At 37.8% G+C, this 227,273-nt stretch overlaps 4 protein-coding genes, 1 long non-coding RNA gene and 2 pseudogenes across 14 annotated transcripts; 4 read left to right on the top strand and 3 right to left on the bottom strand.

Moving 5' to 3' along the window:
• Positions 1-639: 639 nt before the first annotated feature.
• LOC119540162 lies at positions 640-4,375 on the bottom strand. Its single transcript, XR_005218045.1, has 2 exons — positions 3,834-4,375; positions 640-1,265 (listed from the first exon to the last, which is right to left on the bottom strand). It is a non-coding gene; the product is annotated as an uncharacterized LOC119540162 (long non-coding RNA).
• A 1,088-nt stretch (positions 4,376-5,463) lies between these two features.
• FAM162B (family with sequence similarity 162 member B) lies at positions 5,464-16,670 on the top strand. Of its 3 annotated transcripts, none has more exons than XM_037844443.1 (4): positions 5,464-5,621; positions 6,135-6,246; positions 9,237-9,345; positions 16,491-16,670. In XM_037844443.1, the coding sequence occupies exons 1-4, from the start codon at positions 5,549-5,551 to the stop codon at positions 16,587-16,589; spliced, it is 393 nt and encodes a 130-aa protein (XP_037700371.1). In that variant the 5' UTR covers positions 5,464-5,548; the 3' UTR covers positions 16,590-16,670. The 3 variants fall into 3 exon arrangements, with proteins under 3 accessions (XP_037700371.1, XP_037700373.1, XP_037700372.1); XM_037844445.1 differs by lacking the exon at positions 5,464-5,621 and adding an exon at positions 5,640-5,988 and having other exon boundaries at positions 6,138-6,246; XM_037844444.1 differs by lacking the exon at positions 5,464-5,621 and adding an exon at positions 5,645-5,988.
• A 7,884-nt stretch (positions 16,671-24,554) lies between these two features.
• Positions 24,555-25,480, top strand: LOC119540515 (annotated as a pseudogene).
• A 19,563-nt stretch (positions 25,481-45,043) lies between these two features.
• KPNA5 (karyopherin subunit alpha 5) lies at positions 45,044-139,731 on the bottom strand. 4 transcript variants are annotated; one of them, XM_037843653.1, is made up of 14 exons: positions 139,516-139,731; positions 134,041-134,174; positions 107,995-108,096; positions 107,777-107,876; positions 102,045-102,139; positions 97,563-97,694; positions 95,720-95,808; positions 78,125-78,224; positions 69,671-69,834; positions 67,520-67,598; positions 65,755-65,880; positions 61,928-62,055; positions 59,369-59,547; positions 45,044-48,089 (listed from the first exon to the last, which is right to left on the bottom strand). In XM_037843653.1, the coding sequence occupies exons 1-14, from the start codon at positions 139,517-139,519 to the stop codon at positions 47,902-47,904; spliced, it is 1,620 nt and encodes a 539-aa protein (XP_037699581.1). In that variant the 5' UTR covers positions 139,520-139,731; the 3' UTR covers positions 45,044-47,901. The 4 variants fall into 4 exon arrangements, with proteins under 4 accessions (XP_037699581.1, XP_037699579.1, XP_037699582.1 ...); XM_037843651.1 differs by lacking the exon at positions 139,516-139,731 and adding an exon at positions 139,283-139,449; XM_037843654.1 differs by lacking the exon at positions 139,516-139,731 and adding an exon at positions 134,923-134,938.
• On the top strand, positions 122,847-123,367 carry LOC119539586 (annotated as a pseudogene).
• Positions 139,732-142,719: 2,988 nt separating the features above from the next.
• Positions 142,720-182,600, top strand: ZUP1 (zinc finger containing ubiquitin peptidase 1). 4 transcript variants are annotated; one of them, XM_037843564.1, is made up of 11 exons: positions 142,720-142,963; positions 155,602-156,174; positions 157,617-157,727; positions 159,492-159,613; positions 161,175-161,343; positions 166,165-166,353; positions 166,643-166,808; positions 170,952-171,103; positions 172,814-173,034; positions 181,477-181,580; positions 182,351-182,600. In XM_037843564.1, exons 2-11 carry the CDS (start codon positions 155,616-155,618, stop codon positions 182,454-182,456), a joined length of 1,899 nt encoding a protein of 632 aa, XP_037699492.1. In that variant the 5' UTR covers positions 142,720-142,963; positions 155,602-155,615; the 3' UTR covers positions 182,457-182,600. The 4 variants fall into 4 exon arrangements, with proteins under 4 accessions (XP_037699492.1, XP_037699494.1, XP_037699495.1 ...); XM_037843566.1 differs by lacking the exon at positions 181,477-181,580 and adding an exon at positions 174,922-174,991 and having other exon boundaries at positions 182,351-182,592; XM_037843567.1 differs by lacking the exon at positions 181,477-181,580 and having other exon boundaries at positions 182,351-182,585.
• A 1,450-nt stretch (positions 182,601-184,050) lies between these two features.
• On the bottom strand, positions 184,051-196,737 carry RSPH4A (radial spoke head component 4A). Of its 2 annotated transcripts, XM_037843562.1 has the most exons (6): positions 195,947-196,737; positions 194,149-194,383; positions 191,275-192,015; positions 189,972-190,125; positions 189,022-189,139; positions 184,051-185,159 (listed from the first exon to the last, which is right to left on the bottom strand). In XM_037843562.1, exons 1-6 carry the CDS (start codon positions 196,618-196,620, stop codon positions 184,925-184,927), a joined length of 2,157 nt encoding a protein of 718 aa, XP_037699490.1. In that variant the 5' UTR covers positions 196,621-196,737; the 3' UTR covers positions 184,051-184,924. The 2 variants fall into 2 exon arrangements, with proteins under 2 accessions (XP_037699490.1, XP_037699491.1); XM_037843563.1 differs by lacking the exon at positions 189,972-190,125 and having other exon boundaries at positions 185,004-185,159.
• Between the last annotated feature and the right edge of the window lie 30,536 nt (positions 196,738-227,273).

Here is a 227,273-nt window from a genome sequence, read left to right on the forward strand (position 1 = left end):
TGTTTGATTGTCTGCTGTAACCTCAGAGCCCAGAACAGTGTCAGGCTCATAGGAGACACTCAATAAATATCTGTTGAATGAATGAATGAATGAATGTGCTGAGCAGGTTAAAAAATAATAATAATAAAGGAATGCAATTGTTTTTCTTCTTCTATTAGAAGTAGCTTAGATATTTTTTGTTCTAATTCTAGTACTAAAGAAAACATCCATCATGCATCTGTAAATAATTTATTTTATGGATACCACTGCCAAATTGTGATAGTTTAATCCCATCTGGAATACATAATAAAATGCAAATTGTTCATTCTCTCATGACATAAGCACCCTATGATTCAACAATCCTAAAGAAGCTTGAACTAAAGTTAGAAAATCAAGTGTACATGAATGACATTTGGTTCTCTCCAAGGAAATAAACTTATTTAGCTAGTTTAATATTCCTTGGTAAACTATTAATAACATGTTGTTTCTCAGAAATGTTTATCTCTAGCTCTCTGGATATTCCCTCTCAGTGCCATGAAGAAAAACAAAATATTAAAAGAATAAAGTCACACATTTGAAAAAATTTTGGAAGAATTTTCTAATAGCATAATGCTGGAACAATCAAATATTATCTATAACAACACACTCAAGTAGAATTCATTCAGTTCAACTCCTTCAGTATTTATTTGGAGGCAGCTATGTGCTAGGCTTGCTGATAGACATTAGAGATACAAGGTTGAAAGAGACATACTTTGTTCTCAAGTATCAGTTTTTCATAAATTATTCCTGATGGAGGATTTCTATTTTTGAAGATTCACATGCATTTATTTAACAAACTGTTGTTGGGAAGTGACGCAGAACTTAAGAAACAGAATAACAGTAGCAGCAAAGATGGGAGCAGGGGACTCAGAGCCTAGTTGGCAAAGAGTGCCTCCGCTTGTTTCACATCACATTTATTAGCTTCATTTTATCCCAGGAAATAGAGGAGTTGCTAACAGGCTGGAGAAGGCAAGATAGGGAAGTTAGCAAAATAGGGAGTCAGGGACAGGCCATTCGAGACTTGCATGCTTCTTGCATAAACAATGCAGGTGCAGCCCTGGACAGTGTTACATCCGGGCAGAACTTGGTGTTCCAATGTCCGCACCCTTGAGTAGGTCAAGGACACATTCCAAGCTCAGGCCATTTTCCCACATTTCCCCCTTTTTGTTTTTGTATAGAGAAGAAAACTGAGCGAGCTCTTTCCTTTTGCATTAGTTCGTAGACGGTTTTTCTTGTGCATCTGAGGACTAAGCATAAACAAATTAATATAATGCAGATAACAAATAACCCCCCGCAAACCCACCAACTAAGCTCTTAACCCAATTTATAGGGATAAGGGTTTCAATTTCATCAGCAATGCCTGCAAATGTTTCTGATGAGGACAAAACTTGCAGATTTGCTTGTTGCATTGCAAGCACATCAGCTTGTAACTGATTAACATCAATACTGAGATTTTTCTTATGTCTTAACAGGTGGCCTTTCACTGATTGCCACGATGTGGCTGTTTGATTGTAAGTGTGGGGAGTGATACAAAAACTAGATGTATTCCAATCACATTTTAAATGCAGCTGCATTCGTATATTCTGGACTTCCTCTCCCATCAATAACACAGCATTTTCTAAATCCATCAGGTGATTATTTACTTCTTTGTCTATTCTCAACTGTTCTCCCCATGCCTGACTGGTGTTCTTATGCCATTGTTGTACAAATTCTGTTGTCTGAATACTCTGATGCAAGGCAGTCCTTGCCACCGCTGCTACTGTAGTTATTGCAATAATGCCTAAAATCTGCGCAATTAGCATGCCAATAAAGTGCTTGGTACGTTTGGTTATTTTTTGAAAAATAGTAAGCAGGATATGCATGTCCGGAGAAGACTCCCACGGTCTTGACTGAGATACCGGCAGCCATATGCCTTTTCTCCGACGTAGTACAAGAACCGTAATATTATCACGATTCAAAGTGGAATTCAAACAAGTACATAAGTGGCAGCTTTTATTAGCTGTGCAAACTACCTCCTGACTGGACATATTAATTGATAAATTACCAACCCAAAAGACATATGGGTCATGAACACAAACTTGTATGGTAAAATTGAGGAAAGACATGAATTCTAACTAATGATTTGTGTGGTGGTGATGAGTGCCATTCCATAACTTAACTTGCTCCAAGCTCAAGGGAATTTTCCAAATGGTATCTTGAGGGGGGCCCACACCTAGCATGGGCCATGGTGGGACCATGCCTGTACCATGCCAAATAAGGGGATGCGGTGAATTAGTAACAATACTAGCATGATTATATTGGCTGATATGCCATTTTAGTTTCTCACGTGCTGAGGAGGACTCATTTGTACCACTGCAATTCTGAACTGCATTCCCCTTAGGGGATCAGTCAGTGACCACTCCATAGGAATCATTCAACAGTAGTAAACTATCAGTCCCTCGACATTTTTCCCAATAAATTCTATCTAAAGCTGGGTTGATAGTAAAACAGCAGGAGTATATTTTGTGAATTATTAGGCACATACATACAACATTGAATATTAATTACTGCTTTAGGTGGTGGTTAGAATATTTAATGCTATTTTGTTTTACAAAACCATCTTTTTTTCTTTAAGTTGTGAGGTTTTATTGTTAAGCAGTTATTACTAGTTTTTACCGTTTTTTAACTTTGACCACAGAAGTAGTTTCCACAAACCTTTTACAGCGTTCTGTATTTATTTTTTAACTTTAACTACACAAATAAATTTCTCACTTCACAAACCTTTTGCAACCTCCTGTATTCATTTAGGTTTCATCCTACATTCTTAAACAATCAGTCATTTAGAACAAAGCTATTTACTTTTTCCTTTTAATTAGAAAAACATTCTTTATACCTTTTATACAACATGCTATTACCATTAAAATCAAACTTGTTAGAATGATGCTAAATATTTAAAATACTTCAGTTAGTGCATTTTGAAACAGTAATAAACAGTCTTTTGGCAGGGATTAATGGACTGTATAGGTGTTACATTGCTCCATTACAGGACGCCGAGAATTGTTAGCAATAGGAATTTGTTTTTTGTGTTACTCATCCTGCAAAGGTGGAGGAGGTGGAGGTGGCCAATCTTTCTCCTTCTTAATTACATCCTTTTTTTGTCAGACTCCTCAGGGGAAGCCCTGGGCTGAATGGATGATTGAAGGGGACATAGGGCAGTGCAAACTAGCCCCCAGGTCATTAAGGTTGAGACCAATATTTTGCTTCCTAATTCATGTTTCTTCTTAAGGACGTAGCTGACTAGTTCCCAAAATTCCAAATCTAAAGTGCCTTGTTGAATAGAAGATAACTGGGGGGTTTTTGTTCCCGGTACAGGCTGGGGAGGAGGAGGAGGCGGTGGAAGCTCCTCAAATTGAAACGGGGGAGCAGAGGGCGACAGAGACAGTGGCTTAAGGGAGAGAGGATCCTCACCCTCTGGGTCCGCCGGGTCATCATCATCATTCTCCTCCTCATCCTCTGTCTGGAGGGGCTCCAAAACTGACTTAATCGAGGTCCAAGTGGACCAAATAGTGACTGGCAAAGGGACTCCCTGTATATGCAATTTCTTCAACTCTACCCACCTTATCCCAATCACTAGATTCCAGGGAGCCAAGAGAAGGAAATCAAGAGCAATACTTTTCTGCAATTTGCAAGAGCTCTAGAATATGAGATTCACTTGCCTTAGCACCGCCAGCTTTCAAGAGCTGACAGAGGAGACAGACATAAGGTCGATACTTAGTCATGCTGTCTCCGTTTCCCATGGTAACCCTGCTTTACAAAATGCTCAGGGGTGTCCTTACCTTTGAGGACGTAGAAGGCCTTCAAGTTCCACCCGAGGTCCTGCGCAGATATTGTAACCACAAATTCTCTTGCCGCGAGCCTTCTCCCAGACTATCCGCCCCATGTTGGACACCACTTGTTGTCCCGAGGCGACGCCGAACTTAAGAAACAGTGTAACAGTTGCAGCAAAGATGGGAACAGGGGACTCAGAGCCTAGTTGTAAAGAGTGCTTCCGCTTGTTTTACATCACATTTATTAGCTTCATTTTATCACAGGAAATAGAGGAGTTGCTAACAGGCCGGAGAAGGCAAGATAGGGAAGTTAGCAAGATAGAAAGTCAGGGACAGGCCATTCGAGACTTGCATGCTTCTTGCATAAACAATGCGGGTGCTGCCCTGGACAGTGTTCCGTCCAGGCAGAACTTGGTGTTCCAATGTCCGCACCCTTGAGTTTGCCAAGGACGCATTCCAAGCTCAGGCCATTTTCCCACAACAAACACTTATTCAATATCTACAAAGTGCCCATTTTTCAGCTACATCCTGGGGATATCATGGTGAATACTGGGGAATAATCCTTGCCTTCAGAGAGCTCACAGCCTCCTGAGCTCCCTACAGGAAATTTCATGAGTCAAAATATCCTTGTATTTTGGGACTAAACAGAATGTGACAGGAAAGAAATCATAGCATCGTTTGGAGTGTTATTTTATGCCAGGTGCATTTAGAGGGTCCCTAACAATCCTTTCTAAAATAGCTTTCCCACTCCACCCCTTCTTATGCTGTTTTACTTTTCTTCATCCACTAATTACTACCTGATGTGGTCCCTGCTCTGTCCCCAGCTTCCAGAAGCATCTGGCATGTTGTGGGTTTTCATAAGTAGTCATTGCATGAATGAGTCTGAAAGAATGGAATTTTTGTTTTAGAAATGAGACCAAGGCTGAAAGCATAAATGACTTGCTTGTGCTTGCACAACTCTTAAGTCACAAATCCAGGATTTCAAACCAGGTGTGACTACAAAGTCCATGCTCTTCCCACAATCACTCCTCTAAATGCCTGTTTCTTTACAGGAGCATTCAACTGTTCTCTTATGCCCAACACCTCCATGTGAAAGACACTCAGTTCAGAAAGAGAAGTGCCTGTCTTCACAAGCCTGACAGTCTAGTAAGGAAGAAAACAAATATCTGGAAATCCAGCTAATAGTGTGAGGCATCTTCCAGGTATAGAAGGAACTTCAGAGGCAGTAAATAGGAGAGGAGGGTGGGGTAGGCATTGAATAGGAATAAGTAAATTCCTTCATATTCAATGGTTTTCTTGCAACCTTTCTCTCCAACCATTGTGTCTGAGTCCCTGTCCCCATTTAGATGGCACAGAATTGAAGATTCTCACTCCTGTTACCAGAGGTGGGATGGTGGAAGATGGAAGAAGAAAGCACAATTTTGAAGGGAGTTCAAAGAGTTCGTGAGTTTACTGAGAAATGGGAAGGTGGGAAAAAAACAGTTGTGAGAAATGCGGCTGTTCTGCCAAGAAAAGAGGAAAAGGGTATGGGGGGAGCGGGGCGGTGAGAAGCTAACTTCAAAAAAATCTTATGGGAAAATCAGAAGTTTGTTGAATGTGTTTACATTTATTTGGTAAATATTTGAACTCTCCTGCACTCGAAAGACTGTTGGATCTTCCTGGTGGAGAGGGTTTAGATTTATTCTCCAGGGCACCAAATATTAGAACCAAAGCGTTAAAGCCTAATGGAAATAAAGCTGCAGCGAGCTGTCCCAGTAGATGATGAGCTTCCGCGTCCTGGAGCTTTCAAGCAGACAGGTGCTCCCTCAGCCGAGGGCTCCGCGCCCTGGTCCAGGGTCTCCGGTGGGGGCCGGAGCCGCGTGTGTGCGCCGGAAGCTCCAGCTTTGCGTCCTGGGCTCCCATGGGAGGGCGCGGGGACCGGGCGGGGCGCGCGAGGGCGCGGACAGTGCTCGGGCTCTCCCAGCAAGGGCGGGCGCTGGAAAAGAACCCAGCATGCTCGCCGCTGTCGGGAGCCTCCTGCATCTCCGCCTGGGGCTCGCGTTTCGCTGCGCGCCCGGAACACCTTTAGAAGTCGCGCGCCGGCGGTTCGCGGCTTCTCCAGTCTGGAGCCTCCCCCGCTACTCCAGCGATGGGGCCTCTAGCGGCCGTGGTCCCGCAGGTCCCGGTGAGCGCGCGCGGAGGGGCTGCTCGTGCAGCGGGAGGGAGGGGAGCGCGGAACCGCTAGCCAGGGGCCGGGGATCCGGGAGTGAGCGCGCGCTGAGACGGGATGAGGTCGGTGCCTTCCTTCGACCATCCCCGTCGCTCTCGTAGCAGGAAAGGTTCACAGGGTGCCCGCCGAGCACAGGCCTTCGCAATTCGACAAGAAAATCCTGCTGTGGACTGGGCGTTTCAAATCGATGGAGGAGATCCCGCCTCGGGTCCCGTAAGTGTGACTGGTGCCGCGACCCGGGTTTCCCGCCGGGGGAGGGTCGGATCCCGGCCGCTAGGGGTGCGGGACCACCCACCAGGAGAGAAGGTGGGCGCAAAAGCCACACAGTTCTTCCCAGCAACACCCATCACCTTAATGATTTAATTTGCGGCTCCTAGCGCTGCTAAATGTCCCAACTTCCTTGACCGGACAGTAGGCAGCCAAGGTTACAGGGAGATTTTGACCTTGGGCAAAAACCCAGACGCTCAGTGGGCCCTTCCACCGTCGCCCAGATACCGGTCCCCAGCGAGCTCCGGGTGGCGAGGCGTGGAGGGGCAGCCTTAGGCCAATCAGCAGGTACTGGCCAAGCGTACAGCCGCCGTCCTGGTTGGGGCCCCAGAGAGGGAGCTGGGCAAGGGCCCAGGGGCGGCTCCCTGCTTCACCCGGCGAGTCCCCAGTCGTGGCTCATGGCCCGTGGCTCGTGGGGCAGCTGAACAGTCTCCTGGGAAGAAGGTGGAGACGTCCCACGGACGCTGTTCTGCAGCCCTCAAGCCCCACGTTTACTCCGAGTGGGACTTGCAAGAGCGTAGCGTCGCTGGCCTCTTCGCCAGCCTTATCCCACCCAGATGGAGGTTGGCTCAGAGATAAAACTGGAACCAATAATTTAACCTCCAGGAAGTAATTGTAACCTGTAAAATCATCCTTCTACAGTTCCAATTTATATCAAGCCCCAAAACCTTCTCAACACGAGAGAGACAAGGAGAGAGAGAGAGAGAGAGAGAGAGAGAGAGAGAGAGAGAGAGAGAGAGGGAAACTAGAACCATCATGTGAAATAAGGTCTTCTGACATTGTTTATCCTCTTTAGACAGGATAATGGAAACCGGACCTACCTCTCATTCTGCACGTATTGCCTGCAGTTTAACTGTTTATTAGTTTGCCAATTAACAAGAACACTCAAATAAATGGCAAGGAACATGTGTTGGAAGATATTCACTCAATGAATTCTCAAACATTTTAATTCATTTCTTGGTTCAAGTCACTTAATGAGGAATGGCTTATGCCATGAAATTTGAACTCTACACTCAGCATTTATTCAATCACAAGAACATTTTCTAAAATTATAAAACAAATTTTATGTGCTTTGTGACCTACAGACTCCAAACTATGAACTTAGCCCAAAGCAGAAACAAGCCTTAGAAAAGCCTTTACCATTACAAGCCCTGGTTATCAAATTTTAATTAATGCCTGAGAATTTAATACTTTCAATGCAAGATGAAGAAGAATACTTACGCAAAACAGAAAACAAACACCACCCTCAACTTTTTTTTTTTTTTTTTTTTTTTGGATTTTGATGTCTAGTGCTATACCAAAATCAAAAATGTAAAGAATCAGCATTACTGTAAATTGTATCATTCTCAGAGACACTATGCCAAGTATTGCATTAATATGTCTGTATGTGTGTGTGCAGAGACCCCTTTTACAAAAACAATTTTAATTTCCCCAGGATCACAGTCAAAAGAAGTGTTATAAACAGTTATGAACATTTAACTATGAACAATATTGCTATAAAAAATGGTGGTTTTGAATTGGAAACATGAAAGTATTTGAATATTTTTCATTTTATTATTTTCCACAGTCTTTTTCTGTAAATGTTGCTATTTAGGAGGGATATTCCTGCTAAGGTAAGTATTAGAATTACAATATAAACAGCTTTCACGTTGTATGCTCTTAATGGGCATATAATTAATGAATGATATATAATTTTTGTACCACACTTTAATGATGTTTAATAATAGCTGTAATTTGTCTTGTTTTTTCAGTGTTAAACTAATTTTGGTATAACAGATCACAAAGCCAGACGGATGGGTAAAAGAAGATCCGATCTTTTAGGTTCCATTTAAAACAGAACTCAGCAACAAAAATAATCTAATAATGTCTCCATATTCACAAATTGAATCTGTTTTCACCTAACTGCTTGAAACATATGTCATTCTGCCTAATATCTAAGGAAAACAGGCTACATATTCATTTTCTGTGCTCTTTCAGCTAGTGGGAAAAGTTGAAGCATTTCATTTTTAAGAGAAATTGCAACTTGTCTTTCTTGAATATTTTTTATGTAATTATGCACCATGTATATTTGACATTAGATAAAGAATGACACTGAATACATTCTCAAGAATAAGGCATAATTAAAAATAATTATGCATATTTATAAACACTTTATATTGTTGCAAATTGTCAAAGTGTATTTCAAAATAAAAGCCCACCCAAGATTACTTTTGTAATAATACTTTATAAGTAGTATTGTTGATGTTGGACAACTTGCATATAATTTTATTAATAAATAATGCTGCCCAATACTAGATACTAATTGCTCAAAATATAACTACTAGCATATCAAATTTCAGAATAATGACAACAAGAAAATGTGGGGTATTTTTTTGTTTTTCTTTGACAGATTATTGTGATTTTGAGCACTTCTGAAGACTTTGTGTGAAATCATGAAGGGATTTTCTCTAGCAGTCGTTCTCACAAAATGTATGATAGTCTTTTTAACTGAGATAGGAGGGGAGAGAGGAAGAAGAGATTGGTAGGACAGTGAGAAAAACAGTGATGAAAATGATTTAAAAAAAAGTCTGTTCAAAACTGGAAACAGAGATTAATAGAGCAACTGACTATGTCATAAATTTACACATGCTTTAACCCACTTTATCCCAGTCCATGAAGAGACAACAGAGAATCACATTAGCCATGATCCCTAGTAGTTATATTTTGAGCAATACACTATACTGTGGTTTCATAATGGCTAACACCAGTTAAAATCTGAGTAAATACCTGTTAATTGGAATTGGTAAGGTAATGTGCTAGTGTTTGGAAGTCTCTCACATCTGCAGTTTGCATTCGGGGAAATTTGTAGAACATTTATATAACAGATCATTATTATCATGCCTGCCAGAAAATCATATTACTTTAATAAAATTAACAAAATACGTATCTTGGTTTAGGCCAGAAATGATAGATGCTGCAAGAAACAAAGCTCGAGTAAAAGCTTGTTACATAATGATTGGACTCACAATTATTGCCTGCTTTGCTGTGATTGCGTCAGCTAAACGGGTAAGTACCTCTTTAAAATAAAATAGACTTGTGAATTCTAAGAAATATCATGGGCTTTGTTTTGAATTCAAGGAATATTGCTGTTCTTTTGATCTAAGAACAATTTAGTCACTGAGACCCAGAGTCACCCATATGTATCTATGGTACTAGAAACAGGGTTATTCATGGAAATTTGAGTCAACAAATTAACTATATGGCCAAGAGAAACAAAAGCTTGTTCCCACTTATAAACAAAAACAGGGTAGTTTACAGTTTGGTTAAAATCTGCCCAAGAAGGAAAACTTTGTTGGGTGAAAGTTACCCAGCCCAGACTTCTCTTTAAATCCTGAACTGGTTAGCTGTTGCATAGAATCATGAAATGCAAAAGTTGGAAGGGATCACAGAGGCCATTGGTTTGTCTTATATTATGTATGAGCCCTTTCTCTGCCATCCCCATTGTATGGCCTCTGTTTTAACATCTCCAAAAAAAGAGTAAGAGCTGATGACTCTCTAATTCTGTTTTCTGCTCCCAAACCTTCTATCTGCTGGTCACTTTTTGCCACAAAAATCAGTCCCAGAAAAATCAGGAGACATCATACACACCCCTATGAGTCTTTCCTTCTCCAGTCTTAACTTCTCTGTCTTTGACAACTTCTGTTTCAGAGCTCTCCTCTGGACATACTCCAGATTACCAGTATCCCTCTTCATTATGTCATCTACAATATTCTTGGATATGAACACTGTGTTTTAGAAGTATGGCCGCATTTGGAACTAGATTTTTGACAGCGACATCACACAGAATAGTTTGCTTGCATCCATATATCCTCACTCTCTGGACACGTTTAGCTAATTACCATTCAACCCAGTCCTGTGATTCTGCCCCCCTTATTCCTCAAGGGGTATCTGAGCTCAGTAACTTCACACAGGTCTAGGACCTCTAAGCTTACTAGTTCGTATTAACACCCATTTATTCCTGTTAGCTTGGAAAAGAACCTATGCTTGGAAACTAGTGTCATCAAATGGGGAATTTCTTAAATATTACTGCACTGAACCCTCAAACATCAAAATAAATACATCTGATCATCTTTTACTTTTAACCTACCCTAGATAACCAACTCACCAAGTTGATGATTCCTCACTTTGTAAGAATATTTTAATGGTTAGTATATTACTTCTTCCACAGTTGAAGAGACAAACACTAATTAGATATGACTTTGTTGTTAATAGCAAGATTTTTCTGTGTTAAGCTGAGTTGAGTTCCATGTATGGTATCAGCTATAATTCTGTTTCCTTTTCTCCAAAATTCTAACAGCAGACACACTGATTTCCAATCATTAATATTCTAAATATTTTTGAGCACCTGCCGTATGCCAGACACTATGCTTGTGGCTAGGATACAGTGACCAAAAAAAAGACAGGTTGGAGCTTATTTTCTACTGGGGATAAATGGAGTGATCAATAGGAGTTAAAAGTGCAATTAAGGAAATGAACATGATAAAATAGTGAGTACCTGGGAGAGGTCACTTTAAATGGGGTGTTCAGGGAAGCGCTCTCTGGGGAAGATGGGAATAAACGGGTCATAGACCAGGGGAAGGAAGGAGCAGCATATGCAAAGCCGAGAATGAGAAAGGGTTTGGGATGTTAAGAAACAGAAAAGAGCTAGTGTCAATGAAGCAGAATGAGCAAAGAGGAGATGGTATGAGACAGGGAGGATCCAGACAGTATCAGACTTTATAAGACATTGCAAAGAGTTTGGATTTCCTTTTAAACATGTTGGGGACCCAATGGAGAGTTTTAAGCAAGGGAATGATAAGGTTTTTAAATGTTCACTTTGCTGCTTATTCAACAACCAGTTAGAAAAGAGAAAAAGAGAACAGAAATACGAACCACTTAAAACAGCAACAGCAGAAAAAGATGATACCTAAGAATAAACTTCAAAATCGTGGAAAATCTTTTTGAAGGAAACTTGTAAACATTTCCAGTGTCTACAAGAGAAGACATGACCCAAGAAATCCCATAATCTAGATGGGAAGACTCAGTATCTTAAAGATGGCAGTCTTCTCTAAATGTATAAATTTGACATGATTCCAATAAAAATAGCAGTGGGGTTTGTTTTGGAAGTAGATAAACTGAATCTAAAATTCATGTAGAAAACTAAGCAAGATTCACAAGTAAATACTAAAAATGTATAGTATTGAAGGAGGACTAGCGCCAAAGGATATTAAAAAAGCAATGATAGTTTACACTGCAGAATTGGCACAAGAATAGATAGCTTATTCGGATCATATAAATAGCCCCATTAAATGGGTATTTTCTGTATGAAATATTGGCTTTGTCTTTTTTTTTTTTATCATCATTTTATTGAGATATATTCACATACCACGCAGTCATACAAAACAAATCGTACTTTCGATTGTTTACAGTACCATTACATAGTTGTACATTCATCACCTAAATCAATCCCTGACACCTTCATTAGCACACACACAAAAATAACAAGAATAATAATTAGAGTGAAAAAGAGCAATTGAAGTAAAAAAGAACACTGGGTACCTTTGTCTGTTTGTTTGTTTCCTTCCCCTATTTTTCTACTCATCCATCCATAAACTAGACAAAGTGGAGTGTGGTCCTTATGGCTTTCCCAATCCCATTGTCACCCCTCATAAGCTACATTTTTATACAACTGTCTTCGAGATTCATGGGTTCTGGGTTGTAGTTTGATAGTTTCAGGTATCCACCACAAGCTACCCCAATTCTTTAGAACCTAAAAAGGGTTGTCTAAAGTGTGCGTAAGAGTGCCCACCAGAGTGACCTCTCGGCTCGTTTTGGAATCTCTCTGCCACTGAAGCTTATTTCATTTCCTTTCACATCCCCCTTTTGGTCAAGAAGATGTTCTCCGTCCCACGATGCCGGGTCTACATTCCTCCCCGGGAGTCATATTCTACGTTGCCAGGGAGTTGGCTTTGTCTTTAAGATAAGTTCATCAACAAATAATATTGAAACATCCCAAAAATACTTCTTACGTAGAAATACATTGCTGTTAGATATAAGATTTGAACAGTAAATGTGAAGCCATCAACTCACCAGATAAAAATATGAGGGAACTCTTTTTCATAATTTTGGAGTTCAGAACACATTTCTAAGTATGGCAAAATCCAGAATCTGTACAAGAAAAGATTGATAAATTCAACTACAGAAAAATTTTTTTAATCCTGCATGGCAAAAAAAAAAGAGAAAAAAATACCACAAATAAAGCAAAATAAAAATGAGAAACTGGGAAAAATACAAAACATGTCACATACCAAGAGCTACTTTCCTCAAACTATCAGAAGCTCTACCAAGCCTATAACAAACCCAAAGAAAAATGGGCAACCAATACAGAGGCAGAGCTTGCAGAAAATAAAATACAGATGCCTCTTAAGCACAGGGAAGGGAGCCCAGTGCTTGGACTATTTTGTGCCTTTCATCTCCTCGGACCTCACACCTCTACAATCCTTGGTTATGATCTTTCTTTCTACTTCACTGAGAAAACTGAAGCAGTCAAAACAGTTTCCACTCTCACCGCACATAAAGCCATATACTTTGCCTTTCTGCCTGTTATAAGTTATCCTTACTCCAATCTAAAGGTTATCTTTCTAATTGTGCATGAGATCCCATCCCATTTTGTCTTCTCAAGGACTTCATTCCAGCAATTCTCAGGTTTCCCTTATCATCATTAATTTTTCCTTTTCTACTATACCATTTCTACCAAACAGAAAAGTGAAAACAAAATTCTCTTGGTCCAGCTACTGTGCCATTTCTCTGTGGCAAGCCTTTTCAGTAGGCTTATCTACACATACTGTCTTCTCCTTCCCTCCTGCCATTCTCTTTTCTACCCTCCACCGAACTGCTCTCATCAAGATCACCAAGGATAACCAAGCTTCTCACCTTTGTTGTCCTAGCATTTGACCCAATTGATCTCCCCTCTTTTTTCTTTAATTCACAATAAACATTTTACTTTCCCTAAAGTTTTATGTGTAAATGATATAAAACCTTTTTCTCACAAAAAAAGACTAACAAGAATATTTTCATATAAGAACACTATAATTTATGTAAATAAAATTTATAAAAATAAAATAAACAATGCTTTATTGCCAAAAAAACTTGCAGTTTTGATATTTGGTTATAATGGTTGTCATAACTGAAAAATATGCCATGCACTGATATGTAGATCCAGTAGAAGAATTACATCATTAGCTGTGCTTATTAAATCACAGTAATCATTTTTAATCTCACCTACCAATTATGCAAAGGCTTTTGTTGAAATTCATCCAGTACTTTCTACCACCCCTGATGTCCATATTATTTATTCTTCCACAATAATTGGAAGGTGCTACAGTTTTATATAGATTCAAAACCCAAAACCCACAGAAGCTGTATGGAGACTCTTTTGAAGTTTAGAAAATTATGTATGTAAGTATTTAAAGATACATGTCATTTGGGGGCAAAAAAACACAAACAAAAGGAAACATTTCATTCATCCATATTAACAGTACTGAAAATATCACAGGTCCTTCAGGATGCCTTCGTTTCTTGCAAACAGAGAGCTCTATTCATCAATTCCTTTATTAAATATTAGCAGAATTTTTTTCCTTTGGAAGGTTAAATGTTCTAAAATTTTGTTCTTTTACCGCAGTGGATACTGTGGTTCCCACCACAGGGGAACACTCCACTTCGGTGATCACTAATTGAGACTCATTTTGGCACTGTTTTCTGGTGTTGGAATCTAATAGAACTCCACATTTTGGCACAACACTTGACAGTTCTGCTTGGTTAGCAGATGTCTTCTACTGAATCAGTATATTCCTGCCCTCAGTTGCTAGTCAGTGTAGATCACCCATCTATAGAAATCTGGTACATGAGTAACAAGCCCCTCCCTTCTCCAAGTAGGAAAGGAATATTTTGGTACATAAGGAAGCAATTTGCTATAAAATGATATATAAAAATAAATCATTGTACTAGACTAACATGACATTTTCACTTACGTTTTGTTGGAGAATGTAAATTATCCATTGTATTAACATGAGAGTCCTCAGAAGTTTTGTGTAATGAGAGCATTGGGAAGCAAAATTTTTTTTCTTTTCTTCACTTGACTTCCAGGGTACCACACACCATAGTTTTTCTGCTGTCCACTCTTTCTGAGTCTCCTCCTCTTTTCTGGACTCTTAATGTTGGAATATCCCCATGGTTCAGTCCTTTATCATCTTCTCTATCTATCCTTGCTCCCTTGGGTATCTCATTAATTCTTATGGCTTTCAGTATTCTCTATTCCACTGATTCTTATATTTTTATTTCAGCCAAGACATCTCAGCTGAACTTCAAACTCTTGTAGCCAGCTAGTTTCTTGACATATCTCCTCTTGAATGTCTAAAGGACATCTCAAATCTACCATATCCAAAATTGATTCTTCCACAAAAATAACCCTGAGCCACCTGCCCCTCCCCATTCTTTCTCATCTTCATTTATTTGCACACCATCTTTGCAGCTGCTCATGAATGAGTCAGCATACATCAGCAATCCTGTTGGTCAACTTTCAAAATATATCCCTGTTTCAAATACTTTTCACCACCTCTTCTGATCCTGATCAGAAATACCAACATCTGTTGCCTTTTTTCTTGCACTACCTTCTATTTTTGTCACTGCTGTCCATCTTTTCCTTCCCAAATCCATTTTTCATTTGGTGATCATTAATCTAGACTCATTTTGGCCCTCTTTTCTGGTGTTGGGATGCTGATAAAACTCTACATTTTAGTGGAACACTTGACAGTTCTGCTTGGGGAGCAAACATCTTCTACTGAATCAATACATTCCTGCCCTCAGTTTCTAGTCAGTGTAGATCACCCCTCTATAGAAATCCTGGTACATGAGTTACCTGGTTACTTATGCATGTACCTTAACTAAGTATGTATGTAATGTATGTACCTTAAGTAGGATTGTGGCTGATGGTTGTGGAGAAAAGGTCACCAATATCTGGGGGAGGTATAAAGGATAAAACTTTGTGGTGAATTCAACATGGGAGCAGGAGAGAGAGAGAGAAAAAAAAACGAATGAAGTTTGAAAGCCTGGCTTTTGACTTGAGCAACTGGGTGAATGACATTGCCATTTATTGAGATATGTAAGGCTGAGAAAGGAACTGGTAGGAGTGGGGGCAAAATATATCAAAGATGAGATGCATATTAGATATCCATCAATGTCTATTAAATTTGCATTTATCCTGGTAAGGACTTCATGTGCTCTTCAGTCTGAGGACTCATGTCTTTCCTCAGTTCTTAAAAGTCTAAGCTGTCATAATTTCAAATATGTCCTCCTCCCCATTCTATCTATTCTCTCCTCTTATTATGAACTTGCGTTGGAACTTCTAATTCTATTTTTTTTTTTTTTTGTCACTTTATCTCTCTGTGCTGCATTTGGATCATATTCTCAGATCTATTTTCAAGCTAGAATTCTGATCTCTTAATGATTGAATATGCTGATATTCCTGCTGAATATCTGTTCTTTTACAGGCAAACTTTCCTTCTGATAAATGGCTAATTTCCTTGCCAGAGCCTCAGACTGGTGAGAGGAGTTTTAGTCATTTTATAGGAGGACCTTCTCCTGATTGCTCCAGCTTTCTATAGGTAGCTCCGTTCCATGTCCATGATCTGGATCCTAGTTCTCTTCTGTGCAGGGATTCAGCTCTCAGCCCACATTCTTGAAAGCCTATATATTTTCCCCAGTGCCCCATGACTGAAACCAGTTCCTTCCATCCTGGCTTCAGTCTCTTTCATTCCCTGTCAATTCATGAATCTGAGTTCCTTTCACTTCTGGCATCTGGGGATTTCAGCTTCTTGATTTTGGGCTTAAGTATTTGAAAACATTTTTGTTGTATTTTATTCGGCAAATATGTCTGTATGTCAGTAAGGGCTGGGGGCGAATTTCTGACTTCAGCTATCCTGCTGACTGGAAGTCTAGCAACTTAAATGATTTTTTACATTTCAAAGGGCTATTTTTCTTGGATACTATTTTTGACAGATGTTTTAAGTTACCTTTCTCTCTTCTTTTCCACAAAGTCTCTTTATGTATATACATTCTTTAAGAGAGTCAGTGCTTTGCTTTGTTTTCGTTTTTTGTTTTTTTGCTTTTTGCAGGCTGTAGAACGACATGAATCTTTAACCAGTTGGAACCTGGCAAAGAAAGCTAAATGGCGCGAAGAAGCTGCATTGGCTGCACAGGCTAAGGCTAAATAATACGCTAAGTAACAAAATGTTTACCTGACTGTCATCACCATTATCAGTAACAATAAAAGATAAGTAAAACAGAATATTTAACAGAATATTTGCCATGGTTTTATTTTGGTGACAAGAAACACAAGGTCTTTTTTTTTTTTTTTAAGTTTTTATTGACGTATAAGTACATTCAGAAAAGTTTATGTAGCTTATTCTGACTTTTTTATCACCATAGATTAGTTTTGCTTGTTTTGAACTTTATATAAATGAAATCACACAGTATGCATTTATGTGAGTGAATGTTTTTGTCCAATATTATGTATGTGAGATTCATCCACAAATTGCGTAAGAGTAATTCATAGGTTTTCATTGTTATATAGTATTCCATTGTATGACTATGCCACAATTTATCTGTATATTTGGTCAAGTTTTTGGCCATTACAGATAATGGTAAAATAAACATGTTGTACATGTCATTAATATGGGGTTCAACCAAACCACTAAGGTCTGTTTCAACACAAAACTAATTTCCCACTGAAGTCCTAATGTCTTTGGTAACTGAAGAGTCCCTCTGGTTATAATTTCAATAGTTCCCAGCCAGGTGAAACAGGTTTTAAAAATATTACAAATTAAGAAATATTAATTCCAAAGTCTGTTACAAAAATTACTAAAATGATAAACTACTAAAGCAGTACTTGTAAAAGCAATAAAGACAAAAACATGATAGAGAAAAAGTTTCATAGTGTCAATGGTTTTCAAACTTGTTTGAGTAACCCCTAAAACAGGCTTTTTAAATTATAGACCTCCTCACACACTTTTAATTTGGCATCTATAACTTTCAAAATCATAAATGTAAGTAGTTGAAAAGATGCAATTTCCATTGTACTATATATTGTATGTACTTTAAGTATATGTTTCTTCATAACCTTAAAGCTACATATTTAACTCATTCAAATTGGGGGAAGTTCTGCCATATAATCTAAAGGGCAAAGGTAGTCTTTACTGTTAAACTAATGAGCAAAAGCAAACTTGCACTTACATTATGTTAGAAAAAGTCTGACTTTGAGTTGGAAATTAAAGTGTTAATACACTTAACTGTGACAATAATCTCATTTCTGAATTCTACCACTAAGCTAGACAGAGAAAGCATGAAGCATTGGCTGAGTCTACCCCTGGATATAATAAGGCACTGCCCCTTTAGCATTTTTCACTGTGGCTCCTTTTGCTTTGCCCTCATGGAACTCCTCCTCAGGGGCTATACGCTCTTGTATAATCCATTTGTTACTCAGAAAGTTTTTGCACCTCAGGTCAAAGTACGAGTGAAATTCAGAATGAGTGAGAAGTACTCCTTTTTCTTTTTTCTTTTTTTTTTTTGTACAATAGGGCAGGGTTGGTTATGAGGAGAGGTGAGAAAGGAGAACCAGCAGACCACAGAGATATTCTCAGAAAGATCAGTTTTAGGAAAGGGTATATAAGGAGTTTAAAGATGTAGAAATCAATTATCTTATTCCACTTTGCATACTCCATTGAAAGTCTTATGTACATCCTGGAATATTCCAAAAACACCAAAGAAAATATCTATGAGGATGATTATGATGACTTCCATTTCTGGTTGTGAGGAAGACTAGAAGTCCAGAGAAGTCTTCTAGTATGGAACTAAAATTTCTGGATAGAGATTTTTTTTTAAATCCCTACCTGAGATTCTATAAAAATTCACTACTAAGTTTTTTCTCTCAGAAAATTAAATCCACCAGAGGGTTACTATGCCAGACAAGTCCTAAAACCCAGAGGCAACACCCTCTTTAAGAACAACAATCAGATATACTCCTCTGCCTCATACTGTCAACAACCCCTGTCAATATGAACAAGTTAGGGTGATCACTGCCTAGACACCCCCAAAGATGGAGAAAGAGATTGAGAGAAAGAGATAGCAACAAACAGGATAAGATTTAACAAAGGTCTATGAATAGTGAAACTTTATATAAATATATATATACGTTTAGATGCTGGGGTGTTAGAATAGCTAGAAGGAGGTAAATGACATGGTGGAACCATAACCTGTAACATCCTTTGAAATTTGCTCTATGTCTATTCGTTGAATGTGCTTTGAAAGTCTTCACCTTTCTGTATGTACCTCATTATCTCATAATGGGGAAAGAACTGAGACTGTGGAACTGTAACCCATGACAATTTTTGAAATTACTTATGTAACTACTTGTTGAGTTGTACATCGAAAGTTAACAACTTTCTGTATGTCTGTTATATTTTACAATAATGGAAATAGCTGAAGTTGTGGAACTGTGACCATGATATTCTTTGAAATTTTCTCTCTACTTGTTAAATCGTACTTTGAAAGTTATCACTGTTATGTATATATGTTTAAGTTCACAATAAAAAAATGCATTTAAAAAAATACTTGGCCCAACTGTTGGGAAAAGGAGAAAGGTCCTTGCTGTGATAACAAGAAAGTAAAAGTCTAGAGTTAAGCCTGTCTGGTGCTGGTGTTTGCCATGGGGGTATACTGGCTATCCTAGGTAGTCATATGCTGGGAAGAATAAACAAAAGCATGAGGCCTGTGAAAGCTGAGAGGATGGGCTGGAAGGGTTCCTCATGAAACATTATTTATATATGGCATTGGCTTATGTGATTTTGGGAGCTGGCAACCCTAAAATCTCTAGGGAAGGATGGCAGGCTGGAAACTCTACATTAGCAGATGAAGCTATAGCCCAAACATGAAATTTCTTCTTCAGGGAAACCTCAGTTTAGCTCTTAAGGCCTTTCAACTGATTGGATGAGGCCAACCTAGATTATTGAAGATGATTTTTATTTATTTAAAGTCAATTTATTGTAGATGTTAATCTCATCTACAAATCACCTTCACAGCAACACCTAGATTACTATTTAATTAAAGAAGGCATGGTAGCATAGCCAAGTTAACATATAAAACTAACCACCATAGTCCACCCCTTGTCAACTTTGTACTGTACACATCTCCTTAAACCATACTTAATCTCCAAATAAAGACAATAAGAAAATCATACTTCAACCCAACTTGATAAGACCATCTGGAATACAACTGCAAACATACTAAGACTTTCCCCAGAAGATGACACAGAGTCCTTGAGTGATAGTCACTCTTCTTGATGTCCTGTAACTTAAATGCTATAATGAAAAGTAACACTTATTAATATATCTTATGTTGTATGATAAAGTGTTAATAAGAGAGGGAAGAAAAATATTTGCTAAGTTTATATAGAAGAACATATTCAAAACAAAATAAGAAATGCTTGTAACAATTACAGTTCTCATTTCTGCAACTGGCTATGTAGTCATACCTGGTATTTATAACCACCTTCTTCCACTTCCCATTTCGTATTCCCTTTGCCCTAAGCAAGCACCTCAACTGGTTGTGGTTCTTTGCCTGCTGGGGTGACCCAAAACTTCATTCCTGACAGGTCTGGGCCTTTGACAATCCTGCCTGAATTAGGTTGTTGTAGTTTTCCATTGTCTTTAATGGTGGTTAAAGAGCATGTAGTACTACTAGATGCCCTAAGGGATCTCCTGTATTCCAGACATACTCTTCCTTACCTCTACTGTGTAGCAACAGTCCATTTTCCTTTGGTAATCAGGATCAGTCAGCCAGCATAGTAGTTCCCTTCTTTGCATGTTAATTCAGAGGCATTAGGAGCCCAAAGTGGCTGGGTGGTAGTCTTAACTTCCAGTTCATTGGAATCAGTGCTGTGTCTGCTGGACATATTCCTCCCTTTTTAATCCAAACCTCTAAACCGGAAAGCAAAAGTTCAAGGGACAGGAAGCAAAAACCACTAAGGGTAATAGTGACTAGTCCCACTCCCTTTGCCATTCCTTAATTCCTGGATCCCTGAATCCTGACTATAGGAGAAATAGCATCATATGTTGAACTACAGTTTACAACATATATAGCATCCTGGAGCATTCTGCCCCAGCTCTGCAAGTGTCACTGTAATGCATCTTCAAAAAGCCATTCTGTCCTGTTGAGCCAGCTGCTTCAAGATAACAGGGAACATGCTAAGATTAATGGATTCCATGATCATGGGCCCACGGGTTTCGTTTACTGAGAAGTCAGTTTCGTGATGAGAAGAAGTGCCATGTGGAATAGCATGACAGTGCTTAAGGCTTTCTATAAGTCCAAGGATGGTAGTTTTGGCAGAAGCATTGTGTGCAGGAAAGGCAAATCCATATATAAAGTTGATAACTATTCTATTAAGAACAAAGTTTGCCCCTCCCATGATGGAAGTGGTCCACTCTAATCAACCTGCCACCAGTTTAGCTAATCGTCCCAAAGTATAGTGTCATTTTGAGGACTCACTGTTGGCCTCTGATGCTGGCAGACTGGGCACTCAGCAGTGGCTGTAGCCTGGTCAGCCTTAGTGAGTGGAAGTCCACATTGCTGAGCCCATGCATAACCTCCATCCCTGCCACCAGGTGCCTAGGGAAGGTCTTAATTTGTTGAAGCAGTGAAACCACATCTGGAAGAGCAGATGCAATTGAAGTTATCCCCTGGTTACATTTACAATAATCCACTGTCATTCTCCAAGATGCATCTGTTTCTGCACAGGCCAAATAGGCAAACTAAATGGGTACATGGTGGTAATCATCACCATTGCATTCTTCAAAACCTTGATGATGACACTAATCTCTGAAATTCCTCTAGGAATGTGGTATTGCTTTTGGTTGACTATTTCCCCAAGGTAGAGGCAGTTCTTTTGGGTGTAGCACACCTCTTCATGGGTCACACTTTGTACTTCATCCTTTGGGGCCAGCTGGGACTTAAGTCTAGTTATAGGTTGGATAGCAAAGATGGGTATGTTCACCTCCTCTTTACCACATTGGTGAGGGAGGCTGTTGCTCTAGGGCTCTGGAGATAGCCAAATACATGACACCCAACACTGGACAGCTGAAATGGACAGCAGTTTATTAGTCACATATACTGACAACCTGGGGGGAGGAGGACACCACACACCATTCAGAGCCACACGGGCTGGATTTAGGAGGAGAGTAAAACATCAGGAGCTGTGGGAGGCAGTTTTGTAGTAAGCAGAGGTAAGGGTTCCTCTGGGAGGATATGATTGAATTGTTTGGATCAGTCGATGAGCTGGAAAGGAAGTAAAAGCCATTAGGGTTGAGGACTGAGTGTGGTGCAGCTGGTGTGGCTGACAAGGAACAGGCTGGGTGGGGAGCATTCCCACCTAGTGGAGGGCATGTCTGGCAAGAGCAGGGGAACTCAGTTTGGCTTTGGGGGCCCTGTGAGGCTCAAAGACATCAAAGCCTTATAATATAGGGTGATGGGGAAAGGTTTTTGGGGAGAATTAGCAATGTTTTTCTAATTCTTCAATGTTTTTCTAACTACCTCAGGGGAGGCCATTATAGGTTCTGCCAGTAAAGCAGGGTTAACCTCATCAGATGGGTGAGATGGTTTCTGCTACTGGCAAATAAGACTCAGCAGATTTAGAGATTTAATGTCCCTGGCTTCATTGCGATCTTCCCATATGTCCTTATTCCAATTTTGAGAGCCCCATTCCTTCCCAATAAATGCTCTCACTTTAATAGACGATACCCTGGGAAGTTGGGAATTAAATTTGTGTTGTAATTCAACCACTCACAGGATGAGACGGTGTGTATGGTTTTCATAAATCTCAGCCCTGAAGCTACAGGACATAGGGTTTTCTTCAAAGCTGACAGAGAAGCTTTCAGGTTATATATGTGGAGCTTAAGCTGAGAATTTGAAGTTGTGAACTCATCCTTTTCTCTCTCCACTTACTCAAATGCAGTTCGGAGCATTATACTTCTCAGTTTGACAAAAGTGTTTTAAGCTATCAAATACATGGTCTTCCAGCACCTCACCTTTTCGATTAAGAATCTCCATTGGATACAGTTTGGATATCTCTATTGCCACATCTTTTCATGGACTGATTACCAGTGTCAGGTGACCTTTTTACCACTAGAAAGAATTGCTAATACTGTTAAATCTAATCAGATTAGAGAGTCAATTCCAGAAGTCCCAGAAGCAATTCAGACAAATCATCCCTAAGATTTTTTTCTCTAGAATGACTCTAGTGCTAAAATTAGTCTAAAATTTATAAGCCAGGCCAGCAGGAAACTGTCTAGCAGGAGCTAAAGCTGAAGTCCAAAAGCTGAATTTTTCTCTCTTATATTTGCTCATAAGGACTTTATGCTAGTTTGGATCTGTTATATACCCCCCAGAAAAGCCTATGTTCTTATAATCCAATCTTGTGGGGGCAGACCTATTGTGAGTGGGACCTTTTGATAAGGTTGTTTCCATGGAGATGTGTCCCCATCCACTTAAGGTGGGTCTTAATCCCCTTGCTGGAATCCTTTATGAGAGGATAAAAGGCAGAGATATTTTGAAGAGAGCTCAGAGATGCTTAGAAAGAAAATGCCCAGGGGAGCAAGAAGGACCCACAGGAAAAGCTAAGAGAGACAGAAGCACAGACACATTTTTGAAGTTAAACAACACACTCTTAAACAATCAGTGGGTCAAAGAAGAAATTGCAAGAGAAATCAGTAAATATCTCAAGATGATTGAAAATAAAAACACAACATATCAAAACATTTGGGATGCAGCAAAGGCAATGCTGAGATGGAAATTTATAGCCCTAAATGCCTACATTAAGAAGGAAGAAAGAGCTAAATTCAAAAACCTAACTACACACCTGGAGGAACTAGAAAAAGAAGAACAATCTAATCCCAAAGCAAACAGAAGGAAAGAAATAACAAAGATCAGGGCAGAAATAAATGAAATTGAGAACAACAAAAAAACACAAAAGAGATAATCAACAAACCCAAAAATTGGTACTTTGAGAAGATCAATTAAATTGAAAGGTAGACTGACAAGGAAAAAAAAGAGAAGATACAAATAAATAAAATCAGAAATGAGAGGGGGGACATTTCTGATAACCCCACAGGAATAAAAAGGGTCCTAAGAGGATACTATGAACAGCTATATGCCAACAAATTAGACAACTTAGATTAATGGCCAACTTCCTACAAACACAGGAACAATCTGCATTGACTCAAGAAGACAAAGAGGACTTCAACAAATCGATCACAAGTAAAGAGATTGAATCAGTGTGCTGGTTTGAATCTGTTTTGTACCCCATAAAACTGTTATTTTAATCCACTCTTGTGGTGGCAGACGTATTGTTGGTGGAATCTTTTGATTAGGTTGTTTCCATGGAGATGTGACCCTGCCCATTCAAGGTGGGCTTTAATTAGTTTACTGGAGTCCTTAAGAGAGCTCAGGGGTAGAGAGAGAGCTCAAAGCTGACACAGATCCAGATGCCTGGGAGATGCAGACAGAAAGATGTTTGGATGTGCTAAGCTAAGAGATGAAGCCCAGAGTTTGCCCTAAGAGAAGCTAAGTGAGCACCCACAGACACTTAAAGAGAAAGCCCTGGAATCAGAAGCTGAAAGTAATGCAACCTGGAAGCAAAGGACCAGCAGACACCAGCCACGTGCCTTCCCAGCTGACAGAGGTGTTCCAGATGCCATCGGCCTTTCTTCAGTAAAGGTATGCTCTTGTTAATGCCTTAGTTTAGACCCTTTTATTGTCTTGGAACTGTAAATTTGTAACCTAATAAATCCCCTTTATAAAATCAATCCATTTCTTTTGTATTGCATTCTGGTGGCTTTAGCAACTGAAACAATCAGTCATCAAAAACCTACCAACAACCTGACTGCAGGAGACTCCTGGGTGGCACAATGGGAGGGCAGGGCAGGGCAGAGGGCAGCCTGCAGCCTGAAGTGTGGGTTAAGCAGCCTCCCAGTCTGGGGAGTTAGAGCAGTGAGCAGAGCAGAATGCAGCTACCCCCAGCCCTGCCCTGGAGCTCACAGGCCTGAGGGAATACTTCCAGGAGGGATATGAGGTGCCCATTATAGGCTTCAGAGAGTTGCCTTCCATGGAAACCAACAGACCAGTGGGTGAACATGAAGTCCAATCCTGCTGTCCAAGCTGCCATCAGCCTCAAAGAAGGGACCACAAGGGGCACAGAATGTGTGCTGACTGAGCAGCCCTTCCACATGATAAAAGTGAAGAAGCAGATGCTCCTTGACCTGTATAGGGGCTCACTGCTGCCTCAAGACCTACTCCCAGGCTGGCTTCAGGGCTTCTACAAGGGACCCGCTTGGTGTTGGTAGCCAACATAACCAAGAACTCCATCCTCTTCATGTCTGTAGCTTCTGCCAACAGGTCATTAGGAAGGTGGTTGGGTTGGACAAGCATGTACAGGGAGTGACCTACAGAACATGACTGCTGGCTCCTTCACCTCTCCCTTTGCTGTGCTTTGTATTCTGTGCTGGTGTTCATGTAGTGCTGCCTGCTGACCATGTACAAAATGGAGAGATTGGGAAAGATTGTCAAAAGCCAAAATACCATTGGGTCTGTTGTGAAGAGCATCCTCACAAAGGCTTGCCCCTTGGGCCTCAACCAGGGTCTATCCAGCACTTTCCTTCAAGAAGTATCAGGCTATTTCTGCTTTTTCAGTGGCTATGAATTGAGTTGATTGCTTTTTGCATCAGTGAGATCAAAAGATGAACTAGGCCCTGTCCCTTTGATGTTAAGTGGTGAGTTGGTGGAATTTGCCTCTGGCTGGCAGTCTACCCAGTGGATAATATCAAATCCAGAATTCAGGTTCTTTCCATGGCTGGAAGGGCTGTATTTATCAGAACCTTGTGTTTTGAAAGACGAAGGAATAATAGTCCTGTATTCTGTACTGAAGCCTAATATGATTCATGTATTCCCTGCCAATGGGGCTCTATTTTTGGCCTAAGAATACAGCAGAAAGTTGATGATGAACCAGCTCGAAGCAGGCTGCAATGTCTTGGTGAACCTAGATCTAGGTACACACATTTAGGGACTACAGTTTTTGGGGGCTCAGACCAAACTCATGCAGAGCACAGGAGGGTGCTGCCACTAGACCAAAAAGCTTACAAGGCACAGAAGTGGACATGGGTTTATTGAGAGTTACGAATAGGAGTTCTCCAGTGGCAGCCATCTGGACATTAGCACCCTGTGAAGGGAAGAGAAATGCACAAGGCAATATATGATTTCAGAACAAAGACATTCCATATAGTATGAGGACATCATGTCTCTAGTATAATCATCAAAGGGGCCTAAGACCTTGTTTTACTAAGGTTAGTGTTTAGGACTAAGATACAATCAGTGCCTTTTTTTTTTTTTTTTTTTTTTTTCAACATCCGTAGTTACATTCTTCCCCCTCTGGGGAGATGGTTTACTTTCTTGACCTTTGTCCTTGGCTAAAGCAGATTTGTTACAGGCTTTTAGGAGGGAGCCCAGGCATCAGGCTGCTACATTCCACCCCCCCCCCCAACAAAGTGTATTGACCATAGGACAGACCTTGCATCCGTATACCACAAAAACAATATAAAAGACAGTAGAATAGTAATAATCCAACACACAGGGCAGATAATCCTATAAAGAAATGCCACTAAGGCTGAGTAAGAGAATTAGAATTAAACCAAGTAGAAAGGGGTTCAGTAGATAATTGATCAATACTGTGTATGTGCTCTTGCATATGATTTAAAGCTTGTGAAATATTGTGCAAGTGATCAGGAATATATACACAACATTGTATGTTTACAAGGTACAGATTCCACCTTGTGCCACAGTAAAAATGTCTAAACCCACTCTATTTTGTCAGACTTCTCTCAATAATTGGGTGGTCTTGTCACTTAACAATGATATTGCCAATTTATATTCATTAAGCACCTGAGCTGTGTGGTTAGCTAGGGCTGTTATATGTTTTTGGTAACCATTGCAGCTCCCTCTGGGGCAAAAATAGCAAAAGATAAAACCACCATAGGGTACACTTCACTTGATATCTAGATTTACCATTTCCAGTAGCTAGGAGTGTGTGGTAAAGAATCATATAATATGGCAGGGACATACAGCTATCCCTATGTACAGCATCCTGTCCAATGGTAAGGTAAAGAGGGCCATCCATATTGCCCACAGGTCCATAGCCACCCCACAAGGATGGCATATGCTCCATGTCTGTTGGATGCCATTGGAAAGGCTATCATTTTGTAGCTTAATGGTAAAATTACGCACTTCTGAGGGTAACCACCCTATATCTTGGTTCCCATTAAGACGTTCCCTGCAGACAGGGGCAATAAGTTCTAAGGTTACTGCTTCTGCTGTCAACTACCCTATTCCATCCTGTACAGCATAACCTAATACAGACCAGGGGTTATTTACTTGTTCCCTCACAAGGGAAGAGATACTGTCCCATTATGAGATAGCAATTGGATTTCAGTCTTAAAAGAGAAAGTCTCACTGCAGATTTGTTGGTGTGTCAAATTCTGCTATGTCTACAGGGCATTCCACATAGCCCATTTAGCAAGAGCTATGATCCAGGGAAGGCTGGTAGCACCCAGAGATGGCAAGACCATGCAAACCCAACATAGGGTTCAATTGTGGGCATGGGTTACCACTGAAGCCCACTGTTGAAAGATGTTTGCTAGGGCACTATGGGTGAAAAGAAATATGTTTATGGGGAACAATAAGGGTTTTTTTTTATTTAATAATATACATGCAAGAGATCCATTGGTAGATAGTAAGGTATCAGGCAGAGGGACACTGTGGGGAGGTTTTAAATACCAGATATTCTCCCCCTGTAAATCTTGAGAGTCCTCCACCATGACATCAATCAGTATAGGCATAAGAAGTGTCCACATAGTTATACATAAGATTCCCTTGGGTATAGGAGGCCCTGGATTAGTGATTAAAATGTTAGCAGTCATTTTTTTGTGAGTGTAAATTGTGGTCAATTACAATATTTTGTGTGACTCCTATCACCCATGGGCCTAAGATTCCCAAACAGCATAGGCCAGTGCCAATGTCAAAGGACCTCATTTCCCCCCATTTGTATGGTCTGAGGCATAGGCAACAATAAATTATCATGCCCCCTTTTACCCTTTTAGGCTGTAAAGCAGCTGGCCCTTTAATTTGTATTTTCAGCACCTGCATCAGTCCTGCTGTTAGCATTTCAATAGGAGCTGGGGCTGTAGTTCACGGTGGAGCCTTTAAGTGGGGTTAGGGCCTGATAAATCCGTTCAGTCCATTGTTGTAGGGATTTCTTACCTTTCAACTGTTCCTTTAAGAGACCATTCATTTTTCTGTGAGACCTGTACCTGTGGGGTTTTAGGATAGATGAAAAGTCCGCATTACATCATAGTCCATAGTCCATGTTGGGGTTATTTGTCCAGTGAAAGGGGCTCCCTGATCACTATTTATGTGGGTATTCCATAAAGGGTACTTACCTTTTCTAGGCAGTGTATGGTAACTCACTGATTAGCTTTCCCCACCAGAAAAGCTAATAGAAGTCCTGTGGATTATCTACTGCAGTGAATGCATACCTTGTCCTTCAGAGAGCAGAAGGGGGCTGATGTAATGCACTTGCCTGTGATCAGCCGGTGTGTCAAATCTGTTGGGGCAATCAGCATGGTCATTGCAGGGAGCATGACGGACCCTCCCATGTGATGTCTGTAAATTGTTGGAGCATGATGGATAGCTGAAACTGCTGGAATAAATGCCATAAGGTTTGATACCCGCAGTGTCTGCTCTTTCAATGAAGCCACTCAGCTGCGTCTAGTGTGGTTCCAAACCCATGGAACCCATGAACCCATGAGTTCATCTGCTTCCACATTCCCAGGTAATGTATTGGGAGTGTAGGCAGGGTCATGATAAACAGTTACCTTTCATTGTTGGTGGGCATCCCAGATGACTCTCCACAGTTCTTTTCCCCAGAGGGGGTGAACTATGACTGCCCATTGTTCTTGCTTCCAGATTGCTATCCAGGTCATAAGGCCTTTGTAAGCAGCCCAGTTGTCAGTACACACAATTAGCATGTCTCCTGGTTCATGCACTATTACCATCCACATTGTTCTTAACTAAGCCCATTGACTGCTTTGCATAGCATCAGTCTTCCACCATATGGTTTCAGTACTGGGCTGTACTGCCATGGCTGTTCAGGTGGGAGGCTGCCCACCAGCAGATCCAGCAATATACCAAGTGGATTTGGGAATTATTCCTGTGCCCTCTGTAGTGGGAATTTCAACAGCTATTTCTGGTGCAGCAATTTTAACTGTTGAATCTTCTACATATGACACTGGTCGTAAAATTCTATGCATCTCAGCACTAAGATGGATGTATTGAAAACACTGCATTGCAACAAGTAAGCTTTCCATTTTGTTAAAGGTGGCCCTCAGGGTGACAAGACATTTCTGCATCATATCTTCCATTTGCAATAGAGCATTGTATGCAACACACAGTTACTTTCTAAGGGGGTATATCTTAATTCTGCCCCTTTCCATAATGGGACCAGAACCCTAGGTGTATTCATTTAGAATGTTGCCTCTGTCACAACACCATCTGAAACCAGTGTCACTGCTAGCCACATCCAATTCACAGGGTAAATTAGGATCTAACCCCCTCAGTGCCTGTGCTAGTGGCCTTTTTGCTTTTTCAAAAGCAGCCTGCTTGTTGGGGGAGGGGGAGTGGTTTCATCCCATTCTCACATATGACCTTTTCTAACTAGCATATACAATTGTTTTAATATTTGAGCTAAATGGGGAATGAAAGGTCTACAATATCCTAGTCATCCTAGAAAGGCCATTAATTGCTTTGGCATATGCAGCATAGGAAAATATTGCACCTTTTCAATTAATGCAGAAGGAATGTTTGTCTTACGCAAAAATACAGCGCCCAAGAATTTGACAGAGCAGCCAGGACCTTTCAGTTTGTCATGATTGATTACTCATCCCCAGCTCTCAAGATGGGCTACTAACATTTCTGACACCTCTTTTAGTTCTGAAAGAGAATTACCAGTTAACATAATATCATCAATATAATGAAATAAAGTCACAGATTTGGGTTTCTCCCAATTAGTCAAGTCTTTTGCCACCAGGACATGGCAAATGGTCAGGCTCTGTAAATAGCCTTGTGGGAGCATGGTTAAAGTCCTTTGTCATCCTTCCCAGGTGAAGGTGAAAGCAGGTTGACTGGCCTTATCTAAGGGAATGCCAAAGAAAGCATTAGCTTAATCTAAAACAGTGATAATGACATAATTGAATGCTAATTTCTTGTAGTAAAGAGGAAATGTTTGAAACCACTGCATACAATGGTTCCATTACTTTATTTAATTCATAGTAATCCCCTGTCATGCACCAGGTTCCATCAGGTTTCTATACTTGTCACACAGAGCTATTCAAGTTGCTATGGTTTGGTATTATATTCCCACTTGTACTGGTTTGTATATATTATGTCCCCCAGAAAAAGCCATATTCTTAAATGCAGTCTTGTGGGGGGAGACATATTAGTGTTGATTAAGTTGGAACCTTTGGATTAGATTGTGTCCATGGAGATGTGACCCACCCAGCTGTAGGTGATAACCCTGACTAGATAATTGCCATGGAGGCATGGCCCTGCTCATTTAGCTTGGGCCTTGATTAGTTTATGAGAGCACTATATAAGCTCAGACAGAAGGAGCAAGCTTGCTATAGCCAAGAGGGTCACCTTGAAGAATGCACAGGAGCTGAGAGGCTAGAGGTAGCTGAGACAGACATTTTGAAGATGGCCATTGGAAGCTGATGCAGACATTTTGGAGAATGCCATTTGAAATGCAACCCAGGAGTAAGCAGACCACCAGCCATGTGACTTCCCAGCTAACAGAGATTTAGTGGACACCATTGGCCATCCTCCAGTGAAGGTATCCAATTGTTGATGTGTTACCTTGGACACTTTATTGCCTTAAGACTGTAACTATGTAACCAAATAACCCCCCTTTTATAAAAGCCAATCCATTTCTGGTGTTTAGCAAACTGGAACACCACTCTAGTTCCTTAACAGTTACAAAAATCTCTTTTATAAAAGCCAATCCATTTCTGGTGTTTAGCAAACTGGAACACCACTCTAGTTCCTTAACAGTTACAAAAATCTCTTAAAGCAGACTCTTGCTCTGAAGAAGCTAAGAGAAGACAAATGCTCCAAGAGCAACCAAGAGTGACATTTTGAAGAGGAGCTGTGGCCTAGAGAGGAACATCCTGGGAGAAAGCCATTTTGAAACCAGAACTTGGAGCAGATGCCAGCCACATGCCTTCCCAGCTAACAGAGGTTTTCTGGACGCCACTGGCCATCCTCCAGTGAAGTTATCCGATTGTTGATGACTTACCTTGGACACTTTATGGCCTTAAGACTGTAACTTTGTAACCAAATAAACCCCCTTTATAAAAGCCAAAAAAAAAAAAATCTCTTGATGTCTCCATGGGAGCTTATATTGTTTAGTGACTGCAATCCTCCAAGGTTATAGTACTTTTACAGGGAACCATTTTGCTTGTCCCTTTAAGACCGCTTCCACTACTCTACACTGGAGGTGGAATTCTCCTATGGTAGTTTGTAATGTGGAATTTGAAAGATCAATTCCTTATATTCAGTACAGGAGAAATATATACAGTGTATTCCCGGGGGCGGGGGTGGTTCGATCTCCCAATTTGCAAGATCAAATTATGTCATTCAGTTCCAATTGTCTTTCCCCCATAGCCATCTATGGCCAGCACATTAAAGTGGACTACATTTCCGTAACTTAGAGTATATTCAGTCCCCATTTCCATTCTGTTTGTTAGTAGGGGACCAGTATATAGCTAATTCTACATGTGGCTTCTGATTCCTGGGGTCCCTGGTACCTGGGAGTCTTGACCCTCCCCTATGGGAGGGGAAAAGGAGCTTTCCAAGTCTCCTCTGGGGGTACAGAGGGTTCTCATGTTTTGAAAGGGGGGTTCCTAGCTGCTTATCTTCCCCTTCAGTTGTTTAGGGGATTTATGTTAGTAAATCTTTTGTCTTTGCATAATTTGCTCCACAATTTAACTGAAACAGTACTTGGTTGTTTATCTATGGTTTCTATTCTGTCCCATGGGAGTTAGATCAGCCCAATTTGTTTATGTGAGACCCGATTAGGGCTGTCATGCTTTTAGGGTGTTTTTCCCATGGCTCTTACTCCTCTTTTTCAGAGCCAGTCAGATTCTCTGAGGTCTGCTATGGCTGGAGCAGCTCTCAAGATAGGCTGTCCCACTAGAGGATTCAAAATGGACATAAGGGGTCCACAAAAATGATTAGGAGTAGTGTACAGAATGGTGTCTTTCACCTCTGCTGTAAAAGTTTGTCAGGGCCTACAAAATTCACAGAATATGTTGCATATTTTATCCCAAGACCCTGCAAAACTTCTTGCAGTTCCTCCATAGATTGCCAATAGGGAGTAGAGTGTGGAATATCTCCCTTATTGGGCCAGGAAGTCTTGTATGCAGCTATTAGCCAGACTAACAAAGATACTGTTTCTAAATTTAGGGCAGCATATAGGTGCTGGTATAAGGACGGGTGTGTTGTGATAGATGCTAATTTACTCATTTCCATCCCAGTTAATATTATGCCCTTAACTCCTGTGACCCATAATCATAAAAGCAACCAGGTAATGACTCCCTGGTTTTCTGCCTATAACACTGTCCAAGGTCACCTAATTCCACTGTGGTATAATCTCTCATGGTACTATGTAGTTTCTGAGCAGGAGGTTGTAAACTCTGAGGTTCCACCCCAGCAGGTCACTCCTGTGCTGTTTTTGTTTCTTTGTTTGCTGTAGCACTGGGCATACTTGCTGGGGTGAGGGGAGCCCTCTTCCTCTGCTTCCCAAACCTCTTCCTTTTCCTCCTCTTCATCATTAGATGAAGAATCTATGGGATCCCAAGCTTTTGGGTCCCATCCCAGATTAGTACTCTCCAGAATTGAACTTGGGGAATTTTCTACCACATGCTCAAGCATATCTACAGGCTAAATGCTTCTAATCGATCATCTACATGATGCAAGCACAGTTATCTTTTATGTCTGCTTAAGCGAGCTATGTGTCCCTCTCTAATGTTAATTCCTCCTCTAGATGGTGACTATTGTTTTTGCCACATGTTCTGCCTCTGTGGCCGTATGTAAGGCTCCTAAAAGGGGCCAGACTGTGGCTGCTTCTACTTGGCATTCTCTTTTCCTTTTGCTAAGATTTAGTTGTCCTGCTGTTCTGGTTTGCTATGCTGCCATTATGCAAAATACCAGAAATGGATTGCTTTGAAAAGGGAGGTTATTTAGTTATAAATTTACAGTCTGAAGGCCATGCAAATGCCCAGATTAAGGTATCAGCACATGTATCCCTTCACCAAAGGGAAGCCAACAGTATCCGGAAATCCTCTGTTAGCTGGGGAGAAAAGTGGCTGGCATCTGCTGATCCTGGGTTGTGTTCCAGCTCTCCTCTCAGCTCCCGTGCATTCTTCAAAATGTTGCTCTTGGGGCATTTTTGTCATCTCTTAGCATCTCTGGAGCAAACTGTGGGCTAGCATCTCCAAAGCATCAGCAAAAGTCAGCTTTCAATGGCCATCTCCAAAATGTCTCTGTCAGCTACCCCGAGGTCTTTCTGTTTGTGAGCTTTTTTATAGGACTCCAGTGATTAAATCAAGACCTGCCATAAATGGGCAGGGTCCATATCTCCATGGAAATAATTTAATCAAATGTTTCACCCTCAGTTGATTGAGTCACATCTCCATGGAAACGATCAAAGGATTCCAACCTAATCAACATAAATATGTCTGCCCCCACAAGATTTCATTAAAAAACATGGTGTTTGGGGGGACATACAGTTAGCAACCCTGCCAGAGTTTTCAGGGTGTCCCCATATTCTTGTGGCAGTCCCCATTCATCCAGGAGGGCAGCCACCCCAACCCACATGGACTGTGTGGGCCAACTTGGGATTTTCTTCACAGATTCTCCCTTCCCTGGACCATGCCTACTGCTGCCAGTGGTGTCTTGGTCTCCTGCCTGGCTCACCAATTGTTCAGGCTCAGACTGAGCTCATGCAGAGCATGGGAGGGTGTGGCTGCTAGACTGAAAAACACACCAGGAAAAGAAGCAGACATGGGCTTATTGGGGCTTACAAACAGAAGAAGTTCTCTGGTGGAAGCTGTCCAGACATTAACACCTCATGAAGGGAACAGAAATATTTCTGTTGCATGAGGCAAATATGATATCAGAACAAAGACATTCCATATAGTATGAGGACATCAGGTCTCTAGTATAATCATTAAAGGGGCCTAAGACCTTATATTTTACTATGGTTAGTATTTAAGGCTAAGATACAATCAATGCCATTTTTACATCCATAGTTACATTCTTCACAAAGCTCTTCCTTTTCCTCCACTCCATCAACAGATGAAGAATCTAGGAGATCCCAAGCTTTTGTAGAAGCAATCTACAAAAGATTACTTTCTTGACCTTTGTCCTTGGCTAAAGCAGGTTATGGGCTTTTAGGAGGGTGCCTGGGCATCAGGCCAACACAAGTTTATCTCAGGGTTTCATGGAATTCCAGACTTATGCGGAATCATTTCCATTTCATGGGAATTTTTTGTCATCTCTCCTTCTAAATCTTAAACTTATGGAAGGACCTCTATTCATCATAAAATTTCTGACCATAATTGTACTGAAATAGAAAAGTTGCTGCTCTTGTCCTTGGTGGACTATACAGGCTGAGCCTGTGACCCTAAGTACCTTCTCTGAAAAGTCAAATATAGGCATATCAGGGCTTTTTTCACAAACCTGTAGATATACATGCAGTTTGGTTATGTGTTAAAACACCCATTTCCATTTTTAACCTCAGTTATCACAGAAAAACCCAGCATTGACCATGTTCTGTGAAAATGGCTACAACTTATTGCTTAACCCATTTAAGATGTAGGGTCTCTTAAAGTCTGCTTAATGTGTGCACTATACTAAGCAGTTAAAGTTTTTAAAAAGTTTTTATGTGGAAGTTGAGAATCAAAATATCCATCTAGATTTTTAAGAGGGTGTGCCAGTTTGGATGTATTATGTCCCCCAAAATGCCATGTTTTTTGATGCAATCCTGTGGGGGCAGGCTTGATTAGCTTGGAATCCTTTGAGAATTTCCATGGAGATGTGACAATCCACTGTGGACAAGACTTTTGATTGGGTAATTTCCATGGAGGTGTTACACCACCCATTCACGGTGGGTCTTAATTGAATCACTGGAGTCCTGTAAAAGTGTTCACAGGCAGAAGAAGGTGCTGCAGGCAAGAGAGACACTTTGAAGAATGCACAGGAGCTGAGAGTGGAGCTGGAACACAGCCTGGGATCAGCAGACGCCAGCCACGTGCCTTCCCAGCTAACGGAGGTTTTCTGGATGTCAATGGCCTTTCTCCAGTGAAGGAACCCTATTGTTGATGCCTTACCTTGGACACTTTATGGCCTTAAGACTGTAACTTTGTAACCAAATAAACCCTTTATAAAAGTCGATCCATTTCTGGTGTTTTGCATAATGGCAGCATTAGCAAACCGGAACAGAGGGTAATTGTTTTAGTTTGCTAATGCTGCTGGAATGCAAAACACCAGAAATGGATCAGCTTTTATAAAGGGGGTTTATTTGGTTACACAGTTACAGTCTTAAGGCCATAAAGTGTCCAAGGCAACACATCAGCAATCGAGTACCTTCACTGGAGGATGACCAATGGTGTGCGGAAAACCTCTGTTAGCTGGGAAGGCACGTGGCTGGTGTCTGCTCCAAAGCTGTGGTTTCAAAATGGCTTTCTCCCAAGATGTTCCTCTCTAAGCTGCAGTTCCTCAAAAATGGCACTCTTAGTTGCACTTGGGATATTTGTCCTCTCTCAGCTTCTCCAGAGCAAGAGTCTGCTTTCAACAGCCATCTTCAGACTGTCTCTCATCTGCAGCTCCTGTGCTTCCTTCAAAGTGTCCTTCTTGGCTGTAGCTCCTCTTCAAAATGTCACTCACAGCTGCACTGTGTTCCCTCTGTCCATCAGCTCATTTATATGGCTCCAGTGACTCAACTTAGACCCACCCCGAATGGGCAGAGCAATACTTCCATGGAAATTATCCAGAGTCATCACCCACAGCTGGGTGGGGTGCATTCCAAAGAAACACTCAAAGAATTACAATCTAATCAACACTGATAAGTCTGCCCACACAAGATTACATCAAAGATAATGGCATTTGTGGGGACATAATACATTCAAACTGGCACAGTAATATACTTGATACTGGTGTGGCTTCCATATTCTTGAGATAAAGTTTCATAGTAGGTATCCTGGATTTCACCAAGATGCTCTACTCTTATCTGAAATAGTGCCAATTCGATTCCTAAATGGGATCATACTCATCACTCTGACAATATTGTTAGGTGTGGCCTACAGCATCAGGCCTTTGCGAAGCAGCATGGCCTTCACCAGTGTCAATCACTCCTCTTCCCTCTCCAAAAATACTTCTATTCTGCTGGGCTTTAGATTTAGAAAGGAGCTGAGGGGAGGGGCTGTGCTGCCATGCTTTGATGGAGATCCAGTGGCTGATAGCAGCTCTTAGCTTCTGGTTACTGGGTCCTGGCCTGGAAAGGATTCCTATTGGTCCATCTCAGAGCTGTCAATTCACCTTGGACCACTCACTGTCCTTGCTTCCTCTACCAATCAGAAACCCTTCCAAAGAGAGTGTGCCAAAACCTTCAGGAGAAGCCTTTGTTCCCTGTGTATTGAATGGCAGTACTCGTTGGTGATGTCCTCTCCTCTCATACAGGAATAAATAGAACTTATACTAGGCAGTGAGTAGTATCAGGGTTAACCCATTCTGAAATTTACCTTGAGGTCCTTAACTCTTTGCCATGCTTTATAAGTGCTGGAACCTTCTAAACTTGGGTTCTGGAAGTCAGTGAATTTTAATGGTGATTTTATTTAGGGTGTGACTTTTTAAAGTAATGAAACATAAGAAAAGCAATTTTATTAAACTTTCCCATATGTATGTATATGTGCACTGACAGAAGAATCCCACAGTTCATCTGGTACTCACAGACTTGGGGATAGGTAGCTGTTCTTTGGCCATATGGTGCAAAAGGGACATTTTTGTCATCATTAAAGTAAACCTCATCATTCCATACTGCTCCAAGACCAGCAGGGTATCTCTGAATAAAAAGTGTTCTTAACAGTCAGTTCTGAAAGCAAGCAGTCCAAAAATGTTAATAATGTCATATCGTGTATCTATCACTGTTGGCTTATCTCAGACCTCTGGTTTCCCTAAATTTTTGCTTTCTATGAGGCCTCTGTGGTAGCTACAGCCACAGTGACAGAAGCAGGGTCAGGAAACTGAGCTGCATAGACATGTGGCTGTGACATGCAGGCATCTAAGAGGGGCTGCTCAATGTGGTGCCTGAAGTGTTCCAGAGTTGTAGGTTGGCCTTCCATTTGCTCTCTCTCTAAAAGTAAACAGTTGTCTACTTTCTCTTCATACTAAAATGGTCAGTAGCTGCTGAGTGCTCCTTCATCCAAGCTGAATGGATTAAAATGGAATAGAAAATGGATTGGCTCTCAGGAGAAAGCAGGTGGCTCTGAGTCCAGAGTACTCTACGCAGGCTGGTGGCCAGTCTCGGCCTGTTGTCAGCAGACCCTTTCCTCCCAGGTTGTCTGTTAAAGATTTAACTAGGTATCTTAAATAGAAATAATTTCAGGCATTTGAGAGTGAGTAGGAGAGGGAAATGAGTAGAAGAGTTTAAGTCAGGAGAATTTTTTTCATTCATTTGCTTAATTCATGTTTAATATTGGAGTACAATTTGTACCATTTCAGATCTGCACTTCAGAAAAAATATATAGTAACTTGAATTACTGTGTTTAAAGGAATTTGGGCATTCTATCATTAAATTACTTACCTAAAAAATAATAATAAAGAAATAAAGAAGAAAACCTACCAACAAAAAAAGTACAGGACCATGGCTTCACAAGTAAATTCTACCAATCATTCCAAAAAGAATTAATACCAATCCTGTTCAAACTCTTCCAAAAAATTGAAGAGGAAACACTACCTAACTCATTCTAAGCCAACATTACCCTAATACCAAAGCCAGATAAAGATACTACAAGAAAAGAAAATCACAGGCCAATCTCTCTAATGAATATAGATGCAAAAATCCTCAACAGAATACTTGCAAATCAAACCCAACAGCACACTGAAAGAATTATATACCATGATCAAGTGGGTTTTATTCCAGGCATGCAAGGATGGTTCAACACACACAAAAAATTATTTAATGTAATATACCACATTAACAAATTGAAGGGGGAAAAATGATCATCTCATTTGACACAGAAAAGGCACAACAAAATTCAGCATCCTTTCTTGATAAAAAGGCTTTGAAAGATAGAAATAGAAGGAAACTTCCTCAATACGATAAAGGGACTATAAGAAAAACCCACAGCTAACATCATATTCAATGGTGAAAGACTGAAAGTTTTCCCTCTAAGATCTGGAACAAGACAAGGATGCCCACTGACACCACTGATAGTCAACACTGTACTGGAAGTTCTAGCCAGAGCAATTAAGCAGGGAAAATAAATAAAAGGAACCCAAATTGGAAAGGAAAAGTAAAACTTTCCCTATTTGCAGACGACATCATTCTATATTTAGAAAGCTCCAAAATATTTACACCAAAGCTACTACTAGAGCTAATAAATGAGCTCAGAAAAGTGGAAGGATACAAGACCAACATGGAAAAATCAGTGGCATTTCTATACCCTAGTAATGAACAATCTTCAGGAGGAAATCAAAGAAAAAAATTCCATTTACAATAGCAACAACAACAAAAAATCAAATACCGAGGAATAAATTTAACCAAGGATGTAAAGGACCTGTACTCAGAAAACTACAAAACATTGCTAAAAGAAATCAAAGACCTAAATAAATGGAAGGACATTCCATGTTCATGGATTGGAAGCCTAATTTTTTTTTTTTTAATTATTAAGATGCCAGTTCTACACAAATTGATTTACAGCTTCAACACAATCCCAACAGCTGAAAAAAATACAAGGAACAATCCAGAATTCTAGACCCAATGAAAACATCTTTCATTAGTGAAGGTGAGGACTTCTAGTTGACCAAGATGGTAGCATAAAATGCTCCAGGATTCCATTCTCCCATAGAATCTTTGAACAACTACAAAACTGGAAGAGCCATATTCCTCAAAACGCCAGAAAACAGTAGCATTAAATGGTTAAGTGCCAAATCAAGAAAATCCAACTTTAAATTGGTAGAATCTTGTTGACACACCCCTTGCTGGCTTCTTCCCCTTCCCCTCCCTGGCACAGTGTGGAGCTAGCCTGTGCTCCCATTGTGGGACTGTGGACTTGTTCCGGAAGAAGGAAAGTAACTCCTATGTGCATACTGGGGTTCCTCTATGTCAGCCACTAGGGCAGTGAACCAGGACAGTTTTCTGGCTCACCCTTCCAGAATCTGTTCTGCAGTCAGAAGCAGCTTGCAGAGAGCTAAAGCATTGTAAGATACAGATAAAACAAAGCAGGCCAGAGCAAAGGATTGCTGCTTTTAAGATATAAAATAGAGCACCCAGGAGGTGGGGATAGAGAGGCTATATTTCATAGGGAGCAGAAGAGCATTCAGATTCTTGTAACAAGGGACAAGGACACAAGTTGTTGAATACAGCAAAGGCAGTGATAAGGGGGAAATTTACAGCTCTAAATGCTTACATTAAAAAAGAAGGTCTCAAATCAGAGACCTAACCTCACAACTGGAGGAACTAGAAGAGGAGCAAATTAAACTCAGAGTGAGCAGATGGAAAAAAGCGATGAAGATTAAAGTAGAGACAACAAAGTTGACAAAACTTTAAGCTAGAAAGACAAAGAATAAAAGAGAAAAGACACAAAAACCTAAATCCAAGAAATAGAAGGGGACCTTAAAAGATGGAAAAATATTCCATGTTCATGGATAGGAAGGCTAAATGTCATTAAGATGTCAATTCTACCCAAACTCATCTACAGATTCAATGCAATCCCAATCAAAATTACAACAACCTACTTTGCAGACTTGGAAAAGCTAGTAATCAAATTTATTTGAAAGGGAAGATGCCTCAAATTGCTAAAGACACTCTAAAAATGAAAAACGAAGTGGGAGGACTTTACACTCTCTGACTTTGAAGCTTATTATAAAGCCATACTTGTGAAAACAGCATGTTACTGGCACAAAGACAGACATATTGATCAATGGAATCGAATTGAGAATTCGGAGATAGACCCCCAGATCTCCGGCCAACTGATCTTTGATAAGATCCCCAAAGCCACTGAACTGGGACATATCAGTCTTTTCAACAAATGGGGCTGGAAGAGTTGGATATCCATATCCGAAAGAATGAAAGAGGACCCCTACCTCACACCCTACACAAAGTTTAACTCAAAGTGGATCAAAGAGCTCAATATAAAAGACAGTACCATAAAACTCCTAGAAAATAATGTAGGGAAACATCTTCAAGACCTTGTATCAGGCAGCCACTTCCTAGACTTTACACCCAAAGCACAAGCAACAAAAGTAAAAAACAGACAAATGGGAACTCCTCAAGCTTAGAAGTTTCTGTACCTCAAAGGGGAATTTATCAAAAAGGTGAAGAGGCAGCCAACTCAATGGGAAAAAATTTTTGGAACCATGTATCTGACAAAGACTGATATCTTGCATATATAAAATTCCTACAACTCGATGACAATAGTACAGACAGCCCAATTATAAAATGGGCAAAAGATATGACAAGATAGTTCTCTGAAGTTGAAATACAAATGGCCAAGAAACACATGAAAAAATGTTCAGCTTCAATAGCTATTAGAGAGATGCAAATTAAGACCACAATGAGATACCATCTGACACCAATTAGATTGGCTGCCATTAAACAAACAGGAAACTACAAATGCTGGAGAGGATGTGGAGAAATTGGAACTCTTATCCATTGTTAGTGGGACTGTATAATGGTTCAGCCACTCTGGAAGTCAGTCTAGCAGATCCTTAGAAAACTAGATACAGAGTTACCCTTCAATCCAGCGATTGCACTTCTCAGTGTATATCCAGAAGATCTGAAAGCAGTGACACAAACAGGTATCTGCTCACCAATGTTCACAGCAGCATTATTCACAATTGCCAAGAGACGGAAACAACCCAAATGTCCTTCAACATATGAATGGATAAATAAAATATGGTATATACACACGATGGGATACTATGCACCTGTAAGAAGGAACAATGTCATGAAACGTATGACAACATGGATGAACCTTGAGACATAATGCTGAGTGAAATAAGCCAGGCACAAAAAGAGAAATATTACATGCTACCACTAATGTGAACTTTGAAAAATGTAAAACAAATGGTTTATAAAGTAGAATGTAGGGGAACTAGTGATAGAGAGCAATTAAGGAAGGGGGAACGACAACTCAATAAGAACAGAGAAGCTATCGTGGGTAAATTTAACGTTTTGGGAATGCCCAGGAATGACTATGGTCTGTTAATTTCTGATGGGTATGGTAGGAACAAGTCCACAGAAATGTTGCTATATTAGGTTATTTTCTTGGAGTAGAGTAGGAGCATGTTGGAAGTCAAGTAGTTATCTTAGGTTAGTTGTCTTTTTCTTATTCCTGTTATGGTTTCTTTGAAATGTTTTTTTATTGTATGTTTTTATTTTTTATTTATTTATTTTTTGATATAGTTGATTTAAAAAAAAAGTTAATAAAAAAAAATGAAAAAAATATGCAGAGCCCCCTTGAGGAGCTGGTGGAGAATGCAGGGGTATTGGGCTTTCCCACCTCGATGGTTGCTGATGTGCTAACAGACATAGGGGAGTGGTGGTTTGATGGGTTGAGCCCTCTACCATAGGACTTGCCCTTGGGAAGACTGTTGCTACAAAGGAGAGGCTAGGCCTCCCTATAATTGTGCCTAAGAGCCTCCTCCCGAATGCCTCTTTGTTACTCAGATGTGGTCCTCTCTCTAGCTAAGCCAACTTGGCAGGTGAAATCACTGCCCTCCCCACTACGTGAGATTAGACCACCCAGAGGAGTGAATCTCCCTGGCAACATGGAATATGACTCCCAAGGAGGATTCTAGACCTGGCATCATGGAATGGAGAACATCTTCTTGATCAAAAGGGAGATGTGAAAGGAAATGAAATAAGCTTCAGGGGCAGAGAGATTCCAAAAGGAGCCGAGAGGTCACTCTGGTGGGCACTCTTACACACAATTTAGACAACCCTTTTTAGGTTCTTGTGAATTGGAGTAGCTAGCAGTAAATACCTGAAACTATCAAACTACAACCCAGAACCCATGAATCTTGAAGACAATTGTATAAAAATGTAGCTTATGAGGGGTGACAATGTGATTGGGAAAGCCATATGGACCACACTCCCCTTTGTCTAGTTTATGGATGGATGAGTAGAAAAACGGGGGAAGGAAAACAAACAAACAAAAAGGCACCCAGTGTTCTTTTTTACTTTAATTGCTCTTTTTCACTTAAATTTTTATTCTTGTTATTTTTGTGTGTGTGGTAATGAAGGTGTCAGGGATTGATTTTGGTGATGAATGCACAACTGGTGGTAGCTTTGTTTTGTATGACTACATGGCATGTGAATATATCTCAATAAAATGAATAAAAAACAAAAAACCTAAATCCAGAAATTAAAGGGTGGACAATACTACCAACACCACAGAAATAAAAAGATTGTAACTGTGTGGTGGTTTGGAGCTGTATGTACCCCAGAAAAACATGTCCTTAAACTTAATCCATTCCTGTGGATGCAAACTCATTGTAAGTAGGACCTCCTGATGAGGTTACTTCAGTTAAGATGTGACCCAGAATGGTTTTTAATTCTATTACTGGAGTCTTTTATAAATAGAATGAAACTCAGATAGAAAGCCACAGAGGGAGCAGCCAGAAGCTGAATATCAAAAGAAACGGGAGAGGCCAAGAGAGGCTGGCATGTGCACTGCCATGTGACAGAAAAGCCTAGGACCAAGGATCACTAGCAGCCAGCCCCAGAATGCCAGTCTTTGGGGAGAAAGCATTGCCTTGATTTGGGCTTTTTCCTACCTCAAAACCTTGAGCCATTAAATTCCCATTGTTTAAGCCACCTCTTTGCATAGATTTTGCTTGAGCAGCCAAGGAAACTAAGACAGGATAATATGTACAACTGTAAGCCAACAAATTAGATAACCTAGATGAAACAGGCAAATTACTAGAAACACAAAACTATCTACGATGACTCAAGAAAAAATAAAAGATCTCAACAGCTCAAAAATAAGTAAAGAAATTAAATCAGTAATTAAAAACCTCCCAAGAAAGAAAAGTCCAGGATGGCTTCACAGGTGAGTTCTACCAAACATTCCAAGAATTAATCCCAAACCCTAAACTCCTCTAAAAAATTCAAGAGAAGGGAACACTGCCTAACTCATTCTATGAGGCCAACATCTCCCTAATAACAAAGCCTGATAAAGATACCACAAGAAAAGAAAATTGCAGACCAATAATCCTTATGAATATAGCTTCAAAATTCCTCAAAAAAAAAAAAAAAAAAAAAACTAGCAAACCAAATTTAACAGCATATTGAAAGATTTACCCTAGGTATGCATGGATGGTTCAAAATAAGAAAATCAATGTTATACAGCACATTAATGGAACAAAGGGAAAAAAACACGACATAATTATCTCAATTGATACAGAAAAGCCATTTAAAAAAAAAAAAAAAAACTCAGCAAACTAGGAACAGAAGGAAACTTCCTCTACATGATAAAGAGTATATATGAGAAACCCACAGCTAACATCATACTTAATGATGAAAGACTGAAAGCTTACCCCCTAAGATCAGGAACAAAACAAGGATGCCCACTGTCATCACTGTTATTTCAACACTGTTCTAGGCAGGGCAATTAGGCAAGAAAAAGCAATGAAAGACATCCAAATTGGAAAGGGAGAAACAGTTTCCCAATGTGCAGATGATATGATCCTCTATTTAGAAAAACATGGACAATCCATAACAAAGCTACAAAAACTAATAAAACAAATTCAGCAAAGTGGCGGGGTACAAGATCAACATCCAAAAATGAACATTTGTGCAACTACTAAGCATTTAGTAGTTACTGGTGGGGTTACCTCTGATCAACATTTATTTCTAGCAATGCTGTACAGCAGTGTCTGCCAGTTCAATTATTTGAAAATTGTATTTCATTTTTTAACAGAATGGAAAATTGAAATGCAAACGTGCTCTTTATAGTGATCAGAAGTATACATCTGTTATAATTACTAAGACAAATATTAGAATGCCAAAAGAAGGGAATGTTGTGTTCACAGAATGTAGCTAATCAATTATTGAAATATGAAAAGAGAATTAAAAAACATATAAAATTGAGTAAACATGTCATCTAAAATGTGTCGAAATGGTGTATTTAGAGATTTCTGGGGTAGGAACCCCACTGCAAATTTTTAAGTCTATTGTTTGACTTACACATTGCTCATACATGTTTTCAGGAATTCACTTGCCACTAAAATTGCAGACTGTCTGTGCTCAGAGCCAGGTATCCTAACCATAACTGATCTGATTACTTCCACTACTCTGTAATTAACATAGCTTAAAATTCTTCAAGTACTGAAGGAAATGAAGCCTGTAAAAGCACACAGCACCACATTGGGCAAACCAAACACAACACACCACACACTAGGCTAGAGGGGCCTAGCCTTGGCTACTGATGAGCTGTGTAACCTTGTATTCTCAAGTACATTGAAAGTTAAATCTGACATTCCCTCTGACTTCTATTTAATAGGTTTAAAAACTCTCCTCTTTAAATAAATGCACTGTAGTGCATTAAAATACTAGAAAAGGGGAAAATCATCTCAATTAAAACAAGTAAAAGTCCACAAACTGTCAAGGCTTGAGATTCAAAGATAAATTAGACAAGTTCTCCATTCTGGCAGAGTATATAAGTCCACTGCACTACTACTATATCAGATATGCTACAAACAAAAATCTCATCAGTTTTAGAAAGTAGTTGGAATTTTAGTCAATAAGGGTATCTGTTTTTGCAACCTGTTAGGAGTACATGGTCATAGTGAGAACAAATGAAACAGACACATTTATATCAATGCAATTGTAAAATATTTTACTACTGTTAATAGTGTTTTAACATTTCATAATATGGTATACTACTCAAATGTTGGTTTATATAGTTAGGCAAGAATACCCTCCCCTCATCCCACTCCCAATCAGAAGTTAGAGACGCAATGTATTCTAAGAGCCCTGTCATATTGGCTCGTAAAATGTCACATTACATAAAACAGTAATGCCATGAACTAAAATGAGTAAAGATTAATAACAATTAGTTTGATTTCACAGTTTCACAATTAAGCAGCCAGTAGATTGCTGAATTTAGGACAACAACAAGAGTTCACCAAGACTTTGAAATATAGTTTCTTTTTCCATAATGCTGCTTTTTAAGAGAGGAAAAAATATGAAGGCAAAGGCAATGATTCTTTTAGTTCTTTATACAATAAATCAACCTTTAACCGTAAATTGAATTTACAGTTACCAAATGATACGTTATTTCTGGGCCAGCATTACTTTTTTTTTTTTTATTCTTTCTTGCTCTGGTGCTACCAGTAAGCAAAAAAATGGCACTAAAAATTAAGCTCTAGGAACAACCTTTCAAAATAAAATTTATCGTAAAAAAAGAAAAACAGATCTCTGAGTCAAGTACTTACTAAATATAAAACAAGTATAATTGCATAGATCAAAGTTCAGATTCAGACAAATTAAAACACTGAATTTAATTAAATAAATGTAAAAGACTCTTTCAAGTATTTTCCTGATATTGTGTGTGTGTTTTATTTTATTTATTTTATTTATTTTATTTTATTTGCATTATTGTTGCATACATGCCCCTTTACTTTTCTTTTTTTTTTTTTCTTGGCACAGTTCCTCTCAGATTTAAACAATAAAACATTAGAAAAGAAGTTTTAAAAATGTTTTTACAAGAGTCAGTGAAGATTAATAAAAATACATCTGGGGTATTTTAAGTGGTATAGTTGAAAAGAGTAGTCATATTTAAAAAAAATTTTAAGAACAAAGTATTTGCTAATTTTTGTCCAATAAGCTCATCACCTGGTCAAGGGCTGGTCCCATCTACTAGATAGTGCCTGTGCATTCAAATCTAATCAAATTAACCCAATTAACAAATTAAAAAATTAAATATGATTTTGTATTTAAATGTTTAAGTATAGTCATATTCTATACTCAGAGATATAATGTTTTTTTACCAGCAAAAATTTAAAAATCCTCCCCTCAAAGGTCATTCCATGTGTGCATGCATGTGCATGAACATATAAATATTCTTCCTTCGATTAAACCTATTTTGTTTGAAAGATCTGACTTAGAGGTTTATTATACTGACTACAGGGTCCTCAAAATAAAAGCAGGCACAGCTGGTTAGTTTATGAATTATGCTGCATTATGAAAGTTAAGTTGATTATAAAGAGTAGAACACCCTGTTACCTGATACTTAGAACCATCTGCACCACAGAAAACGTGTTTGTCTGATAAATTCGTTATCAATTTGTAATCTTTAATTACCCTGTTCTTTTGAATATACATAATGCAAAAGAGAAACTTTTAATGCTAAACTTCATACTTCCACTACAATATAAAGGGCACAAATACAATCCTCTACTTAATATATAAAAAAAGGCTTGGCAGATGCAGTCAGCATATGGACACGATTTAAACCTGTATTTTATAGCTCTAGGTTTTACGTGTCTTGCCAAAAGCTTCGTTCCATGATATATAATTTACAAAGTGTTAAACTATTTAAAAGTACTCCTACATACATTTTCCTCTTGTAACATGCCTCTGATATCCAGCAGAAACATTATAAATGCTTTCATAAACAAAATCTTTCTTTATAGAATAGACTGAATCATATCAAAACTGCTTTAGTTCCCATCTTAAAACAGTTGCAAACTACATTTTCAAATAAGTATTCTAGGTATATAACTGGAAATATATATAGCCTACATATAATAACTATAAATTAAAAGACTGAGTTCAACAGTACCATATTTGCTTAGAAAATTCTACCAAACATAGTACTGTGAGGATAACACCCAGACACACGCATACATATGTATTTATAAATAAATATAATTTTTTTCTGTTGAAACATGATTTTTTTAAGTTTCATTGTTTGAAGAGATTTTTGCTGTTAATACATGAAACACACATTATATTGATCAATCTGCTACAAATCTAATCCGTAACACTAATTCATAATGAGTAGAAATATGACCTTCTGAGTATTACAGAAAAAAAATTCTCATATAGATTTCAACCATATTAAAGAATGCTTAGCAATTTCCTTAACATCATTTAGTGCCCCAACATTAAATGCATTTAATAAAATTGAACACATAAGGTGATTTCTTCAGAATAACTTTGACATTCAAGTACCAACTTTCATTATTACACTGAAAAGTGAAACTTTTCAATTACTGTTGAAAAATCAGAGAAAGAATTACAGTATTATATTTGCTATGCAGCACTACTTTAGATTCGTGATGACATCTCTGTCATGATGCTCTTTAAAATAAAGAGTAAAAAAATAATAAAAGCTATTTCAAAAAACGGTAGCATATTTGGTCAAAATACAAAATATACTAATGTAATAGCATTTGTATGCATGCCAAAAACACAAATATTTAAATGTTTTATAATGATTTTTAATGTGTTCAACATGAAGAACAGCTTCTCTCTTCACAATCACATTTTAATAGATATTTGACTATCAGCACAATATTTCTTCTATGTTTAATAATAAATTTCACAGGTTTTTTGTTGTTTGCAAAGTATAATGTACAGCACAGTGATTCATAATTTAAGGAAATAAATATTTTCATATTCTAATTTAGATTTATACTATTTCATACTTCTGAAGGTTTTTTTTGTTTTTGTTTTTTGCTTCAAGCTAGAGGTAGATTTTGTAGAGAATGGGCATGTCAGACTTACTGTCAAAATGCAATTATCAGTAGCTGTACTGCTAATGTGCAGTTTCCAAGAATGCTCAAAAAATTTCAGAACCATTACATAATACTTTAACAAAGTTCTTTTCAAGCTTGAGCTATTAAATAATTATAATGTACTTAATTACTCACAAATCATATACAAACATACAAAATACAAAAGAAATACACACACACAAAATTATAGTGGAAGATTGCATCTGAATGGAAACTTTTGTTTTGCTTTTTAAAAGTGAGTCAAATGATTTCTTTACTTCTATCTAAAAACACATTGAACATTCCCACTGACATTGGCAACAAAGAGGAGATATCTGAAGCTACCATTTTCAACCATTTTTCCCCACCAAGTTACAGCTGAAACCCTTCCATTGGTGCTTCCTGCTGCTGAAATACAAACTGTTGTTGGTTTTCATCCACCTGAGGGGCAATGCTGGGGTCATCTTCTTCCACACCAAAGTAATGTTCAATCAGATCAAAAGCCTTTTGGTAAATTTCCTGATTTTCATGGCTTTGCAGAAATTCAATTTTATCCAGACCTATTATAGAAAGCATATATTTAAGAACAAAATTGTTACTCGTTTCAGCATATACTTAAATCAAAATAATGAACCAATGGCAAATACTCACTCCACTAGAAATGGGACTGCTATTTTTATCTAATTTTTGCATATAATGATACAGCCAACACTTATACCTCATAATTTAAAAATGACAGTATGGGACAGTGTGGTATTAGTGGAAGGAGCACAGGCCTGTGAGTTAGTAAAGAAATGTTCATAAATCATGATTAATATCTTGTATTTATGTAATGTCTCACCAATGACATGATATAATTTGAAATAAAGGCAAGAAGATATCTTAGGCTTGGTTTAAGAACTGTAAATAAAAACTTGAATCAACTATATGACATAAGGGGACTTAAGGAAACAAAAAAAAAAGGTTTAACAGAAAAATACAAGAAAATAATCAACTTAGATTCATGCTTTATTCTACAATAAATTCCATATAATGTTTGAAAAATACAATGTGATAAACAGAGCCAATAATAAAAATCAATTTTCATCAAATCTCTGTGGGAGTAATGACTTCGTAAACTTTAAAGGACTAGAAAACTATACTATTTATTAAGTATAGATGAACATGATTTGTTTTATTAAAATAAAAAGGTAAAAAGCCAAGGAGAAAAATTATATCAAAATAAATAACATTAGTGCTCGCTTCAGCAGCACATACACTAAAGAGATTACCATGGCCCCTGCACAAAGCAAATTTGTGAAGTGTTCCATATTTTTTGGATGATGGCAGTTACTTGTACAAATATAAGAAAGTTCTTACATGAACTAGAACAAATGTATGTCACTATTAATAGGTGTAAATAATAGGGTACTATATGGGAAAAAATACAATTAATGCAAACTAAGGACTACAGTTAACAGTAATGTTGTAATATTCTTTCAGTAACTGAAATAAAGGCACTATACCAAAGTTAAATGTCAGTAATGGAGGATATAAGAGGCAGGGATTTATTTGCTTTTTTGGCGAGGGGTGGGGAATGGAAACATTCTTATACAGATTGTGGCGGTGAATGCAAAACTGTAATTATACCAGCAGCCATTGATTGTATACTTAGGATGGATTGTATGGAATGTGAATAAAACTGCTTAAAACAAACAAAAAAAGATATCAGTAGTACCTAAAGTGATTTACAGATCAATGCAATCGTGATGAAAATTCCAGCAGCCATTTTAGCAGAAATGGAAAAGCCGATCCTCAAATTCATATGGAATAGGCATTTCTCCAAAGAAGATATACAAACGGCCAGGAGGCACATGAAAAGAGCTCAATATCATTAACAATTAGGGAAATGTAATTCAAAACCATAATGAGATACCACTTCAGACCCACAAGGATGGCTTTATTAAAAAAAAAACAGAAAAAAAAAACAAAATAAGTGCGGGCAAGGATGCACAGAAACAGGAACCCTTATGCATTGATGGTAGGAATGCAAAATGGTGCAGCTACTGTGGAAAACAGTTTCATGGTTCCTTAGAAATGTAAATATAGAATTACCATATGACCTGGCTATTCCACTTTCAGGGAATAATCAAAATAACTGGAAACAGATGCTTGAACAGATATTTGTTCACCAATGTTCATAGCATCATCATTTATTCACAATTGCCAAAAGGCAGAAGCAACCCAAGTGTCCCTGAACAGATGAATGAACAAACAAAATGTGGTAGAGGCATACAATGGAATATTATTCAGCATTAAAAAGGAATGAAGGGGTGGGGCAAGATGGCAGACTGGTGAGCTGTATGTTTTAGTTACTCCTCCAGGAAAGTAGGTAAAAAGCCAGGAACTGCGTGGACTGGACACCACAGAGCAATCTGTCTTTGGGCATACTTCATACAACACTCATGAAAACGTGGAACTGCTGAGATCAGCGAAATCTGTAAGTTTTTGCGGCCAGGGGACCCGCGCCCCTCCCTGCCAGGCTCAGTCCCGGGGGAGGAGGGGCTGTCAGCACCAGGAAGGAGAAGGGAGAATTGCAGTGGCTGCTCTTATCGGAAACTCATTCTACTGATTCAAACTCCAACCATAGATAGACTGAGGCCAGACACCAGAGACTCTGAGAGCAGCCAGCCCAGCAGAGAGGAGACAGGCATAGAAAAAAAACAACACGAAAAACTCCAAAATAAAAGCAGAGGATTTTTGGAGTTCTGGTGAACACAGAAAGGGGAAGGGCGGAGATCAGGCCTTGAGGCGCATATGCAAATCCCGAAGCAAGGCTGATCTCTCTGCCCTGTACACCTTTCCTTAATGGCCCTGGTTGCTTTGTCTATTAGCATTTCAATAACCCATTAGATCTCTGAGGAGGGCCGTTTTTTTTTTTTTTTTTTTTTTTTTTTTTAAATCCTTTTTGCTTTTTCTAAAACAATTACTCTAAGAAGCTCAATACAGAAAGCTTCAAAGAATTGAAATTTGGGCACATCAAGTCAAGAGCAGAACTAAGAGAGCTCTGAGACAAAAGGCAATAATCCAGTGGCTGAGAAAATTCACTAAACAACACAACTTCCCAAGAAAAGGGGGGTGTCCGCTCACAGCCACCATCCTGGTGGACAGGAAACACTCCTGCCCATCGCCAGCCCCATAGCCCAGAGCTGCCCCAGACAACCCAGTGTGACGGAAGTGCCTCAAATAACAGGCACACACCACAAAACTGGGCGTGGACATTAGCCTTCCCTGCAACCTCAACTGAATGTCCCAGAGCTGGGAAGGGGGAGCAGTGTGAATTAACAGAGCCCCATTCAGCCATCATTTGAGCAGACTGGGAGCCTCCCAACACAGCCCAGCAGCCCAGAACTGCCCTGGGGGGACGGCACTCACCTGTGACATAGCACAGTCATCCCTCAACAGAGGACCCGGGGTGCACAGCCTGGAAGAGGGGCCCACTTGCAAGTCTCAGGAGCCATACGCCAATACCAAAGACTTGTGGGTCAGTGGCAGAGACAAACTGTGGCAGGACTGAACTGAAGGATTAGACTATTGCAGTAGCTTTAAAACTCTAGGATCATCAGGGAGATTTGATTGTTAGGGCCACCCCCCCCTCCCTGACTGCCCAGAAACACGCCCCACATACAGGGCAGGCAACACCAACTACACACGCAAGCTTGGGACACCAATTGGGCCCCACAAGACTCACTCCCCCACTCACCAAAAAGGCTAAGCAGGGGAGATCTGGCTTGTGGAGAACAGGTGGCTCGTGGACGCCACCTGCTGGTTAGTTAGAGAAAGTGTACTCCACGAAGCTGTAGATCTGATAAATTAGAGATAAGGACTTCAACTGGTCTACAAACCCTAAAAGAACCCTATCAAGGTCAGCAAATGCCACGAGGCCAAAAACAACAGAAAATTATAAAGCATATGAAAAAACCAGACGATATGGATAACCCAAGCCCAAGCACCCAAATCAAAAGACCAGAAGAGACACACCTAGAGCAGCTACTCAAAGAACTAAAGATGAACAATGAGACCCTAGTACGGGATATGAAGGAAATCAAGAAGACCCTAGAAGAGCATAAAGAAGACATTGCAAGACTAAATAAAAAAATGGATGATCTTATGGAAATTAAAGAAACTGTTGACCAAATTAAAAAGATTCTGGACACTCATAGTACAAGACTAGAGGAAGTTGAACAACGAATCAGTGACCTGGAAGATGACAGAATGGAAAATGAAAGCATAAAAGAAAGAATGGGGAAAAAAAATTGAAAAACTCGAAATGGACCTCAGGGATATGATAGATAATATGAAACGTCCAAATATAAGACTCATTGGTGTCCCAGAAGGGGAAGAAAAGGGTAAAGGTCTAGGAAGAGTATTCAAAGAAATTGTTGGGGAAAACTTCCCAAATCTTCTAAACAACATAAATACACAAATCATAAATGCTCAGCGAACTCCAAATAGAATAAATCCAAAAAACCCACTCCGAGACATATACTGATCACACTGTCAAACATAGAAGAGAAGGAGCAAGTTCTGAAAGCAGCAAGAGAAAAGCAATTCACCACATACAAAGGAAACAGCATAAGACTAAGTAGTGACTACTCAGCAGCCACCATGGAGGCGAGAAGGCAGTGGCACGATATATTTAAAATTCTGAGTGAGAGGAATTTCCAGCCAAGAATACTTTATCCAGCAAAGCTCTCCTTCAAATTTGAGGGAGAGCTTAAATTTTTCACAGACAAAGAAATGCTGAGAGAATTTGCTAACAAGAGACCTGCCCTACTGGAGATACTAAAGGGAGCCCTACAGACAGAGAAACAAAGACAGGACAGAGAGACTTGGAGAAAGGTTCTGTACTAAAGAGATTCGGTATGGGTACAATAAAGGATATTAATAGAGAGAGGGAAAAATATGGCAAACATAATCCAAAGGATAAGATGGCCGATTCAAGAAATGCCTTCACGGTTTTAACGTTGAATGTAAATGGATTAAACTCCCCAATTAAAAGATATAGATTCGCAGAATGGATCAAAAAAATGAACCATCAATATGTTGCATACAAGAGACTCATCTTAGACACAGGGACACAAAGAAACTGAAAGTGAAAGGATGGAAAAAAATATTTCATGCAAGCTACAGCCAAAAGAAAGCAGGTGTAGCAATATTAATCTCAGATAAAATAGACTTCAAATGCAGGGATGTTTTGAGAGACAAAGAAGGCCACTACATACTAATAAAAGGGGCAATTCAGCAAGAAGAAATAACAATCGTAAATGTCTATGCACCCAATCAAGGTGCCACAAAATACATAAGAGAAACATTGGCAAAACTAAAGGAAGCAATTGATGTTTCCACAATAATTGTGGGAGACTTCAACACATCACTCTCTCCTATAGATAGATCAACCAGACAGAAGACCAATAAGGAAATTGAAAACCTAAACAATCTGATAAATGAATTAGATTTAACAGACATCTACAGGACATTACATCCCAAATCACCAGGATACACATACTTTTCTAGTGCTCACGGAACTTTCTCCAGAATAGATCATATGCTGGGACATAAAACAAGCCTCAATAAATTTAAAAAGATTGAAATTATTCAAAGCACATTCTCTGACCACAATGGAATACAATTAGAAGTCAATAACCATCAGAGACTTAGAAAATTCACAAATACCTGGAGGTTAAACAACACACTCCTAAACAATCAGTGGGTTAAAGAAGAAATAGCAAGAGAAATTGCTAAATATATAGAGACGAATGAAAATGAGAACACAACATACCAAAACTTATGGGATGCAGCAAAAGCAGTGCTAAGGGGGAAATTTATAGCACTAAATGCATATATTAAAAAGGAAGAAAGAGCCAAAATCAAAGAACTAATGGATCAACTGAAGAAGCTAGAAAATGAACAGCAAACCAATCCTAAACCAAGTACAAGAAAAGAAATAACAAGGATTAAAGCAGAAATAAATGACATAGAGAACAAAAAAACAATAGAAAGGATAAATATCACCAAAAGTTGGTTCTTTGAGAAGATCAACAAGATTGACAAGCCCCTAGCTAGACTGACAAAATCAAAAAGAGAGAAGACCCATATAAACAAAATAATGAATGAAAAAGGTGACATAACTGCAGATCCTGAAGAAATTAAAAAAATTATAAGAGGATATTATGAACAACTGTATGGCAACAAACTGGATAATGTAGAAGAAATGGACAATTTCCTGGAAACATATGAACAACCTAGACTGACCAGTGAAGAAATAGAAGACCTCAACCAACCCATCACAAGCAAAGAGATCCAATCAGTCATCAAAAATCTTCCCACAAATAAATGCCCAGGGCCAGATGGCTTCACAGGGGAATTCTACCAAACTTTCCAGAAAGAACTGACACCAATCTTACTCAAACTCTTTCAAAACATTGAAAAAAATGGAACACTACCTAACTCATTTTATGAAGCTAACATCAATCTAATACCAAAACCAGGCAAAGATGCTACAAAAAAGGAAAACTACCGGCCAATCTCCCTAATGAATATAGATGCAAAATCCTCAACAAAATACTTGCAAATCGAATCCAAAGACACATTAAAAAAATCATACACCATGACCAAGTGGGGTTCATTCCAGGCATGCAAGGATGGTTCAACATAAGAAAAACAATCAATGTATTACAACACATTAAAAACTCGAAAGGGAAAAATCAATTGATCATCTCAATAGATGCTGAAAAAGCATTTGACAAAATCCAACATCCGTTTTTGATAAAAACACTTCAAAAGGTAGGAATTGAAGGAAACTTCCTCAACAAGATAAAGAGCATATATGAAAAACCCACAGCCAGCATAGTACTCAATGGTGAGAGACTGAAAGCCTTCCCTCTAAGATCAGGAACAAGACAAGGATGCCCGCTGTCACCACTGTTATTCAACATTGTGCTGGAAGTGCTAGCCAGGGCAATCCGGCAAGACAAAGAAATAAAAGGCATCCAAATTGGAAAAGAAGAAGTAAAACTGTCATTGTTTGCAGATGATATGATCCTATATCTAGAAAACCCTGAGAAATCAACGATACACCTACTAGAGCTAATAAACAAATTTAGCAAAGTAGCGGGATACAAGATTAATGCACATAAGTCAGTAATGTTTCTATATGCTAGAAATGAACAAACTGAAGAGACACTCAAGAAAAAGATACCATTTTCAATAGCAACTAAAAAAATCAAGTACCTAGGAATAAACTTAACCAAAGATGTAAAAGACCTATACAAAGAAAACTACATAACTCTACTAAAAGAAATAGAAGGGGACCTTAAAAGATGGAAAAATATTCCATGTTCATGGATAGGAAGGCTAAATGTCATTAAGATGTCAATTCTACCCAAACTCATCTACAGATTCAATGCAATCCCAATCAAAATTCCAACAACCTACTTTGCAGACTTGGAAAAGCTAGTTATCAAATTTATTTGGAAAGGGAAGATGCCTTGAATTGCTAAAGACACTCTAAAAAAGAAAAACGAAGTGGGAGGACTTACACTCCCTGACTTTGAAGCTTATTATAAAGCCACAGTTGCCAAAACAGCATGGTACTGGCACAAAGATAGACATATAGATCAATGGAATCGAATTGAGAATTCAGAGATAGACCCTCAGATCTATGGCCGACTGATCTTTGATAAGGCCCCCAAAGTCACCGAACTGAGCCATAATGGTCTTTTCAACAAATGGGGCTGGGAGAGTTGGATATCCATATCCAAAAGAATGAAAGAGGACCCCTACCTCACCCCCTACACAAAAATTAACTCAAAATGGACCAAAGATCTCAATATAAAAGAAAGTACCATAAAACTCCTAGAAGATAATGTAGGAAAACATCTTCAAGACCTTGTATTAGGCGGCCACTTCCTAGACTTTACACCCAAAGCACAAGCAACAAAAGAGAAAATAGATAAATGGGAACTCCTCAAGCTTAGAAGTTTCTGCACCTCAAAGGAATTTCTCAAAAAGGTAAAGAGGCAGCCAACTCAATGGGAAAAAATTTTTGGAAACCATGTATCTGACAAAAGACTGATATCTTGCATATACAAAGAAATCCTACAACTCAATGACAATAGTACAGACAGCCCAATTATAAAATGGGCAAAAGATATGAAAAGACAGTTCTCTGAAGAGGAAATACAAATGGCCAAGAAACACATGAAAAAATGTTCAGCTTCACTAGCTATTAGAGAGATGCAAATTAAGACCACAATGAGATACCATCTAACACCGGTTAGAATGGCTGCCATTAAACAAACAGGAAACTACAAATGCTGGCGGGGATGTGGAGAAATTGGAACTCTTATTCATTGTTGGTGGGACTGTATAATGGTTCAGCCACTCTGGAAGTCAGTCTGGCAGTTCCTTAGAAAACTAGAGATAGAGCTACCATTCGATCCAGCGATTGCACTTCTCGGGATATACCCGGAAGATCGGAAAGCAGTGACACGAACAGATATCTGCACGCCAATGTTCATAGCAGCATTATTCACAATTGCCAAGAGATGGAAACAACCCAAATGTCCTTCAACAGATGAGTGGATAAATAAAATGTGGTATATACACACGATGGAATACTACGCGGCAGTAAGAAGGAACGATCTGGTGAAACATATGACAATATGGATGAACCTTGAAGACATAATGCTGAGCGAAATAAGCCAGGCACAAAAAGAGAAATACTATATGCTACCACTAATGTGAACTTTGAAAAATGTAAAACAAATGGTTTATAATGTAGAATGTAGGGGAACTAGCAGTAGAGAGCAATTAAGGAAGGGGGAACAATAATCCAAGAAGAACAGATAAGCTATTTAACGTTCTGGGGATGCCCAGAAATGACTATGGTCTGTTAATTTCTGATGGATGTAGTAGGAACAAGTTCACTGAAATGTTGCTATATTATGTAACTTTCTTGGGGTAAAGTAGGAACATGTTGGAAGTTAAGCAGTTATCTTAGGTTAGTTGTCTTTTTCTTACTCCCTTGCTATGGTCTCTTTGAAATGTTCTTTTATTGTATGTTTGTTTTCTTTTTAACTTTTTTTTTCATACAGTTGATTTGAAAAAAGAAGGGAAAGTTAAAAAAAAAAAAAAAAAGAAAGAAAGAAAAAAGACAAACAAGGAAAAAAAAAAAAAAAAGATGTAGTGCCCCCTTGAGGAGCCTGTGGAGAATGCAGGGGTATTCGCCTACCCCACCTCCATGGTTGCTAACATGACCACAGACATAGGGGACTGGTGGTTTGATGGGTTGAGCCCTCTACCATAAGTTTTACCCTTGGGAAGACGGTTGCTGCAAAGGAGAGGCTAGGCCTCCCTGTATTTGTGCCTAAGAGTCTCCTCCTGAATGCCTCTTTGTTGCTCAGATGTGGCCCTCTCTCTCTGGCTAAGCCAACTTGAAAGGTGAAATCACTGCCCTCCCCCCTACGTGGGATCAGACACCCAGGGAAGTGAATCTCCCTGGCAACGTGGAATATGACTCCCGGGGAGGAATGTAGACCCGGCATCGTGGGATGGAGAACATCTTCTTGACCAAAAGGGGGATGTGAAAGGAAATGAAATAAGCTTCAGTGGCAGAGAGATTCCAAAACGAGCCGAGAGATCACTCTGGTGGGCACTCTTACGCACACTTTAGACAACCCTTTTTAGGTTCTAAAGAATTGGGGGTAGCTGGTGGTGGATACCTGAAACTATTAAACTACAACCCAGAACCCATGAATCTCGAAGACAGTTGTATAAAAATGTAGCTTATGAGGGGTGACAGTGGGATTGGGAATGCCATAAGGACCAAACTCCACTTTGTCTAGTTTATGGATCGATGTGTAGAAAAGTAGGGGAAGCAAACAAACAGACAAAGGTACCTAGTGTTCTTTTTTACTTCAATTGCTCTTTTTCACTCTAATTATTATTCTTGTTATTTTTGTGTGTGTGCTAATGAAGGTGTCAGGGATTGATTTAGGTGATGAATGTACAACTATGTAATGGTACTGTAAACAATCGAAAGTACAATTTGTTTTGTATGACTGTGTGGTATGTGAATATATCTCAATAAAATGATGATTAAAAAAAAAAAAAAAAAAAAAAATGAAGTCATGATACATACTACGACAGGGATGAACCCTGAAGATATCATGTTGAGTGAAATAAGCTAGATACAAAAAGACAAATATTATATAATCTCACTTATCTGAAATACCAAGAAGAAGAAAATTCATGGAGACAGAAAGTAGATTAGAGGTTACCAGGGAAGGGACTAGGGGGAGAGATGGTGGTGATTGAGGAGTTACTGCTTAACGGATACAGAGATTCTACTTGGGATGATGAAAAATTTTGGTAATGGATGGTGCTGTTGGGTAGCACAATACTGTGAATGTAATTAATGTCATTGAATTGTACATATGCAAGTGGTTAAAACGGAAAATTCTGTGTTCCATATATGTTACGAAAAAGAATTTTTAAAAAAAAGAATAAATAAATAAATACAAAATTAAAAGAAATCTTTATTAAAAAGACTCAAATAGGTAACTGAACAAAGAACAATAAATATGCAATTCTGATGAGGAAATATACTAACACTTGGAAAATATACAACACTCTCAGTATGGTCTAAACCCAGAAATGTGCCTAAAAGCAACTCTGAGATACCATTTTGCATCTGCTAAATTAGTAAAATAAAAAAAAACCAGTATGAAGGCATGGAGTAAATTCATACACTGCCAGTGACATAGTCAAATAACATAAGCCTTTGGAAAGCAAAATGAGAAGACATATCAAAAGCTTAAAAAGAAGTTTGAATCCAAGACTCAATAATCCTATTACATTTCTGGCTAAAACTGCAGTATATTCACTCAATATAGCATTATGTGGCTGTTACAAATCATTAAAATTATGTAGAAATGTAAAATTTCTCCAAAATGTTAATAAGAAAAATAGAACACAAAACAATATACACACTGCAATTAAATCAATGTAAAATATTTGTGCATAAGGACAATGTAAAAAAAAGGTAAATAATGAAAATAGTAAAAAGAAAGGTGATGCATGTCCAGGCAAGGAGCATGAGCTCTGGGGTATATGGCTGCAGAAAATGGACTGACTGATTTTAGGTGCAAATGCTAGTGGGCATTTAGTATATCTTTTTATTAGGATAATTACTGTTCTTGTTAGTGCCCTATTTTTGCTGTGCTGTTCTGTAGAATGTTAGGCTTAACAGAAACAATGTTAAAGCTGTACTTCATGAATCAAGGTTCAAATTTGTAGGTAACAGCTGCATGAGCAGCAATTTTCTTACATCTCTAAATTAGAATACAAAAATAGAGCCAGATAGACTTGATACATTTATGTGGGACAAATCTGTGGGAAGTTTTGTATTATATATCAGTTACTGCATGTGCACGTTTGCTTATCCTGCAAGAATTGTCTGTCTGGTACATTGAAAGGGGTTGTTTCACCTACCTTAGGATTGACTTCATGCCTTTAATTTTTATGACTGCTGTATCTTTGTACAATAATAATATCATAATATTATGAGATAATATAATAAAGTAAGATCATGTGCATTAAAAAAAAAAAAAAAAAAAAAAAAGAAAGATGAATAATGAAAAAAATAGATAGAATTAAGGGTGACTTATTTTAAAACATTTAAAAAAAATTATAATACTTTTACACCAAAAAAACTTTTAAGGGAGCAATGGGGGAAATCCATATGGCAGATAATTAAAAATTGACCATAATTATACTTTTTTAACTGATTGCTTACCATATGCTTCTTCAATGAGAGCACAGTATGGATTAATGCCTATTCCATTCTGCTTAGATTCTTGTTCTCCAAGACGTAAAATATTTTCAAGTCCATTTAAAGCCACTTGAACTATTTTTGAATCCATAACAGTTAGAAGGTCACAAAGTGGTTTAATGCAGCCTAAGGCTACCAAATACCTTCAGAGTGGACAAAAAATGAGAAGTAGGAAAAAAAAAAAGATAATACTGTTTGTAACAATGACTTGAAAATATTCTTCAAAGTAAAATGTTACACAAACAAGTATTCCTATACATACTCAAATATTACAAACATTTAAATTTTCATTTACAAAAGAGTAGAAAACCTTATTTTCCTAGCCACAAAATTTAACATAAGTAACCATAAATGGTATTACAAATACTACAAAATGCACACAGAAGCATATCTGTACTTTAGCCAGTTTATACATAGTATGTGAGCACTAAGAATACTGGGTTAAAGGTTTTTGCTTTGTTTTTAAAGGGAAGTCTATGTGGGTGCACAGGGGTGGGGAGGTGTCATGCAGGGGTAGTCAGAAATGGAGAGGGAGGCGAAAGAACATCTAAGTCAAGCTTTAGGAAGCTTCTCACCAAGACAATCATACCTAATGTTCTGAAAGAACTGGTTTCTATGAACAAACAAATCATCTTGTGTATAATTTTTATATATAATATTCACAAAAAGCATTCATCTCAATGCTCTTTCCTTTTCTAGTTGTTATCAACTGTTTCCATTCTCTATAAAGTAGTTGATTTGTTCACTTGGCAAAAAGTGTGTATTAAGCATAAAGGTTAAAAACATGCTCTGAAGCAGGACTGCATGGGTTAAAGTTCCAATTTTACTTATTAGCTGTGTGACCCTGCGCAAACCCTCTGTATCTCAGTTTCTCCATCTTAAAATGGGGATAATAAACGTGTCAATCTCAGAAGGTTGCTCTGAGAATAAAAGGCACTAACAACTTCACAGATTTGTACTGATGATTAAATGACAAAATGCACATGACATAGACATCTGGTATACAGTAGACATTCAATAAAAATTGTTTTGATCATTTTGTGTAAAAATGTGTATACTTTTCCCTGAAGCACTTGCCATATATTTTATAGTACATGATCAAAAATATTTGTTGAATGAGTATCTCACAGAGATGTGAGATTAAAGGCAATGAAACACCAAAGTGCCTGATGCACTGCTAAATGCTCAGTAACTGAAATGACCAACCTAGCACAACAACTGGAAAAATACTAAGCACTTGATAAGTATTAGTGGAACGCATGCTGAACCAAATCTCATAGCTAGAAGCCCTTCAATATATGTAGACTTAATGAAATGGTAAAAATGGTTAGAAAAATAATTATTTCAGTTTAGATATAATACTGAAAGCACACTAAAAAATACAATTGTTTGCAAGGTGAATAAACAAACTTTGGGCCCAAGAGCAGATAAAAGTTAATACTAGCATTAAAAAAAAAATACAAGCTAGAACAATGAAAGATCTTGTTTTATTACTACTTGTGTTCATAATACAAATTAAGTGGAAATTTTGCTTAAAACAAAGAGATGGAAAGGAAAACAGAAAACAGAGACAGGAAAAAAATGCCTAAGAAGTTAGGCTTTTAATGTGATACAAGTGGAACTCTGATACAGGAGAAAATACGACTGAAGGCACATGATAAAAAGAGAAACTTAGGAATCAACATTGATAATAAAAATTATAATTACAAATAATAATGGTAATAGCAGCTAACCTTAGTTGAGAACTTAGTATGTTTAGGCACTATGCTAAGCACCTAAGGTGCATAAATTTCACTTATTATCAAAATACTACCATAAAGTACTATCCATTATTAAACCCATTTTAAAATTGAGGGAACTGAATATTAGTGAGGTTAAATGACCTTCTCAAAGTCACACAACTTTTACTGAAGGAGGAAGGAATATTTGAAGCCAGACTGACTTCAAAGTCTAAGAATTTAATTTATGCCATTAGTGAATAAATAAACAAGAAAAGGCCCCCAAAACAGAAAAAAAGATAACTAGCATAGAGAAATAAAGGTAAGATACTATCTACAGGGCAGGCTAAACATTGACTAGAAGTAGAATATCATTATATAAACAAATGTCTATTTTAAGTTTATTTTAAATAAGTGGACATTCAAATTTATTAGTCCATTTCTATATAATAAAGTTACATCTTGTGACAATGGTTTAAAAACTATTTAATGAACATGATAGTGTATTTTGAAGATTAACAGACTGTCCCCTTTCAGATATTTAATCTTTGATTTTTTGTACATGGCTTGCCAAGGAAAATGACATTATCCTTTAAATGAAAAAAACAAAAACAAACACAAAAACCACTGTGAGTGATAGAACAAATATGCCATACAAACCCTATTAATTTCACATTAGAAATGCTTATCAAACTGATTTAGAAATAATGTTTTAGTTTTATCAATAAATAAAAAGTATGTTTTATTTCAAAATTTGCCCCATTTATAGTAAAAAAAAAAAAAATTTAAATAATCTGCATCACACCTTATTTGTTCTGGAGTGCCTCCTGATGTTGCATTTGTTATAGCCCAAGCTGCTTCTTTCCTGGTGCGAAACTCCGCTTTCTGAAGAATCTCAATCAAAACAGGAAAAATATTTGCATCTACAACAGCCTGGAGAAAGGAAAAATAATATAGCACAAACCATGCAAATACTGCTTAAAAGTATCAACAAGTAAAGGGGTGTTGAAACTCAATGACTTTAAAATGTCAGAGTTTTTGGAACTACCTCTGGAAATATCTGATTTTTAATCTTCAAAAAGACTTCAACAGTTTCCTTTTAAAAAAAGGAAATGAACTTTCCAAAGACTAGAAAAGATAATTTTTTTACATTTTTATTGTGAAATATAACATATGCAGAAATGTTTGCATATCACATTGTTTAGTTCTCTATTTCCTTATTGATCCTCTGTCTGATTATTATGTCTATAGAAGAGTGGTGTATTGAACTCTCTCACTATTGTTGTGGAAATGTCTATTGCTCCCTTCAGTTTTGCTAAAGTTTGCCTCTTGTACTTTGGAGCCCCTTGGTTGGAGCTTTATGATTGTTATTTCTTCTTGGTGAATTGTCCCTTTTATTAATATATAGTGTCCTTCTTTGTCCCTTATGACATCTTTGCATTTAAAGTCTATTTTGTCTGATATTAATATAGCTACCACAGCTTTGTTTTGCTTACAGCTTACATGGAATATTTTTTCCATCCTTTCACTCTCAAATTATTTGTATCCTTGTGTCTAAGATGAGCCCCTTGTAAACAGCATATAGATGGCCCATACTTTTTAATCCATTCTGTCAATCGGTATTTTTTAATTGGGGAGTTTACTCCATTCACATTCAAAGTTATTGCTATAAAGGCAATACCTGAACCAACCAACCATTTTATCCTTTGGTTTTTATTTGTCAGATCTATTTTTTCCCTCTCTCTCTTTTTATCCTTTAAGTTTCCCTTACTAACGTTCTTCAATTCTGTGCCCTTCTTCAGAAGTCTCTCTCATCTTTTTTTTTCCAACCGACAGAATTCCCTTTAGTATTTCTTGCAGGGCAGGTCTCTTGTTAACAAATTCTCTCAGCATTCGTTTGTCTGTAAATACTTTAAACCCTCTCTCATTTCTGAAGGACAGTTCTGCTAGGTAAAGAATTCTTGGCTGACAATTTTTCTCTTTTAGAATCTTAAATGTCATATCACTGCCTTCTCGCCTCCATGGCTCCCACTGAATAGTCAGTACTTAGTCTTATGTGGCTTCCCTTGTATGTGGTGAATCGATTTTCTCCTGCCACTTTCAAGACTTTCTCCTCCAATCTGATTAGTATGTGCCTTGGGGTGGTTCTATTTGGGTTTAATCTATTTGGGGTTTTTTTGGGATTCTCTGATTTGCATATGTATGTCTTTTATAAAGATTGCGAAGTTTTTCCCGATTATCTCTTCAAATACTCTTTCTAACCCTTTTATCTTCTCTTCTGCTTCTGGGACAATGATTTGTGCACTTCATGTTGTCCGTCATTTCCCTGAGATGTAATTTAAATTTTTCTATCTTTTTCACCATTTGTTCTTTTGTGTGTTCACATTCAATTGCTCTGTCCTCTAGTTCACTTATTCTTTCTTCTGCTTCTTCAAATCTGTTGTGTGTCTCTAGTATATTTTTCATTTGATCTACAGTATCTTTCATTTCCATAAGATCTCTTATTTTTCTACTTACTATTTCAAATTCTTTATGCTCTTATAGTGATTTCTTGATATCCCTTATGTCTTTGGCCAACCCACTGAAGTTATTTTGGAGATTTTTATGTACTTTTTTGTTTAGTTGTTCCAAATTCTGTCTCCAATTTGGTCATTTGGCTTGGCCATATATTCTTTCATCTTCATGTGCTTTGTTATTTTCTGTTGATTTCTTTGCATTTAATTATCTTGATAAGATTCTTTTAAAAGCTGATTTCCTTCACTCACCTAAAATTTTATAGTTGCTTGGGTTTGCACTGAAGGTCTCCTTTGGCACTTGGCCTATAAGTAATTCCCAGTCAGACCAAGGCCAAGGCTTCTTGTGGGAGATGCAAGTCTACCTGAGCTTCTGTAGATGTCACAGAACTGCAATCTGCCAGAGTGTACTTCCCTGTATTCCTAGCAGATGGTGCTCTTGGGCCACCTCTTTCCCTGAAGCCCATTTTCCCTGACTGCAACAACCAGCTGAATGGGGTCCAAACCTGGTCAAAGTCTGGACAATGCAGTGCATTTTGGAGACCACCAGCCCTGGGCATGAGGGTGCATGCTGTGCACTTCGGCAGAGAATCGCTTGACAGCACAACGGGGTCTGGTGATTGGCAGGCTTCCGAATGATAAAACCCTGGTTGAGTTTCACCTTCCCCATCCCTCAGCCAGCTCTGAAGTGCCCTGCTATTCGGTGGGCCACAAGATCCCTATTCACCATGCACCTGGGGCCAATGGGGTAGGGGAGGATCTCTTGATGTTTCCATGTGGCTCACTCCCTTGTCCCCACCTCTCCTCCTGTGCACACCATGAATGCCATGGTCCTCCATGGAGAAAGGATACAGGCAGCGGAACAGAGTGCCTCTCTCGCCTGCTAATTGTCTGACTGGCTCTGCTCTTCTCTGTGTCCCCTTTTCTCCCGAAGGGAGGGCCCCCCAGGTTCCCGCAGTGGCCTACCTCAGGGTTATGGGGTAGGCAGTGCACACCTCGCCAAGGTTTCTGTGTGTGGCTAAAATAAATCTGTTGATTCCCAATTTCCCACACTGGACCTCCCAGCTTCAGGGCTGAGATGACTCCCCAACTGGTTGAGGAAATGGAAATGTGGTAGAGCACAGCTCCTCCCTAACCCAGTCTGGGATGGCGCACAGCAAACAGACTCAGGGGTGGTCTCAAATAAACTCACCCCATCCTTTCAGTCATAATTTCTCCAATTTTTTTATCCAGGTCTCCCAATATAATGCAGAAGTCCCTCTCTGGCTGCTTCTACCCTGGAACCACTGTCCCAGTTGTTTTCTACCTTTTCTCTAGTTATTCCATGGTGGAGAAGTTAGCTCTGCCTCTCCTATTCTGCCATCTTCCTGGAAGTCCCACTTTTCATCTAATGTTAATCCATATTCTTCATGAAGTTCCTGGTTATGACCATGACATTCCCTTCAGTTCATTTTTTATCTCTCCAGAGTAGATATTCTATTGACGAATCTTTGTAAGAGGTCCAGACTTCTGTTTAAAAATACAGGCGCAATATAACACATCGGCAAGCAGTTCAAACCATGTGGTCATTTAGGTTTCTAGGCCAATGGTGGCTCTACCAACTTTAACACATAGTTTTCTAAGTTGCTCTAAATATCACCATTCCAGCATATGCCTGGTAGGATACATCTTGAAGCTTCAAAGAATCTTCAGGAAATATCCAATGAGTATATCAGAATATAAATTTTAGAGATGATAAAGCAGAAGGCATAAGATTGATCAATCTAGATATGTAATTGCTGACTCAAGGAGCTTGATAGGACTCTAACAATTCATTAAATGCTTTCAGAGGAAGATCATGCCTAACTTATTTAAAACGAAATAAAATCAATCTGTTGTTAAAGGCTTACATCATGTGTCAGGCACTGTGCTTGGCATTTTTACATATAATATTGCTATTCCTCACAAGAATACTCTAAGTAAAGTGTTATTACTTTAGAGGAGGAAAGGCCATGTTCTTTAAAATACTTTTTGAGACTCTTCTTTATTAACTTCCCAAAACACAGCACTGATAAAATGCTGACTTTGCCCACACTGGTTTAGACCCTCCTGTTCTATTCTCAGATTTGAAAGGTATTACCTGAATCTGAGCTCTATTTCCAGCAGTGATATTAGAAACAGTCCAGCAGGCTTCTTTTCTAATTGACTCCTTTGGGCTACTTAATAAGTGTAAGAGACAGGGTAATGCAGAACAATTTAAAATTACCTAAAACAAAAGTTAGAAATGGAAATGAAAAGTTTTATAGCAAATAAATCACACAAAAATCTACTAATGAATTATTCAGAAGTACAAACAGCACTCTGAAAAACTAAATTAAGATAAATTCATCTTAAAGTAAAACTACACACTTGCTACCCTCCCTCTGTTGTCAAAACTTGCCTAAATGCTGACATCGTGAAGCATACATTTCTCCACCCAATAAAAATGTGAACATACCCTGAGATGTGTCCTTGAGGTTTGCAACTGCACCCTGAGTTTAAATGATACAGCCACTTGAAAAGAGATTCAGTGACTGAAGTCAGGATCCAAACTCTAGTTTTGTCAAATGAATTAATGAAAAAATAAAAATAAAAATATATGCAAAACAGTCTAAAAGTATTTAATCCTACAACTGTTAAGTAACCTTAATGTGTAGTATAATTCTATTTGTTTCACTGCAATTTTTATTTTCTACTTTTCTTTAGTAAAGAAGTAAATTCTGCTTTATCAACTCTTATATTTTTTATTCCATGGCAAATTAATTATGCTCCCATTAATAAAAATATTTCCAAATGATTTACATTAAATTAATTTCACTTGGTGAGGAAATGCAGCAGTGTACTGGAAATTCAGCTGAATAATAATATATCTTTTGAGGGATATTTTCATTTAAAGAGCCATTTTAAATGAATAACCATCAATTTTAAAGATCAACTGTTTAACAACTAAGGACTTTAAATAGGACTTTAAAAGATTAAAACAAAGAAAATGTGTAGGCTGGACTAAAAATATACATTAAGGTGGCAAATAAGGGAAAATCTAAAGTGCTACAGAGTTTCAATTTCTACCTTCAAGAAAGGGTTCAAGAAAATGTGGAGTAAATCTTGACATATCTTATTTGACATCTTAATGTCTTTTAAAACATACACACTCACATACACATACACACACACACACACACACACACACTTGTAGTTAATTACCAGTCCTGGAAATGTTTCTTGGTCATCTTTCCTTCCATTCCCACTGACAATTCAATAATCCACGTCTTCAGTCTAATATAAAAGGTCCTTCCATTTCCAACCCCACAGTAACTAAATATATTCACTAACAGTTTCTATTCCAATGAAGTTCAAATTTCAGTGCCTCTTAAATATACCTCACACATTTCTTCCTCTGTACCTCTGGTCACATAAATTGCCTCTATCTAGTCTACTTAAATTATTCTTTATTTTCAATTCCTAGCTATAGTTCCAATTGCTCTATGGAATCTATACAGATGTCCTCATCTCACTGATCTCTTTTTAAACTTTTATAGTATTTCCTGAATATTCTTCTCACAGTAAACATACTACCTTGGGTAATTTGTTTTGTGTTAATATGCATATTTTCTCCCCAATTAGATTATGAATTTCTCAAGGTCAGAAACCACATCTTGTACTTCTTTGCATCAATAAAGTCTAGGACAGTGCTTACACTGTTTGAGTTTGATCACTTACCATCATGAGTATTCTTTTGTCACATTATACTTGCATGTACAATTATGGTAGTGTTAAACTCTTCATTAATACATAATTATGTGTATGAAGCATGATAACTAAAGCCTGTTACACTAACAATTTTTCATGCTGAAGTCTGAACTCACCTGTGTTTGAATATCATCACCAGTTACAATATTACCAACCGCCCTTAATGCAGGTGACACCACTTTATAATCATTGTGCCTAAAAATAATTAAAACATGAATTTATATGTAATATAGGAGTTTAAATTTACGGGATTTACAGAAAAGTTACAAAAATAGTACCAAAAACTCCCATGTACTTTTTACCTAGAGAACTCAAAGTTTCACCAATTGCCCCAGCAATAACTTAAAAAGTCTAATCCAGGATCACATGTTGCACCCAGCTGTCATGTCCCTCTAAGTCTCTTCCAATACAGAAGAGGCCCTCAGTCTTCCCTTGATTTTCAAGACCTTTCACATTTTTGAAGATCACAGCTGGTTATTTGGGTTTGTCCAATGTTTCTTTATGTTTAAGACCCAAGTTTTGTATTTGGGCTGGAATATCACAAATGATATACTGATATATTCTTTTCATTACATCCTATTGGGTGGTATATGGTATCTATCTTGCCCTATTATAGTGGTGTTGAACTTTGGTCACTTAATTAAATGGTGTCTGCCACATTTTCCATTGCAATGTTACTATATTTCCCTTTGTAATTAATATTTTGTGAGAAGGAACTTTGAGAATATGTAAAATCCCATTCCTTAACCCACTTGTATCACTAGCTTCCTGCATCTCTTGATGTTTATTGTCTGAATTACTGGCATGGTTGCCAATGATGATTTTCTGATGCCATCATTCCCACTGCATGCCTAATCTTTCTATCTATTGAGCTATCTATTTTAGTGTGGACTCATGGTTCCTATTTCATTCTTTAAGTTACAATACATTACTACAATTTATTTCAATGTCAAACTGTCTCAGGTTTGGACAGCCAGAGTCCCTTCAAGTGGGCTTCTGGGCCCTTTTGACATTTTGCCATTCTTTGAACATGTCTTACTTTCCAGGTTCATCTTAGTTTTCCTCAGTTCAGCGCTGGGATCAATTGTTTCTCTAAAATCTCTGGTTCCTTTAGTGGAATGGTGTTTAGAAATCAAGATTTGGGCATTCAGTGTGCTATACTTATTACTATAGGTGTATCCCTGTTCCCAGGCCTTTCAGAGGACACACATTTTTACACACACAAACATTTTCATATGTATTTATTTCTACATCTATCTCTTTATGTTGAAAACCATGAGTTCACACTGATACCTGCAATTCTAATCCGGTACCACAGCATTACCATCTAGTATCCCCTCCTCTTTTCATATCTCCATTCTCCAATAACAAGAAATTGGCTCCCATTATCACAATCTCCCTATATTCGGCCAACCTCCTACTATGGCTAAGGCGGTTGCCAACCTCAGGCTTGGGACCTGATTCCTCCATTGGACCTGCTTGCCCACCCTTCCTCTGATGCTGTACTTCCACTCCTTATCAGAACTCTCTCCTCTGAGCCACCTACCTAATTTGGGCCTACCTAATGGCTTTTTTGACAAAAGGAGGAGGAAAGGAAGTCAATAAATATTTTTAAAAGAAGGTAAGAAAATGAAGAGGTTCTATCTTTTTGTTCCATTATAGTGGTGCTGAACTTTGGTCACTTAATTAAGATGGTGTTTGCCACATTCTCCCACTGAAATGTATATTTCCCTTTGTAATTAATATTTAAATTCTTTGTTTAAAAAAGCCTTTCTTATTTTAAAGAGGTTAGTAATTAGATCCCAGTAAAAGGAAGCATACTATTCCTTAATACAGTGAAATACTAAATGATTTTCTCTACATGAATTGTTACCCAAATCAATTATTGCAATGAATAATTTAACTGTTACAGGTTCTGTGAAAGCAGACACTGTGTATTAAACCTCATTAACAATATCTTGCATAGCACCTAAGCTGCAGGTAACAGGCAATTCAATAAATATTTGTTGAATTAAGTCCTTCTCATTCATAGAGAGATCACATAAAGCTAACCATATTCATTAACAAAATGATTAGCAGTCAGTCCTAACTTTAGGAGTTGAAGGACCAACTTTTCAGGTTATAGCTATTCTGTAAAGTGTGGGGTTGGTGGGTCACTTTTCAGTCTTTCCTGAAGATAGAGACTCTTGAGATGCTTGCAAAACCATTACTCTAATTGTTAAACTTAATACACAATCATACAATTATTAAGCACAAATTGTAGTTACATCAAAAGTTCCACCAATCTTCGACAGACTCCAGAATCAATGACTGCTTGAATTTTATCATTGGGTCCATCGGAGAGATAAGAAAGGGCCCAACACACATCTGCTAACACATCAGGGTCACTGCTAAACAACAGTCGTGACAGGACATTTAAGCAAGGTGAAACCTGGAAGGCAAGAAAGAGCCAGTATTTAAAATTTTTCTCTATCTAAAAACAAATTTCTTAGAAAAACACAGAAACTCATTTTAAAACTAAAACAATGTCATACAATACCAGAGAAACTAAAACATTCTATTGTTTTAAAATTCAGATCAAATGCACGAACATGAAACTAATTATGATTCTAAACTATTAATCTTATATAGGACAAGATGTACTAATGTAGTTATATATAATTGTATATATATAATGAAATATATTTTGGGGATCCCCTATGTCTAAATCATACATACACACTACAAAAAAGACATGAAAACTGAGATAGTCAAAATGTTTCAGTTAAGTGTTTTTAACATAATGATCACTAAATATTATCCAACTTAAATTAACTGTACTTATTACACGTACTTTAGGAATACATCAAGTAATCATTTAAGGAGCAAAAATGTAGAAAATGCAAAAAAGAAATATATTTCTCAATGGTCTTCAAATGGAATGCATTAATAAACTGTACTTCTTAAAGTAATAAAACCCTTAATCTTCAATTAAAAAACAATACCAAATGACAACAGAGATTTTTAATCCCCCTAGCATTAACACTACAATTAATTTGTTCTGGAGGCGAGCAAGCCTCTTCACTTCTCTGAGACACATAGTTTCCAAATGTGTGAAACAAAGGTGCTGGATAAGATAAAATTCTATGATCCTTCCATCCCTCAAATTAGACAGATCTAAGATCGAACACTACTTACTAGTTGTGTGACCTTGGGCAAATTTTCTAACATCTCTCAACTGTAATTTTTCGTTTATAAACAGGGATAACAGTTCATCTTAGAACAATGCCTGGTATATAGCAAGCAACCAAATACTGGCTCTTTATATTGCCATGATCAGTACTGATTCTATATTCCTTAAAGTTGTTTTTTGTTTGCTTGTTTGTTTGTTTTTAAATCAGCAACCTAATGTATCCTTAGTTTCTCACCTCAGGTAATAGTTACATGTTAAACATTAGATATGCCACAAATAAAAAGTGATGACAATTTCTTTGTTTTAATATTTTAGATGTGTTTTCCCTTTTTCCTTATTTTAGAGAATGACAATATACACATTAAAACCTTCTGAAAGTACTTATCTTCTCTGCTTGTGCCCTTCCCCTAAAAATGACCCTAGGGCCAAGATACTGAATTCAGTTAGCAAGTTTGCACAACTGGAATTTTCCCCCCACCCTTGCTAACCACCTCTACCTTGAACAGAAAATGTGTGAACCAGTTTTTAAAGCAAATATAAATTTATGAGTTAAAAAAAAAAATTAGTGTACCTGATAACTATCTTATCAGGGAGTTAAAAAGCAACAAAGTATTATAGAATTCTAGTTTTAAGAGAGCAAAGTAACAACATCTGTTCCCCACTGTTTTCTCAGAAACAAGAAGAAGAAACAGAAATATAAATTCCATCTTTGAGGAAACCAGTTGACATTTGTAATCCTGCCCATAATACATGAAGAAGAAAGTGAATAAAGGAATGTAACTGACTTAGAAGAGGAAAGACAGGTAGACTCTCAATGTCCGGAGGAGGGAGTTACCAACAAGAAGGAAGCTCATTTTCCTCCACCTCCTCCACCCCAAAATTCCTTGGAAATCAGAGACACCAGGTAGCACAGAAGGCAGGTAAGAAGCACTGTGCTATAATAAAGGGAAAGATTAAAAACTTGAAAAAGAAGCAGTTAAGACTTTGGGTGCCCCTACTCATAGATAGATCACCTTTCCCAATACCACCAGACTGGAGGTTTATTTTAAGGAGTAACTGAACAACAGCAGACTGAAAAATCTGTCTCTGGAGGAATGGAATGGTCACAGAGAAGAGACTGAAATTTGGGGTCCCTCAAGAAAAATATGCTTTTGCTACCCGATTACCCTATTATGAAGCCCCATCTATGTACCCATCATTTCCAATTAGCTTTTTAGTATCTCCCTCCTAAATATGTCCAGAGAGCAAAGGATAACCAGAAACATGAGGAGAGCCTCCAACACGAAAGAGACTAAAACACATAAAAAAACAAAGACACCAAAAAAGACAAAATTTCAAAGAACTTATAAATCCTCAGAAGAAAACACAATTTTCTTGGTCCATAAAAGAACAGAATGCGATATAAGAATAAGTGATCAGAGAAAAAGAAAAATAATTCTTGAAAATACAAAATGTTCCTGAACACAAAACTTTAAAAATAAAAAAAAAGAATAATAAAGGAAAACTTCCCACAGAAACCTAACAAGTCAGTCTTGATCCCTATAGTATGCCATTATTTTGAGTCTGGAATACATAAGTAAACAAAAGCAACAAAGATTCCAGCTTTCTGAGAAGTTAACCATTTTAATGGACAAAAGATATTTTTAAATTAATATATACAATAAATAAGAAAAATACTAAGATATTAGAATAAAGAAAAATCAGAGTAAAATGAGGAAGTTAGGAATACTTGTAGGGTGGGAGGAGTGAGAGATTATACTATTAAACAGAGTAGCCAGGGTAGAACTCATTGAAAAAGTTACTTCCAAGCAAACACTTAAGGGAGATGACAGAATTAGTCAAATGGCTATCTGTAGGAAAAGTGTCTGTCTTAGGTCGGTGGTTCTTGAATTGTAGTCCATGATCCCTGGGGAATTCCTGGAACCCTTTCAGGAAGCTTCTGATGTCAAAACTATTTTCATGGTAATACCAAAGCATAACTGGCCTCTTTCACTTTGTTGACAATTTCACTAATGGTACAAGAGCAATGGTGGATAAAAATGTTGGCAACCTTGGTACAAATAAAGGCAATGGGATCAAACTGTGCCAGAGATAATTGTATTCTTCACCTCCACACACCTGCAATTAAATGGTGGTGGTGGTGGGGTGTCAGTTTTATTTAAGAGTTACCTTGATCAAGCAGTAAAAACTACTAATTCTATTAAATATCAATTCTTGAGTACATATCTTTTGAATATTTTGTGAGATGAAATGGGAAAACACACTTCTACAGACCAAAGTACAATGATGGTCTCCAGGAAAAGCAGTCCTGTGATTGAGTTCCAAGCTGAATTAGCCAGTTTTTCCATGGAGCTTAATTTTTACTTGAAAGACCAACTAACAAAGTATCTTTATTCCATTTTAGGATTTGGCAGACTTTTTTTTTAAAATGAATGAAGCAAGCCTTTCACTTCAAAAAAAAAAACAACTGACAGTATTTGTTGCCAATGATACAATTTGAGATTTAAAAAACAAAAAATCAGAATTTTGGAAAACATGTATTCACCGCCACAAGTTTGCCTGTTTCCCAATAATGGGGTGAAACCGTGATTTTTTTTTTTTTTTTTTTTTAAGTATTGTAAAATGAAATATGTCAACATTTGGGGCATCTGCATATTCAGTAAGCCAAGTATCAATGCATATGTTACATGATCATGAGTGAGGTAAAGAGCCATTCAAAGTATAAGATGGACCAATGGATTTTTATGTATAGTATGAAAAGTTCCATGACATGATTTCAGATTGCTCACTGCAACTAACCTTTAATAAACTACCACTCAAGTTTTAGTACTGTATCTAAGAATGTCTACGATTATCTGAAAAGGCTTCATATACTTCAGATAAAACAACATATAATTACAGACTGAATGTAGAAACACAAATGAGAACCCAGATATTTTAAACAAAACCTTTGAGTAATGCATAATTTTTAACAGTGAGAGGGGTCATGAGATCAGAAAGTTTGAGAACCACTTTTCCAGGGAAAGGGAAAAGCTACAGCAAAGGCAAAAGCATGTTTTGTGAGCTGGAGGAACAAGCAGGCTAGTGTGGATGAAGTGAAGTGAGAAGGAAAACAGCAGGAGATGAGTCAGAGATACAGGGAGACAAAAGATAAAAATTCTTATAGCATATTTAACAAGTTTACCTTTTACTCTGAACAAAATATAGGAAGCCATTGTAGGTTTCTGAATAGAGATGTGGTATGATCCAACATTTTACCAGGATCATTCTGGCTACTGTCTTGGAGTAGAAAATGACAGGTGTACAAAAGGAGAAGCAAGGAAATTAATTAGGAGGCTATTGCAATAACCCAAGGAATAGATGGTGACGTGGTATACTTCCTTCCTCAACACTGTATTTTGAAAAATTTCAAACCTATAGAAAATGTGCAAAAATAGTAAAATGAACACTCACCACATCTGCTCTCTCTGATTCACACACACATACACACACATTTTTTACTGGACCATTTGGGAACCCATTGCAGGCATCATATCTCACCCCAAATACTTGAGCAATATATCTCCCAAGAGAAAACAAAGGACATTCTTCTACATTCTTCTACCATAATACAATGATCACACTTAAGAAATTTAACATTAATACAGTAACATTATCTAAGGTAACGACAAATTCAAATTTTTAAAACTATCCTAATAGTGTCCTTTATCACTGTTCTTTTAAAACTTTTCTTTGATCCATGTTCTAATCAAGGATTACACATCAATTTATTCGCTATGTCTTTTTAATGGCTTTAAAAAAAATTAAGGTTTACTGAGCTATAAGTTACATCTAGTAAAATTCACTCTTTTTAGGTACATAATTTTGTTAAGAATTTTGGCAAATATCTGCACCGGTATAACCACCACCCAATCAAGATCAGAATATTTATATCATCCCAGAAAGTTCCCTTATGTCCCACTGTAATCAATTTCTTTTTCCAACCATTAGTAATCACAGATCTGATTTCTGTTCCTCCAGTTTTGTCTCTTCCAAAATATGAGAAAAATGGAATCAAACAATATGCAGCCGTTCATGTGCAACTTATTTCATTTAGCTCAATGCTTTTGAGATTCATCCAGATTGTTGCATGTATCAGTAATTTGCTCCTTTTTATTGTTGAGTTGTATTTCATTATATGAATGCATCATTATCTATCCATTCACCATGCGATGTTCATTTGTGCTGTTTCTGGTTTTGAGTGATTTTGAATATAGCTGCCATAAACATTTGGGTATAGGTGTTTTCGAAGACTTACTATTACATATCCCTTGAGTAAATTCCAAACCACAAGATTGCTAAGTCATATAGCAAGAAACTGCCTAACAGCTTACAAAATGTACCATTTTACATTCCCATCAGCAATTTATGAGTTTTAGTTGCTCTGCATCTTGTTAGAGTTATCAATTTTGGATTTAGCCATTCTAACTGGTGTGTAGTGACTATGGTGTCTTTCAATCTTTAACGGTTCCCCAGCCTATTTGTGGTCTCTCATAAGACTGACATTTTTAGAGTTCAGGCCATTTTGTAGATCATCTCTCAATTTGGATTTGTCTTATTGTTTTATCATGATTAGATTCAGGTTAAACATTCTGGCAGGAGTTCAGGACATGTTCTTTGTACGTCCGTCACATGTGAAGGCACATAATACTTTTACCTTTTATTAGTAATGTTAAGTTTGATGATTTGGTTAAGGTGGATGGTGTCCACTAGAATTCTCCACAGTAAAAACACCTCCCCTCATCTCCTTTTTAGTTAATAAATACTCTAGGGTAATACCTCCTATACTTCCCGTTTTCTTCTGATTGTTTCAATTTTCTCCATGAAGTTGTAAACAAAGTTTTAAGCTTAGAGTATTGATGAGGAAAAAGGAAGTTAGAGATATGAGAAGAGAAGAGACAGAAACAGCCTCTTAATTGATAATTCTTTTTCAGCCAGCTGTCAAATAATGACTATTGGCCAATATTCTAAAAGTTAATTAGTCTGAAATTGAGATTACTACATCATTTCCCAAGGTCTATGGAACTCTTCAAAGTCTTTTATGTTCCACCGAGATGTTTCATAAGGGTAACAACTTTAAACAGTAAGCTTAGAAAGAGGTTTCATAATTTTAATTTTTATAAAATTCAGTATCTTTCAAATAAGCAAATTTTTCAGGAAAAACATATTACACAAATTTCAAAAAAGTATTATTAACTATATAAGGAAACCATTTAAAAATAAGTAAATAATTTATATAAAGTGGTTGTTATTACAAATTAAAAAAATATCTTTACTGTTTGCTTATGGCTAAAGAACTCTTAAAAAACATGAAATGTAGTTAAAACAAAAAGATCTCAAAATGTAAATTTTTTTTAAAAGAATCCAATACTGCTACTAAGCTGAAAAAAAAAAAAAAGAAAATATCTAACATGGCATTTTAAACTAGCTATACTTTACCATCACTATCATAAAATTAATATCCCAATATACATTCATATGTAAATGGATATACATGCCCTATATTTTAAAAGGTCTGGGAGAGGGACAAAAACCCAAATTCTCAAAAGGAATAAATTTTAAGAAAACAAATTTAAAGAAAAGAGCAATGCAATAACCCAAGGTTTACTTAGTAAAAGATCAATGAAAATGCAGGTACCTCATACCATTTTTAGGAGACATAAAGAAATTACTGTGATCACTAAAGTCATGAATACAAATTAGCAAGGAAATCCTATATATGTAAAGCTAAAAATATAAATGGCAGGTGAAAGACTTGCCATCATCAGACGAATTGACCCTTGTTATCTCCTCAGACATATTAATTATAAATTTTTCTTTCCCTTCAATTCACTATAACAATTATTGACAAACTATAAATTTTTTCATAAAATATTCATATTTTTAAAAAGGATCTTGAAAGGGTACTTGTGCAGTTTGTAAGTATTTGTCTTAGTTTCCCAGGGCTGTTATGACAAATACCACATAATAGGTTGGCTTAAAAAAAACCTGAATTTATTATCTGACGGTTTCAGAGGCTAGAAATCCAACATCAAGGTATTGGGCAGGTCTTGCTTTCTTCCTGAAATAGGTAACATTCTTGTTATGGCAATTCCCCATTGCAAGGTAATCTCCTTGGTCTCCTGTGCTTTTCCTGACTTCTAGCTTCTACATCTTCTGGTCTTCTTGCTTCTCTGACTGACCGCATCCGAATTTCCTTTCTTTACAAGGCCCCCAGATACAGGAATTAAGACCTGCCCAGATTCAATCTAGCCACACCTTAATTAATGATAACATCTTCATAAGATCTTATTTACAAATGGGTTCCTGCCACAGGGGTGTGAATTAAGATTAACAACATGTCTTTATTGAGGTGCATGACACAACCATGATATTTCTTTTGCTTGTGTTATACCCAGTCCAAATACTCATTCCTTTCCCTTCTATTATTAAACTGCAAATCACACATAATACTTTTACTATATAACTTTTTGCCTTGAGGGGCTGTGCAGCATAGCTTACTCAAAACTTTTTTCTCTAAGATGTGTATCTTTTAATCAAATCGCTGTTTAAAATGATACTTTAAATCAGCTTCTTAGTCATATTGTGTATTTGTCAATAAATACAAAGAACAAGCATGGAAGGTTATGCAAGACTTTCATGAACTATGCTTAAACCCACAACATGCTACTGAGGAATGGTAAAAGATCAATGGTCCACAATGAGACTTAAGTCATGCTTGCAGTCAGATGAAATGTGGTTAAATCATGAATACTTAAAACTGGAATAGTTGAAGTATAAATGAGAAGGCATACTAATTCATGCATACTCTTTTCTGAATTAGAGATATTCTTTTTTGCCCCCAGAATTTTTATTATTAAATCTTCACAAAATTTTGAGCTATATTCATTGTTCTCCTTTAATTCACAAAGACACAGAATTTGAAAGAAATAGAATGGTCTCCTAAATATTTACCCATGTTCTATCTTTTTAATAGCTTATTATTGGTAACACAAATAAGACATTAGAACTTGATATGGAATTTATTCATAATCTATCCTACTAGAAGCACAATATTAATACATGGGGAAAAAGAGATTCTAACAGATTAAAGGTATCACAGGAAACATAAACTACTGTGGACTAGTTGCTTTTCCAATTTTACAATTAACAGCGGATCTGGATGAATTACCTTAATCTTTTGGGGAAGCTTCAATTTCTGGTAAAATAAAAGAGCTAGACTAAAAGATGTCTCAAGTCAACTCCAAGATACATTAATATCTAGTGACAGTGGTTGCCTCAGGGGAGAGGAATTCAATGGGGCATAGGAGGGCAAGATATAGGTAGAAAGGAAACCTCTTCATTGCATACCTTTTAATTTTTGTGTATTTGTAAATATTGCCCAGTCAAAAAAGAAAAGAATCACTAAAATAAAGAACACGTAAATTCCCTTCCAGCTGTACGAATCTATTTTAAAAAGCCTTAAAAGTCTGTAGAGGCAGATTTCTTAATTTATGTATTTTACTCATACCTTACTGAAGTTTGGAGGAGGGTTTTTACCTCTACATAAATTTGAGAGGGCCCATACAGCATTTCTTGTTGTTGTAAGTCTGTTTGAATTTGTTAATAACCTGCCAAGAAAAAGAAAAAAGGAACTGTCATATGACATTCATTTTACTTGTTTAGCTATTTTCTATCATAACATAAAAGTACTCATCAATATATTTTGTTGGGTGTTCAAACTGACCTGTGAGAAGAGGAAGAGTGTCTTTGAAATTCATTACTTTTTGAAAACAAAAATAAACACATTACAGTTTATTTGTTATGTTATATCTATGATCTGAATGGATTCTTAAAAAAAAAAATTCTTAAACATGTTCAAATTAAAGGGTTATCATGGGGAATGGATTTAAAGTATCAGATTACTTTTGTTTACTCATCAGAAAACATGGAAGTCAGAGGCAGTGGGCCAAAAAATTTAAGATACTGAAAGAAAAAAAACCTGGCAACAAAGAATTCTATATTTAACAAAGCAATCCTTCAAAAATAAAGAGAAATTAAGAGATTCTAAAGTGAACAAAAGCTTGTAGAATCAAGTCATATAGACCTGCCCCACAAGAAATGCTGAAGGGAGTCAGTCCTTCAGGCTGAAAAGACAACAGACAATAAATAGAAGTCACACAAATAAATAAAGAACACTGGTAAAGATAACTACACAGGTAAACATAGAAGCCAGTATTACTTCATTTTTGGTTTGTAATTCCTCTTTCTTTCCTATATGGTTTAAAGGACAAAAACATAAAATAATAATTGTAAATTTAGGTTAAGAGACACATATAAATAAAGATATAATTTGTGCCTATAATAACATAAATAGCAAGGGAGATATACAGGGACAGAGTTTTTTGTACAATATTGAAGATAAGTTGGTATTAATATACACTAGGTTTCAGATATTAATTGTACTCTCTACAGTAACCACTAACAAAAAACAAAACATCTAGAGAAATGAGAAAGAAATCAAACAGTGAATTTCAAAAATCAAGTTAATGCAAAACAAGGCAATAATGGAGGAACTGAGGACAAGTGTGGTATTCGGGGTATATCGTCCCAAGGCAATGTCTACCCTTTGGTCAGTCACCTCAGAGATGAGTCTCAGGCACCATATGATGCTAAGCAGGTTTAATAAAGCAGTACTCTCACAAGAGTAACAGTGGGGGCATGCTAGTGTTATGGGCACCTTACATTCAGGAAGGTGTGCAACCGACTGACTGGGACAGTGTCCACCTGGAACCAAATCTCAAGATTTGGAGGAATCTCTCCACTCTCCTATCTGGGTCAGTACCAGGTGCCCCCCCATCCCCAATAAAGGGCATTCAAGCTGATCCTGTAAGGGTAAGCCTTATTTTAAGGTTTTGGAAAGTTACATCAGTGTTGAGGTGGTCTTGATTGTGGAAATGCCCTGGCCAGGACTGCATCTCTTGAGTGACGTGTAGTGTCAGCCTTGAAAGACACTTTAGTAAGCATACTGACTATCTTTAATTTTATAGCCACAAATAAAGTATTTATTCCACAACCAAATAACATTTACCACATACAGATAACATTTACCACAAACAGATAACATACAAAATGGCAGAAATAACTCCTTCCTTATTAATAGTTACATACAGATAACATTTACCACATACAGATAACATACAAACTGGCAGAAATAACTCCTTCCTTATTAATAGTTACAGTGAATGTACCTGGAGTAAACTCTTCAATTAAAAGGCAGATTGGCAGGATTGATGTAAAAAAAATGACCCATCGACATGCCATTTACAAGAAACTCATTTTAGATCCAATGACACAATTAGGCTGAAAGTGAGAGAACAAAAAAAGACATTCCATGCAAGGAGTAACCAAAAGAGGGCTAGGATGGCCATAGTAATATCAGACAAAATAGATCTTAAGTCGAAATTGCTACGGGAGACAATAAAGGACACTACGTATTGACACAAGTCAATCCATCAAGAGATTATAACAATTATAAATATATATACATCTAACAGCAGAGATGTCTCAAAGGTACATAGCATTCTCCTGGACAGATCATATGTAGGTCACACACACAAAAAGACCCAATGGGGGAGATCTAAGACGGCGGCAGGGAGGAGTGGAAGTTAAGTAGTCCCCCTGGAACAACTGAAAAAAAAACCCAGAAACAACTAGTAAATAATCCAGAATAACTGCAGAGGACAGATGTGAATGTCCAATCATCATACAGCAACCTGAATTGGGAGTAATGCCTGAGATTACAGCACAAAATCTGTAAGTAAGAACTGCGGATCCAAATTGAGAGACCCCTCCCCCATAGCCCAAATTACAAAGCCTCGTGGTGCCAGAGAGAAGCTTTCTCCCAGTGAGCGAATATAGCTCAGCTGAGCTCCAACTGGGGTTTTAATTAGCGAGTGTGAACTGCTCACTACGAGGTGCGACTCCCCAACAAGTAGATAGAGGCTTTGGATGACGACTAAACTTGGAAAGCTGGAGGGTCTCCTTAGACTAGCTCTGTTCCTTTTTCAACTCAGTGGAGAAACCCTCGGCCATTTTGAATTCCCAGTTCTGTGACCCAGACAAGGGTGTGGCACAGGCAGAGAGGGACCACTGAAATGCTAATAACCTCCCCCTAAGGCATCCATCTTCTCTAAAGAGGAAAGGGGTGGGGCCCAGCTTTACTGCCTGCCTTTCATTCAGAAATTACACCAGTCAAGAATTATAGGCTAATCTTTGCATCAGGCAGACAGCATTCCTGCATGGCCCGGTGGGTGGCCCGGGGCTTAGCTTGAGGGACGACATGCACAGCCTTGCCTCAGCAGAGGTCCAGGAAGATCACAGCTGAGAAGGGAGGCCTGCTTGGAAAACCGAGGGACGCTATGTCAATGCCAGTGGTATGTGGGTCAGTGACAGAAAATCTGGGGCAAAACTGAAATGGAGGCTTAGACCCTTGCGGAGGCCTTGAATCTCCGGGAACCTGGGGGATTTGAATATTAAAACTGCCCTTCCTCCCTGGCCACCCATACACACACCCCACATTCAGGGTGCTCCAGCAACACACCCAAACTGAGTTCTCCAACTGAACCCCACAAGAATCATTTCCCCACTGTGATGGTTGGGTTCATGTGTCAACTTGGCTAGGTGGCCTAGCTGTCTGGTCAAGCTGACGATTCCTGTGAGGCTATTTGAGGCTGGTTGGTTTGTCGGATCATCAGTCAACTGACTGCAGCTGACTGATGACTCATCAAGGGGCGTGCTTCCACAGTGAGAGAATGCAATTGGCTGGATTTGGTCCGGGTGATCAGTTGGAGGCTTATAAGCCGGACGGTTAGAGAACCTTCACTTCTTCTTCAGCTGCTCAGTGAAGCTTTTCCTGGGGAGCTCGTCGAAGTTGCCGGTTCGTTTCCTGAGCAGTTCGTCAAAGTTGTCGGTTCGTTTCCTGAGGAGTTCTTCAAAGTTGCCGGTTCGTTTCCTGAGGAGTTCGTCAAAGTTGTTGGTTCGTTTCCCGAGGAGTTCATCGGACGTCTTCCTTGGAGTTGACAGCTTGTTGACGGCTCTGCAGAATTTGGACTCGTGCGCTCCCGCAGTTGCGTGAGTCACTTTTACAATTTGATAATAAGAGACATCTCTCATTGATTCTGTTTCCAAGGAGAACCCTAACTAATACAACTTGCTACCAAGAGTGGGGTTTTAGTTAGTGTAGTCAGGAATTGAGCTGGGTTTAGGTTTTGTTGTTGCAATCATTACCTTTGTTGCAACAGAGGCTTGTCTCCTCAACTCAGCAAGACCGCTGTGATCTGCCATGGCTTCTCCTTCTTGCACCATTATCTAGGCTATGCCTCCAAGATGAAAGATGGGATGATCAAAGGGCATATCTCATTTATTTCCCTTTTCTCATTGATCACACTCCTATATGCCTGATGCCCAGTGTCTGAAAACAGTGATTTCATATGTTTTAGCCAGTTTTCTAATTTTTTGTCAAGGGAGAGTAAGTCTAGTCCCTGTTATCCTATCATGACTGGAAGCAGAAGTCCCATAACACACAGCCTGCTATCAGTGATTGTGCTTTTAATCCTCTTAGTTATTCCCTTAGTGAAGCCCATTTTGTTTGTGTTTTATTTTTCTTATTTTTTATCCTATCATAAACAATGCAAGGAGCATCTTAATGATTATAGTTTTTCACTATTTAGATTATTTCCTTGGGAGCGATTCCCAGAAAGTAGAACTATTGAGTCAAATATTATAAATACTTTCATAGATTTTGCAATGTATTCCAAATAGCTCTCCAAAATTACTGATCTTCAATGCCATAATCTAAATAAGAAATAAACTTCATTAATATTTTGAAAGCTATAGTTTTAAAAATCTCTATCATTGCTTATTTCAAAATTTCTTTCATATCTAGTGTTCTTGAGAAACGGAATCTTAAAATGGGCTTTTACAACTTGTTTTCTACTCTGATTAGATTCAGAGGCACTAATGACTCTACTTCCAATAATCAAGAGGGTACTAAGAGTCCATGGCAGGAGTTGGCAAAGGAAATACGCAAAATAGCACCATTTGATTCTCCTAATTGTGCTCTAGTACGAAGCGAGGCTCTGGGTGACAGCGTTTTCGACACTTTCACAGAGTTTTGCAGTATTAAGAAGTATAATGATGTTGGCTGGCTGCTCTCAGATACTTTGGATACAGTTGTAAGAGAAAGGGATGAGCTAAAGGCTTCAATTTCAAAACTTGAATGCCGTATGACAGATGTAAAGAGTTCCATCTGTGCCCTGAAAGAAAATCTTATTTCCTGTGCCCGCAGACTGGAGGTTTCTGAAAATCAGACGCAGTCTCTTATTGTGCGAGTAGCACATTTACAGCGTAAACTAAAATCTCAACCTCTCAGGGTGTCTGCTGTTAAAGTAAAGGCATTGATTGGAAAAGAATGGGACCCAGAAACTTGGGATGGAGACATATGGATTGATAATAATGACAGTGAGGACATTGGAACCCTGGATTCTGCTGGGTCATTGTTAGATTTACCTGTAGAGGGCTGTCCTGGGGAAACAGCTTCTCTGCCTCCAGTCTGCCCTAAGGAGCCTGCCACGCAACTCCCACCTAAGGAGATTGACCCTTCAATGCCTGCTAATCTTGTAATCACCTCCCCTGAGGAAGCAGCCCTCACTCTTTCGTCTGGAGAGACTAATCCTGTTTTAAGAGATGAAAATGCAACAGAGTGCCCTGAGGTGAATGGCTTGAGAGATAATTCTAACTCTTTTCATGACCCACCCCCACCACCAGTTTTTGCTTCAAGACCTATAACTAGGCTCAAGTCCCAACAAGCCCCAAAGGGTGAGGTACAAAGTGTGACCCATGAGGAAGTACACTATACTCCAAAAGAACTGTATGAGTTTTCCAACTTATACAGACAGAAACCAGGGGAATATGTGTGGGAATGGATATTGAGAGTGTGGGATAATTGTGGAAGGAATATAAGGTTGGATCAGGCTGAATTTACTGATATGGGCCCACTAAGCAGAGATTCTGCATTCAATGTTGTAGCTCGAGGGGTTAGAAAGGGTGTTAACAGTTTGTTTGGGTGGCTGGCTGAAACATGGATCAAAAGGTGGCCGGCATTACCAGAAGTTGAAATGCCAGAACTGCCCTGGTATAATGTGGAGGAGGGGATTCAAAGGCTTAGAGAGATTGGAATGTTAGAGTGGATTTATCATGGAAAACCTGCTCACACAGCCCTGGAATATCCAGAGGACACACCTTTTACCAGGACTGTAAGGAATAAATTTGTGAAACTAGCTCCATCATCCCTGAAGAGCTCTGTAGTCACCCTTCTCTGTAGGTCAGATATTACTGTAGGAACTGCTGTCACTGAACTGGAATCCTTAAACACAATGGGGATAATCGGGTCCCGAGTCAGCAGAAGCCAAGTGGCTGCAGTTAATCGCCACAGACAAGGTGGACAGGGCTACCATAATGGAAAACAGGCTCAAAGCAGCAATCAAAATAATATGACTCGCAGAGACTTATGGCGTTGGCTAGTGGATCATGGAGTACCAAGTAGTAAAATAGATGGGCAATCGACTAAATTCTTGTTTGAACTATATAAGCAGAAGAATTCTAGGCCACGTGAACAAAAATCTCCCTTGCATTACAAAAAACAGAGAGTCACAGCCCCTTAATCAATTCCCAGACTTGAGACAGTTTACAGATCCAGAGCCTCTTGAATGAAGGGAAGGCCGGGTACCCTTGGAGAAGGACCCTGTCACACTGCCAAAAATTTACACTGTTAATCTTCCTCCCAGCCTTCCCCAGGGGGACCTACGGCCTTTTACCAGGGTGACTGTGCATTGGGGAAAAGGAAATGATCAGATATTTCGTGGATTATTAGACACTGGGTCAGAAGTGACATTAATTCCCGGAGACCCAAAACGTCACTCTGGTCCACCAGTCAGAGTTGGGGCTTATGGACGTCAGATGATTGATGGAGTTTTAGCCCAGGTCCGTCTCACAGTGGGTCCAGTGGGTCCCTGGACCCATTCTGTGGTTATTTCCCCAGTGCCGGAATGCATAATTGGAATAGACATACTCAGCAACTGGCAGAATCCTCACATTGGTTCCCTGACTCCTGGAGTGAGGGCTATTATGGTGGGAAAGGCCAAGTGGAAGCCACTAGAGCTGCCTCTGCCTAGCAAAGTAGTGAAACCAGAAGCAATACCGGATTCCTGGAGGGATTGCAGAGATTAATGCCACTCTTAAGGACCTGAAGGATGCAGGGGTGGTGATTCCCACCACATCCCCATTCAACTCTCCTATTTGGCCTGTGCAGAAAACAGATGGGTCTTGGAGGATGACTGTGGATTATCGTAAGCTTAACCAGGTGGTGACTCCAATTGCAGCTGCTGTCCCAGATGTGGTATCATTGCTTGAGCAAATCAACACATCCCCTGGTACCTGGTATGCAGCTATTGATCTGGCAAATGCTTTTTTCTCAATTGCTGTCAGCAAGGACCACCAGAAACAGTTTGCATTTAGCTGGCAAGGCCAGCAGTTTACATTCACCATGCTACCTCAGGGTTATATCAACTCTCCAGCCCTACGTCATAATATTGTCCGCAGGGATCTTGATCATTTCTCCCTCCCACAAGACATCACACTGGTCCATTATATTGATGATATCATGTTGATTGGACCTAGTGAGCAAGAAGTAGCAACTACTCTAGATTTGTTGGTAAGGTATTTGCGTGGCAGAGGATGGGAGATAAATCCAACAAAAATACAAGGCCCTTCCACCTCAGTAAAATTTCTAGGTGTCCAGTGGTGTGGGGCCTGTCGAGATATTCCTTCTAAGGTGAAGGATAAGCTGCTGCATCTGGCCCCTCCTACAACCAAAAAAGAGGCACAACGTTTAGTTGGCCTCTTTGGGTTTTGGAGACAACATATTCCTCATTTAGGTGTGCTACTCCGGCCCATTTACCGAGTGACTAGAAAAGCTTCTAGTTTTGAGTGGGGACCGGAGCAAGATGAGGCTCTGCAACAGGTCCAAGCTGCTGTGCAAGCTGCTCTGCCGCTTGGACCATATGATCCAGCTGATCCAATGGTGCTGGAAGTGTCAGTGGCAAATAGAGATGCTGTCTGGAGCCTTTGGCAGGCTCCTATAGGAGAATCACAACGCAGGCCCTTAGGATTTTGGAGTAAAGCTTTACCATCCTCTGCAGATAACTACTCTCCATTTGAGAAACAACTGTTGGCCTGCTACTGGGCCTTAGTAGAGACAGAACGCTTAACCATGGGCCACCAAGTTACCATGAGACCTGAGTTACCTATCATGAGCTGGGTGTTATCTGACCCACCAAGCCATAAAGTTGGGCGTGCACAGCAGCACTCCATCATAAAATGGAAATGGTATATACGAGATAGAGCTCGAGCAGGTTCTGAAGGTACAAGTAAGTTACATGAGGAAGTGGCCCAAATGCCCATGGCCCCCACTCCTTCCACCTTACCTTCTCTTGCCCAGCCCACAGCTATGGCATCTTGGGGAGTTCCTTACAGTCAGTTGACTGAGGAAGACAAGACTCGGGCCTGGTTTACAGATGGTTCTGCACGATATGCAGGTACCACCCGAAAGTGGACAGCTGTAGCACTGCAGCCCCTTTCTGGGATATCCCTGAAGGACAGTGGTGAGGGGAAATCCTCCCAGTGGGCAGAACTTCAGCAGTGCACCTGGTTGTTCACTTTGCTTGGAAGGAGAACTGGCCAGAGGTGCGTCTGTATACTGATTCCTGGGCTGTTGCTAATGGTTTGGCTGGATGGTCAGGGACTTGGAAGGAACATGATTGGAAGACTGGTGACAAAGAAGTCTGGGGAAGGGGTATGTGGATAGACCTTTCTGAGTGGGCAAACAACATGAAGATATTTGTGTCCCATGTGAATGCTCACCAGAGGGTGACTTCAGCAGAAGAAGGTTTTAATAACCAAGTGGATAAAATGACCCGTTTGGTGCATACCAATCAGCCTCTTTCCCCAGCAACTCCTGTCATTGCCCAAAGGGCTCATGAACAAAGTGGTCATGGTGGTAGGGATGGAGGTTATGCATGGGCTCAGCAACATGGACTTCCACTCACCAAGGCTGACCTGGCCACAGCCACTGCTGAGTGTCCAATTTGCCAGCAGCACAGACCCACACTCAGTCCCCGATATGGCACCATTCCTCGGGGTGATCAGCCTGCTACCTGGTGGCAGGTTGATTACATCGGACCACTTCCATCATGGAAATGGCAGTGATTTGTTCTTACTGGAATAGACACATACTCCGGATATGGGTTTGCCTTCCCTGCACGACATGCTTCTGCCAAAACTACAATACGTGGACTTACAGAATGCCTCATCCACCGTCATGGTATTCCACACAGCATTGCTTCAGACCAAGGAACCCACTTCACAGCAAATGAAGTGAGTGGATGGGCACATGCTCATGGAATTCTGTGGTCTTACCATGTTCCCCATCATCCAGAAGCAGCTGGGTTGATAGAACGGTGGAATGGCCTATTGAAGACTCAATTACGGTGCCAACTAGGTGGCAATACCTTGCAGGGCTGGGGCAGTGTTCTCCAGGAGGCTGTGTATGCTCTGAATCAGCGTCCACTCTATGGTGCTGTTTCTCCCATAGCCAGGATTCATGGGTCCAGGAATCAAGGGGTGGAAACAGGAATAGCACCACTCACTATCACTCCTAGTGATCCACTAGGGAAATTTTTGCTTCCTGTCTCTGCAAGTTTAAGCTCTGCTGGTCTACAGGTCTTGGTTCCAAAAGGAAGAGTGCTTCCACCAGGAAACACAACAATAATCCCATTGAACTGGAAGTTAAGGCTGCCACCTGGCCACTTTGGGCTTCTTATGCCTCTGAATCAACAGGCAAGTAAGGGGATTACTGTACTGGCTGGGGTGATTGATCCTGACTATCAAGGGGAAATAGCACTGCAACTACACAATGGAAGTAAAGAAGAGTTTTCCTGGCATACAGGAGATCCCCTGGGGCGTCTCTTAGTACTACCATGCCCCGTGATTCAAGTCAATGGAAAACTGCAACAACCCAATCCAGGCAGGACTACCAATGGCCAAGAAACTTCAGGAATGAAGGTCTGGGTCACCCCACCAGGCAAAGAACCATGGCCAGTTGAAGTGCTTGCTGAGGGTAAAGGGAACATGGAATGGGTCGTGATAAATATGAACTACGGCCACGTGACCAGTTACAGAAACGAGGACTATGATGATATGAATATTTCCTCCTCGTTTTGTGATGATTATGTTTGTATTTGTCTGTGAAGAAAATATTTTTGCTTTCTTCTCTGTCTTATCCCCTTATCATATGGCATAAGCTGTAACGTTCATTTTGAAGATATGGTTTTAGGTGATGTGTACGACTGCCAAGTTGACAAGGGGTGGACTGTGATGGTTGGGTTCATGTGTCAACTTGGCTAGGTGGCCTAGCTGTCTGGTCAAGCGGGCACTGGCCTGACGATTCCTGTGAGGCTATTTGAGGCTGGTTGGTTTGTCGGATCATCAGTCAATTGACTGCAGCTGACTGATGACTCATCAAGGGGCGTGCTTCCACAGTGAGAGAATGCAATTGGCTGGATTTGGTCCGGGTGATCAGTTGGAGGCTTATAAGCCGGACGGTTAGAGAACCTTCACTTCTTCTTCAGCTGCTCAGTGAAGCTTTTCCTGGGGAGCTCGTTGAAGTTGCCGGTTCGTTTCCTGAGGAGTTCGTCAAAGTTGTCGGTTCGTTTCCTGAGTTCTTCTTCAAAGTTGCCGGTTCGTTTCCTGAGGAGTTCGTCAAAGTTGTCGGTTCGTTTCCCGAGGAGTTCGTCGGACATCTTCCTTGGAGTTGACAGCTTGTTGACGGCTCTGCAGAATTTGGACTCGTGCGCTCCCGCAGTTGCGTGAGTCACTTTTACAATTTGATAATAAGAGACATCTCTCATTGATTCTGTTTCCAAGGAGAACCCTAACTAATACACCCACACACCACAGACACAGAGTTGGGGAGAACTGACTGGAGGCATACAGCTGACTCGCAGACGCCAGCTGCTGGTTAGTTAAAGTGTATGCCAACAAACTGTGTTTCTGAAAAATTAGATCGGTAACTTTTTTTTTACAACTTGAAAGAACCCTATCAAGCAAAGCAAATGCCAAGAGACCAAAAACAACAGAAAATCTTAATGCATATATAAAAATAGACGAGATGGAGAATCCAACTCCAAACTCCCAAATCAAAATATCGGAAGAAACACAGTACTTAGCAAAATTAATCAAAGAACTACAATCGAGGAACGAAAACATGGCAAAGGATTTAAAGGACATCAAGAAGACCATGGCCCAGGATATAAGTGAAGTAAAGAAGACCCTAGACGAGCATAAAGAAGACATTGCAAGAGTAAATAAAAAAAATAGAAGATCTCATGGAAATAAAAGAAACTGTTGGCCAATTTAAAAAGACTCTGGATATTCACAATACAAGATTAGAGGAAGTTGAACAACATCTCAGTGTCCTAGAAGTCCACAGAACAGAAAATGAAAGAACAAAAGAAAGAATGGAGAAAAAAAATTGAAAAAATCAAAATGGATCTCAGGGATACGATAGATAAAATAAAACATCCAAACTTAAGACTCATTGGTGTCCCAGAAGGGGAAAAGAAGGGTAAAGGTCTAGAAAGAGTATTTAAAGAAATTGTTGGGGAAAACTTCCCAAACCTTCTACACAATATAAATACACAAAGCATAAATGTCTAGTGAACTCCAAATAGAATAAATCCAAATAAACCCACTCCAAGACATATTCTGATCAGACTCTCAAATATTGAAGAGAAGGAGCAAGTTCTGAAAGCAGCAAGATAAAAGCAATTCACCACATACAAAGGAAACAACATAAGACTAAGTTGTGACTACTCAGCAGCCACCATGGAGGTGAGAAGGCAGTGGCATGACATATTTAAAATTCTGAGAGAGAAAAACTTCCAACCAAGAATACTTTATCCAGCAAAACTCTCCTTCAAATTCGAAGGAGAGCTTAAATTTTTCACAGACAAACAAATGCTGAGAGACTTTGCCAATAAAAGACCTGCACTACTTCAGATTCTCAGGGGAGCCCTACCAACAGAGAAACAAAGAAAGGAGAAAGAGATATAGAGAATTTTAACAGACATATGTAGTACCTTACATCCCAAATCACCAGGACACTCATTTTTCTCTAGTGATCACGGATCTTTCTCCAGAAGGGACCATAGGCTGGGACATAAAACAAGCCTCAAGAAATTTAAAAAAAAAAAAGAAACTGAATATACTCAAAGCACATTCTCCAACCACAATGGAATACAAATAGAAGTCAATAATTTTTGAACTGTAACTCCACTATTTACTTCCTAGATGATATAAATCACATGAACTCTAATGACAAATCAGTGGTTTTGAACTCAAGTGTAAAATATGTAATTTTAGACAACTATATAAAGGTGGGGGAATGGAGGAGTATAGGAACATAGTTTATGTGTCCTATTGAAGTGAAGGTGGTATCAAAGAAAAACAAGATTGATATGGATTTAAGAGGTTAGTTTTATCCCCCACAGCAAACACAAAGAAATTGTCAGAGAATATAACCATGGAGATGAAATGTAGAGTTTGGGTTAAGAGAAATGGGGGAAGGGGCAATGGGGAGTTAAGAAATGAGTGTAGGGTTGCTGTTTGAGGTGAAGGGAAATTTCTAGTAATGGATGGTGGGAAAGAGCATTACAACAGTCTGAATGTGATTAATCCCACTAATGGAAGTCTAGGGAGGGGGTGGAAGGGGAAGATTTAGGCTGTGTGTATGTTTCCACAACTGAAAAAAAAAAAAAGTCTGAATAGATGACGATTGAATGCCAAGGATGAACTTGGATGGGATTGGAGGATAGAGGGCAGGTGGCTCAAAGGGACACAGCTTGAGACATAAGGAAAAGGAAATATAGAATGTAAGCTTTGTATCATTGTTGAATCTTTTGTACTTCATAGCTGCGCTTAATAGGATTGCATAAAAGAATGTTCTTGTTCATGGGAAGTGTATACGTGAATTATAGTGTATGTTCAAGGATGTGTGCAGCTAGCTCTCATATGTTCAGAAGACAGAGCAATAGATGATGGATGATAGGGAGGGAAAGAAATAGCGATGTAACAGTATGTTAAAGTTGGTGGATTGAGCTGTCAGGGGAGGGGGGTCAGGGTATGATGAATTCTTTGTATGGGGTTAGTATTGTTTTTGCAACTGTTCCTATAACTTTGAATTCATTTCAAAATAAAAAAGTAAAAAATAAAATAAAATTAAAAAAAAGACCCAATGGGTTAAAGAAGAGATCATAAGGAAAATACTTCGAGATGAATGAAAACAAAAATAGAACATATTCAAAGTTACGGGATCTAGCAAAAGCAGTGCTCAGAGTGAAATTTATAGCTGTAAACTTTACACTTTAAGGAACTAGTGAAAGAAGAGCAAATCAACCCAAGCAAGCAGTAGGACGGAAATAATAAGAATTAGAGAGAAGATAAACAAAATAAAAAATAGAAAAACAATAAAGAAAATCAACAAAGACAAAAAGTGTTCTTTGAAAAGAATGAACAAAATCAACAAACCTTTAGCTAGACTAACAAAGAAAGAATAAAAAAGACTCAAATTACTGAAATGAGAAATGAAAGTGGGGACATTACTTCTGACTTTAAAGAAATAAAAAGGATTATAAGAAAATACTTCAAATAATTATAAGTCAACAAATTAGATAACCTACATGAAATGGACAAATTTCAAGGAACTCACATATTACTAAAACTGACTCAAGAAAAAAAGAAAATCTGAATAGTTCAAAGAGACTGAATCAGAAATAAAAACCTACCAACAAAGAAAAGGCCAAAACCATATGGCTTCACTGGTGAAATTCTACCAAACATTTAAAGAATTAAGACCAATCGCTCTTAAACTTCTCCAAAATATTCTATGTGATCAACATTACCTTATTCTATGTGATCAACATCACCCTGATATCAAAACCAGATAAAGACATCACAAGAAAAGGAAAGTACAGACCAATATCTTTTATGAATAAACATGAAAAATTCTGAATTAAAAACTAGAAAACTGAATCCAACATCAAAGTAGAAGGATTAAACAACATGATCAAGAGCAATTTATCCCAGGAATGCAAGGGTGGTTCAACATAAGAAAATCAATCAAGGTAACACACCACATTAATAGAAGGTAAGGAAAATACCACATTCATCTCAATTGACACAGAAAAGGTATGAGGAAATGCAGCACCCTATCCTCTCAAGATAAAATCACTCAGGAAACTTAGAAGGGAACTCCCTCAACATGATAAAAGCATTTTTGAAATATCCACAACTAACATCAGAAAGACTGAAATTCCTGCCAGTAATATCAGGAACAAGACAAGGATGCCCACTTTCATCACTGCTATTCAACACTGTACTGGAAGTTCTAGCAAGAGCCTACAGGCAAGAAAAAGAATTAAAAAGACATCCTAATTGGAAAGGACAAAGCAAAGTTATCCCCATTTGCAGATGACATAATGACAAAGATATAAGCTCAACACAGAAAAATCAGTTGTAACAGAACAAGCTGAAAAAGAAAAATAAGAAAATTCCATTTGTAATAGCATCAGAAAGACTAAAATATTTAAGAGTAAATTTAACCAGCGTAAGACTTGTACACTGAAAACTACAAAATGTTGTGGAAGAAACTAAAAAAGACCTAAATAAATGAAAAGATACCCCATGTCCATGGAATGGAAGACTGAATATAGTTAAGAAGGCAATACTCTCCAAAGTGACCTATAGATTGAGCACAATCTCTATGAAAATCCCAATGACCTTACAATGGCTAATTTCATGTATCAAAGTGGTTAAGCTATAGTATCCAGCTGTTTTGGTCAGGCAAGCACTAGACTAATAGTTACTGTGAAAGTATTTCACAGATAGATTTATATCATTAGTCAGCTGATTGCATCTACAGCTTATTACATCTACAATCAACACAGGAGATTGCCTTCAGCAATGAGGGCATCTCCCATCCAATCAGATGGAGGCCTCAAAGTGAGAACTGAGGATTTCAGTAGCCAAAGAGAATTTCTTCTCTTTCAGTCAGCCAGCTTCACCTGGGGAATACAACTTCTCCTCAAATCCTTATGGAATTGCAAGGGGGCCCAAATAATTAAAACAATCTTAAAAAAAAAAAAAAAGAACAAAGTTGGAGGTCTCACATTTCCCAATTTCAAAACTTACTACCAAGCCACAGTAATCAAAACAGTATGATACTGACATAAGGACAGAAATATAGACCAATGGAATAGAATTAAGAGCCCAGAAATGAACCCACACATTTAGGGCCTAATGATTTTTGACACGGATGCCAAGTACATTTAAGGGAGAAAGAGAATATGGTGTGAGAAAACTGGATATCCCCATGTAAGAGAAAGAAGCTGGACCCTCACCTCACACCATAGACATGAATTAACTTAAAATGGACCAAAGACCTAAACTTACGGCCCAACACTATAACACTCTTAAAAGAAAACACAGGAGTAATTCTCCATGACCTTGGATTTGGCAATGGTTTCTTAGCTACAATACAAAAAACATAAGTATGAAAAGAAAAATCAGATAAAATGAACTTCATCAAAACTAAAATCTTTTTTGAATCAAAGGATATTATCAAGAGAATGAAAAGACCACACAGAGAATGGGGGAAAATACTTGCAAATTATACACTGATATAGGTCTATTCATAATATAAAGAACTTAGAACTCAACAACGATAAAGACCAACAATCCAGTTTAAAAATGGGTAAAGAACTTGAATTAACATTTCTCCAAAGAAGTTATATGAATGGTCAGTAAGCAAATGAAAATATATTCAACATCATTAGTCATTAGGAAAATGCAAATCAAGACAAGAGATACCACTTCATACCCACTAGGAGAGCTAAAATATTTAAAAATGGAAAATAATAATGTGGTGAAGATGTAGCAAAATCGGAACCCTTATACATTGCTGGTGGGAATTAAAATGGCACAGCCACTATGGGAACAGGTAGGTGGTGTTTCAATAAGTTAAATATAGAGTAATTCTAATATGACCCCATAATTCTTTTCCTAAATATATACCCCAAAGAACTGAGAACTGGTATACAAACAAAAACTTGTACACAAATGCTCACAGCAGCAGTATTTACAATAGCCAACAGGTGGAAACGACCCAAATGCCCATCAATGAATGAATAAACAAAATGTGGTATTACCCCACATAATGGAATATTATTCAGCTATAAAAAGTAATGAACACTGATACATGCTACAACATAGATGAACCTTGAAAACATGCTAAGTGCAAAAAGCCTGACACAAAAAAGTTACATAGTATCTGCTTCCATTCAGATGAAATACACAAAACAGGCAAATCCAAAGAGAAAGAAAGCCAATTACTGTGTTTCTGGGGTGAGGGTAAAATGGGGTATGACTGGCTTTGTTTGGGATATTGAAAAAGGTGTGGAACTACAGAATGGTGATGGTTGCACATAATTGTGAATGTGTTTAATACCAATGAATGGTACACTTAAAAATGACTAAATAGTAAATTTCATGTTATGTATATCTTATGTATACACACAAAATCTCTGTTTTAAATGTTTCTCTATGGAGAGGCTTGAGTCTGTCTAAAAACTCATTTAAAAATAAAATAGTTATATTATACCAGAGGTTGGCAAACTTTTTCACTAAATATCTTAGACTTTGCAGGCCTTCAGTCTGTGTTGCAAGTACTCAAATCTGCCACAACTACTCAGCTCTTCTGTTGCAGTGCAAAAACAGCCATAGATACTAAAGAAGTGAAGTGTGGCTGTGTCTCAATAAAATTTTATTTACAGAAGCAGGCAGCAGGCAGGATTTGGCCTGAGGGCCACAGTTTGCAGACTCCTGTTCTACACTATTCTTTTTCTTTATTGACAGGGTTATCATGAGAAGGGGCAAATTCTCTCCTTGTCCAGGTATGCTATATTATAAATTAAAGCTGAATTAAACCAAAAGATTCTATAAGCATACAAAGTCTATAGTAGCAAAACGTTTACCTCTACTGAGAATCAGATGAATAATAATAATACAAATTAAAATTTACTCAACCAGAATTGATAAAACCATACATTAATAACGTTTTATACTTAAGCATTACTTAGCTTAATCTGAATTTCAATATGAGCTATAGAAAATGCCTAAATCTTATTTAAGCTAAGAACAATCTTTTCCTTTTTGCTCACCTAAAGTAAAAGCATCTGGTAATAAACCTGACATAACTTCCTTTTATCACTTAATCCAATTTTTTTAATGAAGCTTTCTAAAACCACAATACATAATTAAACTTTGAAACTTTCTAGCTTTCTAAGCTCATCCTTTTCTGACTTTTATTTTTTGTAACTAGCAATAAATAGCTGGGTACTTGTTTGTTCTCTATTAGAGATTTATTTTTTAGTTTGGTTTCCTTAGTCATGATTAAAAGCTCCTAAGGACACTTAACGGGATTGGACCTAGGAAGTACCTATTATTCCAAAGGCCATTACCTTCTTGAGATATTAACAAATCATAAAACGACTTAGTAACAGAGAATCAAAAGTAAAAAGGAGAAACAAATCTACAAACCACATAATCAGGCCAGAAAAATCTCAAATTGAAAGTTTAAGAGATGCTTTCCAGAGAACACATTTCAAAATGACTGATTATGAAATGCAAATCTGCATTCTTTTTTAAGCAGTAAGCATCAAGTAAGAAATAACTTCTGTTAAGTATGACTTAACAGAACATAAAAGAGCAAATACAAAGCAATTTTAAAATGTCTCCTTGTTTCATCCACTTTCCAACTACTTCAGGTATGACTAAACATAAGCCAAATTTAAAAGCATCTCTAAAGAGCATATTGTCTATGCAGAAATATAGTGGAGAATATAGTTTTCTTTTCTGAAATCAGTATTAATTCAATTGTGATAAACTTACTTACTCTAAAAGAGGTGGAAGTATTTCACAATTCAAAACAAAATCTCTGCATTCTGCATTGTCACCAGCAATATTACCAAGAGCCCAAACAGCCTTAGAAAAACAAGAAAAAAATTTCTCTTAGCATGCATATCATTAAAACTAGTGTCAATAAATCTTTCCAATTATGCATGCAGCTTTTTAAGTAAGATACTCTCTTACTTAAGAATGAGATATTAGGCTAGAATGAACAAGAGACAGTTTCTAACATGCTGGAAAAAAAACAACAGAATATGCTAGTAGGGTAATAAGAAATGAACTTTTAAACTGCAATTTACTAATATTTTTAACCCAACTTAATCACAAGCTAATTTATAAAATTTCCTAACAAACTAGTGAAATGTTTATTCTGTTCAACAAATGTTTATTCTGTTAATTTGTCTACTGTGAATCTATATGGAGAGACAAAACATATCTATTTAGTCAATTTTCCAATTACCTTTACCAGAGGTTTGTTCCTATACCAAGAAATCCACTCATTGGGAATGGACTATTTTAAAAGAAAAAGGGATGGAGAGAAGAAGCATAGAAAAGTGAGGTAACAGCTAATATGAGAGTTAGTTTGGATTAACCCCTCAAAATAAGTTTCTAACTAGTCCAGATTCACAATTTTTAAAATAAATGGTAGTAAAAGATCAAACAGTTCACTTATTAACTTTAAATTAATGATAATGAAAATATACATTATCATTTCAATATATGCTCATTTCAAATTTTTCATGTAAGTATAAAAGTAAATATAAAATTATTTTTTCAATACTGAAAATTTTATTTTAACATTTAAAACATGATCAAGTATTTTTAACATCTACTCTAGACTAAGTTTGTTAATTTTTATTTTTTTAAGAAAAAACTTTAAAAGTAACATTTTTCCCCTTGTGAAGTGTAATATTCTGTGGGTGGGGATGTCAATTACTATAAATTTTTTGGAGGTCAACTTCCTAATTTGTAATAAGAGCCTTAAAAAATTTACATCTTTTGTCAGGGTAAAGTCACTTTTCCCTAAGGAAATAATCAAGAAGTATATAAAGATTAGTATTCTTATTAATATTATTAATAACATAACTGGAAGTAATCCAAATGTACAACAATTGAGGAATAAATAAATTATGGTGCATTCATAAATGGATCCTGAGTAATTCGTAATATTTTCTTGGAAGAATAATAAATGCCAAAATAACAGGCTTCCAATATTAGTGTTTAGTGGAGAAAAAACAATATAAACTAAACAGATTAATGAAATGGTAGAAGAGAGACCAATAGATCAATTTACATTAAAAACTGATTGAAAAGAAAAACATCAAAACATTAAAAATTGTTTTTCTTTGGATGGTTGTAATTACATGTGATAAAATTCTCTTCCTTACAACTTCGAGAATTTATTCATGAAGTTTATTAAAAAATGATTCTCTACAAATAAGGTAATATTTTAAAACAAACAACAAAATAATCCATATACATGAGAAAATAAGAGGCCCGATAGGCCCAGATTTAAAACCTGTATCACCCATTCACTGTGACTTTGGATAAGTTACTAACTCTGCAAGGCCTCCGTATGCTCTTTTATAAACAGGAATAGTAATTTCTCTCATGGATAAGCTCACATTTATAGAGAACCAGGATTATGTGTGAGACAGTTCATTCTTCCTCCATCCTTATTTGACGCTGAGTACAAATTACTGCATTTTAACAAATGCCAATGTACAGGCAAGTAAGGCACAAAATTTATTGTGAAATCACTCAGAAAATGGTACTTTCAAGAGAAAATTAAAATCTAGTTAATATAACAGTTCAATTTAGAAACTTACCTGTTCCTGAACATCTTCATGTTCTGAATTAAGGAGTTTGATAAAAATTGGAACAGCCCCAGTTTCAATCACTACCTTGGTATGTAGGAAAGTTCCAGATGCAATATTAGTTAATGCCCATGCAGCTTCAAACTAAGGAAAAATAAAAATAAAATAAATAAAAGTACTAAAGAAATATCAGAGAGGAGAGGAACATAGCAAGACAGGGAGTAAACACTTACGTGGACAAGTTTTAGAAAAGACTGACATGATTAATAGGATTCACTGGGAAGTCAGATTTTACAGATGAAAACTTTAAATTTTAAAGAAAGGACTTTTTAGACTGGAAAACAAGAACTGAGAAAGGATATAATGAAAATTTATAAAATCACAAACAATAAATGAACATAGTTGAATTTGTAATTCACAAAACTAATGTTTACAATTAGAGAGCCAAGTGTTCTAAAGAAGCAGTTTAAAAATAAATAAGAGGCACTACTTAATAGAACCACAGTAAGTTTCACAGAACTTAGAATCATGCAAGGTGCTTTTGTTTCCCTAGAGATTATCTAGTTCCAACCACTTCATTTAAGACACAAGAAAATTGGAAGTGCAGGGAGATAGATGATATGTTCAAGGTCAAAGAATTCATTATCAGCAGAGCCAGTACTAGGCCTTCTAGTAATCATCTAAACAGTAGAACCTCTGAGAGACCATAGCTCTTCAATGAGAATTCAGATCCACTTATATGTCATAATAGAAGTGTGATTCCACTTATATGTGATGGAGTCCTAATAGAAGTGTGGTGGTTTGGAGCTGTATGTACCCCAGAAAAACATATTCTTAAACTTAATCCATTCCTGCAGGTGTGATCCCATTTTAAGTAAGACCTTTGGATGAGACTGTCAGTTAAGGAGTGGCCCACCTCAATCAGGATGGGTCTTAATCCTATTACTGGAATCCTTCATAAGCAGAATGAAATTCAGAGAAAAAAAACACAGAAGAAAGAAGTTGAAATTCAACAGAACCCAGAAGAGAAGGGAGAACCAAGAGATGCCACCATTTGCCTTGCCATGTGCCAAGCTAAGGACCAAGGATTACCAGCAGCCATCTCCAGAATGCCACAGTTTTTGGGGAGAAAGCATCACCTTCATGATGACTTGATTTAGACTTTCTTATAGCCTCAAAACCATGAGCTAATACATTCCCATTGTTTAAGCAGGCCTATAACAAGGTATTTGCTTAAGCAGCCAAGGAACTAAAACAAGCAACTGAGAAAATTCAATCCACAGTTCCCAAACAATAATCTAATGAATTAGTGAAAGTGGCCTGCAAATCCACAAGTAAACTATGCAGCGACTACAGCTTAAAAAATATTTGGTATAAATACACAACTTTTCACATAAATATTGGTGTCATTATGACTAATAAAATAAAAATGCACTTAAAATTGTTACTGAAAGACATGAAAAATACAATTACTATTATGTATGGGACTAAGATTTTTTAAACTTAAAGGAGGAAATTATATTAAAAAACAACGGAGACCACTGTCCTAACCAATTGTAGATAATGAAATAAACTAAAGAACAACTAAAAGGTCTCTCCATAAAATTCTCCCTGGTAATCCTAGAAGAAAACATTTATGAAGAATAGTAAATTCACAGGCCCACAGGGCAGACAGTTAACATAAAGTGATATCAGCAAGTGGGAATTGTGGCAAACTAGAGACAGCATGGTAATGAGCTGTTCTCCATCTTTACCCTATGCAAAATCTTTGGGGATTTGGCAAAAGAAGATGAAAATCTGGATTTTCACTTGAAATTCCTTAATTTTTTACCATCCAGCATATATAATCCACATTTTTAAAAACATGTGCAGGCCAAAAACTTGTTTGGGAGCCAACCTGGCCTGTAGGCTTCCAGTACGAATGAAGCCTCTCTATTAGAAAGACCAATGTTCTCAACTAGTAAATTCATATGAACTCAGGTAACATGGCACAGTATTTAGCTGCCCCAAGACTATACTGTTGAATTTCAATAGCTTCTAATTACAATGTTTAATATATGTTCAAGTTCCCAACGTTCTTGAATACAATGTGCTTTCTCCCATGTGATCCCAGTCATCCTGAAATTAATTTTTCCCTTTTCCATCTACTAAATTACCTTTCATCCTCAAGACTAGCCCCTGTCTCACTACCTTTATGAAGTCTTCCTCAACTTCCTCTAAACAAAGTAACTTGCTAGGTTTTCTGTGCTCCCAAAGAACTTTGTTTATAGTTCTATTATAGCACTGAGCATACTGCACTATCACATATCTGTTTATATGCATGCCTTCCCCAATAGAGAGAGAAAAATCTGCAGACAGGAACAATGCCCTATTTACTTCATAACTACAATGACTAACACAATATTTGGCTCAAACCAGCACTTGACAATTTTATTTATTCATTCATTTATCTTTCATTCACTTGTAATAAAAAAATCAACTAATAAACTAGAAATCAGGAGGCCTGCATTTTAGTCAGAATTCTACCATTATTAACATTCAAAGTACTTGTCTTCAGGACTTACAAGTAAAACAATGGGGTTGGATCTCATGTTCTCTAGTCCTTATCAAAGATTCCAAAAACTAGTTGCCAGTAAGACTGTAACATGAATAAAAGGGTCTTTTCCTCAGAGATCTCTATCAGAAACATTCCTAACAATAGTCTGGCACAAAACTCATGAAACTCAAATGAGCAACACATTCCCTTGCTTATACCTAAAATGTGAGGACACTTCCCAAATTATTCAGATAAGTGGAACACTACTCTTAAGTTGTAATTTTGACAACTATTACTCAAATACCAGAAATAGTCCTTGATTACTAAAAATAACATAGATAAGCAAGGTGTAGATCTTGTGCAATTCCCAGCACAAAGATGTAATTCTACCCTTTACTCTCATTTATAATATATATAGCATAAAAGTGAAGGGAAGCACTTTTCTTTAACAGTGAAATATGTGCACATGAGTAATTTATCATCAGTAGCAAATTACTTGGAAAATGTCTTAAAACTGTTCCTACAGCAGTGTTGAGAATCAATGCTTTTTTAGTATAGACCTAACTTTGGTCCCATTTTCAGTAGACTACACTGATTTGTTCTGTCAAAAAAAAGAAAAAAAGAACTCATCAATCACATAAAAATGTTTTTTTAACAAAGAGTTTATACTAAAAAGTCAAACAATGGATTAGCTAAAAGACAAAATAAATTTAGCTGTTAAATTAATGTTTTATTAGAAAGTATTTGCAAAGTCCCCTTCAGGAACTGGGAGAAAATGTAGAAATATTCAACTTCTTCACCTGGGGAATTCCTGATACTCCCGCAAGCATTACGGAATCCCAGTTTAATAAGTCAAGCCCTCGATCTTGGGGCTTGCCCTTATGAGACTTATTCCTGCAAAGGAGAAGCTAAGCCTACTTACAATTATGCTTAAGAGTCATCCCCAGAGAACCTTTTTTGTTGCTCTTTTTCGCAGCCAACTCTGCAAATAAACTCATTATCCTCACCCCTACGAGGGACATGACTCCTAGGGGTATAAAATCTCCCTGGCAACGAGGGACAGGACTCCCAGGAATGAGCCTGGCACTGAAATTGTGGGATTGAGAATGCTGCCTTGACAAAAAGGAGGAAAAGAAATGAAACAAAACAGTTTAAGTGGCTGAGAGATCTTAGAGTGGAGAGATCATTCTGGAGGTTTTTCTTATGCACTGTGTAGATAATCCTTTTTAGTTTCTGAAGTATTGGAATAGCTAGAAGGAAATACCTGAATCTGTTAAACAGTAAGCCAGTAGATGTGATTCTTGATGATAATTGTATAACTATACAGCTTTTATCATGTGACCATGTGACCATGTGACAGTGAAAATCTGGTGACTTGACACTCCCTTTACCCAGTTTATGGGCAGATGAGTAATAAAATAATGCCAAAAATTATATAAATAATAGGGGGGAATAAGGGGTATGAGATGGTTTCAGTGTTTTTTATTTTTTTCTTTATTCTGAAGTAATGAAAATATTCTCAGATTGATTGTGGCGAAGAATACAATTATATAATGAGATTGTGAACCACTGTATACCTTGGATGGATTATATGGTACATGAATATATCTCAATAAAATTGCATTTTTTAAAAAAGGGAAAAATGTAAAAAAAATTTTAACATTTTAGTTTTTGGTTTTCTAACACAAAAAAGTTATTAAAGGCTGGTAACTACAAAATTTTTATTAACATTTTATATACTTTTTCCAAAAACATTTAATAATAAAATAGTTCCTAGAAGAAACTAGCAATACCTCCTATGACCAAGTCAAGATAGACAGCACTAGCTTTCTTTTACTTGCCAACTCTTTACTAAATGTTTACAATGTACTAAGTATTGCAGAAGTTGCTTTCACTAGAAACTAATCATACGAAACTTCTAGAAAGAGATTAAGAAAGAAAACTTTAGAACAACTCACTTGTAAAGTACAATTTTCATTTCTTTCAAGAAATTTCACAAATCTCTGTACGACTCCTGGTTTCTGAATAACTTGATCAATTGGTGGATTAGGTTCTAAAAATTAAAAAAGAGTTTTTAAAGTTATTACATAGACATGAAAAGACAATGATCAAGTTTCTGTATCAATAAACACAGCACACGCAATAACTCTTTCCTAGGTGTCCCTAATCAAGCTTAAGACCCTTAAATGGATATAAATGAATTGTAATATTTACTGAAAAGTAAATTCTATTTCTCATTAACCATAATGTTAAGAATTTTTTAAATATTTTCTACAGAAATATTTAAAGTTCATAAGTTAAAGGTTATTTGGTGAGAAAAGCCTTTTATGTGGTCAGCTTTACAATATGGGAGTATTACAGTTAATTATCCAACACATCTACTTAGGGATAAAATTCTCACTAATTCTTCATACTGCTCCCCTCAATTTCCAAGTATTTCTCCATACTATGAAACATGAATTGCCTAGAGTTTCTCAGCCAGATGAGGTTCTATTTTGTTGGGGTGTTATTTAATATTTACAAAAATACTATTGGACATCTAGAATTCTTGAAAAATTTTTGTAAAATGTAAAGCCTTTTGAGAATCATAAAATCTCCAGGAAATTCATCTAAAATTAAAACAAAGATATTTCAGGTACTGGAATATAAGTACTTAAGAACTGTTTGCTCTTCTTTGGCTTCAACAAAAGTACCTTCTTGTGGTTCTCAAGTAATATCTCTGTAAGGTGTTCCTTTGGGTTAGTTTTCTTCCTGTTACTCATTCTCTTTCTAGAAAATTTGCCTATTTTCCTAATTCAATTGTAATTCACAAGTCTACTTCCATAACCAAATTCTTCTTCCTTGGATCTTTTTCTACTATTTGACACATTGTCACAGTTTCTTTAAAATGCAGCATGACTGTTCTAGTTTGCTAATGCTGCTGGAATGCAAAACACCAGAGACGGATCAGCTTTTATAAAAGAGGGTTTATTTGGCTACACAGTTACTGTCTTAAGGCCATAAAGTGTCCAAGGTAACACATCAGCAATCAGGTACCTTCACTGGAGGATGGCCAATGGTGTCTGGAAAACCTCTGTCAGCTGGGAAGGCAATGTGGCTGGCGTCTGCTCCAAAGTTCTGGTTTGCAAAATGGCTTTCTCCCAGGACGTTCCTCTCTAGGCTTCAGCTTCTCTCCAAAATGTCACTCTCAGTTGCTCTTGGGGTGTTTGTCCTCTCTTAGCTTCTCCAGAGCAAAAGTCTGCTTTCAAAGGCCGTCTCCAAAATGTCTCTGTAAGCTGAAGCTCCTCTCTCAGTTCCGGTGCATTCTTCAAAGTGTCCCTCTTGGCTGTAGCTCCTCTTCAAACATCACTCACAGCTGCACTGAGTTTCTTCTGTTATGTCAGCTCATTTACATGGCTCCACTAATCAACTTAGACTCACCCCGAATGAGTGGAGCAACACCTCCATGGAAATTATCCAATCAGAGTCATCACCCACAGCTGGGTGGGGCACATTCCAAAAAAACACTCAAAGAATTACAATCTAATCAACACTGATAACATCTGCCCACACAAGATTACATCAAAGATAATGGCATTTGGGGGACACAATATATTCGAACTGGCACAATGACCAAAACCAAATAAATTATATCACCATGCTTATTCCTTTCCCCTTTCTGGCACCCACCATCCAAATCTGTTTATTTCTGAGTTATCTGTCCATCTCCCCACCCATCACCAAAATCTGTGTATTACTGAGCTATCTAACCAAGAGAGAAATCTCATTTTCACTTTTCACACTTTTTCTTCTCACTTCCTCTGTTACTAATCATAAATAGCTCATATATAAATGGTAGCATATTTGTTTAATCAGTAAAATAAACAAATGAATGGTAACCATAAAACATTGGTACAAATCTGTTCATTTGGTATAGACAAACCTTATTAAATTTTAAGCCAGTATATATCTTAGAAACCATGTTCTCTTCTTGTACAAATATGTTATTCTTAATTTTGATCAAAAATTAGTAGATTTCTGCAAAGTTAGTGTATCTATATCCAATAGCTTTGTTTGGGTGGTTGTTCCAGTTTGCTAATGCTGCCGTTATGCAAAAAAAAAAAAAAAAAAAAAAAAAAAAACAGAAATGGATTGGCTTTTTGGTTACAAATTTACAGTCCTAAGGCCATAAAGTGTCCAAACTAAGGCATCAACAATAGGAAAACTTCCCGAAGAACAGCCAACGACATCTGGAACACCTCTGTTAGCTGGGAAGGCACGTGGCTGGTGTCTGCTGATCCTTTGCTCCTGGGTTGCGTTGCTTTCAGCTTCTGATTCCAGTGGCTTTCTCTCTAAGCATCTAGGAGTCCTCTCTTAGCTTCTCTGGGGCAAACTCTGAGCTTCATCACTTAGCTTGGCATCTCCAAATGTCCTTTTGTCCCATCTCCAAGCATCTCTAAGCACCAGCAAGCATCTGGGTCATGTGTCGGCTCTTAGCTTCTCTCTTAAATACTCTAATCAAGTATTTAAGAGACCCATCTTAAATGGGCAAGGCCACACCTCCATGGAAAAAAATCTAATCAAAAGTATCACCCACAGTTGGGTGTGCCTCCACAAGATTGCACACGGCTTTTGAGGGGACATAACTGGCACAGTGGTCTAGATTCTTCAAAATGTAAATTCCAGACCCTAGCTTCAACTGTTATAGTTATAAAACTTCAAGAGGATTAAACTATATATATTCTTAATCCTTTTCCTCCTGCCTTTAAAAAAATTAAAAACGAAATTATAAGGTTGTAGTCACCACATTCACCTTCTAGATTATTCTTTTTCCAAAATTAAATTCTAGGTGACCCCCAAAGCATTTTCAAACTCTCTTTTTTTAAGGCAAGAAGTTTTGCCTCACTCTTCATTTGAGGGGAGAGGGAGAGGAGTTTGAGAGAAGGAAGAAAATGAAGGAGTTTTTCTGGGTTAGAGGGTGGGGAAAAGTAGACATTGAGATTGTCAGCTATACCTATATCTAACTATGTAGATAGATAGACATGTTATATACATTGATACAAGAACCCAAATATGTTCTCTTCTTAGAGAATTAAAAGCAATACATTTACGGTTACCTTCATCTAAAAGAAAGCAATCAAAATACACTGGGATCACCATCTATTCTAACAGGTATCATGAACAATTAACCTTCACATTGTTGTTATATTAATGTAGGAGTCATAATAATCTATATTATCTTATAAAGTTGATGGACTATTAAAAAGTTCATGTAAACATATCAAAATAGGGGAATATGTGCTTCAGCACTGAAAACTAAGCAAGACTCATGCACAAAGAAAGCTTTTGAGAAATTTCTACAAAACTGGCATTGAGGAAGAGAACCACAGGTGTTTTACATCCACAGAGTGGCCATGATAAGGAAGTAAACAGGAAATTCTAGCAGAAGGTCACTATCAAAGCTTAAATCAGAGGACTAAAGATGGAAGCTAAGGGTAGGCTACAGAGCACCACCAGGCAATACTCTAATTACAATAAAGAAGCTTTTCCAAAAGAGGCAAAGTTCCTGCCGAATTCTGCCTCTGGTTCAAGTTCTAGCTCCTTTCCCATGTTTCCTACACATAGACGGATCAAGTAAAATTATGGTGAATCCAGTATTTTTCAAAGCCTGAAAGATTTGGCAAGAACTCACACCAATCAATAAAACATCTGTAACTCCTCCTACATACATACCCAAACTGGGCAAACACAAACCCATACAAGGAAGCAGCAGAAAAATCACTGGCTCTATGAAAAGATACTACAGTTTAAAAGAAAGAGAACACCCTGAGAAATTAAAGCAAATGAGGATGAAGCCTTATTATCAAAGATTTCTAAACACTGACAAATTGCCCAAACAAGGGCATAACAAAGATATTCTGACATGTAAAAGCTTAAAAGGAATTGCATCAATCTAACTTTCATAGAAATGGGGAAAAAAGAAAATAGAAGAAAATCCTTTAAGCTAGGCTCCACCTTAACAAAAGATGAATGAAAATAAAAAATTCAATAATGGGGAAGTTGTTGCATAAAAACACTGATGACAAACTCTAAAACTCAAACACTTAAATCACAAACGCTGTTAACTGGTTATAATACAATGCATATGTTAAAAATCTTGAAAGAGAATATCGTAATATAAAAAGAATTTTAAAATATTAATCTAAGTAAAAAAAACTCCATTTACAAAAACTGTGAAGTGTGGTGAGAAAGAGAAAAGTCATTCTTGACTATATCAGGATTTCGTAACACTGCTTAACATGGGAGATGAGGAAGAGAAAATAAAAGTTAAATTTATTTATGAATAAGTACAATAAGAAAACAAAGGTAAAAACCTTATAATCATTGCTGACCTGACCACAAACTTTCTTTCATTCCTCATGTGTTACTAAATTCTGACTCTCTTAGAGGGATAAGGCAGCTGAACAAATATTAATTAAGCTGCAGTTTTAAAGTAAGTCACATGAATAATTAAGCCAGTAAAAAATAATGGCCTGCTGACAAGGTAACAAAATGGAGGGGGAGGTGAGGGGGTCACTAAAGTGCAGGCCTTGAACTCAAAGTTATGTGGAGAAAATATTTATAACCAGAGCCCTGGTTATGAGGTAGAAATGCTGGGAAAGTACTGAGCTTATTCAGATTAATATGGAGATCTGACTCAACTCTTTTCATTTTAACAGAACAAGCACTTTGGCCAGGATAAGTTAGTCAAGTCACTGTTCAAGAGGAGTAACAGAAATGTCATCTGCTACCTGTATAAATGTATAAAGTAATGTACTGGTCAGCCAGTTATAAGGGACTGTGCTATAAACTAGAAAAACCATACATTCCTTGTCCATCCAAAGAAAAGCAAGGACCCCAAAAGCATTTTCAAAATCTTAATAGTTCACACATGCAATTTATAACACTAGAATTACTAATTTTACAAATTTCATATATTAAACACATGACAGAATAAGGGTTAAACTTTTACTAAATAAGGAATTCTTATAAACTTATAAATTCTTATAAACTCAATTAAAACAGGACAAATAACATAAGCAGGCAATTATAAATTACAAAGGATCAATAACTATAGAAAAAGATTCAATCTCTCTAAGTACCAAAAGAAATGCCACACAAGTATTTTTTTCTTTTTAAAAGATAACCATCAGTATTGGTAAAAATACAGTGAAATGAATACTTGTAAAAATTACAGATGGGAGTGTAAATCAGTATACTATTTATTCCCTCTGACTCATATTTCACTTCTATTAATTTATACTATGGAAATTTAAAATTTTGTAAAGACTTACACAGCATTTGTGATAATTAAAAATTAGGAAACAATTAAATTCCTGATTATTTTATCCCCATACTCTATCATGTTATGCTGCCATCTTAAAAAGCACATTTCTGAAATATAATTCTTCATGGACAGTGTGACGAATGATATTTTTATTTGCTTCTTTCTAATCTTATATATTTTGCAACTATTCTACAATCAACATGTGTTACTTTGATAATACAATCTTTAAAAGACAGACGTTGTTCTAAAAATATGTTTTTAAGAAAAACTACAACCTACTGTATCTAGTAAAGAAAGGTGTCTTAAAATTTTAAAAAAATGTAATAAGTCAAAATTCTACTATAGAATTTTGTATTAAATAAGCACAGTGAAAATAAGTCATACCTTTAGAAAGCAATTTTCTAAATTTCTGTGTTGCTGTTAGCTGTTGTTCAGCATTATTAGAAAAAATCATCTGAACCATATCTGTGGTAATAACTTCTTCCTAAAACACACAAAACATAATTTAACATTTCAATGTTTTGCATGAATAACACTTTCTGCATATTTTATCTCTGAAATATTGCAAAAGTATAATTTGAAATACATTTTTATAATACTACCTCTGGAATGGGTACAGTGGAACTGATATCTGGATCCTGGATAGGGCTTTCCAACATAGATTCATCATTTCTGGGCAAAGAGACATTCCTGCGTTTGAACAACTGTAATAAAGAGAAATCACTTTATACATTGAACTTTCTATAAAGCATTGAATACCTGTAGAATTGCAAGTTTCATTTAAGAGAAGAACATAAAGAATAACTTTATAATTTAAGATTCCAAATATTTTACTACTTCCCAGTTACTGTAACAGGAAGTTCTAAGTGATCTATGAGAAGTCTAATTTTCTAGGCTAGATTAGTGCCTGCCCTGCACAAACTGTTTTGGGTAATTCTTATTTTTTTTTTAACTCAATTTTATTAACACATATTCATATACCATACAATCATCCAAAGTGTACAAAGTGTTCACAGTACCATCAAATTGTTGTGTATTCCTTACCACAATCAATTTTTGAACATTTCCATTACTTCAAAAAAAAAAAAAAGAATAAAAATAAAAGTAAAAAAAGAACACCTAAAACATCCCACACCACACCCTACCCCTTATTATTCATTTACTTTTTGTCCCCATTTTTCTACTCATCTGTCCATACACTTGATAAAGGGTGTGAGCCACAAGGTTTTCATAATCACATGGTCATACCATGTAAGCTATATGGTTATACAATTGTCTTCAAGAATCAAGAGTACTGGGCTGCAGTTCAACAGTTTCAAGTATTTCCTTCTAGCTATTCCAATACACTAAAAACTAAAAAGGGATATCTATATAATGCATAGAAATTATAAGAATAACCTCCATCATGATCTCTCGACTCCATTTGAAATCTCTCAGCTACTTAAACTTTATTTTGTTTCATTTCTCTTCCCCCTTTGGTCCAAGAAGGCTTTCTCAATCCAACAATGCCAGGGCAAAGCTCATCCCCATGAGTCATGATCCATGTTGACAGGGAGATTTACACCCCGGGGAGTCATTTCCCACTTATGGGGGAGGGCAATGAATTTACTTGCAGAGTTGGCTTAGAGAGAGAGGGCCACATCTGAGCAACAAAGAAGTTCTCTGGGGGTGACTCTTAGGCACAATTATAAGTAGGCTTAGCCTCTCCTTTGCAATAACAAGAAGACCAAGAATTCAGCCTTCTAAATTGGTAGTCCCAAATGCTTGTGAGAATATCAGTAATTACCAAGGTGGAGAAGTTTAATATTTCCACATTTTCCCTAGTCCCTCAAGGGGGTTTTGCATATACATTTTTATTCTCTGCCCAAATTACTCTGGGATGTATCAGGGCTTCACACTAACCTGTACACACCAACCAGATCTCACTCCCTATTCAAAGTTTCATGTAATTATGGTGTTTGAATAAACTGACTATAAGTTAAATTACATAGTATGATACGGAAAGTACAGATTTGCACCAAATAAACATCTCTTCCTTTGGTCTCACACAGAAGTTGAAGTTTTAAAACACAGTCAATATTGTCCTTTGTTTTGGGTAATTCCTAACCTCGTGTCTTTTACCAATGGCCTGCTTTATAAATGGAGTACACATTTACAGTTTATAGCACTTGAAAAGACACATATATCCCTATGGGATTATGAGGTGCCTAAAAATGTCTCCAAGAAACTGTCAATTAAAAATCAAATCTGAGTGACCTCATCAAGACTGTTATGTAAGACATCCCCCAAAAAAGTCTCCCCTCAGAAACAACTAATAAAAGGACAAATCCCACTTGCTTGGAACTCTAGAAGGCAGTAGAGACTGGAGGACTCTACAAATGCTGATTCTAAGGCAGGGGGTGGGGGATACCAAAAAAGAAGATAGGGAATCTGCAAGTGGGACCTGCCAGTCCAGACCCCTGCCCCTCACTCGGTACTTAAGAAGACAGCAGCAGCACCCTGGTCCAAGTATCTCCTGCTGTGGTCACAGACCACAGAGCCATTTACAGTAGTGAGTTAAAACCCTATTCACATCCAGGCACAGGGACCCAACGCCACATAGACCCAGGGTGGAACCTAAGTGGTTAGCGAATGCATGCATTCCAAAGCCCCCGAATACAAAAGAGACCTGTGAGACCCACAAGAGAACTGTTGGCAACTGGGACACATTTCCAACCCAGTCTCTAACTGCTGGAGCACATAAACAAACAAACAAAAAAAACGGCCTTTTGAATGTTGACCTCATATGAGTTATTGGGGCAGGACATCCTAACGTGGAAACAAAAGAGACCCACAGCAAAACTATACACAGGCAGTCTAAACTCGGTCTAAATTGCTAGAATACCTAAATGAAAAACTAGGCATTTTTGAATGTTTACCCCATCTGGCTCCCCACGGTGGGATACACTCTCATGTGGAAATTACAGAAGGGCAAAAACTCTCATGATAAAAAGGGAAAACCAACCTACTGTAAGGCAAGACAGGATCCAGGACTGAAAAGTATAAGGAAAAGGAGGCACTGAGTGAGGGAGAGCAGTTGAGCAAATTATTGGAGCTGGGGACAAAAAGCTGCACAAAAACAAATGAACAGCTCAGTACTCCTGGAGGCAAGATAATGTGCACATAAAAGGGCAATCTTAAAAGTTGTACCACATGTCCAGGGCAAGAAATGGGCAAGAAATAGATGCAGAAGACCTGAGAAAATCTGAACAGTTAAACAGAGGCAGCTCTAAAAGTTCAGAATATGCTGGACTAAGCACTGAAGACCCTTAACACATAGCCAATCTACAATAAAGCACTAGGCAAGACAGGGAAACTGACTCTCAGAGTTAGAACATCAAAATAATCAGATGCCCAGGCATAGCAAAAAATCACCAGCCATACTGAAAAACAAGAAAATATGGCTCAGTTAAGGGAATAAATTAAAACTTCAGGGGGACACAGACTTTGGAACCACTAATCCAAGAAGTTCAAGCAAATCTCCTAAATCACATGAAGGTTTTGAAGGAAAATACAGATGGAGATAAACTAAATATGGATATAGACCTAAGTATTAAGATAATGTGTAAGCAAAAAGAATTAGAAAGAATAAAAAGAAACATAACAGAAATTAGGAGGATGAAAAGCACAATAATGGAGATTTAAAAGTACACTACAGGCATTCAACAGAATATGTGAACAGTCAAAAACAATGAGCAAACTAGAAGACAGGACTATCAAAATCATATAGTCAGAAGAACAGGCAGAAAAAAGAATAGAAAGTATCTAAGGGAGGCAGACTATTTCCACATTGTGCTCTGAACACACCACCATTCAGAGCAGCTCCTGAATCCATACAGAGACGCTCCTGATTTCAGACAACGTGGCTCGACTTCCGCACCCTGTAGGTAAGCCCTACAATAAAAGCTCAGGTCTCAGAATGTGTCGGGTGCTTTCTTTAGTCCTTTGGCTACAAAAGCCCTCTTGGGCCGTGACAGTTGGTGTGCCAGCCTGGAAACTAAACAAATCCCAGCCACTGATGACATGAACTTGGGGAATCAAAAGGGAAAGTCCCGGGTGGGATACATGGGTGACCTGCAACACTTATGTGGGGAGGAGTGGCTACCCTCCTAGCTGAATGGGGTCTGCCAAGGGAGTATGGAGATGTGTATGACTCGCTGGCTGGACTAATAGCCCTCCTGCAGTAGGCCACAGGACTAGTAGGATTTCATAAGAAAAAGGAAAGCTGCCATTCTTGGAGGCTGTGTGTGCAGCTACAGAAAAGGCCTTAACAGCTGATGTGACAGTCTGTCACTCAGAAGAACTGACGTTAGAAAGGGATATGCACTTGACCCAAGCAGAACTGAAAGACACTCTGGATGAAAGTTTAGAAATACTGGAATGCCAGTATGCTAGAATAAAAGGGCATAAGCTGCCCAAAGTGCAAGTTAGGCATACCCTAGCTTCTCCTGACTGGGACCCTAAAGTATGGGACCCTGTTGATTCCTCATCAAAAAGATGATGAGCCTGTCTGACTGGGAAATTAAAGCTGAGGAAAGTAAGCATGTGTGTCCTCTGGTCCAACAAAAGTTGCCTTCCCCCAGATGTCCTGTGGCAATATATCAGTATAAATTACTGTCCTAGTTTGCTAATGCTGCAGAATGCAAAACACCAGAGATGGATAGGCTTTTATAAAACGGGGGTTTATTTCACTACACAATTACAGTCTTAAGGCCACAAAGCGTCCAAGGTAACACATCAGCAATCGGGTACCCTCACCGGAGGATGGCCAATGGCCTCCGGAAAACCTCTGTTAGCTAGGAAGGCAGCTGGCATCTGCTCCAAAGCTCCGGCCTCAAAACGGCTTTCTCCCAGGACATTCCTTTCTAGCAAGCTTGCCTCTCTTCAAAACATCACTCCCAGCTGCACTCTCTTTCTTCCCCCCCCCCCCCCAGTCAACTCATTTATATAGCTCCACCGATAAGGGCCCACCCTGAATGGGCGGGGCCACGCCTCCATGAGAACATCTCATCAGAATCATAGCCCACAGCTGGGTGGGGCACATTCCAAGCAAATCCAACCATCACCAAAACGCCTGCCCCACACAAGACCACAAAGATAATGGCATTTGGGGGACACAATACACTCAAACCGGCACATTCCACCCCCTGGAACCCAAAATGACATTATCTTTCCAAATACAAAATACATTCATTTCATCACAAAGTCACAAAAACTTAAATCATTTCAGTAACAAAAGTTAAGTACAAAATCCCATCAAAATCAATTTAGACGTGGTCAGTCCTAAGGCACAATTCTCCTTTAGCCTTGGATCTGTGGACTTAGAACAAGTTATATGCTTCCAATATACAAAGGAGGGACATTCATAGGATAAACATTTCCATTGCCGTAAGGAGAAACAGTAAGGAAAACAGGGTTAACAGGAGCAAAACAGTTCTTAAAACCCGCAGGACAAACTCCATTAGATTTCAAAGTCCAAGAGTCACTTACAGAACAATGTTGCATCCTTGGGGCTTGAGAGAGCGGGAGTCTAACCCTTCCTAAGTGCCTTTGTGGCAGCTGTTTTCTCTCCAAATGCTTGGGTGAGTGCTCCAACATATCCACACATTGGGGAGACCACCTTCTCGGCTCCACCCTCCTCAAACCTCGGGGCAGCTCCCGGATTCCCTTCCATCTCCGGGGCACACGCTCAACCCCTTCAGAACAGTGGGGTGGCAGCCAGGCTCTCCGCAATTCCCTGGAACTGTGCTCCACCCTCTTTGGGACCTGAGGTGGCAAAACTCTTCCAGAGCATCGAGGCGGAAAGCCCGCCCTCGATCTCCAGGGCAAACTCACCCTTTCCATGCATGTGGGCTGCTCCGCTCTCCCAGCCCGAGACCTCTTGACTCCAGACCTCAACCTCCATGGCTCTGTCTTTGAAGAAATTTTTCCTTCAGTTTGTTCCTTGTCTCTCTCCTCCAGTCCAGACCGGCAATGGCTCCGTCTATAAAGATCTCGCAAAAATTCTGTTGGCTTTGCATGAAGCATGCAGGGGTCAAAGCCATCAGACAATAGGACTTTCCACAAATCCTTTCTGCTTAACTCCTTTTCCAATCTTGGCTTGTACTGAAATGGCGGCTGGGTTCCATGTTTGGTTCCATCCTCACGTTGGGCTGTAGCTTCTGGGATTCCACCCCCTGGAAGCCTGTAATTTTCCAAGCCATCAATTTCTGGTTTCTTTGAACCCAAGAGTTCAGTTCTAAGTTTATCTCTCTCTGCTCGCATTTTACTATAAGCTGCAAGGAGAAGCCAGGATACGTCCTCCACACGTAGTCTGGAGATCTCCTCAGCTAAGTATTCCAGGTTGTTGCTTCCAGATTCTTCCTTCCATCTGACACCAGGACTCAATTTTGCCAAATTCTCTGCCACTTTAAAACAAGGATCGCCTTTCTTCCAGTTCACAACAACACATTGATCATCTCTGTTCAAGGCCTCATCCGAAGTATCTTTAGAGTCCATATTTCCACAGTCTCTTTAAAGCAGTTTTGGCCTTTTCTATCAAGCTCCTCACAATTCTTCCAGAATCTTCCCCTTATCCACTTAAAAAGCCGTTCCAACATGTTTGGTATTTGCAAACTCAGCAGCAAAAGCACCCCACTTCTCTGGTACCAAAATCTGTCCTAGTTTGCTAATGCTGCAGAATGCAAAACACCAGAGATGGATAGGCTTTTATAAAACGGGGGTTTATTTCACTACACAATTACAGTCTTAAGGCCACAAAGCGTCCAAGGTAACACATCAGCAATCGGGTACCCTCACCGGAGGATGGCCAATGGCCTCCGGAAAACCTCTGTTAGCTAGGAAGGCAGCTGGCATCTGCTCCAAAGCTCCGGCCTCAAAACGGCTTTTTCCCAGGATGTTCCTTTCTAGCAAGCTTGCTTCTCTTCAAAACATCACTCCCAGCTGCACTCTCTTTCTTCCCCCCCCAAGTCAACTCATTTATATAGCTCCACCGATAAGGGCCCACCCTGAATGGGCGGGGCCACGCCTCCATGAGAACATCTCATCAGAATCATAGCCCACAGCTGGGTGGGGCACATTCCAAGCAAATTCAACCATCACCAAAACACCTGCCCCACACAAGACCACAAAGATAATGGCATTTGGGGGACACAATACACTCAAACCGGCACAATTACCAAGGTCATTTAATAGCCCTGTCTGGCCAATGGAAAAAACTAATGATACCTGGCAAAAGACTATTAATTATATTGAACTTAATTTAATAACTTCCTTCATTGCAGCTGTGTCAACTATAGCTATCTTGTTGCAGGATATGAGTACTCAATTAAGCCAGTTTCACTTTGTGTTAAACCTTGTCGGAGCTTATTTTAGTATTTTAGATCCCTCCAACCAGACTGCATCCAATTTCACATGGGAAAACCAAAACGGACATTTGCTGTGCTTCCACAAGGACACCTCCACAGTCCCACCATCTGCCATGGACTGGTAGCACAAGATTTAAAGAAAAGGTCACCCCCTATGTTTCACTATAATGATGATATCATGCTAACCAGCAATTTTTTTCCAGAACTAGAAATCGCCACCAGCACAGTCGTGACCCACCTTGAAAGTTGACAATGGGCGATAAATCAAAGCGAAATACAAGAGCCTGGACATTCTATCAAGTTCTTGGGTACTGTCTGGTTGGGTAAAACTAAAGCTATTCCTTTAGCTGTCCTCTTTAAAATACAAAGTTATCCTATACTGCTAATTCCTAAACAATTAATAGCTTTTCTGGGTTTACTAGGTTATTGGAAACTTTTTACACTCTATTTAAAAATTTTAAAACTTTTGTGCCCTTAATTAGAAAATGAAAAGCATGGGAATGGGATTTTCTACAGCAGGCTATGTTTATAAAAGCACAAGCACAGGCTTTAAGGGGGGTGGACCCCAATATATCCTGTGAATTGGATGTGGCCAGTGTCAATATTAGCTTTGGGTGGGGTTTGTGGCAAAGGCAAAAGGCAAAATGTGTAACTATTAGATTCTGGTCCCAACTTTGGAAGGACACAGAACTCAGATACAGCCCACTGGAAAAACAATTGTGTGCAGCTTGTAAAGTTCTGTTACAAGTGGAAGATTTAACTCAAAGGTGCCCACGGGCTACACTCATATAGGGGGGGACAAAGGAGACTATAAATAAGCCCCATTCGGGGAGTGCTCAGCTAATCACGCTGACAAAATGGAAAGCCTACGTCCTACAATGCCAAATTTTTAACAAAAGCACTGTGAGTGCAGAGATGCATGAAATATTAGGACCAGTCTCCCACGTGGAAGAGCAGCATGTCCTGCCTCCTGTTGATCCTCCCGAGGTGGCTCCTCCCATGCCCACCGTTGACAGACAAGGGAGTATTTGACTCTGCATGGTATACTGATGGATTGGCACTTGGGAAATATGCTACCTGGAAGGCCGTGACTGTCCAGCCAAGTACTGACATCATCTGGTGGGAGACTGGAACTTTGTAAAGCCGTCAGTGGGCTGAGCTGTGGGCGGTATGACTGGTAATTGTCCATGCACCAGGAGATACCTTGACTGTCTGCCCAGATAACTGGGCTGTATATCGAGGCCTAACAGTATGGATGGCCAAGTGGAAGCAGGAGCAATGGATGGTGATCGACTGCCCCCTATGGAGGAAGGAACTGTGGGAAGACGTCTGAGTGGCCTGCCAGAAATGTAAGGTAACTGCTTTCCATATTTCTGCCCATAATGTTAATTCATTGCCAGGTAATGCAGAAGCGGATGCGCTAGCAAAATTCTGCAGCCTAACACCAACGATGCATGAGGCGACTCAATGGCTGCATCAGAAAACCGAGCATCGAGGGTACCAGACCCTGTGGAAGCTGGTGCAGCAGTTTCAGCTGCTTATCATTCAACAAGAGTTAAAAGGAGCAGAAGATGCTAGCCCTCCTGCTCGCTGTGACGGCCCAGAATGGTTCCTTACCAACTTGGACCCATCGGCCGAGACCAGATTCCTCTCATCTGGTGGCAAGTAGACCATATTGGCTCCCTTCCTCTGTCCAAAGGGGCAAAATACACCTTCACCACTGTAGATACAGCTACGGGACTGCTGCTGGCTTTCCCAGGGGTTAGGGTCAACTAGCGAGCTACCACATGCAGCTTAAAAAAAAAAATTTACGTACCTTTTCCAGGGTCCCCACACACATGGACAGCGATAGCGGGACCCCCTTCACCAGGCAATTAACCCAGGCCTGGGCTACAGAACATAATGTCCTTTGGACTTTTCACTTGCCCTGTAATCCCGCAGCAACTGGGTTAACTGAAAGAATGAATGGCCTTTTAAAGGAACACTTAAAGGATGATAGAAACTCCTTACAACAATGGACTCGACATCTGTACCAGCATTAACTCCAGACCCAAAGCAGCGGCTCCCGCTCCTGTGGAAATGGCAACCTCGGGACTTATGCAGGCCTTACAAATTAAAATGAGAGGCCAGCTGCCCTCAAGTCACAGCAAGGCAGGGATAATAATCTGCTCTTGCCTGTGCCACAAACACTAGAAATTGAGGGAAATAAGGTCAACTGGCTCTGGTTCTGGCCCATGTAGCCAAGCTGGTTGAGCATCCTAAGTCCATGGGGTATTTACTGCACCTTAGATTATTTGTATTCCCCATCTGGGGAACTGTAAGCGTAATTTTGCAACCCCAAACTAACTGTAGATCTGACCCTGAAGGCCTCCCCGCAGGGGCAGAAAGTAGGCATTTAAAAAAAAACTCCTCACCTGGAACTCTTCTATCCACTACTGAAAACTCAGCTTACATACTGTTCACACATGTGCTGTTAATTCTTGTTAAAAAATTGTATATTACTGTTTCAATAATGCATTAACTAAAGTGTTGTATTTAGCATTATTCTAACAAGTTTCAATTTTAGTGGTGATTGTATGCTGTGGAATGTCTGCTTGAAAATGGTTTCCAAAGTTATTTTGGTAATTTAAGAATAAGAGGTATAAAGAACGTTTTATATGGAAAGGAAAAGGAAAGTAGTTTTGTCCTAAATGACTGGTTGTTTCAGAATGGAAAACAGAAAATGTAGGACAAAAATCTGGATGGTTATAGAAAGTTGCAGAAAGTTTGCGGAAAGAGAAATTTATTTCTGTGGACAAAGTTAGGAAATGGTAAAAAAAAAAAAAAAAAAAACAACTAGACAAAGCAGACTGACTGGTAGTTTTATCCTTTAGCTATTTTAGCTCCAGGTGCACCTGTGCTTTAATTAATATTTAATGTTGTGTATATATACCCAATAACTCACAAAATGTAACACAAGCTCTTGATCACAAGCCAGATCATATACAAAATATTGAACATTTATCTGATAATCCTTTGTCCAAATGGCTTAATTCTCCAATGTGGCCATGGTGCCACTTGTTAACAAGATTACTGTTCATATGTATTGGTTTACTTGTACTTTGCTGTTCACTGTATTGTTGTGAATTATGGATGCACTGTCTGTCCTATGGTCAATGCAAATTGCTGCATGGGGGTGGAATGTGGGAGCCCCTGGCACCCAAGTGTCTCGAAAACTGTACACAGCAGTCTGCTTGACTTAGGACAGCCAAGGTTTGACCTATTCTCCTTGTAATATCAGATGCTAACTGTAATCTATACCAGAAACTACCTCCTCCCTGAGACTCCCTGAGATACTGTTATCTCTATAATCCTCCCCTCCTCCCTACTGATTGCAATCAACCCCTCCCTATGTTGCATGACCCTGCTCCCTGCCTTATGCTCTCATATCCATTGGAATGTCGAGCCCTGATAAGCAGCTTATTCAGCCCCCCAAAGTATGAACTATTTACACATTGTGCTCTGAACATGCCACAACTCAGAGCAGCTCCTGAATCCATTCAGAGAAGCTCCTGATTTCAGGGCAACATGGCTTGGCTTCCCCACCCTGTAGGTTAGCCCTATAATAAAAGCTCATGTCTCAGAACATGTCCAGTGCTTTCTTTAGTCCTTTGGCTACAAAAGCCCTTTTGGGCTGTGACAAATGCATACTGTGCCATAGGTTTATTATCTCCCAGCTCCATAATCACGTTTCATTTACTGCTCCATGAAAATTGAGCTGGACTCTCAGCATTTCTCCTGTGTGAGGTGGCACGATGTTAAGCTTAGTCCATAGGAGCAGAAGGTTGCAGGAGGAAGAGGCTGCTGCCTGGTTCCCCTGTGCTTTCTGGGCAGGCTTCTGCAGAATAGGAAGATTCTCCAGCACCCAACTTCTGCAGAGAACATGGCTTCCCCAAGGCCCAGCTCCTGCAGTGCAGGAGGATTCCTCAGGGCTCAACTGGTTACAGCCATGGAAGCTTTCCCAGCTTCTGACTCCTCCAACACACTGCTGCCACCCCCCACCCCCTTGAGCAATTGTATTTTGGAGTGCCTCTGGCAAGACACTTCCTCATGAACAGTTTTCCTGGCAGCCTAGGACATGAACTTCTGGCAAGCCCTGGAGGGTGGATTTCCAGCAAGTTCTGCCAATATTGGACCACAGCAACTTCTCTGCCATTCAGTGAAAGGTGGCCATGTCCTCTGAAATGAGATCTAGATCTCAGCCCTGGGGCTGGGGTGAGGGGGATTCTTCCTTGTATGCTTTATCTCAGCTCTCAGGGTAGTAGAGGCCCTTGTGTCTACATTCTTGTATTCTTTAGAATTCTCTTTACCTTTACTAGCGAATCCCTTGTTATCCTAGTCTCCTGTTATACTTAATAATTCCTAATATTAAACATTTCATATTCAAAAAAAAAAAAAAAAAAGTGTCATGTGCATAAAGCACATGAGGCACACCAACCTACACATCACAGGAGTCCAGAGAAGAGAAGGGTAAAGGAGCAAAAAGAATACTTGAGGAAATAAAATTTCCCAACTTCTATGAAAGGTATAAATATACATGTCCAAGAAGTGCAATGTACTTCAAACAAGATAAACCCTAACAGACCTACTCCAAGATACATACTAATCAAAATGTCAAATGCCAAAGAGAGAGAATTCTGAAGCAGCAAGAGAAAAGTGACATGCCACATAACAAAGGATAAGACAAAGCACTGATTTCTCATCAGAAATCATAGAGGCAAAAAGGCAGTAGTATTTAAAGTACTAAAACAGGAAAACTGCCAGCCAAAAATTCATAATCCATAATCCAGGAAAACTGCCCTTTAAAAATGAAGGAGAGTTTAAAATATTCACAATTTAAAACTGAGAAAGTTCATCACCAAAAGACCTGCCAAACAAGAATTGCTAAACGGAGTTCTTCATGTTGAAAGGAAAAGACAGGAGGCAGCAGCTTGGAGCAGTATGAAGAAGTAAAGATCTTCAGTAAAGGTAAATAAACGGGTAAATGCAAAACCCAGTAGTACTGTATCCTCAATATACAGCTGTACTCTTTAAATCCTAGAAGAGTCAGAATACCATGGAATAAGAAATAATCAAGTTTCCTGGTAACAACACTCAAAATAGAGTAATGTGGGACAAAAACAACATAAAGAGAGGGGAATGGGGGATATGGAAGCAAAGAATGTGCATACTATTGAAGTTAAGTTGGTATCTTTTCCAACTAGTAGCTTATAGACTTAGGTTATGTAACACAAACCCAAGGGTAACCACAAAGAAAGTATTTTAAAAATATACAGAAATGGAAATAAGAACGGGATCAATCAGATACACGACAAAAGATTAATTATACACAAAAGCAGGCTGCAATAAAGGAAGAGACAAAAATGATGACTTTTTTTTAAAGGGCACAAAGTAAGACCTGCCTTACAGTAACAACACTGAATGTTAATGGAATAACTCCCCAATCAAAAGTCACAGATTGACAGTTTAAATTAAAAGAGAAAGCACAATCCAACTCTATGTTGTTTATAAGAGACTCACCTCAGATCCAAAGACACAAATAGGTTGAAAACGAAAGGACAGAAAAAGATAATCCATGCAAATAGCAACCAAAAGAGAGCTGGGATGCCTATGCTAATATCAAACAAAACAGACTTTTTTAAGTTACAAGCTGTTGCAAGAGGGAAAAAAAAAGGCACTATCTATTAATAAAAGGGTTAAGCCACCAAGAAGAAACAACAATCATAAATATGTACACACCTAACCACCGTGGCCCAAAATACATGTGGTAAACCACTGGCAGAACTGAAGGGAAAAAGAGACACCTCTACAATAACAGTAGGAGATTTTAATATATCACTTTCACCAATAGCTAGAACATCTAGACAGCTCAATAAGGAAACAGAGAACTTGAATAACATGATAAATGAACTAGACCTAACAGACATATACAGAACACTGCAACACAAACAGTAGGATACACATTTTTCTCAAGAGCACTTAGGCATTCTCCAGGATAGACCACAAGTTAGGTCACAAAACAAGTCTCAATAAATTTTAAGACTAAAATTATACAAAGCATCTTCTCTGACCACAATGGAATAAAGCTGGAAATTAAAACAGGCAGAGGAGTAGAAAATCCATAAATACGTAAGTGAAATAAAACAGTCCAACAATTAATAGGTCAAAGAAGAAATCACAAGGGAAATCAGTAAATATCTTAAGATGAAGGAAAACAAGCACAGATATCAAAACTTATGGGACGCAGAGAAGGAAGTGCTCAGAGGGAAATTTATAACTCTAAATGCTTACATTAAAAAAGAAAGAACAGGACAAATCAAAGACCTAACCGCACATCTGGAGGAACTAGGAAAAGAACAGCAAATAAAATCCAAAGCAAGCCAAATAACAAATAAATAACATATATTAGAACAGAAATAAATGAAATAGAGAATAAAAAACAAAATAGAAACAAAGCCAAAAGATGGTTCTTTGTAAAGATCAATAAAAATGACAAAACTTTACCTAACTGACAAAGAAAAAAAGACAGAGGATGCAAATAATTAAAATCAGAAATTGAAGGGGGGGTGGATCATAAAGAAGATACTATGAACATAAAGAAGATCTGTAGGCCAAGAAATTAGACAAACTAAATGAAACAGATGACTTCCTAGAAACACACAAACAACCTACACTGACTCTTTCTATTTTTCTAAAAGAAATAGAAGATCTCAACAGACCAATAACAGGCAAAGAGATTGAATGAGTAATCAAAAACTTCCTAACAGATGGCTCCTCAGGTGAATTCTACCAACAATCCAAGAAGAACACCATTTCTGCTCAAACTCTACCAAAAAGCTAACGAGGAGGCAGCTCTACCTAACTCATTCTATGAAGCCAACATCAACTTCATACCAAAGTCAGACAAAGATACCATATGAAAATTACAGACCAATTTCTCTTATGAATATAGATGCAAATATTCTGAACAAAACTTTAGCAAAGTGAATCCAACAGCATATTAAAAGAAGTATACAACACAATCAAGTGAGATTTATTCCAGATACGCAAAAGCGGTTCAGCATAAGAAAATCAACTGATACAATACACCACATTAACAGAATGAAGAGAAAAAACCATATGATCATCTCAATTGATAAAGAAAAGGCATGTGACAAAATCCAGCACCCTTTCTTGATAAAAACTTAGAAAACAAGGAACTGAAAGAAACTTCCTCAACATGATAAAGGCCATATATGAAAAAACCCACCACTAACATCATACTCAATGGTAAAAGACTGAAAGCTTTCCCTCCAAGATGAGGAACAAGACAAGGATGCCCACTGTCCCACTATTATTTAACAGTGTACTAGATGTTCTAGCCAGAGCAATTAGGCAAGAAAAAGAAATAAAAGGAACTCAAACTGTAAAGGAAACTTTCACTACTTGCAGATGACATGATCCTACATGTAGAAAGTCCCTAAAAATCTACAACAAAACAACTAGAACTAATAAACGAATTCAGCAAAGTGGCAGGGTATAATAAGATCAATACTCAAAGGGCAGTAGTGTTTCTATACACTAGTAATGAGCAATGTGAACGGGAAATTAAGAAAAAAAATCTATTTACAATTTCAACTAAAATAATCTAATATCTAGAAATTAATTTAAGCAGGGATGTAAAGGACTTGTACACAGAAAATTGCTAACAGAAATCAAAGAAGAGCTAAGCAAAATGGAAGGACATCCTGAATCCAAGGATTGGAAGACTAAATATTGTCAAGATGTCAATTCTACTCAAAACAATTTAGTTTCAATGCAATCCCAATCAAAATGCTAACAGCCTTCCTTGCTGAAATGGAAAAAGCCGATCATAAAATTTATTTGGAAGGGTTAGGGGCCCCAAATAGCCAAACCCATCTTAAAAAAGAAGAATGAATTGGAGGACTCACACTTCCCAAACTTAAAGCTTATTACAAAGCTACAGTGGTCAAAACTGCATGATGCCTTCCGGGGCGGAGGTCAACATGATGGCAACCGCTGTGGTTCGGCTTGGTCTCCAGTCTGTCAAGCAGATTCAGGTTCAGTTCTGCCGTTTCAAGAAGAATGTGGAGTCAACGAGGACCTCCCTCCAGGCAGTGAGCTGTAAGAAGGTCCGCTCCACCAACCAAAATTGCTGGGTGATTGCAGACATGAGGCACGCCACTCCGAACCCTGCATGGATGTGCTGTTTGGAGACAGGAACTGCCTGATTATGCACAGCACCCCACTCACCTCCCAGGAAATGTTCACTGCCTTCACCTCCCACACCCAGGCCAGGGGCACGGCAGGGAGCGGGGACAAGCCAGGCGCTGGTACGGCTGGGGCTGATGGCACAAAACAAAGCCAACAGGCAGATTTTAGCTCGGGACTAGGACAACTACCTAAGAAGAGGTCGATTTCATCACTCAGATTACTATGTGGAGGACTACACAGCACCAATAAAGGAAAAAGCCTGTGGCTACAACCAGTGTTTCTGGGACAAGACAAGATCGGAAAGGGGTCTGGATGACCATGAATTTATTTCACTTTTTTACCATCCCTCACTGCTTAACTCTTTAAATTTGGTTTCTCCTGCCACTCACCAAAGGTACCTCTTACTCATATTAGTCAAATTCAGTGCCATTTTATCAGCCCACATCTTTCCATCTCAGTTGCCACTCTTAATTCAACCCCCGTGGAACATTTTTCCCTCTTAGGTCCTTTTTCTTCTCCTAACCATAAAAGTATATTACCCTTATCCTTTTTTTTCTTCCCTCTATCTTCTTCTTGAGCCATCTCATCCTCTCTCACAACTTGAACTATCCTGTTCCATCTTAACTTCTCCATTTCTGGCTTGGCTCTAATACTACCTTCTGTATTACAGTTTCGCAGCTCAGGTTACATGTTACCCATCTCTCCCAAAACTCACCAACCTTCTTTGTCTAAAATAGAGTTGATAATAGTACATATACATATACTTGTTTCTCTCCCAATGTACCATTCCTTTTCAAGCACTTCATCTGCCCAGCCACCTAGGCTAGAAACCATACCATTATCTCTGGTTCCTCTCTCTCCCTTTCTCTGCATATCCTATTAATACGTTCAGAACATTCTGTTTTAAATAAAGTTCCTGAAATGTTTTCTCTATACCATTCACTCTCCTGTATCATTGTTACACCACCACCACCACCACCACCACCACCTGATCTCTCTTTCTTAATCATTTTTGCTGCTGCTTAACCTTATCTTTCCAAAGTACATCTCCCACTACCACTTGCTTGAGAAAACAATAACAAAAATAGTGTTTTCCATACTGGGTTACCACCCATTAGTGCAGATTGTGAAATCAATTTAGAGTTTTAAAGCAGCCTTTAAAAAAAAAAAAACTGTGAATAGAATAAAAAGTATCAGAGTGTGTGGCACACGGTATTGGAAGTATGCTTGTAGGAAATCTGGTTTCAAGGTTATAATTGTATGTGTGTGTGTATTATTTCTGTGTATCTGCATGTACAGTTTGCAGTATAAAATTATTTCCTACTGTGGGTTGTTGGTTGAAAACCACTGGTTTAGAGAACTTCAGAAGGCTCAGCCAGGTAATCAAGGACCTACAGACACTGGCTGCTGTGTACATTGCCAAATACATTTCCCATGATTTTCCTGTAATATTAACATACTGCTTCCCTGCTTAAAAGAGTGCTGTCTTCAAGGGATTCTTTTTCCCCTTACCTCCTTAAAAAAAGAAAAGTATCAGGAGGTAGTGTGTATAACAGTTAAGAGCCAGATCTGCCTGGGGTTGAAATCCTGCCTTTACCCTTAAGGAGCTACGTGACCTTGGACAAGTAACTTAATCTCTCAGTGCCTGTTTCCTCATTTGTAAAATGGGGATAACAGTATCTACCTCATAGTACTGTTGTGATGATTAAACGAGTTAATACCTGTAAGGTGCTTAGAACATTGTTGAAAGCAAAGTAAATGCTGTTATCCAAGAAGCCTCATGCTGAGTCAAAGAACACTGACAACCTGGATTTGAATTCTCCATTTCCATGATTAACTGGTTTTTACCATGGGCCAGTCTTAACCACTCATTTCTCATTGGTATAAATGGGGGTGGTTCAAGCAATGCTGTAACTATGGATTGAGTGCTGGCACTGCTGGATTGTGAATTTGAGGTTGGGGCTGTCATCTTCTCTGTGTCCTCAGCACCTTGCAGAGTGTCTGATACAGAGCAATCAATGTTGAATTTATAAATCAAAAAAAAAACACTGCATGGTACTGGCTTTTAATTAGACACTCACGTCTATGACTGACTGATTTTTGCCAAGACTGCCAAGTCCACTCAATGGGGAAAGAACAGTCTCCTTGTTCTCCAAATGGTGCTGGGAGAACTGGATATCCATATGTAAAAGAATGAAGGGGACCCCTATCTCACACCTTATAAACATCAACTCAAAATGCATTAAAGACCTAGATATAAAAATTAAGATTATAAAATTCCTAGAAGAGGCTTGGGCAAGATGGCGGCATAGAGAGGAGTAGAAGCTAAGTAGTCCTCTGGAACAACTAAAAAAAACCAGAAACAACTAGAAAATAATCCAGAATAACTGTGGGGGGACAAACGAGACCGTCCACTCATCATACACCAACATGAATTGAGAGGAATGCCCAAGATCACAGCATAAAATCTGTAAGTAAAACCTGCGGATCCAAGTCGTGAGACCCCCTCCCCCATAGCCCAAGCTGCAAAGCCTCGTGGTGCCAGAGAGAAGCTCTCTCCCAGCAAGTGAATATAGCTCAGCTGAGCTCCAACTGGGGTTTTAAGTAGAGAGTGTGAACGGCTCACTACAGGTACGAATCCCCAAAAAACAGAGACTTTGGGTGACGAATGACTTTGGAGAGCCAGAGGGTCACCTTGGACTAGGTCTGAAGGGGACTATCCGTTTCTTTTTCGGCTCAGTGGAGAAAGCCCCAGTCATTTTCAGTTTCCAGGGCTGTGACTCAGAGAAGGGTGGAGACAGCACAAGCAGAGAGAGAGACCATTGAAATGCTAATGACCTCCCCCTAGGGGGTCTATCTTCTCTAAGAGGAAAGGGGTGGGGCCCTTTCCATTCAGAACCAGACCCCAGAGCCTGGGGGAACATGGCCATACCTCCTCACACCAGTCAAGAATTACAGGCTAACAGGCATCACCTGCTGGGCAGAAAAGCACAGTGACCTGAGGCATCAAAGGGAGGAGCAATTTTATAAGACACACCCACAGGGAAACCAGATACTGAATATTTCTTCCCTCTGGGACCTGAGCCTGTTCTGGTCTGGGAAAACCTGATTTGGATAACCAAGGAAACCATGCCTAGACAACAGAAAATTACAACCTATACTAAGAAAAACAAAGTTATGGCCCAGCCAAAGGAACAAATGTACACTTCAACTGAGATACAGGAATTTAAACAACTAATGCTAAATCAATTCAAAAAGTTTAGAGAAGATATTGCAAAAGAGATAGAGGCTGTAAAGAAAACACTGGGCATACATACGGCAGAAATCGAAAGTTCAAAAAAACAACTAGTAGAATCTATGGAAATGAAAGGCACAACACAAGAGATGAAAGACACAATGGAAACACGCAACAGCAGATCTCAAGAGGCAGAAGAAAACACTCAGGAACTGGAGAACAAAACACCTGAAAGCCTACACACAAAGGAGCAGATGGAGAAAACAATGAAAAAATATGAGCAACGTTTCCAGGAACTTAAGGATGAAAGAAAGTACAATAATGTACGTATCATTGGTGTCCCAGAAGGAGAAGAGAAGGGAAAAGGGGCAGAAGCAATAATAGAGGAAATAATTAATGAAAATTTCCCATCTCTTAAGAAAGATATAAAATTACAGATCCAAGAAGCACAGCGTACTCCAAACAGAAGAGATGTTAATAGGCCTATGCCAAGACACTTAATAATCAGATTATCAAATGTCAAAGACAAAGAGAGAATCCTGAAAGCAGCAAGAGAAAAGCGATCCATTACATACAAAGGAAGCTTAATAAGACTATGTGCGGATCTCTCAGCAGAAACCATAGAGGCAAGAAGGGGTGTGATATATTCAAGATACTGAAAGAGGAAAAACCGCCAACCAAGAATCCTGTTTCCAGCAAAGCTGCCCTTCAAATATGAGGCAGAGCTCAAAATATTTTCTGACAAACAGACAATGAGAGACTTTGTGAACAAGACACCTGTCCTACAGGAAATACTAAAGCGAGCACTACAGAATGATAGAAGACAGGAGTGCGTGGTTTGGAACACAATTTTGGGAGATGGTAGCACAATAATGTAAGTACACTGATAAAAGATAACTATGAATACGGTTGAGAGAGGAAGGTTGGGAGCATGTGAGACACCAGAAGAAAGGAGGAAAGATAAAGAATGGGACTGTGTAACTTGGTGAAATCTAGAGTATTCAACAAACGTGATAAAATGTACAAATATGTTCTTTTACAAGGGAAAACAAGCAAATGTCAACCTTGCAAGGTGTTAAAAATGAGGAAGCATTGGGGGAGGGATGCAATCAACATAAACTAGAGACTGTAACTAATAGAATCATTGTATTATGCTTCCTTTAATGTAACAAAGGTGATATACCAAGGTAAATGCAGATAAGAGGGGAGGATAGGGGAGGTATGTTAGACACTTGACATTGGTGGTATTGTCTGATTCTTTACTTTACTTTGACTTAAGGTTATTTTTCCTTTTGCTGCTTCCTAGCTGTCATTTTTTTTCCTCTTTCTTTTGCCCCTCTACCTTCTTTGACTCTCCCTCCTGCCTTGTGGAAGAAATGTAGATGCCCTTATATAGATAGTGGTGAAGGTGGTGAACACATAAATGTATGACCATGCAGAGAACCATCGATTATTTACTTGGGATGGAATGTATGGTGAGTGAACAAAACCAGATTAAAAAAAAAATGGATTGATGACAAAACCTCGAGGGCAATATACTGAGTGAAATAAGCCAGACACATAAGGACAATTACTGCAGGGTCTCACTGATAAGAACTAATTATAATATGTAAACTCATAGATACGAAATATAAGGTACCAAGATATAGGACAAGGCTTAAGAATGGGGAGTGGTTGCTTAGTATGAGCAGAATGTTCAACTAGGATGAACTTAAATGTTTGGAAATGAACAGACATGTCGGTAGCAAGATGTGAGAATAACTAACAGTGCTGAATGGTGTGTGAATGAGGTGGAAAGGGGAAGCTCAGAGTCATATATGTCACCAGAAGGAAAGCTGGAGGTCAAAAGATGGGAATGTATAAAACTGAATCCTATGGTGGGCAATTGTCCATGATCAACTGTACAAATACTAGAAATCACTTCCATGAACCAGAACAAATACAACTAGAAGTTAACAATAGAGGGGCATATAGGGAAGAAATATATACCTATTGAAAACTATATACTACAGTTAGTAGTATTTCAACATTTTTTCATAAATAGTAACAAATATACTATACCAACACTACGAGTCAACAATTGAGGGGGGTTGGTTAGGGATAGGGGATGATTCAAGTTTCCTTTCCTTTTTTTCTTTTTTCATCTTTCACTTTATTTCTTGTCTGGAGTAATGAAAAGTTTCTAAAAATTGAACAAAAATTAAGTGTGGTGATGGATGCACAGCTGTACAAGGGTACCCAGGGGCAAGTGATTGTACACTTTGGATCTTTGGATAATTGTATGGTATCTGAACAATCCCAATAAAAATTGAAAAGAAAAAAAAAGAACACTGGGGGGGGGGTCTCACACTACAAAGATACAGAAATCAAAGCATCAAAGCGGTGTGGCACTGACATAAGGATATAGACCAATGGGAGAGAACTGAGAGCCCAGAAATAAACTTTCTTACCTATGGTCAATTGATTTTTGATGAGGATGCAAAGAATATTTAATGGGTAAAGAATAGTATCTTCAACATATGTTCTGGGAAGATAGGATATCCACATACAAAACAATAAAGTTAGACCCCTATGTCACACCATATTAAAAAAAAAAAAATTCCTAGAAGAAAACATAGGGAAGTATCTTCAGGACCTTGTGTTAGGCACTAAAGCCCTAGAACAAAAGAAAAAACAGATAAATAATGTTTCTTCCCAGGGTCTCCTTCCAGTTCTCGAACCTTCTCTCAGTCTAAGGGTTACTGCTGCTTATCCTCCCCTCCCCTCACACCTTGACCCACCTCCAAACTCACATCCTTCCGGTCTAACCTCCGATCTGTTTAGTAAAAAGGCACCTGTGTCTGGCAGAACTGGTGTGAGACGAAGATTATCCCTGCCACCCTGATAATCAAGAGTTTTGGCCAGACCTTTGAGCACATACCGAGACAGTATGGAGCCAGATGAAAAGCACAGACCATGGCGTTAAAATTGATTAATAAGGAACTTAGTGATTTGGCCTGTGACCCCCCAGCAGGTCCAGTTGGGGATGATGTATCATTGGCAAGCCACAATTATGAGAACTAATGACAGCCCATATCAAGGTGGTGTATTCTTTTTGACAATTCATTTTCCTACAGACTACCCCTTCAAACCACCTAAGGCTGCATTTACAACAAGAATTTACCATCTAAATATCAACAGCAATGGCAGCATTTGTCTCAATATTCTAAGATCACAGTGGTCTGCTTTAACTATTTCTAAAATTCTTTTATCCATTTGTTCACTGCTATGTGATCCAAACCCAGATGAACCCCTAGTGCCAGAGACTGCATGGATCTAGAAAACAGAGATCTTGGGAATGGACTCAGAAGTATGCCATGTGATACTACCTTAAACAGCCAGAATAAACTTTAAATTACTGTTCCTTTTCGGATTTTCTTATCCAGCTGCTTCCCTATCAGAACTCATCTATTTTTTATTTTATTTTTTGTTTACCTTCCTCCATTCACTCACATGCTCATCTGAGAAGACTTAAGTTCTTCCAGCTTGGGACAATAACGGCTTTTAGAAAATGAAAGTAGTTACAAGAGAACAGTTTGTGCCAGTTTGAATGTATTGTGTCCCGCCATTATCTTTGATGTAGTTTTGTGGGGCAGACATTTTGGTGCTGATTAGATTTGCTTGGAATGTGCCCCACCCAGCTGTGGGTGATGACTCTGATCAGATATTCCCATGGAGGCATGGCCCCACCCATTCAGGGTGGGACTTGATCAGTGGAGCCATATAAATGAGCTGACTCAAAGAGAAGGAACTCAGTGCAGCTGTGAGTGACATTTTGAAGAGGAGCAAGCTTGCTAGAGAGGAACATCCTGGGAGAAAGCCATTTTGAAACCAGAACTTTGGAGCAGACGCCAGTCACGTGCCTTCCCAGATAACAGAAGTTTTCTGGACACCATTGGCCATCCTCCAGTGAAGGTACCCCATTACTGATGTGTTACCTTGGACACTTTATGGCCTTAAGACTAACTGTGTAGCCAAATAAACCCCCTTTTTATAAAAGCCAATCCATCTCTGGTGTTTTGCATTCTGCAGCATTAGCAAACTAGAACACAGTTGTCAAGATTCAGAATTTTTTTTTAAATATAGCATGTGTATTACATGGCCAATGTCTTCACTCTACCTTGGTTTTGAGACTAAAACCCTTCCTCACTGCTCTAATATGCTGAAGAAGTCATGGGGGGGGGGGGATAGACATTCATTTGTCGCATCAAAGGAAGCAGCATTACTCTATAGCAGCATCCATTCTCATTTAAGCCTTCCACTGTTAGAAATTTGAGGTTACCATGATACATTTTATGTTCATAACTGATGTGGCTGGAGAACTGGTGCTGAATTTATAGCATCAGCAGAACAGCAAATGTGATGTATTTTATTCATGACAATAAAGGAATGACCTGTTCTTGTTTTACAGAGAATGGAAATTGGAAGTCAAAACACCCTTTGTATTCCAAAATAGGATATCAAACATTTTCATTTTCATTTAAATTGTTAGGAAGCTTGGAGCTATTAGTTATTTTGTCTTCCAATACACTGTTTAATACAGCACTGAATAAATGATGCAAGTTGTCAATGGATGAGTGATCAACTAATAGCTCTGCTAGTAACTATATATTTTTCTTTAATAAAGTTGCATAAAACAAGCAAAAAATAGATAAATGGGACCACATAAAAATTAAAAACTTTTGTGCATAGAAGGACTTCATCAAGAATGTAAAAAAAACAACCTACAAAATGGGAGCAAATATTTGGAAACCACATATCTGATAAGGGTTTAATTTCCAGCATATATAAAGAAATCCTACAACTCAACAACAAAAAGAGAACAACCCAATCAAAAAAATAGTCTAAAGACTTGGATAGACATTTTCCAAAAAAGATATACAAATGGCCAAAAAGTACATGCAAAGATGTTCAACCTCATTAGCCAACAGGGAAATGCAAATCAAAACCCCAATGAGATACCATTTCATAGCCACTGGAATGGCTACTATTAACAAAAAAAAAAAAAAAAAAAGCAGAAAATAACAAGTACTGGGTAGAATGTGGAGAAATAGGAACATCTGTTCATTGCTGATGGGAATGTAAATTGTGTAGTACCGTGGAAAACAGTTTGGCAGTTCCTCACCAAGTTAAGTATAGAATTACCATATGCCCCAGGAATCCCACTTCTAGGGATATATTCAAAAGAATTGAAAGCAGGGACCTGAACACATACTTAAACACCGATATTCATAGCCTCATTATTCACAGTTGCCAAAAGATAGAAGCAATTCAATGTACATTAACAGAAGACTGGAAAAGCAAAATGTGATGTATACCTAGATTGGAATATTAAGCATCCATAAAAAGGAAGGAGATTCTCATACATGTGACAACATGGATGAACTCTGAAGGCATCATGTTGAGTGAAATAAGGCAGACATAAAAGGACAAATACTGTATGATCTCACTGATATGAAATACTTAGAATAAGCAAAATCAGAGAGCCAGGAAACTAAAATATGGGTTACCAGGGGCTGGGAAGAGTTAGAGAAGAGGGAGCTAAAGCTTAATTGGTACAGATTTCTGTTGGGGATAATGGAAAAGTTGTGGTAATAGTGATGGCTGCACAACATTCTGAATGTAAGTAAGCACCACTGAATTATTTATATCTAAATGTGGTTAAAGGGAGAAATTTTAGGTTGTATATATGTTGCTAAAATAAAAATTAAAACAAAAATAAATATTTCACTGTTAGCTCAGCTCTCTAGGGTAAAATGTTAGAACACAATCATGGGTCATAAAATTTTACCAATAAATTTTAAGAAATACCTTGAAAGGAAAAAAAAAAAAGCAAATCTATTCCATGGAAGAGATAACATATTGTATATTACATGAGAGTTAGCATATCTGATTATAGACTAAAGAATAACTCTCAAGAAAGACAACCCTATGCTTATAAATTTGGTAGTAGAAAAATTTCGTAGTAGATAAAAAAAAAATCAAAACACAGAAGAGGAAAGAGGCATGGTGAGGTCACTAAGGTATGCTTACAGCCACATCTCCTAAATTGAAAATGAGAAAAATACCTGGTATGATATCCTTTTTGATAGCTAAATAAAAAACTGCTCTTCATTCAGTACATAGTTCTCTTTCTAATCATTAATTCAACGTTTATTATTTGAGTACCTACTATAAATTAGGGACTGTGCTAGATACAATGGATAGGGAGATGACAAATCATAATCAAATTTCTGATAGGCCTTTCTTTACTTTCCTCATAGCTAGCACTTTACACATAACAGTTTTAATTAGTATATCTGAAGACTATTTAAAAATATTTCTAAATTTATCCTGGAATGAGAAATGCTGAGATGTAGGTTTTTATATCTTTTTTTATTCTTTATGTTGCAGAGTCATAGTTCAAAGAGAAGGCTAAAACATCTGGCTAATGAGACTATAAGAGGAACCATATAAGCATGGAGAAATGATTATAATTAACTTAGGTGCAAAAGCTTTGAAAATCACAAAGCAACAAATGAATATGAAGTATAACTAATTTTCTTTTAGGAGCAAATGTTACCATGACAAATGGAAGTGATTTGAATAGGCTTAAGAGTAAAAATTTCTTAATAGAGCAATAGGAATATAATTAACTTGAAAGGTTTATCAATAAAACTAATTTTCTCCAACAAAGTAATTCAAAGTAAACTGCCATTTTTCTTTCTTTTTTTTTTCCTAGCATGTGATATAAGAGTCTATCAAGAAGGGCTAAAAGCATTTTAAGTAGAATGAAACAATGACACCTACAATCAACTTGGAACAAAGTGGCAAAACTCTTCACTAATAAAAACAATATAAAGAAGGGTTGCTCCTGACTATTTCCTCCTAACATAGTAAACAGTCTAATTTATTTAGATTCATTAACTTATGATTAACAACAATAGTGCTTTGTAAAGTAAAAGTTGAAGGTAGCCAATATGAGAATTAAACAAATTAAATGTTTGACATATCCAAGACAAAACATAATTAAGAAGTTTATTGACACCTATCAATTAGAAGTTATTTAATGGAAAGTTAAGTGCTAAAAAGACCCCTACAGAAAACTCAGTCTAAGACCCCACTCTAAAAGAGGAGGAAACTGAGACCCAGAAATGTTAAATGTGTCCTTCAACATCACAGCTACTTATTTGCACAGCAGGAACTAGAACCTAATTCTTACAATATCTATGTCCAGATTTTCCTTCATTAAAAAATGAAGCATGTTAAGAATAACACATTTGTTAAATATTTACTACCTATCCGTCATGTGCCAAGCTCCGTACCAAGTCCTGGGAATATAAAAATGAAAAAGAAATGGCTCCCTGTCCTTAAGGAAGTCAGTGGAGGAATCAGACACCCAATTAATTTAAATACAATGGGATTATTGTTCATAAATTACATTTACATTTGAACTGCATTCTAAAATTATATAATCCACAATAAACTATTTCAGGAGATCATACTGTAAACAAGAAACCCATTCCTCTTCAGTGACTAAAAATAGCACAGAATTCTTATTCTTAAATATGCTATTAATATTTCTGGAGTCTAAGAAATTAAAGAATATATTTAGCCATATTCAGTTTCCTGAAACACTTCTCCATTTAAAATTATCTAAAAATTAGAAATATTAGACTTCTAAAATCTCTATATAACTGTTTTTTTATTAGAATTAAATATTTAACAATACCTACCTGTTCTTCCCTTTTTTGTTTTCGAAGCTGTATTCCTTCCTCTTCTCTTCGTCTACGCATCTCTTGGGGATTTAGGGCTTTATTCTTATAACTTTTCATTCTATAGTTATCTTTCCCTGGACTAGCCATGGCATCTTAAGGAGAGAAAACAGAAACTGATAACTAACAAAACAAGGTGCTTACTCTAAGGTAACTAATTAAGGCTCACCAATTAAATGGTCCAATAAAACCCATTCTGAAAATTATGTACAAAGAATACATCCCTCACTCCCATATTAAGATTTGAACAAAATGCCCTAATATTTTTGGAATAAAACATGAAACAAATAATAGATTTGTTCTAAACACAAAGCCATTACTCAAAAGCTAAGATTACCCCCTCCCCCCCACCCCCATCCCATGCCTCCATTTTAACCTCTCTGAAAGTGGGATGCTTGTTACAATCAATAGAGGTCATGTACTAGTGGGGTGAAAAACTTCTCATTCCAGCTTCTGGAAAGATGAATAGCCAGCATTGATTGAAGTGGCTTATTTTCTATGAGATTTGGTATTTTCAATAAGCCACATCTCAAGTATTTACCACAGTCTGGCTTCTTTCACTTACTTCAGGTACTGCCTTAAGAACTGAGGTCACAAGGGTGAATGAATTGTGACTACATCAGTACTCCAGTATAATTGGTTCCTTTAAAATACTGAAATACTTCCGTTTTTTTGTTGGTGAAAAACTGTTGTTTCAGACATTTGTCAGCAGCTCTCAAACTCTATGGCCATCCCCACTCCCACCATCCTCACAAGCCCTCCCAACTCTTTTTTACCACTTAGTACCAATACCTCCTCTAATTTCTTTGCCTCAAACTCTTTCTAAAAACAAAAACCACAGACCTATTAAGAAGAGACTCTGAAGTGGTATGTCTCTCCACTGAGGAAGGAGAGAAGTTAGGGCCATGCTCCAGGTTGACAAGGCTAAATATCAAATTTTTTTTACACAGAACCACTGGAGGAGCTTAGTACAAGAGGTAATACCTCCTAGTGTAACATACGCAACCTGGAGTAAAAGAACTGAAATCAAAGGAAGCACCAAACCAGGAACAGCCAGAGATATTTTATAATTTTATTTTTACTTTATTTTTAAATAGTTTTATTATAAGTGTATTTACATTAGCATTTACATATTTTATTATAAATATCTATTTTGTATTTGAAATATATGTAATATTTAGTTTTACTTTTAGAAAATGAATTATAAACTTTTAAATAACATAATAACATCAATATTGGTATTTTGATATTAACTGACATGAATACAGAAATACTGATATTACAACCTATTCTGGATTTTCACTTGAAGAAATCATTCTAAAGCAGAAAAAGGTTTCAATTTGAGTTTAATGTGAAAGAGAGTTAGTGGCAGCCAAGGCTGTTATTTTGATCAATTCTGAGGACAAACCTGCATCCAACCAGAGAGATTATTGTAATCAGTTAGCACAATTAGACCCAAGAGAAGGAAAGGGGCATTTATCTGCCATCTCTGATAAGAAGAACTAGTATAATAAATTGGTAAATTATATTTTACAGAGTAAAGTGCACTAAAACACCTGGATTAAGTCCTGTGCAAGCAGAGACCTAGCCACTAACTGCGCTTTAGAGAGCTCTGAAAGGCTTCACAGTTATCCTATCTTAAAGGATGAGCAGAATTTGTCAAGGAAAAGGATGAAGAGGGAAAAGGGAGGGTTGGTATTACAGGCATAGGGAATATATGCAAAGGCAGGGCTCTTGAGTAAGCCTGGTATAACTACAGAACAGTAAGAAATTCAGTGTGCCTGAACAAAAGGATACATGAGAGAAGGGACAGGAGATAAAGCTAGAAAGATATCTTATCTTTCTATGATATCTTATCTTTCTAAGATATCTATGGGTCCTACATGCCAGTTGAAAAGTTTGGACTTAATCCTAAAGAATAGCATCAAAGAAATTAGAGAGAAGGTTGTTTTAAACAGTCCAGGGAAAAAAAGATGATAAAGACCTCAACTGAATTAGTAGCTGCAATGGGATTAAAGAAAACAGGTTGGATTCCAGAAATACTTCTGCAATTAATTCAAGGATAATAAGGGGCCAAATGAACATAAAGGGATATGTGGCGAGTAAGAAAAGGGAGTTGAGGATGACTACATGGTTTTTTAGCTTAAGCTATTTCAGAATGATGACAAAATAACCCAGACAATACAGATGGAGGATCAAAGTGGTGGTTGTCTTGTCTGCTTGCCTGACTGTTTTGAAAAGGATGAATTCAGTTGTTTTAAATTCATTTTAAAATCTACATATAGTAAAAATCACTCTTGGGTAAACAGTTCTGTGAATTTGATAAAAGCAAAGGCATACAACCACCACAATCAAAACACAGAAATGTTCAATCACCCCCAAAAAGCTCCCTTATGCTGCTCCTGTTAGCCTTCCCCACCACCTTTCACAGAATTGAGATCTTTGCCTTTTCCAGAATTTCATATAAATGAAATCCCACAGTACATAGCCTTTTGAGTATGGCTTCTTTCACTTAGCGTAATGTATTTGGGAGTTATCCAATGTTGTTGGCATGAATCAATATTCTATTCTTTCTTTTTGCTGAATGAATGCTCCATGTATATAACAGTTTATCCATTCACCAGTTGAAGGACATTTCAGTTGTCTCAAGTTTTGGCAATTATGAATAAATATGCAATAGATTTATGTACAGATTTTTCTTGTGAACGTAAGTTTTCATTTCTCTCAGATAAATATCTAGGAGTGAGACTAATGGCTAATATGATAACTGTATGTGTCTCACTTTATAAAAAACTGCCAAACTGTTTTCCAAAGTTACTGTACCATTTTGCATTCCCATCAGCAATGTATGAGAGTTCCAGTTGCTCTGCATCCTTGCCTATGCTTGGTATTGTCAGCGATGTTTGTTTTGCTTTGCTTTTTTATTATAGTCATTCTTATAGGTATATAGTGACTTCCAATTTAGGGCACATGCAGGAGGCCATGATCAACAGATACATGCACATATATCAGAACTCAAGACAGGGATCTTGACTGATCATCCAAGATCATGTGAAAGAAAAATGACTAAAGGAAACACCTTAACCATGTTCACACTTTAATTAGTGGAAAAAGGAAAAGAGCAAAGGAAACAAAAAAGAAATGTCCCAGAGAAGAGAATCAGAAAAAAATAAGAGATCTGAAAGAAAAAAGAGTTCAACAGATAAAAGGGTATTCAAGAAGGAGTAGCACTAAAAATAGGTCCCTAGATATATTCATTCATTGATTCATCTCACAAATACATGTGCCTACAAGCCAAGCACCATTTTAGGCATAAGATTTGAAAATTAGGTCACTGATGAAGATAGTGAGAGAAACTGCGTTAGCGTTGTAGCTCAAGTTAGAATGGAATGGGCTGAGGACTTCAAAATAATTTAGAAGGTACTCTGTGCCTTTGAAGTTAACTAATACAAATTCTAACAATTAAAATGCATTTATCAAAATCCCTCTTTAAAATATTTAATAAATTGATTTCAGCAATACTATGTGCACCTACAAATATTTACCATGGAAAGAGTTCAATCTAACTTTAAACATAACAATGTATAGAATTATTTTCTAATTATTTCATATATAAAAACACTACCTCATTAATAAGTGCTTAGGCTTTTAGAAGGGAAGACTACAGATCAGAGCTCATTATAGAGCAAAATGGGCTACAGCATTAATTGTTGAAGTTAATGAAAAATTTTAACAAAATGAAAAGTTCACAGAAATAAACCTAAAATTATTTATGACCTATACATTTGCCATTTCTAGACCACTGGCCTCTCAACGTTTTCAATCACACATGCTTGTGTATGTTAAGAAAAAAAATCTGAGCATTCATCCTCAAAATGTTTATTTATGTACATGTATTACTATCCTAATATATTACCCCATTATAAAACTCACAAAGAATAGAAATTTTTAAAAAGGAGTGGTTTAAAAAAACATAAACAGAAGTTCTATCATTTTCTTGCCACATCTGACTGGATCACCTTGTGCCCCTCCTCCCAACACTCTAGACATCACACCTGAGACCACCTAGCTAGGCAATCACATTAAAACTTTTCAGTATAAATTTGTTAATCAAATAAAATCTAGCCCCAACAATTCCTATATCATTTTTTCTTTTTTATTCTACAGTACTAACTTCTTGCTTCATTTAACATCTATATTCTCACTGAAGATGCTTTAAAGGGGACCTAAATCCAAAGAAAATTATAACCTGAGGGTGCCTCACCCCTGGGATTGTTTCCTTCACCAGAAAATAACTTTAAAGACCTTACTTCAAAGTCTGTTGTGTCATAAAATCATTTTAATATAAGAAAATGCTATACAGGCACTATAAAAGTTGCCCAATACTTTTTTTTTCCAATCAGAAGCTTATTTTTCACTCGGTTCTTTGAAAAATCGTGTTGAGGTTAAGCAAATAAGTGGAGTCTGAACTTAACGGGTTTTCCTTTTCTAATATCTATTAATGGAATTTCTTATGCCAGTAAATCCTCAATTTCTACGGGTTTGGGTAGGTACCTCATTAGTAAAATTGCAAAGCTGTACAAAGGGGCAAATTACTAGAGCCCCTACTCTAAACAAATAGTACTTAAAAGTCTAAGGAACAGAGCTGCTTCTTGTTTACCAAGAAAGAAAGCCATTTTCCTACAAAACAGAAATCATTATCGAGTGTTATAATTAAGTGATATCAAGTCAGAAGTTTTTTTATGTGTTCAAAAAGCTCAGTAGTAAATGCCATTGTCACATTCTTTTGAAGTACCACTAGGCTGTTTCATTGCTTTCAAATCCTTTCAATTCTTACGCATTATCGATGAAATGCATTATCGATTTTCATCTTAGAACAGGGCTGACTGAGTGTATTAGACAGGAGCTTCCAACCCTTGCCTGGCGATGTTGGGACTGAACATTTCCAGGCACCTGCATCCAGGTGAAGAGGGCAGGTGTCGCGGGAAGAGGGTGTGGCATGTATGACCCCGGGACGGTACGTGCCTCCCTTCTGGACACTGGAACTTTAATAAGCTGTCGGATACAGACAGCCGCTGAGTCCCAAGAGCGAGCGCCAACGTTTGGTAAAACCATGTACCAAAGAACACTTACCGGGAAAAACTACCGAACGACGAGAAGGTGAGATTAACTACCTAAAAACTCCGTCTGAAGGCCACCGTACCTGTCCAAGAAGATCTGGACTCCCAGTGCCTTCGCATCTGCCAAGTGTAAGGTCCGGCGGCCACGCCCCCCGCGACGGCGGTTTCCCGCGTGGGAACCGGAGAACACCCCTGACACAGTCTGAGCCCTTCGCAAGGGAAAGGTTACAGAAAAACAGTGGCCCCAGGAACTCGTAGCTCTTAAAAAGATAAAACTCGAAGCCCACCCAATTTGGCCTTTGTCACTCCCACTTACCCATAATGGTGGCGCTATGTGGTGCCCCGGCTTCGCAGCCCCCAGCAGCGACGTCTGCTCCCGATAACAGTGGGCGCCTCTACTCCGCCCCTAGCGTGGACTTCGGTGACCAGGTTTGCAATTCAAGATGGCGGCCACCGGCGCCCCTTCCCCGAGACCCCAAGGCTCGGCTCCCAGAAACCCTTGCACGCGATCGCGGCAATGGCGGCGACACAAACCCGCAGTGAGGCGAAGAGGAGCGCGCGCCCCAGCCCCGCCCAACGGGGGAGGAGCCTCCGCATGAGTCGATTCTAGGATTTTTATGCAGACTTGGTCCCTGTGGCAAAGGTGCTTCCCTCTGTCGTTGGTCTATCGTGTGCGAAGAGCTCTCTGTCAAGTGTTGATTGAGAACCTGTTCTGCCAGGCACTGTTTCAGACATTGAGACTGCAGTGATCAAACGGATAAAAATCCCAGCCTCAAGTTGCTTACAAAGGCTCTTTTCTTAAGCTTCATTGTCTTTTTCCAGCCTCAAGTTGTTTACAAAGGCTCTTGTCTTCTTCAGCTTCATTATCTTCTTCCTATATACTCTGCTCATTTATTTCAAGCTTTTCATCTTGCCACTTATTTATAATTTTGGAACCTATAACATCTGTGGATTTTTGACAAAAATGTGGTCATTGATACTTGAATAACTCCAGATGAAGTGCTTTAAATTATAACCTACACACAAAATGTATAGCCTTGTAATCCACCCTGGAATTCAGGTCAAGTCAACAAACAGTATTGAATATAGACTGGTTTCCATATGCACAGATGATTCAAGGTAAATAATACATGATTCCTTCCCTGAAGAAGCTTACAAGTTACTAGTAGGAAATCATAAAAAGAGTTATAAAATTGCTAAGTTCAGTAGTTGAAAAATAAACAGAGGAGTAAAGGGAATACTTAATTGCAGACATGGGTGGCTAAGAAGGATAGGAAAACTTCACAAAGGGAAACTATATAGGACTTCTGAAGCATTAATAAAAGTTTGCTTCAGTCTCTTTCTCGCTTCCCTGTTCCCCACCTTCCTCTCCCTCCAGAAAAAAATTCTTAGTCTGGGCATGCTTTCACTCCTGTGGATATGGCAGAAGCAATGGTAACAGTGTCTCCTGGACAGTTGCTCAGAAGAGTTTGGGTCCTTGCTTTTCCTATCTATGGGGAGAATTAGAGGAATAGGGTTAATAGGAAGATGTTGATTTCGGTATCTGTATAAAATGCCAACCACAGCAACTTCAGCCCAAGATCAGAACTGTTAAGGAATCTTCACCAACTCTGCCTATTCTATTTTATAGAAACCACTTCTCAGTACTCCCTCTACCCCAAAAGCTGTTGCCTCAAAAATAGGTAGCTTATTATCCCATTGGCCTACCTTTTTGCAAGTCCATGGAAAAGGAGAGGTCTAAACATTGTTGACTCTACTTTATCTTGCTTAGGCAGATAAGTTTGAAAACTCAGAACATATTTCTTCCTAGATCTTCTTGGCCAGTGCAACATTAAAATTTGACATTTTGAGTTATTAATTGATGGGATACTATTAACAACTTTTGGGGGACAACTCGCATTAACAAAGCTGCCATGGGCAAACTGAGGCATATGGTCATCCTAATCATTAGGTTTGTGAATTACTGTTAAATTCTCCTCACTTGTATAACATAAACTATTCTGTACCACTATATATACTTGTTTTCATGGGTCTGTTCCCAGTAAATGGATTGAGATTCAAGATTTATTGCTTAGTGTTTACTGGGGAGTGTTCTTCAGGAATAACTGAGAGGATGAGGGAAGCTGGATTCCACAGAGAGAAAAGTTGAACTATGATGCAGTTGCAATAGAGTTCTCAGACAATAATCCTACAGAAAATGCTGGAGCTGAGATGGCCCTTCAGAATTATTCCTACATTACCAAGTCTGGGAGGGTGGGCCTTTTATGTCATGAATTAAGCAGTCATTGGATGTGGGCTTCTCCCAGTGAAGGGGCCTTGGTGAAGTCACAACTTGGGTGAGGCAGTTCTCTTTGACCTGAAGGTCAAGAAGGTATTTTCAATCCCTCAATGCCAGGGCCAGCCTTATTCCTGGGAGTTGTGTCCCATGTTGCCAGGGAGATTCACTCCCCTAGAAGTCATGTCCCACATAGTGGGGAGGTAAATGAATTTTTTTTTGCCGATTTGGGCTTAGAGAGACAAAGGCCACATCTGAGCAGCAAAGGAGGTTCTCTGGAGGTTCCTCTTAGGCATAATTATAGGAAGGCTTAGCCTCCCATTTACTGCTCTCATTGGCATTTAAAAAAAAAAATTGTTTTATTCCTGTACTGTCATTTTAGTGGATTTTGAGAGGCAGACCTATGCTGATTCTGCTATGTTAAATTGCACATGATGTTTTAAAATATACTGTACATCATTAGACCATGCCACTCTCCTACTAAAATACTCCCAATAGCTTTCTACAAAGCCCTACATGTTTTGAGACAACTCTGACATCATCCTGTAACCTCGCTTCTCTGTGGCATCTTATGCATTGCCACAAAATGTTCTCTGTGCTCCAGCCCTAGTACCCTTGTTCTTGCCGTTTTCTCCGCCTGGAATGCAGTTAGCCCTATTGGTGTAAGAGTTGTTCTTCAATATGCTCACTTCCTCTGAGAGCATTTTCCAACTACATCAGTATTCTTTATTAATATCCCAGTTTTATTTCCTTCATAGCACTTACCAAGATCAGTTTATTCATTTATCTTCTCTCTGCCTCCCAAAATGTAAGCTTCAGATGACATGTATTTTTGCATATTTTCATTACTGCTGCAGCCTCATAGATACTCATTAAATATTTTCTGAGTGAAATAAGATAGGAACTGAACCGTCAAAATAAGGTACCTTCAGAGAATGAACCTCTTAGTCATTTTCCATCTGAGGCACGTGGTTTGGGACTTGACAATCAGAGCAATATATGCTTTTTATTTATATTAGAATAGAGTATACCCCGCAAAGCCCTAGACACTGGGTACTATAGAGTCGTGTACGACCTAGGACCCACCCTAGCAATGCACTCAAAACGACACAAGCTGGTCCAACCTGAGAACCTAGTTTCTCTCTTAGTGTATCAGGAAAGGGGCGGGATGCAAAATTCACTACAACTCCCAGAATGCAATACGACCCAGACCTTCGTGGAACGGTGCGTGCTGGGATTCTTCCGGCGACTGAGGAAGAGCATTTTTGAATGTGGTACTTGAGGCTAGCTTTTCCTAGAGTCCCCAGGTCCGTTTCTGGGTTGTCAGTCTCCGGGTTTGGGGAAGGTCTGGCCTCGGTCTGTCAGGCCAGGAGAAGTACTTGACACCGCGCACGCATTTCCCTCTGGACGAGGTGGGCGGCCGTAGCCGCGGGACCCGAAGAGGACGCGGACCGCAGGGCTGGGTGGCGGCGGCCGAACCTCCCGGCTGGTAAGATCTGATGGCCCTGTCCTCGTTCCTCAGACCCAGAGCTTTGACTAGTTAGTGTCTCGGGTTGTTTTGTGTCCAGACTCGAGAATTGGGCATCGGGCTTTGGACAGACTTGGTTTTGAGGTGTTCCCGCCTTTACTGCCTCTGTGGTACCGCCACATGTATCCACCGCTTGCGCCTGTCGAGGCCTCCTTACTCTCACCCATTCTTGTAATTCATGTGTTTCCTTTCGTGTCTGACCGTGTCCCAGCCACCATAAGAAAAGAAACTCCCTGGATGTTAGGTTCCTTACAGCACCGGGTCGGTAGAACTTCCTTCTAAAATCAGGGACTCTTCACTTCTCTGGGAAGAAATAAGAAAGATAAGAGCAATGTAGAGAGGTCGTATAAAGCTAAATTTATTAAAATGAAGACAGTTGTCCTTCCTATTTCTTTTTTAATAGTCCTTTGCTGAACGATGGTGTGTAGTAGAAAGGTAGTGGTGGTTGCTTTTTGAAAATTGTTCTTTCTTAGCAAAACCACCTTTATATTGGTACCCATTACTTTATTCATAAAATTCCAAAGTGAATTCTGATCTAGTACAACTCATTTTACAGACCCAAGCTCAAAGAGGTGAGGTGCCTTACCTAAAATTAGAAAATCTGGTTATAACCCAGGTTTCCTGACTCCAGTAAGTGCCCTTTTGTACTATACCACTCTGCTTTTATTCTTTGGGTTGAGAGCATAATAGGCTCTGGAGCCTGACTGGGTAGCATTTTGGTTCCCATCATTTTCTAGTTGTGGTGACTTCTTTGAGGAAGACCTTCTTCATATGTAGAGGGATAATAATGGTACTTAAGTTAGTTTAATATATGTAAAGCTCTTCAAGTGTTAATTGTTATTACTAAGATGTGTTTATTTACCCTCCCCATGATAATGGACTTTAATTTTTTGTATTTAGATATGTCAGTTGATAAATAGGGTTCTTCTTTTTTGTTTTCTTTTATCTGACTTGTGTTACTTGGGAAATTTTTAAGATATTACTTTAAACCTTAGACCAGATACACTTTTTTTTTCAGTCCAAAACCACTGATTTATCATTACAGTTTATGTATTTTAGATCCTGTAGGAAGTAAATAGTAGAGTTACAAATAAAAAATACAGTAGTATTGTTATTTATATTTACCATGTGATCTTTACTGGAAATCTTTATTTCTTCATGTGGTTTCAGTCAGTTGTTTAGTGTCCCTTCCTTTCAGCCTACACAATTCCCTTTAGCATTTCTTATAGGACTGATCTACTGGTGATGAAGTCCCTCATCTTTTTTTTTTTTTTTTTTTTTTTAAATTCAGTTTTATTGAAATACATTCACACACCATACAATCATCCATGATATACAATCCACTGTCCACAGTATGATAACATAGTTATGCGTTCATCACCACAATCTATCTCTGAACATTTTCCTTACATCAGAAAGAACCAGAACAAGAATAAAAAATAAAAGTGAAAAAAGAACACCCAAATCATCCCCCCATCCCACCCCATTTGTCCTTTAGTTTTTATCCCCATTCCTCCACTCATCCATACACTAGATAAAGGGGGTGTGATCCAGAAGGTCTTCACAATCACACTGTCACCCCTTGTAATCTACATTATTATATAATTGTCTTCAGGAGTCCAGACTGCTGGGTTGGAGTTTGGTAGTTTCAGGTATTTACTTCTAGTGATTCCAATACGTTAAAGCCTGAGAGGTGTTATCTATATAGTGCATAAGAATGTCCACCAGAGTGACCTCTCGACTCCATTTGGAATCTCTCAGCCACTGAAACTATTTCGTCTCATTTTGCATCCCCCTTTTGGTCAAGAAGATACTCTCAGTCCCACGATGCCGGGTCCACATTCATCCCAGGGAGTCATACTCTGCATTGCCAGGGAGATTTACACCCCTGGGAGTCGGGTCCCACGTAGTGGGGAGGGCAGCGAGTTCACCTGTCGAGATGGCTCAGTTAGAGAGGGCCACATCTGAGCAACAAAGAGGCACTCAGGGGGAGACTCTTAGGCACCATTACATACACCTTTAGACTCTCCTTTGTGGTAATGATCTTCATAAGGGCAAGTCCCATGCTCGAGGGCTCAGCACATCAAACCACCAGTCCCAGTGTTTGTGACAGCATCAACACCAGTCCAGGTGAGGATGTCCAACACATCCGCACCTTCCCCCAGATCCTCGGGGCTGGTGAGGGGGAGGCTGTAAGTATATTTTTTATTATCTGCCCAAATTACTCTAGGATGTGTCACTGTTTCACTCCAGCCTATACTAACCTACCATATCTCACTTCCTATCAAAGTTCCATGCAGTTGTGGTATTTGAACAAATAGAGTGTAGAGTTGTACCGTTTAGAAAATTTAGATCCTGTACCAAATAGATATCTATTCCCTTGGTCTCATATGAAAGTTGAAGTTTTAAAACACAATCAGTTTCAACCTTTATCCTTTGGCCTGGCTTGTCCTGGTCTTAACCAGACCTTCTTCATTCATATCACTAATTGAAGTCTGGGCTCTTTTTCAGCTTTTTTTTTTTTTTTTTTTTGACAGTGGCTGTATGCACTAATACTGACATTCATATCTGCCGAGCTCTAGCTCTGAGTTTCAGGTGTCTCAGAGATATGCATTGTTCCAGAGACCAATCAGGTTATACGCTAGGGGATCAGCATCTCAAAGTTTAGAGATAGGCCTTACAATTCAGGGATAGAGTTAACTGCTGTAAGAGCTTACAATCTAGGGACTATTACAATTATTGTGTCCACGTTAGGCTATGTTCTAAGATTCAATTCTGAGTTTACACATTGTAGTTAGTCCATATTGGTGAGGCATCATCCCTCTCACCATGTTTTCTCCAACACTTATCCTCCTATCTATGTATTTTCCTACAATTTTATAGAGTTATATTCACATACCATACATTTATCGACAGTGTACAATCAGTTGTTCATGGTATCATCATGAAGTTGTACATTTATCACCACAATCAGCACTTGAGCATACTAATTACTACAAGAAAAAAAATTGTTTTTTTTTAGCAATAAGAAAAAATGATAAAAAGAAAAATAACATGTCATACAATACAATATACTACTAAGGACAGCAAATAACACCACTACCAAGAATCTTGTATTACTCCCCTATATCCCCCTCTCATATACATTTAACATTGGCATATTGCCTTTGTTACATTTAATGGAGGTATATTACAATGTTACTGTTGACCATAGACTCCAGTTTGCTTTGATTATGTTTTTTCCTGAATACCATCACTTTTTCAAATTTCTACATGGTTGACATTCATTTGCTTTCCCACATGCAAAAACATTTTTATATTTGTATATTTAGTAACAGTCATTGGCCACTCCAGTTTTTGCCACGTTATACAGTCCCAGTCTTTATCATCTATCTTTGCCTCTGGTGTCATACATTCTCCTATCCCACCTCTTTCAGCTTTACTCACAGACATCTTTGTTCAGTGTACTTACAATACCGTGCTACCATCACACAGTATTCTGCTATCTATTTCTGGATCTATGCAATCAATCCTAAACATTCTGTAGTCCTTCAGCATCAAATGGCTGATCTCTGCCCTCTTTCTATCTCCTGGTCGCCTGTGTTGTCAGCTTTTAAGTCCCAAAGTTTGTTCATTAATGTCTGTTCATATTAGTGAGACCATACAGAATCTGTCCTTTTGTTTCTGGCTAACTTCACTCAACATAATGTCCTCAAGGTTCATCCACATCATTACATGATCCATGTCTTTGTTCTCTCTTACAGCTGCATAATATTCCATCATGTGTATATACCACAGTTTGTTAATCCACTCGTCCTTTGATGGACATTTGGGCTGTTTCCATCTCTTGGCAATTGTGAATAATGCTGCAATAAACATTGGTTTACAAATGTCTGTTTGTGTCTTAAGTTTCAGTTCCTCTGAGTATATACCCAGCAATGGAATAGCTGGGTCATATGGCAAATCTATATTTAGCTTCCTGAGGAACCTCCATACTGTCTTCCAGAGTGATTGCACCATTCTACTTTCCCACCAACAATGAATAAGTGTGCCTCTTTCTCCACATCCTCTCCCGCACTTGTCATTTTCTGTTTTTTGGATAATGGCCATTCTGGTAGGTGTGAGATGATATCTCATTGTGGTTTTGATTTGCATTTCCTTAATAGCCAGTGAAGTTGAGCATTTTTTCATATGCTTTTGAACCATTTGTATTTCCTCTTCAGAAAAATGTCTGCTCATGTCTTTTGCCCATTTTTTAATTGGATTGTTTGTCTTTCTGTTATTGAGATGCAGGATTCCTTTATATATTTGAGATATTAAACCCTTATCTGATATGTGGTTTCCAAATATCATCTCCCATTGTGTAGGTTGCCTTTTAACTTTTCTGACAAAGTCCTTTGATGTACAAAAGTGTTTAATTTTGAGGAGATCCCATTTGTCTATTCTTTGGTTGCTCGTGCCTTGGGGGTGAGGTCTAAGAAACCACCTCCTTTCACAAGATCTTTAAGATATTGCCCTACATTTTCTTCTAAGAGTTTTATAGTCTTGGTGCTAATGTTTAGGTCTTTGATCCACTTTGAGTTAATTTTGGTATAAGCTGTGAGATGGACATCCTCTTTCATTCTTTTGGAAATGGATATCCAGTTCTCCAAACACCATTTATTGAACAGGCTGCTCTTTCCCAGTTGCTTCGGCTTCACTGCCTTATCAAAGATCAGTTGTCTATAGATGTAAGGGTCTACTTCTGAACACTCAATTCGATTCCATTGATCAGTATATCTGTCCTTTTGCCAGTACCATGCTGTTTTGAGCACTGTAGCTTTGTAATATGCTTCAAAGTCAGGTAGTGTGAGACCTCCCACTTCATTCCTCTTTCTCAAGACATTTTTGGCTATTCGGGGCACCTTACCCTTCCAAATAAATTTAGTTATTGGTTTTTCTATTTCTGTAAAGTAAGTTGTTGGGATTTTAATTGGTATTGCATTGAATCTGTAAATCAGTTTAGGTAAAATTGCCATCTTAACTATATTTAGTCTTCCAGTCCATGAACATGGTATGTTCTTCCATTTTTTCAGGTCTTGTTCAATTTCTTTTAGCAGTTTCTTATAGTTTTCTATGTAAAGGTCTTTTGTGTCCTTGGTTAAGTTTATTCCTAAATACTTGATTCTTTTCATTGCTATTGTAAATGGGATTTTTTTCTTGATTTCCTCCTCTTGTTGCACATTACTTGTGTATAGGAACACTACAGATTTTTGCGTGTTGATCTTGTAGCCTGCTACTTTGCTGTATTCATTCACTAGTTCTAGTAGCTTTGCTGTAGATTTTTCTGGATTTCCTACATATAGAATCATGTCATCTGCCAATAGTGAAAGTTTTACTTGTTCCTCTCCAATTTGGATGCCTTTTATTTCTTTTTCTTGCCTAATTGCTCTAGCTAGAACTTCCAGTACAATGTTGAATAACAATGGTGATAGTGGACATCCTTGTCTTGTTCCTGATCTTAGAGGAAAAGCTTTCAGTCTCTCCCCATTGAGTGTGATGTTAGCTGTGGGTTTTTCATGTATTGCCTTTATCATATTGAGAAAGTTCCCTTCTATTCCTATCCTTTGAAGTGTTTTCATCAGGAAAGGATGTTGAATTTTGTCAAATGCCTTTTCTGCATCAATCGAGATGATCATGTGGTTCTTCTGCTTTGATTTATTGATGTGGTGTATTACATTAATTGATTTGCTTGTGTTGAACCAGCGTTGCATACCTGGAATAAATCCCACCTGGTCGTGGTGTATAATTCTTTTAATGTGCTGCTGGATTCGATTTGCGAGTATTTTGTTGAGGATTTTTGCGTCTATATTCATTAAAGAAATTGGTCTATAATTTTCTTTTTTTGTAGTATCTTTGCCTGGTTTTGGTATTAGGGTGATGATGGCTTCATAGAAAGAGTTAGGTAGCTTTCCCTCTTCTTCAGTTTTTTTGAAGAGATTGAGCAGGATTGGTACTAATTCGTTCTTGAATGCTTGGTAGAATTCACATGTGAAACCATCTGTTCCTGGGCTTTTCCTTTTTGGGAGCTTTTTGATGACTGACTCAGTCTCTTTACTTGTGATTGGTTTGTTGAGGTCATCTATTTCTTCTTGAGTTAATGTTGGTTGTTTATGCTTTTCTAGGAAGTTGTCCATTTCATCTAAGTTGTCTAGTTTATTAGCATATAGTTGCTCATAGTATCTTCTCATTATCTCCTTAATTTCTGCAGGGTCAGTAATTATATTTCCTTTCCCATTTCTGATTGCATTTATTTGCATCTGCTCTCTCTTTTTTTTTTGTTAGCCTAACCAGTGGTCCATCGATTTTATTGATTTTCTCAAAGAACCAACTTCTGGTTTTGTTGATTCTCTCTATTGTTTTCCTGTTCTCGATTGCATTTATTTCTGCTCTAATCTTTGTTATTTCTTCCCTTCTGCTTGCTTTGGGGTTAGTTTGCTGTTCTTTCTCTAATTCCTCCAGGTGAGCAGTTAACTCTTCAATTTTTGCTCTCTCTTCTCTTTTAATATAGGCATTTAGGGCAATAAATTTCCCTCTCAGCACCGCCTTTGCTGCATCCCATAAGTTTTGATAAGTTGTGTTTTCATTGTCATTTGCCTCGAGGTATTTACTAATTTCTCTTGTAATTTCTTCCTTTACCCACTGGTTTTCTAAGAGGGTGTTGTTTAGCCTCCATATGTTTGTGAATTTTGTGACCTTCTGCCTTTTATTTATTTCCAACTTCATTCCATTGTGGTCTGAGAAAGTGTTTTGTATAATATCAATATTTTTAAATTTGTTGAGACTTGCTTCGTGACCCAACATGTGGTCTATCCTAGAGAATGTTCCATGAGCACTTGAGAAAAAAGTGTATCCTGCTGTTGTTGCATGTAGTGTTCTATAAATGTCTGTCAAGTCTAGTTCATTTATCATACAATTCAACATCTCTGTTTCTTTAGTGATCCTCTGTCTAGAAGTTCTATCCATTGATGAGAGTGGTGTATTGAAGTCTCCAACTATTATTGTAGAGGTATCTATTTCTCCTTTCAGTGATCGCAGTGTTTGCCTCATGAATTTCGGGGCATTCTGGTTTGGTGCATAAATATTTATGACTGTTATGTTTTCTTGATGAATTGACCCTTTTATTAATATATAGTGTCCTTCTTTGTCTCTTTTAATTGTTTTGCTTTTGAAGTCTAACTTGTCTGATATTAATATAGCTACTCCCACTTTTTTCTGGTTGTTGTTTGTATGAAATATCTTTTTCCAACCTTTCATTTTCAGTCTATGTTTGTCCTTGTGTCTAAAGTGAGTTTCTTGTAGACAGCATATAGATGGGTCCTGTTTTTTAATCCATTCTTCCAGTCTTTGTCTTTTTATTGGGGAGTTTAATCCATTTACATTTAGCGTTATTACTGTAAGGGCAGTACTTTCTACTACCATTTTGTTTTTTGGAATTTATATGTCATATCTTATTTTTTCCTATCCTTTTACCTTTCCTGATAATCTTCATTTCTGCACTCTTCTCCAACTCTCTCTCTCCTGTCTTTTCCTATCAGCCTGTAGCACTCCCTTTAGTATTTCTTGTAGTGCCGGTCTCTTATTCACAAACTCTCTCAGTGTCTGTTTGTCTGAAAATGTTTTAATCTCTCCCTCATTTTTGAAGGAAACTTTTGCTGGATATAGTATTCTTGGTTGGCAGTTTTTCTCTTTCAGTATCTTAAATATATCATGCCACTGTCTTCTTGCCGCCATGGTTTCTGCAGAGAAATCTGTACATAGTCTTATTGACCTTCCCTTGTATGTGATGGATTGCTTTTCTCTTGCTGCTTTCAGAATCCTCTCTTTGTCTTTGACATTGGACCATCTGACCAGTAAGTGTCTTGGAGTAGGTCTATTGGGATCTATTCTATTTGGGGTACATTGTACTTCTTGAATCTCTAATTTTCTGTCTTTTATAAGAGTTGGGAAATTTTCAGTGAATATGTCTTCTATTATTCTTTCTGCCCCTTTTCCCCTCTCTTCTCCTTCTGGGATACCCATAACACGTATATTTGTGCGTTTCATGTTGTCACTCAGCTCCCTAAGACCCTGCTCATATTTTTCCTTTTTTTTCACCATCTGTTCTTTTGTGTATATGAATTCGAATGACCTGTCTTCCAGTTCACTGATCCTTTCCTCTGCCTGTTCAAATCTACTGTTGTGTCCCTCCATTGTGTTTTTCATCTCCTCCATTGTGGCCTTCATTCCCATGAGTTCTGCCATTTGTTTTTTTAAGTTTATGAATTCTTCTTTATGGTCAGCCAGTGTCTTCTTTATATCCTTCAGCTCTTTTGCTATATCTTCCTTCATTTCATCAAATTTATTTAGCATTAGTTTCCTCCAGTCCTGTGTCTCAGCTGAGCTATTAGTTTGTTCCTTTGGCTGGTCTATGTTTTCGTGTTTCCTGGTATGGCTTGTTATCTTAAGTTGTCTAGGCATCTGATTTTCTTGATTAGTTTATTTTGGAGCTTGTTTTCTGTCTTTCACCTAGTGGTTTTCTTGTTGGTTGGCTTTGTTCTCTGGCCTCTGTTATTCAGTTCAACTTATTCTAGACCTCTAACTTAGGTTCTATTTAGTTGATCAGAATTTTTCCCCTCTTGTTTTTCCTGTTTCTTGCTCTGCCTCTATATAACCTTTTTGTGAGTGGGTCTCCTCAGATATGGTCGACCCTAGTCAGATTTTCCCAGTCTGGTGAGGCCCAGGTCTCATTGGGAGGGTATGGAGTTTTCCTGAGAATGAGACCCTCCTATGAGGCCTTTAGAATTTGTGCTTTTCCTCTCCTGTCCAGCAGGTGGCGCTGGCCAGCCCGCAGCTCCCCCACCAGTGTAAGGAGGTATGGACCCTTTAGTTCTCCTGGTGACTCTGATCCTGTCAGGGGCATGGCTGACTGAAGCGGAAATCTGAATTCCAGCCCCTGGGGTCTGAATTCCCAGAAGGAGGACTGCCAGTTGAGCTGGACCTCCCTCCACTCTCCCAATCCTCAGAACTCCAGTTGTCTCTCAGGGGCACTATTCCCTTCTCCTCTCTCCTCTTTGGGGCCTCTCCAGGTAGATTCCTTGGTCAGCCTGAGTTGCCAATTAAAGACGGGGGTGGAGGTCTTCAGTAGTGAATATGGAATTCAAAGACACTGTGGGTACTCTGTCTCCCCTCAAGCCCAGCCTAGTCCCTCAACCTGGACTTTCCGATAGAAAATAACCACATATATTACTTTTAGATTTAAAAAAAAAAAAAAAGTAGAAAAGAAATCAAGAAAAAGAAAAAAGGGAAAAAAAAAAAAAAAAGGAGTCTCTTAAAAGTCTTTCCCCAGCCTGGAAGTTTTGTCAGTGTCAGAATAGAGCATTTAAAGATATGCTTTGGGCTATTGTCTGATAATTACTCTCCAAGGGCTTCAGTTCCACCCCTGCCGGGGGCTATTGAAATGCAAAAAGATAAGGGATCAGTGAGAAGCCAGAAGGGACAAAATGTAGGGGGAAAAGAAATGGCTTTTTTGGAGTCTGGGAATGGGTGCCCGCTTTTACGTGCCCCCACTTCTCGGAGCCCAGCCCTTCTTTAGCACCCCAGCTCCCAAAGTTAGCTAATTAATTTGTTAATTAATTCTGCAGTTGAGGCTGGGTTGAGCCTCCCTTCTTGCCCTCAGCAGATTGCTGTTTTTTGTTTTTTTTTCTCCCCCCTTTCAGGGAGCCAGCAGCAAGACAGTCTGTGAGGTCTGGGTGGGGAGGGGCGCCAGACCCCTGGTCTGGGGAACTTACAATGTTCGCTGCGATCTCACCTTTTCCTTCAATTCCAAACTTGTGTCCAATGTGTGACTGGTTACTGGAGACCCCGAAAACACTGTCTCATATAGTTCTTGGGTAATTGCCAGCTGCTGTAGGGGAGAGACGAAATTCTGCTCCTCACCACTCCGCCATCTTGCCCCGCCTCCCATCCCTCAGCTTTTGATTATCCGGGAATGTTTTCATCTCCTCCTCATTTTTAACCTCCAGGTGTTTGTGAATTTTCTAAGTTTCTGACGGTTTTTTACTTCTATTTGTATTCCATTGTGGTCAGAGAATGTGCTTTGAATAAATTCAATTTTTTTAAATTTATTGAGGCTTGTTTCATGCCCCAGCATATGGTCTATTCTGGAGAAAGATCCATGATCACTAGAGAAGAATGTGTGTCCTGGTGATTTGGGATGTAATGTTCCATATATGTCTGTTAAATTTCTCTATATCTCTCTCTCCTTTATCTGTTTCGCTTTTGGTAGGGCTCCCTTTAGTATCTGAAGTAGGGCAGGTCTTTTATTAGCAAAATCTCTCAGCATTTGTTTGTCTGTGAAAAATTTAAGCTCTCTTTCAAATTTGAAGGAGAGTTCTGCTGGATAGAGTATTCTTGGTTGGAAATTTTTCTCTCTCAGAATTTTAAATATGTCATGCCACTGCCTTCTCACCTCCATGGTGGCCGCTGAGTAGTCTAGTCACTCCTTAGTCTTATGTTGTTTCCTTTGTTTGTGGTGAATTGCTTTTCTCTTGCTGCTTTCAGAACTTGCTCTTTCTCTTCAGTATTTGTCAGTCTGATCAGAATATGTCTCGCAGTGGGTTTATTTGGATTTATTCTATTTGGAGCTAGCTGGGCATTTATGCTTGTGTATTTATACTGTGTAGGAGATTTGGGAAGTTTTCCCCAACAACTTCTTTGAATACTCTTTCTAGACCTTTACCCTTCTCTTCCTCTTCTGGGACACCAATGAGTCTTAAATTTGGATGTTTTATTTTATCTGTTGTATCCCTGAGATGCATTTCAAATTTTTCAATTTTTTTCTCCATTCTTTCTTTTGTTCTTTCATTTTCCAGTCTGTGGTCCTCAAGGATGCTGAGTTGTTCAGCTTCCTCTAGTCTCGTAGTGTGAGTATTCTGAATCTTTTTAATTTGGTCAACAGTTTCTTTTATTTCCATAAGATCATCTATTTTTTTATTTACTCTTGCAATTTCTTCTTTATGCTCTTCTAGGGTCTTCTTCAAGTCATTTATATCCTGTGCCATGCTCTCATTGTTTGTCCTTAGTTCTTTGATTAATTGCTCCAAGTACTGTCTCCTCTGATCTTTTGATTTGGGTGTTTGGGTTTGGGTTCTCCATATCATCTGGTTTTATCATATACTTTAAAAGTTTCTGTTGTTTTTGGCCTCTTGGCATTTGCTTTACTTGATAGGGTTCTTTCAGGATATGAAAAACACCAGTCTCTAATTTGTCAGATCTACAGCCTGGTGGTGTACACTTTCTCTGACTAACCAGCAGATGGCATCCACGAGTCACCTATTCCCCTCAAGTCAATTCTCCCCAACTTTGTCTTTGTGGTGTGTGGGGGTCTGATTCTTGTGGGGTTCAATTGGTGCACTAAGTTTGGATGTGTTGTTGGTGCTGTCTGCCCTGAATGTGGGGCGTGTGTCTCAGTGGTGAAGGAGGGAGGGCAGCTTAATAATCAAACCTCCCAGGTGTTCCTGGAGATTTAAGGCTGTTGCAAGAGTCTAAACCTTCATTTCAGTCTTGCCACCAATTGTCTCTGCTGCTGACCCACAAGTCCTTGGTACTGGCATAGGGTCCCTGGGATTTCCGAGCGGGTCCCCCTTCCCAGCCGTGCTCTTCTAGGACCTCTGCTGAGGGAAGGCTGTCCCACGTCACAAGTGTGCACCGGCCCTCCAGGGAAGCCCTGGGCTGCCGGGCCCGTGCAGGGGCCTTCCCAGCCTGCTGTAAAGATGGCTGAATGGGGCGTGTTAATTTCCCCCTTTTCGCCCAGCTCCACCTTCCCATCTCCTGGACAGTTAGCTGTGGGTGCACTGAAGGCCCCTGTACACAGCCGATATTGTGGCATGTGCGCAGTGCTGCAGGAAACACTCCCTGTCACACTGGGACCCTTGGCGCGGCTCTGTGCTGTGGCTCCAGCCCCAGGCAGGAGCGTCCCCAGCCCGCCGGGAAGATGGCTGCAAGGGGCGTGGTTTCTTTCTCTTTTTGGCTCCCCTCTGCCCTCCTGGCTCCAAGACAATTAGCAGCAGGTGTGGGAAGGGCTATCTTCCATGCCAGATATTGAGGCATTCACAAGGCCTGCTCCTGCTGCGCTTCACTCGCGTATCTTGCCGCTGTATCCACAGCCACTCCCGGGTTTTTTTTTTTTTAAAAAAGAACTAGTCCGCCTCCAAACGCCAACCCACAGTTTCCCCGCACTGCAGCGTGGCCACTCATTCACTCATTTCAGAACACAGACTCCCGGTTTCACCAAATGCACAGGCTCTGTGGATTTAGCAGATCTTATCCGGCTGGTGCATTGCTGGAACTGTGTTATCTTATTGAAACCATAAACTTAAAATACAGAAGTGAAATTGTGGTTAAGGTTTACTATAAATAAACATATATTTGAGGAACAGAAAGTAAGTGGAAAGTTTTTTCATATACTAATCCAATGTTAGATACCAAATATAATTGTCCCAAGTCATTTTGTAAGATGTATTTTATTTTTCTTCAACTCTTACTTTCAAATGTAAGATAATATTTTGTTTTTTTTCTAGCTACCTGTGGTACCATGTTTTCATGTGATATTTGTGGTCAAACAGTAACCTCAGAACCAGACATGAAGGCTCACCTCCTAATTGTTCATATGGAAAATGAAGTTATCTGTCCATTTTGCAAGTTGTCAGGCATGAACTATGATGAAATGTGTTTTCATATTGAAACTGCTCATTTTGAGCAGAATGAACTAGAAAGAAACTTTGAGAGGATCAAAACAATGCAATATGGAACTTCAGATAACAAAAAGGATAACACTTTACAGTGTAAAATGGAAGTTAACTCAAGTATTCATTCAGCTTGTGCATCTAATCAACCAAAATGTTCAACAAGTCTGCCTAAGGATGGTACTTTAAAACATAAAGACTTTTTTTCAGAGAACTTAACTGAATCTAGAGAATTCCTGAAAAGTAGTGAAAAACAGTCTGACCTAACCAAAGTAAAAGGATCAATTTATGAAGCAATGTTTAATCCTCCTGAATGTCCATTCTGTGGAGAAATAGAAGCTTGTTGTCAAGATATGGAAGGTCATATGAAAACAAAACATGCCAATCTTTTAGACACTCCATTAGAAGGTAAAGTATTCATTTTTTATTATAAGCAAGAGTAGTCCCAGTTTAATATATGGTAACCTTAAAAATTGGTTTGTAAATCAGAAACTACAAATGTATTTTTAAATTTAGTTTATGTCTGTACCATTGTTCACTTGCCATTGCAATATGAAAATACAATAATGGAAAGGAATTGTGTTGCAGATATAAAATGTTTCTGCTACAATATGAATAATTTTTAGACCTACTCACCATTCATACAACCTTTCTGTGAAGAACTACAGTCAGAATCCATTTTCCAGAGGGTGTTCTTTCATTGACTACAAGCCCTGGGCTGTCTTGGACTCTGAGTGTTGAATTTCGGATCATGTATTTAGTTGGGTAGTCTTGGTTAAGTCACATAACTCATTTGAACCACAATTTTCTTATCTGGGAAAAAAAGATTGGCAGTATTTACCTGAAAGGATTATGGGTACAGAGCATAAAAAATATTTAGTAAGTATTGGTTGAATGTGAATTTACTGTAATACTAATAGGGGATATTTGGAAATCTTATGTTTTTGTCCCTGAGACACATTATGTGTAGTTGAGATGAATGAAATTATGAATTGATCTAAGTTGACTTTTTTTTTTAATTCAATTTTATTGAGCTATATTCACATACCATGCAGTCATAAAAAGTGTACATTTAGGTGTTCACAGTACCATTATATAGTTGTGTGTTCATCACTAAAATTAATTTTTGAACATTTTCATTACCACACACACAAAAATAATAATAAAAATTAAAGTGAAAAAGAACAATTAAAGTAAAAAAGAACACTGGGTGCCTTTTTTTTTTTTTTTTTTTTTTTGCCCCCATTTTTCTACTCATCCATCCATACTAAGTTGACTCTTTTTTTAGTTGAAATTTTTATTGGGATTGGCATGAAGTTGTGAAGAATAGTATAGACAGATTGATCGTACCGTCTACCTAATTTCCCGCAATGGTAACATTTTATAAAACAATAATACAATAACATGTATAGGATATTGACAATGATATAGTCTACCAATCTTACTTTTTACCAGTTTTACTTTTACTTTTAGTTTCTGGACATTTTGGCTATTATGTTAGGAGACTCTACGTCTTATTTATATCTTTTATTTTAGCAGACTGTCATTCTGTATAGGTTTATCAGGTGGGTCCTGGCTTTGTGGGTTGTGGTTACGGTGACAGTTTAATTTTCAGGCTCATGGAAACGAGAGTTTTTGGGTGTGACTGGCTTCCTTCTGCTAGTTTCACCTGTCTGTGGTCTGTGGTAGTGTCTCCTAGTGGGGGAAGAGATTTTCAGGCCTATGGGGGCTTCCCTGTACAGAGTTTTTACTTCTGTATTAAGGTTAGTGGGTGGCAGACAGTGTTTAACACAGGGTGAAAAATCTAAAATTTAAAAAAATAAAACCAACTGAGTATGTTTCTAATACAGACTGTGATCAGCCACTCTGTGACTGTCCTATGTGTGGCCTCATCTGTAGAAATTACCAGATTCTACAAGAACATATTGACTTGCATTTGGAAGAAAGCAACTTTGGACAAGGTATGTTTAAAATAAAAATGCCATTGTTTAGTTTGCGTTTCCTAGGAAATATAATCAAATGTTAGATTAGTGATGTAGAGAATAAATTATACTGATTAAAAATAAATCTTTCCTTTAAAGAATTCTTATCTAGCTTCAACATTTTTTTTTAGTTGTTTCACAGAAAAGTTAAAAACGATGTAGTGTTGTGACCAACATCTGAACTAGGGCTGTGCAAAAAGGCTTTTGTACCAGATCACCCATATTTAGAGAGGACAAACATTTAAGACAATAAATCTGTTTTATTTGCAAGTTGAAGTCACTCCTTCAGCAGCTATAAGTAACTGAACTCAGCATCTAATCAGCAAAAATAGTTGTTCAACTGGTAAGCTGCCATAAGGCACATATGTGTTTGTTGTTTATATGTTTTTTTAACTACTTGACTTAAAAGTCTGTCTGGTGCATTTCTAGTTGCTTGTTCCAGCCACTAAAATGACCACTTACTGCTTTTATAGAGACTCTACAAAAGTTTCCACTGCCCCTTATCTTTTTAAAAACAGCATTGATTGAGGAGTCATTGTTGTGCCCTGGAAGTGGAAAGATCCTTTATGAGTTTCGCAATCCCTCTGAATCAAAAGATATAGTAGACTCTAAGAGAAACTAGTTGTGTTCTACCTGGGGTATATAGGTATCTTGTATTAACGCAGAGGTCTTTAGTGGCCAGCATCAGTGATCTTGATGGTCAGCATTACCTGCTCATTCAGCTTAACTCCAAGATGATAATTCTTGGAATAGAGATGAAACTGTTCTCTTCTGGTAATTCTCTACTACTGCAGCTGGTGTGCCATCTTCCTTTGGACAAGATTGCTAGGGAAGACTTTGGTAGAATAACCTTTTTGAAGCTAACTGATAATTTGTACTCTGTTTATGATAGGGATTGTATAGTACATATAGTATTCTGTAAGCTTGTAGTGGCCATTGGAAGAAAGCTATGGTCTGATTAAAGCACTGTCAACAGCCCCAGAAGTGCACTGGAGGTGATAATCTGAATCCTCAAAATCAGGTGTGAGCTGCGTATTCCCAAGAATGAAAGATGGGCCCCAAATAGGAAGATATAGCAGAGGCTGAGAGGTTTGAAAGGAAAGAAAGAATATTCAAATACATAATTAAACGATCAAGATGGGAGCTCAAGGAGACAAGATGTTGGCCAGAAGTCACTGACAAATAGATCTAGAGGACAATGAGTAGAGAGGAAGCAGAACAGGATGTTGCCAAGTTGTTCCATTTGTTTAGTACAAGACTAATTAATTATGATCTAACACCTGCACTTTCCAAACATGTATATTTATGTTCTTTATTATTTCCTTTTTTTCTGCCCTCAAGATTTCTTTAAAATAAACACCCTCCTCTTGTTGTATTAAGGAGCAGGGATGAAGAGTGCTCGCTTAAGTCCCAATTTCCCTCGAAGTTCCAGTTAACCTCTGTAAGTTCTAGTTTCCTCAGTAGATAGTAATTCCTACTTCATAAAGTTGTCATGAGGATCAAATGAGATAATTAGTGAAAAGCACTTGTCACAACCTAAACACTCAGTGTATATTAGTTATTTAACTGGAAGCTATTCCCTTACAGAATTAGTTCTAAGTTCTGCTAGATTTGTACTCAGTGGTTCCATGACATCACAGTTGTGAATAATGGCAAAATAATAGCATTTACTCTATTTTTAAAATGTGGAAGCTTTGATTGAAACAGTTATTTTTTTTTCTAAACATTAAAAATATCTAATAGGCATGGATAGAGACCAGTATTCCAGTGATCTAGAACTGGCTCACCAGCTTCAACAGGAAGAAGACAGAAAGAGGAGAGCTGAACTATCAAGGCAAGAAATGGAAGAATTTCAGAAACTGCAGGTACTAAAATTAATAGCAATGATAGTCTTTGGGTTTGTTAGAGATCTTATTTTTCAGACATGTTTTCAAGGCTTCAGCCTATTAATTTTGTCTTCATTATTCAATTTCTTTTTTTTTTTTTTTTTTACATATATCCTTTATAATATATAAAAACCACCAGTTTTAAGTATTCACTCTGGTCAGATACTGGGGTAAGCACTTTAGTGTCTCAAAACCTTCTCAACAACTCTGAAATTATTTTAGCCCCCCACCCCCATTTTTTTTACAGATTAAAAAATGGAGATGGAGTTGTTAGGTAACTTGCTCAGGGTCAGGCAGCTATTACGTGATAAAACCTGGATTTAAACCTTTGTAAGTTAATGGGGCAAATGAGGAAACCAAGACTGAGAATTTAAGTATATATGTAGATACTTAGAAGTGAAATCTGAACATAGAATTGATGTCTCCTGAATCTCAAATTCTTACAGAAATTATAATTTCAGGCATTTAGAAAGAACTATATTTAAGGAAAAATACTTTTCATATTTGAGACTTAGGTTATCTTAGGTGGTGGTATCTGTTAAATTAAACTGGCAGCATCTGTTACTAAATGCATTTACATTTTTAATAGATTTTCTACTTTCAGTCATAATTTGCTGTGGACTATAGGGGCATCTGTGCTAATAATACTCATAGATTTTTTTTTAATGCTCTTGTTCTATGTGTTGATAGGTATTGTATGAATAAAAAAGGTTTTATGATTAAATAGGTTTGAAAGTGTTCAGTAAAATAAACAGATTTGTATACTTTAGGACTTCTGAGAGCCTTTAATAAGGCTCATCGTTTTCCCAGACTACTTGACCTCTGTTTGTTTTCTCATATAGTTTTACAGAGCTATTGTTCCTTAGAATAGCTAGTTAGACTCTTTTACTAACTGGTGATTCACTTACTTGCAAAATATTTGCCCACCAGGATTCAGGAAAGAAAGCTGACTGTGTAAATCTTTTGTGGCTATGTAATGATGAACATTACCAGTACAAAAAGTTTCCAATATTTAAGGGAGTTTGTTATATAATTTTGCAAATCAGTTTTTTAGATCTCAGAAAACTTTTCCATAGAAGCAGTTTTTTACTTATTATTTGAGATCCTCAGTTTAGTGTACAAAAACATAATTCATTTGCTGTGTACAATGATTGACAATGAACTATGGATGAATTTGGGCTTTTTGTGGGCTAGCTTGAGAACCATGTTTTTTCTTGAAAAGTATAAACAGTATGTTTATACGGAAGTGCTTATCTGTCCCTCACAGTACCTTTAGCAGAAAGACAGGATCCCCTTCTTTCCCTACTACAAGGAAAGCAAGTCTCTTGCCACAGTGGTTGTTTATATGGAAGGACCATTATTAACTCAGACATTTTTGTGATTTTTTTTTTTCACACAATCTTTGAGTATTGACTTGTCTAAATTTTTAAACCAGAATCTTTCAAAAGATATTTCTAAATAAATAAAATTGTAGTAAGTTTCCATCCTCATTGAGGAACAGGAATATAAAGATTAATTTATTCATTTTTATGTTCAATAGAGACAATATGGTTTAGATAATTCTGGAGGATATAAACAACAGCAGTTGAGAAATATGGAAATAGAAGTAAATAGGGGAAGAATGCATCCATCTGAATTTCATAGAAGAAAAACTGACATGATGGAATCATTAGCTGTTGGTATTGATGAAGGAAAAACAAAAACTTCTGGTGAGTACTTTAACGTTAGAAATATGGTTTTGATATTCTCTGTATCATTGAAGAAGGAATCAGAATTTGGATTTTACTTCCTATTCATAATCCATGGTTTGTATAGTTTTAGATGAGACCGAGTCAAAAAATTTTTAAAAAGTGTTGTTTTTGCAACTTCAGAACTTCAATTTTTAGAGTACATAATTAACTTTTAAAAAATAATTCACTTTTTTATTGTGCTTTCTTGACATCTGAAATTAAACTTTATAAAAGTGAACCTTTTAAACGTTTTTTCATTTAATGCCTACCATGCTTTAGACTAACACTATCTAATACAGATATATGAGCCATATATATAATTTGAATTTGAATCAGTGGCCACATAAAAATAAAAAAGAACAAATGAAATTAATTTTAGTAAAATTTTAATTAATATATACAAAATATTATTTCATCATGCAATCAGTTTTAAAGACTGTTAATGAAATATTTTACATTCTTTGTTCATTTTTGGAAATCCAATGTATATTTTATACTCAGGGCACATCTCAATTCAGACTGGCCACATTTCAAGTTTTCAGTAGCCGTATATTTTAGACACTAAGAGCTTTATGCACACTGTATCATTTAACTCTCAAAACAAACATTTTCTTTTGTACTGTTAAATTTTTTGGCTGAGGTAAAGATGACTTTCCCAAGGTAAGATTGCCTGCTAGTTATCAGGCCAGCTAGAATTCAGATCAGGTATCCTTGCTCCGAAGCGTGCCTCTTTTTTTTTCTTTTAATGAGTGTTTTGTAAATTAGATATGTGTATATCTGTTATTTTTAAATACATTTAGATGGAAACAGCTTTGTTCTCACCACCCAGCTTTTTTCAAATCTTAATGTTTTGTCATATTTAAGGTTTTTAAAGCTGTAAAGCCTTTCACATGTATTTCTTTTTACTCGCCTTTTTTAATTGATATTGTTCACTTACCATACAGCTATCCAAAGTGTACAATCAGTTGCCCACAGTACCATCATACAGCTGTGCATCCATCACCACAATTAATCTTTTTTTTTCAATTTTTAGAACACTTTCATTACTCCAGAAAAGAAAGACAAAAAAAGGAAACTCAAATCCTCCCACACCCCTAACCACCCCCCCTCCATTATTGATTCATAGTTTTGGTATAGTACATTTGTTACTGTTGATGAAAGAATGTTAAAATCCTACTAACTGTAGTAGATACTTTGCAGTAGGTATATATTTTTTCCTGTATGTCCCTCTATTATTAACTTCTAATTATAGTGTCATACATTTGTTCTAGTTCATGAGAGAGATTTCTAATATTTGTACAGTTAATCATGGACATTGTCCACCACAAGATTCACTATTTTATACATTCCCATCTTTTAACCTCCAACTTTCCTTCTGGTGACATACATGACTCTGAGCTTACCCTTTCCACCACCTTCACACACCATTCAGCACTGTTAGTTATTCTCATGACATGCTACTATCACCTCTCTCCATTTCCAAATGTTTAAGTTCACCCTGCTCATAATAAGCAACCGCTCCCCATTCTTTAGCCTCATTCTATATCCTGGTAACTTACATTTCATGTCTATGAGTTTACATGTTATGATTAGTTCATACCAGTGAGACCCTGCAATATTTGTCCTTGTGTGTCTGTCTTATTTCACTTAATATAGTGCCCTCAAGATTTCTTCATCAACCCATTTTTTTTAAGATGGTTTTGTTCACACACCATACATTCATCCTAAGTTAACAATCATTGGTTCCCTGTATAGTCACGCATTTATGTATTCAGCACCATCGCCGCTATGTATTTTAAGCCCCTGTGTATCCCTCACTGATCCTGTTCCTAGATTCTCCCTCATAAAGTGATCTATTATCCTGAATTTGGTAATTATCAGTCACATACATGTTTTACTACTCTTATCAGATATGTATGTTCCCTAAACACTATGTAATATTTTTCATGTTTTTTAGCTGTAAGTAATTGGTGTATTACATATTTATTGCTCAAATTTGTTGATTCTTATAGTTGCATGTCATTTATTTTGACAGCTGTGTAGTAAAGTCTCTTTCAAGTAATTCTCTAGTATTACATCCACAACTAGAACACCTAGGTTAGAGGGTTTGTGGGTCTTCAAGTTTATAAGGTTATTGCAGACTTGTTTTCCAAAGTGGTTATACTAATCAGCATTCATACTAGTGTACAGTCACTCATACTTGTGCTTACAATTTTAAATTTCTGCCATTTAATGGGGTATGAGATGATGCATGTTTTAATTTCCCTAATTACTCCTAAGTGTCCTTTTCAATGAATAACCTGTTCCTTTCTTTTCCCTCTTTTGCTGAGTTTTTTTCTTATTGATCTGTCGGAATTCTTAAAATACTAATCCTTTTTTGGTTATACATAATGAAATATTCTCTTCAGGTAAGTGGTTACCACTAAATTTTGCATATGGTGTCTTTAGACTGAAGTTTTAAATTAAAATATAACCAAATTTCCCAGTGTTTCCCTTTATTAGTTGTGTTCTAAGAGTCTTACGTAAGAAATCTGAATTTTTGAGGTCATAATTATGGTCCTTAATAGTTTCCTGAAATATTTAAGTTTGCTTTTCATATTTTGATTTTTAATCTACCTGGAATGTGTGGGTGTGTGTGAGAGAGAGATAAAGAAATAGATCTAATATTCCTCCTTATTTGTAACCATACCTATAAAAAATATTATGCTTATTTCAGTACCAGTTAATGGATTTAAGCTTTTCCCCTCTTATTTGTAACACTGCATATGATATATTTTCATATATGTATGGTTCTGTTTCTGAAGGCTGCTTTTCATTTCTCTAGGGGCCTGCACGTAATAAAGGTCTCTGTGGGGCAGAACATCCTAGCAGATGTGTCATATGGTTTATTTGGCTAGAGGAAGAAAATATTAGAACTTCTGTTTATATTTATTTTATATCACCTTTTAATTTCTGTTTGTACATGTTTTATAGTTATATAGAATATAGTCATGTGTAGATAATTTAAAATAATATGTCTATATTGGTTGTGCATGGCCAGAAAAGATGAAGAACACTGCCTATAATATACTATGTCCTTTTTATAAGTTGCTTTGAAGTTTAGTGATTGATTTAGTGGCAGGGGTTTTCATTTGTTAATTATTCAAACGTTAATTGGAGCAGCTATTATTTAAAGGGTCTCCATTTATATACTGAAACCTTGTTATAATCTTAATAATAGAATATAAGTTAATACAAGATATATTCATCTTGGAAAATATCTAAAGAGATTTAGGTGTAAAGGTATAAAAAGTACTTTGCTCTGAGGAAATTTTCCCTTTACGCAGTTTTATGATGTGGTTGCTAAGCTAGTATTACCCAAGAGAATGAGGCACCACTGTCTTATATATAATAAGTAAACTAGAAATACATTAATTTATTTTCCTTTTTTTTCTCTCAGTCTTAAAGGTCTGACTCAAATCTTGACCTCTCTTCATCAGTCTATCTTACTTGATCTGAATTCCTATAGTATTTATTCCATGCCACAAAATTTACTACATAATTATGTACCATTTTAATTTTAATTTTTTATGAATATGTCTTATCTTTCCAGTCTCCATAGACATGGTTATAATGATCTGTATTTTTACCCTTCATGATGCTGGGCAGAGCTACAGTTGTTGGTTCCTTTGATTGTTTTGATTTATTTGATTCTGCTTTTTTAAAGACAAAATCTCATTTTCTTGTGGGATGCCCTTCATTCAAGTAACAAGCATTTAGTGATTATCTGTTAGGTGCCACATACCATATCAGAAAGTATGGACTATTCAAATAAGATATATCCCTGTTATAAGCTTCACAGAGTTAGTAATGTAAGTAAGATAAACTCAAATAGCTGTATATGGTATTTGGTATTCTACCAAGGCAGAATATGTTTAGTATCTATGATGTGTAAAAAAAATAAGTTCACTGAGTCTTCAGAGAAAAAGAAGGAGATCTTTTTCTTTGGAGTTTTAGAATTAGAAAATGGGTCTGTAAATGCAATAGTATTTGATCCTTGAAAGATCTGTAGGATTTAGACATATAAAGAGAGTGTGCTAGGAGGAGGAAAGAAACAGAGTCAGATAGCTACTGTCCTAACACTTGCTTACCCATACTATGTCAGCTGTTATAGTGTGGGTACATGAGATTTCAATGGGTATTGTCCTATACATAGTTTGTGTCCTCAACACTTAGTATAGTACTAGATATATGAAAGGTACTTAGCAATTATTGAAATTGAATTAAAATTTAATGAGCAAAATCATGTTTAATGTGTCAGTTAAGGCACAACCAAAATCGTGGCAGGAAGAGTGGTTCTAAATAAAGGTAAGTTTAAGGATAGCTTGCTATGAGCTTCATATATCATGGAAAGAAATTATGACTATTCCATAGACAGTAGAGAAGTACTGAAGATTTTTTTATTTGGAGCATATTGGTTAGTACCGAGTTTTAGAGAAAGTGATTGCCAGCAGTGTATATAATGAAATGGAGAGACAAGAAGAATATTGGTTCAGTAGTTTTACTTTTATGCATTGGTCTCTACAGACACATAAAAGATAAGAGGCAAACAATTTCAATTTCAGTATGACAAGTAAAATGATAGTATTAGGGAACTGGGAATAGTAGTGACAAGCAAGAACAAGAACGAAGGTTGTGGCGGTGGGATGGTAAAGAAGACGAAATTAATAGGATTTAGATGTGGAGCTTGAAGGAGAGAAATGTATGAGTCAGCCATATAAAGGTGAAAACGTATCCTTCTAAATCTCTTTTCTACTTTAGGAATAATTGAAGCACTTCATAGATATTATCAGAATGCTGCCACAGATGTGAGGCGTGTGTGGCTTTCTACAGTAGTGGATCACTTTCATTCATCTTTAGGTGACAAAGGTTGGGGTTGTGGTTACAGAAATTTCCAAATGCTACTCTCATCACTATTACAAAATGATGCTTATGATGATTGCTTGAAAGGTATGTGAAATATAGTACTCTGAACTTGTCTGATAAAGTATTTATGATGTGGAGTGAATTATTACATAAGCACAATTAATAGCTTTAATGGAGAAGTATGTTGGTGAATGTTTAAATTAGAAGCCCAAATTCTGGCTGGAAGAAGGGTTTTAAAATGATACAATAAAGATTTCAGGGATAGCTGTCTTGAGAACTGTTGTAGGTCTCTAATAGTGTATGATATTCTGCTACATGATACTATTTAATACTTTCTTAGCTGTTGTGTAACACGTTTGCTTGTATGATATAGGTATGTCAATTCCTTGTATTCCAAAAATTCAATCTATGATTGAAGATGCATGGAGAGAAGGATTTGATCCCCAGGGAGCCTCTCAACTCAATAACAGGTTACAGGGAACAAAGGCATGGATTGGAGCATGTGAAGTTTATACACTCCTGACCTCCCTCAGGGTTAAGTATGTACCTAAAACCAAATTAAAGTTAATGTGATTGTCATACCAGGGAGCTTTAAAAAAAAAAAATTTATTGAAGGAATAGTCTAAAAATAAAATTAAATAGCATTGAAAGACTTATAATGAAAACCAACAGTTTACTCACTGTCTCGTGCTCCTCTCTGTCAAGTACTGTTTCTCAGAGGCAACTGTCACTTCCATCAAATTTAATATGCCTTCATAGCTATTTCTTGTTTTACCAATTTTAGACATTGTCTGTTGCATTTCTCTTATACCCTCCAACTCATCCTTCTTCCTTCTAATATGATTATATCTCAGTTTATATTAAGTCAGAGTTTATATCATGTCTAAATATTGCTCACTGCTGATTTTATTTTCTATCCTGAAAAGCTTTTTAAAAATTTTCCTCAAGTTAATAAATTGCCTTTCCTTTTACTGTTTGACTTCATCATTATCTTATGTGTTTCCAAATACTTCACTTATCTAATCTGAGGCCCTCCTTATTCCTGGAGACCTCCTTGCTTCAATCAGGATTATTTGCCTTCTAGATTTCCTCCACAGCTATTGTTGTATAGTATTTCTTCACTATTTTATGTTGGAGCCTGGATTTTTCCTGGATTCCTAGTTTTTTTCTTTTTTGGATTTCTCCTTTTTGCTTGAGCACTTTCTTCTTTAGCTTCGTAAGAAAGGATGCCCTGGTTCTTATTATTTCAATGAAAGTTTGGGTGGCTGTGTTGTAAATTCATTTTCACATCAAATGGAGTTTTTACTCTATTGACTTCCAGTAATCAGTGTTACTATTGAGAAGTAAGATGCCATCTGATTCTCATTCCCTTATGTAAAGCTATTTATTTATTTATTGTTTTTATCTTTAGAAGTTTTGTGGCTTTTCTCCTATTCCTGATATCATGAAATTTCACTGTTGGGTGTGGAGCTTTGATTCACTGTGTTGGGCTTTTGTTTTTCCTTTAAATTTGGAATTGTAAATTGTAAGATCTGAGTTAGTATTCAGTTAAGAGCTTTGACTTTGGAGTCAGATTGCCTGTGTTTGATTCAAGCGTTCCTACTTACTAGCTATAAGACCTAACTAGTCTGTACCATAGTTCTGCCATTGATAAAATAAGATATTGTTAGTAACTGCCAAGAGCTGAGTTCAGCTGAGATAGCTGAGCTGAGCTCCCAGGTATCAAAAGTAGCCAGTTAAAACAATCAAATTAAAGTGAAAATAATAACAACAAAATGAGAGTAATAGTCAAGCCTTTAATCATTCTGCTGGTATAAGTCAGAGGCTAACTCAGAATTACCAGCTTCCCTGTTTTGTTTTCCTCCATGGAATGACACTACCAGGGGAGGGTCTGATGGGTTAATGTAGATGTAAGGAGTCATCTCACTGCTGAGGGAACCCCAAAGAAAAGGCTCCTGAAGTTTTATGGACCTGGAACATAGGGTGACAGAGGAGAAACAAGGAATAGAAATATACTGAATAGTGAGTCACTGTGGAGAAAGTATTTTCAAGGACTCTGTCTTCCCTCCCCCGATAAGGACATGTCAGCAGATGTGTCTAAGGAAGGCCTTGGTTTTGAACCTCATGATAGAGAAATGCCTGGGCTAGGAACATAGATATGTATAAAAGCATGACTGGCCAGGGGCCTGAGTCTTTGACTAACTTTCCTCAGAGATTGTAGCGCACAGTGTGCACCACATCTGATGTAGGGAGGTAAGCTTTTCCCTGTGAGGCCTGTCAGATAAAACCTTTGTTGCTGTTTATGGTTGAGCATGAAACATCACACATTATTCTGATCAGAAGCCACACTCCTCCTACATAGAATTGTAGTGGGGATTAAATGAGATAATACTTCTAAAGTGCTTAGAACTGTGACTGGCACATAGTAAGTACTCAGAGGTTAGCTGTTAGTGTTTGAAATTATGATCCTTCCATTTTTTAAAAATGTTTCTTTTCTGGAATTAATGTTAGTTGGCCACTAAACCTCTTTGACCTTCTAATTTTATGTGTCATGTTTCTTTTTTTTTTTCTTTGCTTTATATTTTGCTTTCTACATTTATTCAACTCTATCTCCCAACTTCTCTGCTGAAACTTATATTTTAGTAGTCATACATTTAATTTTAAAGGGTAATTTCATAGTATTGTATTTTTAATGATTGCAATAATTTTTTTCCTAAAATTTTCTTCTATCCCCTGAATTTCTTTTTCCTTCATGTTAATTTGTTTTCATGTCTATTTTAGTCTTTTCCATTTTGAAGGCTTTCTTCTAACTTTTGTAAATCCTTAGTTGTCCATTCATTCATGGAGTGAGGCATGAAGTACTAAAAAGCTGCTTGGAAGTGCTGTACAACTGAAGAAACGTGCAGATTTAAGATTAGCATGCCTTATTTAAGGAGTCTTATTTGGGAGCTTGGTTGGAGAACTCTTAAATTTTAGTAGAGAGAGATCTTAAGAAATCTTTCAGAGAAGAGTTCTCCACTCTCCTGCCTAGAGTTCCTGCAGTGGTGTACGGGGAAATTGTGGGATTATTTGGCTTCTTTATGAAAAAATTGTATTAATCTCCCATTGTCAGCCTCTTGGCTGCCCTTCCAAGTACTTGGTGTCTCTAAGCTTCCGGATGGGATTTTTGTGAGACTAACTGGCTCCATTTCCTTTCCATTCACTTTTGTGATTCCTCTGTCCTGCTTTCCATTTTCCACAGATATGTGGCAGTTTCTTGTCTGTTCCCATTCTCTTTGTTCAGGAGTGTTTAAATCATTTTTTCCTTCAATATTATGTTGTTAGGTTTTCAAGAGCGAATAGATAGATGCTTGTGATCATCTTTAATGGGAAGTTTGCCTTAAGTTTCGTGGCTTGATATTTTCTTTTATGTTTGTTTCTAAGTAATTTAACAAGTGCTTTACGTCATTTTTACCATGTTAATTGATTAGATTTAGAAGTAAAAATATTTCTTATGTTTATATAGAAAAATTAATGGTGTGTGTACAGTAACTTTCTTGAGTTATTTAAACTTAAAGGACTATTTTAATACCCTCCAAATTTGTTTCTGGCTTTTTTTTGTTGTTTTTTTGTTTTTGCTAATTTGTCCACATTGTAATTCTTATAATTCTTGAGGAAAGGAAAATTGCCTCCTAAAATGCCTGGTATATCCTTCTTCTTTCTTGATACCTTAAATGGTTTAGTCTTTTGGTAAACCTTATTATTAATATATTGTGAATTTGTTTTTCGGTTACATAAATGCTGCTTTTGCTCTGTACATGAATTATGTTTTCTAGGGTACTATTCAAATTCCAAATCTAAACTGACATGCCATAAAACTGCTAACCTATAAGCACTGTTTCTATTTCTAAGCAGTTTATACAGGAGTTTATTTGAGCACTTAAAACTCAGTAATCAGTTGTAAGTTTTCAACATTAAATTTTCTGAGGTTAAAATTAGCAACCATTACAACTTGGGTTGGTTTGGAGATTTTATTGTCAAGAGAGATGAACACAGGAGATCTATGCTGTAGTTTGAAGTGATAATAAAGCTATTAATGTTTTGGATTATACCTGATATTTTAAAAATAGTTATTTGGAAGTGGTCCGCTGCCAGATGGGTAATATGTAGATATAAAGGTATGGGTATACACATGCTTTTCTATGATCTTTACAAATATTCTTTTCTTGTCTGTTATTGGAATTTCAGAGAACTGAAAAGGAAAATATTCAGGATATTCTTAATAGCTGTGAATGGCTGCTGGGGAATAAAAATTAGAAGTCAGTTTCTAACTGATCATCAGATTTAGAGACTTCAGAATGAAGCTCTCCCGCATGTTATATATAGGTGACTCAAATGTCAAGCATGGTTTTCATTTAATATTCATGGATGTTTTATATGTCAGAAACTTTTTATAACTTAAAATTAGTCATCTACCCTATTATGAATAGTTATTTAAATAGTTACTTCCTTTACAAAAATGACAGTTTTCTGGACAATTAATAAAAATGTATATTGGATTTATTTTTTCTTCTTCTTAGGGAGAAAATGACTACATAAAATTAGTTCTAAACTGATAATATTTTGTGTTATTTGATAATTCTATTGTTGAAAACATTTTAAAAACATTCTCTAAATAATCCATTTTGTCAATGTTTGTATAGGTGTCACATTGTTGATTTTCACAAATCTACTGGTCCTTTGGGTACACACCCTCGCTTATTTGAGTGGATATTGAACTACTATTCTTCAGAGAGGGAAGGGACTCCAAAGGTAGTTCGTACATCTAAGCCTCCTATCTATCTTCAGCATCAAGGTTAGTATAGCTCATAGACAATAATGCTATTTAGAAGATGATTGATTGGCTTTTGCTTTAGGACAGGTTAAGTGTGTGATAATTTGGGATGGTGGTGCAAGGATGGGGGGGTGGATTGTGGTATTGGTCTATCTTTATTTCCAAAACTACACTATCTTTACAGTATATTCCTGGGTAATGAAGAATAATACCCTGTCACGGTCAGGGATCAGGGCCTGTTGTACTTCTGTTTTCTTCGCCTGGTTCACTCTTCCCTGACTCTTCATCCTTTTCCTTCTTCATGTGTTACCTCAGTGATGCCTTCCCTGACTACCTTATTTAAAATTCCAACTCCTATTTCAAACCCCCAGTGCTGGCATGTCTTATCTTTCTTCCTTGACTTATTTTTCTTCATCTGACATAACGTATATTTCACTTACTTACCTTATTTATAGGATGTCTCTTACTATTGTATATAAGCTCCAGAAAGGCAGATATGTTTCTCTGTTTTGTTTATGGCTGTGTCATTATTTCTTTAGTGCCCGGCACCTGGACACTTGATAAATTTAGTTGAATGGATGTTCTGGATCAGTAGGAATAAGGAGAAATAAATGTTAGGAATGTCATTGTTTAAGAATACAAACTATAATAGACTAAGCCTTCCCCATGGAAATTCTAGTATATATAAATTTACTTCTGTTTACCTTTTGGAAAACTATGAGAGTTTTAATTCTAGGCTAGACAAATTTCAAATCCTTTCATCTGAGATAATTTGAATAAGAGGGATCAAGAGACTGGGAAAGAAAAAGAGTAGAAGTGGAATTTTTTGTAATGAAGCCTTTAAAAAGCTTAAATTGAATGAAAAAACCTAAATATTAAGAAGTAGAACTAAACTGTGTCTTCAGAGTGAAAGAGTTCACATAGACACATGTCAGAAGTACTGACAATGACATTCTGTTCATTAAGTTGTCATGAATGGACCCTGTGCCATAAATATGTGGGAGAGAATGTTGAGGAAACCTTTTTTCACTATGTTAATTATGCTAATCAGAGGTTACCCAAAACTTTTGTTTTAACTTTTTTTTTTTAAATAATTACAGATTCACAGACTAAAACATTTTCCCATTTCATATATTCAAGTTAACTACAACTCTGGGATTAAAGTGGGTTCAGAGGTGACAATCAGTACAGCATTCAGCATTTGGATGGAATAAAGACAAGTATATCTAAGTGTGCATATTAAAAAAATAATGAATTTATAACATCTTGAAACTGTAGGGAGACATTTTATAAAATTTCTGGTAAGCAAAGAATAGTAAATGGAAACATTTAAGATGTATAAAATTTTAACATTTTGCTTTTATTATTGTGCTGTGGTATTTTATTTTAACGAAAAATCATTGATGGCTTCTTTCAGCCCTGTTTACTTTCTTTTTCTAATAGGGTCTGAAGTTCTGCTACAACTTCTGGAAGCTATTTCTCTTACTTAAGAGAGGAACTATACTGAATTTTAATTGGGCACCTGGTAGATACCTGTGACTATAACTGACTGGCTGGTTTTGTTCATAAACTGTATTCAAAAACACTAGGCAGTGTTTAAAAGCCATGTATATGGTGTTTAGAATATAAATGTATGTGCACACTATATATAGAGAGGATATATATAGTAACTTTTATATGTGTGTATAGATATACATGTGACATGTATTGCTGTTATTTCATTTTTGATAGGTCATAGTCAAACGGTTGTTGGAATTGAAGAGAGAAAAAACCGAACATTATGTTTACTAATATTTGATCCAGGATGTCCTTCTCGAGAAATGCAGAAACTATTAAAGCAAGAGATTGAGGCTAACAGTCTCAAGCAGCTTCGGAAATTTGTGGGAAATTTAAAACATAAGCAGTACCAGATATTGGCTATAGAGGGTGTTCTTTCTCCGGAAGAGAAAGTTGTAAGTATCCAAATATTTATTAAGTGAAGCTTGAAAATACTGAATTTAGAGTTTAAAATTTTTAGTTAAAATCAATACTATAGCTTTAGATCTCCTAACAGTGCTATAGTTTTATGTCTCTTAACACCTTACCCTGTTTCACAAAGTTGGCAAAAACATTTTGTTTCTTTGTCATTTAATTTCTGGAATGGGCATCTTTAATTTCAAATGGTCCCTAATGACTTTCAATTGCTTTACTCATAGCTTCATAACTGAATTGAATTTTATAAATTTTAATTTAACATTTAATAGCAAGTGAGTAATGAGTAATGACAACATATAATGGTAAGTAAACCTAACTGAATCCAGAGATAGCTAACTCACATTGACTTTAATTATTGTTTATTAAAATGTGATCCTTGCGATTGCTGAGGCTCTATTTTATGCACTTGGGCTTAATGGGTATACACAGTTCTAGAATTAAATTTCAGTAGAGTTGCTTCTCATCTTTATCCCTTGAAATTAAATGATGAGTGGTGCATTATAAAACAATATTTAAGAATTGAAAACCTTCCACTTGTTATGAACTGACAAAATGTGATTGCATATCAGGTTTAGAAAATGCACAAGCCACAGAATCTTTAAAACAAAAATGCCCCTACTTCACATGGCTTTGTTTCCCTTGAAGGAGAAAAGAGGCAGAGGACTAGAGAGGAACTGTTGGACAAGTATATCTTGTTGGAGAAAAACAGAATCATGGAAGAAAGGACTAAAATTGTTGGAAATGAGAGCGAGAGCTAGGGTAATCTTTCAGCCTTGTAACTTGGGATATAAAGGCAGAGATTGTTTAAGAAGCCTTCGCTTTAATATGATACATTAAAGATTTCTTTGCAGTGATTTAAATGCCACACTTGCATTCATTTTATTTACCCTGTCATTCATTTGGCTAGATAGTTAGAGATTAATTTACTACTAAAATACCAAGACACTTACTCACCAGTGTACAGAAGGCTTGTGAGAATGTGGGTGGGATTAAATATTATCATGGATTCTGGCTGAACATTTTATTAGAAACAGATTGGTGGTGCTGGAATACTAAGCTGTGTTCCTCACACTATGCATTTAATGCTGTTCCATTTTTTTTTAATTTAATTTTATTGAGATTGTTCACATACCATGCAATTATCCAAAAATCCAAAGTAAACAATCAGTTGCCCATGGTACCATCATACAGCTGTGTATCCATCATATTTTTTTTTCCAATTTTTAGAGCATTTTCATTACTCCAGAAAAAAAAAAGACTAAAAAAGAAAACTCAAATCCTCCCATACCCCCCTAACCACACCCCCTCCATTATTGACTCATAGTATTGGTATAGTACATTTGTTACTGTTGATGAAAGAATGTTAAAATACTACTAACTGTAGTAGATACTTTGCAATAGGTATATTTTTTCCCTAGATACCCCTCTATTCTTAACTTCTGATTATAGTGTCATACATTTGTTCTAGTTCATGAAAGAGATTTCTAACATTTGTACAATTAATCATGGACATTGTCCACCACAAGATTCACTATTTTATACATTCCCGTATTTTAACCTCCAGCTTTCCTTCTGGTGACGTATGTGACTCTAAGCTTCCCCTTTCTACCATATTCACACACCATTCAGCACTGTTATTCTCACAATAACATGCTACTGTCACCTCTATCCATTTCCAAACACTTAAGTTCAACCTAGTTGAACATTCTGCTCATAATAAGCAACTGCTTCCCATTCTTTAGCCTCGTTCTATAGCCTGGTAGCTTACATTTCATGTCTATGAGTTTACATGTTATCATTAGTTTCTATCAGTGAGACCATACAATATTTATCCTTATGTGTCTGACTTATTTCCCTCAATTTAGTGCTCTCAAGTGTCTTCATCAACCCGTTTTTTTTTAAAGATGGTTTTGTTCACCTGCCATACAGTCTGTTGTAAGTAAACAATTGATGGTTCCCTGTATAGTCATGTATTTATGTATTCAACACTATCACCACTATCTCTACAAGGACACCTCTATTTCTTCCACAAAGGAGGAAGAGTCAAAGAAGGTAGAGAGACAAAAGAAAAAGAAAAAGAAAGGAAAAAAAAATGACAGCTAAGAAGCAACAAAAGAAAAGATAGAATTAAACTAAAGTGGAATAAAAGAGTCAGACAACATCACCAGTGTCAGGAGTCCCATATCCCTCCCTTATGTCCCCTTTTTACAGGCATCTAGCTTTGGTATATTGCCTTTGTTACATTAAAGGAAGCATAATACAATGTTTCTGTTAACTATAGTCTCTAGTTTTCATTGATTGTATTTTTTCCCCCAATACTGCTCTGTTTTTAACACCTTGCAAGGTTAACATTCATTTGTTCTCCCTCATGTAAAAACATATTTGTATATTTCATCACAGTTGTTCAGCACTTTAGGTTTCATTGAGTTACACAGTCCCAATCTTTATCTTTCTTCTCTCCTTCTGTTGTCCCACATGCTCCTAACCTTCCTCTTTCAACCATACTCATTGTCATCTTTGTTCATTGTACTTACATTATTGTGCTACCATCACCCAAAATTGTGTTCCAAACCTCTCACTCCTGTCTTTTCCTATCTGTCTGTAGTGCTCCCTTTAGTATTTCCTGTAGTGTAGGCATGTTGTTCACAAACTCTCCCATTGTCTGTCTGTCAGAGACTATTTTAAACTCTCCCTAATATTTGAAGGGCAGTTTTGCCGGATATAGGATTCTTCGTTGGTGGTTTTTCTCTTTCAGTGTCTTAAATGTATCACACCACTTCCTTCTTGCCTCCATGGTTTCTATTGAGAAATCTGCACATAGTCTTATCAAGCTTCCTTGGTATGTGATGGATCGCTTTCTCTTGCTGCTTTCAGGATTCTCTCTTTGTCTTTGATGTTGGATAATCTGATTATTAAGTGTCTTGGCGTAGGTCTATTCAGATCTTTTCTGTTTGGGGTACGCTGTACTTCTTGGATCTGTAGGTTTATGTCTTTCATATGAGATGGGAAATTTTCATTGATTATTTCCTCTATTATTGGTTCTGCCCCTTTTCCCTTCTCTTCTCCTTCTGGGACACCCATGACATGTACATTCCTGCACTTCATGTTGTCATTAAGTTCCCTGAGATGTTGCTCGTATCTTTCCATTCTTTTCTCTGTTATTTTGTGTGTAGGATTTCAGGAGTCTTGTTCTCCAGTTCCTGAGTGTTTTCTTCTGCCTCTTGATATCTGCTGTTATATGTCTCTGTTGTGTTTTTCATCTCTTGTGTTGTGCCTTTCATTTCCATAGATTCTGCCACTTATTTTTTCAAACTTTCTATTTCTACTGTGTTTTTTTATATCCTTCATCTCTTTTGCCATCTCTTCCCTGAACTCATGGATTTAGTTTTTTATTTGATTTAGCATATTTCTTTGAAAGTCTGTAATAGATTGTTTCATTAAAGTGAAACAATATCCCAACTGTATCTTGGTCGAGGTGTAAGTTTGGTCCTTTGACTGGGCCATATCTTTGTTTTTCCTAGTGTAGATTGTAGTTTTCTGTTGTCTGGGCATCTGGCTTCCTTGGTTACCCCAATCAGATTTTCCCAGACCAGAACAGGTTCAGGTCTCAGAATGGGGTTATATTCAGTTTCAAGTCTCCCTGCTGGTGTGTCTTACAGATTGACAGTCTTTCCTATGGGGTCTCTAGCCGCTGTGCTTTCCTAACTGCCCAGCAGGTGATGCCTGTCAGCCTTTCGGTCCCAACTGGTGTAAGGAGGTATGGCCCCTTTAGTTTCTGTTTTGGCTGTTTTCCCCCAGGCTCTGGGTTCTGATTCCAAAGGGAAGGCGGATGGTAGAGCTGGGCCCCACCTCTTTCCTCTTAGGGAAGATACACCCCCTAGGGAGTTATAATCTGCATTTGAATAGCTCCATTGTCTCTCTGGCTCTGCTGTCTCCACCCCTGTCTGGGTCAGAGCACTGTTAACTGACAATTATTGAGGCTTTCTCCAGAGAGCTGCTCAGGTTGAGAGAGAGAAAATGGGATAGAAAGCCCCCTTTCAGAGCCAGGCCACAATCCGTCAGCCAAAGGTAACACCTGGTCTTCTGGGGTCCCCTTCCCAGGACAGAGGAGTCTTCTGGCTCTTTAAGGTCAGTCGTCACTAAAAGCCTCTTTGTGCTTGTTAGGGGTTTGTAGCTTGTGTTCAGCAGTTCACATTTGCTAATTAAAACCCCAGTTGGAGCTGGGCTGAGTACATTCGCTTGCTTGGAGAGTGCTGCTTTCTACCACAGCGAGGTTTTGCAGCTCAGCCTGCCATGGGGGAGGGGGTTCCCAGTGTGGTTCTGCAGTTTTTACTTACAGGTTTTATGCTGCGATCTCAGGCATTCCTCCGAATCCAGGTTGGTGTGCAATATGTGGATACTTATGGTTGTCCCCCAGCAGTTATTCCAGATTATTTACTAGTTGTTCCTGATTGTTTATTAGTTGCTCCAGGGGACTAACTAAATTCCACTCCTCTCTGCCACCATCTTGCCCCCTCTCCTTCCCTTTTTTTTTTTGTGTGTGTGTATCAAGGAGAATAGTTGTGACTTCTTTAACTATAAGAATCTGAACTTGGAAAACAGCTTGCAATACTGCAGATAGGAAAGGAATAATAAATATATAATTGTAATTATAATTACAGTAGAAATAACCTTTGTGTGATACTTACTCTGTGCTAGGTGCTATTCTAAGCACTTTAAATATATTGACTAATTTAATCTACACAACTGCCCTATGAATTATTCCCATATAACAGATGACGATACTGAGGCAAGAGAGGGTGTTATATTCCTAATGTCTCATAGCTAGTAAGTAGAGGAGAAGTGGCAGGATTCCAGTTCAGGCAATTTGCATCCACAGCCCTGCTTTTAACCACTATGTGATTTTTGCCACTTCTCTAAACATACAAAGCCTCATAATTTCACATTTGCTAAACTTCTGTGTAAACAATTACATTTCTTGTTGAAAAGATATGGTATAACATTTTGAAAAATGAAAAAAAAATAATCTTACCAATTGTTGGGGACTGAATTATGTTCCCCACCAAAGACACGTTCAGGTCCCCACCTCTGGTCTTGTGGTTGTGAACCCATTTGTAAATAGGACCTTTGAAGATGCTATTATTAGTTAAGATGTACCCAAATTGAATAAAGGTAGGCCTCAATCCAATATGCTGAAGTCCTTATAAACAAAGAAAACTAGACATGAAAGACAAAAACCATAGGGAAGAGCTGGAAGCAGGAAGTCAGTGGAACCCAGAAGAGAAAGGGAGGACATCACATTGATTGGAAAGCCAAGGAACCCAAGGATTGCTAGCCCATCAGAATGCCACCAACTCTGGGAAGAAGCTAGCCTTCTTGCTTCTGGAACCATGAGGCAATAAATTTCCATTGTCAAGCCAACCCATTGTGTGGTATTTGTCTTAGCAGCCAGGAAACTGGTTGGTACTGCAAAGTTGTGATGCTGCTATTACAAATTATAGATAGATAGATAGATAGATAGATAGATAGATAGATAGATAGATAGATAGATAGATAGATATGGAAACAGCTTTGGAGTTAGGTAATGGGTAGAAGCTAGAAGAATTGTGAAGTACTTGATAGAAAAAGCCTAGATGGCTTTGAAGGGACTATTGGTAGAAATATGGACATTAAAGATACTTCTGATAAGCATTAGATGGAAATGAATGTGTTTTTGGAAACAGGAGGAAAGGTGATCCTTGTTATACAGTGGCAGAGTACTTGGCGAAATTGTGTTCTGATGTCAGATGGAAGGCAGAACTTGCAAGTAATGTACCTGAATATTTAACCAAGATTTCCAAGCTAAGTATGAAAGGTGCAGCCTGGCTTCTCCTTGCTGCTTATGATAAAATGTGAGAGGAAAAGGATAAGCTGAGAGCTGAACCTTAAGCACAAAGAAACCAGCAGTTGATAATTTCAAAAGCCTATCCAGGTAGTGTGCTCTGAGACTAGGGCCAGAAATGACTCTTTCAGGAACCTCCCTGGAAGTGAGTCCCCAGAATGTGGCTCCGTGCAAGGATTTAGCTGAACAGCCCTTTGCTGTTCAGGATTAGAAATGCATTTCTAAGTCTTAATTAAAAATGCAGTTAACCAGGAAGGATCTGTGGGAAATCCTTTTGTCTGATGATTTGGATCCCCAGGAAGAAGCAAGCCTTCTAGCCCCTGGAACCATGAGCCATTACATTGTGTGGTATTTGTATTAGCAAGTGGGAAACCAAAACACCAATTTAACATAACATAATTTTTGCATATTTCAGGCCTTTGCTTATTTTTCTCAGGTTTTATTTTAACCATTATGTCTTATAGTTATTCTGTCCTTTTTAATATAGTGCTTTATATACTGTCAGAATTTAGCAAATATTGGATATTTGTTGGCAGGCAGATCAGATGACACTCTGCAGCTTTAAATAAGGGCAAAATATTGATTTTCAGAAAACAATTTGAAATGTTATTTTTTCCTTCTCAAAGATAATTACAATTTTTTGGTAGAGGAATTTCAGAACAAATTTGATATTTTAAAGTATCCAAAAATGTAGATATTTATAACTGCATTTTATTTTTTGTTTTTAAACATTTTTTGAAGTAGTATTTATTATTATTTTTTTTTGTGGTTTTCATGAATTATATATTTTTTTTCTTTTTAATTTTTATTGGTATTGTTCAGATACCATACAATTATCCAAAGATCCAAAGTGTACAATCAGTTGCCCCTGGTACTCTCATCCATCACTGCACTTAAATTTTGTTCAATTTTTAGAACCTTTTCATTACTCCAGACAAGAAATAAAGTGAAAAATGAAAAAAGAAACAAAAAAGAAAAGGAAACTCAAATCCTCCCATATCCCTAACCAGCCCCCCTCAATTGTTGACTCATAGTGTTGGTATACTACATTTGTTACTGTTTATGAAAGAACGTTGAAAATACTACTAACTATAGTATATAGTTTGCAATAGGTATATATTTCTTCCCTATATGCCCCTCTATTATTAACTTCTTTTTTCAGTGTACTTACGTTGCTGTCCTACCATCTCCCAAAATTGTTTTCTAAACCACGCACTCCTGTCTTCTCCTATCACTCGTAGTGCTCCCTTTAGTATTTCCTGTAGGGTGGGTGCTTGTTCACAAAGTCTCTCATTGTTTGTCGGAAAATATTTTGAGCTCTCCCTCATATTTGAAGGACAGCTTTGCTGGATATAGGATTCTTGGTTGGCAGTTTTTCTCTTTCAGTATCTTAAATATATCACCCCACTTCCTTCTTGCCTCCATGGTTTCTGCTGAGAGATCTGCACATAGTCTTATTAAGCTTCCTTTGTATTTGATGGATTGCTTTTCTCTTGCTGCTTTCAGGATTCTCTCTTTGTCTTTGACATTTGATAATCTGATTGTTAAGTGTCTTGGCATAGGCCTATTCAAATCTATTCTGCTTGGAGTACGCTGCACTTCTTAGATCTGTAATTTTATGTCTTTCGTAAGAGATGGGAAATTTTCATTGATTATTTCCTCTATTATTGCCTCTGCCCCTTTCCCCTTCTCTTCTCCTTCTGGGACACCAATGATACATACATTCTTGTACTTTGTTTCATCCTTAAGTTTCCGGAGAAGTTGCTCATATTTTTTCATTCTTTTCTCCATCTGCTCCTTTGGGTGTAGGCTTTCAGGTATTTTGTTCTCCAGTTCTTGAGTGTTTTCTTCTGCCCCTTGAGATCTGCTGTTGTATGTTTCCATTGTGTCTTTCGTCTCTTGTGTTGTGCCTTTCATTTCCATAGATTCTGCTAGTTGTTTTTTTGAACTTTTGATTTCTGCCTTATGTATGCCCAGTATTTTCTTTACAGTCTCTATCTCTTTTGCGAAATCTTCTCTAAACTTTTTGAATTGATTTAGCATTAATTGTTTAAATTCCTGTATCTCAGTTGAAGTTTACGTTTGTTCCTTTGACTGGGCCATAGCTTCGTTTTTCTTAGTGTAGGTTGTAGTTTTCTGTTGTCTAGGCATCTGACCTCCTAGGCTACCCCAATCTGGTTTTCCCAGACAAGAACAGGCTCAGATCACAGAAGAAGGAAATATTCAGTATCTGGTTTCCCTGATGGTTTTTCTTAGAGGATTGATACACCTGTGCTTTTCTGCCTGGCAGGTGCCCCTGTCAGCCTGTCACTGGCTAGTGTAAGAGGGTGTGGCCTGTGGCTCTCCTCCCCCAGGCTTTGGGGTCTGGTTCTGGAAAGGCAGGCAGTAGAGCTGGGCCCCTCCAGAGAGGTCATTTGCATATCAGTAAGTTCTTTGTTTCTGTGACTCTGCTGATCAAAGTGTTTTGACTTTAAAATGGCTGAGGCTGTCTTTATTGCAAAGCACTGCTGGCTGAAAACAGTTGAGGTTTTCTCCACAGAGAGAGAAACGGACAGAAAAGCTCCCAGGTTCACCCATCAGAGATAGCATCCAATCCTCTGGACTCCCCATCCTGAGACAGATATGTCCCCCGACTCTCCCAAGGTCAGTTGTCACCAAAAGTCTCTGTCTGCTTGTTGAGGATTCGCTGTCTGTATTGAGCAGTTAACATTAAAACCCCAGTTGGAGCTGGGCTGAGAGAGGGCTGCTCTTTAGCACCGCGAGGCTTCTGTGAGAGAGGGGCTTTCGGCTCTTAGCGCAGGTCCGCAGTTTTACTTACAGATTTTATGCTGCGATCTCAGGCATTCCTCCCAGTTCAGGTTGGTGGATGATGAGTGGACAGTCACATTTGTCTCCCCACCGTTATTCCAGGTTATTTACTAGTTTTTTGGTCATTTATGAATTGTTCCCGGGGGGGACTAACAGTCTTCCACTCCTCTCCATGCCACCATCTTAGCTCCTCCTTCTGAAGTGGTGTTTTGAAGTCCATAATGAGGAAGATCATTTTCTTTAATTAGCTGCCTCTCTCTGCTATCCTATCTCTAGCTTTTCCTCACCCTGTTTTTACCTCTATTTCTCTCTGACCTTAAACCAGTATTTTTACTTTTAACTCAGTATTCCGTAAAAGACGTTTTCTTTTTGCTTCGTACTGTTTTGTCTTCATCTGGAATTTTCTTTAATTTCTTTATGGTTTGGCTTTAAGAATGTTTATTCCTAATTTCATAAGTTTGAAACTAATTTTTCTTTAAGACTTTTCATTATCTTGAAAAAAATTCCAGATTTTGTATTTTCATTTTAGAATGATAATTAATACATATTCTAATTATATGACTTCTAGCTTACAACTAACAGTTTTTTAAAAATTCTCTTTCAAGGCCAGGAGACAAGCTTCTCAAGTCTTTACAGCAGAGAAGATTCCTTGAAGAATTAAGTATTTCAGTGACTGTGGAATTACATTTTTTTCCTAACTTCAGTTGTTAAACTCCTTAATACAACTTATGAGTCTGAATGTTCCAAGTACTCAACTTGTAATATAATTTTATTTCTAAAATGTCTGTTATATTAATTAAATTATACCTTTGTGTTTCATTGTTTAGTAATTATGTCAATAAAATATCTAATTTGCATTGTGGGTTTTTTCTTTTTCTTATTCATGTTTCAGAAAGGTTTTTTTAAATTATCGCCATAAGCTAATATTTACTGGGTATTCGGCTCTTGTTAGGTACCCTTCTCTATTTTACATGTATTAGTTGAGTCTTCAACTTGAGACATAAACTATTATTAGCCCACTGAGGAAGCTGAAGCTCTAAGAGATTGGTATTTTGCCCGAGGAAATACAGTTAGAATGTGATTGTAATCAAGAGCTTCAATCCAGACTGTCACACTTCCAAGCTCTTGTTCTTTACAATTATACCATTCTACCTTCTGTTACAGAACATATATAATGAAATTCCATCCTTAGAGATTGGAAATAACCTTAGTATTTAAAAAGCATAGCACTCAAAAGAGATATTTTTTTTCTTAGATATTTACACTACCTATACAACTGTGATTTAGAGTTTTGTGTTTAATGTGCCCCACAAGAATGAAACTTTCATTAATTTGGATATGCCATGTATGTTAATTACAATTCTTTGGTGGCAAGCAAGAATCCTATTCTGGCTAACAAGAGACCTGGACAGAACCAAAAGAGTTCTCAAGGCAAGAAGGTGGTCTCATTAATAGGAGGAACAATCTGATTGGAGCTGAGGAAGAATGCTCAAAATTCATATTCCCAAGAGGGCATATCTCATTGACATGAGACATTATCTCCTGGAACAGAGGCAGTTAGTTCTTCAAAAGATAATCAGGGTAGATGAAGAAATGGATATTAAGCAGCAGCTGTCTGCTGTACCATTAAAAAAAAACAAGAAATAACCTACTTGTATGAAGTTTTATAAATTTTAGGTACTCCAACAAAAACTGCAAGTTGTACTTCAAGAATGAAATAATATTGCCCACTTGGAAATTCTGGAAACCATCCTTTTTAATATTTTCCTATCCTTCAGACTGGTAACCAGTTTTCTACTCATGCAGTTGTTCCATTTCATGCCACCTTACCTCTTACCTAGATAACGTGGTAATCTACCTGGTCTCCCTGCATCAAGTCTTGATCTGTCAATCCATACTCCAGGCTGAAGCCAAAACTTTCTAAAATACAAATGTGATTTTGTAACTTTCTAATTTAATCCTCTCGTGGATACAATTCCAATTATCCTACATAATCTGGCCCTTACCTCCCCAGTCACACCACTCCTTTCAAAGTTCCACGCCTTTCATCCAGTAAGTCAAAATGCAGCTGGTGCTGCCTGGAACACTTCTCCCCACAGTATTCTAACAGGTGCTCTTAGAAGTGCTTCTTGAACTGCTCAAATCTGGATTAAGTACACCTTCTAAGTGCTTAATAGCAATGTTACTCAAAGGGTAGATCAATGATCTTTGAATTGTTTGCCAGTCTGTGACGAGATCAGTACAGTAATTTAGAAATGCTGCAGCATTTTTATTTTGTTTCAAAAAAGTAATGGTCTGCAATGGGTTGGAAAAAAAATTTTAATTAGTTCTTCACCACAGAGTATGAGAAACACTGTTCTACAGTACATTTGTTTTATGGTATATTTGTAGCACAATGCTTGCTAAATTGCAATCTATTCTAATTTTCTATTTACCTTTTTGTTTTCACTCCTTGAATGGTAAGTTCTCTGATTTCAGGGGCGAGGTCTAGTTTTTAGTGGTATCCTCAATGTGCCTTACATATACAGGCTTAAAAGTACCTTTAGAGTGAATGACAATAATTACTAGTTTTAGAGAAGCAATGGTAGAAAATATAAGTCTGAGGTATCTGGTTATCCCAGCTAACCATCTCCATACAATCATTTTTCCCAGTCACTTTAAACCAATTTCTGTAGGATGAAGGAAGAGTCAGATTAAGGAAGTTCTTTGAGAAATAACAAGTGAAAGGTTTTAAAGTTTGAGTCTGAACAAGTGCTAGAACTATGAATCCTCTCTCTGGGGGGGAGGAGGGGAGTGAATATGCACAAAATTTGCTCACAATATCACATGCTCTACTTCAGTGGTTATCAAAATTTCTGTTCTCAGAAGTCCTTGACATTCCAAAACTAATGTAAATTCCCCCAGGAGCTTTTATGGGATGTCTCTCTTGATATTTACTAAATTAGAAATTAAACCTGAGACATTTTTTTAAACACAAGGATAGACAAGCACATATTGTATTTACCACCAAGACGATGTAATTACATCATTTAGCCTCTGGAAAATCCACTGAGCATCTGTCTATAAGCATGTATTAATAATTCCACACAAATTCCAAATTTGAATAGGTGCTCATCAGATTGATGATCAGTTATATATAATCACTCCTCACATAAAAAACAGGGCTAACTTTATTCTTGTTAGTCATCATCATCATCCTCGTCTTCCTCTTCCTCAGTTTCTTCCTTTCTCTCAGCTGCAAGTACAGCTTCTTGTGCAGCCCTGAAAGCCTGCTCCTCTTCCACACTGGGGTCATCCATTTCTGTAATTTCTGGTCCACTGGGGTATTCTTGATAAACTTGTGGTGGAACTGGGGGTGTATAGTTGTCTGGACTGTACTTAAGACCCCAGCCTATGTAGAAATTTTCAAACTTTCTATAATTAAAAAAAAAAAATCATTATTTAGTTTTCCAGTAAGACAAATGGGCCCTTATGTAATGATAAAGTATTTGGAGTTTGTTATAGCCCCATACATTTTTAAAACAATCGATTTTAAATGTTAGAGGTGAAATAACTCAATATATTTTATTGACTGGTAACCAAGTCAATAATGTTCCAAGTACTCAACTCGTAATATAATTTTATTTCTAAAATGTCTGTTATATTAATTAAATTATACCTTTGTGTTTCATTGTTTAGTAATTATGTCAATAAAATATCTAATTTGCATTGTACCTGTGGATGGAGGGATTTATTTTGATTCAATCTCGCTTACGTTGGTTATGAAAACCATGGGATTATACTCTTAAAATTTACCCGACCCCTAGACAAGTAAAAGGCCTTTTATCACTTACATATTTTTAGAGACAAAAAAAAAAGATTTAAGAGTTAAAAGGTTACTACCTCTGCAGAGTTAAAAATACTTTAAAAGTTACTAATTGGAGCCCACTCCAGTCTTCGACCAACCAGCAAGAACTGGCAGAAACATTTTTCTCAAAGCTCCAGAAAACAGTTACAGGCTTTTAGAAACAAAGTGAGCACTGAATCAAGAAAAAGGCTACTTAGAAACAGGAGGATCTCATGGTGCCCTGGCTGGCCCTTCCCCCACCCCTCACTGGCTTAGCATGGAGCTGGCCTCCACTGCCAGTGTGGAGCCCTCGTCCTGGTTCTAGAGGGAGCAGAGTAACCCTTGTGCACATACCAAGAGCATGTATGCCTCACCCAGTCATACCGGGAGCAGCCTGAGGGACTGAACAAGGATACTCCTCACAGGGTCATCATCCCAAAACGTGCCCTGTGTGTAGAACGCTTTACTGTGGGACAGCAGTAAAGTCAGGGATTGCTGGCTGTAGAACATGCAGTGCAGTGCCTGGACTGTGAGAGGGGGCATTTGTATCTCTGTAAATGGGGGAATTCCTAGGGCCACACATGCATGCCTAAGACAATACACATGTGGAAAAAAAAAAAAAAAAACCACACATACAAAAACATACAGAAAGGATCAGGGAGGCCCCTATACTTTGGCCTTGGGCTGTTCTCTAAACTCATTGCATGAACAAGCCCTGAAGGAGAATATTGGCAAAAGTCAACTGTGAAGACTGGGAAAACTGTTTTCTTTTCTCCTTTTTCTTTTCCTTTTTTTCATCTTTTTGTTTGTTTGTTTTTGTTTTTGGTTAGCTCTTGGCGTTCAAGGAAAGCTCTGTCATAACACTAGCTGGATACAAGCTTAAGGAACAGATGTCTTGAGTCTAAATTCCAGAGAGAACACATTAAAATATAAAAATGTCCAGGTATCAGCAAAAGATTACAAAACAAAAGAAACAGGAAGTGATAATCAGGCAAAGGAAAGATTAAAACATTAGGAAACATCAGTGAGGAGGATCTGATCTGAGACCTTACAAACAAAGACTTTTGAAAAATGGTCCTAAATATGCTCAAATAGCTAAAGGAAAACATGAACAAGGAAAAGGAAATCAGGAAAGCAATAGATGAACACAAAGGGAACATCAATAGAGAGATGGAAATTATGAAAAGGAATCAAACAGAGCAGAAGTCCACAATAACAGAAATTAAAAATTCCAGAGGTCAGCAGATTGAAGCCAGCAGAAGAATGATCAATGAACTTGAAGAAAAGACACTTGAAATCATCCAGCTAAGGAAAAAAGAGAAGAATGAAGAAAAGTGAACAGAGCCTGACAGGAACCCATGGGACACTATCAAGTATACCAATATATGCATTGTGGGAGACCCAGCAGGGAAAGACAGAAAGGGGCAGAGAGAAATTCAAAGAAATAGTGACTGAAAACTTCCCTTTAACACGACATAAATATACACAACCAAGACACTAAATGAACTCCTAACAGGATAAACCCAAATAGGTCCATACCACAGCATATCAAAATCAACCTGTTGCATGCCACATATAAAGAGAGAATTCTTGAAAGCCCTAAGAGAGAAGTAACGCATTATATACAAGAGAACATCAATAAGATTAAGTGCTTATGTCTCATCAGAAATAATGAAGGCAAGAAGGCAGTGGGATGACATATTTAAAGTGCTGAAAGCAAAATTTTCCAACCTACATTTCTATATCCAGCAAAACTCTTTCAAAAATGAGGAGCAGATTGACATTCCCAGACAAACAAAAGCTGAGGGATTGGTCACCACTAGACCAGCCTTACAAGAGATGCTAAAGAGAGTTCTTCAGGTTGAAAGGAAAAACAATATAAACAATAGATTGACGCTGAAAGGAAAAATAAAGCTCCCCAGTAAGGGTAACCACATGGGTAAATATAAATGCCAGTACTATTGCATTTTTGGGTTATAATTCTACTTTTTATTTCCTACAGGATCTAAAAGGCAAATGCATAAAATATGATAAATCAGTGGGTTTGGACTCACATAAATATGTAATTTGTGCAAGGGTATAGAGAGATATAGGAACATCGTTTGTGTGCTATTGAGGTTAAATTGGCATCAAGCAAATGAGAATGATATAAATTTAGGATGTTAAATTTAAGCCCCATGGTAACTACAAAGAAAATATCAGAGAATATGCAAGCTCATGACACAGAAATTAGAGCCCAGGTTGCCAGGGGAAGGGGGAAGGGGAAAATGAGTTAATGCATAATGGGTTTAGGGTTTCTGGTTGGGAAAATGGAAAAATTTTAGTAAAGGAAAGTGGTGAGGGTACTGCAACATTGTGAATGTGGTTAATGTGGTGTTGAAATGGGAAAGTTTATGTTTATATATGTTCCTACAATTTAAAAAAGAAAGAAAGAAAGAGTAACAAAAAAGATAATGATAATTAAATGCAATACATTCCTGGATGGAATCTAACAAAGGGGAAGAAAAGGCTCAAAAGGACATTATTGGAACATATAAAAAATGGAATATAGAACGTAAGCTTTATATCAACGTTAAATTTCTTGAACTGGATTAACTGCACTGAAAGTAGTTACATAAGTGAATATCCTTGTGGTAAGGAAATGTGCATTGCAGTACTATGTGTTCAAGGAGCATGATGTATACAATCTACCCTCAAATTTTCAAGAAATGTATTGATAAATAATTAGACATACAGATAGGTTAACGGATGGATAGAATGATATGGCAAATGTGACAAAATGTTAAAATTCATGGATCTGGGTACCTGGGGGTAGGCCCAGAGGGGTGGGGGTGGGGGCATGGAATAGGAGTATGTTGGAGTTCCCTGTATGGGATTTGTTTTATTTTTGTAACCTGTAACTTTGACAGTACTTCAAAATAAAAAGTTAAAAAAAAAAAATTACTAACCGAGTAAAGTCTTGGCTGGTTTATTAGGAAAGATGTGAAAGTTTAAGACAAATGGAAGTGTATGTTCTAGGTGAGGATAAAAGGACATTTAGTATCTACTTCAACCTAATTCCCTTGATAGTGATAGATTAAATAATACATAATTTTAAATTATCTTTTGTCAAAATGTCCAGCAGAAATGATCTGAGATTTAAACTAATTTAATCACTGTTTAGAATTACCCTCACTAGTCTAATGAAGTGAATTAACAAGTCAATTATTAAAATAATCACATACAAAAAACCATAATTCAGATGAAAGGGCAGAAATCCAAATTACTCTTATTTCCTGAATTTGATGTTTTACTGTATAATACAGATGCTATTTTTGTAAATTTTATGCCACATACCTACCATAGCAAAGAAGAGTTAAAAAGACAGTAGCTTAACATTTCAGGGATAACTTTTAATTTCCAGAGCTCAAACAGTCACAATAATAGCTTCGTAAGTGGTCAGATACTTACCTGCCATTGGAAAAGGTGTATGCTCCAGGCCAAAGGTTGGATCGAAGGACTGCAATAGCATATTGAGGAATGAGATTTGAGGATAGCCGTGTTGTCCAAGGGGGTGTATTCTGAATCTCTACAAACCAAAGATAAATTAAAAAGCTTATATACTAAACAGATAAGATCTACTGTGTAACAGAAAATTTACTTTTATAAATCTCAAACAAAAATGAAACACCCACATACATTACATATAAAAGTTAAAACATTAGCAGCTTAAAATCAGAAGAGTATGAACATACTGGAACAAGGACATATATATATATGTATGTATGTTTGTTTCTATATGCATATATCTCCATTTGTGCAATAGAGACAAGAAGATGTATTAAGGGAGAGGAGGCCTATGTGGTAGAGAAGTAATATTTAATGACCAAATAAGAGGTGAAATCATTTTTGTAAAAGAGCAACAGTTATAAACACAGATGCTTCAAAAACTGAACAGGATGGTGGTGATGGTAGCACAACATCGTGAATGTAATTAACAGCACTGAATTATATATTTGAACGTGGGTTAAAGGGGGAAGTTTTAAGTTGTATATATGTTACTGGAATAAACTTTTTTTAAAAAAGAACAAACTATAGGACTGTACAGCACAAAAAGTGAACCCTAATGTAAACTATGGATGGTTATAATAGTAACTCATGATATTTTACTATAACTATGCCATGTGTTTAAGTTCTGCAGAATGCAAAAGAATGATACACAAGATGGCTGTCAGCATATCCAGTAAGAGCTACAGGCAACTTATGTTTTCCTTTTGCCTTATTCCTTCAACTCCAGAACTCATGAAACGGAAAGGGGTTGGAACCTTGACTCTTGTCACTTTTAAAAGGTTTCTAACTCCCATATATTTGCCATATAATACACAGTGTATATTTATGTCTGGGTGATTACATAAAATTACCTAAATCTTCAGAGATTGGTGTCAAAAGAGGAGGCCCCACTTCCTGTTCTATGTAGTCAGGTTCTTCTCCTTTTTCTTCTTCTTCTTTTTCTTCATCTTCTTCCTCTTCTTCTTCCTCACTTTTTTCTTTGGGGTTAAACCAGTTGCAGCGACCCTGGGAATGAATGTTGCAAGACTTAGAAGTCTGTTTAAAGGACCTTAAAATTTCAGGATATTCGCTTTGGTTGAAGTAATTATAAGCATGATTCAAACAAAGGTCCTACTGTATAGGAATTTAATCAATTATTCATTCACTCAGCCTACACTTGACAATAGTTTTTTCAATCTAGGTTATTTCAAGCAAAAAATTGTATCATTTATTTCAAGAAATTAACAACTTAAAGTTACAGAACATTTATGTTTTAAAAACTAGAACCTTAATGAAAAGTTAATGCATTTTACTGGCTAATAAATGATTTAGATGAAAGAGACAAAGTACTATTAGTGTTATTAATGATAATAAAACAAATGTGGTAATAAGGTTAGGTTTGGAGGTTTGGGCTGTAATTTCTTATTTAATGGTCTCTTATCTGGAGATATCTAAGAGGATCTCTTATGTAGATCAAAGATTTTCTACCTGCAGATAGGGCAGTTCTGCACTGTGGTTAAGATCTGAAGTCTGGATCCATTCTGCCTGGCCCCACATCTGGCCTTGAACTTATTCGTTAAATTTCCTTTGGCACATTTTCTAAACTTTTTGCCTGAATTTCCTCATCTGCAAAATAGGGATAATAATTGTATGTCTCTAGTAGGGTTATTGTTAAGATTAAATGAGATACTTAATGCACATAATGTACGATAACAGCACCTGGCACAATAGGTTCTATGTAAGTATTATTTAGCCTTTTTGGTTTATTTTTGTTTCTGATACAATCCTTCATTGTTCTTGGCATAAAAGTTCCATTATTGCTAGTGTATTATAAAGAAAGAATAAAAGAACTGTTTCTAAAATTAATAAACCCATTGATATTTAATATATAAAAAATAATTTCACAACACTCATACAAATCTAAATCCTTACATCACTTGTCAACTGCTCCATAGAAGTATTTATTATATTTTCAATTTCAAAATAAAAATTTGTTTGAAAATCCCTTGTCCACACTATTTGGCAATTGTAGTTTTCTGTTTTTACTTGATTTTTTATGGTCATTTTCTGTCTAGAGTTAGAAGGGCTTCACTTTGTACATCTTTGTGCATTAAAAAAAGAATTTAATAAATATTTGCTGATCAACTGATAGATTGAGAATTGCAAAGCCCCTACCTGAGGGAGAATGTGTTGTACATGATGAACCCAACTGGATAGGGATTCCACTAAATCAGTCACCTGGATACCTTCAAAATCAGGGTTCTCCTCAAAGCTATCTCGTCCACCTTCTACCTCCTCCTCCTCCTCTCCCTCCTCTTCAACAAACTGATAGAAACCAAGAGGGCTAACGTGTGTCCCTGCTGAAATTCTGGCTATTTGTGCTCGTAAGTAATTGCTCTCATTTCCTGGGAAAGGTGGGTAACTTATGATGGGGGCATCCAATCGTCCAGTGAAAAATTTCTTGATTTTTCTTGCAATAACAATTTGTGCAGGTGTAACTGATGGTAACTTCACCCATGGTCTTCCTGGTTCATTACAAACAAAATAGACATATTTGTTGGCACCCGTCCTACTTTCTTCTTTTGGTACAGCCTGTGGAGCCTTGTAAAAGGACTTTGGTAATTCATCTTCCTCATCTTCATCAGCTTCACTTTCTCCATTGTCTCTCTCTTCAGCCACATCTTCCTCTTCCACCTCCTCTTCATCTTCCCCATCACGAAATTCCACTTCAGCTACAATATAATTCATCTCCAGTCCCAAGATCTTGCCCCAGAAACGGCATCTGTGGAATGGGTGGGTGTCAGTAAGCTGTTTGAGCCCAAGAAATATACGGTAAGTCTCATCTGTGCCCAAACCAACTCCAGCTTGTTCAAAATAGAAAGCTGACTCCATCACATTTGGAAGAGAGTTTTCTGCCTGGAATAAAAACATTTTAGTTAAAATTGTATCCATTAGAGAATTGGTGGCTTCCCTTTTCTTTTTTACACATCTTGATATTAGCTCTATTTCTTTCTCCACCATTTCTTTAACATTTCTTTCAAGTTTTAGATCAAATTCCCATTCTGATAATTCCTGAATTTCAATTCATCTCTCTTTCCTTATGGATGAAGCTTCTGCCATTGTGTTTTATATTTATTAATCTATTGTGATAGTTACTTTGTTTTATGTTTATATCTTAGGTAGAGATAATTTAATAACTACTATAAATAATAACCATTCAACAACCCTTTTATATAAAAATATTAAAGGGCCCCTTTACCTTCCTGAAATATAATTTGTGAATAGTACAACCTACATACACACATTAATTCTGCAAAAGGTAAATGTTGTACCATATATACATTTTTCCAAATAACAAATATATCTTTTCTACATGAGATCATCTCTATTTTTGCACTGATCAAATGGCTTTACAATGATTTTTTTTTTTACCTCTTTCAAGAGAATGTGAGCAACTTAAGGCCAGAAAACTTTTTCATGTGCACATCTCAGTAACTGACATTCAATAAATAGTCACAGATGTTTGCAAATGAATGGGTGAATGAACAAATGAATGCTGGGGACTAAGCAGAGGAATTCTGGTGTAGTTGAAGACAAGACTAGAAATATGAACCTCCTAGGGTTTAAGTCCAGGACAGAACTGGTCATGTAGCTCACGTTCAGTGCTTCCAAGACCAGCCTTGTCTTCTTGCTCCTGCATCCCTCCACTCTCTTGTAATCTTCACCTGATGACTCAGCTTGTCAAGACTCTAAAACCAACCCTACTGTTTATTAGGAAGAATTTATGGATGAACTCCTTAACTGTTAAGGGGCTCACTTCTCAGGATCAAAAGAGCTTATTTTTGTTCTTATCCCATACCCTAGTTTTAGGATGCATATTCCACCTTGTAAGACTATACCTGATTGGTAGCCCAATGCCCCATTCTTATGAGTCCAGCTCTTTTTTGTTCAACTCCTCCATGGGATCATCTGCCTATCTGCCTGACCCCTACATGCTATTTGCTCCCAGACTCATCATCCCTGTATGTAGTTACGTAACTAAATGCCTCCTTGTTGAAGGAGGCTGACATCAACTCCCTGACACCTGTCATTTGTTCCCAGTATTCTGGATCCCACTGTGTTAGGTGTGAAACTGCCAAGCCCTAGAAGGTGTACTTACTGTTTGGTTCCCATCTATCTTATCCCTGCCTGAACTCTAAGCCCTTTACTAATAACGCCTTACCCAAAACATCAAATTTGCAAGTATATAGACATTTTAAGTAATCTAGTGGTAATAGAACATAGACGCTCAGTGAATGTGAATAAATTACAAGCATGCAAGCATTTGGGAAACAATGTAAGATTCTATTTTGAAACGTTTGGAGCTAACCTTTCTGTGATGCAAAAGATTTTATTCTCTAGTTAAAGTTTTTTTCCCCTGTCACTAACTATCATATTTCCACAATTTGCCTAAAGAGGTTAAAGAAGTATTTTATTCCTCTCTTCTTGTATTATGTCCCATTGACATAAAATGCATTGTATCAAGACATAATACGCATAATATCAAGACATATATGAGGATCTTGCCTTGGAAGAGAAGGCAAGTAACATTAGAAGCACTTCTATTTTATTCTAGTAAATTAAAAAGAAAAAAAATATGCAACTGAATTTAAAGCTTAATTTTAATTATTTGACATTCATTAATTCATTCAACAAAAATTTCAAAAGCAACAAATATAAGCCCAGATCTGCACTGGGCAACTTGGAGAATATAAAAGCAGAAGAAACCATTTTCTCTGATATAAAGGAGCTTGGCCCAACAAACATACAATGAATAATTAAGGCCTATGAAATACTAAAACACAATATGAAAAAATAAGAAACCCCTAGACAGAGGAATTAGTGGTATGATATGAGGTTGACTGGAGAAGCTTGAAGACTTAAGAAAAAGAAAAGTGCAAATATTATTTAGGAAGCAAAAAAAATCACAGTTGGTATGAATTTAAAGCCAGACCCTACTCATCCCCAATAAAACCCTAAAGTTTATTCAAATGTACAGTAGTGACTTACTATTTCATCTTCCAGTTCTTGGTCAGCTCCTTCCAAATTTCCCTGGAGAAAAAGAGCCTTTTGCTTCTCTGCTATTTCATATATTGGAAGCATCTCATTCTCACTTTGTAATGTATCTAATTTTTTACTAAAATACGCCATTTTCACATCTCGGCTAATATTTTCAATGATGTCAACAGCATTTTCAGGACGTTCATCTAAGATCTTGGTTAGCATGGAAGAAAGATGATCATATCTACCCAAAAGATAAAATTCCAGAGAATACTCATGTCAATAGCATTTGAAGACGCATTGCATGCAGGCTCAAATAGTTGGTTTTTAGGGAACTTCAACAATTTGTAGCCTTCAGAGATATTAAGTGGATAAAAACTTAAGATAAATTCTACTACTGCTAGAAAGAACCTCTTCTAGAATTTTCCTTAGGAAATACTACCAATAAAATATAAATATTTTAATTTATTAAAAAAAAACACATTACAGCAATACACATATTCTACATCAGGTACATTTTCACAATTTATTTCTGAGCTTGAAATCTCTTAGTTATGTACTTAAAAGTGATTAATGTTATTTTTCATTCTTTTACCTTAAGTTTTTTTTCCATTCCCTCCCCTGCCCTCACCATCCAATTTGATTTCTAAATCCTGTTGACTCTTTATCTTCAAGATCTGTTCTCCTCCTTCCCAATTCCTAAGCCAATTGTCTACTTCCTTCTTTTTTCAGACATATAAGAAATATATTTCCCACTGCAACTCCAACGCACACATCTGAAAGAAAAGTGTCATCAAATACTACTCACCTTTACTAAAATGTGATAAATGCTAATATTTTCGTTCAATTCCATGAAAAACACTGCCGTAGCTTCTTATTTAATGCCTGTATTAGTGAGTTAGCTGCTTTTAACCTCTCATTAAATTCAACACATAAGTGCCATGTGTGCTTTTTCAAATACCAGTTTACAATGTGAAATTACTATTCAAGAGCCCGAAATGTCTGTAAATCTGTGTTTATGTTAAATAGGGACTCCTCTCTCCAAGGTGGAAGCCTTCATAAATTGCCTCTCTGGTAGATATGCATTGTATCTCTCCAGCTTACTTCCTCCCTCCCTTCCTTCCTTCCTTTTTATTACAGAATTTGTGGGTTTACCGAACAATCATGCATACGATAAAGGATTCCATATACCACCTCACCACCATCAATTGTGGATCATTTGTTACAATTTTTGATAGCACATTTTTATAACCGTACTATTAAAATCCATGGTTTAACTTAGGGCTCACTGTGTAGTGCAGTTCCATGGATTAAAAAAAAAAAATTATTGTTACCATATATACAATCTAATATTTCCCCCTTTAATCATATTCAGGTATTTATTTCGGTGATGTTGTGTTCAAAATGTTGTGCTATCATCACCACCATCTATTACTAAAACATTTCCATCATTCCAAACAGGAACTCCATATATTTTAAGCCTTTACTTCCCTTTCCTTATCCCCACCCCAATTAAAACTAAGACTTCACTTTCTCTATAGTCCCTTCTAAGCGTGAGATTCCATAATTCCTAGGTTTTATTTCCGTGTGCCTAGGGTGTTTACAGAGGCTTAAAAGCATCCCCATCAGTCATCTATTCTTGGGTCCTATGATGCAAAGAGATATTAAGAGACTAACTCTTTTTTTTACTAATGCAGCTTTCCCAAATATATTTCCATTTACCTACATAAACACACCCTCACACTGGGATACTCACAACCCCTTTTGCTTTGCCAAACTGTTTCCTCTTTTTCTCTCCCAGACTTACAGATTTAAGCCCGACTTGCTACTGCTCTTCAATAGGTAAGCCTTAGCATTCTGAACAGCAATCTCAAGCATGCTGGGGGCTGTGTCAGAGATCCCAGGCTCAGGCTGCTCCAGAGTGTAGTTACTATTTGAGTCTTCCTCGTGAAAAATGTCAAATCTCAGCTCTTTTTGTTTAGAGTTGTTGTAGCTTGCATCTCTTTGTCCGTACAGGTGGGGTTTTGGTTGCTGGGAGCGTCCAAAGGCTTTTCTCTCTGATTGGAATATTTCATAAGTTGATTCTCCTTTATCAGGTATTTGTTCCAAGTGACCGGAGTGAGGTGTCCCAGCTTCAGGATCCACACGAGTGATCCTGTCTGACTGCGATGGTGCGGCAGGGTCCTGCTTGTCTGGAGGCAGGAGAGGGCTGGAGGAGGGCTCCTGGGGAGAGCGAGGCGCGGGTGCTGCGCCTGGTTCTGGGAGGCCATCCGAAGGCGCGCTAGCTCTGGACTGCGGGCTCCAAGGCGGGCTGCTACCGGGCTGGGGTCCTGTTTCCGGCCCGTGCTCTGACTCCACGGGTTCCGATGACTCAGGTTCAGGATCTTGGGAGGAAGCGGCAGTCATTTCTTCTCCTGGCCGTTCTGCGTCCTCCGCCTCTTGGCTCTCCTTTTCTTGCTTTAGGGATGCCGAGTCGTCCATGGAGGAAGGCCAGAGAAAAAGTTCTGGATGAAGCAGGAGTATGACTATGGAGGGAGGCAACGCTGGGCCGTCTCTTTGCCGAGGTCTCACTTAGCGTAGGTTGCTCTGCAGGTTGCCGCGTCCTGTCTCCATAACAACCGCCGGCGGAGTCCCTCTAAGAAAAACAACGCGCACCGTTGCCAGGATTCTAGGGAGCCGACGAGAAAGCTGAAAATCCTAGACTTGTGATTTGGTGGAGCGCACGCTTGTGTTGCTAGAGCAGCCAATCCGCCCTGCACCCGAGCAGTCTGGGCTGGAAACCCGGAAACCCCTCACCCCGCACCGGGAATCTTTTGCAAGAGCAGCACCCAGCACGGGAGGAGTTCGGGGCTCCGGTGGTTTCAAGCCACCCGGCGGCGCCAGGAGGAGCGGGGCCTGCGGTAGTGGAGAGACAATGCAAAGCACTTACGGAGCGTGTGGGGGGAAGGGGAGAAGGCGTAAAAAGGCAAAGAGAGCAGGAGAGAGGGAGGGAGGAGGAGAGATGAAGGGACACTGAGAGAAAGAGAATGAATTTAACGAATTTGGGTGAAGCTTTAAACTTGGTCCTCGCTTGTGCGGGGCTGCCTGAGGGGTCCCCAGAGAGAATGACCTTTTCGAGCAGGCTCGGAACTCTCCCACTTTCCCCTTCCTCAGGTCTTCCATAGCAGCGATGCTGAAGATGAAATCACACTACCCGCCCTGGAGCTAGGGAATCTTGGACAGGGTGGTGGCGATAAGACCTCAGTGTCCGGACAGGAAGAGATGGAAATCTGCACTTGGAGCTCAAAGAAGGGGCCTCGTCTGCCCCAAACTCTGGGCATGTTTTGGAAAACAAACGAACAAGTCCTGATTTTTTGCTTTGTCTCCTTATATGAAATCTGGCAATGAGTAGGCAGAATATTCTCTTCAAGGAGAAGGCAATGCAGAAATTTACCATATATGAATTGACAGTCTTGGGTTATGTGTTTTCTAATAATTTATTGGCATAATATAATCTTTATTTGATGGTATAAATATGAATTCACAATTTTGCAATAATTTCAGGTCATGATTATGAATATTAAATTATATTATGTAGTTTCCAATATAAAGACAGTATAGAGGATTGGATCATATCTGGCTTTGACTATAAACCACTATTTATGTAAAGCCCTTAATGTTAATCTGGTCTGTATTTCTCTCTCTCTCTCTCTCTCTCTCTCTCTCTCTCTCTCTCTCTCTCTCTCTCTCTCTCTCCCTAGTACTTGGCATTTGACACTTGGCATTGATACAATTCCCAATAAGCAAGATGTGGCCCATAAATTCTAACTTCAAAGAAGGACATATACTTGTCCTTCTCCTTCCCCCCACCCCACCCCCCAATGAATTTGGTGAGTGAATCAAAGAACCCTTTAATAATTTGATGAAAGCTGTGGCTCTTTACCTCTCCCCAAACACAAAGGTGAATGCACACACAAAATGTTGCATTAATTTCTGCAGGAAATTTCTGTCAAGAATAGATTCAAGGACAATATAAAAGATAATCTAGAACCATAAATTGGGGATTTTTTGTAATTCACCCAAAACTTGAAGTGGTTAGCATTTTTCCCCTTTATGGTTCTTTACTCTTTTCCCTTGCAAGTGGCATGATATGGTGGAGGCTTTCTTCTCAGAAAGAGAAGCCAGAGCAGGGTGAGAGGGCCAGAAGAAAGGTGGCATGAAAAAACAGGCTTAGAATTTGCTTAATCTCTTCACTTTAGGGGACAAGAGCAACTGAAAGTTTCTGAAGTGATATATGCACAATAAACAACCTCAGAAAAATGTCCATTCCTACTTCATTTTCAGCCCAAAACTCTGACTTGTCTTTGACTATAGGAATCCTTCAGTTGCTGTCCATTATTCTTAGGATAAAGACCAAAGCTCTTATCCTACTCACCTTTCCAGCTTCATCTTAAACCACTCTCCTTTCCTTTTCTGTAATCCAGTCACCTTGATTTTTCATTGTTTCTCAAATTTCCATGAGCCTTTCATTTCAGAACCATTGCACATGCTATTTTCTCTGCCTGAAATGTTTTCCCTTGTTCTTTCATTTTGTTCTTTTCCTTATGCAAACCTTCCCTGGTCACACAGACTATCCCTGTTTCCCCTGTTATGTGCTGTTCTAGTACCATGCACTGTTCATGCATATCATGGATAATAATTTTCCTGGTATCTATGCCTTGAATTACAGCCTGTGTGTTTCTAGTGAAGTATGGGACATAGGTCTTAGCTAATTAAGTGATTTCATTCACAGTAATTGGTTCAGGTGTGAGGTTCCCCAATCAGAGCCAATGAAATGCAGTGAATTTTTGGCTAGGAACGCTGGCATAAATACTGTTGTTTTTTCTTGTTGGATTTCTACCTGAAATTATACTGCCCACTTATTAGCTGCAAACTTTCCCATCATGATTACAAGATTGCTGCCAGCAAGACTTGACACTCCAGAGGAACTGTAGAAGGAAGCTTGGCAAGTGGGAGGAGGGAAACACCTTTTGTTTAAAGTTTGAGTTCCCACTGAAGTTTTCTGAAGGAGGTATAAGGCAGAGGTTCTCAAATGAAGGTGATTTTGTCTCCCAGCAGACATTTGGCATTTTCTGGGGATATTTTTGGTGATCACAATTGGGGATGGATGTGAGAAGAGGTCAGGAATGTGGCTAAATATCCCACTATGTGCAGGAGAGCCCCAGCTACAAAGAATCTGCCCCCAAATGCAAACAGTGTTGAGGTTGAGGAGCCCTGGTCTAACAGGAATCAAGGATCAGATCGCATTGGTTGCTGTTTCTGAGGTGGAATTGGAAGTGGAGATTAACTAGGTTTTGGGTGCTGTTATGAGGTAAGGGCAATTTTGCAACTGAGTAATAAATGAAAACAGACAAGGGAAATCATTGGTAGAAAACAGGAGTCACTTGATGAGGGGATTGTGGCATTTTATGCCTGCTGCACGATCTTGGGAGAAACAATGCTTCCTGTTAATTTGAATTCATCTTGGTCTCTCCCAAGCTAATTAACCAACCACAGGATTGCTATGTCAGTCTAAAATTATTTCAAAATAAAAAAGTTTTTAAAAATCAATCTACTCATGTGATAAAATTCCATAGAAATATATACACAGACACATAAACGCACATAACTCTGATGAAATCTGAACAAATGTAGTGGACTATATCAATCTCGGTCTCCTAGTTGTGACATTGTACTATAGTTATGCAAGATAATACCTTTAGGGAAACCTGGGTAAAGACTACATGAACCATCACTGTATTATTTCTTACAACTTTATGGGAATCTACAATTGCTCAAAATAAAAAGGTTTTTTGTTTTTTGTTTTTTGTTTTTCCCTTTTGACCAAGAGAGATAATGATGCAAGAGAGGGGAAGAGAGAAGAAAGATATGCAAGGGAAAGATTATAATGTTTGACCATGGAATTTTTGCTAACCAAGGAGGCAAATGAGGATACAAGGGAGGTATTAAGGCCGGTGAAAAGATGATAAGGTCAATGGATTGTAGGCCACAGGGGAACTCAAGATTATAGAGTTGGTATAAAAAGGAGAGTAAGTTATGATGACAGGAAGTGGTGGGCAAAGAGTGAGATATTTGAAATTATGTAGGGGATTCTTTTATTAGTAATGACATATCCAAGACATAACCAAAGAGGTAAATGTGGCTGAGGTAAAGCACAAAGGAAAATATTATTGGAGAAAAAAGAGATCATTGGAGAAAACACCTATTACAGTGTCTGGCACATAATTCAAACTCAATAAATAAGAGATTGAAAAGAGAAGCAAATCATAGTTTACAGTGTGTGTGTGTGTCTGTGTGTCAAAAAAATGACAAAATAATTGAGAAAATAGAAGGGAAAAAACTGAGTAACTGGAAGGCAAATACCTTATTTGGTCAGTAACTCAAGAAAATCCTCAGTCTTTTTTCTCTGAACAAAAGTTAAATGTCTGGTTTTCCATGAACTCTCAGTAGATGAAATATAATTTTATTCATGTAATTTTTTTGAAAATACTTTGGGTAATCTGTCAATGACCTATCTGCTCGGATTGTTTTGGTTGACTGATTTGGCATAGGTTGAATAGGGTCCCCCTACCCCCTCCAAGAAAAAAAAGATATTTTCAAGTCCTAACACTTGGTTCTGTGAATGTAGCCATATTGGAAGCAGGGTCTTTAAAAGTGTTATTAGTAAAAAGAGTCAAAATGGATTAGCATGGGTACTACCTCAATATGACTAGTTTCCTTTTAAGAATCAATTTGGACTCTTCCCTCACACCAAATACAAAAATTGACTCAAAATGGAACAATAACCTAAATTTAACACTAAAACTAGAGGTGTCTTAGATGATAACAGGGAAAAAATCTTCATCACCTTGGATTTGGCAACAGATTTTAGATATAACACAGAATCACAAGCAACAAAAGAAGCAATAGGTAAATTTGACTTCATCAAAATTAAAAATTTTGTGCATCAAAGAAAATTATTAAGAAAGTGAAAAGACAACTTATAGAATGGACACTGTTAAAAAGAAGCTGGAGAACTTAATTTACCTGATATCAAAACTTATTACAAATCGACAGTAGTTAAGACAGTATGGTACTGAAACAAAAATAAACAAATTGAATAGAGTAGGGAGCTCAAAACATACTATATATATAGATATATATATAGGTACATGATTTAAAACAGGTGGCACTGCAGTGCAGTGGGAAAAGATGGTCTTGACAACAAATGGCTCAGGGTTAATTGGATATCCCTATAGGAAAAAGACCCTGAAAGTTAACCTCTATAATTTACTTGCAAATCATTTATCTGGTAAGGATTTACTATCCTATATATGTCAAGAATGCCTGTGTTCCAGTTTGCTAAAGCTGCGGAAATGCAAAATACCAGAAATGGATTGGCTTTTACAGTGGGGGTTTATTAGTTCACAAATTTACAGTTCTAAGGCCATAAAGGTATCCAAACTAAGGCGTCAACAAGAGGATACCTTCACTGAAGAAAGGCCAATGGCATCTGGAACACTGTCAGCTGGAAAGGCACCTGGCTAGCATCTGCTGGTTCTTTGCTCCTGGGTTGCATTCCTTTCAGCTTCTGATTCCAGTGGTTTTCTCCTTATGTGTTTCTGGTTCTCACTTAGCTTCTCTGGGGCAAACTGTAGGTTTCAACTGTTAGCTTAGCATCTCCAGACATCTGGGTCTGTTTAAGCTCTGGGTATTTTCTCTCTATGTGTCTCTCAGCTCTCTTCAAAATGTCTCTGCCTTTTATCCTCTGTTAGAGGACGGCAGTAAACTAATTAAGACCCATGTTGAATGCGTGCGGTCACACCTCCATGGAAATTATCTAATCAAAAAAGTCCCACCTACAATAAGTCTGCCCCCACAACACTGGGTTAAAAGAAAATGACTTTTCTGGGGTACATAATAGATTCAAATTAGCACAGACTGCAACTCGACAATAAAAAGACAAATAATGTAGTTTAAAAATGGGCAAAGAACTTGAACAGATATTTCTCCAAAGAAGATATATAGATGGCCAAGAAGCACATGAAAAGATGTTCAATGCCATTACTTATTAGGGAAATGCAAATCAAGACCACAATGAGATACCGTTTCACACACAATAGAAAGGCTAGTACTTAAAAATGGAAAAGTGTAAGGTTGACAAGGATTTAGAGAAATTAGAACTTTAATACATTGTTGATGGGGATATAAAACAGTGCAGCTGCTGTGGAAAACAATTTGGTGGCTCCTCAAAAAGGTAAATATAGGATTACTGCATGACTTTGCAATTCCATTCTTTCTATATATCCCAAAAAGTTGAAAACAGATATTCGAGCAGGTACTTAGTATAACAATGTCTATAACAGCACTACTCATAATAGGCAAAAGGTGGAAACCACTCAAGTACTCAAGTGTCCATTAATAGATGAAATGATAAACAAAATGTGATGTATACAGACACAATGAAATATTATACAGCTATAAAAAGGAATGGAGTTCTGATAACTGCTTACATTATTTCATAATGAGTGAAATAAGTCAGACACAAAAGGACAAATATTATATGATCTAATATGAAACAACTGATAGTCAGAAATACAGGTTATCAGGGGACAGGGGTGGTGTAGGGAATGGAGAGTTAATGTTTTAATTGGTACAGAGTTTATGTTTAAGGTGATGAAAAAGTTAATAACTATAGTTAATAATATAATTATTAGGTACCACACTATACAAATGTTGATAAAAGGGAAAACTGTGTGTGTATGTGTGTGTGTGTATGTGTGTGTGTGTGTGTGTGTAGGGGGATGTAGTATATGGGAACTCTATACTTTCTGCATGTTTTTCTGTAAACCTACAATTTGTGTAATTAAAAAATAAATTTGCCTGAGTCCACAGAGGTTGTTAACTTGGAACAGTATAGGATATCTGCTGAACAAAACATGTTAGAAGCCCAGTGTCTGCTGAATTTATTTTTATTTTGGAGGATGCATATTACACATCTGGGAATATTGCTAAGTTCTATCTTTAAAACTACTTGAAAGAAGTACAGGAATCCTTACAGATTAGAGCTTATGGCCAAAGCATTTCCCTAATAGCTAATGATGTTGAGCATCTTTTCATGGGAATATCTGGAATCTTGGACCAGAAAATTTCCATTTGAGAGACAATAGCTTGCTTTACTTGAGAATGCCTCTATGTCTGAAGGATGAAAAATAATCCTGAAAGCTGAAATACCCTTATTGTCTTGGGTGATATCTGAGAAATGCTTTAATGGGGAAGGCAGAGTGCAAAAGAGTTCCATAATAAAATGGAAATGGTTTGTGCAGGAACATGCTACCGGAGGACAAATTTCATATGATCTCACTTACATGAAATGCTTCAAATATGCAAATTCATAGAGACAAAAAGAAGAATAGAGTTTACCAAGGCTGTGGGGAGGGGAAATGGGGAGCTATTGTTTAATGGGTACAGAATTTCTGTTTGGGGTAATGAAAAATTCAGAACTAGAAAAGTTTTGCTGTTAGTTGCACAGCACTGAATGTATTAATACCACTGAATTGTTCAGTTAAAAATGGCTAAATGGTAAATTTTATTTTATACATATGTTACCACAATAAAATTTTAAAAATAATAAATATTTAAAAATGTTTGAGCTATTAGGTTTAACTGAAAATCATACACAAGATAAGGTAAAATGAAACAGGATGATTATTCTAGCAGGTGTGAAATGGTATCTATTTTATGGTTTCAATTTGCATTTTCCTAATGTTTAAGGATATTGAGTATCTTTCATGTGCTTATTGGCCACGCATATATGTATTTTATGTAATGTCAAAATATTTTGTCCATTTTAATAGAGTTATTTGTCTTATTAATGAATTGGAAGAGTTCTTTACATATTCTGGGTGCAAGTCCTTCATCAGATTTATGATTTGAAAATATTTTCTTTCAATTTGTGGCTTGTGTATACATTTTTTTAATGATGTCTTTTGATGCACAAAAGTTGTCATTTTTGTTTTAAGTCTAATTTATCATTTTTCCTTTTAGTGATTGTGCTTTTGGTGGTGCGTATAAGAAATCTTTGCTTATCCCAAGACTTTCTCCTAAATTTCCTCTAAGAGTTTTATTTATTTTGCCATTTTTTGTTGCTGATTTTATGAAGGAAATGGAATACTTCTAGATTGCTGGTGGGAATGTAAAATATTGTGGCCACTTTGAAAACTTTGGGCAGTTCCTTAAAAACTTACACATAAATTTACCATATACAACACAGCAAATTCACCATTTGTACATGAATGTCATAGCAGTATAATTTATAATAGCAAAAAAAAAAAAAAAAAAACAAACCCTGAAAACTATAAATATCCATCAGTTGGTGAATGGTATATTCATACAATGAATTTCACAATAAAATGGAACAAATGGTTGATATGTGCTCTAACCTGGATGAACCTCTAAAACATTTTGTTAAGTGAAAGAAGCCAGATTCAAAAGACCACATATTGTATGATTCCATTTATATTAAATGGTCACAAAAATCAAATCTAGAGACAGGAAATAGATTAGTGATGGCCTGGGGGCTAAGGGTAGGAATATATAGAGACAAGTATGGTCACAAGGGATCTTTTGGAGATAATATATAACTGGCTAACATGTTTGAACATCTTTTCATGTGCTTATTGGCTTTTTTGTACACTTTCCTTTGTGAAGTGCCTACTTAAATGTTTTGCACATTATAAAAATTGTGTTATCTTACTATTGAATTATAAAAGCTCTTTATATTTATTCTGGATATGTCTCAATATATGTCACAAAATAAAAATGGTCACTACATACTTATAAAGGATACAATTCACCAAGAAGAGATAATTATAAATGTATAGGTCCTGAATAAGCTAGCTTCAAACGTGTAAAAAAAATATTGCCAGAATATCAAGGACAAATAAACCATCACAGTAGAAAATTTTAATACACTTTTCTTAATGATCAGTAGATCAAGTTGACCAAACATAACCAAGAACTAGATTTGGACCATAAAACTAACAGGTTTAAGCTAATGGATATGTATAAACACTTCACTCAACAACTGGGAAACACACATTGTTTTCAAATACACATGGAACATTTACAAAACTGTACTACACACTAGGCTACAAAGCAAGTTTTAACAAAGAAGGCCACATTAGGTATCCATAAGAAAATTAAGCTTACTATACAGTGAATTTTATGTATTAGCATTTCCCATGTTATTAAATTTTCCTTGTAATGTTATTTATAAGAGTGGCATAATATTCTGGCATTTGTTTGGAAGCCTAGTGTTAGCTATGGTGGGAACCCCTGGCCCCCAAGTGTCTTGAAGACTGCACATGGCAGTTTGCTTGACCTAGGACAGTTAATGTTTGACCTATTCTCCTAGTCTGTGCTAAATCTAATCTATAACTACCTCCTCCCTGAGACTCTCTGAGATACCATTATCTTCAAGATAATCTATAGTCCTCCCCTCCTCCGTGTTGATTACAATCAATCCTTCCCCAAGTCGCAAGCCCACTTTATGCCCTCATACCCATTGGAATGTCAAGCCCTTATAACCAGCTTATTCAGCCCTCCCAAAGGGCAGAGTATTTTCATGTTGTGCTCTGAACCTGCCGCCATTCAGAGCACCTCCTGAATTCATTCAGAGAAGCTCCTCAATTCAGGGCAACATGACTCGACTTCCCAACCTGTAGGTAAGCCCCATAATAAAGGCTCATCTCAGAATGTGTCTGGTGCTTTCTTTAGTCCTTCAGCTTCAAAAGCCCTCTTAGGCCATGACAATTGGCAAGCCAGCCAGGAGACTAAACAAATTCCAAGCACTGATGACATGAACTTGGGGAAAGAAAAGGGGAAGTCCCCAGGTGGGATACCAGGGTGGCCTGTGACATCTATGTGGCGAGGGGTGCTTACCCTCCTAGATGAGAGGATGTCTATGTGGGGAGGGGTGATTACCCTTCTAGATGAATGGGCTCTGCTGAGAGAGTATGGAGATGCATATAACTCCCTGGCTGGACTAATAGCCCTCCTGCAACAGGCCACAGGATTAGTAGGATTTCATGAGAAAAAAGGAAAGCCACCAGGCTGTTGCAGCAGTAACCTGGCCATTCTTGGCAGCTGTGTGTGCAGCTACAGGAAAGGACTTAATGGCTGATGTGGCAGTCTGCTGCTTAGAAGAAGAATTGAAGTTAGAAAGGGATATGCAATTGACCCAAGCAGAACTGAAAGATGCTCTGGATAAAAGTTTAGAAATACTGGCATTCCAGTACATTAGAGTAAAAGGGCATAAGCTGCCCAAAGGGCAAGTTAGGCATACCCTAGCTTCTCCTGACTGGAACCCTAAAGTATGAGACCCTGTTGATTCCTCATCAAAACATGATGAGCCCTTGTCCAACTGGGAAATTAAAGCTGAGGAAAGTAAGCATATGCATCCTCTGGTCCAACAACAGGTGCCTTCCCCCAGATGTACTGTGGCAATATATCAGTATAAATTACCAGGGTCATTTAATAGCCCTGTCTGGACAATGAAAAAAACTAATGGTACCTAGCAAATGACTATTAATTATATTGAACTTAATTTAGTAACTACTTTGTTTGCAGCCATGTCAAATGTAGTTACTTTGTTGCAGGATATGAGTACTCAATTAAGCCTATTTCACTTTGTGTTAAACCTTGCTAAAGCCTTTTTAGCATTTTAGATCCCTCCAGCCAGACTGCATCCACCTTCATGTGGGAAAATCAATAATGGGCATTAGCTGTGCTTCCACAAGATACATCCACAGTCCCACCATCTGCCATGGACTGGCAGCACAAGATTTAAAGAAAAGGCACTACAATGATAATATCATGCTAACCAGTAATTCTTTTCCAGAACTAGGAATTGCTGCTAGTACAGTGGTGACCCACCTTGAAAGTTGAAGGTAGGCAATAAATCAAAGCAAATTACAAGAGCCTGGACATTCTATCAAGTTCTTGGGTATTGTCTGGTTGGGTAAAACTAAAGCTATTCCTTCAGCTGTTGTTAAAATACAAAGTTATCCTACACTGCAAACTCCTAAACAATTAATAGATTTTCTTGGTTTATTAGGTTATTGGAAACTGTTTATACTCTATTGAAAAATTTTAAAACTTTTGTACATCCTAATTAGAAAAGAAAAAATATGGGAATGGGATTTTCCATAGCAGGCTGTGTTTATAAAAGTTAAGCAAACTATTGTGCAAGCACAGGTTTTAAGGGGGATGGACCCTGATATATCCTGTGAATTGGATGTGGCCAGTAACAATATTGGCTTTGGGTGGGGTTTGTGGAAAAAGCAACAGGCTAGATTCTGGTCCCAACTTTGGAAGGGCACAGAACTCAGATATAGCCCATTGGAAAAGCAATTATGTGCAGCTTATAATGCTCTGTTACAAGTTGAAGGTCTAACTCAAAGTTGCCCAGTGACCTTATAGGTGGCCACACCCATATGGGGGGGACACAGGAGACTATAAGTAAGCCCCATTCAGGGAGCGCTTAGCTAAGCATACTGAAAAAATGGAAAGCCTATGCCTTACAATGCCAAATTTTTAACAATAGCCCTGTAAGTGCAGAGATGCATGAAATTTTAGGACTGGTGTCCCATGTGGAAGAACAGTGTGTCCTGCCTCCTGTTGATCCTCCTGAGCCGGCTCCTCCCATGCCCACCATTGATGGACAAGGAAGTATACCTGACTCTGTGTGGTATACTGACAGACTGGCACTTGGGCAACACGTTACCTGGACAGCTGAGACTGTCCAGCGAAGTACTGATATCATCAATTGGGAGAATGGAACTTTGCAAATCAGTCAGTGGGCTGAGCTGCAGGCTGTATGGATGGTAATTGTCCATGCACCAGGAGACACTTTGACTGTCTGCCCAGATAATTGGGCCATATATTGAGGCCTAACTGTATGAATGGCCACATGGAAGTAGGAGAAATGGATGGTGATCAACCACCACCTATGGGGGAATGAACTGTGGGAAGACATCTGGATGGCCTGCCAGAAATGTAAGTTAACTGCTTTCCATATTTCTGCCCATAATGTTAACTCATTGCCAGATAATGCAGAAGTGGATGTCCTAGTGGAATTCCACAACCTAACAGCAACGATGCATGAGGCGACTGAATGGCTGCATCAGAAAACCAGGAACTGCGGGTACCAGACCCCGTGGAAGCTGGTGCAGCAGTTTCAGTGGCCTATCACCCAACCACATCAGCCGAGACCAGATCCCTCTTACCTGGCAAGTAGACTATATTGGCCCCCTTCCTCTGCCCAAAGGGGCAAAACATGCTTTCACCACTGTAGATACAGCTATGTGACTGCTGCTGGCCTTCTCAGTGGGCAAGCCCAACTAACGAGCTACCATACATAACTTTAGAAAAATTAAGTGCCTTTTTCAGGGTCCACACACACCTGGGCAGTGATGGGAGGATCCCTTTCACCGAGCAATTAACTCAGGCCTGGACTATAGGACATAATGTCCTTTGGAAATTTCACTTGCCCTGTAATCCCACAGCAGCTGGGTTTATTGAAAGAATGAATGGCCTTTTAAAGGAACACTTAAAGGATTATGGAAACTCCTTATAGCAATGGACTCCACTACTGGACCAGCATTGACTCTAGACCCAAAGTCACGGCTCCCACTCCTGTGCAAATGGTAACCATAGGACCCATGCAGGCCTTATGAATTCAAATAAGGGGGACCAGCTGCCCCCAAGCCACAGTGACACAGTGATAATAATCTGCTCTTGCCTGTGCCACAAACACTAGCAATTGGGAAAAATACGGTCTGTTGGCTCTGACTCTGGCCTTGCAGGCAAGCTGGTTGAGGATCCTAAGCCCATGGGGTATTATGGCAAAGATTATTTGTATTCCCCATCTGGGATCCCTATCCCCCAGAGAACTGTATGCATAGCTTTGCAACCCCAAACTAACTGTAGATCTGACCCTGAAGGGGTCCCCACAGGGGGAGAAAATACGGCATTAAAAAACCCCCTCACCTGAAACTCTTCTATCCACTAATGAAAATTCAGCTTATATATATTGTTCCTACATGTGCTATTAATTCTTGTTAAAAAATTGTATATTACTGTTTCAATAATGCATTGACTGAAGTGTTTTAAGTATTTAGCATTATTCTAACAAGTTTTAATTTTAGTGGTAATTGTATGCTGTAGAATGTCTGCTTGAAAACGGTTTCCAAGTTTATTTTGGTAACGTAAGTATAAGAGGTAAAGGATGTTTTGTATGAAAAGGAAAAGGAAAGTAGTTTTGTCCTAAATGACTGGTTGTTTCAGAATGAAAAAGAGGAAATGTAAGACAAATACCTGCATAGATATAGAAAGTTGCAGAAGGTTTGTGGAAAGGGAAATTTATTTCTGTGGACAAAGTTAGGAAATGGTAAAAACAAAAACAAACAGAAAAGCTAGATATAGAATAAAGCAGACTGTCTGATAGTTTTATCCTTTAGCTATTTTAGCCCCCAGGTGTACCTGTGCTTTAATATTCAGTGTTGTGTATATGTACCTGCTAACTCACAAAATGTAACAAAAGCTCTTGATCACATGCCAGATCATATACAAAATATTGAACATTTATCTGATGATCCTTTGTCCAAATGGTTTAATTCTTTAACGTGGCCATGGTGCCACTTGTTAATAGGATTGCTGTCCATATGTATGGGTTTACTTGTACTCTGCTGCTCACTGTATTGTTGTGAATTATGGATGCCTTGTCTGTCCTATGGTCAACCCAAATCACTGTGGCGGGGTGGGGGGTGGGATGGATTGTGGGAACCCTGGGCCCCCAAGGGTCTTTAAGACTGCACACAGCAGTTTGCTTGACCTAGGACAGTTAATGTTTGACCTATTCTCCTTGTCCATGCTAAATGTAATCTATAACTACCTCCTCCCTGAGACTCCCTGAGATACTGTTTTCAGGGATCTGAGTGTCCCCTCTTCCCCAGGAAACTGCTTCTATTGATCCTGGGTGCCACACTGTATACTGTATGTCCCACTGCCAGCAGTCCATTCCAAGCTGTGGCAATTTGACTGTTCTTCCTCGGTGGTCTGTAAGAGATCTCTGCAAGTGGCCTCCAGGTACATGGTAAATTCTAAAAGGATGGTGACTAATGAGGGTCCTGGTCCATTCCCTTCGGCTACCACCAGACAGATTTGGCAAGGACTTACCTGCTCTTAACATGTACACAAGGGTTGCTCTGCTCTCTCCAGCACCAGGATGAGGAACCCACATTGGGAGCACAGCTGTCTCTGGGCAGAACCCATGTGTGGATGTGTGAGGAACTAGAAAGGGAGCCACAAGATACTACCAATTTTCAGTTGCTTTATTCTTGATTCAGCCCTTACTTTGTGACTGCAGGCCTTTAACTATTTTTTGGAGTTTTGAAAAATGTGGCTCTGCCAGATCTTGTTTATTGTTTAAAACTACAGGAGAACAGAGCCCTATAGTGTCTCTCTCTGCCTTCTTGAGCAGGGTGCGGTCTCTGGAAAATTTTAATATTTATCTTTAAAATGCAATAGTTTTGCCAGGATAAATCTTACTGTTGGTGGTTCTGTATCCATGTCTCCTTTTCAATTAGAGAATTCAGTTTTTTTTTTTTTCTATTTCTGAAAGGATTATTTTGCATCATACTTTTAATTATTAGCTGTGTTCTACTGCTTTGTTTTTATTCTTCAGGGACTCTACAATATAAATATTATTCCTTCTTTGCTTGTTTTCAATTTCTACCAATTTCTTACTAATCCCTTTTAATTCTTTATGTCAATTTCATTCCCTTGATTGTTTTCCTGTCTCTCTTCAAATTTCCTTATTAAATTTTCATTTGAGTCTATTTTCCTTTGAATAATACTTAAGTTAATATTCATTATTCAGATAAAATTGTCCTTTTCTCCCATTTCTTTCTAGAGTTCCAACAAATCTTTTTCTATTTCTCCCTTTTTTATTTTTGCCTATTTCTGTTTTTTTTTTTTTTTTTTTTAATTTTTGTTTCCAGCTGATTTTTCGTATCCCCAAATGCTTATTTAAGTCTTTTGGCTTACAGTTAGGCTAACCAATTTTCTAAGGTTTTCCAAGACTGAGCAAGTTCTTAGAATGGAAATCTTTTAGTGTGAAACCCAGGAGAAGACTTTGCCAACCTAATCACACAGTTTTCTTCTGATTCTTGGTTATTTTATAAGGGAAAGAGTTATGGAATTTTTTTAAGCCATTTTGTGTGAAATTTTGTTTCCTATATTTCCCCATATTCCTCTTTTCCCCTTTGCTACCCAATTCCCAGGGAGTAATTCTTCCTCCCCTTTTCCCATTTTTTCTCTCCAAAAGCTATGTATTTGGGAGACTGTCCCTTAACATCTCACCCATCCATTTAAATAGCACTTCTCTCTTCAGATTGCATCTGTTCTTTTAATTTGTGCACCTTGTACTTTATATTACCCAGTTACCTTTCTGTATTTAGTATTTTAATTTTTAAGTTTGTTTATTCCTTCTAATGTTTGTTCAGTCACCATTATGCCACTTCTGTTTTACCTATGTTCATTTCTTGATCTGCCTTTTGTTACCACAAAACCTTAAGGCACAGTGGGGGGTTTATAGGGAGCAAGAGGGATTGTAAACTGAGATTGGTTGATTTCTCACTTTTTATTGACAAATTTTGTCAATTTCCATCTTCAAGTGGTGCCGAGTATTTTGTGGGTGTGTGTATGGATAATTTTCACAGTTTTGTAGTTATTTTGTATCATTTTGGCAGAAAAATTGGGGACATTGATTATTTGCCATTAGCTACCTGGGTGCCCTGTATATACAAACTTTGGATCTTATCTGTCTGGTTTCTCAAGCATTGTAATTCCAGTCTCAAATTCCAACAAAAGCACATGCTTTCTCCAAGATGCCTCTAAAGTTCTTAATGTAAAGTTGGTTGTCCTTGAGGGAATATTGAAGGTGATTGCCTGTTGTAACTCTGGATAAATACGTTGGTTCAAAGTAGAAAACATGAATGTGTGATCCTGGCTACCACTCCTGTAACTCTGCCGAGCATCTTGGGCTTATATTTGGCCTGTGTAGGAATGATCTACAGTTTTTATTTTATCCTAAGCAGAAGGATAAGAAAAAGGAATCGCCAGTGTGAAACATATCTTCATAAAAATCTCATTCTACTTGGCCCACATTTCATATCCGTAAACCCCTCACACTTTAGTGTTCATTAGTATTTGAAACCATCAAGAAGTGACAAGATCTTAGGAAATTGGAACTTCTTGGATAGAAAGTCATGAGAGATTTTCTCTCAACTTGACCCAACTTTCATTTCAGCCACTAAAAGTCTGGGAACCGCCTTTCTGGCTCTCTTCACTTAACCCTTTCAAGGACAATCCTTCTGCTTTTGCCTTTCTTTCTTTGGGATTTCCTTATTTAGAGTCTCCCTATTTCCTCCAAAGACTGCAGGAGAAGGACAAGAATTTTCAGTTGTAAAGTTTTCAAATCTAACAAACTTGGAAAACTAATGTGTCATGTGAAATAAATCATACTGAAATGTTGAATTTCTAATTATAAGTCCTTTAGGGAGATGGCCTATTTCTTCTTTCTAACGACTTTTAAAAAATTTTTGCAAATGAAATGTCAATCACCTAACATTCCTCTATGACCAGTACCTCACCTCAGTTTCTTCTTCTTCCAAATATTCTAATCCATTAACTCTGCTTTAAAGGAAAACAAAAGGAGTGGAATTAAAGAATCAGTTTCACATCAAATGGATCCATATGAGACAAACAAAATTTCATTTTATATTTAATAGGTGCCTACTTTGTATGATGCATTGAACTAGGCAATGAGAGAACAAAGACACAGATTTTTTTTTTCTTAAGGAAGTTATTATTTTTGTGTACATTCCTTGTAATGAATCAATCATTTAAGTAATGAAAGTGTCTGGAATTTTAGTTCTGTTTTAAAAAACAGGGCAGAGATAAATATTTAATATGGAATAGTTGGGAAAATATTAGAAAATGGTACCAAAACTCAAGATTTTTAATGTAAAATCCTTGTGAGTTATTGAAAAATTTGTCTTAATTCTTTCATTTGATAGTTAACAATAAGTAGAACTGTGTGTGCTATGATTTTTTAACCTGTTATCAGAATAAAGCTTAAGCCACTTTACATACTTTTGAATAAACATTCTTCTGTTCAATTTTTGGATGACCTGCATGCTGCATTAGACATTTACAAGCTGAGTTTAACTTTGAAAACTTTCTTTATGTCATGGACCTTAGTAGGGATAATCTGAGCTGGGAATTGGAATAGGAATTGCTTTCTTATACAGTGGCCCTACTTTAAGTGCAGTTATTCATTCCACAAATATTTATTTTCCAGCAAAATTTGTTGTTTCTCGGGATACTTTTTTGGATATGATCAGTGACATCCTGCTCTCATGATACTTATAGCATAGAGGATAAGAAAGACCATAATAAATGAAACATGTAAAGAAGCATGATGAGTCTTAGGATGGAAATAAATCAGGGTTATGTGATATTTTGGCTGGTCAGAAAAATTCTCTGAGGCAGTCATGAGGAGCCCAGACCATGTGGAGAAAAGAATCATGTAAAGATCTCTGGGTAGAGCATTCCAGGCAGAGGAAACAGAACAGAAAATCATTAAACAGGAATAGCCTTGCTATATTCAAGCAACAAAATAAGGCAAGTGTGCAGAAGCACAGTTAGTGAAAGAAAAGGTATTTAGAGACTAGATCAGGGAGGTAGGCTGCAGCCAGGAAAGCAGCATCTAATACATTCTGCTGGGGGCACAGTCAGCCATAACAGTGAGCAAGAAGACCTATATATTAGAAATAGACTTAAAACAAGTGTTCAGCCTTAAAACAAGGTGACAGAGTCAAATATCTCCCAAGACATTTTTTTTTCCCCCAGAAAATTATGGCTGGCCAAGCAAGGGTAACCATGGGAGCTAAAGAGAAAGTAAGACAAGATGGAACATTGAGGGCATAGGTTGTGCCTGTATTTTTAATTTTTTTGTCAAGAGAGATTTGTCATTAAGTAGAAAAGAAATGCATTATTACATATATTATCATTGTATATGTGTTTGTGTAGTAATGTGTATATGTTTAGTAGTGCTTTTGGAAAAGTTAAATGCAAGGCTAAAGTCTCTACAGCTTCTCAAAATGTTATTTAATGACCTGGAGGAGGGGCAAGATGGCAGCATAGAGAGGAGTGCAATTTATTCATTCCCCTGGAACAACTAATAAACAAGAAGGAACAACTAGTAAATAATCTGGAATAACTGCTGGGGGACAACTGTGACTGTCCACACATTGTACACCAACCTGGATTGGGAAGAATGCCTGAGATTGCAGCATAGAATCTGTAAGTAAAAGCTGTGGAACCATGCTGGGAGCCCCCACCACCACCACCACCATGGCAGGCTTTGCTTAAAAGCCTTGCTGTGCTAGAAACTAGCAGCACTCTCCAGCAGAGTGAGAAAATAAAGCTCAGCTGAGCTCCAACTGGGGTTTTAATTAACAAATGTAGACTGCGGCATACAAGCTACAAACCCCCTACAAGCAGACAGAGACTTTTAGTGATGACTGACCTTAAAGAACCAAAAGACTCATCTGTACTGGGAGGGGGAGCCCAGAAGACTGGGTGATACCTCTGGCTGATGAGTGAAACTGGGGGGCTGGGTACTGGCTCCAAAAGGGGGCTTTCTGTCCCCCTTTCTCTCTCTCAAACTGAGGGGCTCAGAGGAGAGAGCTGCAGCCATTATCAGTGGAGAGAGCCTTAGCCACTTTCAGTTCCCAGCACTCTGACCCAGACAGGGGTGGGGAAAACAGAGTCAGAGAGACTATTCAAATGCAGATGATAAATCCCCAGGGGGTGTATCTTCTCTAAGAGTAAGAAGGTGGAGCCCAACTTTCCCTTCACAACCAGATCCCAGAGCCTGGGGGAAAACAGCCAAAACAGAAACTGAAGGGACGGCACCTCCTTACACCAGTTGGGAGCGACAGGCTGACAGGTGCCACCTGCTGGGCAGGTTAGGAAAAGCACAGCAGCTAGAGGCCTCACAGGGGTGTCAATCTTTGAAGACACATCCTCAGGGAAACCCTTCTGAGACCTGAGCCTGTTCTGGTCTGGGAAAACCTGATTGGGGTAACCAAGGAAACCAGACACCTAGACAACAGAAAACCACAACCTACACTATGTAAAATGAAGATATGGCCCAGTCAAAGGAACAAACTTACATCTAAATAAAGATACAGTTGGGATATTGTTTCATTTCAATGAAACAATCTATTAAAGATTTTCAAAGAAATATGCTAAACCAAATTAATGAGATCAGGGGAGACATAACAAAAGAGACGAAAGCTATAAAGAAAACACTGGGTGAACATAGGTAGAAATCAAAAGTTTGATAAAAACAATTGGCAGAATCTATGGAAATGAAAGGCACAACACAAGAGATGAAAAACACAATGGAGACATACAACAGCATATCTCAGATCTCAAGAGGCAGAAGAAAACACTCAGGAACTGGACAATAAGACACCTGAAATCCTACACACAAAAGAACAGATAGAGAAAAGAATGGAAAATATGAGCAATGCCTCTGGGAACTTAAGGACAGAATGAAATATAGGAATGTACGTATCATTGGTGTCCCAGAAGGAGAAGAGAAGGGAAAAGGGGCAGAAGCAATAATAGAGGAAATAATCAATGAAAATTTCCCATCTCTTATGAAAGTCATAAAATTACAGATCCAAGAAGTGCAGTGTACCCCTAACAGAATAGATCTGAATAGACCTACACCAAGACACTTAATAATCAGATTATCCAACATCAAAGACAAAGAGAGAATCCTGAAGGCAGCAAGAGAAAAGTTATCCGTCACATACAAAGGAAGCTTGATAAGACTGTGTGGATTTCTCAGCAGAAACCATGGAGGCAAGAAGGAAGTGATGTGGCATATTTAAGATACTGGAAGAGAAAAACCACCAACTGAGAATCCTATATCCAGCAAAACTGTCCTTCAAATGTAATGGAGAGTTCAAAATATTCTCTGACAGAGAGTGAGAAAATTTGTGAACAAGATAACTGTACTACAGGAAATACTAAAGGGAGCACTACAGACAGATAGGAAAAGACAGGAGTGAGAGGTTTGGAACACAATTTTAGATTATGGTAGCACAACAGTGTAAGTACACTGAACAAAGATGACTGTGAGTATGTTTGAAACAGGAACGTTAGGAGCATGTGGGACACCAGAAGGAAAGAGGAAAGATGAATACTGGGACTGTATAACTCAGGGAAATCTAGAGTGCTCAACAATTGTGAAAAAATGTACAAATATGTTTTTACATGAGGGAGAACAAATGAATGTCAACCTTGCAAGGTGTTAAAAAGAGGGTGGTATTGGGGAAAAATACAATTAATGCAAACTAGAGACTATAGTTAACAGTAACTTTGTATTATGCTTCCTTTAATGTAACAAAGGCAATATACCAAAGCTAAATGCCTCTAAGAGGGGGACATAAGTTTATGAGACTCTTGGCATTGGTGATATTGTCTGACTTTTTTATTGTACTTTAGTTTAATTCTATCTTTCCTTTTGTTGCCTCTTAGCTGTGTTTTTTTTTTTTTCCTTTTTCTTTTTTTGTCTCTCTACCTTGACTCTTCCTCCTTCTTTGTGGAAGAAATGAAGATATACTTATATAGATAGTAGTGATGATGGTGAATACATAAATATGTAACTATACAGGGAACCATTGATTGTTTACTTAGGACGGAAAGTATGGTGTGTGAACAAAACTGTCTTAAAAAAAAAACAGGTTGATAAAGAAACCTTGAGGGCACTACACTGAGTGAAGTAAGTCAGACACATAAGGACAAATATTGCATGGTCTCACTGATATGAACTAATTATAATATGCAAAGACACAGACATAAATATAAGTTAACAAGATATAGAATGAGGCTAAAGAATTGGGAGTGGTTGCTTATTATGAGCAGAATGTTCAACTAGGTTGAACCTAAGTGTTTGGAAGTGGACAGAGGTGATGGTAGCATATTATTGTGAGAATAACTAACAGTGCTGAATGGTATGTGAATGTGGTGGAAAGGGGCAGCTTAGAGTCACGCATGTCACCAGAAGGAATGTTGGAGGTTAAAACAGGAGAATGTATAAAACAGTGAATCTTGTGATAGACAATGTCTGTGATTAACTGTACAAATATTAGAAATCTCTTTCATGAACTAGAACAAATGTATGACAGTATAACATACATTATACTGTCTATAATATTAGAGGGGTATGCAGGGGGAAAATATACCTATTGCAAACTATGTATTATAGTTAACAGTATTTTAACATTCTTCCATCAACAGTAACAAATGTACTACATCAATACTATGAGTCAATAATGGAGGGGGGGTGGTTAGGGGTAGGGAGGAACTGAGTTTTCTTTTTTGTCTTTATTTCTATTCTGGAGTAATGAATCTGTTCTAAAAATTGGAAAAAAATTAATTGTGATGGATTCACAGCTGTATCATGGTACTGTGGGCAACTGATTGTGTACTTTGGATCTTTGGATGATTGTATGGCATGTGAACAATCTCAATAAAATTTTTAAAAAACGTTATTTTATATATTCTCTCTATTGTTTACAAAACTTAAGGTGCAGAACTCAATTTTGACTTTCATATGACTATACCGGTCCTTTGTTGTGGAAAGTTTTATGGAGAAATCCTGGAACAGACAGTCTTATGAACTGTGACAAGTCTGATGTTTTACTCTACTTTCAACCTAACAAGTTAGCCTGATACTGTTTCACAGATGTGGACAGAAGACAAAGGACATTATTACATTGTCCAGCAGGTAGGATAAAGATCAGCAAATTTGCATCTGTTCCCCTTGCCCCTAAATCCACTGGGGCTACCAGAGAAGCCAAGCTGATTTTGAGAAAACAGCTAATATTGTTCAAGCAGCAACAAGCCAAACTGTAAACAAACTGTGATTCGCTTGAGTTACTTAGTTGCCTATGTAACTGATCATAGAAACGATCAATTTGGTACGTTTAGCAAGTATGTACATAACTGCTCACAATCCATGATAGACTGCCTGTCCCAATAACAGCATTAAGTATATGATGTCCTAACCAAAGACTCTGTTTACATAAATGTCTTCAAGACCAGGAAATTGGAACAAATTTCACAGAAATCAAATAAAGGACTATCTTTGCTTTTAGACAACTCAGGGTTATCCCTGAGGAATAAATTAACCTGATTTCCAAAGTTCACCTATCTCCAAATAATGCCAAGACCTATTTAGGTAGTATTTAAAAAGCTCACCCCAGCCTTCTGTAACTTATCTTAAGAAGCAATGAGGACACAAAAGTAATTTTGCTTTATCAAGTCTGTTTATAAAAGGAGCATTGTTCATTTGGCAGACTCAAACTGTGAAAAACAAAGTCTTAGACTCTTGCTTATCTTCTCTATGTCCTAGAATAAAATATGGTGGTTTTTGTTTTTTGTTTTTTGTTTTTTTTTTTTGGCTCAACCTATGATTTTCATTCTTTCAGGCCTCAAAAAAAATAGTCTTTATTTTATCTTCCTTCTTTTACTATTCTCATTTCCTCAATTCATTACATAGCTCATAAAATAAACTTACGGGGTTGTTACCTCTGTGATTATACCTTGTTTCAGTTATGTTCTGTGTTCTTATTTCCTTCTATGGCAGAATGGCTAAGTCATTCCTACTACTCCAAATTTTACTAAAAAAAAAAAAAATTCAAACCACAGGACTGGATTTGTTTCTATTCAAAGCATCACTTAACAACCTGAGTTTTCCTTGAGTTAAACACTGTAGACATGATTTTATGAAGCCCAATTAACTTAAAAATATCTAGAAATAGTAATCCTAAAACAGAATGGTAAGAATTTGAGTGCTGGTTCTGTGCTAGATATTAAGATTTTATTTACATTATTTAATTTAATTCTCAAAATAAAGTTTGAGGAACTCAGAAGGTAATGAAATTCATGAGCACTTAAATACCTTGTTCTGAGTGATGTAGCAAATGCACAAGTGGAATGGAGTTCAAATCCAGGTTTCTTTTATCCTAACCTGAAATCTTTTCATTACTTTAAAAATTACTATTTCACTGATTTTGTGTGTGTGGCATAGCTAATTTGAAAGCATCTAGCCTAACTCTAGCCTTTTGTATGTGACAATGGAATGTTTAGGTTATGTCCAATTTATGGAAGAAGAGAAAGTAATAAATTCCTCTAACCTGTTCAATCTTTACTTTAAAATTAGACTTTATAGTAGCATTTAAAAATATGTACATTTAGGGAAAGGAGCACATCCTCCCCTTCCACTGAGTCATCATGGGCTGTGCTGAGAGAACTCATTTGTGAAGGCTTTGTTGAGATACTTACGAAGTGGCAAGAGTTGAATAAGGAGGTGAAGTTGGTGACAATGTGGTTAACATTTCTTTTTGAGTCAAAACTAACAAGAAGCTTTGTCCATTCATCAATGATGTTCTGTAAATAAGCAGAACATATACCTTTTTACCACCACATAGGATATCAGGATATCAACATTGACAGAACACTGCCATCCTATTCAAAGTCCACATTTTGAGTGCTGTCAACTATCTAAACAATGTCTCTTTTTCCTTTCCAGTCCAGGATCCTTTCCAGAAACATGTGTTATATTTAGTTGCTACACCTCTCCAGTCTCATATTTTCTGGAACAAATTTTCACTCTTTCCTGTTTTTCATATCCTTGTCAGTCTTAAAGACCAGAGACTTTCCATTCTGAGGGTTAATACTCAATCTGAGTCCATCTGATGATTCCTAATGACCAGGCAAAGACCACCCATCCTGGGCTAAAACACTACAGAAATGGTGCCATGCTATTAATGCATCCCAGTTAGAAGCACACGATGTCAACTTGACTCATTTCTGGTGAGGTTAACCTTGATCACATAGTCAAGTTGGTGCCTACCAGATTTCTCCTTTACAACATCAACACTTTCACTTTTTATTTCATTAGCATTTTTTAAAAAGATACTCTGATTCAATGTAAAAATCCAATTTTCTGTCAAACACCTAACCACCAACCAAAGAATCTATTGATGGAAACTGTCTAAATCAATTACTAATATAATGGTTGCCAAATAGTGACTTGCTATGTCTATCATCCCTTCTATAATTAGTAACTGACATTCTATTTTAATGAAGAGCTATTCTTCCCCATCATTTATGTCTTACAGGAGGACAGAGAGGTATAGGAACAGTGTATGTGTAAGCTATTGAAGTAAAGTTATCAAATAAAATGATTGTTGTATATTTAGGATGTTAAATTTTAATGCCATGGTAACCACAAGGAAAATACATGAAAAATATTTCCAAACAGAAATGAGAAGGGACTTGATATACTACAATACAAAAAAAATCAAACATGAAAGTAGGAATTAACAGAAGAATTGAGGGATGAAAAAGTTATAAAACTTACAAATATTAAATAGCAAAATGGCAGAAGAAAGTTCTTCATTATCAGTAGTAACTTAAATGTAAATAAGTTAAACTCTCCAGTCAAAGGCAGAGATTGGCAGAATTGATAAAAAAGCCTGACCCATCTATATGCTGTCTGCAAAAAACTCACCTTAAATTCAAAGAAACAAGAAGTTTGAAACAGAAAGGATGAAAGAAATATACCACATAAGTAGTAACCAAAAGAGAGCTGGGACAGCTATACTAATAACAGATAAGATAAACTTTAAGTCAAAAACAGTTATCATTATATTCTGATAAAAGGGTCCATGCAACAAGACGTAACAATTGTAAATATATATAAGCAAATAAAAGCAGAGCTGCAAAATATATGAAGCAAATACTGGCAGATTTGATGGTAGAAATTGATGGCTCTTTATTAATAGTAGGAAACTTCATTACACCACTTTTAATAGTGGATAGGAACAACAAGACAGAAAATGAAAAAGGAAATAAAAAACTTGAATGATACTCTAAACAACTAGACCTAACAGACACATAAAGAACACTTCACCCAACAACAACAGAATACTCATTTTCTAAGGCACATGGGTCATTCTCCAGAACAAATCATATCTTAGATGATAAAACTAGTCTCAATATATCAAAAAATATTGAAATCATGCAGTGTTTCTTCTCAAATTACAGTGGAATGAAGCTAGATATCAATTACAGAGGGGGAAATGGAAAATTCACAAATATGTGAAAATTAATCAATGTACTCTTAAACAACAAACGGGTGAAGAGGAAATCACAAGGGAAATTAGAAAATAGCTTATCTTTAGGTGAATGAAATTGAAAATATAACATACCAAAGCTTATGAGTAGCAGCAAGGCAGTGCTGAGAGGGAAATTTATAGCTCTAAATGCTAATGTTAAAAAAAAGAAAAATTTCAAATCAGAGATCTCATCTCAAAATTGGGAGAAATAGGAAATGAAGAGCAAACTAAACCCAAAGCAAGCAGAACAAAGGATATAAAGATTAGAGTAGAGGTAAATGAAATAGAGAATTAAAAACAATTGAATCAGAAAAGGGGCAAGATGGCAGCATAGAGAGGTTTGGAATTTAGTTAATCCCCTGGAGCAACTAATAAACAACCAGGAACAACTAGTAAATAATCTGGAACAACTGCTGGGGGACAACCATGACTGTCCACACATCATACACCAACCTGGATTAGGTGGAATGACTGAGATCACAGCACATAAAATCTGTAGTAAAAATGGTGGAAATGTGTCAGGACCCCCCTTCCCCCACGGCAAGCTGAGCTGCAAGACCTCACTGTGGGAGAAAGCAGCATTCCCAGAGCAAATGAAAATAGCTCAGCTTAGCTCCAAATGGGGTTTTAATTAACAAATGTGGACTGCTGAATACAAGCTACAAACATAGACAATCCCCTAACCAGCAGCAAGTTACCCTGAGGTCACTCCCAGTGGAAAGGAGGTGGGGCTGATGGGAAAAAAAGTTAATTTAAAAAAAAGAAGGAAAAATACAGCTTTTAAAGACAACTAGCTTTAGAGAGCGGACAATGCCTGTATCCTGGGAAAGGGAGCCCTGAAGACCGGGTGCTCTCTCTGACCAATGGGCAAAACTGGGGGGCCATGGACAGGCTCTGAAAGAGGGCTTCCTTTCCCTTTTTCTCTCTCTATCTGAGTGGCTCAGTGGAGAGAGACTCAACCATTTTTAGTTTGCAGCACTCTGACCCAGACAGGGGTGGAGTTGACAGACTCAGAGAGAAAAAGGAGTAATTCAAATGCAGAAGAGAGTTCCCTATGGGGTGTATCTTCCCAAAGAGAAAGGAGGTGGGGCCCAGCTCTAGTGTCAGCCCTCCCCTCAGAACTCAGACCAAAGGGCCTGGGGGAAAACAGTCAAAACAGAAACAACCTAAGTGGAGAATTAAAGGGGTCACATCTCCTTAAATCAGTCAGAAGTGACAGGATGACAGGCACCACCTGCTGGGCAAGTTAGGAAAAGTACAGTGGCTAGAGACCTCACAGGTAAGTCTGTCAATCTTCTAAGACACATCCCCAGGGAAACTTGACACTGAATATAGCCCCACTCTGAGACCTGAACCTGTTCTGGTGTGGGAAAATCTGATTGGGGTAAGCAAGGAAACCAGATGCCTAGATGACAGAAAACTACAAATTACACAAGGAAAAATGAAGATATGACCCAAAGGATCAAACTTACACTTCAATTAAGATACAGCTGAGTTTCTTTTTCACTTTAATGAAACAATCAAATATTTTCAAAGAAATGTGCTAAATCAGTTAAAAAACTGTCCACAAGTTCAGGGAAGATATGGCAAAAGAGATGAAGGATATAAAGAAAACACTGGGTGAACATAAGGTAGAAATTGAAAGTTTGAAAAAACAACTGGCAGAATCTATGGAAATGAAAGGCACATCATGAGAGATGAAAAACACAATAGAGACATACAACAGCAGATCTCAAGAGGCAGAAGAAAATATTCAGGACCTGGAGAACAAGACATCTGAAATCCTACACACAAAAGGACAGATAGGGCAAAGAATGGAAAAATATGAGCAGCATCTCAGGGAATTGAATGACAACATGAAGCACATGAATGTCTGTATCATGGGTGTCCCAGAAGGAGAAGAGAAGGGAAAAGGGGCAGAAGCAATAATAGAGGAAATAATCAATGAAAATTTCTCATCTCATATGAGACATAAAATTACAGATCCAAGAAGCACAGTGTACCCCAAACAGAATAGATCTGAATAGACCTGCACCAAGACATTCAACAATCAGATTATCCAACATCAAAGACAAGGAGAGAATCCTGAAAGCAGCAAGAGAAAAGTGATCCATCACATCCGAAGGAAGCTTGATAAGACTATGCTTGGATTTCTCAGTAGAAACCATGGAGGCAAGAAGGAAGTGGTGTGACATATTTAAGATACTGGAAGAGAAAAACTGCCAACCAAGAATCCTATATCTGGCAAAACTGTCTTTCAAATATTAGAGAGAGTTTAAAATATTCTCTGACAAACAATGACAGAGTTTGTGAGCAAGATACCTGTGCTACAGGAAATACTAAAGGGAGCACTACAGACAGATAGGAAAAGACAGGAGTGAGAGATTTGGAACATAATTTTAGATCATGGTAGCGCAACAATGTAAGTACACTGACAAAGATGACTGTGAGTATGTTTGAAAGAGGAAGTTTAGGAGCATGTGGGACACCAGAACAAAAGAGGAAAGATAAATATTGGGACTGTATAACTCAGTGAAACCTAGAGTGCTCAACAATTGTGATAAAATGTACAAATATGTTTTTACATGAAGGAGAACATATGAATGTCAACCTTGCAAGGTATTAAAAATAGGGTGGTATTGGGGAAAAAATGTAATGAATGCAATCTAGAGACTACAGTTAATAGTAACTTTGTATTATGCTTCCTTTAATGTGACAAGGACAATATACTAAAGCTAAATGCCTATAAGAGGGGGACATAAGGGAAGAGTTTGGGGCTCTTGGCTTTGGTGATGTTGTCTGACCCTTATTGTATTTTAGTTTGATTCTATCTTTCCTTTTGTTGCTTTTTAGCAGTCATTTTTTCTTTCTTCTTCTTTTTCTTTTGTCTCTTTACCTTCTTTGACTCTTCCTGCTCCTTTGTGGAAGAAATGGAGATGTCCTTATATAGATAGTGGTGATGGTGGTGAATTCATAAATACATGATTATACAGGAAACCATCTATTGTTCACTTAGGACAAATGTATGGTGGGTGAAAAAACCATCTTAAAAAGAAATGAGTTGATGAAGAAACATTGAGGGTACTATTTGAGTGAAATGTCAGACACAAAAGGACAAGTATTGTATGGTCTCCCTGATATGAACTAATTATAATATGTAAACCCATAGACATGAAATATAAGTTACCAGGACATAGAGCGAGACTAAAGCGGGGAGCAGTTGCTTATTATTAGCTGAATGTTTAACTAGGTTGAGCTTAAGCATTTGGAAATGGACAGAGATGATGGTAGCACATTATTGTGAGAATAGCTAACAACGCTGAATGGTGTGTGAATGCGGTGGAAAGGGGAAACTCAGAGTCACGCATGCCACCAGAAGAAAGTTGGAGGTTAAAATATGGTAATGTATAAAACAGTGAATCTTGTGGTGGACAATCTCCATGATTAATTGTACAAATATTAGAAATCTCTTTCATGAACTACAACAAATGTATGACTTTATAACTAGAAGTTAATAATGGAGGGGTGTATAGGGAAAAATATAGCTATTGCAAACTATGTACTACATATAGTAGTATTTTAACATTCTTTCACCAACAGTAACAAATGTACTATACCAATACTATCAGTCAATAATGGAGAGGAGGTGGTTAGGGGTATAGGAAGATTTGAGTTTTCTTTTTTGTTTTTATTTCTTCTCTGGAGTAATGAAAATTTTCTCAAAATTGAAAAAAAATTAATTGTGGTGATGGATGCACAGCTCTATGATGGTACTGTGGGAAATTGATTGTGCACTTTGGATGATTGCATGGTATGTGAACAACCTCAAAAAAATTGAATTGAAAAACAACATAGAATCAACAAAACCATAAGTTGGTTCTTTGAAAAGATCAATAAAATTAGCAAATCTTTAGCTAGACTAATGGAGAAAAAGAGAAACACAAATAACTAAACTTAGAAGTGGATAAGGAGACATTACTCTGCACACTGCAGAAATAAAAAGGTTATAAGAAGGTAAAATGAATAAATGTGCACCAACAAATTAAGATAACCTAGATGAAATGGACAAATCCCTGGAAACACACGTACTACCTACACAGACTGAAGAAGAAATAGAGGATCTCAACAAATTAGTAACTAGTAAGGATATTGAATCAGTAATCAAAAACCTCCAAGGAATGAAAAGCTCAGGACCAGATGGCCTCAAAGGGGGGATTTTAAGAAATATTTCAGTAAAATTTAACAATCCTGTTCTAACTCTTCCAAAAAATTGAAAAGGGGGAAACATTCCCCAATTCATTTTGTGAGGCCAACATCACCCACATATCAATGCCAGATAAAGATAACACAAGAAAAGAAAATTACAGAATATTAAGAATATAGATGCAAAAATCCTCAACAAAACGCTGGCAAACCTAATCCAAGAGCAGATTAAAATAATTATACACCATGATCAAGTGGGATTTATCCCAAGTATGTAAGGGTGTTTCAACATAAGAAAATCAATTAATGTATTACACCATATTAACAGAATGGAGTGGGGAAAACAGGATCATCTCAATTGAAGCAGAACAGGAATTTGACAAACTCCAGCACCCTTTCTCAGAAAACTATGAATAGAAGGAAACTTCTCACAATGAAAAAGGGAATACATGAAAAAAAAAAAAAACAGCTAATAGATTACTTGAGGGTGAAAGATGAAAGCTTTCCCTCTAAGATCAGTAACAAGAGAAGTATGCCCACTGCCAATGCTATTGTTCAACTTTGTACTGGAAGTCCTAGCCAAAGCAATTTGGCAAGAAAAAGAAATTTTTAAAATATCCAAATTGGAAAGGAAGAATTAAAATTTCCCTTATTGTTGGGGACAATTAAGGTAGCATATATAATATTCACCTTCAGCGATACCGGTAACATGCAACATGGCCGCCAGGGCTGATGCAAGAACAGCCTAAGCTATAATTAGCCTTCTTCAAGGAAGTAACAGTAGTTCCTGCCTAAGCAGTAGCTAGTTCGCGCCTAAACAGTAGCCGCCCATTGGCCATCCACCCCAGCAACAGCAGCCACCAATCCCAGACCGCCACTTGTTGTTACTAGCCACTCCCTCCACCCTTAGAGTATATATACCCTGCCTCTTCAATAAAATTTTGCAGCTTGATCAGAAACCTGTCTTGCTGTCATTCTTCGTGTCTCTTGTCCCATACCATTCTTCCCTCGCAGGAGTTAGAGCCTCGGTTGAAAGTCCCGCGGGCCGGGACACCTTATTGCAAATGACATGATCCTATATACAGAAAACCATGAAAAATCCATAACAAAGCTCCCAGGGCTAATGAATGGATTTAGCAAAGTGGTGGGGTACAAATTCAACAACCCAATGTCAGTTGTTTTTATGCACTAATAATGAATAATCAAAAGAAGAAATCAATAAAAAATTCCATTTGTAATAGCAACTAAAATAATAAAATATTTAAAAATAAATCTAACCAAGGATGTAAAGGACTTGTGCACAGGAAGCTGCAAAACTTTTCTAAAAGGAGACCTAAATAATTGAAAAGATATTCCATGTTCATGGATTGGTAGGCTAAATATTGTTAAGATGTCAAATCTACCCAAAGTGATTTACAGATTCTACACAACCTCAATCAAAATTCCAACAGCCTTCTTTGCAGAAATGGAAAAGCCAAACATCAAATTTATATGGAAGAGTAAGGGCCTTGAATAGCAAAAGTCATCTTGATAAAGGAGAATGAAGTTGATCTTAAAAGTTATTTTGAAAACCACAGTAAT

The sequence above is a fragment of the Choloepus didactylus genome, chromosome 7 (genome assembly GCF_015220235.1).
Source record: "Choloepus didactylus isolate mChoDid1 chromosome 7, mChoDid1.pri, whole genome shotgun sequence".
NCBI classification, from domain to species: domain Eukaryota; kingdom Metazoa; phylum Chordata; class Mammalia; order Pilosa; family Megalonychidae; genus Choloepus; species Choloepus didactylus.

Bases quoted from the DNA above. Each gene is read 5' to 3' on its own strand.
- FAM162B (XM_037844444.1), top strand. From the start codon at position 5,817: ATGCTCGCCGCTGTCGGGAGCCTCCTGCATCTCCGCCTGGGGCTCGCG. The intron at 5,989-6,134 runs GTGAGCGCGCGC...TCGCTCTCGTAG, and splicing joins CCGTGGTCCCGCAGGTCCCG to CAGGAAAGGTTCACAGGGTG. The intron at 9,346-16,490 runs GTAAGTACCTCT...TGCTTTTTGCAG, and splicing joins TGATTGCGTCAGCTAAACGG to GCTGTAGAACGACATGAATC.
- KPNA5 (XM_037843651.1), bottom strand. From the start codon at position 139,319: ATGCGAAGGCACTGGGAGTCCAGATCTTCTTGGACAG. The intron at 95,809-97,562 runs GTAAGTTTCTAA...TGTTTTTCTAAG, and splicing joins ATGAAGATGTTCAGGAACAG to GCTGTTTGGGCTCTTGGTAA. The intron at 78,225-95,719 runs GTAAGTAAGTTT...TTTTCTTGGCAG, and splicing joins ATACTTCCACCTCTTTTAGA to GTTATTAACAAATTCAAACA.
- ZUP1 (XM_037843564.1), top strand. From the start codon at position 155,616: ATGTTTTCATGTGATATTTGTGGTCAAACAGTAACCTCAGAACCAGAC. The intron at 166,809-170,951 runs GTATGTACCTAA...ATGTTTGTATAG, and splicing joins CTGACCTCCCTCAGGGTTAA to GTGTCACATTGTTGATTTTC. The intron at 173,035-181,476 runs GTAAGTATCCAA...TTTTCTCCACAG, and splicing joins TTTCTCCGGAAGAGAAAGTT to AGAGAGAAACGGACAGAAAA.
- RSPH4A (XM_037843562.1), bottom strand. From the start codon at position 196,620: ATGGACGACTCGGCATCCCTAAAGCAAGAAAAGGAGAGCCAAGAGGCG. The intron at 190,126-191,274 runs GTAGGGGCTTTG...ATTCATTCCCAG, and splicing joins TACAACACATTCTCCCTCAG to GGTCGCTGCAACTGGTTTAA. The intron at 189,140-189,971 runs GTAATTTTATGT...TTTGGTTTGTAG, and splicing joins ACCAATCTCTGAAGATTTAG to AGATTCAGAATACACCCCCT.